This window comes from Pezoporus wallicus, unplaced genomic scaffold, assembly GCF_028554395.1.
Source record: "Pezoporus wallicus isolate ANWC-B61680 ecotype Strahan unplaced genomic scaffold, APGP_CSIRO_Pwel_v1 contig_5863, whole genome shotgun sequence".
NCBI classification, from domain to species: domain Eukaryota; kingdom Metazoa; phylum Chordata; class Aves; order Psittaciformes; family Psittacidae; genus Pezoporus; species Pezoporus wallicus.
The window spans coordinates 1-237189 of record NW_026635152.1 but is presented as its reverse complement, the minus strand read 5'-3'; the positions used below and the strand labels follow the sequence as shown (position 1 = coordinate 237189).

The following is a 237189-nucleotide window of genomic DNA, read 5'->3' as shown; positions in this document are numbered from 1 at the left end:
TGCTCCTGAACCTCCTCACTGCAGTCACTGCAACGAAGGTGGAAAGGATGGAAGATGGAAAACTGGGAAGCCAGGCTTAGGAGAAAATGGTGATCACCTCCTCGCTGTTCTGCAGACCTATCACCCTGGTACCCTTCATCAATCACGAGGAGCCTAGAGCTGTCCCCCATTAGCTGGAAGGAAGAATGTTCCCGCTCGTCTGACGAGGCGCTGTGGCTTGTCCCCCGGATTCCCCGGCTCCACGAGTCCTTACTCATCAGGGTCAGGATCTCACGAGACCCCCCCCCCCCCCCCCCACCCCGACGACATTGCTGGGCCCGGTGGCAGCCCAGAGGCCGAGGTGCGGGGCTCCCGGAGGTGTGGGCCGGGCGCTCGGGTCCTGTGGCAGAGCCCAGAGGCACCTGTAGAGACCGAGGCGTGTCGTGAAAGCTGATGCCTCACCTCCCCGATGTGGAGGCGGAGGGAGGGCCGAAAGACATGTCCGTGCGCGCTCACTGCAGCTGAGAAGGCAGGAGGAAGCTCGCTGGAGCCTCTCTGACCAGCACAGGAGGCCTCACTGTCCTGCTCTCACCCCAGAAGCCCTCCCGTACACCAGGACTCTGGGGGGGTGGCAGTCCCACACCCGCCGGGCGATGAACATCACAAGGAGAAGAGGCTTCTACAGACAGGAGGTGAACAAAACGCTCTGGGAGCTGCCCAGGAGATACACGTCCCTCCACCCGCTGGGGTCTGGAGCCTACGGCTCAGTGTGGTGAGTGGGGCCCTGCCTGCACGGGGTGAGCTCGGGGTGTTGAAGTGCCACGGCAAGGGGAAGCGAGGAGGTGCTTCTGGGCACCCCTCCATTAGGGAAGGACATTTGCATGTGTGATGAAGGCGGTCTGCCTCCCGCTCCAGTGCAGGCAGCGGCTTGGAGACCTGGTTGCTTGAAGGAACTGAGATGCTTCCTCCTGTGGTCACCCTGGGTGGGCAAAGGGGAGTCACCTCGGTGGGTGTGCTTAGGCAGCAGCTTGAGAATCAAGGCAGGGCTGCTGGGGACACGGAGGCACCTTGGGGTGTCCCATTGGCACTGGGGATCAAGCAGCTTTGGAGCTTCCATTGAGACTTGTGTCAGACAACCTGGCTGTCTGGAACAGGGGTGCTGTGGCATGGCCTTGCTACTTAGTTCAAGGCAGCTGATGTTTACCAGTGGTATTGGCAGCCCCAGGGTAACGGTTGGAAACCTAGTACCATTCTATGATTCTATGCTGGGCTGCCTGGAAAAGGAGCTGGACAATACAACGTCCACCTTGATTCAGCTTCCAGCTAGAAAAACTAAAATAGGAATTACTCAAAACCAGGATCAGTAACAGACTGGGACTTCTTCCCAGCTGGGGGTGATGCCCAGCCTACAAGAGAGCAGCACAACTGCCGTTAATGAATCGGTTGGTCAAAGGCAGCTGTAGCGAGAGCAAGCACAAGTCAGACCTTGCCTGCTTTACAGTGGCTTTCTGAAAGGTTAAATCTGAAGCAGTCCAGTGCCAAGACCTCAGCAGAGCACTTGATTCATAACACACCGAGCTACATAAGCAGGCGTGTCCTCTGTTGTAGGTGTGAGGCAAAGCCTCTGCCGGCTGGCCCAGCTAATCCTGACACCCTGGGGCCCAGGCTGTATCCTTATCCCCCAGCTACCCGGTATTTCCTTTCCCCCTTTTGCTGTTCAGGTTCATTGAAGTTTCTGAGACACCTAAATGAATCTCTCAAAACCAGGCAAGCCTAAACCTGTCTTTTTTTTTTTGTTTTTGTTTTTTAATATTTGCACAATATTTTCTGATTTTTATCACAAAGGAAAACAGGAAGACTGAAAGAAAATAGGACATAAAAGGGAAAGTGAAATCCTTCCAAAGCCTCTTTGCACTCCAGAGAAAACCAAACATCAACAAGGCATGTCTTTTACTGGTCCCTGTTATAGTCTCGGCTGCTCTGAGGCCTCGGGGAAGGGAGCAGTGGATGCTGAACCAGCCCTGGGTCCAGGGTGGTGGTCACAGCATCCATGGGGAGTGCTCAGCAGGGAGGATTCCTTCACAAAGCCAAGGTGGAAGCCTGTGGAGTTTGAGTTTGCTGTCCTCTGCTGGGAAGTTTTCTGGTCCCAGCGTTATTTGGAGCTGCTGGTTTTTATACCCCATTGATCAGCTGAGAAACTAGCTTAGGAAAAACAGCAAACGGGTTAATTCCCTCAATTGCCCAAATCTGTAGTGATTTAGTTTCCAGCTGAATGTAAGTGGTGGAAGAAGATTTTTCCACAAGGATGTGGGGAGCGACTCTTCATCAGTGATAGGACAAGAGGTGACGGGTTCAAACTTAAACAGGGCAGATGGAGATGGGCAGAAGCTCTTCCCTGTGAGGGTGCTGAGGCGCTGGCACAGGGTGCCCAGAGAAGCTGTGGCTGCCCCATCCCTGGCAGTGTTCAAGGCCAGGTTGGACACAGGGGCTTGGAGCAAGCTGCTCTAGTGGAAGGGGTCCCTGCCCGTGGCAGGGGTTGGAGCTGGAGGAGCTTTAGGGTCCCTTCCAACCCAAACCAGTCTGGGATTCTGTGTTTCTGACCATTCAGTGCTGGTCTTGCCCATCACTGCCAGCCGGTCCTGGCTGCATCACCTGAATTAACTTTGGCTGTGCCTTACAGTAAGGGTGAAAGCAGCATAGTCAGTGCTGTGTTGGGGGCTCCATCACAGACTCTCCTGCACTGGGGGCTTGGCTGCTCCAGGGAAGGCAAGTGAAAACATGCACCATTGAATCGGGAAACCTGCCCTAAACCTGAACCTGTTTGACTCTCTGGTCCAAGTCCCTTCTGCTTCCTTCCCTGCTCCTTGGAAGCCTTTGTGCTGTCCTCTCTGCCTGCTCAAGTCCTGAAGCTGAGACAACTCATCACTGGGATCTTCAGTGCTGAAGCTGCCTTGTGTAGCCATTCCTGCTTCTCCCTTTGCCTTTCCCAGCTGAATGCATTGGTGAAATTGCCATCAAACACTCCCAAAGGATGCTTTTTGCTCTCATCACACACAACTTTGAACAACTGGAAGGGACAAAGAGATTGGAGGTTGCCCTGATATCAGGGTGGTTGATGGGAGCTCTTGATAGCCCAGGCTGATGTTGGAGGCACCCTCGTCTGTGGTTGACAGTCAGGGAAAGCTGCGCAAGAGACTTCCAAGATGTGCAGCAAGCAGCTGATAACCCCTCTGCAGTGTTGAACCACAGGGAAAGCCACATGGAGTGGGATGTTCCCACCTCTCCTAATGCCATTACCCCTTAACCCAACAAAATGAACTGTTTGTGATATTATAAACAGCATTTCCCTGTTGATTTATGATGTCTTGCCTCTGAATGATGGTCCTGGAGGATACAGTAATCCTTGATTCAGTTTTGTGGTACCTGCCCCTCTGAGAGCCTCAGGGAAGGAGCAGTGGCTGGAGCCTGGCAGCTGGGCACTGTGGCAGCATGAACCACGTCTCCCTGCAGAGGAGGTGGGGAAGATGCCTGTGCAAGGCTGGAGGACATGTGCAAGGGGCTAATGGCAGCACTCATGTTGGCCTGGTTACCCTGTGCTGTGGGACTGAACATGCTGATGTTCAGCCCTCCCACTTCCCATGGAGATCAGGATTTACAAAGCAGTGGGAACTGCCCTGGAAACCCGCAGTGCAATTTGGCACAGGAAGAACCCTTTCTGCATCTCTTTGTCTCTTGGAGGGGTTGAGGAGGGTCTGAGGCACCAAGATCCCTCTGGAAAACACCACAGAGATGCCAGATTACAGCTCTCCTGACTGAGGACTGTCTCCCGTGTCTTGTCTCGTGAGACCCAGAGCCTCCCTTGTAACCCAAGAGCCTCCAGAAGCAGAGGAGGCATCACAGGATCACCCTATCCAGCCACAAATAGCACACGTGACCAGAGGGAATAACAGGTCACATCTCCAGTGACAGCTGCTGTGCTGTGTTTTCATTTGCTTTATAGAAGCCGCTCACTTTCAGCCAGACCTGCTGTATACAGAAGCATTTGTATAGCATCCAAAGTCCCAAATGTGGGAGAATTCACTCCAGCAGCCTGTATTTTCAGTGTGTGACAGCCACTGTCTTTGCTCCCGAGCACAAAAAAAGGCAGCTGATGTACCTTAAAAGACAACAACCTCCAAGCAGATGGCAAAGCAGGAATTGCTTTATTCCCTTGTCTCCCTGTGTTAGGGAAAGGGAAGGCAGAGTCAGAATTAATTCTGACCTTTACCCATTTGTGTTTCCCTCTTCTCACAGCTCTGTTAGCTCCAGCTTGTTTCTGCAGGTTCCTGGCCACTGAGGCTTTGTTTGGTGTCCCACCTAGATCTCCAAAGTGCACGGGCTGCTGCCCAAGTTATACAGGGCAATGCCTGCCTGTGCACAGCTCCTCTGGGTTTCTCAAGAGACCTTTCTTTGCTCTTCTTCTGCAAGCTCCAGAGTTTGTTCTTCCTTAGGAGAAGACCTTTGGTATCACAAAATATTGCTGATGTCAGAACTGGTTTTTATTTGTCTGCCACAGTTCGGCCATAGACAAGAAGACAGGGGAGAAGGTGGCTATCAAGAAGCTCTGCCGCCCATTCCAGTCAGAGATCTTTGCCAAGAGAGCATACAGAGAGCTCATGCTGTTGAAGCACATGCAACATGAGAATGTAAGTACTCCCTATGAGGGTGCTGAGGCGCTGGCACAGGGTGCCCAGAGAAGCTGTGGCTGCCCCATCGCTGGCCGTGTTCAAGGCCAGGTTGGACACAGGGGCTTGGAGCAAGCTGCTCTATGGAAGGGGTCCCTGCCCGTGGCAGGGGCTGGAGCTGGAGGAGCTTTAAGGTCCCTTCCAACACAACCCATTCCCTGGTGCTATGATTTCTTTCCATTTCTGCTGAAACAGGGTGGGGTTCTTGCCATGTGGGAGAGTCCTTTCTGGTGGCATCACCTTTATTTTAATTGAGAGGTCCTGACTCTTGGCACATGTGGGCAGTCTCAGGGTTTAACTTCTACCTGCCTGCTGTGCCCAGTTGGCACCAGGCTGAAGCTGATGTGTAATGGGTGCTCCCGTGTATTAGTAAGAGGAAAAGCAGCTGCACAGCATAGTGAGCAGTCCTCAGATTCCTCACGTGGAGTTCCTGGTGCTCACCCATGTGCATGTGCCAATGGAGCCCTGCTACCTGAGTCCACACGTGCTCAGCAAATGCTTTCCAGGTTTAAATGTGGACTACTTCTCTTCTCCATCAGGTCATTGGGCTTCTTGATGTCTTCACCTCTGCTGCTTCCTACCAGGGCTTTCAGGACTTGTAAGTTCACGTTTGCTCTGTCTAACTCAGCCCTTGCCCAAGATGCCTATGACTTAGCAGCAGTATAACAGATCAGGTTGAGGTGCAGTCCAATAGATGGGGTTGAAAAGGCGCCAGACTAAAGCCAGCCATCCCCAAAAAACAAGGAGAAGCAAAAGCACAGGTCATTTCCTGTGGTTAAACCACCCAGGTTACACAAACAGACCCCATGCCATGCTTGCAGCTGGATGAACACAGTGCAGGTAGACCAAGGTGTCTAAAAAAGTAGCTTTACATTCCATGACATATCACAGGCGTCATGATCCATGCTAATGTGCTGCCTGTGGGACTGCTGAGCTAAGAAGCTGTGCTCAGAATGGGACAAGAATTGTTCATCAGGCCCTCTCAGTAATTGAACAGCATTTTAAAGATCTGGCTTTCTTCTTATCTCAGTGCTGGCTATACTTTTTCTTTTGGCATTTCTCTCAGTTGCTGGTCAGGCTGGATGAGTTTTCTCTTTCCCGTCTTTGGGCATGAGCAGCATGTGCCTGGGTTTGGGTGTTTAGCAGCCTGCAGGAGAAGTGTTTGAAGGTTCTCAGAGCAGTTCCTGCTGAAGATTATCAACTAATGAGCAGTCTCCGCATGCAGGCCAAAGACTGGAGGAAGCTCAATGTCTTCCAATGCAGGGCTGCAGAACATTACCAAGATAAATTTGGAAGCAAACACAGCCATTTTGCAAGACTCTTTAAAGCTGCACAAGATGTTTCAGTTCCTGGATGGTGTAAGGCCATCTGGAACTGACATCATTTGATGTCTAAAGTAAACTAATTCAGGATTGTTGGAGTTTGAAACATCCTTGACCTTATTTGATGTCAGATATCTGATTTAAGGGGAGAAGAGAAGGCAATTTTAAGAGCAGGTTGAACTCCCAGCATCACTGCAGGCTGTGCTAGTCACCCAGCAGCACTGTCACAACAACTCAACTTAGTTACAGTAAGTTACATAGCCAAAAAAAAAACCAAGAATCCCAAGTGAAAGAGAACAAGGCTAGTCTGGTTCCCTGTGTTTTTCTTCTAGACTCAGGGCCTTGTCTTACTGCCTTTTAGCTACCTGGTGATGCCATACATGCGGACAGACTTACAAAAGATCATGGGACATGAATTCAGTGATGAAAAGATCCAGTACCTGGTCTACCAAATGCTGAAAGGGCTAAAGGTAGGTGGGACTGGAGGAGTTTAGTGACTCCCTGTGTCTCCTCTACATGTCACCTCTGGGTTGACCATAACTAAACCCCCTTCCAACACTAGTTGGAAGATTTGGGGGGGTTCATGGCATCCCCTGAGATATTTGCTGTTGAACTGCTCTTTTTCCAGCACACATCAATAAAGCAACTGCTTGTTCCCATCAGTCAATTGGCTGTTGAAGCAAGCATCAGTCTAACCCTGGCAACTGGTTTTACCATGACAGCAGTTGTGCTGGTTTTTGACTAGCCAAAACCCTTAGCAAAACTGTGCAGAAAGAGGCTGGCAGCAACAGGAGCCTCTGCTGAATTCCTCACAGGGGCTCTCAGGGAGCAGATGGAGGGAATGATTTTCTGTTCAATAGAATAAGGAAGGAATTTGCTGCTGTAACCAGCTTTGAGAGCTGAGAGCAGTCAAACCTGGGGTGTGGAGGCAGTGGAACATCCCTCACCTGGGGTCAGAGCAGGGACTTCCAGGCACTAATGAGTTCATCTTAATAACACCTTTCCACAGATCACTGTTACCTGAAGTTTAAATAGAGGGGGGAAGAACACACAGAAGGTTTAATTGGTATGACAAAAGCCACGTAGTCAGGTTTTGTGACTGGACAATTAGATTATTTTTTTCCCCACATAGTTTAACACCCAAAATAACAAAGTTTTCCTGTCATCTGCTGCCTGTGCTCCTCCCTGTAATCCTGATGCCTTTGTTTGATAGTGTGAGGCTATTGGTATGCTTGTGCTAAAGAGCTATTGCTCCATCTCTCCTCTGCTGCTCCACACCTCCTCTTTAGAGTGGCAATATCACGGCAAATCGTCAGAAATTCAGTGCAGGATCTGCTGCCCCGCGGACCTGCAGCCTGCTGCAGAGTCGTGTTCTCAGCAAGTTCTTGTTTGTAGCTCTCATTTCTCTGCTGGAGACCAGAAAGTCTTGTCTGCTGGCGATCACATTGTGCCTTCTCTTTTTATTGCAGTATATCCATTCAGCTGGCATCATACACAGGGTGAGTTCATGTGTGCCTTTCCTCAGCTTTTTGTCTGTTTAGGAGAAACACAGCTTGGTTGTAAAGTGAAGAAATTCCTAAACATCTTTTCACTAACAGCCTTCTCTGCTCTAAGGTCTTTCTCCTCCTATACCCTGTGTCTGTTTGGATTTGATCATTCGTGCAGCTTTTGAGGAAACGCTGTATTTTCTGATGAGCTGAGAAACGTTTTATGATGCTTTTTGAATTGAAACTATTTGAGAAAAAATCAGTAGTGTAAAGCTGTACAGTATAGCAGCACGGTGACTGCTGTGCAGACACTGGAGTTGGGATGTTATGGGACCCTGTCAAAGGCAAGCAGAGGTTTGGCTGAGGCTCATGTGGATGTGTTGCAACCCCAGACATCCTCATGACTCCACTCTTGTCTGTTGTAGGACCTGAAGCCAGGCAACCTGGCTGTGAATGAAGACTGTCAGCTGAAGGTAGGTGGAAAAGCACCACTTTGCAGCATATCAGATCATGGAGGAACTGCTCTGCCAGCAGGAATTTGGCACTGTCATGTTTCCTCTCTCCTTCTGAGACCCGGTTCAAGGCGTTGCATTACTCAGCGGTTGCAGGCAGTGGGAAATACTCACCTGCTGATGTAACTTGCTGAATCAGGGCCCAAGACTTGGAATGAACATCCTGTTGTCATAATTCCTGCTTCTTGGCAGTTCCTAATGACTTCCTAAGTAAATTCAATACTGCTGAGCAATACTTGTGTTAGGTGTACTATCCCTGAAGGATAACTGCAGTCAGCCACAGTTGCCCTTTGGTTCTCATTGACGTGGTGGTTGTGATTCCACACAAAGCTATTTTCAGTATTGCTCTGAGGAGTTTCCTTGCAGCTCAGTGGTGCAGTGCTCTGGCACCTCTCTTCTGCAATGTGTATTACAGGGCACGGCTGGAGAGGTTGGGTCAAGGGACATTCATTTCCAGTATTGAGGGAGAGGCCATTGCCAGTGAGCTGCAAGGTGTTTTGATAGGAAAAGGTGAGTAGCGGTGGCCTGTGAGCTGTCAGGCTATGAAACAGCTCAATTAAATAAAGCTCATAGAGTTGAAACTTAAGCTTCAAGAAAAGAAATGACCTTTCAGGTAGCTCACAGCACTGATCCTTTTGGCAGGGTCTTCACGCAGCTGGTTTTGCAGCCAGGTTGCAATTCCCAAGGGAATTAAGACAAACCTGTTAGTTCTTTGAACTGTCCCGTGGGTGGCTGTGGTGTAGTTGGAGCTTCCTTATTATCTCATTGGATCTGCTTTGTTTCCTTGTGGAAGCAGATTCTTGCTTGCCTGTATGATTTCTGTTTTCTGCCTTTCCTTCTCCCTTTTCCTTTGGTGAACTGCAGATCTTGGATTTTGGTTTGGCCAGACATGCTGATGCTGAAATGACCGGCTACGTGGTTACGCGCTGGTACAGAGCCCCAGAAGTCATTCTGAACTGGATGCATTACAACCAGACAGGTGAGCAGCAGCGTGACTGCCTGGTGACAAGCCCAGGGATCCCTGGACCACACCTGGGTCACATCTCGTATAATCCTCCAGATGTTTTCCCTCTTTATCATCTGTATTCCCTAAAGCAGAGCGAGTCTCAAAGCTGTTGCACGACTCCCAGAGCTCGTGCCTGCGGGAAGTGATGAAAGCAGAGATTTTAGCAGTGTAGAAACAACAGGGGAGGGTGGAAAATGGGAGTGACATTTAAACTGGTGCCTGCTACAAGCAACAAAGCAACAGCCCAGCAATCATGGCTGCCTTTTTACTGCCATGGTTTTGTCTGTTTTGCTCTCTGAACAGTGGATATCTGGTCTATTGGCTGTATCATGGCAGAAATGCTGACTGGGAAAACGCTGTTTAAAGGAAAAGACTGTATCCTTTCAAGTTAAACCTTTTCTCTGGGGGGAGTAATAGTTCTTGGGGGGTGTGAAGGGGCTTTTATGAATGAGGAAAGCAGGAGTCAGTCTGGTTTACCAGGAGGTAATTGCATGGAAATGGAGAGAATGGGAGGAGGCCAAGCCAGCCTTAGAAATACACCTCTGTGCTGGCCAAATGTGCTCTATGTCAGTCTACTTCACATAGCCATAGCTCCATCCCCAAAACCTCACATATCCCCCAAGCCCATGGCATACCCCTGGCAGAGTTGTGCCAGCAATATTGCCTGTTGCTGAAAATGGCATTCCAAGAAAAAAGCCCTTGAGCTGTTTCTGTCAGTCTCCTGAGTCTCTGCTTGTGTGGCTCTGTTGGGTTTGTATCATAACCTACTCCCAGCTCCCCCGGGCCCTGTGGCTCTGCAGCACCCAGCATACAGGCTGAGCTGCTGGCGGTGTCCAGGGCTCACCCCCAGATGGGTGATCTTTAACACAGCTGCCAGACCTGGATCAGCTGACTCAGATCCTGAAAGTAACGGGGCACCCAGGAGAAGACTTCGTGGAGAAGCTGGAGGACAAAGCGGTAAGGAAGTTCCCTGTGGATTTGAGCCTTGCTGTGTGTGGTGAAGAGGGGTTACCTTGGCCATAGCTTTGAGATGGGAGAGGGGCTGCTTGTCCACCACCAAAGAGGAGTGACTGCCAGCAGTCTTGTTCCCCATGACAAGGAAGATGCTTCTCTTTGCTAGTGGAACATCTGATGGATTTGGCATTGCACTGGGAACTGGTGTGGATTGCAGGGACACCCGAGTGAGGTCCCTGATGCCCCAGCAAACTAACAACCTCCTCTGTTCTCCAGTTTGGCCCTTAAAGCAGAAATATTTCTGTATCGCAGTTGATTAAAATGATTCCACGCAAACTGGTGACTAAAATGTGGCATCTGGGGTGACTTGCTGTTCTCTTCAGTTGCCTTTGCTCAGCTGAGCCCCGAGTCCCAACAGCTGTATCTCACACCACCTCACATCTGCTCTTCACATCTCTTTCAGGCCAAGAGTTACATCAAGTCTCTCCCTAAAATCCCCAAGAAGGATTTGTCTGTGCTTTTCCCCAGAGCCAATCCTCAGGGTAAGTCATCTCCAGGGTTTCTCAGGAGTTCTCACTGCTGGAAGGGGGCAGGTTGGCCACTACAGTGCCAGGCTTCTTTCTCCTTCTCACAATTTCCTCGTACTTCCTCCCTTGCAGGTTGGTGTCCCTGGGCACATAAGTAGGAATTAAAGGCAAAATGACTCTTTGCTGGTGTTAACATGGCAATGTTCTGCTGTTCTTAGCTATTTACTTCTTTAAGTTTAAAATGGCACAGCCTGTAACACACAATATTTGAGGAAGAGAGAAACTTCTGACTCATCAACAAGCCAGAAGAGAGCTGGTGCTGGATTGAACAGGATGTTGAGATTATGGGATGCAAGTTGTGGGATTAGGACAGCTGCATTATCAGCTCCATTTGGTATGAGAGTTGGGATAAATTTTGGCCAGTATTGGTTTGCAGAAGTTGTTCCTTGTAGCCAAGCAGGTGCTATGTGATCAGTAGTGTTCAGATAAACAAACCACCTCTTCTTTGTTCATCATTATTTCCCAGCTCCACATCAAAGGCATCATAGTTCTGATAAACTGTTATTTCTATTAACTCTAAACTGTTGAAAACCTGGATCTGTTCACCCAAGAAGCACAATTTTCAGGGCAAAAACTGATCTCTTGCAAGGAACAATTTTCCTGAGCAGATGAGAGGCAAAACTACTGTAAGATCTGAAAGTATTAAGATGTTAAAACCAAGGGGGGATGGGGCAGACAGACTAGAGGGTATCTGCATTTCCTGCCTTCATGTTTACCAGTGATGCATAGATTTCTGTATAGATTACCCATGTTAAGAGTGCTTGGAGTTGTGGGGGCCTAAGTGAATGACTAAAACTGAAAACTATCTTGAAGTTGCTGATTTCTTACGTTCTTTCAGCCCCATCTGTGCAGCAAGACTTATTCAAGATTAAATTGATATTTCTGCACCATTTACGTCTCCAGCTCTGTTAGTAAGAGCTCCCTGAGGCTGCTATTGGGCAGACTTTGCATCCCCTCCGATGGGAGCTCCACACTCCCCTGGTCAGGCTGAGGAATCTCTTTTAGGTCTGGAGATGTAGTGTTGGGAGCACCTGTCCTGGCACAGGATGCCTGTTCTCCACCAACACCTTGCTTAGCCCTTTTCCTGTCTTCTGCAGCAGTGGACCTGCTTGACAAGATGTTGCAGCTGGATGTGGAGAAGCGCATGACAGCCACGGAAGCGTTGGCTCACCCCTATTTTGACCAGTTCCGAGACGTTGAGGAGGAGACAGAAGCACAGGAGTCTTACGACGATTCTCTGGAACACGAGAAGCTTTCCATAGATGAGTGGAGAAGTAAGAAGTTTTTCTTTGAAGCTCTTGTTTAGCACGGGACTTCCCTACCCCTCTCTCTTTCCTGTACACCAGCTATAGAGCCAGGCTGAGAGAGCTGGGCTTGTTCAGCCTGCAGAAGAGAAGGCTCCTGAAGGGGAGACCTTAGAGCAGCTCCAGTGCCTAAAGGGGCTGCAGGAAACCTGGAGAGGGGCTTTGGACAAGGGCCTGTAGGGACAGGCCAAGGGGAATGGCTTTAACCTGACAGAGGGGAGACTGAGCTGAGCTCTTAGGCAGAAGCTCTTCCCTGTGAAGGTGCTGAGGCGCTGGCACAGGGTGCCCAGAGAAGCTGTGGCTGCCCCATCCCTGGCAGTGTTCAAGGCCAGGTTGGACACAGGGGCTTGGAGCAAGCTGCTCTAGTGGAAGGGGTCCCTGCCTGTGGCAGGGGTTGGAGCTGAATGAGCTTTAGGGTCCCTCCTCACTCTAGCCATTCTGTGATTCTATGCTGGGTAAAGCATAGATTGATGATGGCAGCGCATAGCTCCCTTGCCCTGCTCTGCTTTTATGCATTCAGCAAAGGTTCCTCCAGCTCTTCAGGCAGACTTTTGTCTCTGTCTGCTTTGTCTCTCTCTTCCAGCTTCTGTAACCTCTTGCCCTAACCTCTCCACTGAACACCTCCTCTCTGCACAGAAAACACTCACACTTTCATTTGTGTCCTCTAATATCACACCTTCCTGGTTCTTTTGTTCTGTTTTTCAAGAGCATATTTACAAGGAGATCTTGTCCTTCAGTCCCATTGCACGGAAGGACTCAAAGAAGCGGAGTGGGATGTCGTTATAGCGACTGGTATGGCTGTGGCTGAGATTCCCTGCTGGATCATGGATCAGGTTTACTCCACGCTGTTGTGCTGGTGGCCAGTGTTTGGCCTGTGGGACTGCTCTGTGTGCCAGCACAAGGATGACGCTATGCTGTGAGCACTGGACTTTGGTCTACTAAAGGGGGAAGCACCCCAAGCAGTTTTCAACACAAAAGATAAAATATATTCTCATTGCAACTTCGACTGGGAGAATTTTACCTGGTGTTTATTTTTTTTATTCATTTTTTTCATGTTTGTCCACTTGAGAGCTCCATTCTCATTAGTTTTTCCAAGCACAGCTTTTAGTACATCAATTACGGATAAGGTCAAGGAAAAGGGAATACTGTCTGGGAAGTGAGTCCCAGCCAAAATGATTGGAAATAGTGAAATTCAGCACAAGAAGTTCTAACTCTGGGAGCGTTCCCTGTCCCTGAGCAGTCCCACAGCACCCAGCACAGTGATGCTCCTGGGATGGTGTCGGCTGCAGGATACTGTGGGAACCCAGTCCATCATGCGAAGGGTCTGTGTTCAGAGCAACTCCAAGCTTGCTGTAACAGCTCCCTGTGCTTCCTCCTCCACTGCCTTCTCTTCTTTTACTCTGCTTATTCCATCCCCTGATCAGTGCTGTCTCCTTATTGCCAGCTGGAAACGCACCCTGGGAGCTCAAGGCCACTTCCCACCCTGACAGACCAGGTATCCCAAGGACCTGGGTTCTGCTCAGTCTGCTTTCCCCAACGGTTCTCTCTTCACCACCCTTATCTCTTGCTGAGCACCCTCTCCCTGGGGTAACTGCCTGTCTCTTGGAAGGGCTGGTGACATGAGCCCTTATATTCTCATTCTTCTGCCCTGTGGGATCAGTTAAAGCAGGGATCCTCTGCTTCAGTTCTCTTTAACAGCTGCTTGTTCCTCAATAGGAAGAGACATTTCAACTGGTCATTTGGAAAACAGTCAATTGTCAGGGCTAAAGCTCAGCTCATATACTGGAGGGGAAGGAAGTATGTTGCATGAACAATCAAGCGTTAGAAAGGGGAACGCAATAATTCAGCTTGGTGAGCACAGAAAACTTCAGATACCTTAGTTTCTTGGTATAAGATCAGCTTCTTCAGTTGGCATTATTATAAATTGCATCTAAGGTAAACTCATGAAATAGAATATCTCACAAAACCCACCACAGGCTACAGAACATCCTTCTGAATAAGAGCTTCAGCCCCTTCACTGCGCTTCCACTGAGGGTTTGACTTTTTTGTCTGCCTATGCAAATTTTAATTCATTCACTTACTTAGTGAATAATTCTTGGTAGCTACAAGAAGTCACCTTCTGAGATGCTTGGGGTGGGATGGAGAGCATGTGTCTCCCCAGCCTGCTGCGTACAAACCTGTTCTGCCTTCAGCAGGTACAGAGCTTTCTACGGGGTGAAAAACAACACAACAGTCTTTGGTTTTTCTCCTGGATGGGGACCAGAAAAATTGTAGGATGATGTGAGAAGATCCAGACAACTTGACTGGATTGAATTGCTTTGCAAATGTGTTCAGATAACCAGAGGGAGGTGGTTTTCTGAACACAGACCAACCAGGCAGTAGTCTGGTTCCTCCCTCCAGGGCCAGTTTGTTCCATCTTTTAGTTGTACACTAAAGTCATTCAAATTTAAAAGTATGTTCTCTCTGCAAAGAGAATTAGAGTCATGGAATGGTTTGGCTTGGAAGGTATGTTAAAGCTCATCCAGCTCCAACCCCTGCCACGGGCAGGGACCCCTTCCATAGAGCAGCTTGCTCCAAGCCCCTGTGTCCAACCTGGCCTTGAACACTGCCAGGGATGGGGCAGCCACAGCTTCTCTGGGCACCCTGTGCCAGCGCCTCAGCACCCTCACAGGGAAGAGCTTCTGCCTAAGAGCTCATCTCAATCTCCCCTCTGGCAGGTTAAAGCCATTCCCCTTGGCCTGTCCCTACAGGCCCTTGTCCCAAGCCCCTCTCCAGGTTTCCTGCAGCCCCTTCAGGCACTGGAGCTGCTCTCAGGTCTCCCCTTCAGGAGCCTTCTCTTCTCCAGGCTGACCCAGCCCAGCTCTCTCAGCCTGGCTCCAGAGCAGAGCTGCTCCAGTCCTCACAGCATCTCCATGGCCTCCTCTGGAAGCTCAAGAAGACCCACATCCTTCTTGGGTTGGGGACCCCAGAGCTGATGATTTTGTACACCATACATCTCAGTAGTCCTTTTGAAATACAGCCCATACCCACTTTTGTGGCTTATTCTGAAACCAGGTCACTGCTATTTCTTGACTGCAGTGCTAGGCAGGTACAGCTTCTAGTTGTGATAATACCTTTGGACTGCAGCATTAATATCTTCTTAGTTGGCATCTTCTTCCCTATTGCAGTCTGTCAGGTTCAGCCAGTCATTCCAGAATCTATCCCAAGGGACATGTGCCGAGTGACAAGTGTCTTTTCTGTGTGAGAGCTTGGAGCTACAGATAACTATTAGTTGAGAAGCACATGAACTTGGTCATACAGGCAGTAGCTTCCAACTCTCCACCCCTTCTGTAGCTGTTGAGTCATTCTGGTTTGGTTAGCTGGGACATTACTTTTGATAACTCTCTCATTTTCTACTTTGCCTTAAGCAATATCCAGGTTTGCTGCCCAGACCTCAATGAAGGGAAAACTCCAGCATTACCAGAACTTTCTGAGTTCTCATCTCCATCAGGAACCAGACAAGATGATGTTGCATCTCTCTGCAGCAGCTCACGTACTCGAGTAACCCCCAGTGCCTGCAGTGGTTTGATATGAGGGTGCTGATGTTATCCTGCTGCAGCTGCACAGATGTTCTGTGCTGATGTGATGCTGCTTCTCTTGACCCCTATCTCTCTGGGCCATGCACAAGTCCTTTGCCTTGCTCTGCTCTTAGGCAGGGCCAGCAAGCACAGAACCGTGGCAATGTTCCCACAATTCTCTTGAAATGCAGTGAGTTGGGTACAAAGCCCTCCAAAGGTGGTGTCCTGCTGACTTTCTCTTGAAGAACCCCAGCTTGATGAGCATAAGGGATCATCCTCCCTTTTTTCTAAGCATGAGACAGCCTTGGGCAGTGGAAGGGGGAAGGTTCAGCTGCACTGGTCAAAAGCAGTTGAAATGTCCTCTTGAACCTGGCACCTGCCTTGGCTGCTGTGGCCTCCATGTGATTTTTAACAGAGGTAAGAGAGGAGCTCGCTGCTGCTGCCACAGACATCTAGGAGAGCTGCAGACATTTAGAGCTGCCTGTGCCCTGGGGAAGCGAGGCTTGGTGGGCAGCAGTGGTAGGTTGTCATCCAGCTCTGTGTGTGTGAATGCTCGGGGAGGTGTCTGAGGACATGGCCAGGCCTGACTCTACTTCACGTGACACAGAGAGGCAGGGAAGAGTTGTAAAAGCTCACTCTTGTGGAGGAAATTGAGTAGATCTATGGAAGCTTTAGGAGTACAGAGCTTGCTTTCAGAAAGTCATCTGTTAAGGGAAAGAACCTGTTCAGACAGAACTCATAAACTGCTTTAAATGGGAATTCAGGATTGATTTCTTCATCATCTTGCCCCTCTTCAAAAGGGGATGGGCAGACCTGAAGAGGTCTGGAGTTACCTGGTGCTCTGTTGTGATAGCTGAGGGAGAAAACATCTCTGTGATAAATGAATGTCCTGAGCAGTCTACTGGCAGTTGAAAAGGAGCCTCTGTAGTTTTAAATAATAATGTGTTCCAAAGGGGAATTGTCTGTCTACCAGATAAAGAGGTACTGGGGACTTCTGATCTGAATGCGTGTGAGAAGAACAAGGGTGAACACAACCTAGTGGGCTATGCGGGGCTTGGAACTAAATGATCTTAATGTCCTTTACAACCCCAGCCAGCCTGGGATTCTATGCAGATTTTGCTGTTAGCAAAAGCAAATACAAGTCCCGCTTGCTTCAGGGCTGTGAAGTCTCCTCAGCATCTGTCCTTCTGCTGAGTACACTTCCAGGAAACACCTTGTGTTTCAGGGACTGGGTTTCTCAGCAGGTTTTCTCTTTTGAGAGTTCCTTCTGAAACCTCAAGAGCAAACCCCAACAGCCAGTGTGTGGGTTTCATCATTCCCCCACCAACCCCATGCAGTGAGGGCACACTGTCCAAAAGCCAAACCATTCCTCTGCAATTCCCAGTATCCTGACAAATACAGGGAGCTGGTGCTCTGCAAGCCCACAGCGCTGGAACTGTGCTTGGGTTTGTGGTATGCACCAGGCAAGAACTCAGCATAGATGGCAGGAAATGGAGCAGGTTGGAGTGGAAAGAGTCCCTCTCTGTGAAGACCAACCATCCCAGGGCTCCTGCAGCATCTGACGACTCACTGCAGTGAAGAGGAATGAGCTGCTTAAAAGGGAAACAAAAATCACGCTCCCATTTCATGAAAGGAGATTGAAAAGCAGCCAGTCACCCCAAGTGGTGAGTCAAATAGTCCGGACTCCACTCAAGAAACAGGGAGCCCCTGACAGACCCCATTAGGCAAAGAAGAATTCCTCTTGTGCCAGCTGGCTGACCTGCATACTTTTGTTAGGTTTTTTCCCCCTTGCATAGTTTACATACTTAAAAATACAAAAGTGAGTGATAAAACTCATTCAACCATTAAGTGAACATTCAAAATCCCATAAATGAGGCTGGCCAGAATTAAGTTTCCTGTATGTATGAAGGATGTGTGATAAAAATGGGGACGGATCGAATGTTTGTCTCACCTAATGTGCAAATGTTTCTCTTGAAATACTATTTACTTGGTTTTCCTACATTTATTTCTGAGATTATTATCTCAGCTTTAGTTCTGCTTGCAAAGTGAAGCCTTTACTATAACCAATCCTTCCGTGTAAGACTTGTTGCCAGCTAGTTAGGTGTGTGAAGTTGCAGTTATATGGGATGGATTTATTAGGGACTTCCAGATGTAAGTGGGAAAGAAAAAGCAGATGAAGCAATGATTACTATTACTTTATTTTTATTTTTCCTTTCTTAAGAGACACCACAAAATGACCAGGATTGTTTTTAAGAGATACGATGTTTACAATGCTTTAGGCACCATCCAGAAACCTTTTGGTGTGGAGCTGTGAAACCATCTCCAGCCTCTTAGAAAACTGCATGCTTGCCCTATAGGAAATGGTTGGACTTGATGATCTATAAAGGTCTTTTCCAACCTGGTTGATCCTCTGATTCTGTAAAAACATCTGAGAATCTGGTTTCCTGTTGAACCTTTTCACATTCTAGGTGCAGACTAAACAAATAATTTCCAGGTTTGAAGTGTCTGATAATGGAAGAGCAGAAAAACCTAGAAAATAATGAATACAACTGAGAACTCTAGTGAGATATCCCCAGAGGCTGGGACGCTCAGCAAGTCTCTGATGACTCTGAGCTGTGTGGTGCAGTCAACATGCTGGAGGGAAGGGATGGGATGGGATCCAGAGGGGCCTGGACAGGCTGGAGAGGTGGGACCATGGGAACCTCGTGGAGCTCATTAAGTGCAAGCTGTTGCTCCTGGGTCGGGGCAGTCCCAAGCACAAACTCAGACTGGGGAAGACTGGATGGAGCAGCCTGAGGAGAAGGACGTGGGGGTGCGGTGTTGGGTGTGGAGAAGCTCCTCATGACCCATTAGTGTGTGCTCACAGCCCAGAACCTGCCCTACCATGTGCCGGGCTGCACCCCAGAGCATGAGTGGCAGCTCAGGGAGGGGATCCTGCCCCTCTGCTGTGTTCTGGGGAGACCCCCCCTGCAGCCCTGATCCAGCTCTGGGGCAGCAGCACAAGAGGGACGTGGAGCTGTTGGAGCGAGGCCAGAGGAGGCCATGGGGCTGCTGCAAGGGCTGGAGCAGCTCTGCTCTGGAGGTGAAAGTCTGAACAAAGACCAGAATAGCCACTACTAACTGACTGATCCCCAAAACTGATGAACACACACTGCACTAATTGAAGTGACCACAGAATCATTTAGGTGAGAAAGGACCTTTAAGATGGAATCCAACACTCTGAAGATGTTAAGAGTTCCCAGGTGAATGTGGTTTATGGGCTGTTTTGCCCAATTTCTCTCAAAAAGGCTATTCCCAAGCACATGGGTTTATAAGCTTTTAATGCAAGGTTCAGGCAGTGCTGCTTCACAACCCATTCAGTCAGCACTTAGGCTGATGGATAACTCTCTTATTAGATTGTGCTCTATTAAATAATGCTGTAAGGTTACTATAGATCTTCAACCCTCATTGATTTCCTGTTAAGTGGAAGTGAATTCACTTCTTTTAGCCAAGTTTGGTTGAAAAAACAAAAACCCTCCCACCATCAATCATCATTTCAGCTCCATCTTCAGAACACTTTACCTGAAGAAAGGTTTGAAAACTGGGATTTGCATGTTAAGATTAAAAAGAACATCACTGAGGAGATGGTGTTTGTGTCACCTCTGATGATCCACACTCACCCAGAAAGTGCAGTTGAGCACTTGCAAATCCAGTAGCCAAGGCAAATCTCTCAGAGAAACCAGACTTTCAACTGTTCAGGAGCATGAGGCCTTTTTAGCACTTGCATTGATTTCAACTATTCTGAATTAAAACCCAGAGCAAACACTTGAGGCAGAGGCAACAGCAGTGCTCATTGATGAGGCTTAATGAATCATCAATCAAAAAAGGGTAATGCTCAATTCCAAATAATTTTCTCCCCCTTTGAAGTCTGTTTTATACATCTCAATAAAGATGAGGACAACTGGAGTATGACTGAAGGTGCCCAACTCTGTTTGAGCCCCCTTGGTTCTGGAGCTCACCAAGTGTAGGTGATGCCCAGCACCAGCTTCCTGTTCTGTCAGGCTGATTTCATTTGAAATCATTGCACCCTTTTAAACCTGGGAGAGCATCAAGGACCTGAGTTGAGTTGTGCGTCTAGGATTTGAGAATTCAAATGAGAATCAGCTCAGAATGGCAGTGGGTTGTTGTTTTGTTTTTTTTTTAAAATAACACATTAGTCCCACAGCTCTACTATAAGCCTACATGAGGGATAACTTGTTTTGACCTTGTAACATGTGGCCCCCAACCTTCAGAGGTATCTGTGTATTGCACTGTTCACAAATCATCCTCCTGAACCCTGAAGGGCTCTTCACATCCTTTGCATGAACAAATCTTTGCAAGAGGGAACCTAATGTGGCTGTATCTGGCCAGTTCCAGTGCAACTCCAACGAGTATAAAGCTTCAGAATTAAAAGTTTGCAAAAGCTTATCATATTTTAAACAAAAACAGACACCAAAAGCGCTAGGAAAAATGGAATCAAATACAGTTAAAATCAAGTTGTCGCATGAAGAAGGCAAGTGAAATAGTGATTCACTTATTGAAATGATTTAATGTACAGGTTAACTGGCTTCCCAACTTGGAAGCAGGAACAGCTACAGATTATATACAGACCATGCTGTTGCACTGTTCTCCTGGGTTAGATAAGACCTTCATAAATGAATGAGACTTGTGGCACTTTAAATCTTTGATGGTTTATTTTTCATACAGGACAAGAACAGAATCTATTCTTTTTGGAGCTGTGATGTGGGAACAGTAGATTCTTTAAAAGGTATATACAAAAGGAATACTTAGAGGTTGACATGTAAGGCTGCTCAGCAGTAATGTGTTTTCTCATGCTTTTAAGACTTCAACCAGCTCTGGTCTGCCCCGCTTACTTCCCAATAGATTTGGCATAGACTGGCTGCTCTCAGATTCCATACCTAACATAGGTTAAGAAACAAAATGATTTATAGTTGGATGGGAATGAGGGAAAATATCATTTTTTTTTTCCCATTTCTGTTAATTCTATGAATTCCGATTATGCAATGCTCTGCACGATACGAGTGGGAGGTGGAGCGTACATCTGCCCAAGTATGTGCTGTGCTCTATAAAAAGTAAGTGTAGGAGCCTCTGCAGCTCCTACCTCACCACTTATCTCAGCTGCAAACAGAATTTCAGCCTTGCTGGTCCCTCTCTTGCTACCCTTCCACCTTGTCACAGCTCCTCACACCTCAGGAAGCCAGCTGGACCTCAAGGCTCACACTACAAAATAAACACGGACTCCTATTATTCCCCTCATTTGTTTGAGGGTGCTTGTTTGGGCTAAAGGCGGTAGAGCTGAGGCTGCAAGGGCTGGGCTCTCCTGCCTATTCTGAAGTTCGCAAAAAGCGGGTGCGGGATGAGGGCACCCCAACGAGCAAGGCCGCAGGCTGCCCAGCGCCGGTGGCGCCGGCGTTCCCTTAGCAGCAGCGCTCCGGATTAAGGGATGCCGAGCAAACCCCAACCCCGAGGAAGGGGGCAGCCCCTCCGCCCGAAGCCGGGCCCGTACCCGGCTCCTCTCCGCCTCGCCTGGCACGGCGGTAGCGGACCCCCCCCCCACCCCGTGCGGCCAGCGCTGAGGGACTCCCCCCACTCCCCGCCGTTCCCCGCAGCCCCCCGGGGGCCTCCGCGCCGCGCGGCCCGGGGGTGGGAAGGGACCGGGGAGGGGCGGGCGGTCCCTGCCCGCGGGGGGGAGCGAAGCGCGGCCCGCGGTGCTGAGCCTGGAGCGGCCCGGTCCCGGCGGGGTCCCTGCTGCGTCTTGACCCGCATCACTGGCTGCTAATGGGGCTCCCTGCAGGCAGCCCGTGGCCCTCGCTGTGCAGGGTAGCTCCAGCCCAGCGCTAAACACCACTCATGGCGTTGCACGGTTCCACCAGCTGCTGCTGAGGCTGGACACAGGTGGTGTGCGCTGTGATCTGTTGCTAAGCTCACACTTTACCTTAAGCTTCATTCTCAGCCCAGCATAATCATAGAATCCCAGACTGGTTCGTGTTGGAAGGGACCTTAAAGCTCATCCAGCTCCAACCCCTGCCACGGGCAGGGACCCCTTCCATAGAGCAGCTTGCTCCAAGCCCCTGTGTCCAACCTGGCCTTGAACACTGCCAGGGATGGGGCAGCCACAGCTTCTCTGGGCACCCTGTGCCAGCGCCTCAGCACCCTCACAGGGAAGAGCTTCTGCCTAAGAGCTCATCTCAGTCTCCCCTCTGGCAGGTTAAAGCCATTCCCCTTGGCCTGTCCCTACAGGCCCTTGTCCCAAGCCCCTCTCCAGGTTTCCTGCAGCCCCTTCAGGCACTGGAGCTGCTCTCAGGTCTCCCCTTCAGGAGCCTTCTCTTCTCCAGGCTGCCCCAGCCCAGCTCTCTCAGCCTGGCTCTAGAGCAGAGCTGCTCCAGCCCTCGCAGCATCTCCATGGCCTCCTCTGGACTTGCTACAACAGCTCCACGTCCCACAAGGGTATTGCTGCCCCAGAGCTGAACCCCGTATTCCAGGTGTCCTCAACACAACAGTTGAGGACACTTTCAGCAGACGGGGCAAGTGAATTAAAAGTTGAAACTCACCCTAGAATTGTCTCACACTGTCCCTGCTCCAGCAGGAGGTGCTCTCTTGTGGCCTGGTGCCTCTCCTGTCAGCTCAGCTTGGCTACAGGAGTATTGGGGTGCCTATAAAGATCTCTGTGTATGCTGGGGCACGTGACTCTTGGCGGTGTTTGCTGAGCATTGACACACTTTGTTGTAGATGTCAGCATGGGCGTGGGGAGCATAAACCCTCGGCAGGAACATGAGGTGACTATGGCCCCAGGGAGAGCATGGAACATGGAGGGACATTGGCAAGGGCAGCAGGAGTTTCACCTGCATTTTGGTTGGCAAAGGAAAGGTGGAAATGGGGCTGCGACTGTTCCAGGGTGTTTTTCCCTCTGGCATCCATTGCTTTTAATTTATTGATGTGTTTCTTATATAGCTCCATGGGTGTCTGTTCCCCACGGCGCAGGAATGGGTTTTAAAAGGCAAGAAGCAGCTGCCCGGAGCTGCGTGGCTGGCAGCACAGGACAGCGATGCAGAGGAACATCTCCAGACCTCATGTTTGACTTCATGTCCTGAAGAGTGGCAGATTTTGGTAACCTTGAACCTCAAACTGTTTAGGGCTGTATGAGCTGTAGCCACTGCCAGTAATAGTGGTGCACCAGAGTGGAATGAGAGCCACGTTGTTCCCATCTGCTGCAATCACTGAAGTTCTTCATCATGGAGGAGCCTAGTTCTTCACTGGGATCACCAAGCTGTGCTGGGAAGGGCCAGGAAACTTCCCCAGCAGCGCTGCCTTGAACTTCAGCTTGTGTCCGTGGCAGGTTAGCAAAGAAACCTGGTGCTGGAAAGCAGCTCCTTGGTTGTTCAGTGTGGGAAGGCTGGAAAAGGACTGCAGTGGGAAGGAGGGGTGGGAAGGAGGCAGAAGTCTTCTGCGGTGCAAGAGGGTTCCTTTGACCTTGGGTACAGCCAACACAGTTGCATGGGTGTAAATTACAGCAGCATTTAGCCCTTTAGAGGATCTGCTTGCACTGGATTTTCCAGTCTGTGTGTATAATAGGGGCCTGTATTGTGATGCTGTTTAGTACATGGATCTCTCAGGTTTTTTTCCCGTGGAGCTTTTGACCCATTTGTACTAGATTTAAGTCTCCTGATGGCAGGCTTATGTTTTTTCAGTCACCTTTGCAGCCCCTCCCCCTGGCATCTCTGGCTCACCAGTGTGAAAGCTGCTGCTCAGGAGAGCTGAACAGGTCCTGAGCAAACACCATGGGTAGAATTTAAGTTCATCCCCGTGGCTTTGTGCATTCAGCCACTTTGCTCAGTTGTGTTCTCTAGGAACCTCACCCCCTGCTCCTGGCACGGTACCCAGCAGAAATGGATGATGGGAGCGTGTTTGGAAAGCCTTGAGCACGCTGGTGACAACGAGGGGACAGCTGAACTTTCTTCTTTCACCTCATCAACCTTTGTCCATGGTGGGGCAGAACCCTCATGGGTTGCAACAGCATTTAGCCCCACTGAAGCCAAGTCTGTTCAGCATTTCAGTGTGCACAGGTGCTGTTTGCAGAAGGATTCTTTTTTATCTGTGACTGGGAGGTGTTTTCAAGTGTGCCACGAGGATCAAAACGTTCCTAGATTGCTGCTTCAAAGTTTCTGTTGCTGCAGGCAAGGTCACAGGGTTCAGTGCTCAGTGCGTCTGAGCTGTTTCATTGCTGCTTTCAAGGTATTTTGGAAGTGGGTAGTTCTGTCTCTCCTAGTATCTGGGTGCATGTCTTATCCTGGGCACTCAGTTCTTGCTGGCAGAGATTTCAGTTCTGGTTTAGATGCTTCTGTGTAGCACTAAGGAATTGTGTGTTTTACAAATGGGTTGGTTTATGGCAGTGGTGGAAATCCCACTTCGGGTAATTTTGCTAGACAATACACTGATAGTTTCACTAAAGCGTCAGGAACCCCAAAGCCTTTGTTTTTCCTTTCAAGATCTAAAATAGACCTTCCTTAAGATGCTTGTTCCACTGGAATTTGCTCATGCTTCAGCACTCCCAGCTAACACCTTGTTTTTCCTGAACACAGTATTAATGATGAGTGTGGTCAGCTCATGCTACTTACTTTGTCCTCCAATATCTTTCTTCTCATATACCTTTTTTGCCTCCAGTATCTTCAGAATTTGGTACTTCTCTCTGGAATAAGCTTCTGGAAGGGACTTATTGTAGGTCCTGGTCCTGCAAGGCTCTGCTTGCTCTGACTTGCACATTTGAGACTTTGTGGAGCTGTGTCCCTCACAGCAGAAATAATGCAATGGCCAAGAACAAATTATGGGTCTGGAGTGTGTTTTCTTGTCTGCAGGTCCCACACAAAGGGGCTGAAAGTGTGGATTGGCTTAAATAAGGGTGAGGTTCTGGTTCAGGCTTCTGTGTAGCAACAGATAAACTCTGGGCTGACTTATCATTTGCTTTTCTTTGTCTCCTCTCGTTTGTTTCAGCCTCATCCCTTTTCTTCCCAGAAGGCATGCTCTCATCCCTGACACTGCCCTTCTCACTTGCGTTACTCACTTGGCTTCCTCTCTGTTTTCCCTGTTTGCTGCCTCCCTCCTTTGCCCGCAGATCACCAGGCCTCTGCTGCCATGTCCCCATCCTCCCCCACATCATCTCATCTAGGCTCCTGCTCTGCTCCCTGTGATGGGCACCTCCTTAATGGCAAGGGCTGACTCTCAAATAATTATCTGGGTTGCTGATTAGCAGTTTGTAAGGGCAGAGCTGGCTTGGGCTTTTCGTTAAGGCTCTGGGCAAATACCCTTTCTAGCTGCTTTCCTGCTCATATCCCTGTGGATCCTCCGTGCAGAACCGGCTCAGCTGCCTGAACATGGATTGTGGCTCCAAAGGGGCTAACGTTGACCCAGAGCTAGTAAGTCCATCTGTATTCTTGCTGCTTGTTCCCATGCTCATTCCCTCTTTGCTTCCTCAAGGATCCCACTGAAGAGCAGAAGGGTTCTCAGCTAGCACCTGCTGCGTTGCCCAGTTCATTCTCTGGTTGTGTTTGGGATTTTGTGACCCATTTTGCTTGTTGGGAAGGACATAATCCCTTCAGTGTGTGGACTGAAGGGACTGAGTGTCTGGAAAGGGGTGTGAGGAACAGCTATGTTTGTGAGAGACGGGGGAGGAAAGCTGGAGGATGGTTTTGCACTACTTCTTGCATCCACAGTGTCGGAAGGGAAGTGGTGGGCAACTTGGAGGAGCTCCATCCCAACCTAAGGGAGCACTGCTAGTTTTCTCATATGTAGCTCTGTGACCAAAAGAAAATGTGAACTTCTTTCATAGGACAGGAACAGTGCTTTCCTTTCCATCTAGAAAACATCCAGCACATTTTGTGTGCTATTAGGGCTATAAAAGAAAAGCCACAGGCAAAAGAAGAGAGACAAACTCCTTGGCTTGTGTGAGTTTATGAAGGTGCAAGCACAGGTTGGGCAGAGAAGAGATTCAGAGCAGCCCTGCGGAGAAGGACTTGGGGGTATTGGTTGATGAGAAACAACATGAGCCGGCCTCAGTGTGGCTTGCAGCCCAGAAAGCAACCGTGTCCTGAGCTGCATCAAATGGAGCGTGACCAGCAGGGTGAAGGAGGTGATCCTGCCCCTTTACTCTGCTCTCTTGAGACCTCACTTGGAGCATTGTGTGCAGTTCTGGTGTCCTCAACATAAAAAGGACGTGGAGCTGTTGGAACAAGTCCAGAGGAGGCCACGAGGATGAGCAGGGGCTGGAGCACCTCCCGTGTGAAGACAGGCTGAGAACATTGGGGCTGTTCAGCCTGGAGAAGAGAAGCTGCGTGGAGACCTCAGAGCAGCTTCCAGTGTCTGAAGGGGGCTATAAGGAGGCTAGGGAGGGACTCTCCATTAGGGACTGTAGTGATAGGACAAGGAGAATGGGTTGAGACTTAAACGGGAAGTTTAGATTGACTGTAAGGCAGTTCTTTACTGTGAGCATGGTGAGGCACTGGAATGGGTTGCCCAAAGAAGCTGTGAATGCTCTATCCCTGGCAGTGTTCAAGGCCAGGTTGAACAGTCTTGGGTGACATGGTCTAGTGTGAGGTGTTGGAGGGGGGTATTGGAACTGGATGGTCTTAAGGTCCTTTCCAACCCTAGCTATTCTGTGATTCTATGAGAAGTACTATTTAGGTTTCAAGGGATCTGAATATTTTGCTGAGCTGAATGCACAGCAGTGTTAGGATGCTGCTGTAAAATCAATTTGAACTCTTCTGTTCTGATGGTATTGGGGGTATGTACATGTCCTGACATGCAAATAAGGAAGGTTGGAGGCTGCTCTCGTAGACATTTCAAGAAATGGTTGATATTTCCATTGCCCGCTTGTATCTAAGATGTAAAGACTCAGCAAGGTTGAAATTGCTGGAGTCTCTAGTAGAAATGTTATTCTGTTGCAATGCTGAGTGAGTTTTTGGATCTGTACTGCTCCTTGCTTGTCTCATTGGCTTATGCTGTCTACTGTCCTGTGTTGTTACAGGGTCTCTGGACTGCAGGGATGAGGAAGCCTCGGAGGAGGTCCCGGCAGAGCGTGGAGGGGAGGCGTTCGCCTTCACCCTACAGCCTCAAGTGCTCACCCACTCGGGAGACACTGACCTATGCTCAGGCCCAGCGGATTGTGGAGGTGGACATTGATGGGCGGCTTCATCGTATTAGCATCTACGATCCCTTAAAGATCATCACAGAGGATGAGCTGACTGCTCAGGACATCACAGAGTGCAACAGCAACAAAGAAAACAGTGAGCAGCCCCTTTTCCCTTCCAAATATAAGAAAACCTCTTCCAAAGGCAAGAAGAAGGAGTCCTGCTCCAAACATGCACCAGGGGCATCTTTACACTTACCCCAGCCCAACTTCCGTGTGGTGGACTCCTTCAGCCAACCAGAGGCTCCTCCTCTCCCTGCTGCTTACTACCGGTACATTGAAAAGCCTCCTGAGGACCTTGATGTAGAGGTGGAGTATGACATGGATGAGGAGGATCTGGCATGGCTGGAAATGGTCAACGAGAAGAGAAGGGATGATGGTTACGGCACAGTTTCTGCTGACACTTTTGAGTGGCTGGTGGATCGGTTGGAAAAGGAGTCGTATCTGGAGAGCCGGAACAACGGGGCTCAGCAGTCCCTCATTGATGAGGATGCCTTCTGCTGCGTCTGCATGGATGATGAGTGTCACAACAGCAACGTCATCCTGTTCTGTGATATCTGCAACCTGGCTGTGCACCAGGAGTGTTACGGCGTGCCCTACATCCCTGAGGGGCAGTGGCTTTGCCGCTGCTGCTTACAGTCCCCTTCTCGCCCTGTGGATTGTGTCCTTTGCCCAAACAAAGGTGGAGCCTTCAAGCAGACCAGCGATGGCCGCTGGGCCCATGTGGTTTGTGCCATCTGGATCCCAGAGGTCTGCTTTGCAAACACTGTGTTCCTGGAGCCCATTGAAGGGATAAATAACATCCCCCCAGCTCGGTGGAAGCTCACGTGCTATATCTGCAAGCAGAAGGGCATGGGAGCTGCTATCCAGTGTCACAAGGTGAACTGTTATACTGCCTTCCATGTCACCTGCGCCCAGCGGGCTGGTCTCTTCATGAAGATTGAACCCATGAGGGAGACGAGCATCAACGGCACGACGTTCACCGTGCGCAAGACCGCCTATTGTGAGAGTCATTCCCCACCTGGGACTGTGAAAAAAGGGTCTTCAGCTGCTGATGCTGAGGGACAGGAGGCCTCTGTGAAGGAGGAGGCAGAGGAAGAAGCCAATTCTGGCCCTCCCAAAGGATCTCTGAAGAAGAACCACTTGAGGTTGAAGCAGAAGATCAAGAAGGAGCTTGGTGATGTGACTAATGGGCGTTCGTCTTTGCCCATGGTGACAGTCACACAAATTCCCTCTTACAGGTGAGTGTCGCAGGTTTAGGGAAGGAGGTGGACAGGGTCTGTTTTGAGGACTTGATCCCTCTTGTTGGCCTTGTGAACACTGAATCTGCAGTCAAGACTCATCACTGGCTGTCTTCAGAGAGTGCTCTGCAGAACCCTTCCTGACCAGTGTTACTCCACATGAGTGCTGAGGGCACGCTGTGGTTTCCCTGCTTTACCATCACAAACTGCCGGGTAACACAGAATCTGTGGAGGTCCCTAACTGAAAACAGCTCTTTAGCATCTGGATTCACACAGATGGCTGTGAAGATGTTCTTGAAACACTTCAGGCATTGCAGTTTGGCAGGCAGATAGAGGTCATCCTGCTATTGAATAGTTTTTAATCTTTTCATTTCATAGTTTCTTAATTCCTTTTATTGCAGAGCAAGCTAAACCTGTCAGTGTTGTAAGCAGCTTTGAATTTGGCTGTGTGGGGGGTTTTGCCTCCCACTTCTCTCACAAAAAAGTAGGTAGTGCTGCTAGTTTGGTGCATTACGAAGTGTGGTGATGTGTTGCCGGTATTTTAACAGCTTTGGAAAACTGCTGATAAGGCACCACATATAATCTAATGAATGATTCAAAAAGGTTAAAATAGGTGATACATGATTCTTGGACTCTTACGAAGTTATTTTCTCAGACTCCAGCTTAATAACATCAGACTTAAATGTCCCCCAGGAAAGTTCTTGATGCTGAAAGTAGTTTTGAAGTGAGGGCTTAGAGCTGAATTTGTGGCCGCATACTTTGACTATGCTGTGGTGAGTGCTTGGTGAGAACCTCCAGCTGAGCTGCTACTAACATAGGTTATACTTGAAAAGCAGGCACATACGTTTTCATGGTGGGGAGGTTGCACATTGTTCCGGTTGCATTTGTAGTTCAGAGTGTGCATTGACACACAAAGCTTCATTAGGAATTGTGATGGCATCACCAGGGTCTATGGAGTCTTGATTGCTTCGGGGTTGGCTTCACAACACCTCTTTGCTTCCTTCAGGCTCAACAAGATCTGCAGTGGCCTCTCCCTCCAGAGGAAGAACCAGTTCATGCAGAGGCTCCACAACTACTGGCTGCTGAAGCGCCAGGCGAGGAATGGGGTGCCCCTGATCCGGCGCCTGCACTCGCACCTCCAGTCCCAGAGGAACGCAGAGCAGGTACTGGTGCCCAGCTGGACCCAAATGGGAGGATAGAGAGCTTGCTTTCAGGGATGAATGTGCTTGATGCATGGCTGGGAAGAGGAATGAGGGTGAAAGGATCAGAGGGTAAACTGATTTAAGTCTCGTTTGGTCACCTCTTGGTATGCTCATGCCTGAAGAGCTGAGTTAGTATATCAGTGCCACTAGTATCTCACATGCCACTAGAATTGGTGTTGAGGAGCCAGCAGATAAGAGCTTTTCCCCTGAGTCAGGAGACCCAGGACCATGCAAGGGTGTGATGGGCCCTTGGTGGAATCATCTCTTAGATGAATCATAAAACCACATTCCTCGCATGTGATTAGAAATGCCCTCCTCAAGAGAAAAGGTGTTAGCTCCAGAGTCCTGGCCAGGCTCCAGCTTGGGTTGGTCTTCATGCAGCTTCAGTTTCCGACCCTCCCATGCACATTCGTGTGGAAGTTTAGTCATATCCATCAGCTCTGGACTCCTGTGCTTCCTCCTGTGAGCTGGCATCCAGAGTCACTTGATCTCAATGCTGTTAAACAGCACTGAGTTTAGCTCACGTCAGTGGTGAAATCATGAAGCAAGTGGACTCTGCCCTCTGACATAGACTCTCAGTAGGTGCTGTGCCTATTGTGCATGTTGTACATGTACATTTTTACTGTAGTTGGAGGAATTTATAGGCCTTTGGTTTGCATGAAGACTGCTCTGGATGTATAATAAGAAAACCTATTTTCTGCTCATCAGTCTGGAGCTTGGGAAAGTGCAGCATTTCCTTGGTGTATTTGGCAATTTACTGTAAGTAAGTTCTTAAAACCGAATGTCCTATAAATAGAACCCATCAAGACCTTGGGGAAACAATTGTCCTCTCCTGGCAATCACGTGAAAGTGTGTGCACTTCAGGTACATCCTCAAACCCATTTAAAAAGCTACAGATTTAGGAAAGGATGGAAGACTGCCACTGAACTGTGTCTTGGAAGGTGTGAGCTCATCTCCCAGCATTGGCTCTTCCATTGTGTTTTGGTGAATCTCTTTCCCCGATAATTTCTTATTGGTTACAAGGAGGATAATGTTAGCTCTTTCTCTGCTCTCTTTGCCTTTCTACTGTAAAAGCTTTGGGCTGCATCTTCCATGCACAGCAGCCAAGAGAAAAATTTCCAGCCTCTATAATGAACTTGGGTATTTATATCTCAGTATGTACTGAAGCATGGTCCCAGAGTGTAGCTACAGGATGATTTAGGCCTAACTTCACAGATAGATAACATAATATCCAGAAAGGCTGATGTTGTGTTTGTTAGCTAAATGGGGCATCATTTATAGTCAGGAGGAAGACTATGAGAGCAGTTCACAGGGGACACCTAGAAAGAGGTTTTATTTCTAGCCCTGCTGCTGTGTCTTCCAGAAGGAGCAGGATGAGAAGACCAGTGCAGTAAAGGAAGAGCTGAAGTACTGGCAGAAACTGCGGCATGACTTGGAGCGGGCGCGGCTGCTCATCGAGCTGATCCGTAAGAGGGAAAAACTCAAACGGGAACAGGTAGGGACTTTTGGCTGTCAGAGTGCTGCACCTACCTTTAGTCCCATGCAAGCTCCCCATGCTGCAGGAGGCACAGGGGGAACAGGGCAGTTCTTGAGTCTTTTCCTCTTCTCACAAAGTCTGACCATTGGATTTGCGTCTCTCCCCATGTCAGTCCCGAGCTTGCACTGCTCAGCCTCTACCCTCAGAAGCAGCCCTGGGGTGCAGCAAGCTGGGAAAATGGATTTGCATAACTAATAGTGAATTTGGTTCTTGACCTACAGCACCACTTCTGTTTCTGGGCACGGAGTAGGTGTTTTGCAGAGCAGAAGTTAGATTGCCTTTAATGATTATTGCAGGAGGTTGGTAACACCTACTCCAGAGAAAGAGCTAAATCACAATTCTGCTCCTGATTTCTAAAGCTAAAAATTCACATGGTTTGCCCTCTAGTTCCATTTTTTTACAAGAAAGAAGTTTTATGATGGATACCATTTACTAAATTTTTCAGTTTCTTCTTTGATCTGTATGCTGTTCTCCAAAGTTGCACAAGTTAAGGTTGCTTCCCAAGCTTGCCAGCTTTGTCTGTTGAGGGTCTTTGCTTGCCATGCCTGGTTGGTCTCTGCGGCCACAACTGTGCTCTCTGGCACCAGCATCTTCGAGGACAGCTTCATTAGAGACTCACCTTGTGCACTGTGAGCCTGTGTGCGTGACCTCAGGCACTGCCTGGGTGCTCTCAGGCTGTCTGCAGCGAATCAGGCAGAGGGAAAGCAGCATCCTCTGTGATCACAGCTTCTCTGCGAGCTGTTTTTTCATGACCGTAAACTGCCCACAGCCTTTTTGATGGACACCTTTTTTGAGGTCTTTTTTGATGCAATTTTGGATGGGAAGATCAAAAGAAAAGTCATTCTTGGGTTTTGTTTGCTTTCAATATCTTGATAAATCCTTATGACAGTTGGCTAAATCCATAGAAGCTTTGGTGTCCTTTATAAAAGGATATCACAGGAAAGTGTGTATCTAGTTGGACCTCTCCCCCAGCCCAGCTTTTAGGTGAGTGGAGAAGGATGCTCCAGAGTCCCAAGTCTTTTTTTGACTTCTTTCATTGTTTTGGGGGAAGAGCATGGTCTTTATGTCCCATCTTCATTCATTCTCTTATTGATGCTGTCTTGTTTATCACAGCAAATACAGCTTTTTGTAAACAGATTTGCTTTCCTTTGCTACTGAAGTGGTTGATTTAATGGCATAATGAGGAATTATAAGATCAAAGAAATTAAAATGTTAAGGGAGAACTAAACACTTCTGTTCTATTCCAGTCTCCTTTGAACAGTTTCATTGTAAGAGATCAGGCTGGTGCTACAACTTGTTTACTTGAAATCAAACTTCATAAGGGTTGGAAGAAGCTGTATTAGGGACTTGCAGACATCTAACTGGTGTTGTTGTTTGGCTTCTGCCTTGAAGTGTGAGAGCTTAAATCCTGAGCTTTGTTTGTGCTCTTTAGTCTAATTACGGATGTTGTTTATGTAAACACCTACATACTTCTAACTTTTGTATAGTGTTGCTAATAGGCATAATAACATCTTGAGGCAGGGGGGTCTATAGCTTATTTTACCAGGCATGAAAAGCTTCTTCCTGTTTTCATTTTTAGTTGTATTATCTTCTAAATTTCCAGCCTTTCCTCTTGTTTTGGTTTGATGAGATTGCATAAGCCCAAATTCCCCGTACAAAAAGATTGAACTGTGCAGTTTGACTCTGCAGATCTGCTGATGTGGTTCCTGCACGTGAAGAGGATAAGGTGTTTGCCAGAATTTCTTCAAGCAATGAGTGTCTCAGGCTGGTTGTGACGATCTGGGGTTGCCACCACTGAGTAGAGCTGCGGTGATGACTCAGGAGAAATCGGAGGGAGACACCACTGGTGTATCCTGTCCTCTATAGTTGTGCTCATCACTGTTTTCCCATCCCCAGGTGAAGGTTCAGCAGGCTGCCATGGAGCTGCAGCTCACCCCTTTCAACGTACTTCTGCGCACAACACTGGACCTGCTGCAGGAGAAGGATGCTGCCCAGATCTTTGCAGAGCCTGTTAACCTGAACGAGGCAAGTCTCTTTCCTAGAGGTATCTAATGGGTTTTAGATGAGGGAGTTCTGGGTAGAAGCATTTGAAGCCACCTTATCCCAAGCTGCGGTTGGACTAAAGGGTATCCCAAAGAGGACTCACAGTGGGGTACCCTTCTGGGCCAGAAGTAGTGTATTGCTTTCTGGAAGCTTCAGCACGTCTCAGTAATGTTTTGCAGAGCCAGGATGTGTCTGCCTTGACTGAGTGATACAGAAATGAACCACTGGTGCTGCCCTTTGCTAGTGGAAAGGGCACTGAGTGCTTATGATGGATGCGCTCTAGTTGGCTAGTAAATGGTTTTTGTAATTGTACAGGTTTTATATGTTTAGGTTCCAGATTACCTGGAATTCATTTCCAACCCAATGGATTTTTCCACCATGAGGCGGAAGCTGGAGTCTCACCTGTACCGAACATTGGATGAGTTTGAGGAAGACTTTAACCTTATAGTTACCAACTGCATGAGGTATAATGCTAAAGACACGATTTTCCACCGAGCAGCTGTCCGGCTCCGAGACCTCGGAGGAGCGATATTGCGCCATGCACGGCGGCAGGCTGAAAGCATCGGCTTTGACACTGATGTGGGGATTCACCTGCCTGAGTCACCCAAAACTGAGGACTTTTACCGCTTTTCTTGGGAGGATGGTGAGTGTTAGCCTTAGTTTTTTTCAGGTAGATCATAACTGTGTTCTTTGTTCTCAGCATGTCACTCAGCTGCTGGAAATCAGAGCCATCATTCAGCATAAAAGAGTTTCCATATCCATGTTTACCTAAGTATATATCTAACTTCAAAGCCTCAAAGGGCAGGATTTCAGGTGTGCCGGACATTCTGAGCTAGGTGCAGCTTTGGAAGAAGCTCTTCCCTGTGAGGGTGCTGAGGCGCTGGCACAGGGTGCCCAGAGAAGCTGTGGCTGCCCCATCCCTGGCAGTGTTCAAGGCCAGGTTGGACACAGGGGCTTAGAGCAAGCTGCTCTAGTGGAAGGGGTCCCTGCCCGTGGCAGGGGTTGGAGCTGGATGGTCTTAAGGTCCTTTCCAACCCAAACCGTTCTATGATTCTATGTCTGTCTCAGAAGAGCTTTGTAACTGCCCATGTTGTTTGATTTCTGCCATGGCTTTAGTACAAACTTGGTATTTTAAAGAACAGGGCAAAAGTGGATCTGGGATTTCTTTGCTCTGAGGAAGGCCTGTGCATTTCATTATAAATTGGCAAGGTGCAAAGCAACTGGGTTCGATGGAGCACTGAGGGCTGGCAGGAGCTTGATGTAGGGTTAATGTCCTGGGACACAAGCAGTCTTTCTAGGTGAGACTTCCCATTCATAGCATGAGCACATCCATTTCCACTGCCATCTGGAGATGCAGCTCCAAAGCACTGGTTGAATAACTTGTCTAAACTTAGCATAGAATATTGCTGGCATCCAGAGCTTGCAGTCTGCCATCAAGTTCATAAATGTTGCAGCCTTTTAGATTTCTGATGGATAGTTTGTTAGGAAACTTGTATATATGACAGCACGTCTGTCAGCTGTCTGCCCCACTCCTGCAGATGCCGGCCCTTCAGCAGAGCCAGAGGAATGGCAAACATGTTGTGTTTTGACCAGTTCTGTTTGTGGTCTGATTTTGTTGTTTAATCTGGCAATGAAATAGGTTTCTGCCAAGGACCTGCACTGTGAGCTGTCATGGGTGCAGACGTATGTCCTTTCACTGTTGCCCCTGGGACAGTAATGGGAACTGGAGGGCAGAGCAAGTTATACCAGCTGCCCTTTACCCAAATGAAGGAAGTCCGAGCTCCAAGGTTAACAACTGCTGAATCTCCAAACTAAAGCAATTGCTTCATGAATAGTATCAAAGAGAATGAGGAATGGCAGTGTTCCCAAATGCTTCTTCAAGAAGCCTTACTCCTTCCCTTCACTGTTATAATCTCTTTTGGTGCAGTGGATAACATCCTCCTCCCAGAGAACCGGGCTCACCTCTCCTTGGAGGCCCAGCTGAAGGAGCTTCTGGAGAAGCTGGACATGGTGAGCACCATGCGGTCCAGTGGTGCCCGGACGCGACGTATCCGGCTTCTGAGACGGGAGATCAATTCCATTCGACAGAAGCTGGCCCAGCAGCAGAGCAAGACCATGCCCAGTGGAGAGCCTGTGCTGAGGGAAGAGGGTCTGGATAAAACACCAAGGGAAGGGGACGAGGAAGGGGAGAAAGGTAAGAGGTTACAGCAGAGTACAGGTGTATGCAGTTCTGGTGTCCTCAACATAAAACAGACTTGAAGCCAGTTCAGAGGAGGCCACAAGGTTGATAAGGGGAATGGAGCACCTCCTGTATGGAGCCAGGCTGAGGACATCGGGGCTGTTCAGCCTGGAGAAGAGAAGCTGCGTGAAGACCTCAGAGCAGCTTCCAGTGTCTGAAGGGGGCCTACAAGGATGCCGGGAGGGACTCTTCATCAGGGACTGCAGTGACAGGGCAAGGGGTGATGGGTTCAAACTTAGATAGGGGTAGTTCAGGTTAGCTATAAGGCAGAAGTTCTTTACTGTGGGTGTGGTGAGACACTGAAACAGGCTGCCCAAAGAAGCGGTAAATGCTCCATCCCTGGCAGTGTTCAAGGCCAGGTTGGACAGAGATTCGGGAGTCATGGTCTAGAGTGAGGTGTCCCTGCCCACGGCAGGGGGGTTGGAACTGAATGATCTTAAGGTCCTTTACAACCCTAACCGTTCCGTGGTTCTTTGATTTTAGCTCCAGCTCTAGTGCATGTCAGCAGTTAAGACCTGCTGTTTCTCCTATCTGTAGCCTTTGTGAAAGGTGGGAATGGCTGTGAAATAACACTTTGGGAGTTTTGGGAGATAACTATTTCTAAGATGTTCAAGCAGACTCTACTCCTTTAGCAGATGATTCCAAGCCCCCGAACCCTCCAACCCTGGAGCCCACAGGACCTGCGCCCTCCCTCTCAGAGCTGGACTCTCTGCAGGACCCTCCAAAGCTCAAACCCATCAGTGAAAGCAAGTCCTTGAACCAGCTGCAGAAGAGGGTGGTGTTGAACAGGGAGCTCTTTGACAAGAAGGCTCTGCAGCGGGAGAGCCAAGCCTTCCAGCGCCTGCTCAGCGACAACGGGCTCAATGGGCTGGCCTTGCCCCCTGCAGATACCCCCTCCAGCCCTGCCTTCAGTGGCGTGGGCAGACGGACATCTGTCCTGTTCAAAAAGGCTAAGAATGGAGTGAAGCTGCAGAGGGGCCTGGACTGCTCCCTGGAGAACGGGGAGGACCAGCAGCTTTCACCCTCCTGCCCCGATGGGGAGCAACAAGCCCGGAAGCGGCCGCAGAGCAGGACCTGCAGTGAGAGTGATGGAGAGAAGTCACCCAGGCAGGCAGGACAGAAAGGTAATTACTTGGGATTTCTCTTCCTTCCGAACCCTTGGAAACTGCGTAATGGGGCTGAGGGAGTAGGAATCTAAAGTAAAGATGTCTGAATCCAAACTGCTCCCCTGAAACTCACTTTATGCTTGAGGGAAACAGTGACCATCATCAGATGTGCCTGGTGAAAGCTCCAGTTCTTCCACACATGTCTGCAATAGGGCAGACAAGACATGTCTGTAAGGGATTGCACCTCTCTCCTTCAATGGCTATACATGGAGTTTCTAGTAACTTAGTTCAGAGCGGGGCTAGAGAAGGGCAGTGGAGCTGGTGCAGGGCCTGGAGCACAAGTGTGATGAGGAATGGCTGAGGGACCTGGAGGGGTTTATTCTGGAGAACAGAAGGCTCAGGGGGGACCTGATTGCTCTCTACAACTGCCTGAAACCAGTTTTTCCTAGAGCATTTTTCTCTCATCATGTCTTCCAAATGACACCTGGAAGCCAGATGAGCAAGTGGTTCATTTCCTGGCCTCTGAGCTTCCCTGGTGAGCTGGCTCTCCTATTCCATCCCTGGGCACTGTTCTAGCACTTGCTTCTTCAGAGACTGCCTAATTTTTTGTGTTGCTGGTAGAAATACCTTTATTGGCCACCTTTTGGTTGCAGCTGAGTCTGGGGAACTCAGTACAGAATTTTCCTCTCTCATTGAAGCACTCATCTTTGTGGATGTGAGTCATGGGACAGTGGCCCCACCTGAGCCTTGGTAGCATCTTTGTGTGTTGCTGCTTCTTCTCTGGGCTGATTCCCATTTGTCTCCTTGGCAGGAGTGACCAATGGCTTTGTGAAGCACACAGAGAGTGGCTCTGACTCTGAGTGCAGCTCTGGCCTGGGCAGTGGGCTGGTATTTGAAGCCTGCAGGTAAGTGCCCCAAACAAAACTGTCCTCAGAACACCTTCTATGTCTGGATTAGTCTGCCTTGTTTTATTATTCAACCTCTTTGTTTCAACCCCAGCCCAAACTGTTCCTTATTTTGTGTGTTGATCCTAAAAGACAAAGAGCTTCTGAGGTTCCATCACATCCTATTAAACCCAAATGCAGTGCTTCATTTTCAAGCAAATGGGTCTTCTGTTCCTCAATGCATGCAACATCCTCTGCTGATGGATGCATACCTTCTTGCAGCACTTGAGAGCCCAAAGTAGAAAAACCTTGAACTCAAATGTCCTGTTCAGCACTACAGGCGAAGCTGAACTTCTGCTACCTGCTGAATTGCTGCTTCCTTCCTCTTGGAGGTTTAAAAGAAGAACTAGGCACTTCAAACAGACCTGAACAGACTTAAAGCAAACATCTGTCATCTTTTGGTCAGACGTTGGGGTACCATATCTATTTTCTGGTCTACCTGTCTAAACTAGAGTCAGTGTTAGGAGCCCTGTCGTGGTTTAAACCCAGTCAGGTAACTTGTTCACTCACTCCCAGTGAGTGGTGCCGAGCTGACAACAATCAAGGTCCGTGTCCGTCTCCCCCCCCCCCCTGCACCGGGGCTCTCCCCTTCCCCGCTCTCGGAGGAACGGGGAGGAGGATCGAGAGAGTGCAACTCCTACGGGTTGAGACAAGAACAGTCCAGCAACAAATCACCACCGCTACTATCAGCTAAAACAATGATAAGGGAAAATAACAAGGGAAGAGAATACGATACCACCGGCCAAGAAAACGAGTTCCACCCGGAAGCTCCTGTCCTTCCGGGTAACTCCCAGTTACCCCCCACCCCGGGCATGACGTGCTGTGGTATGGAATACCTCCCCGGCTAGCCCGGGTCAGGCGCCCCGTCTCTGCCTCCTCACAGCTTCCCCTCCTCCCTGGCAGAGCATGAGCCTCACAGAGTCCTTGGTCAGGGTAAACATCACTTAGCAACAACCGAAAACATCGGCTTCACCAACGCTGCTCTCAAACTAGAAGTCAAAACACAGCACTGCACCAGTTAACACAAAGGAAAAAACATGACTGCTACTGCTGAACCCAGGACAAGCCCTTTTACTGTGTGGTAAAACCTGCACTTTGCCACAATCACCTTTATGTGGCAGGCTGAGGACATTTGACCTCCATGGTCATCCTGGAGCATCCAGGACAGGCAGAAGCATGACTTTCTTATTGATACTCTTAGTAATATTTTCAGTGCCTTGAACATGTTGCCCTCTGCTTGTCTTTGATGACCCCAAGGATGACCCATCATTAGTGAAATATGTTCAGACGTTTCCTCCCAATGCATGTACTCAGTCCTGTAAGATTTCAAACTTCCAGTGTCATTTGGGCACTTACAATCATAAAACTCCCCATGTCCACCCATTCTCAGGTCTGAACATACAGACTATGTGTAACACATTATTCTGGTTGAATCCCAGGAGCCATTTTCAAATGAAAACTTTGCTCTGCTCTGCAGAGTGATCCTAAATGTTGGCTCTCAAAAGAGGTGGATAATTTTGCAGTTGTAGCTAAGGTTTGATTACTGTTTCCATTATGAATCTATTCACAAAGGCTTCTTTTGCCCATGACGAAAGGCAAGGCCCTGGGTTCAGAGAAGCAGTTTTGGTGCCAGGGCTTTTCCCTGTGGCAGAGTGGTCCTACTCCACAATCAGGTGCCAGACAGCCTGAGGGAAGCATGTGGCACCACAGTAAATGATGTCTCAGCACAGGCTGAGCCCCTTGGAGGCGTGGCACCTCCAGCTCTTCTCTGATGCAACACCCACCCATTTCGTCATCTCTTCCCTCTTCTCTGGGCTGTGTGCCCTGATCTTCAGATCAGTCCTTGCCTCTTCTGTAGGCTCGATGCTTACAGAAGAGGCATCAGCCCATGCAGATCTCACCAGAAGGTCATTGCAGGAGGGCTGGACTAAAAGACTTTTGAACATCCTTTCCAGCCCAGACTTCTCTGTGATTCTGTTTTGATAAACTTGTCAAGTAAGGAGCTGCATCAGAGGGAGCAAAAATGAGACCCGCATTCACACATGGTTGAAGTGTCATTTAAATGAAGGCTCTTGTGTCATGCAGAAATCCTTCACTGGGTGAGGGTACAATCAGAACAGGACCAGGAGCTAGGAACTTCCTTTCAAACCGTTTCTTGGCCTTATGGCCACACTGTACTCACCTCTGTTTGCCCCTGTGTAAGCAAGGGAGACATTGGAATTCACAGGGGAGTGTGGGGACTTGTTAGTTGGTGTTTGTATAGTACTTTAAAGCTGAAACGTGTGATGTAAATGCTTACTGCAATAATTGCCAGCAATTCACATAGCAAAAATTACATTAGAGCTATGTGACATCCACAAAACAAGGAATTAATACCAAGCTGATGTCTCATGGATAACTTGCACAATTCTTCTATTCAGGAACTGCTGTTTACTCCTTTTTCTCCAGTCTTTCTTTTTGAGCACCAAATTCACCCAGAATGGGTTATTAGAAAACTTTAAAAGAAAAATGGAAAAGAAATCCTCAAGAAGTGAAAACACCATGATTGCTTGAGGTGGAGGTGATAGTTTTCTGTCTATAATATTTGTAGCAATGAGGTGAAGGCCATGGGCTGAGAGAGTCCCAGCTGCATAGATACTCTCCATCCCTGGCAGTGTTCAAGGCCAGGTTGGATGGTGTCTTGGTTGACATGGTCTAGTGTGTGGTGTCCGTGCCCATGGCAGGGGGGTTGAAGCTATGTGACCTTAAGGTCCTTTGCAACCCAAATCATTCTATGATTCTGTGAGTCTATGATTGATTCTATATTGGAGCCATGTTGGAGGGCTGCTCAGTTGTCTCTGACATCAGTACACAACTGGCTGAGCTCATGCAAGCTCCAAACGTTACCACATCAGCTCTTCATCATGAGGTCTTTGCTGGGTTTCTTTCTTTGTTCATAGCTTGGTTTCTGGTGGGCCTCTTTTATTGCTTGTGGCAAAGCTGGGATATGTCCAGTGGACTTGAACCAGAAGAAATGTATCAATGGTTCACTGTTCTTTTCATGTCAGTGATGTTACAGTGTTTCAAACAGAGCTGGGGAATCCATTTCTTTGGTTTTGTTTTCAAGGGTAATCTGCTTTCACCAGATGCCTTTCTTTTGCATATCTTCCCAACAGCGGTTTGATGCCTCCCAAGCGGAGTCGAGGGAAGCCAGCTCTTTCCCGAGTGCCCTTCTTGGATGGTGTGAATGGAGACTCTGATTACAGCAGCTCAGGTGAGAACAGCTCTGCAGCACGTCCTGTGCTGGTCCCGACACTCAATCTGATCCAAGGAGAGAAGGTCTCAATGCAGGAACTAGTCCTGAGTGAACTACCCAGGTTGTCCTATCAGGCTGCTTACCTGCCCATGCACTGCTGCCTGCTTGGTTACAAGTGTAGGTTATTGCATAAAGGGTTTTTCCTGCTTTTACATTTGCTGGTGTTCTCCTCAGATGGGTGCTTTCTGTACATCTGGTGTGTATGATGCACCTGGCACTGTTTTCACCTGTTTTGCAACTAGTTCTCTTTAGCGATGCTGCAATACAAGCAGTAAATCATCATTTTATATAAGAGAAGTCTCTCTGGAGATGACTGTGGCTGCTCCCTCCTGTATTGCTGTCATTGCTTTCAGGGTCTTTGTAACAAAGTTGTCTTTGCCAAGCTGTAAAATTAAGTCACGCTCCTCTAGTCCTACACAAGGCACTACACCCGTCTTGCAGTGCTCACGTGAGCAGATTCTTGTCTTTCTTACAGTGTGTCAGTGCTCGAGTTGTGGCAGGTCTATGCTGAAATCGGGACTCAGCTTTGACTCCCTGGTACAGCTCCCATGTGCTGGCTCCCGTCTCCCTGGGAACCATTATTATCCCAGACCCCAGGCACTCAGCGGGCTGCTTTGGAGATAAGCTCACAGAGCAGGGCTGATGCTGGGAGAATTAGAATCAGTGGGAGAATTCTGTGCTTTAGAACTTCATTTCATTATGGAGGAATACAGTAGTGGAGAAGTTTGTCAGATCCATTTGGCAGGGAGCTCTTTTGGGTCATACTCAGTGTTTTCTAGATGCAGTTTAAGTTCTGGTAAAGCCAGTGTTTGCCCATTTCTCCCCCAAAGCAAGTACTACTTGCTGTAAAATTCACATTAATGGAGATTACTCCTTTTCCAGGACCAGGAGCTGGCAGATGAGTTATTCATGTCTTGAATGGATCCTTTGCCATGCCATACTTCTGACTGAAGTTTGAAAAATTAATGGTTAATAGACTTCTGTCAGTTAGAACCAGGCATTTCCCACAGACATCAAATACCCCCACAGTATTATGGTATCAGAATAATATAGAGATTTGTATTTAGGAGGAGTAAAAAGGAGCTGTCTGAACAGTGGCTCAAAGTAATCTCAGATACAGCTTCATCTGTTCCATTGGGGATGGATTTGGCTTGGTGGAGCCTAATGAACCAAATTCATCTCTCACATACCCATTTGATTTCAGTGGTGTAACAGTTGTTCACTCCAGAATTGAATTTGATTCGCAGTTCCATATTGAAGAGTTCATCTGAAGCTACATGCACTAACAGACTTAGACCCATGATTAGGGAGACTGTGGCATTGTCTTAATGCAGAACTGACAGAGCATAAAGAAGGCTGGACATTCGCCATGGCCAGGCTGGATCTCACTGCACCTTACCATAAACTTACTGCAGATGAGATCTTCCTTGCTGCAGAGAGCCCTTACAGCCCCTGGTTTGGATACTCAATGCATGTAGGTGTAAACAATGAACAGCTTTCCATTTTGCTCTAGCTCTTGGTTAAGAGAAATGGGTTTGGGATTATGCAGATGATTAAATGACAAAGAGCTGGACAATAGGTTTGTTATGTAAAAAAGATGAAATTCCAGCTTTCTGCTTGCTGAAGAATCAAATAAAAGAAGACAACTGAAATATTGCCAGTATGTTCTAAGTACAAGAGTGGTTCATCTCTTGTAGCTGATTGCTGCTGGGACAGTGCAGGCCATCACACCCAGGTTAGATGATGGTGTGGTTTCTTGTGTTACCATAAGTCCCTGGCTAGCTATCACCCTCCTAAGCTGTGTCTCCTTCTGTCCCTTAGGCAGGACTCTCCTGATGTCCTTTGAGAGTCAGGCTGAGCTGGAGCCCTTGGAGCTGGTGTGGGCCAAGTGCCGGGGCTATCCCTCCTACCCTGCCTTGGTAAGTACACCAGTGCTTTCATGCATCCTGTACCCGCATTGCAGGTAGCCCAGAGCACAGTGCTAGTGTGCAGTGTAACCAGGCAGAACAGGAACACTTCCCAAAGTCATACAATGTGCCCTTTTTATTTCCTTTTCCCTTTGCACAGTGAATTTTCCCTGTGCTCACTGTTGCCGAGCATTGCAGAGGGTTCATAAAACATTGCTGTCTTGGTGCCAGGAATAGGAGATCTTTCCTCTCCTCTCCTATTCACTCTGTAGGTATCGGGAAAGTGGTCAGTACCGCTGGCATGACAAGACCTACATTTTACAAAGGCAGGCACCAGGTTCCACTGGTGTCCAACTGCCTGCACAGTTTCCTGTATAGTGAGTACAACTCCCTATGGTCTTGTGATGAACATACCCTCTTCCAATAACCATATGTTTGATTTAAATATGAGAATGTGTTCGTGTGTTTGCATCTAGTCCTGTGACTATAGTTCCTTAACATTTATCCATCTTTGGATATTTGACTGTTAAGGTGAAATCCATAAACCTGGCTTCAGTTCCAAAGCCAGGCACAACATGCAGTTGTTGCTAGGAAGTGCCAGTACCACTGCAGGCTTTTACATGCTTGGAAAGTTAGCAGCAGAGATGGCTGAAGTGAGTATATAAATAAGAACGTGGAATAGAACAACATTTTGGTTTTTCTGCTGCTTTTAAATAGATCCCTTGAGACGTGGCTCTTCTGCCATCTCTAAGTGGGAGCCCACAGGAGGGAACAGCTGTGGATCTGCTAGCTGTGTTGGCCAGTCAAAGCACTTTTAGATCTCTGTGTTGCTATGGCCAAAGTTAAACTGTGCGTTAGCATGGATTTAAACACTGGGATTGCCCCCTAAAAGGCATATTTCTGTAACAGTCTGTTGCAGTGCTGGTGTCTTCACTTCAGTTCCTGCAGTTGGCCAATGTCAAAGCCAGGCTGCTTTTTTGAGCCCTTAGGAGCCAAGATCGGGAGGCAAACAAGAGCACACTGAGTGTTGCGCACAGGGCAGGGGGTTGGAACTAGATGATCTTTAAGGTGCTTTCCAACCTGAACCAGTCTGCGATTCTGGGATTGTGTCCACCCTTTGCTTCTCCTGCCATAATCACATAGCACAGATGTCTGACACTGACTTCTGCTTTATATGGAGACAATAACTGTGTCTGTTGTTACTCCCCTCCAGTGACCCAAGTCTGTGTTCCCCCTCCCTGATAAAGCTGGAATTGCTCGTCCACTCTCTCAGAATACTGACTATGATTCTGCTCTAGTAGCAGAATAAATCAGTGATGCCACTGAAGTCAACTGGACTGCAATGGAATAGAGCTGGTGTTAACCTCACTGTGCCTGCTGCCTGCAGCAGTGGTGCTACGTTTGTTGTATGAATTTGGAGTGAGGGAGGGAAATCCTTCATTGAGCACAATGATAGACTGAGTTTCTACTAAATTACAATTGGTGTAAATGCAGCTACATCCATGCAGAACAAAAACGTACAGCTTTTCACTTTTTTTTAACATCAGGTGCTTGACTTTTGGACTGACACAGGGGAAGACAAAAAGAGCCACTGAGACAGAACATTCTGCTCACCGATCCCAAGTAGATCTTCATTGTCTAGCTTGGATAGACTGAAAGAACAGAAAAAGAAAATGCATTTTCTTCAGTACTTGAAGGGGTTTGTGCTTAAATGTCCTTTCCCTGTATCACTAGATAATCGATCCCAAGATGCCACGTGAAGGTTTGCTCCACAACGGAGTCCCCATCCCAGTTCCACCCGTGGATGTGTTGAAGTTGGGGGAACAGAGGCAGACAGAGGCAGGAGAAAAGCTCTTCCTTGTCCTTTTCTTTGACAACAAGAGAACCTGGTGAGTGCTGTGGCAGAGAGGGAGGAAGATTTAACATAATCTCTGGTATATGGGAGCATGCAGGGGTTTTGATGATGTTACATGGAAATTGGAGATTTTAAACATGCAGCAGTCACAAAGAGCCATAAGGAGGGCAGCATGCTTTTTCTGGCCCAAAAGCATGACATCTAACATGGTGAACAGCCCAGCATCCTTCACCCACAGGTCACATCACCACAAAAATACTGAGCCACGTGGAGAACCAATTTCATAGTCCAAATCTGCAGCAGATTAGAGAGAGCATTTGGCTTTAAAACACCAGCAGACTGAGCAGCCAGTTCCAGTGCTGCACAGAAGATTGGCCAAAAATCTCCAGGGTAACATTTTCCAAATGCTGGGTTTATTCCATATTTAGACTTGCCTGATTTTGTCAGAGGTGCTGAGTACCTGCAATTTTCAAATCAAGGCATTTATGTAAGACGGAAACGTAGGTGTAAGCACCTGGTTCAGGGCAAGCAAAATACCTCAAGGCCTGTTCTATCTCAGACTGCATCTGCTGGTTTTAATATCAGTGGCTGACCATGTTACCATGCTCACATGGTAACAATAACCCAGCCACGTATAATAAGCCACAAACCAGTGATGTCCCTTAAAAAATAAAGCTTTGAAATCCGTGTATGAAGCAATAGGAAAATTGCAACACTGGAGAATTGCGCTGGAAGAGGTGAGTCCCCGTAGTGAGGCAGCAGCCACATGCTGAGCCCACTGGATTATTTAACCAGACTTGAAATTGAAACTGCCTTCCCAAGGAAAATCACCATCTCCTTAGCTTTGCCCTGCTCTGATGAATGTTTACACTCTTAAGGAGCCACTTAGGGTGGGTATGAGAGCCAGGCACACTGGAGCAGTCAGTCTCCTGCAGGGAGCTTGGGAGGCCTTCAGTGACATGGGTCAGTGGTAGCCTTGGCAGTGCTGCGGAACAGATGCACTTTGATGATCTTAAAGGTCTTTGCCAGCTTTGTTGATTCTATGATTACAAGGCAGGAGGCCTTCAGGTCTTTGTTCTTCCTTCCCCCTTCCCCTCTGGATGTCCTTGGTGACTGGGCTTTGCACTCTGTTGCAGGCAGTGGCTTCCACGTGACAAAGTCTATCCCCTCGGTGTGGATGACACAGTGGATAAGTTAAAGATGATGGAAGGACGGAAAACCAGCATCCGCAAATCTGTGCAGGTGGCATACGACCGAGCCATGATCCACATGAGCCGTGTGCGGGGGGATCATCCCTTCCTTACATCCAGCTACCTGTAAGGGCTCGGGGCGGCTGGTCCTCCTTTTTCTCCAGAGCCCGCGCTCGCTGCAGTGGCAGAGCGGATCACTGCGTGCACTGACTGGCCAGGAGCACTGATCCCAGTGGTTGTCAGCACTCCTTGAAGTACCCTGAAATGTGCCAAAAAGCGGGTCCAGCTTCTTTCTGAATGTGTCTCACTGAAGAGCTGGCAGGAGGTGAAATGTAGAGTCTGCAGGGCCAGGAGGAAGGTAGTTAGGAGAAGCTGCCTGGTGAAGGTGAGCCAATGTGGTGAGCAGAGCACAGCACTGGGATGTTTGGACCTCAGGCACCTCCTTCAGGGGGTCATCAACCAGCCCTGAGTAATTCCCAGGAACCCGTGACCACTGTAACTGAACCAGGATCCTTTATGGAAATCGCAACTGGACTTTCTTGTGCCAAATTTACCCAAACCATCATTGGCCTTTTCATTTTACTTTGTTTTAAATGACATTGATCGTTCCATCACATTCAAAACCAAAAGGCGTAGCTGAGAGTTCACCCTCTGATCTTCCTGGCTACGTCCATAGTGTTTTCATGTTCGATTTCTCTCATTTAGTTTACAAAAGCTTGAGATATTTTGGTAACCTTCCCCTCTGCTGCACACACATGAAAGAGCTTTAAATACGGAAAGCAAAGTACCTGATTTGTGTGTGTGTGTGTGTATGTCCTAGTCATTTTTTTGGTAGTTTCACATTTATATGCTGATTTCTGTGCCTGTACTTGCTCCAGCATTTTGTGTCATGGTTTAGTACAGAACTGAGTCTAAGCAAAGAGAGCTTCCTTCTTTTAAGAAGCAAAACTAATTTTAGAGGTGTCTGATGAGCTGGAGCAGCTTTGCAGGCACTGAGGTTGATCAGGGTTGGAGGTAGGTACATCTTTTGTGTTGCTTATGCACATCTGGTGTAAGGCTCCTCTTCTTTTCTTCCTTTTTTTCTGTCCCTGCTGTGTTCTTCTGGCTTGGGTTGGGTTGAAACCAAGCACTCAATAGAGCACATGACCATTTTGCCTTTCTTCCTTCTCCCATGCACATGTATCCGTTCCCCAGTGTGTGGGTCTCCAGCACTGTCACCCATTGATACCCAAACCCCAGCTCTGCAGACAATCCCTGGCTTTTTGGGTTTGCGTTGCAAAAAACAGGGACAACTCGTGTTTGGAAACTTGATGACAAAATCTTTTCTATTAGCCAAGGACTTGGTGGTTTCTTGTCCTGTGTATCCCTTTTTGCTTTCCCATGTGAAGAACCAAAGGTGCAGAGCAAGATTGTAGACTGAATTATCATCACTTCACTTTTTAACTCAGTATTTTTTTATTATTTTAACTTTTTCATACTGAAGAGAATGTGGGGGGGGGGGGTGTTCAAAATAATAATAATTGCTAATGACTAATGGGGAGTAATCACTGCCATTTCTACTTGGTCTACTTTTTTAAGATACCACTTCTTATACATTGGGATGTGGAACCACACTTTAAGGAAGAGATTCCTGTAACATATAGAGATGGGGCGTAGGATTTTGTAAAAATATTAATAATGCCTATGGAGTGTGGCAAGGGAAGGACAATGTGTAAATAGCTGTAAAATACTGTTCTAAATTATTTAGACCTCTTGTCACCATTCTTGAAGTCCTCAGTTGTGTTGCTGGGTCTTTTATATGCCCCCAGTGTAATTTATTTAAAGGAACATACACTTTGCAGGTGGTAGCTCAGCTGTGGACTCGTGACCTGTGTATATGTTTTAGGCTCTTGGGAACTGGGGTTTTGGGGGGGTTGGTTTGGTGTTGAAATGCCATTTTAGGCTTGGAATTGGCTGATATCCTGCTGTTACTCCGGGACCCAAATGTTACTGTCAGTCTGCTGTAAAGCACAGAGCGCTCTATTTATTGTAGAAAGTGAGTTTATTTGCTTTCTAGAATTGTTTATATCAGATGGTATAAGAGAATTAAGAAAATCTATGCTTGAAAAGAAGATGCTAATTTTACCTACTATAATCTGACTGTCTGAGACTATATTTTCTCTCTGAGAAATAAATGTTCTAATGTATAAAATCAGAGCCCTTCCTTGTTATTGTTGAACTGAGGTCAAGGACATCGCTCACCATGGTGGATTTTGTTCATCCCAGTCATCCCAGTTGCAGGTGAAAAGAGCAACGATAGGGAAGGGACCCATGGAAGGAGCATCTCCAGAAGGTGTTTGCTCCGTGTGCAACGGGTGACAACATTGGGTGGTGGAAGATGCGAGCCCTCTGGCCTGGGGCTGGCTGAGAGCCCCTAAAGGGATGGGAATTGGGAATATGGGGCTTCAGTCCCACCTCCTGGTGATGCCTTGGTGGACCTGGGGGTTCCTCAGCAGAGCTCTTGCCTTGTCTCTTCCCAAAGATGCATTTTTCCCTCCTGCACAGGCTGGTGTTGCTGCAGGTGGTGCTGCACCACCAGGACCCCTGGCTCAAGGAGAGCAGCAGGGGATGGGCAAGGTATTAAAGGGGGAATTCTTCAATTTACTTTCTATCATTTCCACCTGTTGCAAAACCAAGGAGGATTTATCAGCAAGAGGGATGTTGGGCACCTGTTCTCCAGAGGACAGCACCGGAAAACAGCATCCATGGACTACTGCCCATAGACCTCCCTGCTGGCATCATTTCGGGTTAGAATTATTGCACTTTAATAAAATAGCTTCCCCCTCCCACCCCATCTTTTCCTCTTTAACAAATGAGATGGTGACTTCCCGAATAGCTCTGCAGCTCCAAGGTTTCCACGACGATGGCATCTTTCAGCTGCAGAATCAGCTTCATCGCCCAGGCCTGAAAGGGGGGAGATGGGAGTGGAGGGGGGAGGGTGGATAGAGGGTGGGGGGGTCTCAGGCAGGTTTTTGGGTGGTATCATTGGCATCACCCCGGTGCTGGGTGGCACCGGGACAACCCGTCTCAGTAAATCCCATCAAGGTAAATAGGCTGAAACACAAATTAAGCAGCTTGGAGACTGACTGCAGAGGCTTGGGCAGGGATCGGGTGGCTTAGGGCTGTCTCAGGCCCTTCTTGGAGCTCTTGGAAAGGCCAAGCCCTCTCCTGACAAACCAGCAATTTCCACAGCTGAGACCCCCCCCCACCTTGCTTTACAGGTGAGGAAACTGAGGCACAACCACACCTGAGGCCCCTCAAACACCGCTCTCAACCCCACCACAAGCACATGCCCCAAGCCCAGAGCTGTTGTTGAGTTTGGGTGGGTTATTTCTTCTCTCCCTTTGTCACGTCTCACTGCAGCTCACCAGGTCTGTCCCATGGAGAAAGCAACAAAAGGCACCTGCAAAAGTCCCAACTAAAAGCCTGTGAAGAACAACTCCAGGTTGGGAAAGCAATTTCTTGAGACACTATTTGGAGTTTTATTGGCAACAAGGCTCTGCCTTTCACATGCTCAACCCCGGCCTCGCAGCCCCGCTGCCTCTTCCCACTGGGAACAGCAATGGAATACGGAGGGACCGGGAAGCTCCAGGCCCTGGTGACAGCCCACATGGCCTGGATCCACCCCCAGCCCCCGATCAGGATGTGGCCAGCAGGAAGAACGCAGCTGGTTAAAACATCCACAACTGGTTTAAGAGCAGATGGTGGTGAGGGCAGCCTGCTCCTTGCTGGGAGAAGCCCTGGAGGACACATCCATAGGGCTGGGGAATGGCGGGGCAGCCAGCGCTGGATCCTGGATTGTTCCTCCCCAGATAGTTCCACTGGTCTCGGAGCCAGCAGCAGACAAGACGGGATACCCTTTTCCCTGGACATGGCTCTACCCTGCTTCCCATCTCCTTTAAGCACCCAAATCCTCTTTGGAGGGAAGCTTTGAGATCCATGTTTCCATTGCAGCTCTTCCTGGCAAGTCCCACACTGCACACACACGCCGTGGGTCCAAAACGCCCCCCCCCCCCCCATGTCTGGAGAGGTCCAAAGCCCTATGATGCTGTAACGAGGCACCCTTCCCAGGCATGGAGAGGATGAGGAGAACAAGGAGTGCATGTTATAAATATAAAATCATGATCTGCTACAAACATAAGACGTATATTGTACATCTTTAACCCATATACACAAGAACACAATATACACAGAATGTCTCAGAGGAACAGGGGCTTTGCAAGGGGGGAGTGAGAGATGCTGCTCCCCTTCCAGCTCCCCCCGCCTCCTGCCATGACAGGGGGGCTGTACCAACAGCACATCAGTCACAGGAAGTCCTGTGAAGCTGACATGCATCATTGGATGTGATGGAGTTGCCCCCCCCCCGTCTCGGGCCATGCTCACCCCACTGCCTGGGGGAGAGGGAGGTGAAGAGGATGAGGAGGACACAGAGCAGGTGCAAGGGGTTCTCTTGTGAACCCACAAAGTGCTTGGGGTGTCCGGACCCTGGGAGTGAAGCCAGGCCCTGAGAGCAGCTTCTTGCCCTGCTGCCCTCAGGGGAAGGATTTTCCAGCCAGGCAGGTCTCTCATAAGGCATTTTTCATCTGGGAGCTGGAGCGACCAGTGGCAGAAGAGAGAAGGGAGCAGATATGGCAGCGCACGTGGTGACAGGGTAACACGAGGCAGCGAAGCCAAAGTGGTCCCAGCCCAGCATACAGGGTGGAGAGGGTAGGAGGGCTTCGTCCTCAGCTCAGTTTATCTGTAAAGCTGCCCCCCAATGTCCTCTCACAGCCCTTTCACGCCTCTCTCCCTGGCTTGGCATGGAATACTGACGGTCACTGGAGTGGCACATCCAGGCGCATGGAGTGGCAGACAGGCACACGTTAAGAGTTAAGACAAGAGTCAATGTGAGCTTTGTACAGCGAGGAGCAGCTCCTGGCCAGAGTGTCCCAGGACTTGGATGACAGAAATGCCACAGTGATCAGATTGGGCCAGGACAAGGTCTGGACATGGGGAAAAGGAGGGAGTTGAGTCCTGGCACCTATCGGCGGTAATGATTGGGGGCATCTGCAAACATGTACTTGAGTCTGTAGGCTTCAGCGAGCAGGAGTCCAATCTCTTCATTACCCCAGTGTATTGTTGGCAGGTTTTGTAATAACATCAGAAGGCCCTGAAAGAGGGGAAGGTGCTCAGTTTGGGGAGCTTGAAGGCAGAGAATAGATCCAGAGCAGGCTCAGGGCAGCAGCAATCAATAACTTGCTCACAGACAGCATTAAGGTATGCTCATGTCTAGATCCCAATCAGTGGAACACCTCAGATGCCCCAAAATCCCTTGAGATAAAGGATGCTTCCATAGCTGGACACCAGAAGGCTGGACATCAAGCGACTTACCCTGATTAGAGCTGATATTTGATGTCAGAACTCTCCAACAGCTCAGTTCTATCCTGAGCCCTCAGCTCAGTAGTTACTTTTAGGCAAGGATCCTGAGACAGAATGATCTTGGAGACAGCTCCGAGGTGATGGCTGACTCCATCCACCTTGGCCTCCAACCAAAGCAATTCCCTCCCCTCACCACCAGGGAATTATCCCCAGCCCCAAGGTCTTACTTGGAAATCTTCCTCATCTAGGATCTCCTTTCGCCACTTGATCAAGAAGGCAGCGCAGACATACAGGTGGAAATGTGAGAATCCTTCTGGCTCTGACTGTGGACAGCAAAGCTCTGTGTCATGACCTCCCTGGACACATATATCCTGCTGGGCCACCTATCACCTAACTGGCTATCAATGTCCCAGGGCCACGTTGCTTTGCTTCCTTCGTCACACCCCTCTACTCTGCTCTCACGAGATCCCACTTGCAGCACTGTGTGCGGTTCTGGTGTTCTCAACATAAGAAGGACACGGAGCTGTTGGAGCAAGGCCAGAGGAGGCCAGGAGGATGCTCAGGGGCTGGAGCACCTCCTGTATGGAGCCAGGCTGAGAACACTGGGGCTGTTCAGCCTGGAGAAGAGAAGCTGGGTGGAGACCTCAGAGCAGCTTCCAGTGTCTGAAGGGGGCTACAAGGATGCTGGAGAGGGACTCTTCATCAGGGACTGCAGTGATAGGACAAGGGGTAATGGGTTCAAACTTAGAGATAGCTCAGGTTGGATATAAGGAAGTTCTTTACTGTGAGTCTGGTGAGACACTGAAACAGGCTGCCTAAAGAAGTGATACATGCTCCATCCCTGGCAGGGTTCAAGGCCAGGCTGGACAGAGCCTTGGGCAACATGGTTTAAAGTGAGGAGTCCCTTCCCATTGCAGGGGGTTGGAACTGGATGATCTTAAGGTCCTTTACAACCATAACTATTCTATGATTCCATGATCTCCCCAGTTACCAGATAACTTGCATCCCACCGTGCACACAGAATCAGTCCTGGAGTGACCAGCCAAGCAGGGAAGGCAGCAGGAGCCTGTGTACCTGGTAGGTGTCCCAGAGGCGGATGGTGCAGCGAAGAGGCAGCTCCCTCATCAGCAGATTGTTCATCCAGCGAAAGGCAAACTGCAGGTATTCGACCTCGTACTTCCTAAAGTGATTGTGTACCTGCTCTGAAACAGCACATTTCACTTACACACCTGAGGAACACAGCACAGGCTTTCAGGATGAGACCTTGTTCTCCAAAACACCTCCACTCCTCATCCTGGGCAGCAAAACCCTGTCCCAGGAGGTTCCTGGCTGACCCTACCCTGCGCTCTGCTTCTATACCATTGCAGGAAAGAGTCTACCCCTGCCCTGAGGGTGCTACTTGCAAATGAGCCCCCCCCCAGTGTTGTGACAACCTGCTCAGATCCCCATGTCACCTACCATCGATCCGGCTCACTAGCTCCTCCAGGGCTTTGACTTTCTTCTGGATCCCTGGCTGAGCAAAGGTGTAGTTATCCTGTGGGGAGAGGCCAGGAGTCAGAAGCAGCAGCTCTAACAGCTAGAAATGACCCAAACCACATCTGCAGCTCCAACAGCACCATGAGTCATGGATACACAACTTTTGAGCACCAGGATCATCTGCCTGCTGTGAATCCCTAGTCAGGACAGTGCTGGTTCGAGAGGCACAGGATTTTACCCACAGATTTAGCTCAGTGAAATAGCAAAATCTTCCTAATGCTGGCACATGCAGAGCACTCACCATATCAAAGGGAGAGACACCCCCCCCAGGGCCCCAGAGCTCACCTGAATCCCATCCAGCAGCTTGCTCATGCACCAGAAGCTGTCAGCTTCAATGCTCCGTAACACATCCTGCGACAGGTTCGTCACATCAAAGTTCTCCACATCCTCCTCTGCAGAACAGAGAGGGAAGAGCATCAGGAGGGTGGGGACATCAGGCAGCTCACAGGACACGCTGAGAGACTTTATCAAGACAAAGGCAAGCTATGAGGCTCCCTGCCTGGCCCAGAGCACAGCACCCGTGCAGTGACCTATTTCTCCAACCCAAGTGAAGGGCTGAAGGATCCCAAAAGACTCAGTGGCCATGATCCGAAACCAGCCCAGATCTCCAGGGTGCTGTGGGAGGGATCCCACAGTGCTGCTGCTGTCACATTCCCTCTGGGGCAGGGGCTGTGCATGGACAAAGCTGCATACGGGACCCCTCTAGCCAGACCACATCCCACCTCAGGTGATGGCAGGTCTCTGCAAGCACCACAGGGAGAGCTGGGAGAGACGCACCTCCCACTGCAGCAAGAAACCAGGGAGGGAAACACTGCCCGTGACCTGGGGCAGCTCAGTGCCTGCACCCAGTCAGATTCACCAGCATCATCCCAGGACTGAAGCACAATAGTGTCACCTAAAAAGTGACTGCCAAAGCATCAGAACCCTCTATGGGAGAGCAGGACTTTGAGGCACAGTTGCAAGTCCCAAAAGCCGACAGACATCTTTCTAGAGAGCAAAAAGGCTCCGAGTTAAATCCAGCTCGAAGCCTGACAGTGGGGACACGCAGCAGAGAGGCTGCTCAGCTTCACATCTTCTCCTCCTCAAGCCCAGATGATGGGAGAGATCCAGCAAACAGCAGCCCCAAGCACAGAACTTTGCTGAAGGGGAAGCAGTGATTTGTGCAAGCTTGTTTTCCAAAGCCAGTGAAATGGGGGTCAGAAAGCACAAGGGTTAGTGGCAGCTCTGCCCCCAAAGGGTACTCACAGAGTGCAAAAGGCTGCCCCTGCTTTTACATGGGCTTATGAACCTGCAAGAAGGGGAAGGGAGAGATCAGAAACCTCAAGGGTAGGATGGTGGTGATGCTAGCTGAATTTGGAGCAGGTATCACCTGCTCCAGGCCAAGTTCACCTTAACCTGGGGCTGTAAAAGGCAGTGGAAACAGGGAGGAGACTCAGGAGACACAGGTCTGGCCCTCCTGGCTTGGCAGACCCAGCAGCTCCCTTCCCTTTCTTCCTCAGGAGAGCACCCAACACAGTGCTAAATCAGACCAACAGATGACAGGACTAAACTGGCCCATTTCCAAACCCAGAGGTACGGAAAGCCTAACAAGTGTCTGAACTTCCTTGGAAAAGAACAAGAGAAGAAGAGGAAAGGGATTGGGGCTAGAGCCAGGCCGCACTCTTGGTTTAGGTGAAAACTCACACTAACAGATCTTGCGTACAGGAGGACAGGAAGTGCAGAGCCAGTCTCTGCTCCTCCTCTGGGACAGGGCTCAGCTCCAGAGCAAAATGCCACCAGGAGCTTTAGCGACAAGCAAGGGCTTACCTCTGCATTAATCTAGCAAGCTTGAACTGCAGAAAGATCAGCAAAGCTCTTCTACAGCTGCAGGTCATCATCCAAAGCTATCACTCTTCTACTACCTTCTCTGCAGGGACTCACAAATATTCCTGATAATGAGAAAGGCAGGCAAAATCCTTCCCTAGATAACTTCCCTCACAGAGAAAGAAGGATGGACAGGCAAAAGAAGGGGACAGGGCCATATGCTAGTAGCTAGAACTGGCTGGGGGGGAGGAGGGAGGAGGCTGAGCCACGCAGGATGAGCTCCATTCAGCTCCAGGCATGAGGATCGTGATGGGGAAGAGGATGTGGTGAACTACCAAGGTGACGGGGAACACCCTGCTGCTTGCACCAGTATAGGGACAGGAGAAGCAACTCTGCCAGCACCCTGTTGTCAAAGCAAAACAGGGATAGGAGGTGCCCAGCATGAGCCAACATACACTGCAGGAAGGCTGCTGGAGTGTGTGGCTGAACACAAACATTGCTCAGTGGCATCATTCAAGTAGCCCTGTGGAAAGGAGGGAGCTGCTCAACAGGGTTCTGGCAGGGACTGAAAGGGAGCCAGTGGCACAATGACACTGCTGGCAGTGTCCCAGGGTGCCTCAGGGCAGCTGGAGAAAGTACAGGTCCTGCGAGTGACATTTCATCAGGACTCAGGGCAGACACAAGAGAAGGGACATCACAATCCCACTTGAGCCCTTGCTCCAAATGCCAGGCAGGGAATAGCTTGGAGCAGATAAGAGGTACCAGGACTCAGTACCTGCTTGCCCTCAGGGAGCTTTACTGACTCCCCATGCTCAGTGCAGGACTAGACACATGGGGAACAGTTAAACCCAGTCTCGGCTCACAGCCCTGTGTAGTAATGGGCACGTCTGCACCGTGTGCAGTGAAGGGCAGATCCAGGGCAAACCTGGAGTTCAGAACAAGACTGATGTTACAGCCTAAGCTGGTAAACTGCAGTGTGAGTAGTAACGCCCAGGTACGAGGCTTCCCTTCCCCCAGGTTCCACTTACGCTTCTGTTTAGAGGGAGACAGTCTTAGTTTAACCACAGTCAGGATTTAGTTACAAAAGCCAGTCAGGGGCGAGCAAGATCAGTCCTTTCCATACTGCTGCCTCTTTTATAGGCTTACCAAACAGAGCCCAAAGCTGAAACAATCCGTTACACAAGGCCTTGGATGAGTAATGGAAGTGGTGTCATACATTTAGATGGGCAGAGAGCACTGGGAGAGGGCACAGAGCCAGCACTGGCACTGCCTTGGGCTGCTGAACGAATTTCTGAGCTCTGTCACTGCCATTTGAAATGCAAACACAAGCCCTGATTGCTGGGGGTGACTCTGAAGGGCTGTGGGAAATGAGCTGGGAGCAGTTTAAGGAGGACTGAGGGCTCAGCATCCCTGTGCTTGCTGGGCCATCTCTGATCACCTGGAAAAAGGAGCATACGGTTTCCTCTGGCAGGGTGTCAGCCTTGCCCCAGTTCCTCAGATGCCAGACTGTCTCTCTCCATCCTTACTGCTCAGGCTCTGACTGCCCAGCAGCACCACTGCACCCATCCCATCTAGAGAGCAAGAACAGTAGACTCAGCTGCTCCTGTGGCCTTAATACCTCCCTCGAGCTCTTCCCCATGGCAGCATAAGCAGAAGCTGTCAATCATGAGGAGGAGGAATCACTCCAGCTACGGATCTGATGGTGGCAGGGGCCCAAAGCCCCCATGCTTGCTGCCAAGTAGCCGTGTTGGTGCAGCAGACAGGTAGAGCATCGCAGGAGGTGAGCCATGATGGGGGAAAGGTTAAAACACAGCAATTAAATCTATCCCATCTGCCAAGGGGCAGAAGTCACAGGTGTCTGCCCAGCACCTAAAGGAGCATAAGTTTGGCATCTAGACTGGGCACAAGTAAAGGAAAAGCAACTGGTACCGACTGGCACCAGAAAAAGGGGCAGAGGAGTTCAGACATGGGGACTGGAAGCTCAGGGGAAGAGCAGCTCCTCCCTGCTTCAGCCTAGTTGGCGCTGGTTGAAGGGGCACACACACTGGTTTCAAGGCATTGCTCAGAAATAGAATAGCAATACTAACAGGACCCCTTTGGTTAAGCTGGGGAAATGCAGGCTAATAACAGGGTCATCCAGTTCCCAAAGGACCATGGGGCAGTCAGAAGAAATAGCTTCCTGCGAGTATGCTTCACCCACTGGTCCATTTACCTCCTTCAGGACCCAGACAGGCTTCCACCCTTCCCCTCCCCATCTTCTACAGTGAGGATGGAAGGGCATCAAGTCAAAGACTCAGCAGTATACAAAGCCAGACTGCTGTAACTACTACCCTGAGCAAAGCTGTTCAATCCCTCTGCACACAAGAGCCTGGGTGTTGGCTTGGTTACTGTTGACTGATGGATCTTTACTCATGTCAGCTTCAGTGAAAGGAAGCTGCCAAACTGTTCCCTGAAGGTGCCTGGAAAGCTACAGACCATCCCCTCCCCAAGGCACCCACCTTTTGCCTATGGGCATGTTCGAGCCCTTGGTGGGAAGCCAGACAAACCCTCTTATGTTTTAGGCCATGGTCTTGTAATATCGTAATATCGTATACTGATGTATAATGGACACACCATTAACCAGACACATTGATCAGCTGATAAGCACCAAGCAGAGATTTTAATTGATCTGTAGAAAAGTGGATTTGTTGTCTGCAAATGCAATGCCTGCTCAAAGCATGGGATGATGGAGCATGAGAGAAGGCTCAGGGGAGACCTTATCACTCTCTACAACTATCTGAAAGAAGGATAGAGTGAGGTAGGGGGTGGTCTCTGCCCGCAAGGAACAAGTGACAGGACAAGAGGAAATGGCCTCAAGCTGCACCAGGGCAGGTTTATATGGAGATGAGGAACAATTCCCACCCCAAAGGGTGCTCAGGCATTGGAACAGGCTGCCCAGGGCAGGGCTGCAGTCACCATCCCTGCAAGTGTTCACACAGCGTGGAGACGAGGCCCTCATGGGTTAGCGGTAGCCTTGGCAGAGCTGGGGAATGGTTGGACTGGATGAGCTTAAAGGGCTTCTCCAACCTGGTTGATGCTATGATGGGTTAGAAGTCTACAAAGAAATTGGAGATGGAAACCAGCCCATTATCAGAGACTGCTTTATGAGAAGCCACTAGACTGAACAGCAGGAGACCAGGGTGCCAGCCTGGCTTTGTGCTGAGCAGCTAACCAAAGTCAACAGCTTGCAAACTCCACCTCTGCCTGTCAGCTCACTCATACCTGCACACCATGGTCCCCAAAGGGCTGTGATGGTCCTGCTGAGTCAGCTGCTGCAGGGACAGCCCTTCAGAGCTCCACACAAACATCCAGGGAAGCTGGTGGGCAGGTGAGCTGAGTAGCCTGCACAGTGGATCCATTTAACAAAATCCTAGTCTCAAGAACAGGGGTAGCAAAACTAGAGGTTTGAAGATGGTGTCAATTTCATAGAGCCAGCTTTCAAGGAAAACTTTTCCAGGCCAGCTCTACATACACCTTTGAATGTGGAAATAACCTCAGATGACAGGGGTATGAGCCCTCAAATAGCTGCCTGACTGTGCCAGGGATACAGCTTGAATACAGGCAGAATTTCCTTTAAACAAGAGACTTCCCACAGAAAGGAGAGTTGTCCACTGGCACATGCTGCACAAGGGTTACCAAAGTGCACAAGGCCTCTTTGGACTCTCCTGCTGCAAGGACTCGGATGCAGCGCAGATTTGGCTGACCCAGGAATCCTGAGAATTAGTGATCTAACAAGGAGAGCCTCCAGACCTGCACAGCACCAGCTCTTCAAGGGCCTGTCAGCAAAGGCAGCTGTAAAGAAGAGCCAGTGATCCAAGCCAGAGACTTAAATCCTGTTGCAAAAGGGGTTATATGGCACTGAGCACTGCCAATTCGTTCCCATATACATTCAAGGCAATTACTGATCTTGTCCTTAAACTCTAACTGCTACACAGCCAGAGCAGGGAGCCACCAAGGCAGACTGTCACCTGAAGGCTGGCTTTGTGTCCCAGGCTCTGGGGCCAGAAGGGGATGCATGATATTGTTTGGCCAAGTTCAACTCAACAGGTTTTTCTCACACTTTTTTTTTCTCCAACACAAGTTTCAGAGATAGCTGGAAGCAGGATGACCACATTCAGAGAGGAAACTTCAGGCACGGGTGAAAACAGCCCTGGAAGATGGTGAGAAGCACACACCAGCAAGAGGTAGACTGGGCTGATGCAACACAAACTCTGCCACACACAGAGAGTTGAGCCTTAGCACAGTACAGGGCTGCAAGAAGTCACACCAGGTACCTGCAGGCAGCTCTGATGCTTCAGACTTGCTCCCTCCTTGCAGAGATAACTCACTGTGCACAGCCCTGCTTCTAACCCAATAAATCAATCCTGAGCAACCAGCCTCCACCAAGCCTAAGTGCTGCGGTAGAAGCAACTTAAAGGGAACCTGCCCAGACCTGACTCAACAGGCTCCTGACCTCCCAGGAAAGGGAATTCCCAAGAAAGGGTACTCACCACAGCTCATAGCAGGGCCACATTTTGTGCCTTGTCCTTCAGGCTGTGAGAAGCATCAACACTTTGTGGGGATCAATCCTGACCACACTGGCTACCACAGCAGAACCAAGCTGGCTTACCTCTTTGCAAGCTCAGGTGAGGCACATCTGTACTGGTTTACAAAGCCTCAGCTAGGCAGTGGAAGGCTTCCACTGACTTCAACAAGCTTTGGATGAGACCTTAAAATATTTGTTCCCCGGGATTTCTCTGTCACTAATACTGTCTTACAAATTCCCTTTTTCCTTCTATTTACAGTGAAAACTAAGAGCCTGTAGGCATAGGGATTACAGAGGCCCAGCATTAATGTTAAGCCCAAAACACAGCTAGAGCTGGAGACTGAAAAGTATTATGGGTGGAAATGACTTGATCTCCAGCTAAAGGCAACTGGCTGTCAAGAAAGCCAAAAGCAGCAGGGAGAAGTCAATTTGCTTTCTGAAAGTCTCAGCTTGAGAAACACACCTGTACCGGCAGCACGGGCCAGGAAGCTTTCATTTCAATAGTTTATTTTTGCATTCTCAGCAGGGTCTCTTTATACTTCCCTCAAAGCCTGTAGAGCCAGAACTACCTCAAAAGCAAAGCTCTGAGAGCAAAACCCTCCCTTCCCCCAACTCTGTATCATCAGGGCTTTGCCTAAACTCTCAGCAACTAAAAGGTCTCAGTTCTCCTCCAAGCTGTAAAGATGTTAAGCACATTCAGATGTAAATCTACCCTCAGCACTTCAACTTTCGTGGAGCTCAGCAAACTGAAGTCAATCCAACCAGGCAGTAAGAGGTCAGGATGTATCTCCAGCCTGGCACAGGCACTGAAGGATTAACACATCCCCTCAGCAAGGCAAGCTTTTCTGATGCCAGCATTTCACACCCTTTCAAACATCATTGTGGAGAGGCAGCAACGTGCTTCAAGCAAGGTATGTCACTTACCAACATACTCAGAGAGGAACACAACAAAGAAAGGAGTGACCAGGTCATTGATTCCCTGTACATAGCCGCTGGCTGGGTGTCGAATGGCCCAGATAAACAGGATTCTTTCAAAGATCTAGGGAAGAATGAGGGAAAGCAAGTACCTGCATTAGCCGTGCACAAAGGAAAGGCAGAAAAGCATAATCGCTAAGCTCAGGGAGCAGAAATCATGCACAGACAGGCTTTTCTGCAGCAATATGGGTAAGATAAGAAGCATACAAGTCCTAGGAGAGCCTCCTGTGTGATCCACAGATCCCCCACACAGGCCAGCCCACACTTCACAGAACAAGGCAGCCCAGGCTCCTCATCAAAGCCCCAGATGAAGAAATGCAGACCCAACTTTGTAAGATCCAGGTGGTTTAACACCCTTCCACCCACAGGAGAGGGCTGCCTGTGCACACCAGCATGCCTTGCTGAACATGATGTTGAAAGCTAAGGCTGTTATCCGTTATCAGCACAGTATTCCCAGCAAAACATCACAGATCAGGAGAGTTTCCAACAGAGCAGCGGCCCTGTAACAACCTTCCAGACTGCCTCAGCCCCAGGACACCATGTTCTGACATACCACAAACACATGCTGAGCTTGTTTCCAAGGAGGACATGTGCCTACTATGCCTCCCGGTCATCTCTCTAAATCCTGCTTGGATTTCTCACAGAGTGCTTCACACAAAAGAGGTTTCATAGCAAAACAGAACAGATCTCCTGTTCTGGTTCAAATGTCTAGAATTTGTCTCAAAACAAAAGCCTCATGTCTTCTGCCAACTCTTGGCTACATCTCACCACAGAAGAGCTGATCTCATAACCCTGAGCTCCAAGTCTGATGTCCCTCAGAAACATGGGACAAGACCAGTTTCAGCAGGTATCTGCATCAGGAGCTGTCAGCCAGGGAAGCTTGTCCACACACACACCCCACAGCCAGTGTGTGTGACAGGAGCTTTCCTCTCCCTTACCTCCTGGACAAGCGGCTGCTGGAAGAGGGGGATGAGTGGGTTGGTCCTTGGAATATCGATGTGGATCTGGAAGAGAAGGTGGGTTACACACGGGAGCCATGCCTTCCAGAGGTACACTAACTCATCACAGGCTAACAGAGGGGAATCCACTCCTCAGTGTCCCCCAGGTGACAGCTGCACTTGCTGACAAGCACAGTGAGGGCTACAGCTGCAATGACAGAATCATGTTCAGTTTTATCTCCGATCTCCTCTGCTCAGGTGTGGGCAGGTAACCAGATCTGGGGTCCAAAATCTAGTTATTAGATCAACTGAAGGAAGGGTTAAACTAATACCTGCAAGTAGAGGGATAGAAACACAGTACCCTTTTCCCTCCTAATAGCTACATCTAGAGGAAGTCCTGGCATGACCCCAACTGTATGGACAAGCAGTGGCAAGAGGGAGGAAAGGGATATAACCAAGGCAGAAAGCCAGGCAACAGGCAGAGGTAGGTCTCTACCTGTCATGGGTAGGTCTTGTACCTGTCGGTAGGTGTCTTGATGATGCTCCTCATTCCGGGAATCATAATACTGCTGGATGAAACCAAAGTATTCCTCCCGCTTGCGCTGCAAAGTCAGCTTTCGCCGCTCCATATTTGCGGGGAGATAACCCTGTGGCAGGAAAACCTGCGTCAGGGCAGAGCCTCTTCCCTCAACTTAAAGCATCCCTTGAGATCCTGCCTGTCAGCTGGAACCATCAGGCACACAGACTCAGGAGCTGGGGAAAGACCTTTCATGGGATTTGGCTCTCCCAGCTCCTGATCCCTGGAGCAACACATACCACGGAATTCAGCTTTCCAAACCAGAGTGAACCACCTATTCCTAGCACCACTATGGGCTTTGTGCAGAAAGATGATGTGGCAATTATACTCCCCAACCAAAAAAACCCTGCATAGGCTGGGTACAGACACAACACGAGCAAACCTGGTTACAGGACACAAGAAGCACATGTCTCTGGCTTGGCACACTCCCCCAGTCTCCTGCATCACAGTTCCAAGTACTCACTGAGAGGAGACGCCAAGTCACAGGCCGGACTTCTCTGGGCACACCAGGCCAGCTGCATTTTCTCAGTTCATCTGCAAACGGACAGTGGTGGCAATGGATTAGATCCTAGGCACGTCCAGGCACCACTATACCTAGAAGGAGAGGAAAGCCCAGTCTGCTCCTGCAGGCTCTGGTGACACTGAGCCTCCAGGAAGGCTCCACATTAGCAATGGCTGGGGATGTGGGTCTGCAGCAAGGGGAGCAGAGCTAGTTCCAGCTCAGCCTGGGCACAGAACTGGTGCCTGCAGGGGTTCCAATGTGATGGAACCTCAGTTCTCATGCAGAGCCCGACAGCCCCCAGTGATCCCAGCCATCATTTGCGAATTGGAGGAAGACTGAGAACTGACAAGGAGCTGGCGGAGGATGTTGCCATCTGCCAAAAGAGCAGTTTGTGCCTCCACACCACTTGTTGCAACTGCAGAGAGTATTTTTTTCCACTCCAGAGCAGACCCGATTACAATCTGAAGCAGGCAGCAGCCCCCTCCTCACCCACAGTCACCCCCATTTTGCCACACTCACCCAGGTCTGTGTTGTGGCTGGAGAGGAGTTGCCGAAACTTCTCCAGGCGGGTTTTCTCCCTCACTGTCATTGGGGGAGCACCCGAAGCATTTTGGTCAGAGATTCGGGCAACAAGTGGAATGACAGGCCGAAGGGGAAGGGACTGCTGCTTCTGAAGGGGGGTCCTCACACAGGCCTCCTCTGCAAGAAGCATACGCTGCAGTGAGATAGGGAAGGAGACTGCACCTCTCCAAACCTACTTCACTCAGAGACCTGCCACTGCAGATTTCACCCCAGGCAACAGAGCATCACTGGCCCACTCTGATGGATCATCTGGTTGACAGGCATTTGTTACAGCTCTTCCATCATTTGTCTTTCCTTTCCTTTCTCCTGCACCCAGACACCTGGCTGCTAGTGGATCAGAATTCCCTCTTCACATGGGAAGCATGACACAGGAGACAGGCAGAAGGAGCTGTGTCAGTTCCAGAAGAAACCACCTCCACCGCTGATCTAGTGACCAAGCTAATTGCTTGCATAGAAAGCAGGCAATGGGCTGCCAATGCCACCTGCTGGCAGCAGGGACCTGCTGAGTTACTGCCACAGTGTGACGAGGCACAGTGAGCAGGGGCTGATGCTGCCCAGCTCTCTGCCCAAGGTGGATGGACTTGGGGTCAACAGGACCTCACCCAGACATTTACTAAGAGCAGCATGCTGGGCCACCAAGGAAGCAGACCCTGAGCAAGAATTTAACAGATCTCCAAAATCCCTTAGCACACAGAACACAGGATGCTTTGGAGTACAGGATACTACAAACAGGTGAAAGCCCCTGTTGAGCTTATGGGCTGGGCCGAAGCTTCTCACGTATAACATGTGAGGAGCAGCAAGCAGCTGAGTTTGGCAGTGAACTAGGAGAACACTGGAGCAGTAAGCTGCTCAGAAAATGGCTCTTACCAGATGTCCTGGAGAGCTGGGCCTCACTGCTGGACTTGATTACCTTGCAGTTGGTGGGCATGTCACCAAGAGCAGACTGGGCTCGCTCGGGTTTTGCCCGTAGCTTGCTGTGGTTCTCTAGTACCTGTGCTGCCGTGGCCTTGGCCACTTTAGAGTTCAGAGTCTGGAAAGAGGAAGAGGAAGAAGAGAAGTCCTCATCTTCATCATCACCAATGTCCCAGGCATCACTGGTATTGCGGGCAAACTCGTGGAAGCTGGAGGCCTTCTTGCTTTTCATAGGCAGCGCATTGGCCTTGGAGCGGTCCTTGATGAAACTGAGAACCAGAGAGAATCACTATCAGAACCATGCTGTTAGATTATTCCATCTTCTTTCCTTCCCTATGCCCTCACTTCAATCAGCCAGCCCCTTTTCCCAATTTCTCTGTTCCTCCTCCCAAACCCAAGGACTATGTTAAGCCTCTCTGGGCTGTCCACTGCCACAAAGCAGAACCTGACATGACGGCAGGGCACACAGGCCACAACTGGCAGCTGGAGAGATGCCAGGCTTCCCAGCCCAGCAGGGCAAAGTGGAGACGCCTACAGCTCCTGTAGCTCCACCACCTCCACCCTACACAAAACAGGTAGATTAGCACCCAAAAAAGGGACTTGCAACCTCGGGAGAGGCATGGCACAGGTCAGACAAAGCTGGTCTGTGCTCTTGGACACCCCTGATACAGCTGCAACTGCTCCCAGCACACCAACCAGCCTGGTTCTCTTCTCAAGCACAGGTGGAGCCTTTGTATTTATCCTCAAGCTACAGGAGTCAAAGTCCAGTGCCTGAAGCGTCACAGAAAGGGGGAACCTTCACCACTATCCAGCATGAGATAGGGACGAGGAAGCAGTTCAGCTCTGCCTTTTCTTGCTGGGAGGCGTGCTGTGATTCTCCAGCCTCTCAGCAGCCAGGCACCTTTACCGCCCTCCCTTCCCTTAATTCTTCTGTCTCCAAAGGGGAGCAGAGGGTTCAGACACCACTGCTAAAAACTACGCCTGTCTCCTTTGATGTGGCCGGGTTTCTGGCCATAAAGGGCGTCTGCAGATAAGCTTTCCCTGCAAATTTCTTCAGAGCTCAACACAGCGTCGCACCCCACTGCTGTCCTTCTCCACTGGAGTATCACAGTGTCAGGGGAGGCTGAAGACATCCACCTACTGCAGGACTGAGCCAAAAACCTGCAGTCTTGTGGCCTGCATCTCCAGAAGCTAAGCACTTACTTCTTGGTGAGACGGGGATCCAGAGGAGGATGCTGTGCTCCATATACAGGTTGAATGCTGTAGGAAGGAGAAAGAAAAAGAAATAGAAGACCGTGCAAAAAGCCATGAATAATCTCCCCAACCCAGACTGGGGTCACACTTCTTGCCGGCTGTCAGGAACTGAACACAGACCAAAAGCAGCTTCTACCTGCAAAGCTTTAGCTCCAAAGTGCCACATTCAACTGAAGATTTGCTCTCTGCAGCAGCAAAGAGAAGCCTTGTTTAAACTCTCAGCCTCTCTCCAGCCTGAGCTGGGATTTGTGATCTGCTCTTTTTCTGAGTGACCATGCGTCTCTGTCCCACTGCCTTACATGCTGAGGATCATTCTCCTTTCTAACAAGGGGATTTCTAGGATGCAGAATTCACCCTTCCGAGCCCTGCAGGACAGGGAAGAACTCCAGCCCTGGTGTTGCACACTGGCGCTCCTCCACAATACACCTGAGGGTCTGAACCCCATGCTGGCTCTCAGGCTCATAGCCAGTGCTATGGCGAAGCAGCATCTGGTACAGCACATGGTTTGACGCAGGTCCAAATCCCAGTTTAATCAACCACTTCCTATGCAGTCTGAAATGAGACACCATATCCCAGTCCCTTGGTTCTGCTCCTTGTGGAGTGGGACTGGTGGGACAGGGAGCCCAAGGGCTGCAGGCACTGCATGGGGAGCATCCCCTTGGAGAGGAGCTAGTAGAGGAATGTTCATCACTAGTTTTACAAGCTCTGCGTGTGAGACAGGGATCCTAAGTTATCAGTTCAATTTGGGTAACTATCCACAGCCACCCCATCTTCGGAAAACAAGTCCTCCCCATCCCTGGTACACAAGCACAGTCCCACATCCCACAGCAGAGACAAGGGCCCATTCAGAGCTGGCACACAGTGAACAAGCTCTTCTTGGGTCAACAGAGCTGGCCTGATTTCCAGAAGGTGCAGATGGTGCCCAGCAGTAAAACAAGCAGAGCCCAGCCATGCAGGAGGGAAACAGCAGCCTAGTGCAGCTGGAAAGCACACCGTGAACCAGTTGATGGTAGCGGGGTGGCAGAAACAGGCCCAGCTGGCTAGGGAAAGACACAGAGATCACGGGCAGAGGCTGGAAACAAACATAGCACAGAGAGAGCCTGGTGGTGAAGCCTGGTGAGGGGTGGGCTCTCTGCTGCAGCAGCCACCCCCCGTGGCTGGAAGCACTAAAAAGGCTCACCGTGTTTCCCCACCAGCCATCAAGCCTAGGAAGGAGTTTGCTGACTAATTCGCATCCAGAAGTCAGGACAGCTATTAAGCAGAGGCACCCCCGTGGGTGGGCACAGCAAGCAGATTATCAGGAGTAAGAAAAACAATCTCTCCATGTCAGTGCTGCTTCCCAGTGACTCATGGCAGCTCCTTGCAGGAGAGGAATCAGCAGTCTCTTCGATAGCCAGCTCCAATCTTGCACTGTCTTGTGACAGCAGCCATAGAGCACTGTTCCTCTCTGTGCTGACAGCGGGTAGCCACTTCCAACTCATGTGCAAAAGCCTGAGCTCCACAAGCCAAATGTGTGATATGTGTTAGAGACAGAGGGGGGGATATGGCAGCAGCTCTGGGTGAAGAAACTCCTTCCTCACGCTCTGAAGCAATACGCTGGCTAACGGCTACAGAGAGGGTCCCACCTCCCAGGCAGCTCATTTTGAAGAGCTTGAATGCAAGCTCCCCAAGACAAAGCACCCTGAGCTGATCAAATGTGTTCACACAAGGGGCTGAAGGGGACAGTCTGGTTTCCGGCAGGCTACAGAGCCAGGGCTGAACACCATCCTGCGCTGATGAGTTTGAACTGCTGCATGAAGCAGGTTCTCCCCATGTTTGTCCCATCTCTGCCAGTTCTCTGCCAGATTCACCCGTGCAGAGGGTATAACATGCTGGACAGAAGGAGTGCAAATGAAGTGTGCAACAGGTCTGTAAGATACATGAGCACATGCAGATAGACGCCAGACAGCAAGCTTGTGCTGCGGTGTCTGTGGTACCCTCGATGCCGGAGCCCACCCCTTCAGCTCACATCCCTGTAGCTGACTCCCAGCAGATCCTACAGCTCCACATTAGGACAACCTACTGAGAACACTGAGGCAAAGGAGCGATCACCAAGTGATGCTCACTAACTTCATTTACTCACTTTTGCCTGGTTTTCCCTGATGCAGCTTGGCTAGATGAATCTGTTGTCTCCAAGCTTAACCCCCTGTCTGAAGTTGGTTTTGCCACACTTTTGCATGGACAGAAAGCTCAGGGCATGAGCTTTCATAAGGGCAGGCATTACACACACACACCACTGGGTCAGGAGCTGATGCTGTGTGGATGAGCCCTCTGTCCTGTCTCATTTGAAGCTCTTTGGACAGGAATTTCTTCTTACCCATATGGTCAGTGCTGGTACAATGCCTGTGGTACCTGCATTATGCTACTCACAAGGAGATCACCACAGGGCGTCAGTTGTTGACACTGCAGCAGAAAGCACATCTGTGAAACCTCAAGTGCCACTTCAGACATAGATCAGATTTACTCCTAGTCAAGTCTGTTTCTCCCCTTTTAAAACAGCATTTAAATACCCCTCACTGGAGCCAGACTGACTGCCTTTCTGAACAGCAGGAAATAACAACCCATCACACAGGGTAACACACTAGAGCAACCTGCCACCACATCCCTAGAGAATTACTGGGGTGACAATTCCCAATGCAAAAACTACAGGACAGTACTGAAAATGTAAAAGGACATTTACTGCTTCTGCCATGCTAAATCTACCGGGAAAAAGCCCCAACTAAAAGCTAATACAACCAAGTGACCAAATGTACAAAGTGGCATGGAAAAGAAAGTTAACACAGTTTCCAAATCTTGATGAAGCCTCCCTCTGCCTGCTTGTCAAGGCAGAGGAAGAAGAGAGGCAAGAATCTGTACGGGAAGGTCTCTTAAACCTCATATAAAACAGAAAGGGAGCTTTACATCTAGCACTTATGGATGCAAGCATGTCCCACCTCCACCTTTGGCTGCTGTGTTGCCCAAAATCTGTCAGTAATCATCCCAGGAATGCACAGGGCATTTATTTAGAGGTCGTGAGAAGGCTCCTGAACAGCAGGATAGCTGCTACGCAGCCAGCCAGGAACAGGGGAGAACTCTGCCAAAAACCTGACATTGCAGTCTATTGTCTAGGCAGGACCAGCTGCCTCCCAGACCGGTTCACCTGGTTTGAGCTCTCCAAGCCAAAGCTCCAAGTCACTGACTGCAGGAGTGAGCTGCTGTCCAAGACTATGAGCTGGAAACACAGCTGTGACCTCGAGTAAGAGATGTGAGCAAACAGGAAGCCAAATCACCCAGGAAGAGCACAGCATTTTCTTCCCCCGTGAGCAGAAGAGGAAGAACATGTAGTGCTTGTTGCTTTCTCTTTGCTTGCCACAGACCTGGATTGTCCCACTAACCTGAGGGAGCCAGCCAGTGCAGTGACAAAGACCTGAATGACAGCACATCAGGAAGAGAAAATTAACTTGCCCAGCAGGATTTAAAGCCAACTAAGCATTTCAAATTGCATCCACACACCAGAAGGGGACGGGCAGGGTGCAGATAAGGCAAACGAGAGGAAAACACAAGGTGCACTCGATGGCAATAGCACTTGTGAAAGCCTCCTCAGAGGGCTGGATGCCCTCTCCCCATGGTAGCCTTGCTGGCTGGTTGCCCGCTCCCCTAAGACTGTAGGGAGAATCTCCTTCATCAGCACCAGCCTCTTCCTAAACACCACCTGAATCAGACATTTCACTTGTTTCTCCCATCCCCGGGAGAGCACAGGTGCCTTGACAGGAAGCAGAACATCACAGCCAAAGGAACTGAAGCAGGAGGGGGCACACAAAAAGAGGTCCCACAGTCTCCAGTGCTGAGCAGAGGTGGGCCAGGAGTGACACTGCATAGGAGAGGTTAAGGGAGGGACACGTGCATTGGCAAAGGCACCTTTCTGGGACAGAGCTGCTGTCACCCAAGGTGACACCTCTAAGGGCTTCAAGAAGGGCCGTGATTCCTTCAATACCTGTGGAAATGAGGAAGGTACAACCTGGCCCGAGGCCACCTCATGGGGGCCTTCGAGGGCCTGACCCCCTTCCCCCTGCAGGCAGGGATCCCCACAGCCCCCTACACGAGGGGCAATCCTGAAGCTACCCTTGTTCCCTATACAGTGGGACTTCTGCCAGCAGCAATACTCTGCCCCATAGCCTGGGGGAGGGGGGGTGTGTGTGGAGGGCTGGTATCGTCCCCGTTGCAGGGGGAAAGTCGGGGTCCCCCAACCAGCTCCCCTACCCCATACCAGGGTGACATCCCTGTAACTCCCCCTTGCAGGGGTAACACGGCCCCTGACACCCAGTTCCCAAGGCAGAGGGGCCGCTCCCGCTCCCGCTCCCCCACCCAACGCCCCGCAGGTGGGCCCCTGCGCCCCTTCAACCTGTGAGGCACAAGTGGTCACCCCTGAATAAACGGGGATAAACTGGGGAAAAACAAACCTCAGCTGAGCTGTAAAACCCCACAAACTGCCCAGGTGACGGGGGGCCCTGCCAGTGCCCAGGGCAATGCCGTTCCTCTCATGCCCTGAGGAGAAACTCTCATACTGGGTGGCCAGCAACCCTGGCACCTCATCAGGCAGCGTGGGATGGGGACCACTGGCATGGGCATCCCTTGGCTGTGGGGACTTGTGGCCATCCTGCTCCTGCAGGAAACAGTGAATCAAGTGTTCAACAGTGAACTGAAATATTCACAAACCACGTAAAGGCCCTTGGTGACTGACTGGTGGCCTTGGCAGTCATGGGAAAAGGTTGGACTTGATGAACTTAAAGGTCTTTTCCAACCCAGTTGATTCTATGATTAAGTGGGGGGGTTTCCTCATAAAAATCCCCAGGAATTCTCAGGCCCAGTGATGTGCTTATCCTCTCCTACCAAAGGGCAGTGAGCTCCCCATCAGGGAGAAACAGGGGTGTAACAAGTTTTCCTTTCCTCCAGTCCATGTGTGCAGTCCCCATCCCAGGCTGAGAACCTGCCCGTGGCAGGGAAACACCAGCAACCACAACTGTGGGCACAGGGAGCTGGGAGCAGGAGCTGCTCCACACCTCCACCAGGCTGCTGACAGGAACACTACGGAGCTGGGGGCAGACACAGGACACACACGGAGGGAAGATCCAAATGGAAAACCAGGGGATCAGCAGCTGCAGGAGCAAGGCGCGGGTTGGAAACCCATGGGAATTATAAATAAATAAATAACTTTGCCCACTGGCTAGAACTCTTAAAAAAAAAAACAAAAACAACAAATTCATGAAAATAAGTTAAAAACCAAACCTGGAGCAACAAGAAAAAAAGGTCAATTCTTAGCACTATTAACAACTGTACAACAGACTTTGCTCCTCTCTGACTTTGTCCATATTTACAGCTCTGTTGGTTTGCATTGTTTGTGTGTCGCGAGCTCTCATGGACAAGCACCACCTGATGAGGTGCTGGCATTCTGGGGAGAATCCACCTCCTCCAGCTGACCAAGGGAGATCAGCTGCCACCCCCTAAACCCCGACCTTCCCCTGCTGCTGCGAAGCCAGGTACCTACCGACAGAGATCCGGCGCTGGAAGAAGAGCTGCCCGCTGACGATGTCCTCGCAGCACCGGAAGGGGAGGACCCCGCACACCATCTCATACAGCAGCACGCCCAGGGACCAGATCGCCGCCGGACGGCCGTGGTAGCAGCGCCAGCGGAACCACTCCGGCGGGTAGTACAAAGGTGTTCCTACAACAGGATACGGGCGCACCTCATTAGGCAGATGCCGCCTGCTCCTGGATTCTCGCCCGCGGATCCCCAGGGATGCAGGGGCTGCACCGGTGGCGCCACGGACGTGGGGACGCACACTCGGTGTGACCCGCCACCTCGTCATCAGCACGTGACTCTTGTTCACAAACTGCCCGGTACGGGAAGCACCCTGGGCTGTGGGCTCACCGCTAAATTTGGTGTAGACCGTGTCCCTGAGGAGGGTGCTGCAACCAAAGTCAATAAGCTTGACCTCTCTGGTGGCCAAGTTGATGATGATGTTCTGGGGCTTGATATCCCTGTGCAGGACACCGCGGCTGTGGCAGTGCCGCACAGCCACCAGCACCTGGAGGAAAATGCCCCGCGCCAGATCCTCGGGCAGGAACCTCCATTTTTTGATGAAGTCGGAGAGGTCCTGCGATGGCTCCGGACGCTCCAGAACCAGCACAAAGGAGTGGGGCAGCTCAAACCAATGGAGGAGCTGGATGATGGCACTGCAGCCGGAGCGCACCTTCCTCAACATGGCTATCTCCAAGGGAATGCGAGTGCCGCTGGGCTGCAGGGGGACCAAGACTGTCAGCAGGGCCGATGCTGGCCCGGGGCTCCTGTGCCTCCCTGCCTGGGATGCTCTGATGCCCTCCTGCAGGTGCCCCCCGCAATCCCCAGGGATGCTCTGGTGCACCCCTACCCGGCCCGTGTCCCCTGGTGACTCCACACCACAGCTTTCTGTGGAGGCTGTTTAGGCTGTGGGTACAGCTCATTGCCCCCCTTCCTGCCCTGCAGTGCCTGGGGCTGGTTGGTTGACCAGTGTCTTGGGGGGGGGGGGGGCACATGCTGCCCAGGAGAGCGCCTGACTGGGTCTGTGCTTCCTCCACCTCCGCTCCTTAAGTTCCCCCCAGTGCAATCACATCTACCCTGACTGACTGAGGACTGGGCCTGTAAGGATGCAGGTTACCTTCTCCCAACACACAAAGGGCTGTAGCTACATCAGTTCAGCCAGCCTTTCCACCAACCCCTTTGCCAGAATGTTTCTGGCTGTGCTCTTCCCTCTTCAAAGCCATCTCTTCTCTGATGCTTCATCTCAGCACATTATATTTGTGAGGACAAAAAGGCAAGGACCAACCACAACCAGTGTAAAAACATGTACATCATGAGACCAAAATAACTTACACTATTTACAGGAACACATCGAGGTATAAAATATATGTACATGCCTTGTCCTCTGACATACCCAGACTGCTGGGCTGGGCTGCATGACCCAGCAGAGACAAAAAACACACCTTCACAAGAGTTGGCCTCTAGAAAACAGCTCTGAGCAAGAGAAGGCACCTGCTATTTGCAATGCTTCTGCAGCAGGAAGGGGTGAATGAGCAGGTGACGTGAAGCTGACGCTGCCTGAGCCCTCCCCAGGACTGGACTGAAGGGTGCTGGGTGATCCCAGGGCACAGGGCATGTGGAAGAGCTGGCAGGTACCAGGCAGAGCTGTTAAGGATGAAGGCAAAAGCCCCCCTGGGCAGGAGGAAGATACAGGGCTGTGCTTTTCTATGGGTGAGCCCTAGGAAGCCAGACCAGGGCCTGGGGGATTGGGGCTGTGCTGGGCTCCCTCCCACTTCCAGCTGGAACACCAGGAGGGCCAGGAGTTCCCTTCCCTCTGCAGGAAGCAGGGGGCTCAGGGAGGGTGTTGCAGCCTCTAGGCTGTGAGCTTGCTGAAAAGCAAATGGGAGCTCTATGCTCTGCAGAGATTGTACCTGCACCCTGTCCCATATGGGACAAGGGAAGAAGGTCAGGGATAGGGGCACTGGGAGAGCACCCTGGGGAGCAGGCACTGGTTCTGCAGCACCAAGGCAGAAGGCAGACTCTGAGACCTTAAAGCAGCTGTGCTTAGAGGGAAGAACAGGGAAGGGGACAGGACCGCAGAGCCCAGCTCCTCACAGCTGGCCAGGCTGGGAGATGCAGCACCCACTTGTCCTTCTGTGCCACAAGGGCTGCGAGTGCCAGGGATGGGGCAGTGCCCAGGCTTCCTGGGGGGCTCAGAGTGGTTTGGGGACCCTTGTGTGCAAAGCTCAGCTCTGGGCCAGCTCTGTGCCCGCAGCAGAGGCAGGAGCTGGCCCCTGTGTGCTGGAGTGGGGAAACCCAGGGGGCAAGAGTCAGGCCCCGGGTACAAAAGCAGCACCCAGTGATTTGAGGAAGGGAAGGACTTCTCTGGACTGCAGGTATCAAACCAATGCACCCAAGGGCAAAGCAAAATGAGGTGCATGGTGCAAAGGCAGCTTGAAACTGTCCCTGCAATGGCAGAGGGATTCAGAAGCCACAAGAAAGTACTTAAGCTGTGCAAGTCTGAGCCCCAGAGGAGCTCCCCAGCACAGTGCAAAGGATGACACAGCTCACCTGCTTCCTCCAGCACACAAAGAGCCCTCACCTGAGCCCATCTCCACCTTGGCTGTCTAAGTCCATGGCTCTGAAGGACCAGAGTCCCAGGCACCACCCTTGCTGGACCACCTTCATGTTGGGACATTGTGCTTTAGTGTTTGGGGGAACCTGCCCCACCTAAACTGGCTCAGAGTGTGGCTCAGAGCTGTGAGCCACTTTCCAAACCCCATTGTGCCAGGAAAGCAGAATACAACTCTGTGTCAGCTTCCCAACCCCAGACAGTGGGGAATCTGGGGCTCCAGGTTTACCCTGGTTTACGTTCAGTGTCTGGGACTGGATCTAGATTCAACTATGGTTTGGGAATAAAATAATCAAACATCATACATGAGAATGATGTTCTTTCACAGACCTGGACAGAGGCTTTTACAGGACCAGTTCCCTGCTGCTCCAGGCTGCAGGCTCTGGAAAATGGGGAACAGTTCATTCCAGTGATGTGCCTTGCATGGACATTCTGAACACAAGAAGGGCTTCACTGCACCCTCTTAGAACAGAGGCAGGAATCCAGATTGAGCTGAGCCTTTCATAGGTCCCTTTCCATCCTGCAAGGGGACAAGAGGGACCACTTCCGCACTGCAGATCAACACAGTAATAGCAACAAAGCTGAGGTCAGCCCGATCACCCCACCAGCCACAGGAGGAAAACCTCAGTGCTGTGACTCAGCTGGGGGGAATCCTGCTGCATGAGGGGCAGTTCAGACATACAGTGAGGTGGGGGTGAGGCCATGTGTCCCCAGCATGAATTCAAGTGTGAAAAACCATAACAATAATTGAGAGAAGAGAAAATCCTAACAGCACACACACTCCCCACCCCATTCCCAACACAAACCCAGTGACAACAGCACCCAGCTTGCACCGTGAGGTAGCTAAACCAGATCAACACCCGAGAAATGCTCTTGTGCATGAGAGATACCAACCCACACAGATACTAAAACACACACACACACACACACACACAGCTATAGGATCACAGTTATCCCTCTCCTCAGAGACCCCCTATCCAGTCACTTGCTGCTGTGCTGCAGCACCTGCAGGCTGCAAGCGCCTTGAGGCCCCCTCAACGTGCTCCTGGATGCAGCAGCGAGGTGGATGCTCAGCATCAGGCAGGACTGAGCACTCAGCCTTGGGAAATAAAGCAGGCACTTGCAGCCTACACACAAGAAGAAACTGGTTGTGAAAGGAAAGGTCTGACTCCAAGAGTCCCCCAAGAGCAGGTTCCTTCATCGACTTCAGCAGGGAGCAGTGAGAGGTTCCACATCAGGCACTGGCAGATCTTGGTGCAGACATTGATGCAGACATTGATGCATATGGTACACCCAATTACAGACACTCAAACACACATCTCTGCCCAAATACACACATCCACACCACCCATTCCAGCCAAGCAAAGCTTCCGCCAGCTCAGGAATGAGCAGGGAAACCCTTTCCAAGGAGGGTGACACCTCCTGAGGCCCCCATGTCTGTGCCTTACACTCACTTCTCCATCAGCCATGGCAGGAGGGCTCCTCACCTCAATGCAGGGCTCAGACATGATCACCAGGGACTGCTCATTGAACTGGGCATGGTCATACACAACACACACACACGCATCACACCCGCCACAAAGGCAAGCCAGTAGGATGGGGTTTTCCCCCAAAACGAGCTGGGGGTGGTCCAAGAGTCACCATGGTTGGAAAAAGCAGAGGGAAAATGGTCTGTGGGGCAGGTCCTGAACCTCCTGTGGCCTCTGAGATCCCAGTTCATTGCTGGTGGGGTCTCATGAAGAAATCCTTAAATTTGAGTTCAAATGCTGCTTCTTCTGTGACAGAGAACACCAGGTTCTCCTTGCCCATGGCAGGAGAAGCCCTGCTTGGCCCAGGGCTGGACAGAGCAGGAGACGATACAACAGGACTGATGGAGAAAAACTCCAGTGTGAGACCAAGGCCTTGCATGCCCTGGAGCCAGAGGAGGAGGAAGCCTGCAGAAGCTACATCCCTGGGAAAAGAGTCCTGAACAGAGTCCCCAGCTTTTCATGGAGATTGGACTGTGCAAGATCATCCACTGCAGGATTGTCCTTCAAGCAAGGGGTGAATCAGGGGACTTGTGCGAGATGAGTGTGTGCTGCCCCTTCCTCACCCTGCTGCTGGCACAGCTGAGGCCAACCTGGCCCATCCTCCGGCTGCTCCATGCCTTGGCTTGGCCTTCTGTGGCTTCCAGATCCATGGGGCCAATGGGCCAAACCTGAGCTAGTCCTTCCCAGGCAGAGGACTAAGAGCAGAGCCTGGAGGAAGGATTTACAGCTTCCAGAATAAGATGAATCACAGGGATGATGGTGATGAATCCAGCCTTGGCTTCTTTGCCCTGTAACCTCTGTTCTTTGTTTCTCTATCTCAAGGGGGTCAGCATGCTGCAGGAACCTACCACAGAAGCCCTGCTGAGGGCCAGGTTGTCAAGAGCAGGGTTAAGCAGCCTTTCCCCACTGCAGAGCACTAGGGCAAGAGCCCATGAGCCATGGGTCAGCTGAGTTTATGACTGGAATTATGACTGGAGTTTAGAGAACATCAAAGGGAACTGCAGCAGGTTTGTCTGTAAGTTGACTGATGGAGATGTTCCCAGGCTTGCTGTACATCCACAGCTGGGACACGGCAAAGGAATTCAGAGGTGCCCACCTCCAACTGCTGGGAACAGGTAGATGGAGAATGTGGAATGATGGGATTACCTGGAAATCCTTCTCCAGACTGCCCACAGCAGAGAGGCTGTCCCACAGGTAATGGCTCCAAAGACAGCCCCTCTATGCTGTGGTCCTGTCCAGCAGACACCAAATGTCCTTGTGGCTGTGGAGTGCAGAAAGACTCCTGCAGGAAACAGCCCCATGGCCAACAGGGACAGAAGCAGCACATCATGGTGGAAGCCACATAAGCCCATGGAGGCAAGGGGGTGTCTCAGAAGAAGCCAAGGAGCTCTGATGCCCACAATTTCCATCAGGCTTTACAGCAGAGTGGGTGAGAAAAGAGCTGAAATACTTCATGGTCACTGGAAAACCATCAAGAAACCTCAACGGGAGGGAAGGTGGAGCTGATGATGCCCTGCGGAGCTGCCTTCTCACAGGAGCTAGTAGTGGTCAAAGTACCAGACGGGGCATCGTCCGCCCCACCGGATCATGCACAAACAAATCCCTATCCCTGGACTGAGCTCCCAGAGATGACCAGATCTTGATCGTGAGGGAGAGGTACCTTGACCTTCACCCTCCTGTTATGTCCTCCAGTCTTTGCAGCTTCTAGTTGGACCCTGTGGGTAACCTCCTCCCGCTCCAGAGCTTCACTGTCAAGTCACTGAGAAACAAAGGTGAGAAGGATGGTGTGACCCCAGGAGTCCTGCAGAGAGGAGCAACACTGCCCACCCCAGCCCATGGCAGCATGCACCCCACAAGACACTTTTCTCATGGCAAGAGTTTGCCCAGTCTGTTCTGGGGAGCAGAGAGGCCCAATGGGGCTCAGCCTCCAGCTCACCCCACTGGCAGCAGTTGGGGACAATGAAAAATGTTGACCCCCAGGGCTGACCCTGACCACAGGACTCCTGCACCCCTCGAGTGACTCTAGGTCAAAGCAGTGACACCACAAGGAGCTGCTGTGCTTCATCTCCCCAGGGCATGGGCTGCTTTGGGGGTGACTGCTGACTCCCACCCCACCATCCATGCAAAGGAGTGGGCAAGGCCACAGTATCCTCTGAGCTACCACAGTGGATGTAGGCACTCAGCAAGGAGAAAAACCAAAGCAAGGAAACCAAACTAGCGCAGGGGTGTGACTGGGACAAGGGGACAAGTCTCTTCTAGCAAAGTGGGGAAAAACGCAAAATAGTTTCATACCGTGAAGAAGCAGCTCAGACCAGAGAGAAGGGAAGAAAAAGAGAGAGGGGGAGGGAGAGAGGAGTGAAAGCAAGCGACAGAAAGACAGAGGGAGAAAAAGATGGAGAGAAAGAGAAAAGGGAAGAAAAGACAGAAGAAGACTGCATGAGCAAGAGAGAAAGAGCAGAAGGGTCAAGGCAGACTAGTAGCACGGCCCTTTATGGCAAGGACGCGTCGTGGAAGGCAAGGGGTGAGCCCAGGCACGTAATTCCATAACTTTACCCGGCAGTCACTGTGGCACAGATGGGAGGTGGGGAGGAGGAGAGACAGAGAGAGACAGAGAAAAAGGAAGGGAGAAAAGGGACATGGTGGAAAAGAGGATATCAGAGTCTTGCTGCCAAAGAGCTCCCCGAGAGCAGCAGAGGATGTCCAGCCCCGGGGAGAGGGAAAACCCAGGGCATCACCAGAGCATGGGAAGGGGATGGTCAGGGAATAGCTCTTGGCACTTCAGTGGGCAGGCCATGACATGAGGCAGGCTAAAGGTGGGCAAGATGAGATGGAATGGAGGGACTAGAAAGCTGTGAGACTCCCCCTTTCCCTCCCTCCCTGCTTCCTGTCCACCCAGCACAAACCCACCCAGGCCTGGGGGTAATGCTTCAGCCCAGGGCTCTCCCACCTCCCGGGGGCTCTGGGAAACAGAAAGCCTGAGGCTCACCTGGAGGCAGTGAAGATGTGCTTTGAGTTGGTGCAGATGGCGTTGATGGGGCTGTCGTGTCCCTTGATCTCCCCAATGGGGGTGAAGGTGTCCACATTCCACACTTTGATCATGCCTCCTCGGCAAGCGCTCAGCACCATGGGGCGGCCGGGAATGAAAGCCAGGGCACACACCCAGTCTTTGTGGGCATTGGGGATTTGCTGCAGGCATAGAGCAGAGATCATGAGCAACCTCATCTGCAGCACCACCATCGGCCTCATGCATCCAGCATGGGTCAGATCCTTACTGTTGCACCCTGGGGCTGATCTGGATTGTAGGACTAATGAAGCAAAGTTAGGAGGCCAAGAGGATCGATTCAGAAGTCAGGGTTTGTTTTTTCTCCCCTGCTCCATGGGCAGGAGATAACATCTGATCTTCAGAGAGGAACACCCCACCCAGCACTGCAATTCATGCTGCAGCCTGTATGCCAGGGGGAGCTGGCGATCCTGAGTGCCCTACAGCACAGAGCCACCCCACTCATGCACTGCCACATTCCCAGGAATGGGAATATCCTCCCTGGTGAGCTCAGTGCAGGACACTGGCATAAGGTCCCTGGACAAGGGTCCTGCCAGCAGCAATACTCCTCTGCCGCACATTACCCCGAGTCACCCTGAGGACCTGTATGATGTGCTCCCCTTCAGACCTGGATAAGTTCCTGCTGCTCCAGATCCCACTTCTTTATGCCATTGTCCCTGGAGCCGCTGAAGAGGATGTCTCCCTGGATGGCCAGGCACTCGATGCCATCGTAGTGAGGGGGCTCAAAGTTGTGAGTGGGGCCAATATTGCCCACCATGCCCTCAGCAATCTCAAATACCTGGGGAGAAGAAGAATGGGGAAAGGCCTCAGATGGCACTCAAAACAGAGCTGACCCTCTCTTGAAGAATGTGGCCATCACTCCCTCTGTTTTCCAGGCTTAGGGCACCCAGACTGAGGCTGGAAAGGGAGTGGGAATTGGCATCCGTACTGGGGAGGAGGATTGAGCAGAACAGGGTGAGCTGCAAATCTGGGTTGGCCATAACATGCAAGTACCAGCCACAGGAGGTACTTGCCTGAGGGAGAGGAGAGCCTAAGGGAGGACAGAAATGCAAATCCATCTCCAAAGGTGCATTTCTGTTATGGACCAAGCAAAAAGCAAGACTTGGGGAGATACACAAAAATCTCCCATGCAGAGGTAAAACCAGAATCTGGGCTCCGATTTCAGCAGAGAGAGTTTGGGGGTTGGAACTAGATGAACTATTCGATGATTCTATGATTCTGTGATCATAAGGTTTTTTCCAATCCAAATCATTCCATGATTCTATGAGAAGAGAACCTTAGGGGTTACCAACATTTGGGCTTCCCTGTGTGACACAGGGTTCTGCTCTTGGGGGAGGTGAGTACCTTGATATAGTGATCTTTGGAGCCTGTGACCACCAGGTCGTGGTTGCTCGCCGTCTGGTTTACTGTGAGACACATCACAGGCCCGATGTGGCCACTCAGCTTCCCGATGGGCTGCAACCTGAGTTCAACAACATGGGTCAGCTAGCCCCTTCCTGGGTGCTGGAGCTCGTCCAAAGGGCTCTCCCAGGAAAGGATTCCCGTAGGGGTTGTTCATTTTGGGAGACAGTGAGCAGGGACATCCCTCTTCCTGCTGATGCCAGGAGGAAGGAGACCTCAGGGCATGCCCAGATCTGGCTCCAGAGCCTAGACTGCAGCAAGGAGTCAGTGCAAACCTGGCAGGGAAGGGGGCAAGGGCAAAACCAGGATGTACTGCTGCTCATCCCACATTTCCTTCCCCTTCTCCTAAGCTCTGCCCAGCTCACGGACAAACCCTCACCCCAAGTAGCTCCACTGATGCTCATCACCCTGTGGGTCTCATAGGAAAGGGTCCTGAAAGTCCTTATTCCAGGCAAGTTCTATTCCTCAAAAGGCTTTCCATTTCCCTGGGGAGTTATTTTAGGTGCCTCTGAGCAGACAGTGTCCACTATGGATAGACAGTGTCCACTCCATAAGCTGTCCTGCTCACCCCAGCACCTCACCTGCTCAGCTCCCAGATGCGGACGGAGTTCCCAGTGGCAGCATAGAGCATGGTGCCACTGGGGTTCAGAGCAATCTGGTTGATCTGGTGCTCCCCCTGCACACTGGTGACCATGCGGGTGCTGGTCCCAGCACAGGCATCCCCAGAGATCACCTGTCCAGAAGACCTAAGGGAGACAGAGGTCAAGCAGGGAGGATGAGTGGAGACCAGAGACACTGAGGCCCCACTGAGGAACCACATGGGTCCCCTCACCACAAGCTTTCTCCCAGCCTCCCGGTTCCTTAAGGATGCAGCACTGGCACTGAAGCAGCTGGTATTTGGCCCTGTCCCCAGCCTCAGTAGCTCCTGGCACTGGCTTCTGCAAAGCCAGAGATGTCCAGAGAAGGCCATGGTCCCCCCCAGCTTCTCCCATCTGCCACGTACGTGAGGGTGCGGATGCAGCGGGCTGAGTCCCGGATGTCCCACACTTTGATGTATGATGTAGACACAGTGAACACCAGCCCCGTGTGGCTGCAGTACTTGATGGAAACCACATTGTTTGGGTGACCCTTGAGAGAAGCAATTTCTTGGCCTGTTACCAGGTTCCACATTTTGCAGCTTCGGTCTGTGGGAGGAAGAACATGCCCAGGAGCATCAAGATGGTGGAAGTCTCCCTCCAAAGCCATGGTGACTTGAGGGCAATAGCTTCTCTGATCATCACCTCTCTACACCCTCAGAATCAGAGGAAAGGAGCCAGCCACAGTGCTGGGGCAGGGTATGGCATGGCTCAATGCTGAGAACAGACAAGAAGCCCAGGAGGAATCCAGCACTTCACATAGAATCCTAGAATCAGCCAGGTTGGAAAAGACCCTGAAGCACATCAAGTCCAACCGTTCCCCAATATTGCTAAGGCCACCCCTAACCCATGGCACTGAGGCCTCGTCTCCACGCTGTGTGAACACTTGCAGGGACGGTGACTGCAGCCCTGCCCTGGGCAGCCTGTTCCAATGCTTGAGCACCCTCTGGGGAAGGAATTGTTCCTCAGCTCCATCTAAATCCGCCCTGGTGCAGCTTGAGGCCATTTCCTCTTGTCCTGTCCCTTGCTCCTTGGGAGCACTGGACAAGAGACCATTCCCCTCCTGGCTCCATTCTTCTGTCGGGTAGTTGAAGAGAGTGATCATCCCCCATGCTGACCTGCTGCTCCCACAATATCTGCAGGCCAGCAACCCCCATGTCCTCACTGTCCACCACGCACCTTTGGACCCAGTGAATAGCAGCTCATCAGTGGCATCCAGGCAGAGCACAGGTTTCGTGTGTCCTTCTGCCATGGAGACGCATTGCAGCGGGGCTGTCCGGGCATTCTTGGTGCCACCCACCGGGTTAATGACACCCCTTGCATGGAAAGAAAGAAAGGATAAGCATGATGGGGTGTGTGTGGAAGGCACCACACTACATACACAGTCCTGAGGGCATGGGAGAACAAGAGCTGCCTCATACCAAACATCTTCCACCACGTGGCAGTGCCACAGGGCCTCTCCATCTGAAACAAGCACATCTGAGCAATGACCTTCATGGATACCCCAGGAATCTCCCCAGGAGCAGACCCCGCCCCATCAATACACACCGGGAAAGCAGGGGGCTGCCCAGTGGCCTCTGCTCTCCTGATGAACCTCCCATGCCTGGCCAGCACAGACCCAAGGAGCCAGGAGACCCAGTCTGTCCTTGGGACAAACTGCACCTTCTTTAGCCTGAAGCTCTGCTGCGATAAACGCTTCAGGGTACCAAACCCCAGCACCCAGGTGCTTGGAGGCTGTCAGCCTGGGGCTGGTGACATTTGGAGACAGGGCCACTGTTCCTTATATAAGGATACAAAGGACAGCTCAGGTATTTACATCCCGCATCCCTGTTGCTGTGAAAACCCTGCAGCCCACTGGCTTTGGGCTGGAGAGGACCTATCCCTGCCAGACCTTCCTCCGAGGGACACTTGCTGCCTATCCCTCTCAACACAGTATCACCTCCACTTTGGCAGCCCTCAGGATACTGAGAACCAACAGCCCTACCCTTCAGACTCTTCCAGACCCTAGTGTGCATGGCCACCATCAGCTCTTCCCAGCTGGTGATCTGAAGCAGCCTGCATTGTGCTTGTCTCTTCTTATAGGTGGGGAAACTGAGGCACAGGGGTGGAGAAGGCCAGACCCAAGGCCACAAAAGGTTTACATTAGTCATTAGGACAAACAGGCTCATTCATTTGGGTTTAGAAATCAGATGTATGTCACCTCAGCAGCTGCACTTCCAAGCTCAAATGAAACAGCCCTGTCCTCACCTCTAGTGTTTCCTCCAGTCGAGGTGACACTGAATGCAAATGGGAACCTGGCTCCCATGGCGAGATGTTATCGATGGGACCTAGTGATGCTGCCTGACTGCAAACCACCCCAGGTGACATAGCACAGACTCATCTGGTGCCAACTGCCCAGGGCATCCAGGGCATGGGCAATGTGAGAGGACACCTGGGTGCTGGAGGGCTGATGTTCCTAAAAGTTGCAGGAAAGGTGGCTGGGAAACCTCCATAGCCAGGAGGGTGCACTGGGATCAGGAGCATCTGAATGCCCAGGCTGGCCACTGCACTACAATTTGACCTGGTTTCTGTGGGAAGGAGATCTACCTACCCACAACCCAGCATGAGGGAAGCACAACCAGGTTCAGGGAACACCTGGAATTATCTGCCTGGAAGATGACTGAAAAAAAGACACACTAGGAGCTCCCAGCGTTGCTTCCCCTTTCCCCAGCATCACACCATCCTGCTGGAGATCTGGGGAACAGGACGGGATGTTGTGGCATCATGCTGACAAGAACCCATCAGAGATAGAGAACAATATGCTGCCACCCCAAACCATCCAGTGCCTGTAGGTGAGACTAACATCACATTTCCAAGGGCTTATCAGAGCAGGAATGATTCAAACTCACCACCGAGGGATGGCATCAAGACACTAGAGGTGGCATGCCAAGAGGGGCCAGCACACGCAGGACGGGAGGTGAGGGAGAGCAGCAAGGTGTAGGTGAAGCATGCAGGGATGAGGGAGAGCAGGCTCGTGAGACAGAGAGAAGGAGAAGAGAAGGAAGGGATAATAAATAGAAAGTTGTCTATACCTCAGCACCTCCGAGACAGAGGAATCGCTGTCATCAGACCTAGGGGCAGAAAATTAGCAGGATTATGGGAGAGAAAACCCAGACGAGAAGAGGTAGCAGAGGAGTAAGAGGTGGAGGATTGTTATTGCATCCAAGCCAATGCAGGACAGAAAGGAGGGGGAGGGAAAAGAGGGAAGAGAAGCACATGTGGAGAACCAGGGGAGAGAGCAGAGGAGCTGGAGGGCATATGAGGATCAGACAGCAGGTCTCCATCAAGGAATATCAGCAGTTCTAGAAAAGCCCCAAGTCAAGGGCAGGTCCCCAGTCTGCTGCAGGGGAAAGCTGGAGCAGCATTTTTGAGTTGGTGGCAGTCCATCAGCTTCCTGCAAGCCTCCATCCCACCTCACACCATCCTGCTCCATAGCCTTTCCCAGTGGTCCAAGTGTGGCACTGCCCTGTCTCCATGTAGGGTACAGGCAGAAGCTGTGGCTGCAAGCTCCTGCAAGCAGACAGCTCGGCAGGGGCACATAGCAGGCAGGAGAGGGCAGTGGTCCAGCGTGGCCCTTGCAGAGCATCAGCTCTCTCATGGACAGGAGCAGGGCATGAAAATGGTGCCAGAAGAATGGGGTGGAGCTGACAGAGGTCCTGTGCTCCTATACCCCACTGAAGGACCCAACACATGCTCTTTGCTGTTGTGGAATGGATCCCCCTCACTCAGATGCTCCCACCCCACCAGGACTTACTTGTCCAGGGCAGACCCTTGGCTCTGGTTGCTCGTGAGACGAGAGAAGACATTGCGGTCATTGCGTGGACGGGTAGGTGGGGATGAGGGAGGCGTGAAGCCAACGTCTGGAGGCCTGAGCCAGGAAGGATCAGAGGGACATGTCACTTGGGAGCTGCTTACTGGCAGTTGCCTGGCACAGCAAGGGCTGGTCCAGCCAGCATCTTTCCTCACTTGTCTGGGCCATCCAGCCTCTCCATGCCCATGCTGCTCTTTCCCAGCTCCCAAGCTCACCTGGCAGGCTGGCCACGGTCGTAGGATTTCCTCCTGGTCAGAGGTGAAGTGTCCGAGCCACGAGACTGCCTGGGACTAAAGTGAGTGAAAGAGAGCAGAGTGGGTGCCTGCTGCCCCTGCTCCGATCCCTCCATGCTGAACACCAGTGGCCTTTCCCAGCAGAGCAGATGGAGAAGTTGGGCTGCTTTACAGTCACAAGATCAGAGATGCCTCAAGTCACCCCATGAGCACAGAGGCTTTTGGTGATCCAAGAAGCCTTTAAGAAGGCTGATAACCCAGAACAGTGAGTTGGGGACCTTCCCCCTTCTTTCCCTCCTCCTGGAGTACCCTCCTCTCCATCTACAGAGGATATCAGCATACTCCTAGATACTTTCCAAGTCCTGCTGGAGAAATGCCCGACTGCTTGCTGCAGACAAGCCTGGATAGATACAGGATTGGGCTCACCCTCACCTCTCTGCAACTCCACAGCCAGGACAAAGCTTCCCACCCTGCATGAGCTTCCCACTGCCCAGTGACCCACCACCCCATGCTCACAAGGTGCTTCCTCGTGTGGGCAGGCTGATGGTGCGTGACACTTTCTCCTTGTAATAGGGGTCTCTGACAGAGAAGCTGATCCCATCCTCTTTGATCTCCATGAGGGATGCCAGGGACTTGGTGATGTTCTTGGTGGAGACATCCAGCGTGGGTCCTAGACACTCAGCTGACACTGCCTTCATCTGCCCCGAGAGCTTGGGCTCTCCCTAGAGCAGACAGAGAGCTCAGTCACAGGCAGCATGGGGAGGGACAGCAGGAACAGGAAGAGAGTTGTAGGGTGGAAGAGCTCATTCTCTCTGGCCAGAGGAGATGGAGTTCCTCCTGTGTCGTGCTGGCTTTACATACTCTAAGCCTGTGCAGAACAATGGGTGCTCTCTTCCACCTTTGCCTACACGAATGCAGCACTACACAAGGACTTCCTTGGTGGCTGTTGTGGTGGATGCTTCCCAAGCCTCTGGTGCTTCAGAGGACCATGGCACCCTCTTCTCTAGAGCTGCCCCCACCCAGAGACTAGCCAGACTGCCTTGTGCCAAGAGTCAGACTACAGAGCAGAGGCCTAGATTATCACTGAACAACATGCCCCTCCATCCTTCTTCCCATTCCCTGTGATGGGGCACACAGAAAGACCAACCTTGAACTTGAAGTCATCCTGGCTTGCTGAACCCTTCATGGTGAAAGACTGGGAGACACTGTACCAAGAGAAGGGAACAAAGGTGGATCTTCAGTGCCAAACTCCTTCCAGAGAGCTGGTTGCCACTGGCACACCAGACTCCTTGGGTCACCCGCTGCTCCCCAGCACCCTTTCTCCAAGGAATGACCTAGTTTTTGCTCTCTGCAGGTGTCTAAGAGACATCTCTGCTCCCCTTCCCAAGGGCTGGGCACCATAGGTGGGGCTTTGTTCATCCATGTCCCCCTGCGAGGTCCCATGGGTGGCACCACACATCCTACCCCACTCCTGGCCTCCTCCACCTCGGCTGGAGGGCCCGGCTGGGTGCTCACCTCCCATCTGAAGCCAGGCTGAACTCTGAGACCTCCTCATCCGTGCTGGTGTAGCCGTTCTCTGTGCAGGAAGGAGACAGTGCATCAGCAGTGCAGCGGGGACCCCATTGTGTTCAGCACCGTCTGAGCTGTGCAGTGAAGGGGGCAGCCCAAGCAGTTGTGGGGGGGGACATAGGGACCTGGTCATCATCCCTGTTGTGTGGTGACCAGCACACACATCCCTGCCCAGCATCACCCTCAGGGCAGCCCTGGGCATGCTGGTCACAGCCATGGCACCTCCAAGTGCTTCTTGGAGGACCATCATGGTTGGACAACTCTCCCCACAGGCAGCATGCCTGGCCCCAGGATCCCAGAGTCCTTGGGGTTGGAAGGGCCCTCTGGAGATCATGCGGGGCAACCCCTGCCGAGGCAAGGCCACCCAGAGCAGGGCACCCAGGAACGTGTCCATGGTGTGTTTGAACGTCTCCAGGGAGGGAGGCTCCACATCCCCCCTGCAGCATGTCCCAGTGCTCTGCACCCTCAGTGGGGAGGAGTTCTTCCTCCTGTCGAGGTAAAACCTCCGGTGCTTTAGCTCATGGGCATGAACTGGATGCACCAGCCCCAGGTCCCACCTTGCTGGACATTGTGGATCAGGGCCTGCAGCTCGGGGTGCGACTCGGCCTTCTCCCGCAGCGCATCCAGGATGGCGTGGTTCTGCGAGGAGCCGGCCATGTCTGTCTGCCGCAGCCGCCCCTCCAGCAGGCGGATCTGGGCCTCCTTCTGTGCTACCTGCAGCCCCTGGGCAACGATGGCAATGGAGGGCCTCAGGTGGGCGCTTGGGTCCCACCAGCAGGTCCCCCCCACGGCAACCTGCCCCCGTTCCATGAGCAATCCCATCACACCCCTTGGTACCGCACCTTGTCGATGGAGGCCTTCAGGAAGTTGTCCAGCAGGAGCCGGGCTTCGGCAAGGGAGCAGGAGCTGATCACCACCGAGGTGTCTGTGGAGTCCAGCTCCTCCTGAAACAGGAGGAATGGGCACGGGATGCAGCATGGGAGCTTTGCTGCTGGATGTGGCACAGGCAGAACAGGCTCCATGGCCAGCACAGCACTTCCACAGCACTGCCTAGTCCCAACCTCCTCATTCTGCCCAAGTGGCTACTGGCCTATCTGGCCAATGTAGCCTGAAGGGCTTCTGTGCTACTACAGAAATCCTGGTGCAGACACTTCATTAATCTGCAGACACAAGCAGATAAGGTCACCAACCCAAAGGCCAGTGTGAATTAACAACATGCCCTTCTGCCCTGTCAATCCAGGTGAGTCGGGGACAAGCCAGGGCCAGCACACAGCCTCCTCTCCTGGCTGCAAGCACTAGAGGGGAGCCAGGAGCTGCACAGCATCCCTGCAGCATGCCCAGTGTCTAGACTGGATGTGGTACCTGCAGGGTTTCTACTGGGAAACAAGCCAGTCTTCCCTGGGATGTTTCCGAGGAGGACATCCACGGGGACAAGTGACTGCCAGCCCCTCAGAGGCAGGACAGGGGTTGCAGCTTCCCTAGAATCCGTGGGGCACTTGCAGCCTGTCCATGGACATGGAAGGAACTGGCAGTGCTCCCCTCCACAATTAACCACCTAATGAGAAGAGACTGTGAAGATGCAGCCCCACCAAGTGTGTGACATAGCACTGGAGAACACCCAGCCTAGCTCTTCCCAGTGACACCCTTCACTTCCCAATGATGCTCCTGCTCTCTCTGTTCCTGTCTAGCCCAGTCCAACCACCCACCTTTGTCTCCTCGATCTGCATGATGGTGGCCTGGCAGTCAGAAATGCTGTCGTTTATGTAGTCAATGTTGGCCCCCAGCACCTCGATCTCCTCGTTCAGCTCCTGCAGCCCCTTGGGATTCTCTGCCTGCAGTTTTGACCTCTTGCCTAGCAACGCTTCCTGCAGCAGGGTCAGCTCCTCGCGTTTCTGAGGAAAAAGGGAATAGGATCAGCACTGTGAGCATGGCAGTGCCCCTGCCCTGCACCCACCACCCAGCCTTCTCTGTCCACAGCACCATGGTGCAGGGCCTGGAGCACATGTCTGATGAGGAATGTCTGAGGGACCTGGGGGCTTTAATCTGGAGAAGAGATGGCTCAGGGGGGATCTGATTGCTCCCTACAAGTGCCTGAGAGGAGGATGGAGCCAGGAGGGGCTGGGCTCTGCTCCCAAGGAACAAGGGATGGGACAAGAGGAAACGGCCTCAAGCTGCACCAGGGCAGGTTTAGATGGAGCTGAGGAACAACTCCTGCCCCAAAGGGTGCTCAGGCATTGGAACAGGCTGCCCAGGGCAGGGCTGCAGTCACCGTCCCTGCAAGTGTTCACACAGCGTGGAGACGAGGCCTCAGTGACATGGGTTAGGGGTGGCCTTGGCAGTGCTGGGAATGGTTGGACTGGATGAGCTGAAAGGGCTTTCCCAGCCTGGTTGATTCTATGGTTCTATGGTCACCTTGATGAGCCGCTCCATGTCAGCCTCCAGGTTAACGATGGTCATTCTCTGCATGACGATGTCAAAGATTCGCCGCTCCAGCGACTGCCACTTGAGGCGGGCGGCTTTGCTGAAGGTCTGACTCGTCCCCTTCTTGGGGAACTTCTTCCTACAGCCAAAGGGGAGAAGAGACACATGGGCCACTGGCTGCACCATTCCTGGAAAGCCATGCTTGCCCCAAAAGAATGCCCCAGTTGGACTCTGGCTGGCCAGGAGCAGAGGAAGCATCTGCATTGTTTCTAGACTGCCCAGCTTTTCAATTGCCCCTTAGCAAAGAAAGGGACAAGAGCTGAGCCCAGCGGGGCTTGTGTCATGGCATTTAACACTTATGGAAGGACAGCTCTGGGCTTAAGCTCATGGGACAGTCAGTCACATGCTGCCAGTACAGCCTGTCACTGGGTCAATGGTTTAACACCAGTAAGAAGCTGGCCTTCAACCTCCAGCACCAGCCAAAAGCCAGGCATGGGAGTCCTGGGATGCACCATCACCTACTCCCACAGCCCCTGCCCTGACCTGGGGGGTCGAGCCCCGTTCACAGGGGACGAGGGGTCTCCCAGGAAGTTGTTGATCTTCCTGTTCCACTGGCGCACAATGCTGGAGACGGAGCGAGCGCCAGACTCAGGCTCAGAGGATGTGGTGCTAGCCGAGACCTCAGCGCCTGAGTCCAGCATGGCTGGCTTCTGGCTCGTCCTGCCTGCCACCCGATCAGACATGGGCTTGGCGAGGCGGCGCAGCGCGGAGACCTGCCCAGGGTGGAGGAGAAGTTGTCAGATGGGCATCCCCACCCCAAGGCTCTTCTATCACCCCCAGGTTCCCATAGACAAAGAGCAGCAGCTCTCCAGACCTAAAGCACTGGGGGTGTTCGTGCCTCATGGATGTCTCCCTTCTGCCTCGTACACCATCCCCTGCTGCCTGCAACCATCTCCCACCTGGTTACATTGAATCCCAGAATCCTTAGGGTTGGAAGGGCCCTCTGGAGATCATCCAGTGCAACCCCTGCCAAGACAGGGCCACCCAGAGCAGGGCACACAGGAACGTGTCCAGGTGGGTTTGGAATGTCTCCAGAGAGGAAGACTCCAAAACCCCCCTGGGCAGCCTGTCCAGTGCTCTGCTTCCCTCAACAGGAAGCTCTTCCTCATGTCAGGTGAAACCTCTTGTGGTTTAGTTTATGGCCATTGCTCCTCATCCTGTCACTGGGCACCACTGAAAACAGTTTGGCACCATCCTCCCAGCACCCACCTTTGAGATATTGATCGGCATTGATGGGATCCCCTCTCAGTCTGCTCTAGAAGGCCTCACTTCTCCCCCAGGAGCCATAAAAATCCTCCTACCCTTTTGGGAGCCCTGCTCCCAGAGCTGGCACTCATGGAAGGACAGGGTGTCTCTAAGCCAAGCACTGGGGTCAGGACCCCCATGGGGGCTACATGGAGGCAGACCCATCCTTCTCACCTCCTGAGTTTTCCTCCGCAGCACTATTTCCTGCTGCCGCTTCTGAGACTCCAGAGCCCGGATCTGAAACTGCATGAGAGAGACACACACCCCTGGGGTCCTGCCCAGACACCCCAGTGATGGCCATAGCGCTGGGACTACTAACACCAAAATTTGGGGCAGTTATTTTGGCACAAACAGCCTCACTCTTGATTTTAAAGTGAGCAGGTTTCCAGCCTCAAGGCTGGCACTAATGGCACATCACCCCACAGCGTCTCCCACAAGCACACAGAGAGCGTGTGAAGCTCTCGGGAGCCGTTCAGCCAGGTTCCACCACACTGGGCAACCACCTGCGGGCGATGGGCTCTCACCTCCTGCCGCCGCTGCTCCTTCTTGAGCTGTGCTATCTCCCGATTCCTCTTTGTCTCTGCCAGACGTCTACGCTGCTGCTCCTCCCGCATCTGCTTCATCAGTGCCACCTGCGATGGGATTGTGGTACCATGTGTTGGATCAGGCACCCGATTGTCCCAAGGCATCCATCCAACCAGACAGATGTCCTGCACTTGCCACCAGGACAGGAGTGGAAAACATTGCTTGTGAGCAGGGAGACTTGACCAGGTACCTTTGCCTTCTTCATCTCGGTCACCTCTGCCTGCAGCTTCCTCAGCTCCCGCTCGTAGCGGGACTGGTTCTTGAGCAGGCGAGCATGCTCCTTCTGGGCTGCCTGGAGCTTCTGCAGGTCCCGGTTCATCTCCTTCAGCCGCTTCTCATAGTCTGCTTTGATCTTGTTGGCTTTCTCCTCTGTGTAGCACTCCATAGTACCTAGAGGAACAAGGAGAGAGCTTGTGATAGCCATCCACCCCGGGCTCCTCCTGCACTGGAAGCACAGGGCACTGCTCCCTCCACATCCCTCTGCTCTGGCCCAATCACAGGCTGGGCTCTATCTGGGGGCATCCACTGGAAGAGCTGGGTTGGGTTCAGCACAGGTTGGAGACAGTGGGTTTCAGCACAACCACTGGGCTGAGAGGAGCTGCAGACCTCAACATGGGTGATCCTGCCCTGCTGAGCCTAGAGATTAGCTACACCACCAGGTCTTTGGGGTCTTCATGTGTCCCTCAGCAGACCCTCAAGCTTTCCCAAGTGTTCCCACGTGTCATGAAGTGGTGTTCAAGGCTAGAAGCGGCTTTGCTTTGCCATCCTTTTCAGCCACCTCTCCACCACCAGTGGGGTCAGGAGTTCTCCAGCTCACCAGTTCCCCTCCCCTGGCAAGACCAGCAGGGTCTTGGAGATCCCACGGGCTCAAGCAGAGGCAAAGAGATAGCAAAGCTGTACCAAAGCCAGCACTGCATGCAGGGGGTGGACGCTTTGGCTCTGAGTCAGCTGGGTAGGAGCAAGGACTGGGCCCAACACCACAGGGAGGGGATTTCACAGGCATTTCTCACTGAGGTTCTGCAGGACCCGGTCCCGCTCCAGCTGCGTGTCCCGAATCTTGTTCTGCAGCAGGATCAGCTTCTCCTCGTACTGGTGCTTGAGGGTCTGCAGGCGCCGCTGGCTGTTCTCTAGCTCATCGATCAGCTTCTGCTTGATCTCTATCTCACAAGTCAGATCTGCCAGGTCAGCCTGGAAGTTCACGGCTGCAGGCCGGAGGGGAACAGTCAGGCTGGGAGGGATGGGGCAGCATCACTCCCATAGCCCCAGTGAGCCACAGCACATGGAGAGGGCAGAGGGAGCTCATGGGAATCCACACTGCTAGGGAGCAGCAGTACCGCAAAGAGTATTGGAGACTCCTTGCAACAACCCTGGTGCTTTCTAAGCCCCTTAGAGAGGTGGCTGACTCTCCCTTCCCAGGACCAGAGCTCAGTGCTAGGAGACACAAGCAAATGCACCCCCATACCCTGGGCTGCATGCGTGGCTCTGCACTTTACCCTTCTCCTCTGCATCTGAGTCCGAGTCCACCAGGCTCTCTTCACTGCCCGAATCCTCGTCTTCGTCCTCACGTCCATCCTCCTCCTCACAGCCACTCTCATCCTGCTCCTCTTCCTCCTGAAGGATGAGTGCTTAACCTCAGCTTGCAGAACAGCTTTGCCCTTCTCTCTGCAGCTCTTCCAAACCTGAGCTCACCCCTCACTGATGTGCTGCAGCCCACACAGCAGGACTCAGCCTCCCACATGGGATGACCAAAGGCTGCAGCACCATTTCTGGACATCCAGCATCCACACTTGAAGGAAGCAGCCCTGTGCCCCATTCATTCCTGCATCCATCTCCTCCTAGCAGAGTAACTGCATCACCCAGCCCCAATTTGCCTAAGCATACTGAAACCAAGCCCCACAAGATCATAGAATCATAGAAGAAGAGAACTTCTTGCTCCACAGCAGGGCTGGCAAACAGTTCCCCCCTGCTCCAGCACTGAGTCCTCATCTCCACAACCCCTCTAGCCTGCTTGCAGGATGAGGCTGAGCTTGGTCTCTCTTCCACATGGGGCAATGACAATGCTCCTCAACCAAATGTCCCCTCACTATGAGCATGAAGCACACTCACCTCTTCCACCTCGTTCTCATCAGTCTCCTCCTCATTGTCCTGCTGCAGTTTCTGCCTCTTCTTAAATGCTTCCTTCTCTGGGCTGGAGGAAAGCAGAGGGGTGCTGGTGAAGGCCAGTGTCAGGGAGCCTGGTGACAGGTCCTGCTGGGGCCCCCCTTTTCTCCTGGTTTTGGACCTTTTGGGCAAAACAGCCTCCAGGATAGCATGGAGGGTGACAAGGAGATCAAGGCAGTGCTGAGAGGGGAACCTGGGCTCTGTCTCAGTGCTCTGGCTTCCACACAGATGAGGGCAGCAGTATCCCTGACTCGATACTGCTGGACTGACATGGACATCCCCCTTCCCAACACCCCACAGCAGATGCCTTCACCTCTTCCTCCGCTGCCTCCTTTCTTTCTTCTTGAGGCGCTCCAGGTCCTGCTTGGCCCGCCGAAGGACATCGGAGGCCTCCGTGTCCACCGGTGCAGCAGGGCTACACAGCCCAGTCAGGCTGGAGCCTGGGGACGCGCCCATGGAATAAGGAGCCCGAGCAGAGACGCGTGAGAGGCTGCGACGCAGGGACTCATTCATGGACTCACTCTCCAGGAGCTTTGTCCTAGGGAATGAAGACAGCATGTAGTCAAAGAAGAGACATCCCGCTGTCTCCAGAGGATTGGATCTTGCCTACTTGTAGGATAGGGTGAGCCAGGGACAGTCATTCCCATTTATATTGGGTCAGAATGCTGCAAGGCCCAGGATCAAACAAGAGACTGGGATGGACTCAGCTTTAGGGGGCCAGTGGTTCCTGGGAAACACCAGGCATTTCTATAGCAGGATCTCCCCCTCTATCAATGGCCAAACAAAGGATGACAACAGCCAAAGCAGTGCCTGGGACTCCTACAGCCCCAGTGTAGCAGCAGTGTAGTCAGTTGCTAGTTCAGCAAGGCTTTTCACTCACCCTAGTGATGCTGCAGGCATGCAGCTCTGAGCCACATCAGGGCTCAGACCCCACCACAGCTCCTGCAGAGCCCAGGGACCCTGGGGACCCACAGCACCCATGCCCAGCTCACCTCAGCTCTTCAATCTCCCGTATGTAGTTCTGGATGAGGGTGCCAATAGCTTCATTACCATCTCCTGGAGGAGCAGAGGTGCAGGTGGATCAAGGCAAGACACAGGCTGTACCTGTGCACCCATCCCAGCTACAGTGCCTGACCCACCACACCTCACACTTAGCCCAGCCTCACCTGCCCTAGCCAGCATGAGGTTGGCCTCCTGGCTCATGAGGTGGGTGACCCTGCTGTTGATGGCATCAATGGCCTCTTGCATGGCCTTTACCCGCATGCGCAGGGTGCTGTTCTCCTTCTGCAGCATGGCGTTCTCACGGAACAGGTCGCTGTAGCCTTCTGAGCCATCCTCCCCAATGACCCGCTTACCCTGTGGGGACAGGAGGAGACAGTCCTGAGTGCAGGGTGAGCTGGGGTGTGGGGCCCACCACTGCATCCCTGAGGGCCGCCCCAGCCACCAAAGCAGGGGCAGGGACAAATCCAAGGGCCAGGAAGAGGCAGAAGGTGAGAAATGCTTCAAGGCTTCTCCCTGCCTTTGCATCCCCAAGTGACTTGCCCAAGGTTCTGCTGTGGCCAGGCAGGAGCTGAGCCCCCACTTCTTAAACCTTCTGACCTCTCACAGCAGTTACTCTTATCACTAGGGGCAGAGCATGGTTGGCAGGAGGGTCTCTCCTGCTAAACCTGCCACAATGAAACATGAAGAATAGCTTCCTTCTCCTGCCTCCATCCCATCTCTGCAGGCTCACTCACTGCCTTGTACTCCATCAGCTCCATCTGCAGGCGGGCGATCTCGGCCCTCAGGGCACTGATCTGCTGACTTGTCTTGTCCTGGTTCACCACCACCTTGTTCTTGATGTTGCGGGCCCGGTTGGCGTACTTGAGCGTGTTCAGGGTCTCCATGAAGTCCCGGTCAGAGGGGCTCACACATGCGATCATGATGGTTTGGCTTGGGGAGGTAAAGATCAGGGTGAAAGGACAGCTGCACCTACCCTGAACCAACTCGTACCTTGAAACCTGGAACCCAGCACAGCCCACACGCCCCTGGACACCCATCCTAGGCCCTTCTGTGTTTTATACCCAAGGTATAACCTGGATTCAGTGCCTCCCAGACCCAGAACCCCACAAACAACACATCACACAGCACTGAACAAAGCCAACCTCCACTAGCCAGCTAAGACACACTAGGATTGCTGGGGAATAATGGGCTCTTCGGAGAAGTAGAGCCATAGTAGTACACCCAAAACAGACAGGGAATTCAGTCCACCCCATGCTGGGCAACACCACATGCCAAGTCCTGGATCACAAGGGATATGAAGTGCTTTGCACCAGCTAATTCTGCCAAAGCTGGCTAATTGCACCAGGGACTCATGAGGAACCAAGGTCTTTATATCTGCAAAGTCATACACTGCCTGCCAGGAGGCATCTCCTCCCTACCAGGCAACACATGAGGCCCAGAGGAGGTCCCAAGGATGATCAGGGGCTGGAGAACCTCCACAGAGACAGGCTGAGAAAGTTGGGGGTGTTCAGCCTGGAGAAGCTGTGTGGAGACCTCAGAGCAGCTTCCAGTGTCTGAAGGAGGCTACAAGGATGCTGGACAGGGTCTCTTCATCAGGGACTGCAGTGATAGGACAAGGGGTGATGGGTTCAGACTGAAACAGGGGAAGTTCAGGTTGGATCTGAAGCACAGAGAGAAGTTCTCTCCTGTGAGGGTGCTGAGGCACTGGCACAGGTTGCTGAGAGAAGTTGTGAATGCTCTGTCCCTGGCAGTGTTCAAGGCCAGGCTGGACAGAACCTTGGGCAGCACGGTCTAGTGTGAGGCATCCCTGCCCATGGCAGGGGGTTGGAAGCGAATGATCTTAAGGTCCTTTCCAACCCAAACCATTCTATGATTCCATGATTTGAATCCTGAAATAGCTCCTACATGGCTCCATAGACCCTCAGCCTTCTCCCAGGGCTCAGCCCCAGCCTGGGACCCCCTTACCTGTTGCCCCCAAGGGAATCCTGCAGCAGGCGGGTGAGCTTGGAGTCACGGTAGGGCACGTGCACAACCTTCTTGCTCTGGTCTCCGAGGGCACTAATGACATTCCCCAGGGCCAGCTACCAAAACAAAGGAAAGACCCTCCCAAATTCCACCCCTGCTAAGAACACTGCTGCTTCTGATGTGTGTAGCCAGCACATCAGGGCTGGGACATGTGCTGTGGCAGAGGTTTGGCATGCGAGAGGTGGAGGAATGGGGCTTCCCTTGCCAGTCTCAGCATTCACCCCCTTTCCCATGGCTGTGCCTCTCTCCTGCATTCCCTGAGGAGCAGCATTGACCCCTGGAGGGTTTTTCTAGCATAAATTAGGAGACCTCAACCTTTTGGGGACTTAAACCCTTGTACCCAGCTGTACCCCTCCCCATAGTCCTGCCCTAGCTGCGCCCTCACCACTGGCATTTTGGATTGTGCATTTTCATGCCTACACAATCAGGTAGCATAAACCCCGGTAGAGACAACAGCAACCCCAAAAGCCCAGAGCAGCCCCAAGCAGGACCCAAAGGTGTCACAGGCTTCCCCTCCCCTTGCGTGCTGTGCCCAGAGTCGTACCAGTCCACAGTTGATGGAGATGCCTTCCTTGGCCCTCTCACCGGTAGCACCTGTTCGCTTCAGCCTCTCTGAGCCAGCCAGGTCCACAAAGTGAAACTTGGCAGTGAGGGTCTCATACTCTGTGGTGGGCTGGGATCCATCCAGGAGGCTGGTCACCTCCCTATTCACCTGCAGCCACATGGAGAGGGTCATCACCCTGGATTCTTGGCTGCATTCAGGTGTCAGCAAAAGCCACAGCATTCGCCCTCCACACCTAGTCCCTCAAGGATGGGGGAGAGGATGCCAACAGCAGCTTGCTCTGGGCCACCCCTTGGGCCAGACCGTGCCTGCTCTGGAGGGGACTGCAGGCCTCAGCTCCCATTAAATGCTAACACAGGCTATGACTGGAAAGAAAAAGACAAACCCCTGCCTCTCTTTGCAAGACTTCAAACCCTCTCCCCTTTCCAAAGGACCTCACACATATCGCCCTGGTATTAGATGCAGGAAGAGCCCAGCCGTGAGGCAGGAGCCCATCTCACCAGCTCCGGGCGGGCGCACACTCTCATCTGGCAGAGGTGAATGGTGAAGATGGCGTGGGACCGGGAGCTCTGCACATTCATCTGGGTGCTGGCCGTGGTGCGGGAAAGAGCTCCCTGCTTTAGGCACTGGATCAACTACAACAACATGGAGCAGGGAAGAAGGAAACCTTAAAAGTATCCTTTAGGGAGTCAGGACAGCCCAGTGAGCATACCGACCTGCCTCTGCCTCACTCCAGGGCTGCTCTGTTCCCTCCTGGGTGAGATCACCCCACATCCCTGGTCAGTGAGCACCCATATCTGCCCTATCCCACACCCACCTCATCCTGTGAGTTGATGAGGCGTGATGTAACCCCTGTAGTGTAAATGCTTCCACTGGCATCCTCATGGATTTTGATGTTTGATTTGCGATGGCGTACATCAGGCTCACGGGCACTGTCAAACAGGTCCAGGATCTCTTCATTGTAGAGCTGAGTGGGGTAGAAGTGGGTGCAGAGTGAATAGTAGTAAGCAGGAGGCTGCTAAAGCACAGCACAGCAGGACTGACAGGAGCTGAGAGCCAGGAGGACAGGCTGCACACTAAGGGTGCGCATGTGTTCACACACAGAATCACAGAATGGTTTGGAAGGGACCTTAAAGCTCCTCCAGCTCCAACCCCTGCCACGGGCAGGGACCCCTTCCATAGAGCAGCTTGCTCCAAGCCCCTGTGTCCAACCTGGCCTTGAACACTGCCAGGGATGGGGCAGCCACAGCTTCTCTGGGCACCCTGTGCCAGCGCCTCAGCACCCTCACAGGGAAGAGCTTCTGCCTTAGATCCAACCTGAACTTGCCCTGTTTCAGTTTGAACCCATCACCCCTTGTCCTGTCACTACAGTCCCTAACGAAGAGTCCCTCTCTTGCATTCAAATACATACACGTGTATGTGCTTAGGCGAGGCTGACCAGGAGAGCTGATGTGTGTGCAGATGTAGGAAAGGACACACGGGATGTGTCTGCAGACAGGAGAAGATGCTCAGGCAAGCTCTAACCTTCCTGTATACGTATTCAGCCAGGTTAGGATGCCCAGACGAAGTGGCATGTGTGCACACGCAGGTGTACATACATGTGCCATGTTTGCCTCCAAAGCTCTGAGCTGCAGTCTGGGTTGGTTTGAGCTCCCCAACCCTGTCATGTCCCTGTCCCACACCAGAAACCATGTCCCCACACATGTGGACACCCAGGAGCTCTGCGTCCTCCCAGCCTTCCCTGCTCACTTGAGGAGCTCCCAGCCACACAAGCCAGCAGAGCCCCTCTCCCACCATGCTTCCCTAAGGTAACCTTGGGTGGAAAGGAAACCAAGAGCTACAGGAAGGGCTGGACGAGCAGAGAAACCCTGAGGACCCAGAGCTGACAGATGTCCCCATTTGTATCTTGACCCTGCAGCATCCTGTCTCATGCTGGGGCAGAGGGACACCCCTGCTTTTCTGTCCTCCTGCCACCACCACTCAATGCCACACGTCACCCTCTCACACTTATGCCCCTGTGTGGAGAACAGGGTCGCACAAGGACCGCAAGGGTCCTGGCCACCTCAGCGGATCAGGCTAATCTGTCCCTGGCTGCCCCAGGGGCAAACAGGCTCTCTGAGGGTTCAAACCCTGCTCTCACAGCCTGCTCCTGGGAGGAGAGTCACAGGACAGGGATCAGCGGGGCCAAATCCTGTTCCACTGCCAGCACAACATAGCTGGTAACCAGCACCTGATGCAGCCACGTGCCCACGCAGGCACAGGAGAGCCATTATCACTTCAAAACCCTCCCTGAGTTGCCTGGTTTGATGTCCATGCTGCAGAGCGGACCAGAAGGCAAGGCTTTCAGCAGGCTTCAATGGTCTTTGCCACTGGGCCATCAGGTTTCTACTGTCCCCACATGTAACAGGGGCGGACAACGTCCCCCTGGGCACTGCTGGCCTGGGGAGTGTAACCATGAGCAGCTTTGAAGCACAGCAGAGGAAGCCGTTCCCATCCTCCACTGCAGTCACAGAACAAATATCTCTGAGGCTATTTTGAGAACCCAAAGCACCAGAGGTCAGAGGTGGTGAAGAGTGAGAAAGGCTACAGGAAATACCCACGGCAGCTGCTGTGACCCCAAGCAGGGCCACTGCTTTTTCACTCCCAGGGGTCACTGGGGTTGTGCTGGACCTCTTGGTTTGAAGAAATGCTTCCGAGGATGGCCTGGAACAGAGGCAGCACAGACATCCCATTTCCAGTATTCATCTTTCACGTGTCCAAACCCCAGCTAACAGATCACCCAGCATCCTGGGGCACTGTTGGGGCATCCCAAACTAGAGGGAGAAATTGAGTCAAGAGAAACTATAGCTGGACAGCAAAGAATCTTCTAGACAGCAGATACAGGACACTGAGAGGTAAAGGAAAGTGTGTTACATAGGGTAAGGGGACACACGTTGGGCTTAAGGCCAGTATTTGGTTCTACAGCTCAGGAAGGCAGGACCATGCCATGACTCCAACAGGGTTAGGGCACTCTGCAGCAGGGATAAAGCCCAACCAAGGTTCATCTCCCAGAAGGACTTCAGTACAGGCAGGAAATTGTACCTATTTCCATCCCAGCCCTCAGGTTCCCCAGAGTGGAGGCCCATGAGAATATGTGGGAAGGCAGCCAGGAACTTGGACAGGCTGAGTGGTGGGGAGGGAAGGATGTGGCAAGACACACAGCACCATGGGAGTGAGCAAGGGTTCGGCAGATGGAAAGCTGGTTGGAAAGGATTTCTTCAGTGAGGAGATAAGCCCCTGAGACTAGGAGGTGACTTTGGGCATCACTTACGCTCTCCAGGCCATGGACATCTGGAGGAACCCAGATGTGATGGACGCCAAAGCCACATGGAGGCAAAATCCCAGCACAGGGCCTCTTCTCTGCCTGCCTGTTTCCTCTGGGCTCTACCCCACATCAGGAGAACAACCAGATGAAGTTTGTTTAGGAGCCCAGCTTTGCTCAATACCACCCAATGTTTCCTCACCAGGGCCTTAAACCAGTTCCCTTCTTGAGCTTCTTTGCACTTTTACACCACAACCAGTCCACAGGGAGACTGCTGCAGCCACACAAGGTCCAGAGGCTTTCGGGGACAAACTTCTCCAGGAAAATAAGTAGTTAATAGAAGAGGCTTTTGAAATCAAGAGGCCAAGGCAGAGGCAGGAAAGGATGCAATGAAGCATTCTCAAGGTCAAAGATGCAGCAAAGGACATGGGAAATAATGCATCCCTTCCTCCAGTCCCCACAAGAATGGCACTTCTTCCACTTGTTTCACTGGGAATGCTGGTACAGACCCAGGGAAACAGATATGCCACTATCCTCAATCTCAAACAGGAGTAAGCAAGCCTAGAGCCCCCTGAATGTCCAAGAGACCAAGGGACCATGGGAAGGGTATCCCTTCAGCCAAGAAAATGCCACCCCAGTTTGTGGCCATCAAGAGGTCACCAACATTCAGCTCCTTTGAGTCTCCTCTGCTCCGGCTACACTCCTGGCAGCACACCTGCTGTAGGATGCAGCTCAGCCATGGAGCAGCCAGGACATGAATGCTGAGCAAAGGAGAGGGTGACAGTGTCACCCAGACGTGCTGTCACCCACCTCCAGGAACTGGGCACTGACTTTGAACTCCGGAGCCGCCCTGCCCTGACTCTGCGCTGTGCGCTTGCGCTCCTCAATGCCGCTGAAGAGGTGGCTGATGGCCCGTGGGATGATGCCCTGCTCTTCCTCAGAGATGTTCACGTCAAAGCCAGTGCCCATGGTGTATGTCTTCCCAGCACCAGTCTGCAAAAAGGCAATGAAGGGGCAGCTGGCTGGGCTCTCCCAGTCTAAGCTCTGCCCAAGGCACCTTTCACCTCCCCATCACCACCCCAAGCACCCCAAACGTCTCTGCTAAGCTCCTCTGATCCCCACTCTCACACCAGCTCCCACACCCCCACCCCAGCCCCCCAGCCCTGCCTTCCTTTCCTCCGATCCAAGGCCACTCCCAGCCCCCTCTCTTGCCCAGCCCAGGGAAAACTCTGTCCCCTCCACTCCCCACCATCTGTAACCTCTGCAGATGCCATCTCAGCAGCCCCAGCACCCAGTGCTGCAGAGGAGCCCAATGCCCATGCCAGAACCCAAGGAGCAGGCAGAGCACGTACCTGTCCATACGCCAGCACGGTGGCATTGTAGCCCTCAAAGCAGCCTTCAATGAGCTTGCCAACACACGTTGTATAGATCTGCTCCTGCCACGTGTCCAGGTCAAAGACAAAGTCATAGGTGAAGGCCTTGTCCTTCCCCAATAGCACCTGGGGCTCTCCGGGTGTCACTGAGGTGCAGATGTGACATCCCTCTATTTTCTCTTTGGACAGTTGGGGACGGATCCTGCAAGAAGGGAAGGGGGCTGAGGGCAGCCTCAGGGCTCACTCACATGAGCCTGGTCCTGAGGATGTGAGCAATGTCCCACACTGGAACTGTGGCTGCTGCATGTGGGGGACCGAGAGCACCTTTGCCTGCAGTGTGGAGCAGAGAGCACTGAATGCTTCCGCTCCTGCACCCAGCGAGAACCTTGATCTGTTTGTGGCCAAGAAAAGAGGCTGGTGCATTCCAGTGATGCCACCATCCACCTCTGCGGCCGAGGAGGTGACAGGCAGGACTGGGGACCACAGCACAGGCAGGTAATCACCTGCAGCCCACACTTAAACTACCCTTGCCTCAATAGCCGAACATAGCCTATACAGGGGCATACAGGGCCATGGCCATGCTGGCTCATGCACTGCAATGCCCCTGTCAAGGCAGCAAGCGCTGGCTGTTCGTAGACACCCATCGAAACACAGAAGCAGCACCCATTTCAGAGGCAACAAGATCAAACTGCACTTCCAAAGGCTTGAAATGCAAAGTGCAAAACCATGCCAAGACAGTCCCAGAGCCAAAACAACCGCCCCAACCCAACCACCGCCCAGCCCAGCAGCTGTCCCCAGCCATGGGCTTGGTGGATGGGAAGGGGACAGGTGAGGCTGTGCTCAGCTCCTGCTGCTGGTGGCATGCACAACTGACCTACTGCATTCCCACCCATCACACTGAACCCCTTCCCAACAGTACAGAGCAGCCAGACACACACTCGCACTCCAGCACAGGCACAGCCTGCAGCAGCTCTGGGTTTGGGTGCATGTGCCAGCTGTGGGAAGCTGGCTGATCCCAGGGGACTCATGGAGAATGAGGGAGCACAGAGGCAAGCACCACAGCAAACAGCTCTCATTAGAGCTAATGACTGCACATCTCCCCTCCCTGGGTGCTTCAGAGACACAGCTATTAATTCCTTGGAAGCCACATCCCTGGCAGCACCGCATCCCTGCCAGCGACCGCAGCAGACGCTTAGTGGATTGGGGCTCCTCAAGAGCCTCCTTGTCAGCCTGGCCAGTGGCAAGCAGAGCTCAGAAGAGACAAATGAGTCTATGAACCCCCACCGAGTTTGGAGGCCAGGGTGTCCCTGTGGGGCAGGAGGCAGCACGAGCACCCGGCTCTCCAGCGTGTGGGAACAGCTCTGGGTGTCTGTGGGTAAATTTAGCTCAGCAGCCACAATAGAAAGCAGCTTCTGATGTGCACAGCCCCAGACTCGCTCCTGTCGCCTTCCCAGGGTCCCACCCTCCTCCAGGAACATTAAACCCCAGCTTTAATTAATTTTTGAACAACTTTAGGAGCTTCCCCTTCTCCCTCACCCCAGCCATGCTCAGCAACAGTGTCCTCGGGGAATGGGCAGAAGAACAAACTGGAACCACGGTAATTTGGGAAAGTTCTTCTGAAGAAAAAAGGAGAACAGGGTTTTCAGCAAAACGTTTTCATCCCCTCCCCGGTGGTTAAATGTGGGTTTGGAAGAGAGGGTGAGCAGCAGCGCTGCAGGGGCGTACACACATGGATTTCCATCGAGCATGGGCTAGAGACTGGCCATGCTGGGCTGTCCTTGAGGCCAGGAGCCAATGCTGTCCACATGCCAACATCTATGGCTCTCCCATTCCCTAAACATCACTGCCCAGCCAGCTCCAAGCACTTGAGGGACCCCATCACCTGCCAGGGGACCTGCAGGGAGCCATGTACCAGCCCTCAACATGCATCCCATCTCCCCAGGGGGACCAGAGACATGGGAACCTCCCCAGAGAGTCCTGCTCTCCAGGGAATTAGCTGAGCATCACTGATGGATGTCCTTGGAAGCTGCTGTCAGCCAGTGTGGGAATACTATGGATCCCCACTACAAGAGCAGGACAAGCAGAGCAGGAGGGCAGAGATGAGTGCCAGTGGCCCCAGCCTCATGTGAAATGGTGCAGAGATCCCCTGCAGCATCACAGGAGATGTATGTGACCACCAAGACATGTTGCTGAGGGTTTCTCTAGGCCAGTGCAGCTCCTCCTGCTCCCTGGCACCCAGCTGTCCCAGCTCTCTCAAACCCTCCCCTCCCAGGAGAAACATCACCATGCTGGACACATGAGACCCTCGTTGGGCCAGGTAGGTGTTCACATACAGATCAAGCCATGCTCAGGCACTAGGATACCTCCTACAAACATAGAATTATAGAATTGTTTAGGTTGGAAAATACTTTTAAGATCATCAAGTCCAACTTTTAACCCAGCACTGCCAAAGCCACCACTAACCCACGTCACTGAGCACCACATCTACATGTCTTTTAAATACGTTAAGGAACGGTGACTCCACCACTGCTCTGGGCAGCCTGTTAAAGTGCTTGACAGCTCTCTGAGAGAATTAAGCTTTCCTAATCTTCAACCTAAACCAGCCCTGGTGCAGCTTGAGGCCGTTTCCTCTTGTCCCATCCCTTGTTCCTTGGGAGCAGAGCCCAGCCCCTCCTGGCTCCATCCTCCTCTCAGGCACTTGTAGGCAGCCATCAGGTCCCCCCTGAGCCTTCTCTTCTCCAGCCTGAACCCCTCAGGGTCCCTCAGCCCTTCCCCATCACACTTGTGCTCCAGGCCCTGCACCAGCTCCGCTGCCCTTCTCTGGCCCCGCTCCAGCACCTCAATGTCTCTCTTGTAGTGAGGGGCCCAGAGCTGAACACAGGATCCGAGGTGCGGCCTCACCAGTGCCCAGCACAGGGCACAATCCCTGCCCTGGCCCTGCTGCCGCACTGGTGCTGGTACAGGCCAGGATGCTGGGGGCTTCCTGGCTGCCTGGGCACAAGCTGCTCCTATTCAAGCAGTTATCAACCAATACCCTCAAGTTCTTTTCCACTGGGCAGCTTTCCGGCCAAACGTGATATAAACATCTGCAGAGCCAGCAAGGGCTGTCTTGGTGGCCCTGTCCTCAATCCCACCAGGTGACACTGGGGGACCTGGCAGTGCCTGCCATTCTCTGCCTCAGTTTCTCTCCTCTGCTACAAAGATCAGCAACTTTAGAAGTCATAAAGTCACCATCTGAGTCCTAAAGGGCTGAGACACCCATAGAGAGTGTGGCTGATCCCCTGGAACCCATGACACAGGCAGCCTGTGCCTGGCCATCCCCAGGGTGGCACAATGGGAAGGACACAGGTTGTCCTTGGGCCAGCAAGATGAGCAGTGCCAGTCCCATCTCCCTCCTGCCTGTGCTGATAAACCAGCATCAGAACAGACAACACACCCAGGGAGGTGAGAGCTGGCAAGACCACAGAGGCACCATGAGCCTGGCCACCACCTCCACCCCCTGCATGCTCAGCTCACCGTCACCGTGAAGGGACAGTGACAAGGGACCGATACCCAGGACAGAGCAGCATAGCCCTGGTCGGAGTGCTCCAGGCAAGCAAATGTGGCTGCTTCCCACACAGATAGAAAGGACTGGGTGGCAGAAGGACACACAGAGAGAGACAAAGGTACAGGTAGGGGTGGACACTGCTCCTTCCCAAACTGACAGCTCTCACTGAGTGATGCCGGGTGGCACAGCAGGAGCCTGCTCCTGCATCAGCATCCAAACCCAGCAGCATGAGCAGCAATGTGTGTGCCAGGGAGAGCCCACAACTGCATGGGGACACAAAGGGAGCCTCAACTGGAGCCTCTCCATTGCTCCTTCCTGTCCCTGGCAGGCTGTGAAAGCAGCGTCTCCATGGTGGGGCTGCCAGGGCGCCAGAGCATCTGGGAGGAAGGGGAGAGCGGATCCTGCACCCTAAGGGGCAGGGAGCTGCTGTGGGCACACGGGCGAGCACAAAGGCTGAGTTGTTCAGCGCTGCTGCCTTATGCCAGCGTTTGGCCAGGGAAGAGGGAGAAGCCAAGCAAGGCCGGGAGCCAAGCGCTGGATGGGCACCGCGGGGCAGCCAGCTCCCACAGGCAGCCCTCACAGCGTCAGCTCAGGGAGAGACCTGCGCATTCCAGCATCTTAAGCCCCGCAAGCAATGGAGGGGGTGAAGTTCAGCATGCTGGGCACAGCCAGTATCCCCTTGTGAAGGCTGCATCCACCAAGACACCACCCAGCCCTCCCTGTGCAGTTATGGGAGACTTTCCTTGCGCAGGATGGCACAGTTCAGCTGATGTGGGCTGCTGGGTTCATGTCCTGTCCCCTTGACTGATTCAGTTTCCCCCCTCCCAGCCCACTGCTATGGCAACCCTAGGGGGCTCCAGGGCATCCTTTGCCCTCCAGCACGTTGCCAGTGCTGTGGCAGCACACTCCCATAGCCCTTCTGCCATGGTGCCAGTCACACTATCACCACCACCCCAGCAACCTGCCTGCATTCACAGCCAGCCTCTCCTGAGGCTGTATCAGCCTGCTGAGACACAGCCACAGCTGGGACAGGGCAGGATCCCATCCCTCCAAGACCACTGTGGGAGGGAAGGTGTCTGCCTGTGTTCCGCAAGGAGCCATTCATCTCCCCTCCCGAGACCAGAGCCATGGAAAACTAGCCAGGCAGGGCTAGATTCCCATGGAGCCAAGCCAGAGAGCCAGGGATAGGCAAGCAGGAAAGCTCTATGGTGTTTTTCCTTTCTGTGCCAGATCCCAGAGGGTGGAAGCCACTTGCTCTCATCTACCCTGTCTCCCGAGAGGCAAGGTGAGGGGCTTGGTGAGGGGCTGGGACACTGCCCAGCTGCAGGGACCTCTCCTGGGCCAGGCTGTCAGAGGTCGGAGCTGGCAGAGCCCATCAGCCATGCCTGGCTGCTGGGAATGTGCCTGCCAGGACAGTAGCGCTGGGCAAGCCTAGGCAGTACCTTGCCATGCTCCCCACATTGCCCGCATTCATTCTGCTGCCATTCCCAGTCCCTGCAGTCACCCTGCTCCTGTTCCTGCATTACCCACGTTCACCCCATTTCTCTTCCCCACATGACTTTGCATTCATAGAATCATGGAATGGTTTGGGTGGGAAAAGACCTTAAGATCAACCACAGGCAGGGACAGCTTCCACTAGAGCCAGTTGCTCCAAGCCCCTGTGTCCAGCCTTGAACACTGCCAGGGATGGGGCAGCCACAGCTTCTCTGGGCACCCTGTGCCAGCGCCTCAGCACCCTCACAGGGAAGAGCTTCTGCTTTAGATCCCACCTGAACTTCCCCTGTTTCAGTCTGAACCGATGAAGAGTTGCTCTCCAGCATCCTTGTAGCCCCCTTCAGGTACTGGAAGCTTCTCTGAGGTCTCTGCTCCCATCCCTATATCACCCGTGTTTGAGCCACATTACCTGCATTCACCCTGCTCCCATCCCTGCTCCCCCTATTGCCCCATCCCCACTCCCTGTGTCACCCAACCTGCCCAGCATAAGAGCTGCAGGAGCATCCACAAGGCGCCCCAGGCTCACATGGAGCCCCTCTGCCAGCCTCACTGCGCTCTCTGCTCCCCCCATGCTTTGCTCTCCTATGCCCAAACTGGTAGTCCAGGCTTTGCTGCTGCCCAATAGCGCAGGGCAGCCAGGAGGAGAGCAGCTCTAACATCATCATGTGCTCCACTAAGACATGCTATTGCTCAAGGACAACCCAGGCACTGCAGACCCAACAGGCAAGCCAGTGTGTGGCACACGCAGTGCAGTGCAGTGGTGTGTGGGGCACTCAACCTGGCCAAGCAGCTCTGTGTGTGCTGCCAGCATCATCGGGAAGATCAGAGCCAAGTGCTCCAGGTTTTCCCCATGTATCCAGGCCAGCACAGCAAGCCTGGGGTAGTCTGTCCTCACCAGCAGACAAGCTCAGTGTGGCTTGATTGTGGGTGGGATCAGCCCCCTTGCTCAAGAAGAGATGCCTGCAGTCCCATTCCCTGCCCAAGCATGGGGTCCCAGGAGAGGGAGCTGGTGCCTGTTTGCATACAGGTTGCTTTGTCCCGGAGTCAAGCCAAAGTTAAGCATTTAATTACCACAGCAGGGAAGCGGCTCAGCAATCAGGGAAAATTGAATAAGGCTCCCTGGGGACTGCCAGGTCTGGTCAGTAAATGCTCCGATTAAGATATAGCAAACCACATCCAAGCAGGAATGAGCACAACACCGGAAGGCACCAGGCTCAGCCTGCCTGTGGACCCACACATGCCATGGGATCACTGCCTGGGCTTCAGCCAAAACCCACCGGAGCAGAGGGTGCTATGGCCAGCACTGCCTGACCAGCACAAGGGGCAAGATGGAGCTCCTTGGCAGTCCAGAGATAGGCAGGTACTCACAGAGCTGGGATGTACACCCCATCCCAGGCTGGTTTGTGTTGGAAGGGACCTTAAAGCTCCTCCAGCTCCAACCCCTGCCCCGGGCAGGGACCCCTTCCACTAGAGCAGCTTGCTCCAAGCCCCTGTGTCCAACCTGGCCTTGAACACTGCCAGGGATGGGGCAGCCACAGCTTCTCTGGGCACCCTGTGCCAGCGCCTCAGCACCCTCACAGGGAAGAGCTTCTGCCTTAGATCCAACCTGTATGACCCCAACATGGATCCTCTGCATAGATGTGCTGAATGTGTCCAGCTCCTGGCTGCCCAACCTGCTTCCTTGCAGGCAAATCCCCTCCCCCCACCCCTAATTCTCCAGCTCCAGCTTTCCTAGGCTTAGGGAAACCTTTAAGTCAGGGCATGGCAGCCACCATGTGTTGCTCATTAGTTCTGGCAGGAGCACACTGGCATCGAGGAGCACCATCTGGTCTGCACCGAGAATGACCACAGGTCAGGGACAGGGGACATGCCACCAGCACCGGGATGAGCACCTGGGGACACCCAGCCCAAAGCAGCAGATAGATACCGGCAGGGCCTGGGGGAAGCATGGAATCATGCTTTACCCTGTCTAGAGGGGCACATGAGTGGATGGACTTAGTTTGGGATCTTCCTGGACAGCTCCTACCCCTCCATAAATGACTGGTGATGCCACCAGCTCCATGCTGGACCTGCCCAAGAGAAGAGGCTGGGAAATGCCATGAAGATGCTTGAAAATCACAGAGCAAGGACAGTCACCAACAAGGGGGTACAGAGCCCCAAACCACAGGCAAGGTGGGTGGTGGAAGGAAACACATGTATGGCAGCATCTGCAACTCAATGCACACCCCAGCAGATGAAAACAGACACAAAACCACCAGCTCAGCAGCAGTACCAGCAGCTACAGGAAACCATCATTCAGCAGGAGATACTGGCCATCAGTACCTTGCAGGGGCACAAAGAAGCCACGAGTCATACTCCCCCTCTCAGTTCTGCACCCCAGTACTGAAGCTCCCACTGCCTCCCAAGCCAGTGAATCACACCCACAGGGTCTCTCCCCTTCCTAAATACCCCTGTGAGGTCCATATGTCCCAGGTCCACCCCAGTACTGGTGCACCCATGCTGGAGATAAGGCTTTCCCAGCTTCCAAAACCAGGCACCCCAGTGCACTCCAATTGCCGCTGGGAGGACAACGTGATCTTGGCAGAAGATGCTGCAACCTTAGAGCCCATGGGGGACATCTGGAGAAACCTGCCCGCAAGACAGGATTGAGGGTGGCACAGATATTCAGGTATTTCTCCACCCCCTACCCCCCCCCCCCCCCCCCCCCCCCAATAAATAAATAAAACCCCAAGTCTTTGGCCGGCAGGATGGGCATGGAGCACCCAGAAGCTAACCTGGTCCCACAGCTGGGAAGGGAACAAATGTGTTTTCTGTTAACATCCTCCTCAGGCAGGCTCAGTATGAGATAACAGTTGAGCAGAGCAACATGGCCCGAGAGCTGCCCCCTCCTAACACAGGAAAGGGCAAAGTTGTGCCTCCCAACCCTGCAACACTGGACTGAGAAAATGCCCATGCTCAATATTTGGAGAGAAGAGGGGAATCCGAGGACCAGTAGCCCAGCTCTAGCAGTGCTCATCTCCTCCCACAGCAGTGCAGGAATGGAGGCATCCCACTCCTGCCACCAAGCAGCACACTCACAGGGCTCTGCCAACAGGTTATTTGGGAAGCTCAGAAACAACTAATGCAGCTCACAGAACCCGTGGAACTTGTGATGAACAGACCTGGCACAGCCCACCCTGCCCCACCAAGACTTCTGCCCCAGCACCCCCATCCTTCTCCCCCAAGCCCATTTCTTGGCTCCAGCACTCAGGTGGGCTCCAGGCTGTGGCAGAGGAGGAAGGAAGAGCCTGAGGAAGAGGTCAGAAGCAGTTCTGTGCCTCGTGCTAAAGCTCAGGCTGTGCTGCTCTCCAGGGAGAAGGCTGCAAGCCTGCAGGGATCCGGCTGCAGCAGGGGCAGGGGAACAGAAGGATCCTGGGGCAGGAATGCCCCTTGCGCTGCCCCAGGTCTCCAGAGCTTTTCCCTTGATGCTACCCCAGGTGTGGGGCTGGTGACAGTGGGAGAACAGACCCAGAGCCTGGAGGGGGGCTGCTGAGCCACCCCCAGGACACCACAGAGGCAAACACCAGCAACCGGGCACAGGCGATATGGGGGGGGGGGGGCGTGATCACAGCCCCATGGGGGCACCGTGGGACAGGGGAGCTTGAGGCCAGGCTCAGCTACAGCAAACTGTGACAAGAAACTTCCCCGCTATGTCCTGGCCCCGGGGAGCTGCAGAGAAGAGAAGGGATTTCACTGGGATCCCTGGGGCTCAGCCCCAAACCCTCACTGAGAAATGGGGCTGGCAACTGTTCACATCTGCATGGAGCAGGGCTGAGGGGGAGGTGCCACGTGAGATGAAGCTGCCAGACGTCCCTGGCCTCATAGCAGGGACACTGGGGCACACCAGGGCACCACTGAACCAGTTCCTGGTCCGCCCAGAGGGAAGGGGTGGCAGAAGGCCGGTGACCTTCCCTTCCATCAGCGTCCTACCAAGGCAAGGAATCACCCAACAGCATCTGCTGCAGCAGAGACCCGTGGCAGCTGCCCTCACAATCCACCACATCCCAACCCTGCTGCGTGTTTAACAAACACTGGGACTGTTTTGACAGCCTCTGGCAGGAAACAGACCCCTGGGACCCCTGGGGCCAGCCCCCCTTTCCCAGCAGGAACAGCACAACAAGACTCAGCAGAGGATCACCTTCCCTCTCGGGGGACCAGGAGCCATGTTCCCAACAGCTTTGTTTGGGGCTTCATCTGCTGCAGTTTTCCTCCTGCCCCAATTTCACTGCTGGTGCAGGAAAGCTTCAGCTGGCTCCTTCCTCGGGCTTAGAGACAGCCCCAGCATCCCAAGTTCCTGAGACTTCATGGCATCACATATTTAAATCCCTTGATGATGGGTGATGTCTAAAGCTGCCTTGCTCAGAGTGGTGTCTCAGGCAACAGCAGATCTGCCTGGGACTGCAGGGTGCAGCCCTACTCCTCCCTTGGAGGATGGAGACCAGGATGAAGGTGGTCTCCAACCCCTTTCTAACATTCCCACTGTAAAAGCCAGTGAGCTCACGACTGATTGAAGCCAGGCACAGAAAAACCCTTTGTGCCCACAAACTTGGGCTCAGCACTTCCCTCAGAGACCCTGAGGCGTCCTACCCACCACAGCCCTCCACATCTCCCTCCAGATCAGGGAGCCCAGTTTAACCGTTCCCACTGGGAGCCAAGACTAACTCTTGGTTCCCAATCTCTGGGGCTGAGAAGCCCCAAAGTAAACCAAAGAGCAGCCACAGGACATGGGAGACCCCCACTGCTAGGGCTGAGCTGCCCTGGGTGGAGGCAGAGGACTCTGCTCTTGTGAGACCCCACTTGCAGCACCCCAGAACACATGGAGCTGTTGGAGCAAGTCCAGAGGAGGCCACGAGGACGCTCAGGGGCTGGAGCACCTCCTGTATGGAGCCAGGCTGATAACATTGGGGCTGTTCAGTCTGGAGAAGAGAAGCTGCAGGGAGACCTCAGAGCAGCTTCCAGTGTCTGAAGGGGGCTACAAGGATGCTGGAGAGGGGACTCTTCATCAGGGACTGCAGTGATAGGACAAGGGGTGATGGGTTCAAACTGAAACAGGGGAAGTTCAGGTTAGATATAAGGATATATGCCCCGGCTATGTGACAGCAAAGATGCCAGAATGCTGTTTCCAGCACATGGCCTTTGCCAGCATGTTCCCACTGAGCCAAGACCCACTAGGGCACGTGGCAATGGGCATGCGAGTATGTCCCATCCTAAAGTGGCACATCCCATCCTTCTTTCCAAGAAGGAGGTGGGAGAAACTCCACAGGACAGCAGCGGGGCTGCCCATGTGGAAGAGCATCGTGGCAGGAGTGTTTATGAGAGCAGCAGAGCACTGGGGGATGCAGGGTTTAAATAAACTTGAAATCCGACTCAACTTCCTTCCCCAATTTCACAAGCTCTGTTTCCTGAGTCTCCGCAGCCAGGCAGACGTGCTGGGTGCTGCAGACAGCTTCGGGGGTGCCCCTTTCTCTATGGTTTGAAAGTGTCCTCAGGTATCAGCTCTGCAGCCAGCCCGGCTCCTCAGACCTCCCCTGGTGATGGAGTTTAATGGCCTCTGGGTCAATACCATCAGCCTTCCTGACACAGCAAAACCACCCACTCACAATGGGGCTGAGCTCCACCTCCTGCAATGAGCACAGGGAGCACCGCTCCCCCCAGCTCGCTGCGGCTGTGAGCAGACAGCACCCAACTGCGAGCCTGGGTGCTGCAGGGAGGGGTGCTCTGAGCTGGGTGCTGCAGGGAGGGGATGCTGCTGAGGCCCAAGGGGAAGCACAAGCCTCCAATAGATGCTGCGCTCCTGGAAGCAGGGCATGAGAGCAGAACTGCCAAACTCCTTCACCCATTTGAAGGTCACCTACAGAAGGACACAGCACTCATTGCCTTCCCCAGTCCATGAAGGAACCTTCCCCCCCAAAGCTGCAAGGAGTGAGGGTTCCTGGGCCACCCCACTCAGCTCCCAGCCTGGGACCATTACAGGGTGCAGGGCGCTCAACCCAAGCGCTGCTGACAGCTTGGCCCCATCGCTTCCGCTCCCTGGCTGCATCAGCCAGAGCTGGCAGGCTCAGGCACTCTCCTGTTAGTGCTGATGGGCAAGTGAAGGCAGGACTTGCCTGCAGGGAGGGTGGGAGCTGGGGCAGGAGCCAGCCCTGCCCCTGCAGAAGGTGCAGGCTGAGCTGCAGGTACAAGGTGCAGATACCAGCCCCTGGGCCTGTATTTCCCTCTGCAGGGCTGGTACTGGCCGTTTCACTCCTGGCATGCAGGAAGCCTAAAGAACAGCCCCATGCCCCAGTCACTGGCTCAGCACTCAGAGCCACAGGGGGGCAGCTGGGGGTCTTCCCAAGGAGAAGATGGGAACCTGGAAGCTGACAGTGAAATGCCACAGCATCTCTCCTGTCAGGTGAAGAGAACCAGCAAGAACAACAAGAACCCAGAAGGACAACACAGTCCCACCACTCTGCTCCTCTGTCCCGGCTCCTCCCATCCTGTCAGCGCTTGTGAGGACCCGAGACAGGTCCCAGTGTCTTGACATCAGCTGGGCCGTCCCTATCACCCAGCTGCTTAACTCCAGCAGCACACCTCCCTCGAAAGCCCCCAGTGCTTCCAAGTGTCCCCAGCCCTTCCCCAGGTTCCACCAGCAGCATGGACACAGAGACCATAAAAAATGGCACAAGCTGGCACATTCATGTTATTATAAAGAAACAAAAGGGGAGCTTTGATCCGTGTCGTGCCTCACCTTGGAGGCATTCAACCTCCTTCATGCTCTGATGGCGGAAGGAGGTGGAATCTGTGGACAGGTTTGCTGGGAGGGGGGGGGTGTGTGTCTTGGAGACTTCCACAACACCACCAGTGGTATGTCACAAGCTCTTACAAAGGAAAACCTCTCTCTGCTCCTAGTCCAGGGCAGGAGGGGACCCATCACCAGCCCTTTGGGTGGGGTGATATGCAGGGAGAGCAGCTTGGTCCTTGCACACTCAGCCCAGCATCCGATGCCACCTTCCCACGTGACGCTGCGACCTGCCTGCTTTGTCTGCAGCCTCCCTGTTCCCAGCCCTCCTCCTTTGTCCTGCTGGTTCACCTTTGCCAATGCATCGCCCCAGTACTCGGCACACACCGGCTGCAGGATACCAGCTCATTCATCCAAGGAATGGGTGGGAGAGAGTGGGATGTGCCCCCCGTTACATATCCTCGCTATGGGCACCCCAGCCCCACTGCAATGCTGCATACTGAAGTCACCTCCTGGTCATGATCCACTCCCAGTGTACTGGGCAGTCCTTGACCTCATTGCTGGCAGAGGCCAAAGGGATCAGGAGGCAAGAGTCTCCACGGCCACCATGCCCAGCAGCACCCACCCCATCTCCCAGGCAAAAGGAACCCCGGCCTTGAGCCAGGCCTTTGTTAAAAGGCTTCATCCTGACAGAAATGCAGGATGGAAGATAGGAAGAGTCTGGCCAGCAGGAAATCTCCACCTCCTGCCATTGGCATCACTCAGTTCCTAGGTCAGTGTCCTGGCATGGACACCCTTGCCTTGGCACAGCCCAGCCCTCCCCTTGCAAAGGCACCCCAGCAGCAGCCACACAATGGGGACACTGCCACCTCCCCTGCAGCTCTCCCATCCTTTAAACCCACAGCCTGGCCCCGATTCTCAGCCTCTTGAATGGAGCAAGGAAGAAAATAACCACCACCTGCTTCCAAGACAAGGAAGACTGGACAGGCAGGCAGCCCTGGGATGCATCCTGGGGCACACACACGTGTGCACAGGCAAACAGACATGCAAACATGCATGCACACACACAGACATGCACACGCACACACCCATCTCTCCCTGCCTCCATCACTGATGCTGCACCCAGCATCTTTTGTGCTCTCGCTCTACCCATGTAGGCAGGGTCCAAGAATCTGCAAATCCTCCTCTGAGGACTAAGGCAGCCCCCTGCAGCCTGCCAGCAGCACCCCAATCTGCCTCATGCCATCAGGGGTGTGAGTGAGGGGACAGGGTCCTGCCCAGGTCATCCCCAGCCCCAAGGTGCGGGACAAGGCAGGCACAGCCCGGCGGGAGGGGGGGGGGGGGGTGTCGGTGTAACGGTGTGGAGCTGGTCCTACCGAGCCGAGACCCCGCTCTGACGCGGTCCTGCCCCCGGCCAGCCCCACGCCGACACCGTGCTCTGGGTCCCGGGGTGCTGAGGCCGGGCTGGGCTCGGCTCACGCTTGTCCGGAAGACGCGGCTGAACCAGGACCAGGCGCTGTGAGAGCAGGGGAAGCTGCACGGTCCCTTCCTCAAGAAGGCCGTGACGGGGCCCCCTCTCCCATGGGTTCGCCCACCACCCCGTCTCCCCGGGGGCTCCTTCCCCTTGGGGCAGAGAGGAGCAAAACGCCGCCGGTCTGCGGGACCCCAGCGGCTGTGCACACAATACACCGAGCCTGGCACGGCGCTAACAAAGAGTCCCCCCGGTCTCCCGCACAGCCCGTGGGGCTCTGCAGGAGATGGGTGAGCTGCCCCCCCCCCCCCCCCCCCCCCCCCCCCCAGCTGCCCTCCGAGCCCACGCGTGAAGGAGGTGCTGCCGGCAGGTCCTTCATCGAGGTGCACGATACGGAAGGCGCATTGTTCCCAGCCCAAAGTCAGCACAAAGGACACAGAGATGCCGCATCGTTCCCTAACACCTCGGGGAGGGGAGGAAGGAACCCCCCCCACATCTCCCTTATCTCGCCTGACACCAGAGGGGACCAAATTCACCCACTACAGAGCCCAGGGCTGCCGAGCTGCAAACGCTGACAGCAGCTCTGCAGGTGAAGGGGTCGGGGACTCCTGGGTCGCCCCCCCTCCCCCGGCCTCAGGAAAGGGGCTGAGAGAGCACGGCCAGCGGGGTGGCAAGCAGCAGCCCCAAGGCGATGTGGAGCGGGGAGGATAACGGTGGGACCGGGGAGGCAAAACCCGACTCCGATGGGGGACACTCAGTGCCCGGGGGCTGGGCAGCACCGAGTCGGGCATCCGCAACCCCCCCGCGCCGAGCACACGCAGCTGCAGCCCCGCACTCACCTCACGGCCACCTTCACGCAGCTGTCCGGAGCCGCCATGGCCCCGCGAGCCGGGCACCGCGGCCGCCGCTGCCCGACAGCATCCGCGGCGCTGGGGATTGGGGGGCGGGGGGGAGCGGCCCCAGGTGCGGGGCGGGGCGGGGCGGGGGGACACGCCCCCCCCCCCCTTTCCCCCGCCGGAACGCGGACGCGCGGGGAAACGGTGCGAGCGCGCGCACACACGCGCACGCGCTCGCTCTCACGCTCTCGCTCCCGTTGTGCCTCATTCACCGCTCCCACCCGCCGGGCCCTGCTCCCCCTGCCGGCTCCGGCCTGCTCGGGTGGACCGCGGCTGTGCAGGGCTGGACCGGCACCGCGCAGGGCTCTTCGGGCTGTACCGCGCTGCACCGGGCTGTGCCGGGCCGTACCGGGGCTGTGCCAACGTGTTCCGGGCCGTACCGGGCTGTTCCGGGCCGTACCGGGGCTGTGCCAGGGCATTCCAGGCTGTGCAGAGCTGTACTGGGCTGTTTCAGGGATGTCCTGGGCACTACAGGACTGTTCAGGGCTGCACCGAGCAGTACTGGGGGTGTGCTGGGCTATGGGGCTGTGTCAGGGCTGTACCAGACTGTACAGGGGTGTGCCGGGGTGTTCTGGGCTGTACAAGGCAGTACTGTGCCATACTGTGTGTGTGCCAGGATGTTTCAGACCATCCTGGGGTTGTTCCAGGGTGTTCCAGCCTGTACTGAGCTGTATAGGGCTGTACCAGACTGTTCTGGCCCATACTGGGGCTGTACCAGGGCTGTGCCAGGGCTCTATAAGGCTGTACCGAAGAGCAGCTCAGGATCCTTCCCCATCAAGGCTCCAGGCAGAGAGAGCCGCTTATCATGGCATGGTGTTTCTGGCCTTATCTTCCTACTCCCACCCTTGTGCCAGCTGTGTCACAAAACATATCTGTCCCACACTTCAGCTAGGAATTAATTCAAGAAACACCCTCCAGATCCCAGTCTGGGGCAAATCAGCCGCAGTGCAGCTCCAAGCCCCAGTAGAGGGTGCAGAGAACCACAGACACCACCATAGTGTCACGCTCTGTGTTTGGAATCCTTGGAGAGCAACCGCCTGCCTTGGAAAGACAATCTCACCCCTTCCATCATTTCAGCTGTGGAAAAACTGTCCCAGGAGTTCAAACAATTGAGAGATGATCTGTCCGATCTATCCAGCTCCCCACATGTACCAACCCCCATCTCAGCTATTAGCAGAAAGCACCCTATTGCCCAAAAGAAAAGATACAGGAGGTACATGCCACAGGCCACCCTATGGCTTTTCCCTGCAGGATCGTGGAGAAGGCATGAGAAAGTCGGATGGAAAACCTACCTCAGCTTTGGAGGAATGGGTGTGTGAATTGAAGAGGAGAACAAAGGTCGAGGAGGATCATCCTATGAAAGCTGCTGCTCCATTCTTCAGTGAGCAGCTTCCCAGATGGAGTGGAAGAGCTGCTTTTACTCCAACTCCTGTGATAAGGAATTCTAATCCCTTTCTACAAGACGTAAGTGGAGAATCTTATGATGACTATTAGAGGGGCCCTGCCTCCAGCCAGGTGGAGGAGAGGGACAATTGGATTTACTGGACTGTGTGGATCAGATGGCCTGGCACATCAGTACCACAGAAGTACAAGGTTCTGGTAGATACCAGTGCACAGTGTAACCTGATGCCATCAAGCTGTCAAGGGGTGGAACCCATTTGTATGTCTGGAGTGACAGGAGGATCCCAACAGTTGAGGCTGAAATCAGCCTGACTGGGAGGAAACGGCAAAAGCACCCCATTGTGGCTGGTCCAGAGGCTCCATGCATCCTTGGCATAGACTACCTCAGGAGAGGGTACTTCAAAGACCCAAAAGGGTACCGATAGGCCTTTGGTATTGCTGCTTTGGAGACTGAGGAAATTGAGCAGCTGTCCACCTTGCCTGGTCTCTCAGAGGATCCTTCTGTTGTGGGGCTGCTGAAGGTCAAAGAACAACAAGTACCAATTGCGACCACAACAGTGCACCGGCGGCAATATCGCACCAACCGGGACTCCCTGATTCCCATCCATAAGCTGATCTGCAGACTGGAGAGTCAGGAGTGATCAGCAGGACCCTCTCACCCTTTAATAGCCCCATATGGGCTACTTCTACCCTATCCCTGCTGATTGCCTGGATCCCCTCAGGGGAAAGCTCTCAGCCTTGCCATGTTCCCTGCACAAGATGGGCTCTCCGGCGCTCAGGCTGCAGCTGGAGCTCAGCAACAGCCATTTCCCTTTTATTAAGTTAACAAATAAATGCCCTGCTGGAAAGCAGGCAGGCTCCATTTATTCACACCTCCCCCAGGACCCATCGCTTTGCTGCATTTTAATATAATTAGGCAAGAAAGAGACATGCATTTCCCAGTTTGGCTGGGCTGGGGAACCTCTAGAGCAAGATCCCAGCAAAGAGATGGCCTGGGGAGATGGGGCTGCCCCAGTGCTCAGTGCCTGGGCCACTGAGGTCTGTAAAGCAAAACCCCATGGCAGACTTATTCCCGGAGAGAAATAACCTCAGTTGCTACTTGCTAACAGACATAATGGACAGTGTGTAGGCAGTGCTGATCAAGTGCTGTGCTCCCCTTGGCACTTCTGGCCTGTCCCTTGCAAAGCAGTGGAGTTGTCCGGAAGATGAGTGAGACCCTCCTGTGGGCCGGGCTCATCAGTGGGTGCCCAAGCCCAAGAGTGGTGTTCAGAGATCTCTGGTGACACAAATCACACTGCAGTGGCCAACTCTCCCCTTGGTTAGACCCAGGGCTGCTGCACTGACCTGGACATGCTCTTATGCCTCTGCCCAGCTGGGGGACTGTCAAGAAGCCCCCTGGGCTTCCTGCCTGGAAGATGCTTCCAGCATCTGCCCAAGTCCTCCTTGGCTGCAAGGAGGAGAAATAGGCTCCAGCAGGGACATAAGGATGCTGGGTCCAGCTGCTGAGATACCATGAGACTCTTCCAGAGCTTGCTACTGCTCTCAAAATGCCTTGTTGACAGTCATGACATGAGCACTTTGGAGTAGGGACAGACCTCCCTGCACATGGGGACTGGAGGCTTCCCCATGAATTGCTGCCAGCTCTGGTTCTCACATTTGGAGCTCCCCTTCCCAGTCAGGGCTAGGCACAGGCTAGGCACAGGCTGTACAGGCAAGGTGGCTGAAGAAGGAGGGGACAAGGGGGATCCATGGAGTCACACAGCAGGAACACTTTAATGACCTGTCCAGCTCTTGCAAGACCCTGCTGGCACAGTATTGTCCTGTCCTGCACCAGCATCCTGGAGACCCGGCCCCAAAATCCTCCTGCAGCTGGACAGAGCCCACCGGGACCCCAGGCAGAGGGGGAGCAGTGTGGCATTGCTCCAATTAACCCCCTGCAAGCTTCCAAAGGGACCATGTGTGCTTGTGGATCACAGGCGAGTGGCAGCAATGGTCTTTTGGGAAGGGGCTGCTTTGAGCCCTGGGGAGCTGGCTGGTGATGTGACTGAGGTGCCCTGAGGGGCAGAGCTAGCTTTTGTACCCTGAAGTGTTTCTCTTCCCTTTAGGAGTTCCACAGCTGCTTTCTCCACTTCATCCACTTCCAGTTGGCTGCTGGCTGCCATCTCGGCCCTCGTCACTGCTACAAAGGTTGGGTCATGGGCCAGAGCTGTGAGGCCCCCGGAGATCAGAGCCTGCAGCAGAGGATAGGATCAGAGCCTGATGTGTTCTCAGTCTGTAGAGGTGCCCTGGCTGCACACAACCCACCCTCACCTCATGTGCTTTCTGCCCTCTGTGCTCACCCTCATAGCTAAGCTTTGCTCCTGCAACCTCCCAGTTTGGTATGAGCATGGCACCCCTGCCAGCCCCTTTCATCCCTGCCTTTCCCACTGCCCCTTACCTCCTGAATGAGGAAGGTGATGGCGGGGGTGGAGGATGCACTCAGGTCACTGCTTTCACCCCACTGGTGCTCTGAGCTGGACGCCGCTCCCGTCACTGTGCCATCCTCTCCGGGCTGCTGGGTGAGAAGAGCAAACAGCTGCAGGCTGGGCTTGGACAATGCCCATGGAAGATCTCTCTCATGTTCATGGGGGGGGCTGTAGGTATTGTCCCCAGCCCGAACACACACTCCCACACCAGCCAAGGGCAGTTAGGGCAGCGTGGGAGCAAACCTGATGCACCCCCTTTTTCTCCCTGGCTCTGGAGCAGCCAAGAGATGCTGCTTTAAGCTGTCTCTGCTTGGATGAGCACCCTGTGGTGGGGGCCCAGCTCCTTCCCAATGTTAGTGAGAAAGGAAAGCTCCAGCAAAGCTGGTTTCATGGTGGGGAGCCCTAGAGAGTAGCTCCTCCCCAGCACATCTGTGACAACCTTTCACGGGAGAGGAGGGACGTTCATCCATGTCCCCATTGCTGTCTGTGGATATACATTGTCCCCTTTACCTCCTGCGGGAGAAAGTGCAGGCCTGATGATGGGTGACTCCCAGAGGTGGCCTCTCCTCGCCTCCTGCTTGGTCTCTGCTGCAGCTTTTCCATGGGTGAGGGGTGGTTGCACTCTGGGGGAGGGAAAGGAGGGGATATCAGATGGGCACAAGAACAAGACCACCACTGCCACCCAGAGCTGGGAATGTAGTAACTAAGGGCTTTAGGAGTTTAGGATGAATTGAAGTCCAGCGCCTGCCCACTGCCCTTTGCGGGCTCCTTATGGTTGGGAAGGAGAAGTCCCTGTTTGTGGAAACGAAGACAATCTTGTGGCCCTACTGCCCAGGGGTGGCCAGTCCTCCCCCAGCCCAAGCACTGGCTCCATATTCTGTCACCCTGGAGGGTGGAAAGGTGGAAGGAGGGTCTGATGCAGCTCCCCAGGGAGGTCTTGCTGTGCTTGGGCCTCTCAGCTAACCTCCAAGTTGTTGGGGTCTGCTGCCATCATCCCCTACCCTGGCCCTTGGGCTAATCCAGATTCCCCAGAAGAGGAACGATGCTGAAACTCACCCTGCACTGGATGCTTGGGTGCTGCTGGCACTGTCCTCCTCAGCACCTCATCCTCGTACTCCATCCTGGCAAGGGCAGCAAGTGGGTCAGCCTGAGCAGGAACCATGTACCGACCCCAGCTCCACCCTAGGGTGCAGCTCTCCCCACCTTCTCCACCCTGGGAAATGCAGCTGTGGGGGCATCTGGGACAGAAGAACCATGTAGAGATTCCAAGAAGTAGGATAAGCCCTGTCCCTTGTACCTGTGGCCAGGCTGGTGCTGGTGGCCCCTACCTGAGCTTTGGCACTCAGAGATTGGTGGGAAGGGTCATTTCTGTGATCCCTGGAGCCTTGCTGTCCACCTGGACCCTCCTGGCACCAACACGGGGTGATGGGAAGGGCAAGGGTACATAGGAAGTCACACATGCTGACATGCTACACCAGCCCTGGAGCTACTCTGTATGTTCTGGGGACACCTCTAGGTGTGCCAGGCTGGGGTACAGGAACCAGCAAAGGGTGCCTGCTCTTCCTGTCCCCTTGCCTGGACCCTGGTTCACACCCCAAGGGCTGTGAGCACAAAGCTGCTGTGTCCATGGAGCCACTTCTATGGCCAGCAGTTAATTCCTCCCCCAACCTGCAACTCAGAAACTTCTTCAGACCTTCACCATCCGTGGAGAACCCTGGGCAAGACCAACACTGAGCACAGCCCCTCGGGGAACTGCCAGGCACAGCCCAGCTCTGCCCACACAAGGCTCCCCAGCCCTTACCCCTGCAGCCAGCTGTTTCTGTTGGCGTTGTTGACATTGGTGTTGCCTTCCTGAGGGAAGTCATCGAGGAACACAGGGGAATCGAGGTCCTCGCTGCCCACCTCTGTGAACTGAAGGGGCCTCTGGCTGGCCACGTGTGGCTGCAGGGGGCTGCTGGGCTCCAGGAAGCTGTCAACTTGGCCAAACAAGCCGCCAGTCCTCTGCAAGCAACAGGGAGGACATCAGGGGAGGCCTGGAGCTCTGGGGCTATTCCCATGGGAGGAGACATTTGGGAATGCCCGTGGGAACAGCAGCCTCTTTGCCCATCTTTCTGCTCGGGCCTTGCAGAGTGCACAGTTTCCAAAGCCTCACTGCCCAGGTGGGGAAACTGAGGCACTGAGGGGTGATGGTCACCAGCAGCACTGGGATGAGAGCCAACCCTGTGCATGGCAAATCCTGCCATCTCCGGGGGACAGCCACAGCCAGTGGCACCTCTGGACAGAAGAAGGTGCAACACCACAGCTGCCCATCCTGTCCCAAAGGCTTCCAGGGAATGGGAAGTGAAACTGCTCCTGCTCTGGTGCTGATGACATTGGCCTGTGAGAAGGTGTGAATGGGGCCTTCCACACCATGGGTAAACATTCAGCACAGCCCTGCAGGGTCCTTTTAGAGAGGGGAAACTGAGGCAGGGAGCAGGTTGCTCAGGATGAATCAACCAAGATATCCTGATGTTCAGGGGGACAGAAGTGCAGATCCATCCTTGTAGTCCACACTGACTTTCATGGTGAGGTTCACCTCTGTGGTCTGTCCTCCAGCTGCTGGTAGCTGTACTGACCCACCACTGCCACATCCAAAAAGCTGGTCGGATCAGACCTGAGGGCTGTACTCACCCTGTATATCCCTTCCTCCATGGCAGCTTCCACCATTGCTCTTTCCAGCTCCTCTTCAGCAGTCAGGTCCCCAGAAATGGCCCGACGGATTTCAGGAGCAGCTTCTTCTTCAATGCTCCTCAGTCCAGCCTGGTGGGGACAAAACAAGGCATGGCTGGATGTGGCCTGGCCCCACCAGCCCTCTCACTTTGGGCTTTGGAAAGGGAAACATGGAGCATGCTCACCTGGTAAGCCATGGTCTCCTACCAGAACAGGCCATCAGCTGCCCTGCAACTGCCTGGCTCTGTGCTTGGTGAAAGAACTTCCAGGCTAATACTGTCCCACAAAGGCGTGTGCTATGAGCAGCCTGATGAAAAGTTGCACTGGTGATGCCCAAGGGGTAGCTTTGACCCTGATCTGGAGATACCTGATCTGGGGCCTGGCTCTTTTCCTTGCCTTGCACTTTTGGTCTTTTATCTCTACAAGTGCTTTCCTCCCTGTAGGGTTAGGAGAAACTAGGGACATCCCATCCCACCCTGACAGCATCCTTCAGGGCTACTGTGCAGGCTTCTTTGACTGCAATGGTCCTGGTCAACCCCTCTCCACCTGATGTAGTACCAGGCAATGAGACATGGTATAGAAAGCACCAGGCACACAGAACTATCCATGACACTGCTAAGATGGGGAAAGGGAGAAGATCCTGGGAATGGAGAAGAGTAGGTAGAGAAGGGCCTGGATGAGCAGTATTCAGCTCAGACACTGGTCTGTGGTGGGGGCTTCCAGGTCTTGGTAAGGCATCTGCTGAGCCCTTTCTCCAGCCGAAGACAGCAGGGCAGGGAGTCAAAATCTCCTTTGTTTCTGGGAGTCACCTGTACCCTGGAGACTCAGGTAACCCTCAGCGCTCATGGCCAGTTCAGCACTGGTTCACATGGGGCCACCTCATTTCCAGAAGTCATTATGTTTATTGCAGCTCTTATAAGTCACCCTGGACTTTGTGAGCTGGGGGAAGCCTCTTCCCTGGGGGAAGCTTTCCCACAGCTCCCTTTCACAAGCTGCCAGCCCTCAAGAAGGGTGTCACCCCCCCACCACCACCTTAATGCTACCAACCTGGATCTCCACAGGGTTCTTCTTGGGCCGGTAACCATAATACTCCTCCTGGCGCTTCATGAACTTCCTGAAATGCTCTTGGATGAGGAAAGTAGCGTAGAATTTGCCCACTGTCACCTCATCATCTGGAGGGGAGGAAAGCAACATACTGCCTATCACAAGGCCCTGACTTGTCAGAGCAGCTGAGACCTCAACCAAGTGCTGTTCTGCCCCTCTGGGAAGTACCATCAGGTAACACACCTCCAATAGGTGGGATAACCTGGTCCAAGAGCTTCATACTGGTTCGCTTCCAGATCTTTTTGATAATGGCTCTGAGCTCCTCATTGGCCTGCTCAAAGTTACCTGCGACAAAAGAGCAGAGCATTCAGAGGGGAACATGAGCACGAGTGAAGCCAAAAGATGGGAAAACCTGGCCAGACTGCCCCAGAGTGTGACAGCTCCTCTTCAGCCTCCCCACCCAACAAAAATTAGCTTTGTAAGAATAAGGCTTTGGTTTTAGCAGAAAGATAACTATAGAGTCACACCTAACAAATGGGTAGAACATCAGCGTCACTGTCTCTGTTCTGGGGATCAGCTACAGATTTCAACCTCCCCTTTGGTGTTTACATGGGATTTACTGTTCCTGTTCACCTGCAATCCCAGTCTGTCCCCATGCATGCTCTGGGATCTCACGTGCTCCTTCCAGAGCTGCCATCACTGTGCTAGAGGCCACATTCCCCACTCCAGCTATGGGGAAATGTTGCCACCTCATGCCATGCTGCTGGAGGACTCCAACCCCACCGCTGCCCAACCTCATCTCCTGCCAGAGCTGCTGGCCCAGCCATAGAGCTGCTTGTGTGGTACTGCCTAACCCACAGGCATGGAAACAAGCTGTTGTAGCATCTTCCCAAAGCAGGGCTTTGGAAACTGTGTTGCTGGCAAGAAAGGGGGTGAAAACAACTCATCCCCAGCAGAGCTAAACTCAGGAATTTATAAATTCCAATTTGAGATTCTAAATACATGGAGAAATGCACAACTGGATGGGTGGTGCTATGCCAGGGGCAGGGGAAGGTCAGACTACATACAGTAGCTGTGGTAGGGACAGGAACAGGGTTAGAACTACTTCTGAGCTGTGGAACTGGTTCACTCTTCAGGGCTGCAACTAGTAATATCCTCCAAGCCTTGTCTCAGCAGCCCCATGCATGTGCCCATGGTCTCTAGCCCAGTGAGTTAATGAACATGAAGCCAAGGGTTTCACCAGAGGTCTAAGCCCCATGGGTAAGTACTCCAAGATCCCCAGATGGAGTGGGGGATGATGTGTAACCAGCACCTTGCAGCACAAGCAGAGGGTTCCCCCAGTCAGGCTGCAGAGGCAGAGAGGAGCATCACTTACCTTCTGTCTTGATCTTGAGGGCTGTCCTCACCAGTGCAAAGAGAGTTGCATTGAAGGTGACAGTGCCATCGCTGTTGAGGGGCATGTTCATGCACACCAGACGCTGCACAGCAAACCAACAACTGTGAGCCCAAGCAGCAGAGCACGAGGCTGGCAGGTCCCTGCAGACACACAGCCTGGCCTGGCCACAGGGCAGCCACGTTACCCGGTAAAGGCTCTTCGCGGGGTACCCAGCTGCTGGCCAAGGAGCCCTCTCAGCTCTACCCTCCCTGCCTAGTGGGGCTCTGCAAGACTGACACCACTCATCCAAAGCAGGCAGCTAAACCAGATCAAGGTGAGGGGAGAGCCAGGGCACAGCTGTGGAAATAACCCACCGCTGCCATGGGAGGAAATCACAAAATCGTTGTGTTGTCTAGGTTGGAAAAGACCTTTCAGTTCATTGAGTCGAACCATTTACCCAGCACTGCCAAGGCCACCACTAAACCATGTCACTAAGGTCCTCATCTACATGTCTTTTAAACACCTTCAGGGATGGTGACTCCACCACTGCCCTGAGTACCCTGTTTCAGGGCTAGACAACACCGAGTGAAGAAATGTTTCCTACTACCCAGTCTAAAGCTCCCCTGGTGCAATCTGAGGCTGTTTCCTCACATCCTGTCACTTGCTACTGAAAAGAGACTGACCCCCACCTCGCTACAACCTCCTTTCAGGTAGTTTCAGAGAGTAATAAGGTCTCCCCTGAGCCTCCTTTTCTAAACCACCAGCCAGCAAGAGACCCAGCATTGCTCCCAGGGAGATGGGAGTCATTCTGCATTGCACTCCACCTAAACAGCATCCCAGTCTGCTGTGAGGGAGCTGAGGATCCCTCCTGGTTTACAGCAGTGCCTGAGGCACTGCCCATGTGGGTTACACTTGAAACTCTCACAGGCTCTGGATTTGTGCAGAATGAGCTGGGAAAAGTGAACTCATGGCTCCTACAGAAGCCAGTGTTTCCAGCTCCCCCAGTGCTATCAGCCCTTGGAAACAAACTTCTAGGGCCCAGTTGACAGGGCTGGGTACTCAGGCCCAGCACTGTCCTCCTGTACCAGATGGAGATGTGGGACACCCCAGCATGGCTTGGGAGTCCCCCTGCACTGAGGGCTCTGGGTTGGGCAGAGACCCGCCCACTGCCACGCCCCTCAGTGTGGGGGTGAACACAGGCAAGTCCTTATCTTCAGGAGCCTGAAACACATCAGCTCTATGCATGTTGACAGCACCTCTCCTTGCCTCCAGAATACACTCCTCCGTTCAACACGAGAGGTCAGAACATGGGTATAAACCATGGCATCGGGAAGCTGGCTGGACTGGCACCCTCAGCTCCCTGGGGAGTCTGCAGAAAGGTTGGAGAAGGTGCCCCTGTGCCCTCACACCTCACCACCCCCTTGGCTCTTACCTTACACGCTACACGGTGTGGACAGAACTTCCCAAAGCCCAGAGGAGGCTGGATACGTCTCAGCAGAGTCACCACATCCAAGTGTTTGATTCTGCCCCTGCAGAGGCAACAAACTGCATCAGCGGTGTAGTGGCAGACACAGGGACAGTGGTTCAGGCAGGGGCTCATGGGTTCAACCCTTGCAGCCTGGTCCATGCTCTTGCAGTGGGCAAATCTCTACACTTCCCTTAGCTCCTATTGTAGTAATCCTTACACTTCCCCACTGCACTGGGCAGGAGACAAAGGTGTCCAGTGGCATGATAAAAGTTTGCAGCATCACCAGGGCTGGATGAAGAGGGGACTGGAAGTCGTGTGTCTCCAAACATTCTGATGGTTTGTATCAGCCCTGGAATATGCTGGCAAGTCTACATCCACCTCTGAGATGGTGGGATATGCCACAACTCACACTGCCATGTGTGTCCCGAGGCCTCGCACCCTGGGAGATCCCCTCCATGCCACTCATCCGCTGTCACTTACTTGGCCTCAGGGTCGTACTCAGCCCAGATCCGTTTGAACTCATCCAGGTGATGGGGCCCAAGAATGGACCAGTCACGTGTGAGGTAGTCAAAGTTGTCCATGATGACGGCCACAAAGAGGTTAATGATCTGAGGAACGTGAAAGATGCAGGTTAGGACAGGGCCAAACACTCTGGGCAGAGCCATGGGAAAACACAGGCAGAAATGTTTGGGAGAAGGGGTTTGGGATCCTCTGAAGCCAGGTGGTGCTGTGGGTCATGCCATGCAGGGATGGGCCTCCCACCAAGGAGACAAAGGCTGCAGCAGGCACAGGGCACATCTTCCCTCTCTGCCGTTGCAAGAGCCAACACAGACACATGTGGATGGCAGCACAAAGGGGTTGTGGGAAGAAAGTAATGGCAGATCTTGGGTCCCACAGAAGTGTGGTGCCGGCTTTACAGCATGGCTGGGAGATGGGCTGGGGATGATCTGTTCAGGCTAGATATCACGAAGAAGATCTTCCCTGTGAGGGTGCCCAGAGAAGCTGTGGCTGCCCCATCCCTGGCAGTGTTCAAGGCCAGGTTGGACACAGGGGCTTGGAGCAAGCTGCTCTAGTGGAAGGTGTCCCTGCCCGTGGCAGGGGCTGGAGCTGGAGGAGCTTTAGGGTCCCTTCCAACCCAAACCATTCCATGATTCTATGATGCTCCTAGGAAGAGGGTGCTGTGTGCTCAGCCCAGTGAGATGCAAGGTTAACTCAACACCAGGGGCTGCTCAGGGCCAGGATTGGAGGTGCAGAAGGGAGCCCCATGGGAGGTCACATACCAGGAAGGCACAGAGCATGTAGAAGCTGATGAAGTAGAAGTAGGCAAAGCCGGTGCCACAGGTATACTCCTCGCCCTCGTTGAAGTCTGACTCAGGGTCACAGAGCTTGCCATAGCTGCAGTCCAGCAGGATCTCCTGCCAGGCCTCACCAGTGGCACACCTGAGCGGAGGGGATGCGTGCTGGTCTCTGACTGCCCTGGGCAGGAGCTGGGCACAGAGGGTGGGCTGTGGCCATCTCAGCACAGAGGGGAACAGAGAACCACTGGGAAAGGAGCAGTGAGGATTCTGGGCTTGCTGTGCTGCTGTGGGGAGTCTGCTTTTAGAAGCTTCAGAGTGGGCTCCAGAGTGCTTGGAGTCAAGGAAAGCCTTGGGCTGAGCCCTTGCTTCCTCTTGAGTTTCCTCACAGTTCACAAATTAATAGGACAAGGGGTGATGGGTTTAAACTTGAGCAGGGGAAGTTCAGGTTAGATCTAAGGAAGAAGTTCTTTACTATGAGGGTGCTGAGGCACTGGCACAGGGTGCACAGAGAAGTGGTGGCTGCCCCATCCCTGACAGTGCTCAAGGTCAGGCTGGACAGAGCTTTGGGTGACATGGTCTGTGTGGGATGCCCCTGCCATGGCAGGGGGTTTGAACTGGATGATCTTAAGGTCCTTTCCAACCCAAGCCATTCTATGATACTATGAATTAAAATCCAGTCTGAGAAGGAAGCATTCAGAACAGAAACCCTAAAGTGCCTTTCTCCTGCAGTTCAACTACACCAAGCAAACCAAGAGCCACTCCTGAAATGCTGGCACTGCTGCAAGAGATTTTTCTGTAGGGCAGGAAAGAAATCAGCTATGGCCGTGCTGGTCTCCCTCACTCTGAGCTGGTGGGCTCCCATGCTGACTGTGCCTGTGGAGCTGCTTGCTCACCAAGCCAAGACTGACCTGAAGAGCAGCAGAACAGCCTGTGGGAAGGTTTGGAAGTTGTTGTTTCGGTTGATCTGGGTCCCATCCACCATGGCAATCTTCCCAAACATCTGTAAATCACACTGTCAGGTCCCCAGTACCCTTTCTCAGCCATTGACCACCCTCCAGAGTAGCCCTGAGCTCCTCTTCCTCCTGTTTACTAGGCTTTGGGTATGCCCAAAAGAGACTGAGACCAGGGTGTGGGTGCTCTGCAGCTCCTTGGACATTCCTGCCTATGCTGAAAATTCCCCTGTCTGTGCTGCACATCATCTGGGCCAAGGAGACAAGGTCTTATGAACCAGGTACAAGCACTGGTGACTGTGTCTAGGTTGTGCCCTGCCTCCAGAAGTGCCATGGCTCAGTTGCCCTATTTGCAGCCTGGGGATGGGAGGAGGCTGCTGGGACTGTCAGCATCCTTACAGACCAGGGTAAAATGGTCCCATCATGTACAAAGTCCCAGGGGTGCCTGGCAGAGGACCTAATCCCTCTCCATCCCGCCTCCCCAGATGCCATCAGGTTCAGGGCATCTATTCAACAGCAAATCCTACCCCTGTGCTCTCACCTGCATCCCAATCACAGCATAGATGAAAAAAAGCATCACAATCAGCAGGGCTACGTAGGGCAGAGCCTGTGACAAAAGGACCATAGCTCTCATGAGACATCAGCCCAGCATCAAGACAACCCAGGGACTGGAGGTAGGGTCTAGAGCTAGTGCATGAGGCCAGAATCCAGGCCTCACTATGTGGGAACAGCTTACTTGTTTGTTCCTCTAACCGCCCTCCTGCTAGCCACATTCTCCAGTTCTCATGCGTTGCTTATGCCAAAACCCAAAGGAGAACCATGCCTCTGCAGCTGGGATGAAAACTAAGCACAGCCCAGGGATGCCCAGGGCTGAGGGAGCTGCCCAGGCTCAGGGGCTGTGTGCTGAGATGCTGCAGCATACCCTTGGGCTACCCACTGGGTGCAGAGCCCATCCTTGATGGTGGGCCCAGGCAGGCCCTGCCTGCTTGCTCTGACACATGGTGTTGTCAGGGAGATCCCCTGCATCTTCCCACCCATATAGGCCATGTTCTCCTACAGAGCACAAAGCCCCTGGTCCAGTCTGAGGCTCAGTGCTCTTGCCAGCTCTGGAGCTTTCCTCCTCTGCCTCGTGAGGACAGACTGCTCACCCAGTTAGCGTGTGAATCACAGAGCTTGCTGCCAGCCCTGGGCATGTGCTTGTCTGGGAGGGGGGCACTGCTCACATACCTGAAAGGACTTGATGAAGGTCCAGAGGAGGGTCCTGACACCTTCTCCCCGGCTCAGCAGCTTCACCAGCCGCATCACCCGAAACAGACGGAAGAAAGTGATGGAGACGCGGGAGTCATCATCGGGGTCCTGCATGCAGAGCACAACACCAGGAGGGCAGCGGGTGCTGGGGCCTCCAGGCAGACAAGGAGGGGTCCAGGTCCTGGAGGAAGGGTTACAAGGTTCCCCCAGGCACCAGCCCTTGTCTGCATGGAGGACCAGACTTGAAAGGGGATGTGCCGGTACTTTCCCACCAGCCTTCCCAAGGAGTTCATCTCCCCAGCCCCATGGTCTTAGATCTCCACCCCTTGGGCTGCTCCAGATGCCTGGCTATGGGTATGAGAACAACCCCCTTAGTTAGAGGGATGGGACACTGCAGGGAGAAAGGCATGTTGGAACGCATGCTGGGAGAGCTATGCTGTTCACCACGCACCAGACAGGACCCGTTTCCTTCAGGCTCTCACCCAGCATGTGCCATATGGGATGCTCCCACCTCAGGTTCTATTTGTAAGGTGAGCTGTAGGTGAGGCACCAGGCACACGGAGGGCTAATGATGGGTATTTACACACAGAAAGCTTGGTTTGAGAATGTTGCAGCTGGGCTTTTATGGACTAAAGGAGCAATTGAAGGCAAGGTGGCTTTGAATGGGTGCTGCCAAGTCTCACCTCTACCTGCAGTGATGCCTGTCTTGGAAGGGTGAAAAGACAAGTCCCAGGGCTGGGGACAACTGAGCTCCTGGGCTCAAAGGGCCAGGACTGGTCTTGGACCACCTGGGACTCCGGGGGCTTGGTTACCTGCTCCCTTGGTTGCTCCAGCATGGCACAGCCTCAGCTCCAGCCTCTGCCACCAGGAACAATAAGCAGCCCTTCCTAGCCTCTGCCAGGCCTCTGTCCATCCTGACTCCATCACTGCTTGGGATGCCTCTCCCACTGCTCCCTCAGCTGCTACTTGATTTCCCTTCACTCCCATCATCCAGCCTACCTATTCCCAGCTATTTCAGGGCAACAAAATCCAGCTGTGAACATCCCTCCCAGCAGCTCCATGTTCCCCAGTCTGGCATTTCTGAGTTCCCAGGACTGCACTGGAAAACACCATCTCCTCTCCCCACTCCTCTTTCTTTTGCCTTTCGCTCTCCTAGTGCCCAGCGCAGAGGTCAGAAACATCTCATAAGCCCCAGTGCACCATGTCCTCAGTGCCCAGTGCAGGCCAGCTTTCCCTCTGCAGTCACCAGCACCATGGTCCTCCACCTTGGGAAGAGGCTCCAGCACATGGGACCTTGCTGCCAGCTCCTCCCCATTTTCCAACCTTCTATGGTACCCAAGGTACCCCCAAGGTACCCAAGGTACCCCCATCCCACTAGTGGTCTCAGCCACCAGCACATAAGGCCAACAGCGGCGGGACACAGGCAGCTCCTGGGGAAGGCACGGTGCAATAGACACCCCTCTAACCATTTATCCAGCTAACAGTGTCAGAGGGTGCATTCATGCAGGTAAATCCGTTCGGGCCTTACACAGACAGGGCAATGGTCAAAGAAGCCAAGGCCAACTGTCCTCTCATCAACAGCCATAGACATCTTTGTTAGATGCTCCGTTCAGGTCAGGTACCAGAGTGCTGGGAGGCGAGTTGCTGCAGGGCCAGCAGATAGAGCCAGGAGGGCTGGGGAAGAGCCTGGCACACTTCAAGATGGGAAGGAGTGTCTGTGTGGGGTATCTCGTCCCAGGTCCCTCTCAGAAAGGGGACAGCTACACCCTAGAGAGAGCAGCTGGGTCTGGTGTGCTTTAAGGACGTGCAGGACACATGCAAACACCAGTCACAGGCACACTGGCAGGACCATGGGCAGCGAGGTGGAGAGGGGCACACCACAAGCACATGCAGCTGATATTTACAATGCCATCGCAGCCTCCGCCGAGGCAGTACAATCCACCACTGGATGCAAGAACAGTCTGTCAAGAGAACAAGAGAGTCAGCAGGAGAAATGGTGCAGAAATGAGAGGGAGGAAGGGATGGCTGCTTGAAGAAGACACAGAAAGAGAAGAGTGGGATGGAAACTGGGGACAACGGGAAGAACACAGGGGAAGGACAGAGACACAGCATCACTCAGGCTCACAGACAAGGTGACTTTTGAAGGAGAGAGGCAGTGGATGGATGTCAGAGAAACACAGCAATCATGACTGACTCATACACACTTCTGTACCTCACTGCATCTCCCCTGCTGTGACATACACATCACAGGGGCAGGGGTGTATGGGCCAGGAAATCTGGGCCAAGCCTCAGGACTGTGTAATTTTGCTTCCTCAGGTCAGGTCCATGGACGCTGCAGGTGGGATATGAAGGCAAGCTAACCAGAGCAAGTGATTGCAGGAGGCTTTGGGTAGATTGGGAGGGTTGGCGCTTGTGGAGGGGCTGAGCTTCCAGGGCAGGCATGGCAGGAGTGACCCAGGAGCATGGACACTACACTTTAGAGCCTGGGGTAGCACTGCCAGAGGGCCCCCCATCCCTACCTACCTCCTGCCTCAGACACCTCAGTACCCCTGGGCTTTGGGGGAGCTCAATGATCATGGTGGACTTGGCAGTCCTAGGTTGAAGGTTGGACATGATGATCTTAAAGGTCTTTTCCAATCTGGTTGATTCTATGATTCTGCAATTGAGGAGCTGTGAGGATCTGGCTGTGGTGGCCAGCAGAGAACCCCTGACAGCACAACACTCCCCACCACTTCACCCTGGCAGCCACACACAGAGAGACATGAGGGAGAAGAGAGGTAGAATGGAAAGCCATGAGAGGACAGACTTTGCAAACCAGAGGTGCGTGCCCAGGTGCCATCAGGAATGGATTGGCTGCTGCAAGGTGCCACCCACCACCCCTGCAGCCTGCAGCAGCTGGGTGAGCTATGATAGGTGCAAGGGTTGCAAACAGCCCCTGGGGACCAGAGGTAATAGACCCAGCTTGCACTCACTTCTCAGCAGGGAGGAGGACTTACCAGTAAGGGAGGTTGCCTCCCTGCCCCCTAATCCCCCTCCACATCACCAGATGGCTGGGAAACCTGGTGATGCTGGGAGAGCTGTGGGCTGGATGGAGAAAAAAGCACACAGAGGAAAGGTGAGGCAGCCACAAGTGGCTCTGCTCTCAGGAGGGCACATAGATGTTTACTGGAGCATGAGACTTGCCAGAGCAGATCTGCTTGTGACAGAGGCCCCTGAAGAGCTTGGGAGACTAGGAGGGAGACCAGTGTTCTCAGTGACCCCAGCACCCAGACTTGGGGGAGACCAGGGAAGCTCAGGCCATATAGGACCATTCTTGAGATCCTGCCCGGCCTTCCTGCACAGTCCTGCCACTGCCAGAGGAGTGCAAGTATCTGATCAGTCCCTGTCAGCCCCGTCAGGGCACTGGACTCCTCTGGGTGCCTGTGACCTATGTCCCTGGCATTCCCACGGGCCCATGGCCAAGCACAACAGCACTTTGGCATCTGCCAGCTGACCTGGCCCCTTGTTCCGCAGGGACTGAAAATCTTTGCCCAGTGACACCTAAGGGTGCCTAAAGCACCCTTTGAACTTAATTGCTGAGTGACAACAGGATGGTGAAGTCGGTAGCACAGTAGGAAATGATACCCGACAGACAATGGGAAACCAGGTCACAGGTGCCGGGGGACCAAGGATGGTGTCTTGGAGAACCTGGTGACAGATAAAAGCTGCTGGCACTGGCATGAGATCTGGGAGCTCATCCAGGCTGAGAAACCCAGAGGCTGGAGGACAGGAGCAGCAGCGTGCAAGACTGTGCAGAGAGGAATGTGTTGCTGTCACAGGAGAGGAAAATGAATAGTTTTGCTCACCCCAGCTCTGTGAGACCTAGACCACCCTCCAGAGAAGCAGGTGACTCCCACCTCTAAACACCCTTTCCTCCCCAGCATAGAGAATGGCTGCAGGTCACTGTGCACATGGATGGCAGTGGCAGCAGCTCTGCCAGACACAACCCTGTTCCTGCAAGGAGACAGCATGCAGAGTCACTAGAGAGGGTTAATCTAGAACATTGCCCATCCTACAGCTGCTTCTAGAGTTACCATCGCATCTGCTAAATACAGCCCATGACTTCCTGGTGCAGAGGGACATTTTCAGTGCCAGACACGGGGGGTGGATGTCCCAGTGCTATGAAAGGCAGTGGCTCACTGACTGCACAGCACTGCTCCGAAAATGGTCCCAGCAGAGTCTTTCCCATATAGCCACTGCCTGCAGCCACCCAGCCACACAGGTTATATGATGTAGAGCTCTGGAAGAGTGTCTAAACACATACACACATACACAATCAGGATGTGTATATGGATGGATCCCTGTATAAAGGGACACACACAAAAGCCTTGCAATTTGATGTGCCTGACCCTCTCCTGGCATGGGACAGCAGTGTCCTGTGGGTGCAGGGAGCTGGGGAAACCCTTTTTCCTGCTGTGTGTGGTCCAGTCCTGAGTGAGTAGACTGTTTTCCATAGGATCTCAGGGGACAGGAGCACTCGCCACAGGGCACAGCTTCAGGTGGGTGCTGGCAGTGGTGTTGCAGGAGCAGGAGCAGCCCAACACTTACATCAATTTCATTGAGGATGACATCAATGATGCTGCCAATCACTATGAGGAAGTCAAAGACATTCCAGGGGTCCCCAAAGTAGCCCTGTCAGGGAAGAGCCAGAGAAGAAGAGTGAACATCCACGGGTTAAATCAAGGAGGAGAGAGATGCTGGTTCCCAGAAGGAGGAGTACCAAAAGGATTACCAGTGACCTCTGGCACCTCAGTGAGAGCCAGGAAAAGGGATGGTGGTCAGACATTGTACTCTCAAATCAATCGTTTGGGCCTTACAATAGTAGGAAATGAGGAGGGTAGATCAAGGTGGCCACACCAACGACAGGTGACCCTGAAGATGGGAACAGTGGCTGGCTGGCTTGGGTTGCACGTGGCTAGCAAGGGTAGCCCTGACAAACAGAAGTCTTTCCAGAGCAGGTCCTGTGCATGGGGTCCCCAAGAGTCTCACAAGGAGTTCTATGGATTTGGAGGCCTGGGGATGCTTGTACTTAAGTGATGTTAAATACAGGGTAAATGGCCTGGCCCTCTGCTCTCTGGACCATGCTCTCCCCTTACCTTGGCTTTAAAGGCCATGAGCTTGAGGATCATCTCCAGGGTGAAGAGAATGGTGAAGGCCACATTGAGGATGTCTGAGATATGGTTCATTTCTGGAGACTGGTTGTAATGCTGAGAAGGCAGAAGGAGCCACGTTAGCCTGTGGCAGGTGCAGCCTCTGTTATGAGCTCAGAGGTGTGTGCTGGATGTAGAACCCCCTCCCAGGCCATAGGCTTATCAATGCTCAGTAAAAAGGAAATTTCCCCCAGGCAGCCCCTTCTCTGGGCTCCCCACATCCAACCAGCCACACTTTGCCCCAGGGGTGCTGAACACACACCAAGAGCTTTGCTGTGTAGGAAAGATCTCCCCTGCAGAAGCTCTCTTGGAGGTAGCTGACCTGTCTTTTGTTCTGGACATCCCTCCACTACCCATGATGAGCACTGTGCCCCTTACCTGCATGCCTAGGCAGATGGTGTTGAGCAGAATCAGGAAGAACATGAGGTACTCAAAGTAGGAGGAGGTGACCACATACCAGATCTGGTACTGGTAGGGGTTCTTGGGGATGTAGCATCGCAGTGGGCGAGCCTTCAGTGCATACTGCACACACTGGCGCTGGGTAAAAGAGGGCAGATGTGACCCCAGGACAGTGCCAGGGGCACAGGTGCAGGCTCAGCACCACCAGCACCTCTGCATGTCCCCACAGGCACAAGCTGGATCCCCCACTTTTTTCTCAGCCCTATGACTGGGCCAGGGGGGTCACTTGAGTGATGATGTCTCAGGTACTTGCTGTGCTTTCTGCAAATGCACCTCCAGAGCACCCACATGGGACCAGGTTTCCAAAGCCAATGCTTGCCTCCAAAGGTTGCCATGCTGCACCCCTCCAGTCCTGAGCCTGGCCTCTCAGGACTGGCCAAGAACAGCCTGAAGACATTACATGAACCAGAGGTGAAGGGGGCACTGAGTTTTCTCCCTGCACCTGAGAGATGCCAAGCAGGCTCTTCCCTCCCCATCAGGCCAGGGTCATCTCTGCTGGGTTCATGTGCAGCTCACAACACCCCCAGCAGCCTCAGGTCAAGGTGCCCATGGTGTCTCTACAGGCTTGCTTTCTCCTCCCCAGCATGTGCCACATCCTCTCCCAGTGCTGGTCTCACTTCTGCTTCATTCAACCTTGGTAACCCCAGCCAGAATCACAGCATGAAAGCACCACAGAAGGGCTGACAGACAGAGGTGCCTCTGGAGATAGTCTAGTTGAAGTTCCCTGCCCAAAGCAGGGCCAGCTATACCATGCTGCCAGGACTGTGTCCAGTTTGGTTTGAATATCTCCAAAGATGGAGACTTCACAGCCTCTCTGGGCAGCTTGTTCCAGTGCTTAACCACCCTCACCATAAAAAAGTGGGGTTTATGTTTAAACGGAGTTTCTTGGTTTCTTCTTTGTGCCTCTTGCTTTTTGTTGTGTCAATGGACACAACTGAAAAGAACATGGTTTTATCTTCTTTACACCCTCTCCATAGGTATACACATAGGCAAGATCCCTATGAGCCTTCCCAACACCAGACTCAGCTCTTGGCCTCGTCTTGGACAGATGCTTCAGACCTTCAGACATCTCAGAGGTCCTTTGCTGGACTCACTCCAGTACATCCATGTAATTTTTGTTCTAAGGAGGCCAGAACTGGGTGCAACCATCTGCTCCAGCCCAGTCTGGGCACCCTACCTGCACCAGAAGGCCCACTCCCTGATTCCGGTCTAATCTGCCCTTCCCTTGGAAGGTTTGTGTTGTGCCAGGCATGGGTCCAGCTGACCCTGTCCCAGCAGTGACCAGACCTGGGCCAGGTTAAGCTCCTCTTTCCCAGCCTGATTCAGCTGGCCCAACTTTCCCTGTCCCAGCAGTCCCATTACCTGATTCTTGTCCAGCTCACAGTTCTTGTATTCATTCTCCCCTTGCTCCTGGAAGGTGACAATGACAAAGCCCACAAAAATATTCATCATGAAGAAGGCAATGAGGATGATATAGATGATGAAGAACATTGCGATCTCCACCCGGTAGTTGTAGATAGGGCCTGTATCCTCAGCATTAGTGTCAATGGCCATGTATAGCAGCCTACAGGAGGCAAAGCGAGGAAACAGAGACCCTAATTAGGTTGGAAAGACCATTTCTCCTCTCGAAGATTATGAAGAGTTCTAGGGACATCTCAGATCAGTGGCACAGTGCTGCTGGGATGACCTCGTGAGCTCCACAGCCACTGTCAACATGGCTAGCCCTGCTTCTCAGCCTGGGCAGCTCTTTCTTTATCATGGCAAATGCCTGCAGCAGTGATGTGCTCCCACCACAGACCAACCCCTTAGGAGGCCTCAGACTCACTCTGGCCAGCCCTCGAAGGTGGAGACAGTGAAAAGGGACATCATGGCTGAGAATACGTTGTTGAAGTGGAAGTTGTTGTGCAACCAGACACGCTGCTGCAGCTCGATCTGCGTGGGGTCCCCATCCACGTAGTTGATGAAGTAACCCCTGCAGCAGAAGGGATGCGGTGGTCACCAGGCAGGGCTCCCTTTCAGCCCACCCACTGCAGTGCTGGACCAGGGTTCTCTGATCCCTGGGAGGGGAGGACAGCCCTGTGCTTGTTTCAGATCTACCCCAAGGGGTAGGAGAACAGCATGAGACTTTGGCTCCACTCTTTGGATGCAACATCCCTATGAAGAATGGCCCCCACCAGCTCTCTGCTCCCCATCCTGAAGCTGAGCTGCAAGAGAGCTCTTACCTGCACTCCTTCTCTGTCAGCTTGGATGGATCTGTGCATCTATAGAACTTGCCCTGCATTTAACAGAGGTCAGAAGAGGCAGTGATTTTGTTGTGATTCAGAAGCCCACCCGGTCAGTTCCCACCCTGGCTTCATGCTGGCTCTGGCCTCTGCCTTGCACTACCACTGGCTTCCCTGCTCTGCACACCAACAAACGCCATTCACAGGGTGTTTCAGGAGCCTGGAGTCAATCCCAGGCTAAGATTAAACATTGCTTAATGATGGGAACAAATCTTCTAGGGCCCTGAGCTGAGACCCATCTAGCTCATCCTATCTGGGAGCAAACTATTTGGAAAATAGGGAAGAAAGCAGTAACCACAGAATTAACTGAAAGTTAAGGTATGCTGACAGCTCTGCTCAGTCTGCAGGGTGTCCTGAAAGCTCTCCCCAAGGTGGCTGGGAGTTTCAGCCCAATTATGAGAACAAAGCTGAGTTCAGCCAAGGCCAGTTTTCTGTCCTGGAGCAGCCAAGGCCCAGAGCAAAGGAGCGGTACTGTGTAAAGGGAAACACTTTGCATCCAAAGCACAGAGGAAGTCAGAAGCACTTGCCACCTTAGAAAGGGAAAACAGGCATTACCTAGCCCCTTTATATGTACTGTCAGGACCTGACAGTATCCTGGGTGTTTCCTGCCCTCCACTGCAGGCTCTTCTGCAGGACAGTCTCGTGCAGAGCAGAGTATGGGCTGTGCTGATCTCAACACTGGGAGACACCACCCCAAGAACTATAACCAGAAGAGGATGTGTCCGAGCAGAACACCTCTCCTGCCCATCTGAGACACCTCTCACCTTGAAGAGCTGGACCCCAATGCACGCAAACATGAACTGCAGCAGTGTCGTGACGACCACAATGTTTCCGATAGTCTTGATGGCCACAAACACACACTGGACCACGTGCTGCAGAGGTCAAGGACAATGCACATGTGAGGCAAGCCCTTGCTGCATGTCCCACTCCCTCTCACTGCAGGGATGGGTCTCAGGAGGAGTGGAAGCCTGCCAAAACAGGGATGGGGCACACCTCGTCCCACAGGCAAGGGAGTGGGAATTGGGTTTTTGGCCTCACAGGGCATGATGTCTGCCACATAACCTCCCAGGAGGACCCCCAGTCTCCCTCTTACCTTCAGCCCCTTTGCCCTGTTAATGGCTCGCAGAGGCCTCAGAACCCTCAGCACCCGGAGGATCTTCACCACTGAGATGGTACTGGACCTAAGGAAGAAAGCAGAGGTGAGATGGGGCAATTCCCCTGCCCAGGCCAGGCTGGCACAGTCCCACAAAGCAGCCACAGAGGCCAGGCTGGGAGCAAGGGTGAGGGGCAAGGGATGGCAAAGGATATGTCACTATGTCATCACCCCACATAAGGCCAAGGGATACTGGCAGCTGGAGAAATCAGCTCCAAACTGAATTCCTACCCTTTGACACTCCAGGAGTTGGCCTTCCTGCCTCCCTTTTGTTCATGCCCTGTCCCCCTGGCTTTATGGACGTTAACACATGAGCTAACGCTCAGCCCTTGGGCTGGCCGCTCCTTCTCCATCCAGCACAGAGGACAGAGCAGCACTCCAGCTGCCCTGCCAGGCTGAACAGGTCAGTACCCACCCTGCCAAGCGTGGAAGTGCTTACTCAATTCCCATGGAGATGAGGGACACAGCAACCACGAGCAAGTCCAGGATATTGAAGGAATTTCTGCAGAAGGAGCCTTTGTGCAGGAAAGCACCATAAGCTGTCATCTGGGGAGCAGAAGGAGTTAGGAGAGAAGCCAGGCAGGGGTCAAGGGCATGGTCCCTCCACAGTCCTGGGGCAGACAAGGCACAAGGGGCTTCTCCCAGAGCCTGGGGACCTTATCCTGCTCAGACCTCTGCAGGCAGGCAGGAAGCTGACTTCAGCTGAAATCCTCTGTACTGGAGACAAAACACTTCCCAGTCATTCAGCAGATTAAAGAGAAAAGAGACTTGGAGTGGGAGTAACATGCAGCAGTTGCTTGAACAACTCTTTTACTCCATGTATTTCCATTTCCTTCTCAATGGAGCATGTCAGAACAAACCTGATGGTACCATGGCCTTGCTGTCCCTATTTCACAGGTGACCTCCCTGGAGGGGACTACAGTTGCCGGGGCAGGTCATACACCACCTAGACTGCATAAACTCTGGGTTGTGAGCATCAGCTGGCAGCTTCTCCTCGCTGGGACCTTGAGCTTGCACCCAAAGAGCACAAGTGCCCATGGCCAGAACAGTCTAGACCCATGCACTGAATGATGCACAGGGCAGAGGGGCTCACCTTCAAGACAATTTCAACTGTGAAGACAGAGGTGAAACCGATGTCAAAGTATCCAAGGATCTGTAGACAGAAGCACCAAAACTGAATGAGATGTGCATGACATGGGAAGTGCCCCAGTGTGTTCAAACATCCTGGCACTGGGGGTTTGGCCCTTACTCTGTGGACTGGGGAGCCCATCTAGGTGACAGTCTGCAAACCCAGTGCCAAGAGGACTCCTTAACTTCCCTCAGCTTTGCTGATACTCTCAACTGCATGATCCATCTTGCAGCTCTCAGTTTCCAATAAGTGAGGCTTGACCTGATTCACCTGAAAGCATCTGATCCCTAGAAGTTCTCAATTGAGACATCCCATCCCTTGTCATACACTGCATGGGTGCAAACCCATTTGTGCTTCATGTGGATAGACTTGTGGTTACCACTGCTCCATGCCAGCAGCATTTCAGGGTGCTGCACACACCAGTTTGCCATCTTACAGGATGTCCCTATCCTAAATAAGCTACCACAGCCTTCAACCAAGGTAATCTCCCACACCCTGTCAGGTGGATCTCTTCACCTAGAAGTAAACTGAGATACAGAGCAGTAAAAACTCTCCAAGAATGGAGAACACAGCTAACATCTCCCATAGTGTATTGCTCTCCCAGAGGCAGGGATGAAATCACAGCTACCTGCCTAGACATGACATCTGGCAAGCAGGTCTCTGCTTAATGGGGAGCCGGGGTCTCCGTGAGGTCTTTTTCCTACCCATCCCAACCCTCCACAGCTACATGGGCACCTGATTACGGAAGGACTCAGCCCGGATGGGATCCTCAGCTGCCAGGGAGATGCTGCTGAGGAGAATGAAGAGCAGGATGAAGTTGGTGAACCAGGTAGCATTGACAGTCCTGTGGCACAGCATCCGAAACCTGCCAGGGACAGGAATGGCATGAGATGCTGCAAGGGGTCAGACAGATAGCAGATAGGGCCATGGGAGCCTGGGAAGAGGGTTATGGCTAAGCCCTGAGGACAGGAAGGACCTAAGCATGAAGGGATATCCTTCCCAGCCCTTCCAGAGAGAACTTCCCAGTGAGCTGGCTCCCTTCAGGCCTCGCTGTTATGCATAAGTAGGATGCCATTGGGAAGGGTCAGTGCCAGAGGTACCCAGGTTTGGTTCCATAGTTCAGGGAGAAGGCTTAGTGCTTACTTGTTGGTTGGGCTGAAGATGAAGAAGGAGCTGGCTTCAGGCATGGGCACAGCCTTCTCTTTCAGCTGTAGCTCTGCAAGGGGACGTGGCCGAGGGCTCAGGGGAATTTCAGGCTCATCTTCCTCATCATCACCTGCATGGTGGCCACAAGGAGGGAAAAGGAAAGAACCACTCAGAAAAGGAATGTGACCTTATGGACAATCCTCTGATCCTAATCTGGCATCTGTGCCAGAAGGACCTCAGTACCCCAAGGCTGGCAAAAGGTCACTACATCCTTTGCTCCTCACACAGCCAGTGTACTGGCAGCATCCCTCTGCAGTGCCACGCCAGCTTTCCTGCTGCCCTTCCAGGGACAAGTCTCACCTGGGAAGTCAGCAGAAGGGTAGGGGTCTTTGATCTCATTGACACTGGATGCAAATTCGTCCACTTTTAACTGAAATAAAAGAGAGAGGAGGACACACAGCTGTGTGTGCCAGTACTGTTGCCAAATGTGGCCTGCTGCCCAGACTCTGTCAACTTGGAAGTGATGTGGGCAAGCAGTGTCTCTTGGTGCCCATACAGCACCAAGCACATGGAGTCCTGGCCCAGGATGGAGCAGGGTGAGGGAAGACACCTCAGGGATGCTGCAATCTGAGCAAAAAGCAATACTAAGAGGATGGGACAGGGAAATATGTGCTGGGCAAGAGCCTGGGGCCATGCACCTATACTATGGGTGGAATAAGACATGGGGCTAACTCCTGAGTGAGTTCTCATGGGGAGTCTCTGGAAAGTGAATAGGGAAGTAGCTGCTGCCCAGATGCTTATCAAGAGGCATCTCATCACAGCTGAACAGAGGAGTTTGCAGACAGGGAATGCTGGTGTGTACATAAAGGAGGCCCGGGAGGCTGCTGGCATGCTCTGCTCCCCTCCACACTGATCTGTACCAGCCCATCCACTGGATGTGGCCAAGGAAATGAATCAGAGGAAAAGGACACCCGGCAATGGGCCTATTTCACCAGGCAACATGTCCTGCCTGGGCCTAGAGCAACCCCATCACCAGAAGATGCTAAGGTGAGGAGAAGTTCTGGCCCAGAGGAGTCCAGATCCAGGCTGGCTCCAAGCCTTTGTCACTCCTGGCTGGTGAGAGGAGCCTGGTCCCCAAGGACCAGGAGTTCCCCAAGCCTCAGACCCACCAGCACTGACCTTGGCTGTTGTGGGAATCTCTTCTCCCTTTGCTTTCTGCTCAAGCTTCTTTGCCAGTATCTGCTTCTCATCTTCAGACTTCTCTGGGTAATGTCTGAGTGGAGAGGAGGGGAGAGTAGGAACTGAACGCTGGGCAAGGGCATGGGCAGTGCTATCCTGTCTCCTCACACCAAAGCACCTGGACAGGGATTGCAGCACTCACCTGGACATCTTCCGCCGCTTGCGTTCCTCTGCTTTAGCCTTCTGGGCTAAGGTCAGGCTCTCAGCCTCAGCCAGGTTATCAACTGCGATGGCCAAGAAGACATTGAGGAGGATATCTGGGGGACAGCACTAAGGACATGAACTTGGCTCCTGTTTGGAGGGTGAGGCCAGAGGTGTGCTCTGAGGAGCCTTCCTGGCACTGAGCACTTAAGAAAACCCTGGGTGGTGATCCCTAGCCCTGCACCTATCCTTGTGAGTGCTGAGCTCTGAGCTGGCTGCCCTCTCTCTGTGTTAGCAAAGTCTTGTTACTGCTGATGGCTGAATCTATGCCTGATGCTCATCCAAACCTGCCCCATGGGATCCTTTTCTCCAGACTCCAGAGAACCAATGCAACTCCAGAGAACTCCAGCCACCACCAATGCAAGCCCTGAAGCCTGTGGTTTGTCCCTGTGCTGTTCAGAACTGAAAAACTTAAGGCAAGCACTGAAAACCTTAAGGAAGTCCCCTCTTCCCCCCTTTACAGTCCTGTGTAGCTGATCTGTGGGGCTGGGAGCAGGGAGCCTGGGCCCCGGCAGGCAGAGGATACAGTTCCCGCAGACGAAGAGGATGATGAAGTAGATGCAGACCAGCATGCCAGGAAAGGATGGGCCGCCATAGGCCATGATTCCATCGTACATGATTGAATTCCAGTCCTCCCCAGTCAGGATCTGGGAGCAGAGCAGAAAAAGGGACTCAAGAGCCCCCACAGCTTGATGCTGCCCTTATGGCTCCAGCACCAAACCCTCACAGCCACTACAGATCCACAGCCAAACCAAATCCCACCTCTCTGCTCAGCCCTATACCTGCTCATGACCCCACATTTCCCCACTCCAAAGCCACATAACCTTCCAGAAGACCATATCTCTCTGAGCCCCAGCTCTTGCCAGGAGACCCATGGCCCAGGAGAGATGTCCTCCAGTCTCCCTCTACACTTCCCACAGCCAGCTACCTGGAAGACACTGATGAGGGCCTGGGGGAAGTTGTCGAATGTGCTGCGCCGCACTTGCATGTCCTCAAAGTCAAACTTGCCCCCGAAGAGCTGCATACCCAGCAGTGCGAAGACGATGATGAAGAGGAAGAGAAGGAGAAGCAAAGAGGCAATAGAGCGGACCGAGTTGAGCAGGGAGGCAACCAGATTGCTCAGGGATGTCCAGTACCTGGGGAGAGGAGAGGCAGGAGGTGAAGGAGCTGGTAAGACTGTGGGCAGGACCAGGTAGGTGCAGGGACTGTTTGTCCCAGGGGCATAGGCTGGCAGCCCAGCAAGGGTGGCTCTGAACCAGCACCACTCAAAGGCTGGGCACTAAGACTGCTTCAGCCAGGTCCCAAGAGGTGGAAATGAAGCTCCAGATGTGGTGTGACAGGCAGGATGCCTGCACAGGGCACAACAAGCAATGGGGGAAGAGGGACGAACACACAGCAGGTTGGTGCCAGAAAGAGAAGCCTGGAGTTCTGACCTACAGCATTCCCATTTACAACAGCCCAGAACCCAGAGCAAGAGAGGGATCCCAGGGGACTTCCAGCAAGTTCTGTCCTGGAGACAGAAATCCCCAGCTTGGACTTGTTCCTCCATCCAGAAACCACCAGCACTGCTCATGCTGCAGCCCTCCCCAGTGTCAAGATCAGTGATGCCTGGGAACCATGAACCACCAGCACCCACAGAGCTCTCTGCCCAACCTGGTGATCTTGAAGATACGGAGGAGCCGGATGCAGCGCAGCACAGAGATGCCCAGGGGTGACAAGGCACCGAGCTCCACCAGGATGGTCTCCAGGATCCCTGCACACACCACGAAGCAGTCAAAGCGGTTGAAGAGCGACATGAAGTACTGGCGCAGGCCCAGCGCATACATCTTCAGCAACATCTCGGCCACAAAGAGGGCTAGCAGCACCCGGTTGGCATTGTCTGGGGCAGGAGAGACAGGCCATCAGAGCATGGCCCTCCTCACCCCAGAAAGGCACAGCAGGGAGGGAAGGAAGGCAGTGCTGCTCAACTCCATAGGGGACATTTCTTGGGGAGCACACAGGAAAGAGAGATGAGGAGGAGGGTAATGAGTCACTGTGTGCTTGTACGTGTCAGAGTGCAGTGCATGTGAGTCCATGCAGTGTATGCATGTGTATTGGGCAGTGCACGTGTGTGTATGTGCACGGCTGAGCTGTGTACATGTGTGCACAGCTGGACTCATGTGTCTATGTGTATTTTCATGCGTTTGGGTGCAGGTAGTGTGACTGCATGCATAATCATGTGTGGTGTGAGTGCATGCAATGTGTGTTTGCATGTAATATGCATGTAAATCCTATGTGTGTTCACCATGCAAATCCATGTCCCTAGGAATGTGCTGTGCATGTGTAACAAGAAGTGTGACAGTGCAGTGGGGATGGTGTACACACGCTTGTGTACAGGCTGCGTCTGTGTGTATCTAACAGGCCCTGTGCATACACAGTAAGAGTTCACATGTGTCTCAGGAGGGTGTCCCAGGCCCTCCTCCTTCCTCAGGCTTTTTGCTCACCTTGCACTTGTGTCAGCCATTCTGGCTGTAAGTGGTGCTCGGAGGCGATGGAGAAGGTGTTCAGGGCCACCAGCAAGATGACAAGCCAGTAGAAGAACTTGGACTTCACCACCTCTCTGCACTTCCTACGAAACATTCGGTTCCAACGCCTCCACTGACGGCTGCAGGGAAAGCCAAAGGGTCAGCAGGGCCTGCACCAAGTCCTGCTCGCTCCTCCAGGGCTTCCCTGAAGGGGCTGAAGAACATAACCCTGCCCCTGGCACTTGGTTCCTTCACCCAGGCACTGTAGTTCATTCACACAAACACCTCCTGACTCCTTTTTGGCCTACAGTCACCTCACGTTGTCTGCTTCAGGCCCAGCTACTCAAACACAAGACATGCTGCATGGGCCACAAGAAGATGCTTGGAGCCTGGTACCAAAGTGAAGAGGTTGTTCACCTTGAAAAGTGGCTTTTTGCCAGTACCTGAGCAAAATTCCATGTTTTGCATTTCCTCCTAAGCACACAGCCCCTGGGCTCCTCCAGAAGCCAGTGGCTGACAAGAAAGCCTGGCCCAGCCAGGACAGCAAGTGGGAAACTGTGCAAGCCCACACGCAGAGCAGCAGATGGTTCAGCAAGTTCATACTTACAAGTAGAGAATCCACTTGTTCATGCCCTCAATTTCATACAAGCTCTCTGTCTCTGACCCTCCTTCATCCAATGGCATCATACCTAAGGAAGAAATGACATCCAGGCTTACCTTGGAGCCGTTGGGAAGAACATGTGGGAGGGAACCTCTCCCAGGAGCACACCAGGATGAGCTTCCCCATCAGAAGTGAAATGAAGAAATGCTGTCCCAGGGAGACAGCAGCAAGGGCTTGGGCAGAAAGTTCTGAGTATCAGGTGCAACCAAGTAGGAGGCACCAGGAACATCTGCCCTGCAACAAGAGAAGCAGCAGCAACCCAGAGAAGCATCCTAACAAGACAGCTGTGTGTGTAAAGGCTCCTTTAGTGTGAGATACTCCCAGCACAGAGAAAACTGGGATCAGCTGTGATCTGAGCAAATGCTGAACAACAGGAAGTTTGTAACAGCATTTTATCTTTCCCCACTGTTTCCAGAGTCTCTTTGCACACATGTATTGCTCAGCTCGAGGCATCAAATGTTATTTCACCAGGCAGAGTGGCAGAGCACTCCAGACCTTGTGGAGCCTTTGACTTGATGCCTGTGTATTCACCTTCTTTCCTAAGCCACTTCTAATCCATTAAAAGTGTTAAACAACACCAAGAAATTCCTGTATCTGTTAGTGTTGGAAGTAGTAACCCAGCTCTCTGCCCTGCACTCAAAAGTGCACATGCTGCTCATGGCTTCTCATGGCTCTTCCAAGTGCATTTTGTCAAAGGATACCTAGGTCTTGCTAGAAGTCTGCAAATATTAAATACAGAGGGTAGGGTGGAGATGAGGGCCAAGCTGTTGTTAGTTAGGGTCAATAAAATGATGCAGGAAAGAAAAAGAAAAAAAGAGAGGAAGGAAACTGTTCTGCAGAAGTCAAAGTATTTTTGTCACAGGGTTTCAAGCAAAATGAGTCTTTGTAAACTCTCCAGACATCTCTACCCTGCCTCGCTAGGATGGCCAGTGTTAGGAACCCAACCTGCACTTGGTCTCAATGACCAAGAAGAGCTGGTACCTTCTCCCCTGGCCCGGTCACTGTCCATGACCTCAGCGTGGGTGATCCAGTCCATGTAGCCCTTGAGATCCTCCTCCAACTGCTGCTTCTCCCGCAGTTTCTGAAACGTGCCGCGTGACTTGGCCTTCTCCCGCTCTTTGGTGAACTCGCTGGGACAAGGCAAGCAGCAGAGTGAGACCAGGAGAGGGGTGGTGTGGAGGTTCCATACCACAGCCCTGTGCCAGGCCTTGGAGAAAGAGAAAAGCCTGGAGTATCTCACAGCCCAGTGCTACCAGTAGATTGCTCCAGTGACTTTCACCTTCCTTGACCCTGTTTCATGATTCAGGATCACGGGGGATCACCACCTGATGCCTGATGGCAGGCAGGGTTTCTTCCCCACCACTGGCTGATCTTTGGGAGCTCCTTGCTGCAGGATGCTGTGGTTGGACAGGCCAACTAATGCTAGACATTGGAGGCTGGGGGAGTTCTCCAGCCCTGCTAAGAATTACAGCAAGTGGGGTCTCACCCACTGGGGACAGAAAGCTGGTCCAAGCTCTCCATGTGGGGAAGGTGAGCTCATCACATGGCAAGTAAACAGGACACTTTTTTCATTGTAACATGGAAAAGACAAGCCTGCCAATGCTGGGGTGGGGCGGGGTGGTGGTGGTGGTGTGTGTGCTACTCTTCTCATTCTTTCTTAATTTATTTTCAATGCTGGTATCTGGCAGGACTACAGAGCTGCTACCCAGCCAGTTTGGTGTCGCCATGTATTAGCAATAGGCTTCAGACCCAGTAACAATAATCAGACATACAAAGCTTCAGGACTTTCTGTGGATTTTCTTGATCGCAAGCATAATTTAGCTATATTAAAAAAAAAAAAATAAAAATCAGGTACTTTGCTGTGCCTACAACTTACTCCAGGATCAGATGACTGTGATCCATCTCATCCTGCTGAAACAGCCAACCTCATGCAAGGGGCAGGTGCCTGTGGTCTGTCTTGTGGTTTTGAGCTTTGCTTTAGTCATATTAACACCCAATTTGATTTAATCTTGTGCAGTTGCACGGTTCTTGCCATAGAAAAGGACTAACAAATCCATGTAATTAGGGTATTAGAGACGATGAGTGTGATCCACTTGCACAAACAGGATTGAAAAATATAAAAATGACCCTGAGCTTACACAGAACTGAGAAGAAAAGCTCCTCTCACTCCCCAGGATAACACCACTTCCCAGTAACACAATCAGTATGCTGGCACCTCACCACATCAGTGCTTAGTAGGTTGAGCAGTGCACCAGCGATACTTTGTGCAGAGCAGCTTTAACTGTACTGTGGGAATTAGCCCTAATTGACTCATTTGGCATAGAAGTCTTAGGATCATTGTAACCAGACACATGGTAGATCATTATTGTATTTGGATGAGACTGTGGAAGCATTAATTACACTAACAATAACCCCCTGCATTCATATCAAAGGTGTTTCCTGCACAACAGGATGGCAGCGCTGTAGGTACCAGTGATAATGAGAGTCTCAACCCACAGCTCAGGCTTTCTAAGCATGCAAAAAAAAAAAAAAAGAAAAAAGAAGGAGAAGGAGGGGAATGTAAGTGGAAAAGGAACAGAAATTTTTCTGGACTTCCTTCTTGCATAGTTAAAACTAGCCAGTGGCCACACTCTGATCATGCTGGCACAGAGAATGGACAGGGTGGCACTTACCCACTGAGCACCCCCAGCACTAGGTTGAGAACAAAGAAGGAGCCAAGCAAAATAAGGCTGACAAAGTAGATCCAGGGCCATTCATTCCCAATAGCATCATTTACCTGGCAAGGAGAGAGGCAGGTGAAGCATTCTGAGCACACTGGTTGCTGTCTGTCTCACTATAGAGCCTCCCTCAATAGCCTCTATGAGCTTTGTCCCCTTTGAAGTGAGTGCTGGGGATGACAGCAGATAAACCTGAGCATTGGCTTCTTAGGACTCTGCATTTGGTTTTAGCAGAGGTAAAGCCAGACCCAAGCATTTTGGGAGCAGATTTAAACATCAGCCCTATGCCTAAGCCTCAGCAAGACAATTTCCCAAGGACTGTAAAGCATGGGGTTTTGCTGGAAGAGCATCCACCAGCCAGCTACTGCTGTGCCTGGCCTGTACCTCTTCACAGAGGTGGGAGCTGAAGCATCGCTGCCATCCATCTGGAGAGCAAAGACAGCTTGGGCAGTGCCTGCAGAGATGAGGAGACATTGCTTGGCACATTATGGAATGATGCTTGGTGGGGACAGGATCTTTCACTGGCAGAGACCTAGCCCTGCTCTGGGGTCCTGTATCCTGGAGGGAATTCCCCACTCTGAGGCAAAACCTCTGCTGAGCTGAGCATGAACTCCAAGCTGCTGGAGCTTACCCAGTAGAGGACTTCTGTCCAGCCCTCCATGGTGATGCACTGATAGACAGTCAGCATGGCAAAGCCAAAGTTGTCGAAGTGTGTGATGCCATTGTTGGGCCCTGGCCACCCGCTTCGGCACTCAGTGCCATTGATGGTGCAGTGGCGCCCATGGCCAGAGCTGGTGCATGGGGCTGGCTTCTCTGATCCCACTGTGGCAATCACATCTGAGGGGAAAAGCCATGGTGTGAGCTGCAGGTCAGGTCAAGTAGAGCAGGTCCCAGCACCTCCTGGGTCCCCTTTCACCACCTCCTCACACCACATACCATCACCAAGCTGTGTGCTATACCAAACATCAGTCCTGCCACACTTCCAGGCCAGACCAGACTTTCCACTACCCACAGAACCCTTGTGGTCCCCACAGCAGCCACACAAAGACATCTCTGCCATACTGAATCCTGCCACAGACCTACCTGTCCTTAGGTAGTAGCAGGTCTTGTGCATCCTTCCCTTGAAGAGCTCTTGCCCAACAATGGCATAAATGATGATCATGAAGAGGACCAGCAGGGCAATGTGGAGCAGGGGCACCATAGCCTTGATGATGGAGTTCAGGACGACCTGAAGACCTGCACCAAGGAGAAGAGAGAGGAGCTCGACTGCTTCCTAAACAGCTTTGGGTGTTTATATTCCCACCAGCCCCTCTGCCAAGCAGCTTCTGAAACGCCCCGCACCAAGGGAAGAGGGGCACACGTGGGTTGGGACTGAAATCTCTGAAGCAAGAAATCCTTTCTCTGCCCACAATGCAGACCCCAGCAGAGCCAGAGTCCAGGCAGGGCTGGAGGCTGCTTCATGCCCCTCTCTCTGCCCCCCCCCCCAACATCAGTCTCATCCTGGCTGTGTCCACGTGAGTTATGAGAGAAGGAGATTCCTGCCCTGAGAAACTGGAGTGATGTCCTGGCCCCTTTCATACTGGCCACCCAAAGGTGATGACACTGAGCCATGGAGGGAGCTATATGTGTGCCGACCTGCAGATCCCCAGTCTTGAAAACCTGAGGATAAGCATGAACCTGTGGCTTCATCCAGCAGCAACAAGAGATGTGCCCCTCAGCCCCCAACCCTGGCCAGGCACAGGGGTTCAATCCATTCATGCTGGTAGGGCACCCAGCACCCACTTGGCACTCCAGACACCAGGCGCAGGGGTCTCAGCACACGAAATGCTCGCAGGGCCTTCACATCAAAGCCGCCTTTTCCCCCTGAAGACCCTCCCTCCTTTGCATTGAGCTTCTCCAGGGTCATGGTGATAAGCCTGAAAGAGCCAGGGCACAAAGCAGGGAAGGAAGGGGGAGAAGCAGAAGGAAACAGAACAAGAAAGAGAAGAGCATGAGGATGGAAACCAGGACATCTGTGCTGAGGGTTCAGAGCTCTGAAGGCAAGAAAGTGAGGGACATGATTCTGTCAGCTGTGCTTAGGTGGGAACTTTTGGCTAAGTTCAACTACTGTGGCTGGGCACCCCTTCATTGGGTTCCACCCTCACTGCTGAGCACATGGGGACCCTCCCATCCCCTCATGCCCTCTCCCTGTGTGCTACAGCCTGGAGGACCCCATGCTCCTCTCATTCTCCCGGGCAAGAAGACCCAAGAGGTGTGAAGGAGTCATAGAGGAAGTTAGACAAGGATCCCAGGGGTTGTCAGGCCATGAAAAGGGGGCCCATGGGAGAAGACCATGAACTGAGCCTACAAGTTGCTCCCAAACCCACTTGCAGTCACTAGAAAAATCAATGTAGCTGACCGGCTATGGACCAGGCCAGACACAAGCTGAGTACCAGTAGCTTCCTCTCCTTGCATTACCCTAGAGACACGATGGAAAAGTCGAGCACGTTCCAGCCATTCCGGAGGTACGCATCCGTATGGAAAAGAAACCCATAGGCAATTATCTTGAGCATGGCCTCAATGGCAAAGAAGATCAGGAAGGCATATTCGATCTTCTCCTAGGAATTGGAAAGGGAAGAGGGAGAGGATGCTCCATTAGAGCAGACTGTCACCTCCCTTGGTATCACCACCAAGCATGTCTGCCTCCCACCTTGCCTCTGGAACAGCCCCTGCTGCCACCAATCTGTGATCCCACCCCAGCATGGCAGCAATACCCTGGCCACCTGTCATGGTCTGAGCCCAGCCAGAAACTCAGAACCACGCAGCCGCTTGCTCACTCCCCTCCTTTCCCACCCTGCTCCTGGAGGGATGGGGAGGAGAATTGAAAGAATGTAACTGCAATGGGCTGAGATAAGAGTGATCACTAACTAAGGTATAACACAAACCACTGCTGCTGCCACCAATAATAACAAGGGAAACAACAAGGGGAGAGAACATGAAACTAAAACGGGAAAAGAAAACAATAAACACAAGGGATGCCCAATACAATCGCTCACCACCCACTGAACAATACCCAGCCCGACCCGAGCAGTGATCTGGGCCTTCCAGGTAACTCCAAGTTTCTGAAGTGGGCATGACGTGCTGTGGGAAATACCCCTTTGGCTAGTTTGGCTCAGGTGTCCTGTCTCTGCTTCCTCCTGGCTTCTTGTGCCCCTCCTCCCAGGCAGAGCATGAGAATGAAAGTCCTTGATTGGAGTAAACATTACTGAGCAACAACTAAAACCATCGGTGTTAGCAGTGTCATTTTCATGCTAAAGTCAAAACCACAGCACTGCACCAGCTACTAAGAAGGAAAAGACTGACTGCTACAGCTGAAGCCAGGACATCACCAGATGCCACTCTGGCCTGCAGCATGATCTGATTCCATTCAGTGCCAGGACCATGCTCCTGGGCTGTGGGTACCAGTTCTTACAAACTACACCCGTAAAGCCACCAATTCCCAACCCAGCACCCAAAGGTGCTGGCCCAGGGCACTGCACATCTCTAGTTCTCCTCTCTGCTACCTCATCCTCTCATTCTCCCACAGCCTTCCTTGTTCAGGCAGCACTGATGCCTTGTCCTCATCCTCCCCAGATGAGGGCTTGCTGGGTCTGTCCTGGAGACACCACACAGTCACCAGGGAACAATCTAGCTGCACTGTGGCTTCCTTTGTGCCCTGGGCTCTCAGGGAAGGGCTCAAGAGGCCCTGCCTAGTGCCAGGCAGGCACAGTGAACTGCTAATGCTGGCCTGGGAGTTTGGAATAGCTCACTCTTCCCTGGAGCCCATCCAAGAGCTGCCTGTGCCCACCTGGTTCTGTCTGTCACTGCAATCACTGCCCTTGCTGCTAACGGCCCTTTCCAGACTGGGATTAAATCCCTCTGAAGCAGCCAGGTGGACTGGGTTATTTATATTGCTGGTTTTACATGGCCCCTCTCCTCCATCTGCACCCCACAGAGGACAAGGAGCAGCCCAGCTTGGGATCTGCAGGGAACTGAACCCAGAAACGCAGAAACATCTGAGATCAAACTGAAAGCAGGCCTCCAATGGGGAAGGCTGGAGTGCTCCAAGCAAGCCTTCCTCCCAGGGTCCCTCTGGCTTGCCAAATGGAAAATGCTGTCCATTTATGAAACCATGGCTCAGATAGGAGCATTGCTGGCTCTATTACCACATTGGAAAACAGTGGCCATGCCAAGTGTCCCTGTATTACTGTCACCCGTAACAGTGCCAGTTCCTTGCTGGATCTGAGAGCAGCAATGGTAAAAGCTGAGACCTAAGTATTGTGATTATCGATGTTATCAGGGCTTTGTTTTCAAGGTTTTAGCAAAGGCAACTCAACACTACTTCTCTCCCCCACTTATCAGTGACAGATCCCCCCTAGTCTGTTCCCAAAAGCCTGTCCTTGCAATCCCAGACACGAAAACACAACTATTGTGAGGATCATTTCATGTATAGAGGCACTGCAGAGCCACACCAGCAGCCAGTGTTGTGGTAGGGTATCTCCCGTGCTGTAAATGCAGGAGACATGGGGGAGCCCCCTCAAAACTTGCTGCCACCTCCAGCTACCAGCAGAAAGAAATTAAGGGGTATTTTGTCCTGGCAGACTTTATACCAGGTCAAGGACTGCATGTCCTGCACATGATGCTGACCCACTTCATATGCCCAGCTTGATTTGAGCATCATGGAATCACAGAGTGGTTTGCTTTGAAAGGACCTTAAAGCTCATCCTGTTCCAACCTCTGCCACAGGCAGGGACACCTACAGCAGGTTGCTCCAAGCCCCTGTGTCCAACCTGGCCTTGAACACTGCCAGGGCAGCCACATCACTCCCATCTTTCTTCCCTGGTGGGAGGCTGATCAGTGAAGGGAGGCAGGGCTGCCTGGTAGATCTGGGATTGGGTGTGTGAACAGCCCAGTCTTCAAAAAGCCACTATAAAAAGATGGAGGTCTTTGTAACACAACAGGCTGCTACACACACATATGCTTCAGCGATGTTAGGGGACACAGAGTAACTTGACCTGCGGGTGCTGAGTGAGCTGCGGAGCAGCAGGAATAACAGCGTGCACCATGTCAAAGCAATGTGACAGGATACAGCTCCAGCCTGCTCAGCAGTGTCAGCTTCCAGGGCTCACAGTTACACAGGGCTGTGCAGAATGAGCCCCATATCCAGGTTAGATGGGGCTTGGAGCAAGCTGCTCTAGTGGAAGGTGTCCCTGCCCGTGGCAGGGGGGTGGAGCTGGAGGAGCTTTAAGGTTCCTTCCAACACAAACCAGTCTGGGATGTCTCTAGTGTATCCTCACAGGCAACAGAGGGAGTGGGACTTGAATAAAGCCTCCCAGCCTGGCCAAAGTGCTCTGACTCAGTTTCCCCTCTTCAACAATTTCAAGGTCCTTAGTAGATAAACTCAACTCTCTCCAGAGAGAACTGGGCAATAAAAAGAGGCAACTACAAAAGTGACAGGGAGAGACAAAATGCATTGCAGCATCTCCAACAAGCCTTTGTTGCACTATTTGAAGGCTCCATGCAGAGCCCAAAGCACAAGATGATGGGGCTCTGGTTCAGTTCTAAGCTGGGATTGCTCCTGCAAAGCCACCAGAAGTTGATGGCAGTGACATGCAGAGCAGGGATGAAAGAACAGAAGCCTCAGGCTGCCAGGCTCCTGATCCAAAGGGCTGCTGGCATGGCAACAGGATGAAAAATCCCCCAATTGGACACAGCCGAAATAATCTAATGAATATAAATAAGATGCAATTCCAGTTATATATGACATTATGCAGCTCACACCCGCCTGTCTCCCATCAATGGGTCCTTTCTGGAGAGCATCATTCCCCGTCTGGTAACACCACAAGGCGAATTGCTGCCAGGTTGCCTCCCTGTCATGCCACACTGCCACATGCTGCAGCTCTGCTCTTGCATCCCGGTCTCAGCCAAATCCCAAACTCCTTCCCAGTGAGAAGCCTCCATCCCTGCTGTCCTCACCTCCTGCTTTCCATGCTCAACCTGCTCCAGTTGTTTTTTCTTTGCTTCTTTAGGGATAACTGCACCCTTCAAACCCTGCTGTGCCCCCTTGACAGGGAAGAAACCAAACGCAGCACACCAGAGGCTGAGTGAACACTCCAGGAATTAACTCTCTGTGGGTATGTTTAATTCCCCTCTGCTGTGGGAGGGAATTATAGGTCCTCTGTGGACCTATTTTGCTTTTAGTTCTAAAAGCCCTAACAACACATTGCCAACAGTGACCCCTCTTCTTTTTCCAAGGAAACGAGAAGTAAAAACTATCTTCACTGCCACTAAAAGACTGTTGAGGGAAAGAGATAAAAGTGGCTCAAGGAGCTGAAAATCACAAGTAAAACCTTTGTATTTTGCATCTCAGATTCTTTGCTTTAACATCTTTCCCTGCAGTCTCTAAAGAACGGGCAAAAACCAGGTACTTCTTTAAGTCACAAGTCACCAGCAACACCGGCACACACCTCTCACCCCACCACTGAGGATTCACTTGGATTCAGACACTAATCTCAAACTCTCAATGAAAATCAGTGTGGATTGAACCCCAATGGGGATCTGAAGAGGGAAAAGGAGTGGCAAAATAAAAACAGTGCAACAGATTGATTTGGATCACATCAAAACATCTTGTTCCAAGGAAAACAAAGTGACTGGAAAAAACAGAATAACTGATTGGAAAGGAGCAACCTTTGTGCTTAAAAAGGATGAAGTTTCCCCCTCTTAAATAAGAATTACCAAAATTAAAATACAGTTTGAAAATGAAAGGTCAGAAAATTTTGTTCCAGACCTGCTGAAACAAACCATTTGAGCCTCTCTGAAACAGGATTTTTCCTTTTGGAAGTGTCACCGTAAAAAAAAAATAATGAGGGAATTTGTTCTTTTTTGGCATCAGTTCTTCCTTCCTGTGTACTTCACATCCCAACCTGCTGCCTTTGATCTCAACCTAGGGGTGGTTTCAGCATGCTGAAAATGCATTTTGCAGTGGTTTCTCCAGCAATCTGCCTCCCTCTGACTTCGCAGCATCTCTCACTAGACCAACAATGCCTTAATACACCCCAAGGGGCAGCAGCAAATGCCCCTACAACAGGTAGTACCATCTTGCAGCCATGATACCTCATCCCTGGCAGTGTTCAAGGCCAGGTTGGACAGGTCTTGGAGCAAGCTGCTCTAGTGGAAGGTGTCCCTGCCTGTGACAGCGGGTTGGAACTGGATGAGCTTTGAGGTCCCTTCCAACACAAACCAGTCTGGGATTCTATGATGCTAGGCCGTACAGTGACCAGATCTGCAGAGCCCTCAGAGCTGAGCACTTGGCTGTCCAGCGGGACAGTGGGAAGGGCTGTGTCTTACCAGGCTGGAGTTGGCAATGTTGGTGTCATCCTCAGGCATCGGCAGGTAGATGGCCAGTGCAACACAGTTGGCAAATATGGTCAGGAGGATGATGATCTCGAAGGGTCTAAGAGGAAGCATTAAGGAGTGAAGACGGAGAAAAAGCCCTGTTCTGTCTGGGTATGTATGGGGAAACCTCACTGGCTATGGGGAAACAACCTCCCCCTGGGTTCCAGAGGGAGCAGTCAAACTTCACCCTCTGCACGTCCTCAGTTGCTGCCCATGTCTTGGGCCCCAAGGGAAGGAGGCAATGAGCTTGATGAGATGCAGAGCCTGGACACTGAGCACATGGCTTCCGGAGAGGGGCAGCTTTGGCACAGGATATATGGGAAGGGGGCATCAGTCAAAAGACTGCAGCAGAGAAACAACAAGGGGATGGGAGAACTGGTAGTGCCCCCCTCTTCATCCTTCAGCAAATCATCCTAAAGGGTGAGGACCTTCTTGCATAATGTAGACACTTCAGCAAAGCATCACCCTTTGCAGAGTGCTGGCCCTGGCTCCCTCTGTTCTCTGTGAGGGTGACTGTTGAGTGACTCTCCTCAGGAGTGCCATGGGCTGCAAGTTACCATAGTGCTCAGCCTGAGCTCCATCCCTCTCCCTAGAAGGTGGAATTGTGTTATTTGGGCCTTATGACACCTCTGAATAAATGGGGTGAGTTTCTATTTCCCCCTGAAGGCCCTAGAATGGGCATCTGGTCAGTCCCAGGCTCCTGCTGCTGTCACTGCTCTGCTGGGCCATCAAACCCTCATGGTCAAGCTTCAGCTATCATGTTCCTGAAGCCCCAGAGAGCTCCAGCACCTCACCCATGGCCAGGCTCTCAGCCCAGGGGCTCCACTCTGTTTCTCTCAGCATGGTCCAAACCTGTGGTGCCCTGGGAGTGCAGCAGAGTGGTCAGAAGAGGACAACCATCATTTCTTGCTATTTGACCTTATGCTGGTCACATCCAGGCCCTGTTGCAGCTCTGAAGTGCTTGTGTGTAGCCACCACACCATGCAGCTATGCACACACCTATGAGCAAAGGGGTATCTTTCACTCATTTAGTGGCCTCATACTGCCACAGTGACAGCATGAGTCCAAAACCTCTATGAAACATTTTGGTCACAATCTTAAAGTTTCCTGGCCAATAATGTTTCCTGACCAGTATATCCCAGTTATCCTGATCTTCTTGCCTTGCCAGTACCCCTGGAAGCCACTGACACTAAAAGCAGATGGAGGAAATGAAAATGTTGGTGCAGCTGCGCATTGGGCCAGACCAACCTGAAGAGTAAATGACTAAACAGTGACATAAATCAGCACATTCTCCTCCAGCCTCTTCTGCTCTCCAGTTCTACCTGAAAACACCCACACACTGTGACCACAGCCAGCAAATACCCTCATCAGTTGTTCGGAGATCTCTCCTCCCTGTAAAGACCAACCTGCCACCAAAGGCAAAGTGATAAATCTCACCCAGCAGGTAAGGAGGTTCCAGGACAAGGATTTTCCAACACCCCCATCTCACTTTGGGCAGACCTTCTAAAGGAGAACAGCTCCCATGGACATGCTCTGTGGGGACATTCAGGGCACAACCATGTAGATTAATGCCACCAGCACAACCCTCCAAATTCTCCCCAGCAGAGGGTCCCTGCAGCCATGCTGACACTTCCTTACACCATGGTTAACCAACTCCTTAGCTCAGCTTTCCAGATAAGTATGCTGAGCCCTGCCTTGAGCTGTGGTGGCCATTCCACTATCCAAACCAGTATCACAGGACACCTAGGGCATCCTGTCTCCACACCGGCTGAGTGCAGTCAGTTACAGGTTATTTTGCCTTTTCTGGACACTTCTATCCATCAACTTGATGATACTTCAACACTAAAGTCAGCTGGAAAAGCTGTTGCAGGTAACAGGGCAGAGCTCAGGGGTTAGAGTCTTCCCTGCCTGCTCCAACAGGATGAGATGAACCCTCCTTGAAGGGCAACCTGTCTTGTAAACTGGAGCTGAAATAAGCTTGTTATTTGTGAGTCTGGCACTGTTAGTAGGTGGAAATGCAGTGGGACAGATAAAGAGGCACATAGTGTCACTGTGGATGGTACTTCTGCCTCTGAGCCAGAGCCTCAGCATCCTCCACATCTCCTTACCCTGCAATCTCACTACTTCCTCTCCAGCATCCAAGGGTGCCAACGTCTGCCCTGCAGCACAAATGAGCCCCTCAGCACCTTGCATCTCTGTGGTCCTCCAGGGACCTCAAACTCCCCATTCATTTGCCTTGAAGTCCTCCAAGCTGCAAAGCACCCTGACATACCGGGAGGGAGACCTCAAGGCTAGACATATCCCATCAACTTGCTGGGCTAGCTACTGAGGACACAACACCCACCAACATGCAGAGCACCCAATTTCCTTGTGCTAACAAATGTGGGGCTTGAGATGTGAGCAAATTTCAGCATAAACCCCCCTCTGCTTCAAGCCAGCCTGACTTTCACCCACCCCAGGCTGAGTGCAGTGATATTCTCCACTCTCCAACTGCTTGGACAAGATCCTGTCCCACTCATGTGGCTCAGCTTTGTGCTCCAACAGCAGTTACACAGCAAAGATGAGCCCAAGGAGCAGGAATATCTCCTGCCATACTGACCCCAGATGCCAGGTATCCCACAGAAATGCTCACAGCTAATCTCTCCTTGGCAGCTTGCCTGAAGACCACAGGAACTGGAACGACCCCGTCATGCCTTGCAGACCCTAATCCCTGAATGAGATGAGGCCAGCTTGGTGCATGTGGGTATAAAAACAGCAGGCACTGGAGAAACCCAACGCCCTGGATCATTTGTCTGCCAGCGTCAGGATCCCCTGCACCTCCACCCTTCCTGGTGGGACGCTCAACCTCTCCCTTCCATATTCTCCTTCCAGGCCACCAGTGTGGGAAACAAAGACCCCCACAGTGCTACGCACTCTCTCTGGCATGTGTTGACTCAGGATGAGGAATGTGTTTGAGCATGTTGGGAGATGCAAGCCCTATTTCCAGCTCTTTCCCTGACACTAGGGTGCATGCACAAATTTCTTCCCTACTCAGTGCCTATTTAAGGCACAGACACAGATTATTAAGGTACAGAGCCTTCCATGTGCCTGTAGAACAACGCAGTCCTCAAGCCACAGAAGCAGAGACAGAGAATTCACCCATCTTAGCTCTGCTCCCTCTTCTCTAAGGGCAGAGAGACCCTTTGCAGTGAAGAAACAAGGGCTCAAACTCCATGACCAGCACAGCACCACCACAAGTGTAAGCATGTCCTGAGACCCTGCAAATGGGCACCCCAGGCTTTCAACAGGATGTCATCTCTGGCAGCGTAGGGACATGAGTTTGGTGCTTCCATGGCTGCACTACATGGCCAGCAACACAGCCAGCCTGAAAAGAGCAAAGCCTGGCCAGGGCTGGGATGATCCGGCCATGAACATGCAGATAGGTTCAGCAACTGAAACGAGAGAAGTTGGGGTGGAAGAACAGGATTTGCTGGAAACATCTCTAAATTCCATTTTTCTTCCTTGAGCCCAAATGTTTTCCTGAAGCCAAAGTGAAAGGCTTTGTCTCCCATCCTCTTCCTTTCCATAAAATACAGGTTAACAAAGCAGTATCAAATGGCCTAAAATAGTGCCTGGCTGGGTGGCAGAAGGGTGACATTTTGGTATTTCTATAATACCCCAGTGAAAAGATGCCAATGAAAGAGCAACCACCCAAACCCCATCCCTAAATTGAACCAGAGGCAAGAGAGATACTGTCCCTCCAAAGAGTATCACTCACTAAGCCTTCACCTGTGACCGCAGTGCCAGGGAGGGCTGGGAAATGGGAGGCTGAGAAGACAGTGGTGTCACTAGGATTCAGGGAATGCTGTCCAGCCTCCCCAGGACAGGGAGCAGCTCTGGGATCAGTAGTGACACACACAAAGAGCCCTTCCACAGCTCACCATGATCTCAGTACCCATCCAAAACCTCTCCCCTGGGGCAGCTGGTGGTCCCCAGCTCCGTCCCCAGCTCCATCCTCAGCTCCCACTGCCCCAGCCAGGCCCCCCTTCCTCTGCATGGCCCTATCCCCATGCTGGGATGGACACTGTACCTCCTCCTCACACCTAAACCCTCTCCCCTCCCTCAGGCTCTCCCCAGCACAGCTCCAGCCAGCACAAAACACATTCACTCACTCCCTCAAGCCCCTTTTGCACTCAGCCTTTCCCCACAGCACCCCACTGAAGGTCCCCATGGCCTCACCTGCTACTCAGCCCCAGATTCCCCCCGACACGAGTACTTCCAAGCCCTCACAAGCAGAAGGATACTTCCACTCCACGATGCTGATGCACGCCTTCCGCAGCGGGTTTTGCAGGGTTAAGCAGAACAGAGCGCGGGCTGGCCGTGGGGCCACTGGTGGCACCGGTTTCTTGGACTTCTCCTTCTGTTGCCTCTTCTTCACATCATCCTGGGGAGAAGCAGGCTCCATGGTGTTCCTTTCCTAGCTGTTTCTGCCCCTCCTGCCCCACGGCTGAGTCCCCCTTCCCTGGGTCCCAGGAGCTGGAGCTCCTCTGGATCCCCCTTCCTGCAGCACCGGTACAGAGCTCTCTGCACCAGGGACACAGTGGGGGCTGTACAAACACACAACCCATGGGTTTAAATTTAGCTCCTGGCTGGCTGCTGGTGCGGTCCCAGCTCCCCAGGCAGCAGAAGGGCCCCTGCAGCTGTTGCTTCTTTACCAAGACCATCGGGTGAGTGCTTCGCATGCCACTGCCCTGGCTGGGTGGGAACAGGCTGCCCCGCGCTGTCCCGAAAAGCAAAGTGTGTTAGTCCCAGGCCAGCTCTTGGCCCAGCTCTCCATGCCCAAACTGGGGAGCTGGGATGCATGAGGAAATGCTTGCTGAAGCACATTATTGAAGGTGAGATAAGAGAATCCCAGACTGGTTTGTGTTGGAAGGGACCTTAAAGCTCCTCCAGCTCCAACCCCTGCCACGGGCAGCGACACCTTCCACTAGAGCAGCTTGCTCCAAGTCCCTGTGTCCAGCCTGGCCTTGAACACTGCCAGGGATGGGGGCAGTGTACATGAAAGGAGCTACAGGGATGCTGGGGAGGGACTCTTCATCAGGGACTGTAGCGATAGGACACGGGGTGGTGGGTTCAGACCGAAACAGGGGAAGTTCAGGTTGGATCTAAGGAGCAAACTCTTTCCTGTGAGGGTGCTGAGGTGCTGGCACAGCAGCGGCTGCCCCGTCCCTGCCTACGGAAACCGGCAGCTCCGCCAGTGGCCGGGGCGGGGCGGGGCGGGGCAGCCGGTGGCTCCCGGGCGGGGCTGAACCTGGCCTGGACTCTCTCCTCAGCTGCCGAGCGGAACATAGCCGAACCCAGCTGAGTCGAGCCGAGCCGAGCCGAACCGAACCGAACCGAACCGAACCGAACCCAGCCGAGCACAGCCGAACCCATCCGAGCCGAGCACAGCCGAACCGAGCCGAACGGAACCCAGCCGAGCCGAGCACAGCCGAGCCGAGCTGAGCAGAGCCGAACTCAGCCGAGCACAGCCGAGGCAAGCGGGAAGGGGCGGTCATCCTGAATTCGCTCCGTTCCCATTCCGGTTCCCGTCCCCGCCTTGCCGCCTCGTGGCCCCGCCGGGCCCTGCTGCGGCGCCGGGCGGATTCAGCCCTGGAGAGCGCCCGGTCCGCCCTGGGGTGCCTCTTGAGGTGGCGGCGGTGTGTGTGGGGGTGTCCACGTGTTCGAAAAGCGGATCCGTGTCCGGCGTGCAGGAAAACCGCAGCACGAGACATCCCGGGGTTATTCAGGCTGGGCGCTCGGGGCCTGTTCCACACATCAGGCACACCAACGCCGGCTTCCTCGTTACATTGAGACGCAAAAGGTACAAGGATTGGTTGTAACCTACATATAATATTTACTGTATCATTCCTTCTAATCACTCTACATGCTCAGAGGAGGGGTCTTCACCTAAGCCGGGTCTTTTTGACCTGTGGCTGTGATTTTTAATATTACAATGAAAGCAGTTCACTTTGGAACACCTTAATAGTTCTTGCGAAGTGATGCCGAGAAAAGCATCATAAAGAATGCTCGATAGTGATTCGGAGAAAACTCCAGGAACAAACTTGCCAACAGAGTTTCAAGTTGACAAGCAGGTATTCTTTATTGCGGCGCCGGGAGACACGGGGGATAGCTCCTCCTAACGTGTGTCCCCGAATTGCTATACAGGTCATCCTTATATGGTCACTGAGCATATTACATCATTTTTCCAAAAAGTTTCCGGCATGCATACAAAATGTGGTGGTCTTTAAGGGTCGTTTACTTTTCCCAACAAGCTTAGTTAACATTACAGACATAGCAATCATCCTGGCCTTCTACTTATCAGCTAAATGCTCTCATCCTGGACATCTGCTAGTCCGGGATACTCCCCATCCCAGGTCCTGTCTTTCTAGTCTGCTTTTCTCACACCTTTTGTACTGAGGCCCTAAGGGCCTGAAACTGTGTCAACTACCTCCAAGCAGCGCAGTTATTTTCCATTACAAAGCCATCAAACTTAACTGTTACTTAGAACTGATTACATTTTGTACTTTTGTGCCTCCTTGTCTCAATAGTCTATGTAACTATTAAGTAGGTATTCGTTTATTCAGGCTGGGTGCCTGGGGGATTGCTGCTCCTAACATGCATGCTCGCTGTCCAGCTTGTCACAAATTCATGTTAGTAGATAGACATGTTCATAAGATTCCTGAGAAGAGGAGGGGACCTTCTTGGAGCTCGGCCACTCCTCCTTGAGCATGCGCACTGTCCCCTGGTGGTGGTGGATGGTGGTCATGAGGATGAAGGCTCAAAGTCTTCCTCTAGGTTGAACTTTTTTATCCTTTCTTTCTCTTGGAGTATGAGCAGTACTTCCATGGCAATCTTATCTTTAGCCCATAATCAGTCCCTATTGGCTTTGGCCTAGATAAGCAGTGACGAAGTTGCTTAATTAACTAACTGACCTTACAATTTTTATACTAACTTTTTCTTTTTCTTCAAGCTTCTTTGTCTTAATATATAGCTTCTTTACCTTAGTGAATTTCTATTATCAGTTTCAAAATGTTAGAAAACTTGGTTCCATCTTCTGCATTTAGAAGTCAGAGAATATGAACAATTATATTTTCAGCCCAAACATATATATTTAATATATGACTCCATGTGTGTACATACACATATATAGACACACGAACTTTGTGGCTAACACCGTTCTGTTAAACACAGTGCATCTTGTTTTATTTCACGTGATGAATCTCTTCAGCAGGGCAGCAGGGAACATTTTGTCATATCTACTGTAGTCTTCCAAAATATCAAGTATCAGACATTGCTGTTTGTGCACATCAGCAGCATCTTTCATGGCAGAGATGAGACGTGCCTGCATGGCAGTGTACAAACATCTTTTATCATCTGTCCACTGGACATCAGTAAGACCCTTCCCATCCTAAGGCAACCGGACTTCAGCTATTAAACAGGGCTACTGGATACATGTACCTTTATTTTCAGGTTAAGAAAGCAAAATATCTAAGGACTAGATCCTGCAATCTTACTGCAGCCTACCAATTTACAGCCCACTGCTGCTTTACAGGATTACACTGTTACATGAACAGTTGAGTATTCTTTCCCATACTTCTACTTTTGAAGTCCTGAGGAGCTCTGTAAGGAAAAGTTTGCTGTATCATCTCCAAGTCTAGACTGGATTGTTCAAAATGAGTGCCCGAGAGGCAGCCTGGGGGACTGCCACCCTACACTTACTGCAAATACCTTCAAATCCCCCATTTAGCAGTAATAATGTATTTTGTTATAAATGCTTTCAGCACAGAGTGAAATAACATGGTAAATGCCATTTATTACAATCAGTATATTGTCAAAATAAAAACCCTTGAATTTTAAACCCAAGCACTTATTACTGTTTGACAGATAATTCCATCTACCCAATAGGTTCTCTGATTCACTACACGTTATCCACGTGCAAGCCACATGCAAAGGTTTTAAGGATTACAGTATCACAGTATGCTAGAGATTGGAAGGGACCTCAAAAGATCATCTAGTTCAATCCCCCTGCCGGAGCAGGAACACCTAGATAATGTTACACAGGAATGTGTCCAGGCAGGTTTTGAATGTCTCCAGGGAAGGAGACTCCACAACCTCCCTGGGCAGCCTGTTCCAGTGTTCCGTCACCCTCACTGAGAAGAAGTTTCTTCTCAAGTTTAAGTGGAACCTCTTGTGTTCCAGTTTGTACCCATTACCCCTTGTCCTATCATTGTTTGCCACTGAGTAGAGCCTGGCTCCATCCTCGTGACACTCCCCCTTTATATATTTATATACACTAATAAGGTCACCCCTCAGTCTCCTCTTCTCTAAACTATAGAGACCCAGCTCCCTCAGTCTTTCCTCATAAGGGAGATGCTCCACTCCCTTAATCATCTTAGTTGCCCTGCGCTGGACTCTCTCCAGCAGGTCCCTGTCCTTCTTGAACTGAGGGGCCCAGAACTGGACACAATATTCCAGATGCGGTCTCACCAGGGCAGAGTAGAGGGGAAGGAGGACCTCTCTCGATCTACTAACCACCCCCCTTCTAATACACCCCAGGATGCCATTGGCCTTCTTGAACACAAGGGCACAGTGTTGGCTGATGGTCATCCTGTCGTCCACTAGGACCCCCAGGTCCCTCTCCCCTACACTGCTCTCTAACAGGTCGTTCCCCAACCTATACTGGAACCTGGGGTTGTTCCTGCCCAGATGCAGGACTCTACACTTTCCCTTGTTATATTTCATCAAGTTATTCCCTGCCCAACTCTCCAGCCTATCCAGGTCTTGCTGGATGGCAGCACAGCCTTCTGGCGTGTCAGCCACTCCTCCCAGCTTAGTGTCATCAGCAAACTTGCTGATAGTACACTCAATTCCCTCATCTAAATCATTGATGAATATATTAAATAATACTGGTCCCAGTACTGACCCTTGAGGCACTCCACTATTTACAGGCCTCCAACTAGACTCCGCCCCATAGACTACAACTCTCTGGCTTCTCTCCTTCAGCCAGTTCAGAGTCCACCTCACTACCTGATCATCCAGTCCACACTTCCTCAATTTAGCTGTGAGGATACTGTGGGAGACTGTGTCAAATGCTTTGCTGAAGTCAAGGTAGACCACATCCACCGCTCTGCCATCATCCATTCACTGTGTTATTTCCTCATAAAAGGCTAAGAGATTGGTCAAGCATGATTTCCCCTTGGTGAAGCCATGTTGACTGCCCCTCATAACCCTCTGATCCTTGATATGCCTTAAGATGGCACCAAGGATAAGGTGTTCCATCACTTTCCCAGGGACGGAGGTGAGGCTGACCGGTCTATAGTTACCTGGGTCCTCCTTCTTGCCCTTTCTGAAGACTGGAGTGACATTTGCTTTCCTCCAGTCCTCAGGCACCTCTCTCGTTTCCCAAGACTTGGTAAAGATGATGGAGAGTGGTCTAGCAATGACTTCCGCCAGTTCCCTCAGCACCCGTGGGTGCATCCCATCTGGACCCATGGATTTATGGATGTCCAGATTGCTTAACTGATCTCTAACCCATTCCTCATCGACTAAGGCAAACCGCTCTGTTGACCTGACTTCATCTAAGGTCTCAGGGGTACAGGGCTCTTCAGGACTGCCTGCAGCAGAGTAGACAGAGACAAAGAAGGCATTCAGTAACTCTGCCATCTCTGTATCTTCTGTCACCAGGGCACCCATCCCGTTCATCAGTGGGCCTACATTGCCTCTGATGTTAGTTCTATCTGCCATGTATTTGAAAAAGCTCTTTTTGCTGTCCTTGACCCTTCTCGCCAGGTTTAATTCTAAGGAGGCCTTAGTCATCCTAGCTGCCTTCCTACATCCTCTAGCAGCAGCCTTATATTCCTCCCAAGTGGCCAGCCCCTCCTTCCATGACCTGTAAACTCTTTTTTTCCACTTGAGCATACCCAGCAATTCCCTATTTAGCCACGCAGGTCTCTTGGCCCTCTTCCTTGACTTCCTACATGTCGGGATGCTCCGATCTTGAGCTCGGAAAAAGCAGTCCTTGAATGCCAACCAATTGTCTTGGGCCCCTTTACTTTCAAACAGCCTTGCCCATGGGATTTCCCCTAGCAATTGCTTGAAAAGGCCAAAGTTTGCCCTGCTAAAGTCCAGGGTTGCAATTCTACTTGGTATTCTACTAGTCCTACCACACAAGATCCTGAATTCCACCATCTCGTGGTCGCTGCAACCAAGGCAGCCCTCAACCCTTACTGCTTCGACCAGACCCTCCTTGTTAGTGAGGATGAGATCCAGCAGCGCTCCTCTCCTGGTTGGCTCATCCACCATTTGCAGGAGGAAGTTATCATCCATACACTGGAGGAACCTCCTGGACTGCGGCTGGGTTGCCGAGTGGTCCTTCCAGCAAACATCAGGGAAGTTAAAATCCCCCACGACGACCACGGCCTGTGACTGTGAGGCTGCTCTCAGCTGCCTGTAGAAGGCATCGTCAACTTCCTCACCCTGATCCGGTGGTCTGTAACAGACACCCACAACAGTATCGCCCCTGCCAGCCTGCCCCTTAATTCTCACCCACAGACTCTCAACTCGCTCGTCATCTGTCCCTGGACAGAACTTGGTGCATTGTAGTTGCTCCCGTACATAAAGAGCAACCCCACCACCCCGCCTGGCTGGCCTGTCTTTCCTGAAAAGGACATAGCCCTCCATGACTATATTCCAGTCATGTGAGCTGTCCCACCACGTCTCTGTAATTGCCACCAGATCATAGTCTCCTGACTTAACACAGGTTTCCAACTCCTCCTGCTTATTTCCCATGCTGCGCGCATTGGTGTACAGGCATTTCAGGGAGCGAGCTGAGCACACCGATTTCACCCGAGGATTATAGGAGGCCTCCCAGTCTTCATCAGTTCTGGAGTGCTGCCCCACTGGGGCAAGCCCAGCTACAACCCCATCCCCCTTCAAATCTAGTTTAAAGCTCTCCAAATGAGCCCTGCTAATTTGTGCCCCAGCATCCTTTTGCCTCTGTGAGATAAACCTTTCCCACTTGTCATTGTCCAGACTGGTGCCCTATAAAACCAGCTGTTATCAAAGAATTCAAAGCCCTGCCTGTAGCACCAGTCTCGAAGCCAATCGTTTATGAACTGAATCTTCCCATTCCTTCCCACATCATCAGTGGAAGATGGAAGGAGTGAGGAGAAGATCACTTGAGCCCCAGACTCTTTCACCATCCGCCCCAAGGCCCTGTAGTCTTTCTTCATCCCCCTCAGACTGCGGGAAGCAGCTTCCCCCTCACCTGTCTGGAAGATCAGCAGTGGGTAGTAGTCTGTCGGGTGCACCAGGTTGGGGAGCACCCTGGTGATATCCCTGATCTGGGCTCCAGGCAGACTACACACTTCCCTATGATGAGGGTCAACTCTGCATATCGGGCCCTCTGTTACTCTCAGAAGGGAATCGCCTACTACAAAGACCCTTCTTTCTTTCTTACCAGAGGCAGTCTTGAGGTACAAGGTCGACCCCCTTTTCCTATGTGGCCTTGTAGGCTGGCCTTGCACCACATTACCACCTACCTCTCCTTCAAGATCCAGGGCCTTGAACCTATTACGGAGGGACACCTGGGGAAGCAGGGCAGGAAGGGGGGAGGGTTTCCCACGACGCTGAACTGGAACTCGCTTCCAACCCTCGTCGTCTTTTTGGTCCCCTACCTCTGCGCAACAGCTACAGGGCAGGGGCTGTCTCGGGCCATCCCCCTCTGTGTGAGAAGGCAGGGGGTCCTTCCCCTTTTAGGGGGTATCTCCCTGGAACTGTTCCGACTGGCACGCCAGGGAGTTACTCCACCAGTCGATCTCCCTTTCACACTCCCTGATGGTCCTCAGCGTCTCAACCTCCTCCTTAAGTTTTGCCACCAGGCTAAGCAGATCTTCTACCTGCTCACACCTCACGCAGGTGGAATGCTGTCCTCCCTCCCCCGGCAGCAGCAGGCTCTGGCACTCCCTGCATCCAGACACCTGAACAGCCACGGTTTGAGACGGGGTCTCTGCCTGAGTTGCTGCAGTCTTCTTACTGCAAGCTCTCTTTCTGGAGGCAACCATATTGGTCCGCAGTCTGGGACACCAGCAACAGGGTCAGCAACACGCCCTGCTTGTTTCTCCCTGCGCCTGGTGGGCAGCGAGATGTCGCTCTCAGAGGCTCTTTCGAGGCAAGGGGCAGGGGGGTGGTCACCGTCACCGTGGGAAGGCCCCCCGCCACGTCAGCCGCTCTCTCGCAAGGGCTGCTGGGGCTTCGGGGATCGGGAGATGTCGGGCGTCTCGGTGTCTCTGCGCTATCCCCTCTGATTTTCCTGATCTCCGTTGACCCTCGCGGTCGCTGAAGTGTGCCGGCTGCGGCTCTAGCTAGGCTAGCTCCGATCAGCTCACTGAATCAAATTACCATTTGATTGTATTAAGAAAACATGGGATTTTTTTTTAGTGTCCAGAGAACCTAAATTCTGAAACTATGTCAACTACCTCCAAGCACCGCAGTTATTTTCCATTACAAAGCCATCAAACTTAACATTACTTAGAACTGATTACATTTTGTACTTTTGTGCCTCCTTGTCTCAAATCCCCCCTTTTTTCTGTCCTTTTGCAAATTCTTTTGCAACATTTTATATACTACCATTACCAGCTAGAGTCTTTTTGAAATAGTTTCCTGTGTCTACTTGATGCTTGATTTCATTTCTTTTCCAATCTTCATAACTTATCATAGATCGTTTACAATACCAGAAAGAAAATTGTATCATAGCACAAGTAATCAATATTAAAACAATTAATATTCCTGCAACCAGTTGCCTTAACCAGGAGATATTAGGTAACCATGAGGTTAACTTTTTCCATATCTCTTCAAACCCCCAGGAGGTATCATCTCTGGCCGTTTCATGAAATATCTTAGTTTGTTTCCAAATTTCCTCCAGATCTGTTTCAATCCTGCCACTTTGATCTATATAGGAACAGCAACTTTCATTGATTATGGAACAGACCCCTCCTTGTGAAGGCAGTAACATGTCTAGGGCCATTTGGTTCTGTAATACCATTTTAGATAGGCTAGTTATCTCTTCTTGTTCAGCTTGGGTTATATCAGTGGTTCTCCTTTCTATTTCCTCTATGGTTGCTGAGATATTTACGATTGCCTTCTCTAATTCACTTACTCCCAAAGATGGAATTAGCCATCTCACAAAACTATGAAATGCAGCAATAGGGTTAAACCCTCGCTTAATCCGTTTAGCAAAACTTCTAACCCAGGTTCCAGGAGGATGCATGTCAATAATAGTAAGATTTGGTATCACAGCACCTAAGGTGCATGCCCCCTTCCAGCTGGGGGGTAGGGTCTTATAAGCATTTTTCCCACATGACCAGTACCATCCTCTCCCTTCAGGAAGGGGCCACCACTGAGCCACGATACCATCTATATTAATAGTATGATTACAATGGGAGTAGTGACCTACACCTGTGGCATTTAAACAAACATAGTCTCCTACTCTGGTTCCTAGTGTGATACATCTTTGTATACAAGTATAATATTCTTTACTTGGACTAAGATCAGCTATCCCAAATTTTAACCTTTCCCCTGGATATAGGTTCCTGGTGTTTGCCCACAAATTAGTCCATGAGACAGTATTGGGAATTGGAACACCAATTAAAGGTAGGTCCAGATTTTCTCCTGATTTAGGCAGCTGTGCACACACCCAGCAGTCACCACTACGATTAAAAACATTAGTAACATTCTGCATTAACTTCAGGTATAAGTTTTGGTCCCAAGCTGGTACACCAGTTATCATGTAAGTCCAAATTATGACCGATACATTTTCATACGTAAGGGTCCTGAAGGTTCGATCCGCCATGTCTTCTCTGGCTCTGGTGCTTTCTTAGTTCTTGAATGATGTATCCGAGCAGGCTGTTCCTTTATCTTCACTGCTGTAAAGGTGGTCAGTAATATCTGGTACGGTCTGCTCCACTTCTCCTGTAGAGGATCTCCTGAAAAATTCTTAACATAAACCCAGTCTCCAGATCTAAAAGGGTGAATTGGGTAATCCAAACCTCTTGCTCTTGTCCCTAATATTCTCTTATTTATTTCTTCTAATTCTTTTCCCAGATTGACCAGAAACTGTTGGAGATAGCCTTCTCCCACTTCCTGAAGGCTCTCTCCTTTAAACTGGGACTGATATGGTCTTCCATATAAAATTTCAAATGGGCTAACCCCTTCTTTCGACCAAGGTTTAGTTCGAATTCTTAATAGGGCCAGTGGTAAAGCTTGGTACCAATATAAGTTTGTTTCTTGACATATTTTACTAATCTGTTGTTTAATCAGATGGTTCATCTTTTCTACTTGCCCACTGGCCTGAGGCCTGTATGGAACATGTAGTTGCCAATCAATTTCTAAATTTTTGCTAATTTTTTGTAACAATTTTGCACTAAGGTGCGAGCCTCGGTCGGAAGAAATTGCCGCTGGTACTCCAAAACGAGATATTCTCTCATTTAATAATGTTTTAATTACTTGTCTTGCATTATTTATTCTACAAGGGAATGCTTCTGGCCAGCCTGAAAAAGTATCCGTTAATATGCCAACAAATATTGGTAGCCTCCTTTTCTCAGTAATTCAGAAAAATCTATTTGCCACTGCTGTCCTGGATAACTTCCTCTCCCAATTGCCCCAATTTGATTTCTGTTTTCAGTTTTAGGATTATTCTTAAGGCAGAGCTGACATTGCTTTGTCACTAGTTGAACTGTGGTGTATAGATTTCCTTCCTACAATTTGTTTGTCTAAATATTTATACAAAGAGTTGCTGCCCCAATGAGTTTTATTATGTTCCTCTTGAACTAGCCTCCAGAGTTGGTTATAGGGCATTACAATTCGCCCATCAGGAATCTGAGCCCAACTGTCTTTGTTTTCCTGTCCTTCGAGATCCTCAATCAATTTTCTATCCTCCTTTGAATATCTAGGTTTAGATTTCTCAATTGTTAGTTTGCCATCAGGGATTAAGGACATAATTTTAGATTGTTCAGCCGCTCATTTGGCTTCAAAGTCGGCCAAATTATTTCCAATTTCCTGATGAGAGTCACCTTGTTGATGCCCTCGACAATACATAATAGCTACTTCCTCAGGTAGCTGAACAGCTTCCAGTAGCTGTAGAATTTCTGTGGCATGTTTAATCTGTTTCCCTTGTGTGTTCAAAAGTCCTCGTTCTTTCCAAATGGCACCATGTGCATGGACCACACCAAATGCATATTTAGAATCAGTCCAAATATTTATCCTTTTGTCTTTAGCCAGTTCCAGGGCTCTTGTTAGTGCTATTATTTCTGCCTTCTGGGCAGAAGTGTTCGCAGGTAAAGGTTTAGCTTCTATTTCCTGTGTAGTGGTCGTAACAGCATAGCCTGCCTTTCGCTCACCATTTTTCATGAAGCTGCTACTATCAGTAAACCAAGAGTCAGCATCTTCCAGTGTTCTTTCAAATCTGGTCGGCTAGAATATACAGTCTCTATGGTGGCCAAGCAGTCGTGTATCAGTGGTTCTGCCGACTGTTCCTGCAAAAAGGATGCTGGATTCACAACATTAGTGACCATGATTTCTATATCATCGTGCTCCACAAGGGTGGCCTGGTATTTTAGGAAACGTGAAGGAGATAACCAGTGGGCTCCTTTCTGTTCCAGGACTGCTGATACAACATGGGGCACTAGCACAGTAATCGTTTGTACCAAGGTAAATTTGCGAGCCTCTTCAATATTCATGACAACTGCTGCCACAGCCCTTAGGCATCCAGGCCATCCTCTGCTCGCTTCATCCAGCTGTTTTGAAAAGTATGCCACTGCCATTCTGTAGGGTCCCAGTTTCTGAGCAAGGACCCCCAGAGCTATTCCCTGTTTTTCATAGGAGTATAGCCAAAAGGATTTAGTCACATCTGGAAGTCCCAGAGCTGGAGACCTCATCAGCTCTGTTTAAATTTCTAAAAGCCTCCTCTGCTGAATCAGTCCATTCTAAAGAGTGAGGGTTTCCCTTCAACAGTTCATATAGTGGTCTTACCAAAACACCATAATCATGGATCCAAAGTCTGCACCATCCAGCCATTTCCAGGAATGTCCGGAGCTCTTTGATAGTCGACGGCTGTGGAGTTTGGCAAATAGCTTCTTTTCTAGAGGTTCCAAGTTCTCTCCGTTCTTCTGTTATTTCATATCCTAGGTAGGAGACTCGGGCTTGAATTAGTTGGGCCTTTTGCCTGGATACCCGATAACCATTCAGTCCCAGAAAATTCAATAATCCCACCGTCCACTGGATACATTCTTCCTTTGTTTCAGTAGCAATTAATAAGTCATCCACATATTGTAACAGAGTCCCCATCTGAATGGGTGGTTTCCATGACTCTAATTCCCGTGCTAACTGGTTTCCAAAAATTGTTGGACTGTTTTTAAACCCTTGAGGTAATACTGTCCAAGTTAATTGAGTTTTTCTTCCCGTGTCAGGAATTTCCCATTCGAAAGCGAATAGATTCTGGCTTTCTTTGGCCAGTGGTAAGCAAAAGAAAGCATCCTTTAAATCCAGGATGGCAAACCATTTCTGATTTAATTTTAGTTTGGTCAATAAAGTATATAGATTAGCCACTACAGGGTAGATGTCCTCTACTATTTTATTTATTGCCCTTAAATCTTGAACTAGCCTATAGCTTTTCCCATCTGCTTTCTTTACTGGTAGGGTGGGGGTGTTATATTCCGATTCACATTCCACTAATAGACCATATTTTAGAAATCTATCAATTATTTCCTTATTTCCCCTTCTATCTTCTATCCTTAAAGGATACTGTTTTATTTGGACTGGGCAGGCCTCCCTTTTTATTTCAATTTTAATAGGCAAAGCATTCTTCGCCTTACCTGGGATTTCAGATGCCCAGACTCCTGGGTATACCTGATTGAAGATTTCTTCTACTTTGGGTGAATTGGACTTCCTGATTTCCTGTTGAATTAATGATACACTCAAAGCTTCAATTAATTGATCCTCCTTTACTTTTAGTTCTATTTCACCTTCTTTGAAAGTTATGGTTGCTTTTAAGTCTTCTAATAAATCTCTTCCTAATAATGATTTGGGTGAATTTGGCATATATAGAAATTTATGTACCCCAATTTGTTTTCCTATCTTATATTTTAAAGGTTTTAGAAAGAATGCTTTTTGTTGGCCAGTAGCTCCCACAACTGTTACAGACTCTTTTTCTTTTAATGTTAGATCTTGATTCAGGACCGAATAAGTTACCCCAGTGTCTGTGAGAAATTCTACTTCTTTTTCTGTGGTCCCTAGCTTGATTTTAACCAGTGGATCTGCTAGGGTAGATTCCCCAGGTCCCCGTCAATCTAATTCTAGTTCAGCAGTCAGTTGAGTTTGTTGATTTCTTTGTGGACATTCCCGTTTCCAGTGTCCAAACCCTTGCAGTTTGCACATTGATCCGGACTAAGAGAAGTCCTTCTATAATCCCCCCCTTCTACCTTTTGTCACCATTCCCTGGCCACGCCCTCTACCTCTACTTCCATTATATCCCTCATTTGCTTGTTCCTATGCTGTGACTGTGGCTGTTGCCAAAACCTTTCCTAATTTCTTTTCTTTTTACTTGTTCTCTCTTCCTGTATACTTTCCAGGCCACTTCCAATAATTTTTCTGTATTTCTTATTTCAGTCGCAGATAATTTTTGGAGCTTTCGTCTGATATCCTCCAATGACTGCCTCACAAAGGAATTTGCAAGCTGTAATTTCCCTTCCTCTGAGGAAGGATCCATTGTGGTGTATTTTCGCATAGTTTCTCTGAGTTTGTCCAGAAACTCTGTCGGTGACTCCTTTGGCCCCTGTCTTATTTCGAATAGCACCAACCAATTTACTGCTTTAGGTATAGCATTCTCAGGCCCATATTTAATCCAATTTTGATATCTCTTTAAAGATGCATAATCTCCAGCATCATTATAATCCCAGTCTGGAGCTGTAAGAGGGATATGATCTTCAACCCTCCCAGCTATCGCCCCTGCAGTAATTTGAGCATCTATCTGGGTACAAGCAGTTTTTATAACCAATTGTTTTTCTGTCTCTGTTAATGCATGCAGTAATTTGAGCATCTATCTGGGTACAAGCAGTTTTTATAACCAATTGTTTTTCTGTCTCTGTTAATGCATCCAATATTACATCTATATCCTTCCAATCAGGATCCTGACTTTTTACCAGCATTTCAAATTTCTTAGCTACCCCTATGGGGTCATTTCTATAGCTTTTTGCAATCTGTTTCCAGTTATCCAAATCTCCCAGAGAGAAGTTTACTTTTATCCTGATACGCCCCTCCGGTCCCATTGCTTCCCTAAGAGGGGCTTGCAGGACAGTCTTGGTTTTACTATGGACATGGGCGGCAACAGGAGTGGAAGAATTCTTTTCTACCCTTTTTTTTTTGTCTCTTCATCTGAATCAGAGGAGTCCTCCTGAATTGGAGGTGATCTCTGATCCGGTATCTTTGGAGAAACATAATCCTCCATTCTGTCCCCAACCATAGTATCCTCAGCTCTTTTCTTAAGTTTCAAACACAGTCCCCCAATATCACAACCAGAACAACATCTTTCCAATCTATTCCCACCCTGCTTCCTTTCTTTTTATAAGGCTAAAATTAAAGGATCCAAAGGTGCTATATTAATTCCACATCTTTTCTGCCATTCCGGGTGGTTTCACAGTGTAAAAAACCATATCTGCATACATTACTTCATCCCATTTTCCCTGCTGCTTCAAAAACAACATTAATTGTAACAATGTATTATAACTCAGAGTTCCCTTTTTATGCCATTTCTCCTGATCCTCCAGAGTATACAATGGCCACCATTGGTTACAATATTTCACCAACGGTTTCTTATTTACTGAGCTCCCAGTAGACCCTCCGAGCTCTTTCCAATGTGCCAAAATGCACCCTAAAGGACTCTTTCTCAAGATTTCTCCACCCTGCTGATTTCCCATCATCAATCTCGCATTCACACACACACGGGATCCCACAGACACACTCCACAGTTACAACACAGACAGAGACCAAAATTCTATCAAACTAACAACAGTTATAAAAGTCTGTCATCAATACCAAAGTCACAAGACCACAATCATAACTATAACAAGCCACAATGTAAGTCAAATGCCAGTAAAATCCAAAACCTTTCCTACAAGACGCCCACTGCATCTTGTCGGACCCAGACCACAAGATGCCCTCTGCTTCCTGTGCGTAAAACCTTTAGTGCAAGACGCCCACTGCATCTTGTCGGACCCAATCCACAAGATGCCCCCTGCTTCTTGTGTGTAAAACCTTTAGTGCAAGATGCCCACTGCGTCTTGTCGGACCCAAACCACAAGATGCCCACTGCTTCTTGTGTGTAAAACCTTTAGTGCAAGACGCCCACTGCGTCTTGGACCCAAACCACAAGATGCCCACTGCTTCTTGTGCGTATAATAGTGCAAGACGCCCACTGCGTCTTGTCGGACCCAAACCACAAGATGCCCACTGCTTCTTGTGGGTGTATACCAAACGGATGCTAGCAGCCGGGTATACGCCTTTACCCACGAGATTTCCTATCTCGATTTATGGAAGGCTTCCTCACTGTGCATACGCTTACCAAACCAATTTACCAAACCGAGATGCCCCCTGCATCTTAAAGACTATAAAAGAAAAGAATATCTTTTATGAGATGGTCCTTGTCTGCTCTCGCAGTGATCCGAATGAGTCGAGGGGTCCTTCTGGGAAAAACTCCCACGGGCCCTAGGGAGCCCTGTCCTCAGCAGGTCCTGCAGCCAAGCAGAGAGGGTCCCACCTGGGTCGCCAAATTGATTCGGAGAAAACTCCAGGAACAAACTTGCCAACAGAGTTTCAAGTTGACAAGCAGGTATTCTTTATTGTGGCGCCGGGAGACACGGGGGATAGCTCCTCCTAACATGTGTCCCCGAATTGCTATACAGGCCAAGGAATATTATGCTGCTCTCCTAGTGTAATTATGATCCACGGTTACACATCCTTCATCTACACAAAAAGAAATGTCTAGTCTTAATGCAAATGATGTTCATTTTATCAAGATGCTAAGTTAGTACTACAGTCATCACTACAAACTTCACATGAAATACCCTGCATCCTGGCACATCCCAGTTCAGTACTGCTGCAAGAGGGGCATGAGGAAAAGCCAGGCAGGTTGCAGATGTTTTCACCCAGAAAGGCAGTGTGAGCTGATACTTTTCTATGATTTGCTTTGGAGTATTGTCAAACATAGAGCAAATTAGTGATCTATTCAAAAAGTCTCCGTTGGGTGCCATTATGATTTTTGTCCAGTCTGAAATGACCACGACACTGGTAGTGGAAAACTACCACTGATAATTTGGAAAACTTTTACCGAAGGTGCGCTATTAGCTTTATTCTTAGGCACAAAATCAACACAACTTGTCCTGGGTTCAGCAGTAGCAGTCATTTTTCTCCTCCTTGGTAGCTGGTGCAGTGCAGTGTTTTGACTTTCGGCTTGGGAACAGAGCTGATAACAATGATGTTTTGGCTTGGCCAAGGACTTTGTGAGCCTCATGCTCTGCCAGGGAGGAGGGGAAGCTGGGAGGAAGCAGAGACAGGACACCTGACCCAAACTGACCAAAGAGGTATTCCATACCGCAGCACGTCATGCCCAGGATGTAACTGGGAGTTAGCCAGAAGGGCTGGGTCTGCGGGGTTGGAGGAGGCATCGGTCAGAGCTTGGTCAGGCGGGGGGGTGTGAGTTATTGGTCAGCTGGTGGTGAGATGTTGTATTCTCTTCCCTTGTTATTTCCTTTATCATTGTTATTATTGGTGGTAGCAGTAGTGATTTGTGTTATACCTTAGTTACTAAACTGTTCTTATCTCAACCCGTGGGAGTTACATTCGTTTCGATTCTCCTCTCCGTCCCTCTGGGAGTAGGGGAAGAACAAGAAGGAGGGGGGGAGTGAGTGAACGAGCCCTCTGCCTGGTTTTAAACCACGACAATCTTCACACTGAAGTGCTTATTCTAGAACTAACATTACAAATCCCACTCTCTAATTCACTTAGCAACACAAGCAATTTCATCTATACCTGTGCATTAAGCCACTGTGCTTACATACTTGCTGTCATTTGATTGCCTGTTTTTAACTGACTAACCTCTGCCTTAACTGTACTAAAAACTACAGATCAGCAGCAGTGCAAGTCAGACATGTTTTGCTATGAAGAGCCCCAGAACACTCTCCCAGAAATGTCTGATTCTTCACTCTTGCAGCCCCCTTCTGACCATTCCCTCCCTTTAGGCTTCAGAGCCTAAGCCAAGCACTGGCGAATCTGAGATCCACAGCATATTTGAAGGGGAAGTCCACTTCACACCTATAACCTACTGTCTCCACAGCTCTTGGGGATCTTTCTTCTAACATCTTCCTCATAGTCCTTCTACTCTTGATTTTCCTGTCATGAGCTCCTTTCTTGCACTACAGCCTCACCATCTGAATGGGAGATGATATTAACAGATGATGATTATATAGACTTGATTAAGATTCAACTCGTAATCTTACTACAGAATGTGATCCACTCGCATTCAGCTCTCAAAACGCAAGGTTACAACACCAAAAGTCGAACTGGGAGTATAGAATAGAGCATGCAAAAGCAGTATTCATGGCTGCCAGAAAAAGTGGTATTTGCATAACCAGTCATTGGGAAAGCATTTGTCAAAAAGAGATATCCTTTTCCAGCTACCAATCTGAAAATGCTAATTATAATCTGCTAAGCAGTGTGAGCAGCAGTGACTTGGATGAATGTATTGGAAAGGGTAAAGAAATGTGAATCATTTGTTAAGCAGGTATCCAATATTGGTACAAAAAAATTCTGAAACACAAGTTTCTTGCTGAGGGTCTCTTCATTATTTTCAAGACAGAAGCTGCTTGATGATCATGTGGAGAAAGCAAAGAACTTCTCTGGGTTTATGACAGACATTCAAACAAAACTTTGAAGCAAGGCAGTTGAAAGGACACAGGTGAAGTTCCCCTGTGATTCATTATTTCCCTGACATGGATAGTTGATGAAACAGTTACAAAAAGCATTACAGCTTTTAGTGTGGGATTGGAGAAGGTGTTATAGTTACATTCTGTTACTCCCTTCAAAGGAGGAGTCAAACATAGACCTATTTGCGCTTAGGAAATGATGCCCTAAGAAACTGGCAAAGCCGCTCATGTATCAATTAATGAAAAAGAACTTATATGTTTTTTCAAGAAAGGAAAAGACAGGAAAGGAGAAGGCACTTTTAGGTAAAAGTAAGATGATTTTCAATCTGCAAAGTTATCTTTCCTCAAATGCCACAGACACACACTGTCAGTTTAGAGTTATTTAAAGCTTTTTGTAAAACTGGAATGATGTCCACAACATCTGATAGGAATTACTACTATCCTTTATCATTGCTATTAACTAGTGTTTTAAAACATTGTCTGCCACAAATAGGAGAAATTGATTCAAAAAGTACTACAGCAATATATATACTAAAAAAAAAAACCCAAACCCAAACCAAACCAAAAAAAACCCCAGTGCAAATACATGTACAAAATGGAATGCAGAGTCTTTGCAGAAGCACACATTGCAATTGTCAATACCTGAACCCCATGAAACCATGAACAGTAAGTTGCTCTTGCACTATGCATGCCAAATTCAACACTGAGGATCCAGACAACTCCTCAAGAAATGGAAGTAATTACAATTTAATACAATTTGTAAATACCACCTGGAAGTCACAGAAAAGTAACAAAAATAATGTATGTCTTGATGCTGACACACAGCATACCTTTTTAGGACAATGAAGACTTTGGGTTACGTGGGATGAAGTGCAATTACAACCAAGTTATAAACAAAACTGAGAGTGACTATATCTAATGCCTATTTGCTTAACATTTATAACAAGTGGGACAGCATATACTTGTAACTACCCTCACTTCTTTAATGCCCTTTGGTGACAGCTCTGAAGCTGTGGACTACCTGAGAAGAAAACACTGATTCTGTGCAACCAAGCTTTCTCCTAAGAATACAGTAAGTTCTGTGGGGAGGCAGGGGGAAACCAAAAGTCCTGCACATTCTAGACTGCCAACAACCTCACAATTAATGTGCCGGTCCAAGTTAGCAATGTATAGAAGACTGATTTAACAACTGAGCTGGAGTCAGTCCTCCTGCAGTCTTACAACACCACACTTAGTTTACAAACAATGAAACAGAAGCATGAGGAAAGATCTAAGAGGGAGAAACAAAGTCATACCTTATAGCCCAGTGACTGATAACAAGGGACTGGATGGAGCAAACAGCTGTTCCTTTTCTTTCTACAAAGCATAAAAACTTTAATACTACACAGTAAGTGGCCTTCCACAGAACTGAACAGCTCAATCCATAATTAGGATCAAGAATCTCAGCACAGGACTCTTAAACCTAAGCTGTTCTACGAATACCTGCTTCAGCTCTTTATTGAATCAGCTTCAATGAACTTCATTTCCCATGCCCCTAACAGTCCAACAACTGGAAAAAAGTAGCCAAAGCCTCAAAAACATAATGGGAGAAAAAAAAATCCTGCTTCACAGCAGTGAATATTTTGAAAATCCCTTCACTGGCATGTGTCAAGTAACTTTTTCCAGATATTGAATTATTTATTGTAAGGCTCAAAGCCAAACACGATGAGGTAAGGAGATGAGGTGCTGTAAAATGTTCAGTCTCAATTTACACAGATGTCAGATAACTTGCATTTGTCTTTCCACCAGTGCTGAGAAGTTACAGCATTTTCCCATCAATATTTAAGGAAGAAAGAATTAAGATGAGTCTTACTGAAGATTCCCACTATAGATTCCCACTTCAGATTCCTATGCATTTTATCTTGAAGTTGTGCCTTCAAATCCTGAGCTAGTTTTAAATCTTCCTTTGAATCAGAAATTTCAGAATTAACACTTCCTATCTTTCCGTCTGCTCTTATGGCCAATAGGTTTACCTCTTCTTCTGCCACTCTTTTTGCCTCTAAATCTGCCAGTCGGTTCCCTTTCTCCTGATCCGTGTCACCCCTTTGGTGTCCTCTAGAGTGCATCACTGCCACTCGATTCGGCAATCTTACAGCCCACGCTGGGGCAGGGGCTGGGCGTGGCGGCAGGACCATTGTGTCCCAGCAGGGCTGGGCTCTCAGGAGGCTGAACCGAAGTCCTGTGCTTTTGGTGCAGGGGTGCCAGGAGCAGGCGGCTCCTTGAGGAAAGCTGCTCGCAGCCCCTTCGCATCAGGTAAAGATCTGAGCCAACACCCTTGTGTGTCCCGTGCACACCGTGTGTGTGCAGCCCAAGAGTTTGGCTGAGAACTGCCCCAGTCCTGAACCACTGTTCTGGGGCAACCCATCCAAGGAGATGGGCGCCTGCAGACAGCACTGTGGCTTCTCTTCAGCATAGCCTCAGACAGAGCACAGACTGAGGAACCCCTGCCGTGCTGAATCAGTGCTGTCTGCGTTGCTGACCAGTGTAAGAGATGTGTCTGGAGGAACAAAGGGTTGGTTACCGAAGGAAACACTTGCAGTGCAGGCATGTTTCCTGGCTCTGCGGATCAGTTCCCAAGATCTGGAGTACATCGTTTTGTATTGCAAAATGTTATTGTATGCAAATGCAGTTTGTCAGTCTTGAATTGTGTGACATGATAATGACTCTGTAATTATGATAAATCATGTCTGGCACCTGTTTATAGGTATATTCGTAGTGCCTATAGAAGCTGAGATAAGCTTAAGCAAGGGCTGTCTTGCTTTAGCCCTTTGTATACATCTTGTATCTATTCAGGTGGCTGCAATGAAACAAGAGGCTGGCTCCAATGTGCCATTAGGGTGGAGAGACTTCCCTGTTACTCACTCCTATCAGGTATCATTGATGTATGATGCTAAAGCTGTTTCTCTGGAACACATGGGAACCAGACTTGAGCAAGGAAGGTCAAAGTGAAATGGAAGCAGCAGTGCTCATCAAGCTTTGTTCGCAGTTCTGCAAGAGGAGAATAAGTTGGAATTTGGATGGTTGTTGGTTTCTTGCTCCTTTCCAATGTGAAAATCATGCCATGAGGAATAACACTTTAAAAAATCTGATGTTCTCTCTTTCAAGAGAAACAAATGAAGGCAGGAATCCCATTCAAAGACTGTATCTCTCAATGCATTCTTCTGTTCAGAAACATTATTGTCTGCCTTTTTGTTTTTCTTCTTTCAAGAGCACTGTGGAGAAAGTGATGTCTGGCTCTGTGCCAGTTCCTCAGCTGGTCCCACTTGGAATCCCTCTTCCAGGGAAGGCTAACCATGAAGTAGATACAAATGCTCTTCTAAAACTGAAATCAGGTCTGAGAAAGAGCTTTGAATACAGGTAAAAACGTCTCTTACATGTCCATGTGAAACTTTGAGCCTCGAGACTTTTGTTTGCGTTTCGTGATGATTTTGATGAGAACGCATTTTGTTAAGGAATGTAGAAAATTAACCAAGGTGTTTTGATGCACCAGCTCTACTTGTCCTTAATTTGATGCATTGAAGCAGTATTACTGGCATATGAGTTATTTCCTACATGGTAGCAGTCTTGATTGCTTCCCAGATCAAGCTCTTCAACTGTTGCATTTTGGCTTGACTGCAGAAAACTAGTGTGAGAAAGTATAGTATATTTTATTAATTTCTCATCCACGTCCTCTGTGGATCATTGGCCTTCACCCAGAGCCCAGGAGATAAACGTCAGAGGCTGAGAGAGCTGTTCAGCTTGCAGAAGAGAAGGTTCCTTAAAGGGGGACCTTAGAGCAGCTCTGGGCCTTAAAGGGGCTAGAATAAACCTGGAGGGGGGCTTTGGAGAAGGGGTGTAGGGACAGGACAAGGGGGAATGGCTTTAAGCAGTCAGAGGGGAGACTGAGATTACTCTGCTTCCCTCATTATTCTACTTCCCTCAGTTGATTGTAAGTGCTTAGCACAGATGGGCAGGCAGGACTCGGGCAGTGGGGAGATGCCTAAAATGCTCAAGCGCAGATTAGTCAGAGCTCTGGAGTATCTGTCACTGGCCTAGAAGCTCCTGCAAATAAGGAACTGCTGTTTACTTTCCCATGCTTTAAAACTGAGATCGTGTAAACCAGGCACAGGCTGCCAAAAAGAGAAAATAATGGATGAAATGATAAAAAATTAAAAATCTGTATGAAAAATGATGTACTCACCCAAAAGACAGAAAATCCTCTGCAAAAAAAGCTAGTATCTTCTTTTAGAGTACATCCCGAGGTGAAGATTACAGTGGGAGGAAAAGAGACACATTCCTTAATTATTTCCTGAGAATACTGGGGGGTCTGGGGGAGGGTGTTAGATATTCCAGACTGAATATTGAGCCCTGGCATCAGTGTTTATTGGAAGCTGATACAGAAAGTGCAGAAGTGTTAGGTAAAGGTGAAGTACAGCTGTGCGGGAGGACTGACCCGCTCTTCCCTTTGGAATGAAAACAAGGACTTGGTGCAGCAAAGAGCAGGGCAGCATAAATGAGTATGTGAACATCTGTCCTTGTCTCTCTCTTTTATAATCTCCTCCTCCCTCTGTCTAACCAATAGTTTCTTTTTTCCGTTGCTTCTTCTCCAAGAATGTCTAGTGATAGTGGCTGGTGCTGGAGCTCACTTGGCATATGAGGAACTGACACTTGCTGTTATGTATTTTGGGTGCTAATACCATTCATGAAGAACAAGCTGCAGGTTTTTCAAGCTGCCCAGGTAGTCACAGAGAGGACGTTCTGCATTTGTTCCGAATTCTGAAACTGCTGCAGATACTACTGTTGTTACTGGGTAGTACCTAGAATCTCCAGTTGAAGAGATTCCAGTTGCACCATGCCTGAGCTCGCACCAAAAGTCCCAAAACATAAAAATCCTCATTGTGAATAGAATGGCTCTTCCAAGAGTTCTCAGAGTCAATATTCCATTAGATAATCGGCTGAAAAACAATTGACCTTGACTCTGAAATTGTTTAAATATGTTACAAAAGATGCCAGAAGTGGAGCTTGACGAAGATGGAAGAGGGAAAACAAGAAATGTAACTGATCTCAGGGAAGCTGCAAAGTAGGTTTTACCCTAATTAAGTGCTTGCATGTTGGATTCTGAGAGTGTGAAATAATAATTTAGGAATTGAAAAACAAAGATTAGAATCTGTTGTAGCAAATCGCTGAGGGTACCCAGACAAGACTTGCCTAGCAGATGGTTTCTGTGCGTGAGCACTTGCAAAGTTCCAATAAGGAAAACCATCACTGTGGTATGCAGAAGTGAGCAAGGAGCCAAAAGCCTTAGTCTGCCTCAGAATGACTGTCAGTTTTTAAAGCATTCTGCTAGGTTTTCCTAGCAAAAAATAGTACCAAGGAAAGTTAAAGGAGGTTCAAAACGTAATGCTCATGCAGCAGGACTTGGGCCAGCCAGTAATGGCCTCAGCTCTCCCTTCCTACAGCGGCCTTTCTACTACCGTGGACTGTCCTAGTACTTTGGCATCTCACCTCATCAGTGTGCTCCTATGTTTAGCACATGTCTGAAGGTCAAAAGGCAATGTCCTGGGCTCTTGACGCCAGGCAGCACCTCCCTTGCAGATGGACAGCAAGCATCTCCAATCCTAGGTAGCAACCAGGATGAGAGAAAACCGCTGCAATAGCCTCCCTTTTCCAGCTGCTCTCCATCCTCAGCCTGTCTGTTTGGAGCACAGGGGTACCTTCTCTTACCTCTCGATCTGAAGCTGCCACATTCTGGCACCTTGGTAGCAGTGGTAACACCCGCACCTTAAGAAGTTTCCTTCTTCTGGCCTCTACAACTACACTGTTCTTTGATCAGAAGATCCTTCATTTCTTCTGAGGAAAACATTCATATGCACTTTGCAGGCTAGGAAAAAAACTCCAAGAAGTCCTCCTTTTGCTTCACTGAGCTGTTTTCTGATTCCCTGCTATTAGCAGTTCTGGAGTGACAACTGTTTGGCTCTTGGTCCACTGCAGATCTGCATAGCGTACACTTGTGTCATAATAATGGTCAGTTCTATCTGGTGAGAGTGAGTACTCAGGAAGGTTTTTTACTAAAGTGTTTTCAGGAGCCGTATGGGCATTTTGACAATTGTTTTGGTGTAACTGTGGGTGATGTTGGCTTGGTGGTGGAGCTGGAGCTGGAGGACAGTAATGTACTCATCCCTAGCAAAGATATTTGCAATTCCTTCTCTGTGCCTATTTGTTGTTTAAATATATTTTGCTTTTCTATCTAAAGCAAGCTTTTCTCTGGTTTGTCTTTTCTCAGCGGCATCAAGAATGTCCTGGATGCAAGATCAATTGGAGTACAAGGTTTTGAAGACTTTGCCATTTCTTGGTACTGGATTTTAATGTAAGATTCTAATGGGTATTTTTACGTTTTTCCAAACTCACTTTGGAGCATGTAGGGAATTGAAAAATAGATCACATACATGTTTGTTACCAAACCTACTTTTAAACTCTGCTGTAGTTTTGTTATGGTTCTGTACATGAGGTAAGGATAGCACAGCATACATGCATACAGTATTGTCTGGAGTAGCTTTTTGATATCTTATCAATCACAGACCCAAGAGGTGCTGTCTTCTGTTGCAGGACCCATCTGCGTGGTAATTTCAAGCCTAAAAAATCTTGATTAAGAGACTTTCTAACCAATTGCCATTGTTAAATATCATGAGTATCTATATAAAACACATCACAATTCCCAAATTGATATTAGCGATATGTAGTTAAATTCATTATAATACATAAATCCAGTATAACTCTGTAAATCCAGTGCAGCAGGCGAAGCAACTTAAAGAACAAAAACTACTAAACAGAGTTAGCCTTATCTTGCAATTCTTACTCAGTAATCGGCAGTTAGTAAAAATGCAGCATCAAACCAAAAGAAGTAGGTATTTTGCTGAAGCAAATATGTAAGTATATGTGCCTAAATGGCCATTCTCTCTAGATCTCTTATTGAAATGAGGCTTGTAGTGCACATTCTTTCAAAAGAGATACTGATCAACAGATGGGCTGGAGAGAGAACTGACCATTTTCTGAACAGAGTTTATCAGTCCTGAAGCCAGTTTCCACATTTCAAATAGGATACTTTTATAAGGAATTGTTGTTACTTTTAAAGTAGTTGGATAGAATTTTCCTCACACTTTTCACCAAATGACAGCATGCATCCAATGATTTCCGGGCAAACATATTAAAGTGCCAGAGGTTGGGTGATGAGAGTGAAGGCCTGATGGTGAAAGGAGGCAGGATTAAAAATCAGATATGGAATTTTTCTGTTCTTTTTATCTTTCTCCCAAAGAACTGCTGCTTTCAAGGCTCAGTTGAAGGGAACCACTCTGTTAAGGACAGTTGTTACCATGTATTCGTTCAGTTTTGGTGTTACTAGGGCTCGTGTAAATCTGAAGCTAACTGTAGATAAAGGTAACTTAAGTGCTTTAAAGAACAGAGTCAGGAACTCCAAAACAACAGCTTTTTTTTTTTCAGGAATACATTCTGAATTTCAAACAAGCCATTCAGAAAGGGAGAACACATCATGCTGGGAAGCCTTTAAAGGGCTAGGTCTTCAGACCAGTTTACAAAAGTTTAACTAAATAAATAAACTGATGTTCTTTTTCTTTTCCCTCTGCCCGTGTGGCTTAGTTTGCCCAAAACATCCGGTTTTGATTGTTTGTGGTCAGGCTGACCCATTTTTTATCTTTAGTCACTGGCTAAATAAACACAGAATGTTCAGAAGAGAAGTTTCTCACCACAGGCAAGAAGAGGGTTTCATTTCTTTTGAGTCTGTTCTAATACAAAATTCTGATGTCACACCTCAGAATTATGAGAAATGAAATGTTCTGGGAAGTGTCTGAGCTGAATCTTTGTTGGATGGAACCATTACTCACTCTGCTTCATATACATTGCTTTAGAAGGCCCCCACTGAGTAAAAAGGCCTTTTGCAGTCATTCTTTCCTTTCTGACTTGCTTTCTGGGAGTGAAATGAAAGCAAATGTTTCCTTACCACAGACTTGATAAAGAGACTGGAGATGTCTTTCCTAGGGATCCCACTGATGGCTCTTAACAGGTTCTTTTTATGCATCACTAGGCCCTGATCGTTTTCCTCTCCGATGGGTAGAAAAAGTCACTGGTTTTCCTCCTGAAATGAATTCTTTTTTTTCTAGGAAAGCTCCTCAAATGTTACTTTCCTAATATTGTTTCTGTGCAAGCAGGGATTTTAAATGGAGGACATAAACCAGTAACCTCCCCACACACAGGTATTTCTCCCATTTAACTTTGTGTGCTGTAGACTAGGCCATGGCCTGGAAAAGGCAGTGAGTTGGTCAGCCAGTGTAAATGACCAAACCAGACGTGTGCTGGTCCCATTCAGATGCCCTGAGAACTTAGTGTGCGCCAACATTTCTGGCTGTGTCTGGTGACATCATCATATATGATCTGTCTGTTTCTAATAGCAAGAGCCATGAGGAAATATTTCATAAGGAAGATTTTGAAATACATTTTTGCAAACCGTTCTCCTACACGAGATGAAGTGACCCTCATTTGGAGTAAGAGGCATGCAAGAAAGATGCTTACACTTGTTCTCCCTCGGTTTCTGTTTCTTGTCTTTCTAGTGGGCTGTTCGTTGCAGTGATTGTGAGTCTGCTCTTCCTTGTGTTATTGAGGTTCACATCTGGGGCCATGGCTTACAGCTCTGAGATGAAGTCTGCCTTAGTTCTGTCGGTAATGAAAGTATTCAGTCTTCTCTGTAACCCTTCATACACATCTCTGCATAGCAAGAGCAGTTTTTCTGTGACTGGCACAAGTGTTTTAGAGCTCGTGGTTACCCACTGCAGACTCCTGAGTTGCTCAAAGCCCACAGCTCTGTGATTCCTCCTTGAAAAACCTCATGCAGTTTTCTGGCTACATCAGGAGAACCTGTGTATAAAGTAATGGCTAATCAAACACCATGCAAGCATGCAAAGCTGACTTGTGGCCCAGAGGTAGGTGTTACAAATATTTCCCTGCTGTGAGAGCTATACTATTTGTATTTCTTAATCACTATTAAACGCAATGTGAGAAAATCTGCGTATCTTAAGTAGTGATTCCTTGTGTTAAATCTGAAAATAGTGCTTCATGTTCAGCTAAGACACCTCTGTTCAAAGCAATTTAGAGCTATGAAGCAGGTTTTTTGCTGCAGTGTCCTGTGGGCAGGTGAGTATCAACCAGCCTCATTTTCTGGGTGAGAAAGGAGAACACAGAAATACAGGTTTATTTGGAAAAGTGTTCCTGAGTTCATGAGGATTTCTGTTTTTGTGGTTCTCAAAAGGCAGTGGAAGAATTTGAAAGCTGTGCCTCAGACTTGCCCGAAGAGCAGCCAGGTTTCAAAGCAGAGGCTTGGCTGCTTTTGCACAGTGATGACCTTTATGAAGCTCCAGAAATACTTGTCTTTTGACTTGAGTGTGGGGTTGAATTGAAGTGTTTCTTGAAAACTAGAAATATTTATCAAATGTTGTATTGGGGTTATTTTCAGGTGTTTAAATGTCAATGTGCTGCTGTGCTTAGGTACATCCCAGACAATTCCCCACCATCCTGATACCCGAACACTAAAAAAGAAAAGAATTAGGAATTGACTGGTTTTATTTAACCCCCAAACTGAGCAAATACATGAATTGAACAACAGAACTAGGGAAGAGTAATTCAGTGTAAAGACTGCTCCTGTTTTAATACCGTGAGATAGGTAAGGGAAGCTGTGACACTTCCAGAGCTTGTACAGAATGGCTCAGCTCAGTTGATTTCAGTTTGGTGGTGATTTACACAAGCCTCTGGTTTTGACTTGGCCTCTGATTTTCAAATGTTCTTATTTCCTTACTATTGCCTTTTATGTGAGCAGCTTTTCTTTAATGAAACTGAAGTGTTTGTTTGTCTTAGAAGTATATTTGTGACATTCAAATTCCATGTCTCTAGGTTTCAGGCATATGGTAAACAGTCCTGTTTGCCAACAGTAAATTTTAAACACGTGCATGAGACATTACTATGAGTCCTTATATATGTAAACATGTTACATAGTACTGGAGTGCAGTGTTGAATGACGTAATGAGACATCAAGCAGAATGATGTGATTTGTATGAAGCTGCTAAATTTCAGAGCCTGTGAACACAGAATTCAGTGCTTATCACTGCGCTGTTGATTTTTCCTCCTGTACAGACTTTAACACAACCAATGTGACTAAATTGTGTACAGGTGCTCAGCGTACTTTGACTTTTTATGGAGGAGAAAGCCTGTACCATAAGTACATCTTCATCTTCCAGGTAGCTTGTGAAAGCAAGCTGCCTGAAATACAGACACTGAGGCTTCTTCCATCAGTCACACTAGGGTTAATCAAATCAAAGCATAACATTCCTTTTCTCTGGAAAACTGAAGTCCTAGCCCTGTGTCCCTGTTATAAAGCAGAGATTCCTTCCCTCATGGGATATTCAAGCCCTGTACTCCCACAGATCCCCCATCACAAATGTGCAGCTAAACATAAGCTAAATATAAGCCTCAGCTGTGTGCTGGGGCAGGGACTCTGCTACCTGCCAGGGTCAGCACTCAGCCTGCCCCAGAGATCCCCACAGCACTAGAGGAGAAGCTGTGGGAGAAAGAACTACCCCTGCCAGGGAAGTGAAGTGTTGCAAGGGTGATGCTGCTCCAATCCCCAGTCACTTGGAGCATGTTTGCATAGTGTCCTTCTGAAAGACACCGAGACAGCTCAAAGAGGTCTCCCCTAACCTGTCACTGCCTTTTTCTACTCTCACAGTGCCCCATGCCCAGAGGCATCAGATGCCCAATGGCAGCTCCATCACCCAGCTCTTCCTGCCATTCGCAGACACGCGGGCGCTGCAGCTCTGCCACTTCTGGCTCTTCCTGGGCATCTTGCTGCCTGTGCTCCTGGGCAATGGCCTCATCATCACCAGCACAGCCTGCGACCAGCACCTCCACACCCCCAGGTACTTCTTCCTCCTCAGCTGCTCCCTGCTGGACCTGGGCTGCATCTCCACCACTGTCCCCAAATCCATGGCCAATTCCCTCTGGGACACCAGGGCCATCTCCTACACAGGCTGTGCTGCACAGCTCTTTTTCTTTCTCTTCTTCATTTCAGCAGAGTATTCTCTCCTCACTGTCATGTCCTACGACCGCTACGTGGCCATCTGCAAGCCCCTGCACTATGGGACCCTCCTGGGCAGCAGAGCTTGTGTCCACATGGCAGCAGCTGCCTGGGGCACTGGGTTTCTCACTGCTCTACTGCACACAGCCAATACATTTTCACTACCCCTCTACCAAGGCAATGCTGTGGAGCAGTTCTTCTGTGAAATCCCCTAGATCCTCAAGCTCTCCTGCTCACATTCCTACTGCAGGGAAGTTGGGCTTCTTGTGGTAGGTGCCCTGATTGCTATTGGGTGTCTTGTGTTCATTGTGGGGTCCTGTGTGCAGATCTTCAGGGCCATGCTGAGGATCCCCTCTGAGCAGGGATGCCACAAAGCCTTTTCCACGTGCCTCCCTCACCTGGCCGTGCTCTCCTTGCTTGTCAGCACTGCAGCATTTGCCTACTTGAAGCCCCTTCATATCCTCCCCATCCCTGGACTGGGTGGTGTCAGTGCTGTACTTGGTGGTGCCTCCAGCAGTGAACCCCCTCATCTACAGCCTGAGGAACCAGGAGCTCAAGGATGCTCTGAGAAGCTGGTGACTGGATGTGTTTCAGCAGCCATACACTGCCTGCTGTCCTCTGCAAAGGGCTCCCAGTGTAAGCCATGCCAGGCCAAGTCTGTCTTTTCTGCTTTCAAGTTGTTTTCCTGTTTCCACTTGTGATGTTGCCATCTTCAAAGACATGTCAGTTTTCATCCTCTCCTCCTTAAGTAGCCACCCGTCTTGTCTGACCCACAGCCTTTGTGTCAATGGGATCTCTCATTGTATTTAAGGCAAATAAATGATCCTGCAGTAACTTCTTCTCTGTGATGTGTCCTCACATGGCAGGAATGAAGGGGAATGAAATCAGCTTTCTGGCTGCTGCAGCTCTGGGATACCTGCTCTGTGCCTGGGGCAGGAAGAGCTCTTGGGGAGCCCAAGGGCTGGGGCTGTTGTGCTGGTGTTGGGCGATGGGATGGCATGGGGGGGCTGCAGACCTCTCAGGGTGTCCTGGGCAGCAGAGCAGGGGACACAGGGGTCCCTGCAGGGGACTGCCCTGCAATGGCACAGGCTGGGGCTGCCTGGCTGAGAGCAGCCCATGGGAAAGGTCTGGGTGGGCAGGAGCTGGCCAGGAGGCAGTGTGTGCCCTGGCAGCAAGGGAGGATGGCAGCATCGCAGGCTGTATGAGCAGGAGCATGGCAGGAGAACAAGGGAAGGGATCCTCTGGAATACTCCATCCAGGTTTCAGATCCCCAATTCAGAAACGCTATCGGCAAGTGGGAGTGGGTTTACCAGCGGGCCCTCAGGACAGGCAGGGACTGGAGCAGGGTGCCTGGGGGGAGAGGCTGGGGGAGCTGGGGTCCCTTCCAACCTCTGTTCTCTTATGATCCTACAATGATGGGTTTATGAAGGGTCACAAAGATGCTCTAAGGGGCTGATGATGACAGGCTGAGAGAGCTGGGGGTGTTCGGTGTGGAGAACAGAAGGCGCCAGGAAGACCTGAATAAGCCCATACCTAAACAGGACCTACAAAAAAATCTGGAGAGGGACTTTTTCACGAGGTTGTGCAGTGACAGGATGTCTTGGGTTCAGCAGTAGCAGATATTTTTCTCCTTCTTAGTAGCTGGTGCAGTGCTGTGGTTTTGACTTTCAGCCTGGGAACAGCGCTGATAACACCGATGGTTTTAGTTGGTGCTCAGCAATGTTTACTCTGACCAAGGACTTTGTGAGTCTCATGCTTGCCAGGGAGGAGGGGAAGCCGGGAAGAAGCAGAGACGGGACACCTGACCCAAGCTAGCCAAAGAGGTATTCCATACCACTGGACATCATACCCAGTATATAAACTGGGAGCAGTTACCCAGATGGGTGAGATCACTTCTCGGGTAGGGCTGGGTATCATGTGGTGTGTCATCAGCGGTTGTATTCTCTTCCCTTGTTATTTCCCTTATCATTATTATTATTGCTGGTAGCAGCAGTGATTTGTGTCATACCTTAGTTACTGGACTGTTCTTATCTCAACCCGTGGGAGTTATGTTCTTTCAGTTCTCTTCCCCATCCCGCTCTGGGAGTGAAGGGAGGAAGGGGAAGGAGTGAGTGAGCGGCTGCATGGTTCTGGGTTGCTGGCTGGGCTTAAACCATGACACAGGACAAGGGGTAATGGCTTTAAGCTGAAAAAGGGGGGATTTAAATCAGACGTTAGGAAGGAATTCCTCCCTGTGAGGGTGCTGGCACAGATGCCCAGAGAAGCTGTGGCTGCCCCATCCCTGGCAGTGTTCAAGGCCAGGTTGGACACAGGGGCTTGGAGCAAGCTGCTCTAATGGACAACTCTAAAACACCACCATAACACCCAGGAACACCCCTGAAACATCTCAAAAAAATCCCTAACCATCCCCACAGCACCCGAAGGACATGCTAAAATCATCCCTAGAGCTCCCAAAACACCACTGGGATCCCCCAAACTCCTCATGTGCTTGTCCCCTCCCTGCTGTCATGCCCTAACCCTAAACCATGTCCCTGACTGAAACCGCTGTTCCTGACCATAACTCTAACCCTTACTTACTTTTATAATATGTTGTAATACAATGTAATTAAAATTGTTATATATTGTGATAATAGAAATTATTATATAATATATATTACTATAATAAATTATACACTCTAATAGAAATGCTTTTCAGCTCCTGCACACAGAAGGCTCCTGTTTTGCCCCCAGCACCTCTGCAGGCAGAGGTGACCTCCAAGCACATGAACAAGCCCAGTGCCTCTTCCTCACCCATCCCCTGCTCCTACAGCTGGGATGGCACCAGCTCATCTCCTGACAGCTTCTCCTCCCTTCACAGCATGCACCCATAATGTGTTTCAAGCCAACACCAAAACAGCATTGCAAAGTTAAAGAACACGTACCTGGATGTGGAGGGCAGCCACGGGAGATGCAGCCTCCCGAGGGAGGGGTCTCCTCTGCACTGGTTACTGCAGGGCTCTGGCTCCTTAAATAACCCATGCTCACCGTGGGGGCCCTGTCACAATGGGCGTCTCCACAGCGACTGCCACGGCTTTGTGATGGCGGCAGCATCGAGCCCATGGCCACTGGGCAGTCAGGGGTGCTCCGGGAGTTGCTGTCTCTGGGCAGCCTCTGCCCAGCCATGTTGGGTAGGTCCCTCACAGGCTGCTCTTCCTCAGTGCCTTTGGTCCGGAGGTGCAGCATGCGAGGGGTCACAGCTCAACCTGGGCAATGGAACAGGGTGTCACGGCCACCTATGAGAAGTGGAGAGTGACCGACATTGGCACAGGAGGGAATCATGGAATCCCAGACCGGGTTGGGCTGGAAGGGACCTTAAAGCTCATCCAGTTCCAACCCCTGCCACAGGCAGGGACCCCTTCCACTAGAGCAGCTTGCGCCAAGCCCCTGTGTCCAACCTGGCCTTGAACACTGCCAGGGATGGGCAGCCACAGCTTCTCTGGGCACCTTGTGCCAGCGCCTCAGCACCCTCACAGGGAAGAGCTTCTTCCCAAGATCTCATCTCATTTCCCCTCTCTGACAGGTTAAAGTCATCCCCCCTTGTCCTATCACTACACACCCTTTAAAAGAATCCTCCTCCACCTTTCTTGTAGGCATCCTGTTAGGTGCTGGAAGGCAAACTCATTGTCTTGGGCTTGGAGAAGCCTCACTCCTTGTCACTGAGGTTGGAGTAGCTGCAGTTTCTGTCTCAGACATTGGAGTAGCCGCATTGCTGTGGCTGGCACTGAAGTAGCTGCTCTGCTTGTTGAGGTGCTTGGAATAGCTGCTGTGTTTATGCCTGTTGTTGGCATGCAGTAGCTGCAGTCCCTGTCCCTGGGGTTAAAGCAGCCACAGTGCTTGCAGCTGGTGTTGAAATACCTGCAGTGCATGTTGCTGGAGTTGTAGTAGCCACTGTGCCTGTCCTTGGTGTTGGAGTAACTGATGTGCCTATCGCCCCGGTTGGAGTAGACACGGTTCTTATGGCTTGGTTTGGAGAAGCCTTGCTGCTTGCTGATGGGGTTGGAGTAGCACCAGTGTGTGTCACTGGCATTGCAGGGCTTGTGGCCGGCACTGGAGCAGCTGCAGAGCTTGTGGCTGGGGTTGGTGTAGCCACTGTATACATTGCAGGCCTTGGAGTAGTGGCAGTGCTCCTTGCCAGAGTTGGAGTAGCTGCAGAGCTGAAAACTGGTGGTGGAGTAGCTGCAGTTCCTGTTGATGTGTTTGGACTAGGTGCGGTGCCTGTTGCTGTGTTTGGAGTAGCTGCAGTGCTTGTTGCTGTGTTTGGAGTAGGTGTGGTGCTTGTTGCTTTGTTTGGAGTAGCTGTGGTGCTTGTTGCTGTGTTTGGAGTACCCATAGTGCCTGTTGCTGGGGTTATAGTAGGCGCAGTGCTTTTTGTGGTTGGAATAGCAGCAGTGCATGTCACTGGAGTTCTGGGAGCTGCAGTGACAGTCCCTGGCGTTGGAGTAGCCACAGTGCCTGTTGCCATGGCTGGAGCAGCCACAGTGCTTGTGGCTGGCATTGGAGTAGCTGCATTGTGTGCCACCAAATCCTGCCTCTGCTCCTCCAGCTTCCTGTGCTCCTCCTCACTGCAGAGCACGAGAGACTGATTCAGCCTTGCTCAGGGTAAGTGCTACTGAGCAACAGCTAAAAACATCGGTGTGTTACCAGTGTTAGACTAAAGCCCAGCGTCAGCAGTGCCCCAGCTACAGGGAGGAGAAAGAACTCTCATGAGGCGTCCCTCTGACACCTATCACCCTCCAAAGACTTCAGAAACCAACCCCCGCAGCTCCCTCAAAACCCCAAAAGTCCCCCAAAACACCCAATCCCCCAATAAACATCCAACCTCACAAAACTCCAAAAAAACCCCAAACACCCAAACCCAACTCTCCACAAAAACTGCAGTCCTTAAAAACCTCCAACCCCCAAAAACTCAAAGTCTCCAAAAAAACCCCAATCCCCCCAAAGTTCCATCCTAACCTCCCAGAAGCCCAAATCCCCCCCAGAATACCCAACCTCCCCAAACCCCCAAACACCACACACACCCCAAAAGCACCTCCCTCTTCCTTGCCTGGCTGCTGGCTCAGGCTGTGCAGATGGAGGGCAGCTGTCTCCTGGGGCAGGGAATGTCTGCAGCCAAGGGTGGTTGAACACATCCTCTCCTCCAGGGATGCTCTGTCACAAGCGCGGATGGACAAGCATCACCTGATGAGGTGCTGGCATTTCTGGGGAGAATTCGGGAACTGCCGCTCAGTTGCAGGAGGCTCCTGCCCACCTTGTGCCACCGTCCGCAGCGCTCAGGCCTGGTTGAGCTCAGAGCCGCACCCAAACCTCCTGCTCCATGGTCCGTTTTGGAGGAGAGCAGCATGGTGCCCCCCTGCCCGGTCCCACAGGACCAGGTGACTCACCCCGCGGAGATGCTCTGGTACTCCTCTGCCCGGCCCCACCAGTACCGGTGCCTCTCTTGCCTGCGATGCTCCACATCCCCCGGTGACTCCACACCCGCTCCCCTCGCGCTGTCCCGGCTTCCCCTCTCCCGGCCCCAGCAGCTCACTCCCGCCCGCCCTGCCCTGCGCTGTTGCGCTGGCCCCGCTCACTCACCGTCCTCGCAAGAGGAGATGCGCTCCCGAGCCACGCGCTTGATCTCCACCTGCAAGCCAAGGGCAGCGTTGGGCTGAGCTGGCCCCCGCCGCGCCGCCTCCCCGCCGGCCGCCGGCCCCGCCACTTACAGGGGCGCTGTCGGACAGGCGGACCCCCGAGTACACGGACTCGAAGCCGCCGCTCCCCAGCCCCGGCCCCATTCGGTAAAGCCGCTCCAGAAGCCCTTTCTCCTTCCCCGCACGCCAGACGCAGCCGCTACCGCTGCGCGCGGAGCCCCCGCCGGCCCCCACGGTCCACATCGGGCTGAGCGGAGCCGGCTCATTCCCGGCCTTTCCTGGCCGAGGCTCCGCGGCGTGCCGCTCCCCGCCGGTCCCGGAGCGGGTCAGGAGCACCACGGGCACCTTGCCTGACCGCGCTCCCGCTCCCGGTGCCGGCACGCCGGATCTCGGCTGCCAGGCGGCTGCGGGGTGGGGAGGGAACGGCCGCGGTCCCGCTGCTCCGCGCAGCGCCGGGTCCCCCGCCTGTGGCGGCGGCCGCGGCCGACCCCGGGAGGAGCGGGGCCGGAGGGCGGGCCGGGGAGCGCCAGGGGCCGGCGCTGCCTCGCCAGACCCAGCGGCGCTGCTCGCCCAGGGATGCGAGGAATAGTAACGGACTAAGGAAAGAGCTAAGAGTTTTCTTCAAACTATACATTATCTTAACTTAGAATAGGGAACACGTATGTTCTTGTTAGTGCCAGTTAAACTATAACCCAGAATAGAATAGGTAGCCGGAACACATTGTTTAAAATCAGAGACCCTTTTCCCTCAAGAAGATGAATGTCTGACAGAAATTTGTTTCAACTCGTTTCTGTAAGACTTGAGGTTGCCAGCTGGGGAAACTTTGCTAAGGGTGAAGAGTGCACTGTGAGGAAGACCTCTTCATCCTGAAGACCCCTGCCCACGACCATCGGAGGGCAAGCGCCAAAAGGGAGGAGATTTGTGGTAACGAGTACCTAAACTAAGTGTAATATCCCCGCCGAACTTTTGGCCACCTAGTGAGTACGTACGTTTGTGTATAATAAATATCCAGCTTGTTGAGCTGTCGGTGTGCGAGTTAGGAGGAGCCATCCCATTTTCACTGGGGGCCACAATAAACGTACCTACTTTAGAACTCTGACAGTTGTGAAGTTCTATCCTGTAAATCACCAACGCCGCCACAGCCGGGAGTGAGAGAGCCGAGCGGCTGTGCGAGCCCTGGCGGGGAGGCCAGGAGTAGGCCCCGAGGGCTGGGGGGAGTCTGGGGCAGCATCGCGGGGAGCGGCGGAGGGAGGGCTCCGAAACGCCACGAGCTGCCGCCGCCGCCGGGCCAGGTGCTGCTGCTGCTGCCGCCGCTGGCTGCGGCCCCGCTCTCACAGCCTGTGCCCCCTCTGAGCCCCGAGCGCGGGGCTCGCGGCCTCGGGAGCCTGTTCCTCACTTGAGCCCTTTTCCCTGTGGCCTCGCCTAAGTGAATATCCGCTTCAGCTTTTTATTGAAGCAACTTCAATGAGCTTCATTTCCCCTGCCCCCCATGTCCCAACAACTGGAAAAAAACAGCCAAAGACTCAAAAACGTATTGGGAGGAAAAAACATCCTGCTTCAGTGTGAGTTACATCAGAGTGATTCGTGTCAGCAACTCAGGGGTCCTAGTGATCATTGCACTTTGTGTGGAGATGGAATCCCTTGTGATCATTATGCTATGTGCAAAGGGGATGATAAGTGTCCCTGTCAATACCACAGTGAGGAGGAAGAAGAAACAAGGGAATAATTCCCCTGGGTCAACTGCAATATTGTGCAAAGAAATGTTTTGTTCATTGTTTAAATTGCATGAATGTTCTTAGAAAAGGGGGGGGGGGAGGTAACTTAGAGGTATAGAGGTATGTCCTGTTACAGAACATAGTGAAATCTGTGCGCTGAGCAAATAAACACATAAGGAGTGGAATTTATGGGGGCTAAGATGGCGGTCAGACTTGTGATAGACATAATATTTCTTCACCCGGAGACAAGACCCCAACAACAGGTGGAGAAGCCTGGGAAAAGAAGACAACAGGATTGGCTGAAACCCAAGAAGCCCAGGAAAAGAAGACAACAGGATTGGCTGAAGAAGCCTGGGAAAAGAAGACAGCCAGATTGGCTGAAGAAGCCCAGGAAAAGAAGACAGCAGGATTGGCTGAAACTCAAGAAGCCCGGGAAAAGAAGACAACAGGATTGGCTGAAACCCAAGAAGCCTGGGAAAAGAAGACAACGGGATTGGCTGAAGAAGCCTGGGAAAAGAAGACAGCTGGATTGGCTGAAGAAGCCCAGGAAAAGAAGACAGCAGGATTGGCTGAAACTCAAGAAGCCCGGGAAAAGAAGACAACAGGATTGGCTGAAACCCAAGAAGCCCGGGAAAAGAAGACAACAGGATTGGCTGAAACCCAAGAAGCCCAGGAACCCAAAAAGTGTAAGAGACTATCCCCAGAAGTTCTCCGTGTGCGTCTCAGGTGGAGCAGAAACTCCCCGGCGCACCCAGTGCTGCTTGCTTATTGTCTCTCGATATTAATGATAATAAAAATCAATTAAAACAGATTGGCTAGGTTTTTATAACAACAGCAGTAAATATTTTGAAAATCCCTTCACTAGCATGTGTCAAAGAACTTTTTCTGGATATTGAATTATTTATTGGAACGCTCAAAGCCGAACTCAATGAGGCAACGACATGAGGCGCTATAAGATGTTCAATCTCAATTTACACAGATGTCAGATAACTTGCATTTGTCTTTCCACCAGTGCTGAGAAGTTACAGCATTTTCCTAACAATGTTTAAGGAAGTAAGAATTAAGACAAGCCTTACTTAAGATTCTCACTATAGATTCCCGCTTGAGATTCCCACTATAACACTCTGAGGACAAAGCAAAGGAAAAATATATAGAGGAGAGAAAGTCGACGGAATGGTAACCTTGCTTTAGAAGTGCTTGCACTGGTACATACATACAGTTTTCAGCAATTATGGCATAAGAATTAAAAAAAAATAAAAGAGTAAACCCCTGATTTGATTTAGATGCCTTATTTTTGTGGGGGAAGTCCAAAAAGGCTTTCAGAAGCTGCCTTTACTGAAAAAGAATTTCTATATTGCATGCCTTGTTTTGTGAATATTTCCAAAGGCTGCTTGTCTAGAATCCAGTCGGCTAGGATATGGCCTCTGGGTATTTCAGGCATGTACAATGCCTTCGGACCTCCCCAGTGCCTGTTTGGCCTTTTCCACTGGTAAAAGAAACCAAACTTTATTTCAATTATTTCCACTCTTCAAGGTGAGTATTTTTTGAGAGCAGTTCTCACATAAGTGTAGCTGGTATAAATTTAGAATCCAGCTGCTGCTAGACATTCAAATGAAGGAAGGCTCCGTCCCCTGCTCCCACAGCGGAGGTGGCAGGGCAGAAAGCTGGTGGTGGAATCACCGGCACAGAGCGGGCTGTTCTCCAGTGTCAGCAATATGGCAATGTGGACAGCCTTTGTAATGTAAAGTCCATCTTCCTACAGAGATTCTTTGATGTTCCCTTGCAAGATCCAGGCTCAGCACTTACAGGCTTCGAAAGTCCAGCTAATGCATACAGATCTGAGGAGCCAAAGCAGAAAGATGCCTTTCAGAGTTAGAAGCAACCAGGGATCTCTGCAGCAGTGTCACCAGCATGTCAAGGCACCCCAGGTTTCCTGCTCAAAACGATAGAGGGCCGGCTCTCAAAGTGCGAACGTACAGCTCTGCTTCTCCAGGGGAGGAGCCAGAGCGGAAAGCTGCTCCTCGAAGTTAGAAGCAAACAGGCACCTCTGCAGCAGTGTCACCAGAATTTCAATGCACCTCTGCTTACTGTCAAAACAGGTGGAAGCAAGGCTCTCCAAGTGCCAACATACACCTGCGTGTCCTGTGGAGGAGCTAGAGCAGAAAGCTGCTCCTGGGCATCAGTCACAAGTAGGCAGCTCTGAAGCAGTGTCACCAGCATGTCAAAGCATCCCAGCTTTCCTGCCTAAAATGGTAGAAGCAATACTTTGGAAGCTCGAACATGTAGCTTCTGATTCTCCAGTGTTAGAGCCAGAGCAGAAAGCTGCTGCTGAACATTCAAATGAAGGAAGCCTCCATCCCCTGCTCCCAGAGTGGAGGTGGCAGGGCAGAAAGCTGGTGCTGGGAATCACCTGCACAGAGTGAGCTGTGCTCCAGTTTCAGCAACATGGCTATGTGCACAACATTTATAATAGAAAGTTCATCTTCTTACAGTTCCTCTTTGATGCTCCTTCGCCAGATCCAGGCGCACTGCTCACAGACTCAGAACGTCCAGCTAATGCATACAGATCCCAGAAGCAAGAGCAGAAAGCTGGTCATGGTCATTAGAAGCAAGCAGGGAGCTCTGCAGCAGTGTCACCAGAACTCAGATGCTCCTCAGCTTCCTTTCTAAAACGGTAGAATAAGGCTCTCAAAGTGCAAACAGACAGCATCTGCTTCTCCAGTGGAGGAGCCAGAGCAGATAGCTGTTTCTGGGCATTCAACCGAAGGCTCCATCCCCTGCTCCCACAGTGGAGGTGGCAGACCAGAAAGCTGGTGCTGGGAATCACATGCACAGAGTGAACTGTGCTCCAATGTAAGCCATATGCAATGTGCACTGCCTTTTTCATATAAAGTCTGTCTTCCTACTGTTCCTCTTTGTTGTTACCTCGCCAGATCCAGGGGCAGTGCTCACAGACTCCGAACGTCCAGCTAATGCATATAGATCCAAGGAGCCACTGCAGAAAGCTGCTAATGATCGTCCGAAGCAACACTGGAGCTCTGCAGCGGAGTCACCAGCATGTCAATGCTCCTCAGCTTCCTGCCAAAAAGTGTAGAAGCAAGGCTCTCAAAGTGAAAAATACAGCTCTTCTTCTCCAGTGGTGGAGCCAGAGCAAAAAGCTGCTGCTGGACATTCAAATGAAGGAAGGCTCCATCCCTGCTCCCGCAGTGGAGCTGGCAGGCCAGAAAGCTGGTGCTGGGAATCACCTGCACAGAGTGCGCTGTGCACCAGTTTCACCAACATGCAAAGTGCACTACCTTTTAAAGTAAAGTCCATCTTCCTACAGTTCCTCTTTGTTGTTCCCTCTCCAGATCCAGGGGCAGTGCTCATAAACTCCAAACGTCTAGCTAATGCATACAGATCCAAGGAGCCGAAGCAGAAAGATGCCTTTCAGAGTTAGAAGCAGCCAGGGATCTCTGCAGCAGTGTCACCAGCATGTCAAGGCACCCCCGGTTTCTTGCTCAAAGCGATAGAGGGATGGCTCTCAAAGTGTGAACATACAGATCTGCTTCTCCAGGGGAGGAGCCAGAGGGGAAAGCTGCTCCTTGGCATTCAACAGAAGGCTCCAACCTCTCCAATGTGCGCTCTAGGCTGAGCAGCAGCAGAATGACTTGAGCATGAACGTTTGGACTCTGCTCCCACATCGGAAGAGACAGGATAGAAAGCTGGTGCTGGGCATATTCCGCACACAGTGAGCTTTGTAACTGGGACACACATATTGCTTTGGCTCCTAGCTTTATCTCCTAAAAGTCCTTTTGAATCCAACCTCTCCAGTGCCTCATCTCGACTGTGAAGCAGCAGAGAGAGGTCAGCACGAACATTTGGACACTGCTCCCACAGCCGAAGAGCCAGGATAGAAAGCTGATGCTGGGCATCTTCAGCACACAGTGAACTTTGCAATGGTGACAAACACATTGCTGTTGCTCCTCGCTTTACCACCTAAACATCCATTTCAATTAAACATCTGCTGTGCCTGCTCTAGGCTGAGCACCAGCAGATTGAATTGACCACAAACATTTTGAATCGGCTTTCACAGCCAAAGAGCCGTGACAAAAAGCCAGCACTGGGCATCTTCAGCACACAGTGAGCTTTACAACGGTGTCACACACATTGCTGTCGCTTCTCACTTTAACTCCTAACAGTCCATTTCAATGCAACAACTCCTGTGCCCGCACCCGGCTGAGCAGCAGCAGAGTGAGTTGAGCAGAAATGTTTGGATTCTGATTCCAGAGCTGAAGAGCCAGGACAGAAAGCTGGTGGTGGGCATATTCAGCACATAGTGAGGTTTGCAACGGTGGCACACACATTGCTGTTGCTGCTTGATTTATCTACTAAAAGTCCATTTGAATCCAGCCTCTCCAGTGCCTGCTCTCAGCTGAGCAGCAGCAGAGTTGAGCATAAATGTTTGGACACTGTTCTCAAAGCCGAAGAGTCAGGACAGAAAGCTGGTGCTGGGCATCTTCAGCACACAGTGAGCTTTGAAAGGGTGACATGCAAAGTGCTGTCACTCCTCGATTTATCTAATAAAAAGTCCATTTGAATCCCACCTCTCCTGTGCCTGCTCCCGGCTGAGCAGCAGCAGAGTGAGTTCAGCACAAACGTTTTGAATCTTCTCTCACATCAGAAGAGCCAGGACAGAAAGCTGGTGCTGGGCATCTTCAGCACACACTGAGTGCTGCAATGGTTACACACAAATTGCTCTCACTACTCTATCTCCTAAAAGACCATTTCAAACCAGCATCTCCTATGTCTGATTTAGGCTGAGCAGCAGCAGAGTACACCACAAACATTTGGACTCTGCTCCCACAGCCAAAGAGCCAGGACGGAAAGCTGGTGCTGGGCATCTTTAGCACACAGTGAGCTTTGCAACGGTGACTCTCACATTGCTGTTGCTCCTCGCTTTCTCTCCTAAAAGTCCATTTGAATCCAACATCTCCAGTGCCCGCTCTAGGATGAGCAGCAGCGGAGTAGAGCACAAACATTTGGACTCTGCTCTCACAGCCGAAGAGCCAGGACAGAAAGCTAGTGCTGGGCATCTTCATCACAGTGTGAGCTTTGCAACAGTGACACACACATTGCTGTCGCTCCTTGCTTTATCTCCTAAAAGTCCATTTGAATCCCACCTATCCTGTCCCTGTTCAAGGCTGAGCAGCAGCAGAGTGAGTATAGCACAAATGTTTTGAATCTGCACTCACATCCGAAGAGACAGGACAGAAACCTGGTGCTGGGCATCTTCAGCACACAGTGAGGTTTGCAACTGTGGCACACACATTGCTGTTGCTCCTCTCTTTATCTCCTAAAAGTCCATTTGAATCCAACCTCTCCAGTGCCTGCTCTCGGCTGAGCAGCAGCAGAGTAGAACACAAACGTTTGGACTCTGTTCTCACAGCCGAAGAGCCAGCACAGAAAGCTGGTGTTGGGCATCTTCAGCACACAGTCAAATTTGTAAATGTGACACACACACTGCTTTCACTCCTCTCTTTATGTCCTTAAACTCCATTTCAGTGCAACATCTCCTGTGCCAACTCCCGGCTGCCCAGCAGCAGAGTGAATAGAGCACAAAGGTTTGGAATGTGCTCCGACAGCCGAAGAGCCAGGACAGAAAGCTGGTGCTGGGCATCCTCAGCACGCAGTGAACTTTGAAATGGTGACACACACATTGCTGTTGCTCCTTGCTTTATCTCCTCAAAATATATATGAATCCAACCTCTCCAGTGCCTGCTCTAGGATGAGCAGCAGCACAGTGAGCACAAACTTTTGGGCTCCGCTCCCACAGCTGAAGAGCCAGGACAGAAAGCTGGTGCTGGGCATCTTCAGCACAGAGTGAGCTTTGCAACGGTGACGCACACATTGCTTTCACTCCTCACTTTATCTTCTAAAAATCCATTTGAATCCAACCTCTCCTGTGCCTGCTCTAGGCTGAGCAGCAGCAGAATAGTGCATGAACATTTGGACTCTGCTCCCACAGCTGAAGAGCCAGGACAGAAAGCTTGTGCTGGGCATCTTCAGAACACGGGCAGCTTTGTAAAAGGTGACAACACACAGTGCTGTTGCTCCTCGCAAGGCAAGGCCAGGCCTGGCAAGGCAAGGACAGGCAAGGCAAGGTAAGGCAAGGCAAGGCAAGGCAAGGCAAGGCAAGGCAAGGCAAAGCAAGGCCAGGTCAGTCAAGGCAAGGCAAGGCAAGCAATGCAAGGCAAGTCAAGGCAAGGCCAGGCCAGGTAAGGCCAGGGAAGGGCAGGCAAGGCAAGGCAAGGCAAGGCAAGACAAGGCAAGGCAAGGCAAGGCAAGGCAAGACAAGGCAAGGCAAGGCAAGGCAAGGCAAGGCAAGGCAAGACAAGGCAAGGCAAGGCTAGGCAAGACAAGGCAAGGCAAGGCAAGACAAGGCAAGGCAAGGCAAAGCAAGGAAAGGCAAGGCAATGCAAGGCCAGGCAAGGCAAGTTAAGGCAAGACAACACAAGGCAAGACAAGGCAAGGCATGGCAAGTCAAGGCACGTCAAGTCAAGGCAAGGCAAGGCAAGGCACGACAAGGCAAGGCCCGGTCAGGAATAATAAGGCATGTCAGGTCATGTCAAGTCGAGGCCTGGCCAGGTCAGGCCAGGGCAGTCCAGGCCAGGCAAGGCAAGGAAAGTCAGGACACGGCCAAAACGGATAAGGCAGGTTAGGTCTGGTCAGGTCAGGTAAAGGGAAGACAATGCCAGGCCAGGCCAGTCAAGGCCAGGGCATGACAGGCCTTGCAAGACCAAGCAAGGCAAGGCAAGGCAAGTAAAGGTAAGGAAAAGCAAGGCCAGGCCAGCCCATGCAAGGCCAGGCAAGGCAAGGCAAGGCAAGGCCAGGACAGGCCATTAAAGGCACGGCAAGGCAAGGCAAGGCAAGGCCAGGCAAGGCCAGTCAAAGCTTGCCCAGGGAAAGCCACTCAAGGCCAGGCCAGGCCAGGCCATGCAAGGCAAGGCCAGGCAAGGCAAGGCCAGGCAAGGCCAGGCAAGGCAAGGCAAGGCAAGTCAAGACAAGGCCAGGCCAAGCAAGGCAATGCAAGGCAAGGTGAGGCGAGGCAAGGCACGACACAGCCAGAACTGAAAAGGCATGTTAGGTCAGGTCAGGTAATGGGAAGGCAAGGCCAGGCCAGACTAGTCCGGGGCAGGCCACTGCAGTGAAGGCCAAGCAAGGCAAGGCAAGGCAAGGCACTGCCAGGCCAGGCCATTAAAGACAAGGCAAGGCAAGGCAATGCAAGGCCAGGCCAGGCCAGTCTAGGAAAAGCAATTCAAGGCAAGGTAAGGCAAGGAAAGGCAAGGCCAAGCCAGGCAAGGCAAGGCTAGGCAAGGCAAGGCAAGGCTAGGCAAGGCAAGGCAAGGCAAGGCAAGGCCAGGCTATGCAGGCCAGGCTAGGCAATGCAATGCCAGGCAATACAAGGCCAGGCAAGGCAAGGCCAGGCCAGGCAGGGCCAGGCAGGCCAGACCAGGCAAGGCGAGGCAAATCCAGGCCAGGCAAGGCATGGCAAAGCAAGGCAAGGCCAGGCAAGGCAGGGCTATGCAAGGCAAGGCAAAACCAGGCAAGGCAAGCAAGGCAAGGCAAGGCAAGGCAAGGCGAGTCCAGACAAAGCCAGGAAAGGCCTGGCAAGGCAAGGCCAGGCCAGGAAAGGCCACACAAGGCACGGCAAGGAAAGGCAAGGCAAGGGAAGTCCAGGCTGTGCACGGCAAGGCAATGCCAGGCCAGGCAATGCAAGGCAATGCAAGGCAAGGCAAGACAAGGCAAGGCAAGGCCAGTCCAGGAAAGGCCAGGGCAGGAAAGGCCAGGCCAGGGAAGGACAGGCAAGGCAAGGTAAGGCAAGGCAAGGCATGGCCAGGTCATACAAAACCAGGGCAATGCAAGGCCAGGCAAGGCAAGGCAAGGCAAGGCAAGGCAAGGCAAGGCAAGGCAAGGCCAGGTCATACAAAACCAGGGCAATGCAAGGCCAGGCCAGGCAAGGCAAGGCAAGGCAAGGCAAGGCAACACAAGGCCAGGCCAGACAAGGCCAAACCAGGCCAGGCCTAGGCAGTCCAGGCCACGCAAGGCCAGGCCAGAATAGGCAGAGGCAGGCCAGGCCAGGCCATTAAAAACAAGGCAAGGGAATGCAATGCATGGCCAAGCAAGGCAAGGGAAGGCAATGCATGGACAGGCCAGGCCATTAAAAACAAGGCATGTCAAGGCAAGGCCAGGCAAGGCAAGGCCTTGCAAAGCAAGGCAAGGCAAACAAGGCAAGGCAAGGCAAAGCAAGGCCAGGCCAGGGAAGGCAAGGCAAAGCAAGGCAAGGCCAGGCCAGGCCAGGTAAGGCCATAGAAGGGCAGGTAACGCCAGGGAAGGCCAGGCAAGGCAAGGAAAAACAAGGCAAAGCAAGGCGAGGCAAGTCCAGTCCAGACAGGCCATGTAAGGCAAGTCCAGGCAAGGTAAGGCAAGGCAAGGCAAGGCAAGGCCAGGAAATGGCAAGTCAAAGCAAGGAAAGGCAAGGCAAATCAAGGCAATGCCAGTCCAGGCCAGGTAAGGCTAGGCAAGGCCATGCAAGGGAAGTCAACGCAAACCAAGGCCATTAAAGGCAAAACAAGGCAAGGCAAGGCCAGGAAATGGCAAAGCAAGGCAAGGGCAGGCCAGGCAAGGCATGGCAAGGCATGTCAAGGCCAGGCAAGGGAAGTCAACACAAGGCAAGGCCATTAAAGGCAAAACAAGGCAAGGCAAGGCCAGGAAATGGCAAGGCAAGGCAAGGGCAGGCTAGGCCAGGCGAGGCAGGCCAGGTCAGGCAAGTCGAGGCAAGTCCAGGCCAGGCAAGGCATGGCAAGGCAAGGCAAGGCCAAGCCAGGTCAGGCAATCAAGGCAAGGCCAGGCAAGGCAACAAGAAAACGCAAGGTAAGGCAAGGCAAGGCCAGGTAAGGCAAGGCAAGGCCAGGACAGGCAATGGGAGGCAAAGCAATTCTATTCAAGGCAAGGCAAGGCAAGGCAAGGCCAGGCATGGCCAGGCCAGGGAAGGCAAGGCAAGGCCATGCTATGCCAGGCCAGGCCAGTACAGGAAAGGCAAGGTCAGGAAAATGAAGGCAAGGCAAGGTAAGGCAAGGCAAGGTAAGGTCAGGCCAGGCAATCAAGGCAAGGCAAGGCATGGCAAGGCGAGGCAAGGCAAAGCCAGTCCAGGACAGGCAATGGAAGGCCGAGTAAGCCCAGGCAAGGCAAGGTAAGCAAGGGCCTGGCAAGGCAAGGCAAGGCAAGGCAAGGCAACGCCAGCCAAGCCAGGTGAGGCCAGGCCAGGAGAGGCGAGGCAAGGCAAGGCAAGGCAAGGCAAGGCAAGGCAAGGCAAGGCTAGGCCATGCAAGGCAAGTCAAGGCAAGGCAAGGCAAGGCCAGGCAACGCCAGGCTAGGTCAGGCTATGCCAAGCATGGCCAGGCAAGGCAAAGGAAGGCAAGGCCAAGCAGGCCAATCATTGCAATGCATGGCCAGGAAAGGACAAGGAAGGCAAGGCAACTCCAGGTCAGGCAAGGCCAGACCAGGCAATTCCAGGCCAGGCAAGTCCAGGGAAAGCAAGGCTAGGCCAGGCCATGACAGGCCAGGCTGGGGAAGACAAAGCCAGGCCAGGCCATGACAGGCCAGGCCAGGCAAGGCAAGGCAAGTCAAGTCAAGGCAAGTCAAGGCAAGGATAGGCAAGGCAAGGCAAGGCAAGACAAGGCAAGGCAAGGCAATGCAGGTCCAGGACAGGCAATGCAAGCCCAGGTAAGTCCATGGCAGGCCAGGCCAGGCAAGGGCAGGCCAGGCCAGGCCAATCAATGCAATACAAGGCCAGGATAGAACAGGGAAGGCAAGGTGAGGCCAGGCCAGGCAAGACCAGGGAATTCAAGGCCAGGCCAGGCCTGGAAAGGCCAGGGAAGGCAAGGGCAGGCCAGGCAATGACAGGCCAGGCCAGGCCAGGCAATGCAAGGCAATGCAAGGCAAGTCAAGGCAAGTCAAGGCAAGGCTAGACAAGGCAAGGCAAGGCAAGGCAAGGCAAGGCAAGGCAAGGCAAGGCAAGGCAAGGTAATTCAAGGCCAGGCAAGGCCAGGAAACATGAGGAAATAGAAGGCAAGGCAAGGCCATGCCATTCAAGGGCAGACAAGGCAAGGCCAGGCAAGGCAAGGCCAGGCCAGGCCAATCAAGGCCAGCAAGGCAAGGCAAGGCCAGGCAAGTGAAAGGCACTCCAGGACAGGCAATGCAAGGACAGGTAGGGCAAGGCAGGGCAAGGCAAGGAAAGGCCAGGCCAGATCAGGTAAAGCAAGGCAAGGCCATGAAGGCCAGGTCAGGCCAGGCAAGGTAAGGCCATGCAAGGCAAGGTAAGGCTAGGCAAGGCAAGGTCAGACAAGGACAGGCCAGTCCATGAAAGGCTAGGTAAGGCCAGGTCAGGCAAGGCCAGGGAAGGCCAGCAAGCAAGGCAAGGCAAGGCACGGCAAGGCAAGAACTGTCCAGGAGAGGCAATGCAGGTCAGGCAAGACCAGGCAAGGCAAGACAAGGCAAGGGAAGACAAAGCCAGGCAAGGCAAGGCCAGTCCAGGACAGGCAATGCAAGGCCAGGTATGGCAAAGCAATGCAAGGCAAGGCAAGGCAAGGCAAGACAAGGCAAGACAAGGTAGGGCCACTCCAGGACAGGCAATGCAAGGCCCGGTAAGGCAAAGCAATGCAAGGCAAGGCAAGACAAGACAAGGCAAGACAAGGTAGGGCCACTCCAGGACAGGCAATGCAAGTCTAGGTAAGGCCAGGTAAGGCAAGGCCAGGCCAGGCCAGGCCAGGCAAGGCCAGGCCAGGCAAAGCAAGGTAAGGCTAGGCAAGGCAAGGCCATTCCAGGACTGGGCAGTCCATGCAAGGAGAGTTAAGGCCAGCGAAGGTCAACAAGCAAGGCAAGGCAAGGCAAGGCAAGGCAAGGCAAGGCAAGGCAAGGCAAGGCAAGGCAAGGCAAAGGAAGGCAAGGCAAGTCCAGGACAGGGAATGCAAGGCCAGCTAAGGCCAGGCAAGGCCAGGCGAGGCAAGACAATACATGGCAAGGCAAGTTAAAACAAGGCAAGGCAAGGCCAGGCCAGGCAAGGCAAGGCAAGGCAAGGTAAGGCAAGGCCAGGCAAGGACATGAATGCCGGACCAGGTCGGGCCAGACAAGGCAAGGCAAGGCCATGCAAGGCAAGGTAAGGCTAGGTAAGGTGAGGCCAGACCAGGACTGGCCAGTCCACTCAAGGCTAGGTAAGGCCAGGTCAGGCAAGGCAAGGGAAGGCAAGGCAATAGAAGGCAAGGCAAGGCAAGGCAAGGCAAGGCAAGGCCAGCCCATGAAGGGAAGGACAGGACAGGTCAGGCAAGGAAGGGCAAGGCCAGGCAAGGAAAGGCAAGGCCAGGCAAGGCAAGGTAAGGCTAGGCAAGGCAAGGCTAGTCCAGGTCTAGACAGGCCATGCAAGGCCAGGTAAGGCCAGGTAAGGAAAGGCCAGGTAAGGCCAGGTAAGGAAAGGCCAGGCAAGGCCAGGTAAGGAAAGGCCAGGTAAGGCCAAGCAGGTCAGGGCCAGGCCAGGCAAGGCCAAGCAGGTCAGGGCCAGGCCAGGCAAGGCCAGGCCAGGCTAATAAAGGCAATGCAAGTCCTGAAAATTACAGGGAAGGCAAGGCCTGACAAGGCCAGGAAAGGCCAGGCCAGACAATGCCATGCCACAAAAAGCCAGCGAAGGCAAGGCCAGGCCAGGCCAGGCCTGGCCAAGCCATGCAAGGGAAGTCCAGACCAGGCCAGGCAAGTCAAGACAAGGCAAGTCAAGGAAAGGCCAATCCTGGACTGACCAGTCCATGCAAGGCCAGGTAAGGCCATGCAAGGCCAGGTAAGGCCAGGTCAGGCAAGGCCAGGAAAAGCCAGCAAGGCAAGGCAAAGCAAGGGAAGGGAAGACAAGGCAAGGCCAGGAAAGGCAAGGTAAGGCTAGGCAAGGCAAGGCCAGTCCAGGACTGGCCAGTCCATGCAAGGCCAGGTAAAGGCCAGGTAAGCAAGGTAAGGCCAGTTAAGGCCATGTCAGGCAGGGCAAGGAAAGGCCAGGCAAGGCAAGGCAATGCAAGGCAAGGCAAGGCAAGGCAAGGCAAAACCAGGGCACGCCAGGCAAGGAGAGGCCAGACAAGGCTAGAAGAGGAAAGGCCAGGCCAATCAAGGCAAGTCTAGGCCAGGCAAGGCCAGTCAATCAAGGCCAGGCAAGGCAAGGCAGGCAAGACAAGTCAAGGCAAGGCAAGGCAAGGCAAGGCAATGCAAGGCAAGGCCAGGCCAAGCAAGGGATGGCAAGGCAAGGCAAAGCAAGGCCAGGCCAGTCCAGGCCAGGCAAGACAAGGCAAGGCAAGCCAAGGACAGGCAATACAAGGCAAGGCAAAGCCAGGGCAAGCCAGGCCAGGACACGCCAGGCCTGTCAAGGCAATGCAAGGCCAGGCATGGCAAATCAAGACAAGGCAAGGCCAGACAATGTCAGGAAAGGCAGGCAAGGCAAGGGAAGGCAACACAACGCCAGGCAAAATCAGGCAAGGCAAGGCAAGACAAGGTAGGGCCAGACCAGGCCAGTTGAGGCCAGGGCAGGCCAGGCCAGGCCAGTCAAGGCAAGGCAAGGCCAGGAAAGGCAAGGCAAGGCAAGGCAAGGCCATGCAAGGCAAGGCAAGGCAGGGCTATGCAAGGCAAGGCAAGGCAAGGCTAGACAAGGCAAGGAAAGGCAAGGCCAGGCAAGCCAGGCCAGGCTGGGTAAGGCAAAGGAAGGCAAGGCAAGGCAAGGCAAGGCAAGGCAAGTCCAGGCAATGCAAGGCCACGAAAGGCCAGACCAGGGCAGGCAAGCCCAGGCAAGGCAAGCCCAGGCAAGGCAAGCCCAGACCAGGCAAGGCCAGGCCAGGCCAGTCAAGGCAAGGCCGTTCAAGGCAAGCCACGGCAAGGCAAGGCAATGCAGGGCAAGGCTAGGCCATGCCAGGCAAGACAAGGCAAGGAAAGGCAAGGAAAGACAAGGCAAGGAAAGGCAAGGAAAGACAAGGCAAGGAAGGCCAGGCAATGCCAGGCAAGGCAAGGCAAGGCAACGCACGTCCAGGACGGATAAGGCAGTTCAGGTCCAGTCACGTCAAGGCAAAGCCAGGCAAGTCCAGGCAATGCAAGGTAAGCCAGACCAGGCCAAGCAAGGCCAGGAAAGGCCAGGCCAGGGAGGCCAGGCAATGAAAGGCAAGGCAAGGCAAGGCCATGCAAGTCTAGGCCAGGCAAGGCAAGTCCAGGCAATGCCAGGGCAGGCCAGGCCAGGCCAGGCCAGGCAAGGCCAAGGCCAGCAAGGCCAGGCAAGGAAAGGCCAGGTCAGGCCAGGCCAGGTCAGGCCAGGCAAAATAAGGCAAGGCATGTCAAGGCAAGGCAAGGCAAGGCAAGACAAGGCAAGACAAGGCAAGGCATGGCCAGGAAGGATAGGCAGTTCAGGTCACGTCAGGTCAAGGTAAATCCAGGCCAGTCCTGGCAAAGCAAAGCAAGGCATGGCAAGGTAAGGAAAGGCCAGTCCAGGCAAGGCTAGGCAAGGCCAGTCATGGCAAAGCCAGGCAAGCCCAGGCCAGGAATTTCAAGGCTAGGCAAACCCAGGCCAGGCAAGGCAAGGCCAGGCTAGTCCATGCAAGGCAAGGCCAGGTAAGGGAAGGGCCTGCCAGGAAAGGTCAGGCCAGTCCAGGCCAGGCAATGCAAGGCAATGCAAGGCTAGGACAGGCAATACTAGGCCAGTCAAGACAAGGGCAGGCCAAGCCAGGCCAGGTAAGGCAAGGCCAGGAGAGGCCAGGCCAGGAGAGGCCAGGCCAGGAGAGGCCAGGCCAGGCAAGGCCAGGCAAGGCAAGGCAAGGCAAGGCATGGCCAGGACTGATAAGGCATTTCAGGTCAGGTCATGTAAAGGAAAGGCCAGGCAATGCATGGGCAGGCTAGGCAGGGGCAGGGCAGGCCACACCAGGGCAGGCCAGGGAAGGCCAGGAAAGGTCAGGCCAATCCAGGCCAGAGAAGACCAGGAAAGGTCAGGCCAATCCAGGCCAGGCAAGGCTAGGCAAGGAAAAGCCAGGCAAGGCAAGGCCAGGCCAGGCTATGCCACACAAGCCTAGGCAAGGCAAGGCAAGGCAAGACCAGGTCATGCAATGCAAGGCCAGGCAATGCAAGGTCACGAAATGCAAGGCCAAGCAAGTCAAGACCAGGGGAGTCAAGGTAAAGCAAGAAGAAGCATGGCAAGCCCAGGCAAGGCAAGGCTAGGCAAGGCTAGGCAAGGCAAGGCAAGGCAAGGCAAGGCAAGGCAAAGCAAGGCAAGGCAAGTCAAGGCCAGGCCAGCTCAGGAAAGGCCAGGCATGGCTAGCATATGCTAGGCCAGGAAAGGGCAGGCTAGGCCAGACCAGGCAAAGGCAGGCTGGGCCACACCAGGCAAGGGCAGGCTAGGCAAGGACAGGCAAGGAAAGGCAAGGCAAGGGAAAGCCACTCCAAGCAAGGCAAGTCCAGGCCAGGAGAGGCAATGCAAGGCCAGGCAAGACCAGACCAGGCAGACCAGGCCAGGCAAGGAAAGGCAAGGCGAGGCAAGGGAATCTGATTCAAGGCCAGGAAAGTCCAGGCAAGGCAATGCAAGGCAAGGAAAGGACACACCAGGCAAGGCAAGGCAAAGCTAGGCCAAGCAAGGCCAAGCAAGGCAAGGCAAGGCAAAGAAATGTCAGGCCAGGCAAGGCAAGGCAAAGCTAGGCCAGGCAAGGCCAAGCACGGCAAGGCAAGGCAAGGCAAGGCAAGGCAAGGCAAAGCAATGGAAGACAAGGAAAGGCAAGGCAAAGCAATGGAAGACAAGGGAAGGCAAGGCAAGATAAAAACAGGCCAGATCCATTTGAATGCAACCTCTCCAGAGCCAAAGAACCAGGATGGAAAACTGGTGTCTGGCATCTTCAACACACAGTGAGCTTTGCAACAGTGCCACCCGCACTGAGGTCGCTCCTTGCTTTCCCACCTAAACGTCCATTTGAATCTAACCTCTCTGGTGCTTGCTCTAGGCTGCAGCAGCAGAGTGAGTAGAGCACAAATGTCTGGTCTCTGCTCCCACAGCCAAAAACCAGGATAGAATGGTGGTGCTTGGAATTTTCAGAACACAGTGAGCTTTGCAAGGGTGCCTCCCGCATTGCTGTCACTCCTTGCTTTCCCACCTAAAAGTCCATTTGAATCCAGCCTCTCCTGTGGTGGCTGTCAACTGCCCAGCAGCAGAGTAGAGCACGAGCTTTTGGCTTCTGCTCCACAGCCAAAGAACTAGGATTGAAAGGTGATGTGTGGAAACTTCAGCTCAGACTGAGCTTTGCAAGGGTGCCATTCACATTGCTATTGCTCCTTGTTTTCCCACCTAAAAGTCCATTTGAATCCAAACACCTTTGGTGTTCACTCTCGGCTGTCCAGCATCAGAGCGAGTAGAGCACGAACATTTTTCCTCTACTCCCACAACCAAAGAACCAGGATGGAAAACTTGTGATGGGCGTCTTCAGCACACAGTGAGCTTTGCAACGGTGCCACAAACATTGCTGTCGCTCCTCGTTTTGCCCCTAGAAGTTCATTTGAATCCAAACTCCTTCCGTGTTCGATCTCTGCTGCTCAGCAGCAGAGTAAATTGAGCAAGAAAGTTTGGTCTCTACTCCCACAGCCAAAGAGCCAGGAGGGAAAGCTGGTGCCTGGCATATACAACACACTGTGAGCTTTGCAATGGTGCCACCTGCATTGCTGTTGCTCCTCGCTTTCCCACCTAAAAGTCCATTTGAATCCAACTGCTCCGGTGGTCACTCTCACCTGCCCAGGTGCAGAGTGAATAGAGCAAGAAAGTTTGGGCTCTGTTCCACAGCCAAAGATTCAGGATGGAAAACTGGTGCCTGGCATCTTCAACACACTGTGAGGTTTACAACAGTGCCACCAGCATCGCTTTCGCTCCTCGTTTTCCCACATAGAAGTCCATTTGAATCTAACCTCTCTGGTACACGCCCTCCACTGCCAAGCAGCAGAGTGAATAGAGCACGAACATTTGGCCTCTGCTTCCACAGCCAAAGAGCAAGGATATAATGCTGGTGAATGGCACCTTCAACACAAAGTGAGTTTTGCAAGGTTGCCACCCACATTGATGTTGTTCCTTTTTTTCCCACTTAAAATTCTATTTGAATACAAACTCATTCCTTGCACCATCTCCACTACTCAGCAGCACACATTCGGTCTCTGCTCCCACAGCCAAAGAGCCAGGAGGGAAAGCTGGTTCTAGTGATCTTCAGCACACAGCTTTTCAACAGAGTCTTCATCATTGCTATCACTCCTCGTTTTCATACCTAAAAGTCCATTTGAATCCAACCTCTTCAGAGCTTGATCTCGGCAGCCAAGCAGCACAGTGAGTAGAGCATGAACGTTTGGCCTCTGCTCCCACAGCCGAAGAGCCAGCAGGGAAAGCTGGCGCTGGAAATCTTCAGCACACAGTCAGCTTTGTAACATGGTAACCATCCTGGCTGCTGCTCCTCGCTTTCGTATCTAGAAGTCCATTTGAGTCCAACTTCTATGGTGGTCTCACTAGGCTGCCCAGCAACACAGTGAGTAGCATGAACGTTTAGCCTCTGCTCTCACAGCTGAAGAGCCAGGAGGGAAAGCTTGTGCTAGGCATTTTCAGCACACAGTCAGCTTTGTAACAGGATAACCATAATTTCTGTCTCTCCTTGGTTTCATACCTAAAAGTACATTTCAATCCTACCTCTCCGGAGCTTGCTCTCAGCTGCACAGCAGTACAGTGAGGTGAGCACGAATGTTTGGCCTCTGCTCCCACAGACGAAGAGTCAGGAGAGAAAGCATGAGCTGGGAATCTTCAGCAAACAGTCAGCTTTCCAACTTTGTCAGCAACATTGTTGTCACTCCTTGTCTTCCCACCTAAAAGTCCATTTGAATCCAACATCCTTCAGTGTCTTTCTCTGCAGCCCAGCAGCAGAGAGTGGAGCACAAACACTTGTCTTCTGCTCCCACAGCTGAACACCGAGGAGGGAAAACTGGTACTGGGTATCTTCAGCACACAGTGAGCTTTGCAACAGTGAGACCTGCATTGCTGTTTCTCCTCGTTTTCCCACCTAAATGTCCATTTGAACACAAACTCCTTTGGTGATCGCTCTTGGTTGCCCAGCAGCACAGTAAGTAGAGCATAAACGTTTGGCCTCTGCTCCCACAGCAAAAGAACCAGGATGGAATATTGTTACCTGGTGTCTGCAACACACAGTGAGGTTTGCAACAGTGCCACCCGCATTGCTGTCTCTCCTCGTTTTCCCACCTAAAAGTCTATTTGAATCCACCCTCTCCGGTGGTTGCTCTAGGCTGCCCAGCAGCAGATTAGAGCACGAATGTCTGGTTTCTTCTCCCACAACCAAAGAACCAGGGTTAAAAGCTAGTGCTTGATATCTTCAGCTCACACTGAGCTTTGCAACAGTGCCATCCACATTGCTGTGGCTCCTCTTTTTCTCACCTAAAAGTCCATTTGAATCCAAACTACTTTGGTGTTCGCTCTCGGCTGCTGAACAGCAGAGTAAATAGAGCACGAATGATTGGCCTCTGCTCCCACAGTCAAAGAGCCAGGAGGGAAAAGTGGTTCTGGGCATCTACAACATACAGTAAGCTTTGCAATGGTACCACCTGCATTGCTCTCGCTCCTCTGTTTCCCACCTAAAAGACTATTTGAATCCAACCTCTTCGGTGCTCGCTCTTGGCTGTCCAGCAGCAGAGGGAGTTAAGCACGAACGTTTGGTGTCTGCTCCCTCAGCAAAAGAACCAGAATGGAAAACTGGTGACTGGCATCTTCAACACACAGTGAGCTTTGCAATAGTGTCATCTACCTTGCTGTCGCTCCTTGCTTTCCCACATAAATATCCATTTGAATCCAAACTCCCCAGTGGTTGCTCAAGGCTGCTTGGCAGCAGAGTGAGTAGAGCACAAATGTTTGGCCTCTGCTCCCACAGCCGAAGTACCTGGTAAGAAATCTGGTGCTGGGGATCTTCAACACACAGTGAGCTTTGCAGCTGTGGCACCCTCATTCCTGTTGCTCCTCGCTTTCCCACATAAAGGTTCATTTGAATACAAACTCCTTTGGCGTTGGCTCTTGGCTGTCAAGCAGCAGAGTGAGTGGAGCATGAACATTTGGCCACTCCTCCAACAGTCAAAGACCAAGGATGGAAAATTGGTGCTTGACATTTTCAGCACACAGTGAGCTTTGCAACGCTGCCACACGCATTTCTGTTTCTCCTCCTTTACCCACCTAAATATCCATTTGAATACAAACTCCTTTGGTGTTCACTCTCGGTTGCCCAGCAGCACAGTAAGTAGAGCATGAACGTTTGGCCTCTGCTCCCATAGCCAAAGAACCAGGATGGAGTATTGGTACCTGGTATCTTCAACACACAATGAGGTTTGCAACAGTCCCACCCTCATTGCTGTTGCTCTTCGCGTTCCCACTAAAAGTCCATTTGAATTTAACCTCTCCGGTGGTCACTCTCTGCTGCCCAGCAGCAGATTAGAGCACGAATGTTTGGCTTCTGCTACCACAGCCAAAGAACCAGGGTTAAAAGATGGTGCTTGGTAACTTCAGCTCACACTGAGCTTTGCAACAGTGTCAAACATTGCTGTGGCTCCTCGTTTTCCCACCTAAAAGTTCATTTGAATCCAAACACCTTTGGTGTTCGCTCTCGGCTGTCCAGCAGCAGAGTGAGGAGAGCACAAATGATTGGCCTCTGCTCCCACAGCCAAAGAGTCAGGAGGGAATATTGGTACCTGGTATATTCAACACAGAATGAGCTTTGCAACCGTGCCACAAACATTGCTGTTCCTCCTTGTTTTCCCACCTAAAAGTCCATTTGAATCCAAACTCTTTCCATGTTCGATCTCTGCTGCCCAGCAGCAGAGTAAATAGAGCACGAACGTTTGGCCTCTGCTCCCACAGACAAACAGCCAGGAGGGAAAACTGGTGCCTGGCATATACAACACACTGTGAGCTTTGCAATGGTACCACCTGCATTGCTGTCGCTTCTCAATTTCCCACCTAAAAGTCTATTTGAATCCAACCTCTCCGGTGGTCACTCTCGGCTGACCAGCAGCAGAGTGAGTAGAGCAGAAACTTTTGGTGTCTGCTCCCTCAGTAAAAGAACCAGGATGGAAAGCTCGTGCCTGTCATCTTCAGAACACAGTAAGCTTTGCAATAGTGCCACCCCCTTGCTGTCGCGCCTCGCTTTCCCACATAAAAGTCCACTTGAATACAAACTCCTTCAGTGTTTGCTCACGGCTGCCCAGAAGCAAAGTGAGATATAGGACAAACGTTCGTCTTCTGCTCCCACAGCCGAAGAGCCAAGAGGGAAAGCTGCTGAGGGGCAACTTCAGCACACAGTCAGCTTTTCAACGGTGCCTCCATCATTGCTGTCACTCCTCACTTTCCTACCTAAAACCCTATTTGAATCCAACATCTCTGATGGTCGCTCTCGGCTACCAAGCAGCAGGGTGAGTAGAGCACGAATGTTTGGCCTCTCCTCCCACAGACGAAGACCCAGGAGGGAAAACTGGTGCTTGACATTTTCAGCACACAGTGAGCTTTGCAACGGTGCCAACCACATTGCTGTTGCTCCTCGTTTTCCCACCTAAATATCCATTTGAATCCAAGCTCCTTTGCTGTTTGCTCTCGGCTGCCCAGCATCAGAGTAAGTAGAGCACGAATGTTTGGCCTCTGCTCCCACACCCAAAGAACCATGATGAAATATTGGTGCCTGGTATCTTCAGCTCACACTGAGCTTTGCAACGGTACCATTCACATTGCTGCTGCTCCTTGCTTTCCCATCTAAAAGTCCATTTGAATTTAACTCCTCACTTTCATAACTAAAAGTCCATTTGAATGCAGTATCTCCGAAGCCTGCTCTCTGCTGCCCATCAGCACAGTGAGTAGAGCACAAAAGTTTGGCCTCTGCTCCACAGCCAAAGAGCCATGAGGGAAAGCTGGTGCTGGGTCTCTTCAGCACACAGTCAGTTTAGCAACGGTGTCACCATCATTCCTGTCGCCCCTTGGTTTAATACCTAAAAGTCCATTTGAACCGTGCCTTTCTGGAGCTTGCTTTAGGGGACCCAGCAGCACAATGAGTAGAGCACAAACGTTTTGCCTCTGCTGCCACAGCAGAAGTGTCAGGAGGAAAAGCTGGTGCTGGGCAACTTCAGCACACAGCCAGCTTTTCAAAGGTTCCTCCATCAGTGCTGTCAGTCTTCCCTTTCGTGCCTAATACTCCATTTGAATGCAACATCTCCAAAGCTTGCTCTTAGCTGCCCAGCTGCACAGTGAGTAGAGCACGAATGTTTGGCCTCTGCTCCCACAGCAGAAGAGCCAGGAGCAAAGCTCGTGCTCAGAATCTTCAGCACACAGTCAGCTTTGCAACGGTGCCTCCATCATTGCTGTCACTGCTCACTTTCATACGTAACAGTGCATTTGAATGGAACCTCTCCGGAGCTTGCTGTCTGCTGCCCAGCAGCTCACTGAGTAGAGCACGAATGTTTGGCCTCTGCTCCCAGAGCCGAAGACCCAGCAGGGAAAGCTGGTGCTCAGAATCTTCAGCACACAGTCAGCTTTGACACTGTGTCACCATCAGTACTGCTGCTCCTAGGTGTCATACCTGGAACTCCATTTGAATGAAATCTCTCTGGAGCCTGCACTCAGCTGCTCAGCAGCACAGTTAAGTAGAGCATGAACGTTCGGCCTCTGCTCCCGCAGCCAAAGAACTAGGAGGGATAGGTAGTTCTTGGCATCTTCAGCACACAGTCAGCTTTGCAACAGTGTCACCATCATTCCCGTCACTGCTCATTTTCATACCTGAAAAAGCATTTAAATGCAACCTTTCCATAGCCTCCTCTCGGCTGCCCAGCATTACAGTGAGAAGAGCACAAACGTCTGGCCTTTACACTCACAGCTGAAGAGCCAGGAGGGAAAGCTTGTGCTAGTGGTCTTCAGCACTCAGTCAGCTTTAAAATAGTGACTCCATCATTACTGTGACTACTCAGTATCAAAAATGAAAGATCATTTGAATGAAACCTCTCCAGAGCCTACTCTCTGCTGCCCAGCAGCACTGTGAGTACAGCACGAACGTTTGGCCTCTGCTCCCACAGCCGAGGAGCCAGGAGGAAAAGCTGGTGCTGGGAATCTTCAGCACACAGTCGGCTTTGCAAAGGTGCCTCCATCACTGCTTTCACTGCTCACTGTCATACATGAAAAGCATTTGAATGCAATCAGTCCAGAACCTGCTCGCTGCTGAGCAGCAACAGTCAGCACAGAATGAACATTGGCATCTGCTCCCACAGCAGAAGGACCAGCAGGGAAAGCTAGTGCTGGGCCTCTTCAGCACACAGTCAGCTTTGCAAAGGTGTCACCATCATTGCAGTCTCTCCTCGGTTTCATACCTAAAAGTAGAGCTCGAACGTTTGGCCTCTGCTCCCACAGCAGAAGAGCCAGGATTGAAAGCTGGTGCTGGGCCTGTTCAGCACACAATCACCTTTGCATCGATGCCTCCATCATTGCTTTCACTGCTCACTTTCATACAGGAAAAGCATTTGAATGGAATCAGTCCAGAACCTGCTCTCTGCTGCGCAGCAAAACAGTCAGCACAGAATGAATGTTTGGCCTCTGCTCCCACAGCAGAAGAGCCACGAGGGAAAGTTGATGCTGGGATTCTTCAGCTCACAGTTAGCTTTCAAGTGTGTCACCATCATTGCTGTCACCTTTCACTTTCATACGTGAAAGAGCATTTGAATACAACCTCTCTGAAGCCTGCACTCTGCTGCCCAGCAGCACAGTGAGTAGAGCATGGGCGGTCATTCTTTACTGTCACAGCAGAAGAGCCAGGAGGGAAAGCTGGTGCTGGGATTCTTCAGCACACAGGCAGCTTTACAACGGTGTCACCATCATTCCTGACACTGCTCACATTCAGACGTGAAAGTCCATTTGAATTGTACCTCTCCGGGGCTTGCTCTAGGGGGCCCAGCAGCACAGCGAGGAAAGCGCGAACGTTTGCCCTCTGCTTCCAAAGCTGAAGAGCCAGGAGGGAAAGCTGGGGCGAGTGATCTTCAGCACACAGTCAGCTTTGCAACGGTGCCTCCATCATTGCTCTCACTGCTCACTTTCATATCTAAGAGTGCATTTGAATGCAACATCTGCGGAGCTTGCTCTCGCCTACCCAGCAGCACAGTGAGTAGAGCATGTACGTTTGTTCTTTACTCCCACAGCAGAAGAGCCAGCAGGGAAAGCTGTTGCTGGGAATCTTCAGCACACAGTCAGCTTTGCATTCAAATGCTTTTCATGTATGACGGTGAGCAGTGAAAGCAATGATGGAGGCACCTTTGCAATCCCTCCGAAGTCTGCTCTCTGCTGCGCAGCAACACAGTCAGCACAGAATGAACGTTTGGCCTCTGCTCCCACAGCAGAAGAGCCAGCAGGCAAATCTGGTGGTGGGCCTCTTCAACACGCAGTCAGCTTTGCAACGGTGTCACCATCATTGCAGTCTCTCCTCGGTTTCATACCTAAAAGTCCATTTGAATACAAATTCTCAGGTGGTCGCTCTCCGATGCCAGGCAGCACACAATCACCTTTGCATCGGTGCCTCCATCATTGCTTTCACTGCTCACAGTCATACATGAAAAGCATTTGAAAGCAATCAGTCCAGAAACTGCTCTCTGTTGCGCAGCAACACAGTCAGCACAGAATGAACGTTTGGGATCTGCTCCCACAGCAGAAGGGCCAGGAGGGAAAGCTGGTGCTGGGCCTGTTCAGCACACAATCACCTTTGCATTGGTGCCTCCATCATTGCTTTCACTGCTCACTTTCATACAGGAAAAGCATTTGAATGGAATCAGTCCAGAGCCTGCTCTCTGCTGCGCAGCAACACAGCACAGAATGAACAGGGGCATCTGCTCCCACAGCAGAAGGACCAGCAGGGAAAGCTGGTGCTGGGCCTCTTCAGCACACAGTCAGCTTTGCAACGGTGTCACCATCATTGCAGTCTCTCCTCGGTTTCATACCTAAAAGTCCATTTGAATACAAATTCTCAGGTGGTCTCTCTCAGCTGCCCAGCAGCACAGTGAGTACAGCACGAACATTTGGCCTCTGCTCCCACAGCAGAAGAGCCAGAAGGGAAAGCTAGTGCAGGGCCTGTTCAGCACACAATCACCTTTGCATTGGTGCCTCCATCCCTGATTTCACTGCTCACTTCATACAGGAAAAGCATTTGAATGGAATCAGTCCAGAGCCTGCTCCCTGCTGCGCAGCAACACATTCAGCACAGAATGAACAGTGGCATCTGCTCCACAGCAGAAGGACCAGCAGGGAAAGCTAGTGCTGGGCCTCTTCAGCACACAGTCAGCTTTGCAACGGTGTCACCATCATTGCAGTCTCTCCTCGGTTTCATACCTAAAAGTCCATTTGAATCCAAATTCTCAGGTGGTCTCTCTCAGCTGCCCAGCAGCACAGTGAGCACAGCACGAACGTTTGGCCTCTGCTCCCACAGCAGAAGAGCCAGGATTGAAAGCTGGTGCTGGACCTGTTCAGCACACAATCACCTTTACATTGGTGCCTCCATCGTTGCTTTCACTGCTCACTTTCATACAGGAAAAGCATTTGAATGGAATCAGTCCAGAGCCTGCTCTCTGCTGCGCAGCAACACAGTCAGCACAGAATGAACAGTGGCATCTGCTCCCACAGCAGAAGGACCAGCAGGGAAAGCTAGTGCTGGGCCTCTTCAGCACACAGTCAGCTTTGCAACGGTGTCACCATCATTGCAGTCTCTCCTCGGTTTCATACCTAAAAGTCCATTTGAATCCAAATTCTCAGGTGGTCTCTCTCAGCTGCCCAGCAGCACAGTGAGTACAGCACGAACATTTGGCCTCTGCTCCCACAGCAGAAGAGCCAGGATTGAAAGCTGGTGCTGGACCTGTTCAGCACACAATCACCTTTACATTGGTGCCTCCATCGTTGCTTTCACTGCTCACTTTCATACAGGAAAAGCATTTGAATGGAATCAGTCCAGAGCCTGCTCTCTGCTGCGCAGCAACACAGTCAGCACAGAATGAACAGTGGCATCTGCTCCCACAGCAGAAGGACCAGCAGGGAAAGCTAGTGCTGGGCCTCTTCAGACAAGTCAGCTTTGCAACGGTGTCACCATCATTGCAGTCTCTCCTCGGTTTCATACCTAAAAGTCCATTTGAATCCAAATTCTCAGGTGGTCTCTCTCAGCTGCCCAGCAGCACAGTGAGTACAGCACGAACGTTTGGCCTCTGCTCCCACAGCAGAAGAGCCAGGATTGAAAGCTGGTGCTGGACCTGTTCAGCACACAATCACCTTTACATTGGTGCCTCCATCGTTGCTTTCACTGCTCACTTTCATACAGGAAAAGCATTTGAATGGAATCAGTCCAGAGCCTGCTCTCTGCTGCGCAGCAACACAGCACAGAATGAACAGTGGCATCTGCTCACACAGCAGAAGGACCAGCAGGGAAAGCTAGTGCTGGGCCTCTTCAGCACACAAGCAGCTTTGCAACGGTGTCACCATCATTGCAGTCTCTCCTCGGTTTCATACCTAAAAGTCCATTTGAATCCAAATTCTCAGGTGGTCTCTCTCAGCTGCCCAGCAGCACAGTGAGTACAGCACGAACGTTTGGCCTCTGCTCCCACAGCAGAAGAGCCAGGATTGAAAGCTGGTGCTGGACCTGTTCAGCACACAATCACCTTTACATTGGTGCCTCCATCATTGCTTTCACTGCTCACTTTCATACAGGAAAAGCATTTGAATGGAATCAGTCCAGAGCCTGCTCTCTGCTGTGCAGCAACACAGTCAGCACAGAATGAACAGTGGCATCTGCTCACACAGCAGAAGGACCAGCAGGGAAAGCTAGTGCTGGGCCTCTTCAGCACACAAGCAGCTTTGCAACGGTGTCACCATCATTGCAGTCTCTCCTCGGTTTCATACCTAAAAGTCCATTTGAATCCAAATTCTCAGGTGGTCTCTCTCAGCTGCCCAGCAGCACAGTGAGTACAGCACGAACGTTTGGCCTCTGCTCCCACAGCAGAAGAGCCAGGATTGAAAGCTGGTGCTGGACCTGTTCAGCACACAATCACCTTTACATTGGTGCCTCCATCGTTGCTTTCACTGCTCACTTTCATACAGGAAAAGCATTTGAATGGAATCAGTCCAGAGCCTGCTCTCTGCTGCGCAGCAACACAGTCAGCACAGAATGAACAGTGGCATCTGCTCACACAGCAGAAGGACCAGCAGGGAAAGCTAGTGCTGGGCCTCTTCAGCACACAAGCAGCTTTGCAACGGTGTCACCATCATTGCAGTCTCTCCTCGGTTTCATACCTAAAAGTCCATTTGAATCCAAATTCTCAGGTGGTCTCTCTCAGCTGCCCAGCAGCACAGTGAGTACAGCACGAACGTTTGGCCTCTGCTCCCACAGCAGAAGAGCCAGGATTGAAAGCTGGTGCTGGACCTGTTCAGCACACAATCACCTTTACATTGGTGCCTCCATCGTTGCTTTCACTGCTCACTTTCATACAGGAAAAGCATTTGAATGGAATCAGTCCAGAGCCTGCTCTCTGCTGGAAGCAACACATTCAGCACAGAATGAACAGTGGCATCTGCTCCACAGCAGAAGGACCAGCAGGGAAAGCTAGTGCTGGGCCTCTTCAGCACACAGTCAGCTTTGCAACGGTGTCACCATCATTGCAGTCTCTCCTCGGTTTCATACCTAAAAGTCCATTTGAATCCAAATTCTCAGGTGGTCTCTCTCAGCTGCCCAGCAGCACAGTGAGTACAGCACGAACGTTTGGCCTCTGCTCCCACAGCAGAAGAGCCAGGATTGAAAGCTGGTGCTGGACCTGTTCAGCACACAATCACCTTTACATTGGTGCCTCCATCGTTGCTTTCACTGCTCACTTTCATACAGGAAAAGCATTTGAATGGAATCAGTCCAGAGCCTGCTCTCTGCTGCGCAGCAACACAGTCACCACAGAATGAACAGTGGCATCTGCTCCCACAGCAGAAGGACCAGCAGGGAAAGCTAGTGCTGGGCCTCTTCAGCACACAAGATTTGCAACGGTGTCACCATCATTGCAGTCTCTCCTCGGTTTCATACCTAAAAGTCCATTTGAATCCAAATTCTCAGGTGGTCTCTCTCAGCTGCCCAGCAGCACAGTGAGTACAGCACGAACGTTTGGCCTCTGCTCCCACAGCAGAAGAGCCAGGATTGAAAGCTGGTGCTGGACCTGTTCAGCACACAATCACCTTTACATTGGTGCCTCCATCGTTGCTTTCACTGCTCACTTTCATACAGGAAAAGCATTTGAATGGAATCAGTCCAGAGCCTGCTCTCTGCTGCGCAGCAACACAGTCAGCACAGAATGAACAGTGGCATCTGCTCCCACGGCAGAAGGACCAGCAGGGAAAGCTAGTGCTGGGCCTCTTCAGCACACAGTCAGCTTTGCAACGGGGTCACCATCATTGCAGTCTCTCCTCGGTTTCATACCTAAAAGTCCATTTGAATCCAAATTCTCAGGTGGTCCCTCTCAGCTGCCCAGCAGCACAGTGTGTACAGCACGAACGTTTGGCCTCTGCTCCCACAGCAGAAGAGCCAGGATTGAAAGCTGGTGCTGGACCTGTTCAGCACACAATCACCTTTGCATTGGTGCCTCCATCGTTGCTTTCACTGCTCACTTTCATACAGGAAAAGCATTTGAATGGTATCAGTCCAGAGCCTGCTCTCTGCTGCGCAGCAACACAGTCAGCACAGAATGAACAGTGGCATCTGCTCCCACAGCAGAAGGACCAGCAGGGAAAGCTAGTGCTGGGCCTCTTCAGCACAAAAGCAGCTTTGCAACGGTGTCACCATCATTGCAGTCTCTCCTCGGTTTCATACCTAAAAGTCCATTTGAATCCAAATTCTCAGGTGGTCTCTCTCAGCTGCCCAGCAGCACACTGAGTACAGCACGAACGTTTGGCCTCTGCTCCCACAGCAGAAGAGCCAGGATTGAAAGCTGGTGCTGGACCTGTTCAGCACACAATCACCTTTACATTGGTGCCTCCATCGTTGCTTTCACTGCTCACTTTCATACAGGTAAAGCATTTGAATGGAATCAGTCCAGAGCTGCTCTCTGCTGTGCAGCAACACAGTCAGCACAGAATGAACAGTGGCATCTGCTCACACGGCAGAAGGAGCAGCAGGGAAAGCTAGTGCTGGGCTTCTTCAGCACACAAGCAGCTTTGCAACGGGGTCACCATCATTGCAGTCTCTCCTCGGTTTCATACCTAAAAGTCCATTTGAATCCAAATTCTCAGGTGGTCACTCTCAGCTGCCCAGCAGCACAGTGAGTACAGCACGAACGTTTGGCCTCTGCTCCCACAGCAGAAGAGCCAGGATTGAAAGCTGGTGCTGGACCTGTTCAGCACACAATCCCTTTTACATTGGTGCCTCCATCGTTGCTTTCACTGCTCACTTTCATACAGGAAAAGCATTTGAATGGAATCAGTCCAGAGCCTGCTCTCTGCTGGCAGCAACACAGCACAGAATGAACAGTGGCATCTGCTCACACAGCAGAAGGAGCCAGCAGGGAAAGCTAGTGCTCTGCTTCTTCAGCACACAAGCAGCTTTGCAACGGGGTCACCATCATTGCAGTCTCTCCTCGGTTTCATACCTAAAAGTCCATTTGAATCCAAATTCTCAGGTGGTGTCTCTCAGCTGCCCAGCAGCACAGTGAGTACAGCACGAACGTTTGGCCTCTGCTCCCACAGCAGAAGAGCCAGGATTGAAAGCTGGTGCTGGACCTGTTCAGCACACAATCAGCTTTGCATTGGTGCCTCCATCGTTGCTTTCACTGCTCACTTTCATACAGGAAAAGCATTTGAATGGAATCAGTCCAGAGCCTGCTCTCTGCTGCCCAGCAACACAGTCAGCACAGAATGAACAGTGGCATCTGCTCACACGGCAGAAGGACCAGCAGGGAAAGCTAGTGCTGGCCTTCTTCAGCACACAAGCAGCTTTGCAACGGGGTCACCATCATTGCAGTCTCTCCTCGGTTTCATACCTAAAAGTCCATTTGAATCCAAATTCTCAGGTGGTGTCTCTCAGCTGCCCAGCAGCACAGTTAGAACAGCACGAACGTTTGGCCTCTGCTCCCACAGCAGAAGAGCCAGGATTGAAAGCTGGTGCTGGACCTGTTCAGCACACAATCACCTTTACAAAGGTCACTCCATAGCAGCTTTCACTGCTCACTTTCATACAGGAAAAGCATTTGAATGGAATCAGTCCAGAGGCTGCTCTCTGCTGCGCAGCAACACAGTCAGCACAGAATGAACAGTGGCATCTGCTCACACGGCAGAAGGACCAGCAGGGAAAGCTAGTGCTGGGCTTCTTCAGCACACAAGCAGCTTTGCAACGGGGTCACCATCATTGCAGTCTCTCCTCGGTTTCATACCTAAAAGTCCATTTGAATCCAAATTCTCAGGTGGTGTCTCTCAGCTGCCCAGCAGCACACAGTGAGTACAGCACGAACGTTTGGCCTCTGCTCCCACAGCAGAAGAGCCAGGATTGAAAGCTGGTGCTGGACCTGTTCAGCACACAATCAGCTTTGCAAGGGTGCCTCCATCGTTGCTTTCACTGCTCACTTTCATACAGGAAAAGCATTTGAATGGAATCAGTCCAGAGCCTGCTCTCTGCTGCGCAGCAACACAGTCAGCACAGAATGAACAGTGGCATCTGCTCACACAGCAGAAGGAGCAGCAGGGAAAGCTAGTGCTGGGCTTCTTCAGCACACAAGCAGCTTTGCAACGGGGTCACCATCATTGCAGTCTCTCCTCGGTTTCCTACCTAAAAGTCCATTTGAATCCAAATTCTCAGGTGGTCTCTCAGCTGCCCAGCAGCACAGTGAGCACAGCACGAACGTTTGGCTTCTGCTCCCACAGCAGAAGAGCCAGGAGGGAAAGCTGGTGCTGGACCTGTTCAGCACACAATCACCTTTACATTGGTGCCTCCATCATTGCTTTCACTGCTCACTTTCATACAGGAAATGCATTTGAATGGAATCAGTCCAGAGCCTGCTCTCTGCTGCGCAGCAACACAGTCAGCACAGAATGAAGGTTTGGCATCTGCTCCCACAGCAGAGGGGCCAGCAGGGAAAGCTGGTGCTGGGCCTCTTCAGCACACAGTCAGCTTTGCAACGGGGTCACCATCATTGCAGTCTCTCCTCGGTTTCATAACTAAAAGTCCATTTGAATCCAAATTCTCAGGTGGTCGCTCTCAGCTGCCCAGCAGCACAGTGAGTACAGCACGAATGTTTGGCCTCTGCTCCCACAGCAGAAGAGCCAGGAGGGAAAGCTGGTGCTGGACCTGTTCAGCACACAATCACCTTTGCATCGGTGCCTCCATCATTGCTTTCACTGCTCACTTTCGTACAGGAAAAGCATTTGAATGCAATCAGTCCAGAACCTGCGCTCAGGTGAGCAGCAACACAGTCAGCACAGAATGAACGTTTGGCATCTGCTCCCACAGCAGAAGGGCCAGCAGGGAAAGCTGGTGCTGGGATTCTTCAGCACACAGTCAGCTTTGCAACGGGGTCACCATCATTGCAGTCTCTCCTCGGTTTCATACCTAAAAGTCCATTTGAATACAAATTCTCAGGTGGTCGCTCTCAGATGCCAGGCAGCACACTGACTATAGCACGAATGTTTTTCTTCTGCTCCCACAGCCGAAGAGCCAGGAGGGAAAGCTGGTGCTGGGCCTGTTCAGCACACAATCACCTTTGCGTCGGTGCCTCCATCATTGCTTTCACTGCTCACTTTCATACATGAAAAGCGTTTGAATGCTCTCAGTCCAGAAGGTGCTCTCTGCTGCGCAGCAACACAGTCAGCACAGAATGAACGTTTGGCATCTGCTCCCACAGCAGAAGGGCCAGGAGGGAAAGCTGGTGCTGGGCCTCTTCAGCACAAAGTCAGCTTTGCAACGGTGTCACCATCATTGCAGTTTCTCCTCGGTTTCATACCTAAAAGTCCATTTGAATACAAATTCTCAGGTGGTCGCTCTCAGTTGCCAGGCAGCACTGTGGGTAGAGCACGAACGTTTGGCCTCTGCTCCCACAGCCGAATAGCCAGGAGGGAAAGCTAGTGCTGGGCCTCTTCAGCACACAGGCAGCTTTGCAACGGTGCCTCCATCATTGCTTTCACTGCTCCCTGTCATACATGAAAGTGCGTTTGAATGCAACCTCTCCGGAGCCTGCACTCTGCTGCTCAGCAACACACTGAGTAGTGCATGAATGTTTGGCCTCTATTCCCATAGCAGAAGAGCCACGAGGGAAAGCTGGTGCTGGGATTCTTCAGCTCACAGTCAGATTTCAAGTGTGTCACCATCATTGCTTTCACCATTCACTTTCATGCCTGAAAGAGCATTTGACTACAACCTCTCTGAAGCCTGCACTCTGCTGCCCAGCAGCACAGTGAGTAGAGCATGAGCGGTCGTTCTTTACTGCCACAGCAGAAGAGCCAGGAGGGAAAGCTGGTGCTGGGATTCTTCAGCACACAGGAAGCTTTACAGCGGTGTCACCATCATTCCTGACACTGCTCACTTTCAGACATGAAAGTCCATTTGAACTGTACATCTCCGGGGCTTGCTCTAGGGCGCCCATCAGCACAGCGAGGAGAGCACGAACGTTTGCCCTCTGCTTCCAAAGCTGAAGAGGCAGGAGGAAAAGGTGGGGGGAGTGGTCTTCAGCACACAGTCAGCTTTGCAACGGTGCCTCTATCATTGCTCTCACTGCTCACTTTCATAATCCTAACCCTAACCATAACCCTAACCCATTTCTCACCTCTAAATATAACAAAGTGAGTGTAATACTATATATATAGATAAATAGGAAAACACAGTAAACGTAACAAAGTGAGCAAAATAAAGCATGTTCAAGAGCATTCTAATGACCCACAGAGGTTCTCAACCCTAAACATAACCCTAACCCTAACCCATTTCTCCCCTGCAACTGTAACAGAGTGTAATACTATATATATAGATATATAGGAAAACACAGTAAATGTAACAAAGTGAGCAAAAAAAAAGCATGTTCAAGAGCATTCCAATGACCCACAGAGGTTCTCAACCCGTCACCCTAACCCTAACACTTCACCCTAACCATAACCCTAACCCTAACCCTAACCCTAACCCTAACCCTAACCCTAACCCTCCCCTGTAACTGCAACAAAGTGAGTGTAATACTATATATATAGATATATAGGAAAACACAGTAAACGTAACAAAGTGAGCAAAATAAAGCATGTTCAAGAGCATTCTAATGACCCACAGAGGTTCTCAACTCTAACCCTAACCCATTTCCCCCCTGTATCTGTAACAAAGTGAGTGTAATACTATATATATAGATATATAGGAAAACACAGGAAACGTAACAAAGTGAGCAAAATAAAGCATGTTCAAGAGCATTCTAATGACCCACAGAGGTTCTCAACCCTAACCCTAACCCTAACCCTAACCCTAACCCTAACCCTAACCCTAACCCTAACCCTAACCCTAATGACCCACAGAGGTTCTCAACCCTAACCCTAACCCTAACCCTAACCCTAACCCTAACCCTAACACTTCACCCGAACCATAACCCTAACGGTAATCCTAACTCCTAAACCTAACACATCACCCTAACCTAAACACTTAACCCTAACCATAACCCTATCCCTAATCCTAACTCCTAACCCTAACCCGCAACCCTAACCCTAACACTTAACCCTAACACTATCTCCTAACCCTAACACTAAAACTTACCCAAGCCCCTAACCCTAAACCTAACTTTAAACCCTAACCCTAACCCACTAACCCTAACTGTTAACCCTAACCGCTAACGCATAAACCTAACATTAGCTCTAACCCAAACCCTAAACCTAACCCAAACCCTAATATTATCCCTGACCATAACCCTTACCACTAACCCTAATTTCATCAACCTAACTGTAAACCCTAACCCTAAACGTTAACGCTTAACCCAAACCATGACCATAACACAGAATACACGTGGGCCTTAAGTTAAAACCTAACACTATCCCATCCTAAAACAAATATGAACACTAAATCTAACCATAACCCATAACCTTAAACCTTACCTAACTCCTAACGTAACCGCTAACTCTAATGGCTGCCACCTTAACCCTAACCCGTGACCCTAACAGTAGCCATAACCCCTAACCCTAATGTCTGCAACGTAACTGTAACACTTAACCCTAACCACACCCTATTCGTAAGAGTAACACATAGTAACCCTAACCCTTACTCTAACCCCTAAAACTAACCCATCATAAACCTAACACTTACCCTAAACCTAACTATAACCCATAACGTTAACCCTTACCCTAACTCTTAACCCTAACCCTTAACTCCAATGGCTGAAACCTTAACTCTAATCCCTGACTCCAACACTATTCATAAGACATCCTAACCATACACCTAAACCTAACCCCTAATACTTACCCTAACACCTAACCCTAAACCTAAGCCTAACACATCCTAACCCTTACCCTACCACGAACTCTTACTCAAAACCCTAACCCTTAACTCTAACCCTAAATTTAATCCGTCCTAACCCATAACAATAACCTCTTCTCCCATAGGCAAAGAACCTGGCTAGAAAGCGAGTACTGGGAATGTTACCCACACAGTGAGCTTTGCTACGGTGCGACCCACATTGGTGTCGCTCCTCACTTTCCCACCTAAAAGTCCATTTGAATCCAACCTCTTTGGTGGTAAGTCTTGGCTGTCCAGCAACAGAGTGAGTAGAGCACTAATGTTTGGCCTCTCCTCTCGGAGCCTAAACTAGACTAATCTAATCTAACCCAACAAAGACTCAGCTGGGCTAGGCTAACCCAGGCTAGGCTAGGATAGACTAACCTAATCTAACCCAGCAGAGCTAGGCTAGGCTCGGCTAATCTAACCCAGGCTAGGCTAATCCAAACTAGCCTAGGCTAGGTTAATCCGGACTAGGCTAGGCTAGGCTAATCTCACCTAGCAGTGCTAGGCTATGGTAATCTAACAGAAGCTAGGCTAATAAATGCTAGGCTTGTCTATTGTAATCTAAAGCAGGCAGAGCTAGGCTAATCTAACATAAAACAGGCGAGGTTACGGTTAGGGTTAGGGCTATGTAATGTAATCTAAGCCAGGCAGAGCTAGGGTAGGCTAGGCTAATCTAAGGCAGGCTAGGCTAAAGCAGGCCTAACCTTACCCCTGACCCTAACCCTTACCCCAACCCTAATGTCTTCAACCTAACTGTAACCCCTAACCGTAAACCTAACCCTTAACCATAACCATGACCCTAATTGTAAGAGTAACACATTATTACCCTAACCATTATCCGAAACCCTAACACTAACCCATCCTAAACCTAAACCATACATTAAAACTAACCATACCCCATAACTTTAACAATTACTCTAACTCTTTTTTCTAACCCCTAACTCTAATGGCTGCCAGCTTAACCCAACCCACTGACCCTAACATTAGCTATAACCCATCCTAACCATAGACCTAACACTAAACCCTAATGCTTACGCTAACACCTAAACCTAAACCTAACACATCCTAAAACTTACCATACCATTAACCCTTAGGCTAAACCCTAAGCCTAGCCCCTAACTCTAACCCTAACCCTAAACCTTACCCTTAATACACCCTGATTTCTAACCCTAATGGTCTACACTCATAGCCAAAGAACCAGGCTAGAAAGCTGGTGCTGGGCATCATTGGCACAGAGTGTGGTTTGCTGCGGTGCCATCCACCTTGGGGTCGCTCCTCACGTTCCCACCCAAAAGTCCATTTGAATCCAACACATTTGGTGGTACCCTAGGCTGCCCAGCAGCATGGTCAGCAGAGCTCTCTAGCCTGGTTCTATGGCTAGGGTTAGGTGTTAGGGTAAGTATTAGCGGTTAAGTTTAGGTGTACAGCTAGGATGGGTTATGGCTAGTATTAGGGTCAGCGGTTATGGTTAAGGTGTCAGCGATTAGAGTTAAGGGTAAGAAATAAGACAGTAAGGATTAAGGTTATGGGTTACGGTTAGGTTTATGGCAAGGGGCAGGTTTAGGATGGGTCAGTGTCAAGGGTTAGGGAAACAGAGGTCTCGTGTTACTCTTACGATTAGGATCATGGTTAGGGTTAAGTGTTAGGCTTACGGTTAGGGGTTATAGTTAGCTTGAAGACATTGGGGTTAGGGGTAAGGGTTAGGGTCAGGGGTAAGGTTAGGCCTGCTTTAGCCTAGCCTGCCTTAGATTAGCCTAGCCTACCCTAGCTCTGCCTGGGTTAGGTTACATTACATTAGCCTAACCTAGCCTAGCTTGGCTTAGATTAGCCTAGCTCTGCCTGCCTTAGATTACAATAGCCTAGCCTAGCATTTATTAGCATAGCCTCGGTTAGATTACCATAGCCTAGCATGGCTAGGTTAGATTAGACTAGCCTAGCTTAGTCTGGATTAGCCTAGGCTAGCCTACTCTGGATTAGCCTAGCCTGGGTTAGATTAGCCGAGCCTAGCCTACCTCTACCTCGGTTAGATTAGGTTAGATTATCCTAGCCTAGCCTGGGTTAGCCTAGACCAGCCGAGTCTGCCTTGGGTTACATTAGATTAGTCTAGTTTAGCCTGTGAGAGGCCAAACATTCGTGCTCTACTCCCTCTGCTGCTGGGCAGCCGAGACCTACCACCAAAGAGGTTGGATTCAAATGGACTTCTAGATGGGAAAGTAAGGAGCGACACCAATCTCGGCGGCACCGTAGCAAAGCTCACTGTGTGCTGAAGATGCCCAGCACCAGCTTTCTAGCCTGGTTCTTTGGCTATGGGAGAAGAGGATTAGGGTTACGGGTTAGGATGGATTAAAGTTAGGGTAAGGTTTAGGGTTAGAGTCAGGTTAGGGTTAGGGTTAGGGTTTAGGGTAAGGGTTAGGGTTTAGGGTAAGGGTTAGTGGTAGGGTAAGGCTTAGGATGTGTTAGGGTTAGGTGTTAGGGTAAGTATTAGGGATTAGTGTGAGGTATATGCTTAGGATGGCTTTTGGATAGTGTTAGGGTCAGGGGTTAGGGTTAAGGTGGCAGCCATTAGAGTTAGGGGTTAGAAATAAGAGCTATAATAAGGGTTAAGGTTATGGGTTATGCTTAGCTTTAGGGTAAGGGTTAGGTTTAGGATAGGTTAGTTTTAGTTGTTAGGGTAAGGGTTAGAGTTATTATATGTTACTCTTATGATTAGGCTCATGGTTAGGGTTAAGGGTAAAGGTTAGGGTTAGGTCTGGTTTAGCCTAGCCTGCCTTATAGAAGCCTAGACTACCTGATCTCTGTCTGGGTTACATTACATTGCCCTAACCTAGCCTAGCTCTGCCTGCCTTAGATTAGAATAGCCTACCCTAGCCTGTGTTAGCCTAGCCTCGGTTAGATTTTCATAGCCTAGCTCTGCTACCTTAGATTAGACTAGCCTAACCTAGCCTGGCTTACATTAGCCTAGCCTAGTCTGGTTTACCCTAGCCTGGGTTAGAGTAGCCTAGCCTTGCCTACTCTGCCTGCATTAGATTAGATCAGGCTATCCTTGCCTAGCCTGGGTTAGCCTTGCCCAACCAAGCCTGGGTTAGCCTAGGCTGGGTTAGATCAGATTAGCCTAATTTAGCCGGTGAGAGGCCAAACATTCGTGCTCTACTCCCTCTGCTGTTGGGCAGCCAAGAGCTACCACCAAAGAAGTTGGATTCAAATGGACTTTTAGGTGGGAAAGTGAGGAGCGACACCTATGTGGGTGGAACCGTAGCAAAGCTCACTGTGTGCTGAAGATGCCTAGCACCAGGTTTCTGGCCTGCTTCTTTGGCTGTGGGTCTAGAAGGTTAGGGTTACCAGTTAGGGTTAGGCTGGGGTTGGTTTAGGGTAAGGTTTAAGTTTAGGGTTATGGATTACAGTTAGGGGGTAGGGTTAGGGTTTAAAATTAGGCTTACAGTTAAGGATTATGGTTACCGGGGGTATACTTTTAGGGTTAGTGTTAGGGTTGTTAGGGTAAGGTTTAGGGTTTAGTTTTAGGGTTAGGTGGGTAGTTAGGGTTATGCTTAGGGGTAAGGGCTTTAGGGGGTTAAATTAGCACCCATTAGTTTAGGGTTATAGTTAGGGTTAGGGTTTAGAGGCTCTACTCACTCTGCTAGCCGGAGCTAGGGGACTTTTAGGGTTAGTGGGTGGAACCGTTACTGTGTGTTGCCTAGCACCAGGTTTCTGGCCAGGCTGTGGGTCTAGGGTTAGGGTTAGGGTTAGGGTTAGGCTGGAGTAGGCTTAGGGTAAGGTTTAAATTTAGTTATGGATGTTAGGGGTTTAAAATTAGGCTTAGTTTTATGGTTAGGTGTTAAGGGTTAAGTATTAGGGGTTAGTTTTAGGGTTAGGTGTTAAGGTAAGTATTAGGGGTTATGCTTAGCTGTATGGTTAGGGTTGGTTATATTTAGTGTAAGGGTAGGTGTTTAGGGTTAAGTTAGCACCCATTAGCTTTAGGGGTTGGGGTTAGATTTAGGGTTAGGGTTAGGCCTGGTTTAGCCTAGCCTGCCTTAGATTAGCCTAGCCTACCCTAGCTCTGCCTGGGTTAGACTAGGCTAGACTATCTTAGCCTAGCCCACCCGAGTCAGGGTTGTGGTAGATTACATTAGCCTGGCTTAGCCAAACATTCATGCTCTACTCACTCTGCTGTTGGGCAGCCGAGAGCTACCACCAAAGACATTGATATCAAATGGACTTTTAGGTGGGAACGTGAGGAGCGACACCAATCTCGGCGGCACCGTAGCAAAGCTCACTGTGTGCTGAAAATGCCCAGCACCAGCTTTCTAGCCTGGTTCTTTGGCTATGGGAGTTCAGGGTTAGGGTTATGGGTTAGCATGGATTAAGGTTAGGCTAAGGGTTAGGGTTAGACTTAGGGGTTAGGGTTAGGGTTTAGGGTAAGGGTTAGTGGTAGGGCAAGTGTTAAGATGTGTTAGGCTTAGGTTTAGGGTTAGGTGTTAGGGTAAGTATTAGGGGTTAGGTTTAGGTGTATGGTTCGGATGGGTTATGGCTAGTGTTAGGGTCAGGGGGTTGGGTTAAGGTGGCAGCCATTAGAGTTAGGGCTTAGAAATAAGAGTTAGAGTAAGGGTTAAGGTTATGGGTTATGGTTAGGTTTAGGGCAAGGGGCAGGTTTAGGATGGGTTAGTGTTAAGGGTTAGGGTAATGGTTAGGGGTCTTATGTGTTACTCTTATGATTAGGGTAATGGTTAGGCTTAAGTGTTAGGTTTACGGTTAGGGGTTACAGTTAGGTTGAAGACATTGGGGTTAGGGGTAAGGGTTAGGGTCAGGGGTAAGGTTAGGCCTGCTTTAGCCTAGCCTGCCTTAGATTAGCCTAGCCTACCCTAGCTCTGCCTGGGTTAGGTTACATTACATTAGCCTAACCTAGCCTAGCTTGGCTTAGATTAGCCTAGCTCTGCCTGCCTTAGATTACAATAGCCTAGCCTAGCATTTATTAGCATAGCCTCGGTTAGATTACCATAGCCTAGCGTGGCTAGGTTAGATTAGACTAGCCTAGCTTAGTCTGGATTAGCCTAGGCTAGCCTAGTCTGGATTAGCCTAGCCTGGGTTAGATTAGCCGAGCCTAGCCTAGCTCTGCCTCGGTTAGATTAGGTTAGATTATCCTAGCCTAGCCTGGGTTAGCCTAGACCAGCCGAGTCTGCCTTGGGTTACATTAGATTAGTCTAGTTTAGCCTGTGAGAGGCCAAACATTCGTGCTCTACTCCCTCTGCTGCTGGGCAGCTGAGACCTACCACCAAAGAGGTTGGATTCAAATGGACTTCTAGATGGGAAAGTAAGGAGCGACACCAATCTCGGCGGCACCGTAGCAAAGCTCACTGTGTGCTGAAGATGCCCAGCACCAGCTTTCTAGCCTGGTTCTTTGGCTATGGGAGAAGAGGATTAGGGTTACGGGTTAGGATGGATTAAAGTTAGGGTAAGGTTTAGGGTTAGAGTCAGGTTAGGGTTAGGGTTTAGGGTAAGGGTTAGTGGTAGGGTAAGGCTTAGGATGTGTTAGGGTTAGGTGTTAGGGTAAGTATTAGGGATTAGTGTGAGGTATATGCTTAGGATGGCTTTTGGATAGTGTTAGCGTTAGGGGTTAGGGTTAAGGTGGCAGCCATTAGAGTTAGGGGTTAGAAATAAGAGCTATAATAAGGGTTAAGTTTATAGGTTATGCTTAGCTTTAGGGTAAGGGTTAGAGTTATTATATGTTACTCTTATGATTAGGCTCATGGTTAGGGTTAAGGGTAAGGGATAGGCCTGGTTTAGCCTAGCCTGCCTTATATAAGCCTAGCCTACCTGATCTCTGTCTGGGTTACATTACATTGCCCTAACCTAGCCTAGCTCTGCCTGCCTTAGATTAGAATAGCCTACCCTAGCCTGTGTTAGCCTAGCCTCGGTTACATTTTCATAGCCTAGCTCTGCTACCTTAGATTAGACTAGCCTAACCTAGCCTGGCTTACATTAGCCTAGCCTAGTCTGGTTTACCCTAGCCTGGGTTAGAGTAGCCTAGCCTTGCCTACTCTGCCTGCATTAGATTAGATCAGGCTATCCTTGCCTAGCCTGGGTTAGCCTTGCCCAACCAAGCCTGGGTTAGCCTAGGCTGGGTTAGATCAGATTAGCCTAATTTAGCCGGTGAGAGGCCAAACATTCGTGCTCTACTCCCTCTGCTGTTGGGCAGCCAAGAGCTACCACCAAAGAAGTTGGATTCAAATGGACTTTTAGGTGGGAAAGTGAGGAGCGACACCTATGTGGGTGGAACCGTAGCAAAGCTCACTGTGTGCTGAAGATGCCTAGCACCAGGTTTCTGGCCTGCTTCTTTGGCTGTGGGTCTAGAAGGTTAGGGTTACGAGTTAGCGTTAGGCTGGAGTTGGCTTAGGGTAAGGTTTAAGTTTAGGGTTATGGATTACAGTTAGGAGGTAGGGTTAGGGTTTAAAATTAGGCTTACAGTTAAGGATTATGGTTACCGTTATGGGTTATAGCTAAGGGTTTAGTGTTAGGGTTAGGGTTTAGGGTAAGTGTTAGGGTAAGGTTTATGATGTGTTAGGCTTACTTTTAGGTTTAGGTGTTAAGGTAAGTATTAGGGGTTATGTTTAGGTGGACGGTTAGGGTTGGTTATATTTACTGTAAGGGTAGGTGTTTAGGGTTAAGTTAGCACCGATTAGCTTTAGGGGTTAGGGTTAGGGTTAGGGTTAGGGTTAGGGTCAGGGTTAGGGTTAGGGTCCTGGTTTAGCCTAGCCTGCCTTAGATTAGCCTAGCCTACCCTAGCTCTGCCTGGGTTAGACTAGGTTAGACTTGGTTTGCTTATCATAGCCTAGCTCTTTGCCTAGCCCACCCGAGTCAGGGTTGTGGTAGATTACATTAGCCTGGCTTAGCCAAACATTCATGCTCTACTCACTCTGCTGTTGGGCAGCCGAGAGCTACCACCAAAGACATTGATATCAAATGGACTTTTAGGTGGGAACGTGAGGAGCGACACCAATCTCGGCGGCACCGTAGCAAAGCTCACTGTGTGCTGAAGATGCCCAGCACCAGCTTTCTAGCCTGGTTCTTTGGCTATGGGAGTTCAGGGTTAGGGTTATGGGTTAGCATGGATTAAGGTTAGGCTAAGGGTTAGGGTTAGGGTTTAGGGTAAGGGTTAGTGGTAGGGCAAGTGTTAAGATGTGTTAGGCTTAGGTTTAGGGTTAGGTGTTAGGGTAAGTATTAGGGGTTAGGTTTAGGTGTATGGTTCGGATGGGTTATGGCTAGTGTTAGGGTCAGGGGGTTGGGTTAAGGTGGCAGCCATTAGAGTTAGGGGTTAGAAATAAGAGTTAGAGTAAGGGTTAAGGTTATGGGTTATGGTTAGGTTTAGGGCAAGGGGCAGGTTTAGGATGGGTTAGTGTTAAGGGTTAGGGTAATGGTTAGGGGTCTTATGTGTTACTCTTATGATTAGGGTAATGGTTAGGCTTAAGTGTTAGGTTTACGGTTAGGGGTTACAGTTAGGTTGAAGACATTGGGGTTAGGGGTAAGGGTTAGGGTCAGGGGTAAGGTTAGGCCTGCTTTAGCCTAGCCTGCCTTAGATTAGCCTAGCCTACCCTAGCTCTGCCTGGGTTAGGTTACATTACATTAGCCTAACCTAGCCTAGCTTGGCTTAGATTAGCCTAGCTCTGCCTGCCTTAGATTACAATAGCCTAGCCTAGCATTTATTAGCATAGCCTCGGTTAGATTACCATAGCCTAGCGTGGCTAGGTTAGATTAGACTAGCCTAGCTTAGTCTGGATTAGCCTAGGCTAGCCTAGTCTGGATTAGCCTAGCCTGGGTTAGATTAGCCGAGCCTAGCCTACCTCTACCTCGGTTAGATTAGGTTAGATTATCCTAGCCTAGCCTGGGTTAGCCTAGACCAGCCGAGTCTGCCTTGGGTTACATTAGATTAGTCTAGTTTAGCCTGTGAGAGGCCAAACATTCGTGCTCTACTCCCTCTGCTGCTGGGCAGCTGAGACCTACCACCAAAGAGGTTGGATTCAAATGGACTTCTAGATGGGAAAGTAAGGAGCGACACCAATCTCGGCGGCACCGTAGCAAAGCTCACTGTGCTGAAGATGCCCAGCACCAGCTTTCTAGCCTGGTTCTTTGGCTATGGGAGAAGAGGATTAGGGTTACGGGTTAGGATGGATTAAAGTTAGGGTAAGGTTTAGGGTTAGAGTCAGGTTAGGGTTAGGGTTAGGGTTTAGGGTAAGGGTTAGTGGTAGGGTAAGGCTTAGGATGTGTTAGGGTTAGGTGTTAGGGTAAGTATTAGGGATTAGTGTGAGGTATATGCTTAGGATGGCTTTTGGATAGTGTTAGGGTCAGGGGTTAGGGTTAAGGTGGCAGCCATTAGAGTTAGGGGTTAGAAATAAGAGCTATAATAAGGGTTAAGGTTATGGGTTATGCTTAGCTTTAGGGTAAGGGTTAGGTTTAGGTTAGGTTAGTTTTAGTTGTTAGGGTAAGGGTTAGAGTTATTATATGTTACTCTTATGATTAGGCTCATGGTTAGGGTTAAGGGTAAAGGGTAGGGTTAGGCCTGGTTTAGCCTAGCCTGCCTTATATAAGCCTAGCCTACCCTAGATCTGTCTGGGTTACATTACATTGCCCTAACCTAGCCTAGCTCTGCCTGCCTTAGATTAGAATAGCCTACCCTAGCCTGTGTTAGCCTAGCCTCGGTTAGATTTTCATAGCCTAGCTCTGCTACCTTAGATTAGACTAGCCTAACCTAGCCTGGCTTACATTAGCCTAGCCTAGTCTGGTTTACCCTAGCCTGGGTTAGAGTAGCCTAGCCTTGCCTACTCTGCCTGCATTAGATTAGATCAGGCTATCCTTGCCTAGCCTGGGTTAGCCTTGCCCAACCCTGGGTTAGCCTAGGGATTAGCCTAATTTAGCCGGTGAGAGGCCAAACATTGTGCTCTACTCCCTCTGCTGTGGGTAGCCAAGAGCTACCACCAAAGAAGTTGGATTCAAATGGACTTTTAGGTGGGAAAGTGAGGAGCGACACCTATGTGGGTGGAACCGTAGCAAAGCTCACTGTGTGCTGAAGATGCCTAGCACCAGGTTTCTGGCCTGCTTCTTTGGCTGTGGGTCTAGAAGGTTAGGGTTACCTGGAGTAGGCTTAGGGTAAGGTTTAAGTTTAGGGTTATGGATTACAGTTAGGGGTAGGGTTAGGGTTTAAAATTAGGCTTACAGTTAAGGATTATGGTTACCTTATGGGTTATAGATTTAGTGTTAGGGTTAGGGTTTAGGGTAAGTGTTAGGGTAAGGTTTATGATGTGTTAGGCAGTTTTATTAGCCTAAGGGTTGGTTAGCCGGTGACAGGCCAAACATTGCCTTAGATTAGCCTAGCCTTAGCTCTGCCTGTGACAGGCCAAGACTAGGTTAGACTATCTTAGCCTAGCCCACCCGAGTCAGGGTTGTGGTAGATTACATTAGCCTGGCTTAGCCAAACATTCGTGCTCTACTCCCTCTGCAGCTGGGCAGCCAAGAGCTACCACCAAAGAGGTTGGATTCAAATGGACTTTTAGGTGGGAAAGTGAGGAGCGACACCTACGTGGGTGGCACCGTAGCAAAGCTCATTGCGTGCTGAAGATGCCTAGCACCAGGTTTCGGGCCTGCTTCTTTGGCTGTGGGTCTAGAAGGTTAGGGTTACGAGTTAGGGTTAGGGTGGAGTAGGCTTAGGGTAAGGTTTAAGTTTAGGGTTATGGATTACAGCTAGGGGTAGGGTTAGGGTTTTAAATTAGGCTTACAGTTAAGGATTATGGTTACTGTTAGGGTTTATAGCTAAGGGTTTAGGGTTAGTGTTAGGTTTAGGGTTTAGGGTAAGTGTTAGGGTAAGGTTTATGATGTGTTAGGCTTAGTTTTAGGGTTAGGTGTTAAGGTAAGTATTAGGGGTTATGCTTAGGTGTATGGTTAGGTTTGGTTATATTTAGTGTAAGGGTAGGTGTTTAGGGTTAAGTTAGCACCCATTAGGTTTAGGGGTTAGGGTTAAGAGATAGGGTAAATGTTAAGGTTATGGGTTAAGCTTAGGTTTAGGGTAAGGGTTAGGTCTAGATTCTGGATGGGTTAGTGTTAGTGGATAGAGTAAGGGTTAGGGTTATTATGGGTACCCTTATGGTTAGGGTCATGTTTAGGGTTAAGGGTAAGGGTTAGGGTCAGGGTTAGGGTTAGGGTCAGGGTGAGGCCTGGTTTAGTCTAGCCTGCCTTAGATTAGCCTAGCTGACCATTGCTCTGCCTGGGTTAGATTACATTAGCCTCACCTAGACCAGCTTGGGTTAGGTTTGCATAGCCCTGCCTGCCTTAGATTACAATAGCCTAGCGTAACCTCGGTTAGCCCAGCCTTGGTTTGCTTATCATAGCCTAGCTCTG

General features: G+C 51.3%; 5 protein-coding genes and 1 pseudogene across 20 annotated transcripts; 3 read left to right on the top strand and 3 right to left on the bottom strand.

Moving 5' to 3' along the window:
• Positions 1-360: 360 nt before the first annotated feature.
• Positions 361-15599, top strand: MAPK13 (mitogen-activated protein kinase 13). Of its 3 annotated transcripts, none has more exons than XM_057403978.1 (12): positions 361-751; positions 4535-4664; positions 5243-5301; positions 6387-6495; positions 7495-7524; positions 7938-7985; positions 8889-9003; positions 9334-9405; positions 9908-9987; positions 10448-10526; positions 11669-11845; positions 15283-15599. In XM_057403978.1, exons 1-12 carry the CDS (start codon positions 633-635, stop codon positions 15417-15419), a joined length of 1155 nt encoding a protein of 384 aa, XP_057259961.1. In that variant the 5' UTR covers positions 361-632; the 3' UTR covers positions 15420-15599. The 3 variants fall into 3 exon arrangements, 2 of the variants coding, with proteins under 2 accessions (XP_057259961.1, XP_057259970.1); XM_057403987.1 differs by lacking the exon at positions 15283-15599 and adding an exon at positions 12582-12878; XR_008971522.1 differs by lacking the exons at positions 10448-10526; positions 15283-15599 and adding an exon at positions 12582-12878.
• A 6576-nt stretch (positions 15600-22175) lies between these two features.
• Positions 22176-45582, top strand: BRPF3 (bromodomain and PHD finger containing 3). 4 transcript variants are annotated; one of them, XM_057403964.1, is made up of 13 exons: positions 22176-22578; positions 26489-27891; positions 28898-29054; positions 30457-30588; positions 32527-32655; positions 33004-33316; positions 34601-34867; positions 35545-36036; positions 36830-36923; positions 40118-40215; positions 42079-42176; positions 43899-44053; positions 45156-45582. In XM_057403964.1, the coding sequence occupies exons 2-13, from the start codon at positions 26507-26509 to the stop codon at positions 45337-45339; spliced, it is 3504 nt and encodes a 1167-aa protein (XP_057259947.1). In that variant the 5' UTR covers positions 22176-22578; positions 26489-26506; the 3' UTR covers positions 45340-45582. The 4 variants fall into 4 exon arrangements, with proteins under 4 accessions (XP_057259947.1, XP_057259937.1, XP_057259928.1 ...); XM_057403954.1 differs by lacking the exon at positions 22176-22578 and adding an exon at positions 24780-24881 and having other exon boundaries at positions 30460-30588; XM_057403945.1 differs by lacking the exon at positions 22176-22578 and adding an exon at positions 24781-24881 and having other exon boundaries at positions 35548-36036.
• A 3793-nt stretch (positions 45583-49375) lies between these two features.
• LOC130596279 (TBC1 domain family member 22B) lies at positions 49376-193096 on the bottom strand (the record flags this gene model as incomplete). Its single annotated transcript, XM_057403732.1, has 19 exons — positions 49376-50397; positions 50834-50929; positions 51681-51808; positions 52065-52140; positions 52428-52534; positions 59434-59548; positions 60423-60488; positions 60941-61069; positions 61463-61533; positions 62021-62200; positions 62951-63264; positions 64199-64255; positions 68186-68300; positions 69612-69716; positions 69813-69989; positions 70197-70563; positions 162237-162247; positions 192454-192493; positions 192573-193096. Coding segments are annotated over 19 exons (2807 nt in total), but the record flags the coding sequence as incomplete, so codon positions are not given.
• KIF21B (kinesin family member 21B) lies at positions 73719-113677 on the bottom strand. Of its 5 annotated transcripts, XR_008971512.1 has the most exons (36): positions 113580-113677; positions 99448-99670; positions 98906-99088; positions 95612-95761; positions 95295-95429; positions 94777-94944; positions 94173-94288; positions 92942-93137; positions 92372-92561; positions 92198-92261; positions 91519-91743; positions 91152-91233; positions 90539-90656; positions 90056-90247; positions 89236-89435; positions 88985-89092; positions 88635-88703; positions 87699-87928; positions 87147-87294; positions 86441-86626; positions 85577-85678; positions 85292-85457; positions 84681-84741; positions 84313-84370; positions 83682-83887; positions 83148-83222; positions 82876-82989; positions 82154-82192; positions 80262-80398; positions 79451-79631; positions 79029-79193; positions 78391-78508; positions 77654-77824; positions 76972-77171; positions 76278-76548; positions 73719-75744 (listed from the first exon to the last, which is right to left on the bottom strand). XR_008971512.1 is itself a non-coding variant. In XM_057403899.1 (35 exons), exons 1-35 carry the CDS (start codon positions 113615-113617, stop codon positions 75690-75692), a joined length of 4869 nt encoding a protein of 1622 aa, XP_057259882.1. In that variant the 5' UTR covers positions 113618-113677; the 3' UTR covers positions 73719-75689. The 5 variants fall into 5 exon arrangements, 2 of the variants coding, with proteins under 2 accessions (XP_057259882.1, XP_057259891.1); XR_008971513.1 differs by lacking the exon at positions 82154-82192; XR_008971515.1 differs by lacking the exon at positions 95295-95429.
• Positions 116787-158282, bottom strand: CACNA1S (calcium voltage-gated channel subunit alpha1 S). Of its 7 annotated transcripts, none has more exons than XM_057403837.1 (44): positions 157971-158279; positions 153640-153745; positions 148732-148871; positions 148057-148190; positions 147358-147510; positions 146906-147111; positions 146230-146333; positions 144539-144687; positions 143614-143791; positions 142876-143036; positions 142046-142271; positions 141321-141528; positions 140919-141039; positions 140334-140448; positions 140132-140225; positions 139313-139382; positions 138950-139082; positions 138542-138671; positions 137771-137830; positions 137117-137223; positions 136618-136705; positions 136289-136396; positions 135465-135517; positions 135068-135214; positions 134605-134806; positions 133162-133320; positions 132730-132840; positions 132182-132265; positions 129499-129555; positions 127574-127702; positions 126888-126953; positions 126305-126396; positions 125379-125538; positions 124579-124706; positions 124063-124159; positions 122631-122733; positions 121499-121600; positions 121259-121383; positions 120173-120301; positions 119304-119503; positions 118559-118623; positions 118013-118125; positions 117475-117588; positions 116787-117268 (listed from the first exon to the last, which is right to left on the bottom strand). In XM_057403837.1, exons 1-44 carry the CDS (start codon positions 158129-158131, stop codon positions 117008-117010), a joined length of 5649 nt encoding a protein of 1882 aa, XP_057259820.1. In that variant the 5' UTR covers positions 158132-158279; the 3' UTR covers positions 116787-117007. The 7 variants fall into 7 exon arrangements, with proteins under 7 accessions (XP_057259820.1, XP_057259813.1, XP_057259838.1 ...); XM_057403830.1 differs by having other exon boundaries at positions 117475-117591; positions 157971-158278; XM_057403855.1 differs by lacking the exon at positions 143614-143791 and adding an exon at positions 143504-143585 and having other exon boundaries at positions 117475-117591; positions 157971-158276.
• Positions 186507-187517, top strand: LOC130596385 (olfactory receptor 14J1-like; annotated as a pseudogene).
• Positions 193097-237189: the final 44093 nt, after the last annotated feature.

Bases quoted from the DNA above. Each gene is read 5' to 3' on its own strand.
- MAPK13 (XM_057403978.1), top strand. From the start codon at position 633: ATGAACATCACAAGGAGAAGAGGCTTCTACAGACAGGAGGTGAACAAA. The intron at 7,525-7,937 runs GTGAGTTCATGT...TGTCTGTTGTAG, and splicing joins CAGCTGGCATCATACACAGG to GACCTGAAGCCAGGCAACCT. The intron at 11,846-15,282 runs GTAAGAAGTTTT...CTTTGCCTTAAG, and splicing joins TTCCATAGATGAGTGGAGAA to CAATATCCAGGTTTGCTGCC.
- BRPF3 (XM_057403936.1), top strand. From the start codon at position 24,840: ATGGATTGTGGCTCCAAAGGGGCTAACGTTGACCCAGAGCTA. The intron at 24,882-26,488 runs GTAAGTCCATCT...GTGTTGTTACAG, and splicing joins CTAACGTTGACCCAGAGCTA to GGTCTCTGGACTGCAGGGAT. The intron at 34,868-35,544 runs GTAAGAGGTTAC...CTACTCCTTTAG, and splicing joins GGACGAGGAAGGGGAGAAAG to CAGATGATTCCAAGCCCCCG.
- KIF21B (XM_057403899.1), bottom strand. From the start codon at position 113,617: ATGGCGGCTCCGGACAGCTGCGTGAAGGTGGCCGTGAG. The intron at 99,671-113,579 runs GTGAGTGCGGGG...CCCTTCTTGCAG, and splicing joins TGCGTGAAGGTGGCCGTGAG to GATCCGTCCCCAACTGTCCA. The intron at 95,762-98,905 runs GTGGGTGACAGC...TACCCCACTCAG, and splicing joins TCAGTGCCCAGTTCCTGGAG to CTCTACAATGAAGAGATCCT.
- CACNA1S (XM_057403830.1), bottom strand. From the start codon at position 158,131: ATGGAGCCTGCTTCTCCCCAGGATGATGTGAAGAAGAGGCAACAGAAG. The intron at 136,706-137,116 runs GTAAGCACTTCC...TTTCTTCCTTAG, and splicing joins CTCATCTCCATGGGAATTGA to GTCCAGTACCATCTCAGTGG. The intron at 133,321-134,604 runs GTAATGGGACTG...TCTTTTACCCAG, and splicing joins GTGAGCTGGACAAGAATCAG to CGCCAGTGTGTGCAGTATGC.